The 271,709-nt window shown below is 41.4% G+C and overlaps 10 protein-coding genes and 1 long non-coding RNA gene across 13 annotated transcripts; 7 read left to right on the plus strand and 4 right to left on the minus strand.

The window, feature by feature from the left end:
* The first annotated feature begins 500 nt into the window (after window positions 1-500).
* On the plus strand, window positions 501-56,313 carry LOC146973865 (collagen alpha-1(XXV) chain-like). Its single transcript, XM_085800861.1, has 3 exons — window positions 501-1,224; window positions 13,297-13,366; window positions 56,172-56,313. The coding sequence occupies exons 1-3, from the start codon at window positions 898-900 to the stop codon at window positions 56,198-56,200; spliced, it is 426 nt and encodes a 141-aa protein (XP_085656987.1). The 5' UTR covers window positions 501-897; the 3' UTR covers window positions 56,201-56,313.
* Window positions 56,314-60,097: 3,784 nt separating this feature from the next.
* col13a1 (collagen, type XIII, alpha 1) lies at window positions 60,098-112,425 on the plus strand. Its single transcript, XM_085800859.1, has 41 exons — window positions 60,098-60,129; window positions 65,034-65,069; window positions 67,704-67,730; window positions 71,050-71,100; window positions 73,473-73,508; window positions 74,319-74,345; window positions 74,451-74,477; window positions 74,882-74,908; window positions 74,998-75,024; window positions 75,354-75,380; window positions 78,171-78,212; window positions 78,755-78,817; window positions 80,512-80,604; window positions 81,114-81,155; window positions 81,264-81,281; window positions 81,415-81,441; window positions 82,827-82,871; window positions 83,912-83,944; window positions 85,037-85,081; window positions 88,844-88,879; window positions 88,978-89,031; window positions 91,195-91,281; window positions 91,386-91,412; window positions 91,876-91,911; window positions 92,017-92,073; window positions 92,159-92,182; window positions 92,259-92,312; window positions 92,682-92,726; window positions 92,906-93,031; window positions 94,337-94,378; window positions 94,485-94,535; window positions 94,729-94,755; window positions 94,871-94,957; window positions 97,636-97,671; window positions 99,519-99,572; window positions 99,725-99,778; window positions 101,358-101,393; window positions 108,476-108,562; window positions 109,224-109,301; window positions 112,195-112,233; window positions 112,366-112,425. Exons 2-41 carry the CDS (start codon window positions 65,049-65,051, stop codon window positions 112,366-112,368), a joined length of 1,818 nt encoding a protein of 605 aa, XP_085656985.1. The 5' UTR covers window positions 60,098-60,129; window positions 65,034-65,048; the 3' UTR covers window positions 112,369-112,425.
* A 10,351-nt stretch (window positions 112,426-122,776) lies between these two features.
* LOC146973867 (uncharacterized) lies at window positions 122,777-124,874 on the minus strand. Its single transcript, XM_085799045.1, has 3 exons — window positions 124,529-124,874; window positions 124,240-124,421; window positions 122,777-123,507 (listed from the first exon to the last, which is right to left on the minus strand). Exons 1-3 carry the CDS (start codon window positions 124,677-124,679, stop codon window positions 123,073-123,075), a joined length of 768 nt encoding a protein of 255 aa, XP_085655171.1. The 5' UTR covers window positions 124,680-124,874; the 3' UTR covers window positions 122,777-123,072.
* Window positions 124,875-127,792: 2,918 nt separating this feature from the next.
* LOC146973868 (uncharacterized) lies at window positions 127,793-131,395 on the minus strand. The gene is made up of 3 exons (XR_015037691.1): window positions 131,296-131,395; window positions 129,004-129,087; window positions 127,793-128,692 (listed from the first exon to the last, which is right to left on the minus strand). It is a non-coding gene; the product is annotated as an uncharacterized LOC146973868 (long non-coding RNA).
* A 4,596-nt stretch (window positions 131,396-135,991) lies between these two features.
* On the minus strand, window positions 135,992-184,581 carry vps8 (VPS8 subunit of CORVET complex). Of its 2 annotated transcripts, none has more exons than XM_085800853.1 (45): window positions 184,497-184,581; window positions 180,194-180,262; window positions 174,827-174,957; window positions 174,633-174,729; window positions 174,521-174,553; window positions 172,894-172,948; window positions 163,725-163,849; window positions 162,882-162,968; window positions 162,658-162,725; window positions 162,009-162,162; window positions 161,857-161,916; window positions 161,473-161,580; window positions 160,068-160,148; window positions 159,829-159,930; window positions 157,642-157,716; window positions 157,369-157,404; window positions 155,438-155,528; window positions 155,073-155,119; window positions 154,885-154,974; window positions 153,426-153,472; window positions 151,023-151,245; window positions 150,787-150,876; window positions 150,561-150,612; window positions 150,314-150,356; window positions 149,759-149,831; window positions 149,410-149,529; window positions 149,006-149,077; window positions 148,710-148,829; window positions 147,241-147,297; window positions 147,044-147,126; window positions 146,079-146,163; window positions 145,880-145,978; window positions 145,646-145,735; window positions 144,916-144,962; window positions 144,666-144,810; window positions 144,431-144,520; window positions 142,320-142,496; window positions 142,148-142,229; window positions 141,772-141,854; window positions 141,032-141,112; window positions 140,499-140,668; window positions 138,665-138,833; window positions 137,662-137,715; window positions 137,174-137,254; window positions 135,992-136,236 (listed from the first exon to the last, which is right to left on the minus strand). In XM_085800853.1, exons 1-45 carry the CDS (start codon window positions 184,566-184,568, stop codon window positions 136,111-136,113), a joined length of 4,140 nt encoding a protein of 1,379 aa, XP_085656979.1. In that variant the 5' UTR covers window positions 184,569-184,581; the 3' UTR covers window positions 135,992-136,110. The 2 variants fall into 2 exon arrangements, with proteins under 2 accessions (XP_085656979.1, XP_085656978.1); XM_085800852.1 differs by having other exon boundaries at window positions 159,760-159,930.
* Window positions 169,409-171,092, plus strand: LOC146973870 (DELTA-sagatoxin-Srs1a-like). Its single transcript, XM_085800855.1, has 2 exons — window positions 169,409-169,528; window positions 170,647-171,092. The coding sequence occupies exons 1-2, from the start codon at window positions 169,461-169,463 to the stop codon at window positions 171,068-171,070; spliced, it is 492 nt and encodes a 163-aa protein (XP_085656981.1). The 5' UTR covers window positions 169,409-169,460; the 3' UTR covers window positions 171,071-171,092.
* A 3,948-nt stretch (window positions 184,582-188,529) lies between the features above and the next one.
* LOC146973871 (uncharacterized) lies at window positions 188,530-196,114 on the plus strand. Its single transcript, XM_085800851.1, has 2 exons — window positions 188,530-189,355; window positions 194,665-196,114. The coding sequence occupies exons 1-2, from the start codon at window positions 188,815-188,817 to the stop codon at window positions 195,294-195,296; spliced, it is 1,173 nt and encodes a 390-aa protein (XP_085656977.1). The 5' UTR covers window positions 188,530-188,814; the 3' UTR covers window positions 195,297-196,114.
* A 10,956-nt stretch (window positions 196,115-207,070) lies between these two features.
* Window positions 207,071-225,665, plus strand: pcca (propionyl-CoA carboxylase subunit alpha). The gene is made up of 23 exons (XM_085800854.1): window positions 207,071-207,137; window positions 208,728-208,805; window positions 209,005-209,052; window positions 209,186-209,254; window positions 214,265-214,378; window positions 215,824-215,877; window positions 216,914-217,045; window positions 217,928-217,964; window positions 218,610-218,688; window positions 219,563-219,665; window positions 219,910-220,004; window positions 220,667-220,817; window positions 221,012-221,155; window positions 222,123-222,197; window positions 222,289-222,357; window positions 222,454-222,529; window positions 222,655-222,868; window positions 223,407-223,509; window positions 223,686-223,784; window positions 223,891-223,944; window positions 224,424-224,564; window positions 224,727-224,804; window positions 225,068-225,665. Exons 1-23 carry the CDS (start codon window positions 207,084-207,086, stop codon window positions 225,134-225,136), a joined length of 2,136 nt encoding a protein of 711 aa, XP_085656980.1. The 5' UTR covers window positions 207,071-207,083; the 3' UTR covers window positions 225,137-225,665.
* Window positions 225,666-231,103: 5,438 nt separating this feature from the next.
* LOC146973873 (uncharacterized) lies at window positions 231,104-235,291 on the plus strand. The gene is made up of 2 exons (XM_085799046.1): window positions 231,104-231,372; window positions 233,940-235,291. The coding sequence occupies exons 1-2, from the start codon at window positions 231,168-231,170 to the stop codon at window positions 235,127-235,129; spliced, it is 1,395 nt and encodes a 464-aa protein (XP_085655172.1). The 5' UTR covers window positions 231,104-231,167; the 3' UTR covers window positions 235,130-235,291.
* A 1,315-nt stretch (window positions 235,292-236,606) lies between these two features.
* On the plus strand, window positions 236,607-253,593 carry tm9sf2 (transmembrane 9 superfamily member 2). Its single transcript, XM_085800856.1, has 17 exons — window positions 236,607-236,811; window positions 239,727-239,794; window positions 240,206-240,299; window positions 241,990-242,117; window positions 242,983-243,112; window positions 243,814-243,938; window positions 246,261-246,372; window positions 247,166-247,245; window positions 247,544-247,652; window positions 248,265-248,397; window positions 249,321-249,440; window positions 250,127-250,184; window positions 250,265-250,424; window positions 250,545-250,696; window positions 252,220-252,331; window positions 252,644-252,815; window positions 253,045-253,593. Exons 1-17 carry the CDS (start codon window positions 236,695-236,697, stop codon window positions 253,110-253,112), a joined length of 1,938 nt encoding a protein of 645 aa, XP_085656982.1. The 5' UTR covers window positions 236,607-236,694; the 3' UTR covers window positions 253,113-253,593.
* A 4,978-nt stretch (window positions 253,594-258,571) lies between these two features.
* LOC146973875 (uncharacterized) lies at window positions 258,572-263,071 on the minus strand. Of its 2 annotated transcripts, none has more exons than XM_085799047.1 (4): window positions 262,996-263,071; window positions 261,113-261,169; window positions 260,023-260,519; window positions 258,572-259,932 (listed from the first exon to the last, which is right to left on the minus strand). In XM_085799047.1, the coding sequence occupies exons 2-4, from the start codon at window positions 261,133-261,135 to the stop codon at window positions 259,412-259,414; spliced, it is 1,041 nt and encodes a 346-aa protein (XP_085655173.1). In that variant the 5' UTR covers window positions 261,136-261,169; window positions 262,996-263,071; the 3' UTR covers window positions 258,572-259,411. The 2 variants fall into 2 exon arrangements, with proteins under 2 accessions (XP_085655173.1, XP_085655174.1); XM_085799048.1 differs by having other exon boundaries at window positions 261,107-261,169; window positions 262,996-263,048.
* Between the last annotated feature and the right edge of the window lie 8,638 nt (window positions 263,072-271,709).

The raw sequence follows: 271,709 nt of genomic DNA on the forward strand, positions 1-271,709 counted from the left end.
AATCGAGTTGTATATTCTGTTGTTGTTGTTTCTGTCTTGGTGTTACAACAGGTAAATCTAGCCTCTCACTCAGGCTCAGCTCACTAACATGGGGGGTGGTAATAACACTGGTAGTGTTGTGCCCAGTCTGGTGGTCAGTCCTCATCATTGAGGTTGCCGGCTACTTTCACATAGAGTAACGAGTAACGAGTCCATTTAGAAAGTTCCAATTGTATTTATTAAGTTGAGAAACTAAGGAGTTACACTACTTGTTACTGCAAAAAAAGTAATTGAACGGCAGTAACGCGTTACTTTTAATGCGTAACGCCCAACACAGCTGACGGCGTCAGTGTACCCGGCAGTGTGACTGTGCCCCGGCTTTGAGCATCCTAAAAATATCCCTCACCAAGTATGCGGATCAAAGGGGGCAGCAACACCGCCACGAATCCCTCCCCGGTATTTAACCTAAAGCCTCCCAGAGGAGGAGCGAAGGGCCCGCGGCATCCAGACCAGAGCAGAGCAGAGCAGAGCAGAGGAGAGAGAGAGGGACTGGCTCGGGTTTCAGAGACGCGCACTGGCGACGGACCTGCAGCACCAGAGCGCGATCGCTCAGAGGAGAAGCAGCGAACGGGCAAACGGAGCGGAACGCAGGAGAATCAGAGTAGTCATCCTCATCAGTGACTGGCTGATGACAGGTCTATAGACAGCCTCGCATTCTCACTTTCATGTAGTTGCTGATCTGAGCGCAGCAAGACAGTTTGGAGACAGTTTGGAGAGGGAGAGAGGGACATCTGCAAAACTTCACAAAACGTCCCAGAGTCGCTGTGTTGTTGCTGGGGAAAAAAACACGCGTGCGTTGCTCTTCACCAGATGTACAGAGGACACCGCTGTGGATTGAACCAAAGTTAACTGTCCGAAATGGAGCAGGATCGCAAATGGGAAGTCACTGGGAAGTCGGCGGCTGAGGAGTGGAGGAGCCGCGGTGAGCAGCAGCAGCAGCGCAAACCGTCAGATCGACCCGTGTGGAGAAATTGGAGAGATTTGTCTGGCATAGCGATTTGCATCGCACTGTCTGTCCTGTGCGTTGGAGTTTGCATTGTGGTTTTTGTGCGGACCTCGGAATTGCAGTCCAGGATAATAAGCCTGGAGCAGCAGCAGCGGGACCCGCAGCACTCCGCGTGGAGGTTGTCTCTGGAGCAGGTGGAGCCCATGATCCTGGGCAGACTAGACCAGATCCTGGACGAGGTGAGAGTTTGACTTCAAAACTAAATCTGAACTTTTTATTAACAGTAATATATGATCTCACGAGTTTTTTTTATAAGAGGAGCAGACTGGTTTGGCTTAGACATGATATAAATTGCCTTTCGGTTTATTCTAATTCTGCAAGTGGTCTGTGTGAAACCAGAACCCCACAACACCCCTGGACATTCTGTTTCCCCCGGGTGAGATGTCTGCTGACACTCCCGGTGCTGCTGCTGCTGCTGGTGGTGGGGGTCTCTCTTTTTTATGTCCTGCAAAGTAATGTGGACTCCACTCTGTCATTTGTGTTGGTATCCTCACACTTATAATGTATCCTGGTTCTAACTGTATCCAGGATATGATACAGAACATAACATGAACACTGAGATCTAACCTATCTATATACCACTCTCAGGTTACTGTTCTCTTTGAAGTCTCTTAATCCCAGACAGACAGACACCCTGTTATTTCCGTATCAAGGAGCAAGTGAAGATTTATGGTTGGCTGGAACATATTTTATAATGCATGATGAGCCTATTTATTTTATTTCTACCCCTTTCCTAAATTGCAAAATTTACAGTGTAAGCTGTGAGCAACAGTGAGTGCAGCGCGACAGTGCAGGTCCTCTCCTGTGAGGGAAATTGGGAATGTCTGCATGCACATGAATTTTGGTGAAGTTCTGTCCCCTTGGTTTATATCTGTGTCTGGTTTCTAGCTCAGTGTTGGTTCCTATTTGAGGTCCCTACTGATGGGCCACAAAGGCATTGAAAATGGGCTGACAGATCATTTGCAAATTATGCAGTTTTGGTGAATAAAAAGCAACTACAGTGTCTATATAATTCAAATAATAAAAAATATTATATAATGTTTTAAGCTCACATAATCTATAAAAGGATATTCATTTGCATATTTTTTATTTTATTTTATCAAAAACTAATTTCATATATACCTGGATATGCATCGTGTGCATACTGACAAAGTGATGTGTGATCTGATGAGGGTGCCAGTCCCCCAGGAATCAAATTCTCATCTTTTTGCTTAAGTGCAGAAGTCTATCATGTGGTTACCTTTAATTAAAGGTCTTAATCTTTAATTAAAGGCACTGTCCCTATTTTGTTTTGTTTTTGATTTGTTTGTGTTTTTGTGTTGTTCTGCTTGCTGCAAAACAAATTACCCTCTCGGGGGATAATAACGTTTTCTGAATTTGAATCGGAATCTGAATTAATATATGTTTATAGTCAATGCCAGTAGCCTGGTAATGTAACGGTTGGAGCTGGTGCTCATTACTGCTGAGGGTTTGTCCGCTTAAGGACGACAAGGCTTTCGACTTTTACAGGTAAGTAGCATCTTTATTTCCCCAGCAGACCTCTCTTTGATCACTGAGCATCTCCGCTTGTTGCAGTTAGTGGATTGTGTGTTGTTTTGGCTGGTGGTTTTTATTCCACACACTGGTCTCAATTAAGTGGTTTTGCCTTGCTGTGGTGACTGAGTTAAGGGTTGTTGGAGTACTTTTTTTTTCTTGTGCTGAAGTTGCTAATTTAGCCCTCGACTAATTTGTACACAATGCTACTTTCTGGTAATTATTTTGTTAGACTGGGTCACATGATGTTTTTGCTGGGTTGATCTCACTCCACAGCTACTGCTACGTCTCTGGCTTCATGCGTTACTTCTCTTGTTTCTGACCGATGTGACAAAGATGCATTGTGTACTGCAGCCTCAGGGAAGCTTGTAGGGAGCAAGATGGAACAGACAAGGAGTCCCACCTCCTGAGCAGCAGGCTAGCATGAGTCAGATGCAGACTCCCAGAAGAATCATGAGGATTCTTAAGCGAGCCATTGAGCTGGCTGTGTCACTGCTTTGGTTTGAGGATGCTGCCCCTTCAGAGGCTTCAGATGCTCCTGCTGTTTTCAGGCGTGCTCCACAACCATCTACTTTTTGGTCTCCACCCTCTGTACACCCTCCATACATCACTGAACTTCAAAGGTGCTGGCCTGACCCCAAAGGGCTCCTCCACCTACCCAGTGATTGCAGGGCCTTGGCTGCTATTAAGGATGCTGCCCAGTGTGGCCCAGACCAGACCAGATGCCTGATGATGATGATTCCAATGCTTCTCTGATAGCATCTCCAGATGAAGACTTAAGACCAAATACCTCCTGCCCACGTCAGCAGTGTAGGACTGATGACCTCCTTTCCTTACCAGGAGCTATAATGTAGCAACTTGGATGGGATGTCTGGAGAATTCTCTCTCCCACCTCGCCATAGGTCTGTCATGGACTCTCCAGGCAACGCAGAGCTCCAATGACGCTTTGCTCCAGCTGTTTGCCTTATAACCGGGGGGGTTGGTAGGCTGATGTCTACATTGATCTTTGGTACATGGCCAAGTATGACTACCCCACATTTGGGTCTGCAGCCCCATAAGCCTTGGGATATAGTGCACAAGTAAACAAGGTGAAAGAGCAGTTTGTTGACCTGGGTTGAACACCTTTGCCTAAAACCTGGGAACACCAGCAGTACTCGTAGCCCCCTGAGAGCCGGTCACTCTTCTTTTCAACAGAAGCACCCTCAGTATAGGCCCCTTTGCAGGAAAATCCCACCAACCAACCTCCCAGGCCACCGAAAGGTCACGGAGGTTGGGCGTGACTCTCCAGACACGTCCAGGCAGCAGCCATTTCTCTCCGCAACCGCACAGCCACCGGGAGGCTTTGATTTCGGACCCATGGGTGTTGTCAACCTTTTTTCAGGGGTATCCAGCATTCAGTTCAGGCATCAGCCTCCAACGTTCATCTTGGTCAGAATGACTGTTGTCAAATGATCCCCCGAGGGCTCTGGCTCTCTGGCAGGAAATTTCTGTACTTCAGAGGAAAAGCGCCAAAGCATATCTGGAAGGTTCACTTGGATGGAGAGGGTTCTACTCAAGACATTCTTGTCCAGAGTGGATGGATCATATGTAGCGTTGCACTGAAGACTCCTCAAAGGGCTCATGTTTGGCTGGCTTTAGCAGGTTTGATTGGAGTTGGCCCAAATCAATCGCTCCCCCTTTTTTTCCCCACTTTTATTATTTAACAACAATGACGTGGTTTATTGTTAGATGCAGGCATTTTGTTATATTCTGATTCACGTCAATGGACACAATCAGTCATTACACAGGGAGGTGGTCACTGATCGACACTTTACACATGTGTCAGACCTGGTGAAAATGTGTTTTTGGGATCTCACACATGGGTGGGGCAGACTCATAGCACCACCTAATGGCAAAACTGAATATAACGTTTTATTCTTATATATACTCCTACTAAGGTTGTTCACAGCCTCTCCAAATGAGGTCTGCAAATGCTTCAGGTTCTTTTTGATGTCTTCGTATGACAGTTGTGTGTTAAAGTAAGGATGTGGCTGTGGTGGGTTCCGTTCATAACGTAAATGCATGGCGTAAATTGATGGCCTTAACGAGGTCAAAATCTTCTGAAACTTTTCACGCGTATTAGACCTGCTAAACATTTTGTATGGGCCATACATATGGGTGGGGAAAAATGGCTTGATGGCCCCATCTAGAACAATTCAATAGTGGTCACATTCCCCCCTGGTTTATGCATGAAAATTGGCAGGCAGAATGTACAAAAAAAGCCTCCAGTAGCCACAATCGAAAACAAGCAGGAAGTTTTAATGCAGAATTTTGGCGCTGTATTTTATATTTGACGACCTCATACTTTATAAAACTCCTCCTGGGAATTTATCTGATCGACATGGATCTAAATATTTGACCAGCCTTTGATCAAGTTATTGAAGCTTGTGGCCTCTGTGCAAATTTTGATCATTCAATATCAAAATTCAAATCGCTGGATTGTGATAAACTTCTAAGGGATTGTCTGCATTCCAGTATGTGAGGGGTTTTTAACCTTGTATTTGACTGATTTAAGGCAGAAAGGATTCTAAATGGTAAAAATATGAGTATTTTGCTATTTTTATGTAGAATATTCATATCTATTTAGTTAGAGCTTAGATGTTAACTCATTTCCATTGTGTTGTCTTGTCTGTGATTGTTTTTTGTTAATTTCAATCACATTTTCCACGAGCAAATCCTGATTTTAAAAAGATAAAATAATTCTTCTGTCTAATTAATAACACAGAATATTTGTCAGTACGAAAGCTATAAGTAAAAATGTATAAACACTTATAAAGGCTTCCTGATTAGAAGTGAGAGTGAAACCATGAACCAACCTGGCAACTTAAAACCTGCTCTGTGTTAAAAGTGTCATTAGATGGTCATTAGAAAGTAGTTCTAGTGTTTAATTAAGACCGATCAGTAGAACAGCGTCCCTTCACAATTGTGAATTTTACCAAGCAGGTTGTATATGTGCTCTAAATCCCATGGTAATGTGTGGCTCCTGGCTCTGGCCTCTGTGCTGCCCTTTCATACACCACTTCCACAGCTACACTAACAAGCACTCCCACCGTGATTGAAATCCCACAGCAGCCCTGTTTTCTCTTCTTCCTTGGGCTTTGACCTAACTTTTATCATCCCCCTCCACCCTGACCCACTTCAATAGGACCCAGTATAATGCACTTACCAGGAGGAGAAAGAGCACATGGAGCCTTCTGTTAAGGAGGGCAGGGCTCCTGCGCTCCTCATTATATTAGCTGAAATAAAAAGTTAATCAAAGCAAATATCAAGTAGAAATCCAAGACAGAGGCAGCGTAGTGTGTTATTTTGGTGAGCTGGTGATTTATTACAGACAAAGAAGAGTTCAACATTTCGGGAACCACATGCATTCTTTTAAGACGAGAAGATTGATACCGATCTGAGAGCTGAGGTCAGAGTATTTTCAGGGCCATAGCCCCTTTTTTAGAAGTACTGAAGTCAATCAGAAGTATAATAATAACAATTGTCAATGAGAAAGCAGCACAACGACGTTCAATAAATATATGGGACATTGCATATTGGTCAAATTGGGTAAATGGACTTTTTTGACTGTCTATCTATCTTTCCTCCTCATGTAGAATACACCTAACTGATTTATTAGATCCGTGTAAAGTAATGAGTCCAGCAACAGGCGGTGCCACTCCCAGTCAGAGTGAATTAACCCATATAACGTACAGCTGCTGAGAGCACAGTCACCATAATTACACAGTGGAGAAGTCCCAGCAAGAACTCAGGCAAAATAACCCAATGAGCTACAACAGGGAGTCAGGGACGATATCACATGGCGTGCAAATGTGCGCAGCAAGTGCATGTGTACACACTCATAAACAGACACAGTAAATAAACACAAATAAGTAGATAGCTGAAGCAGATGGGAGGCAAAACAAACACTTTCAACATTTTTTGTTCAAATATAGCAAAGTATGAGAAGACCCCAAACACGGAATGCTTTAATATAAGTAAGATATGTTCCAGCTGATCAATAGAAGTGGTTTCTTTACAGTTTAAGTTGGTCAGCGATGCTGGTGGTAGATCCCTATAGTGGGAGAAGAATCCCTTGGTTTTCATCTCCAGATGGACCTGGGGCATTGCAGCCTGCCTCTTTGTTTAGCTTGGTGTGTATAAATAGTCATTATTAATGGGACACAAGTACAGATGTGGTGTTCTGTAGAGAGAGGGCGGGAAGTCTGTGGTACTTTCACCCAACACTGTCCAGATTCCACCACACTGTATCCTTCAATGATGACCAGTTTCCTCTGTTATGGAAAACGTGCCTGGTTCCAGCAGCGCAGAGTTGGTCCTTTATAATTATTCCAGTCAGATCTGGACTGCAGCCGAATCCGCCAGTTCACTGAGTGATGTTTGAAGTAACCTTTGTCTGCAGTTATTGGTCCTGAGTTTGAGGCCATGTAGAGGTTTTTAACTGTCTTCTAAAATTAAAAATTAATAATATAGTACACATTTTATTCATTACCACAGACACACATACGTATACACTGTAGCTATTTAGACCCAGTCCCACACACATCCTGCTGCCAGAGCACCAAAGGTTGATTAATACGCCTCTGAAAATAACTCCCAACAGAAGCACCATGAAAACTCCCATTTTACTGATACTTACTAGTCCAGGGAATAATTTTTTTTAAATGAAACTATAAATTAGTGAGCTGTGTTTAAGCTTTCAGCTGGAACCAATGGACTTGGAGTGGAGAACCACAGTCAGGGCAGGGAGGTCAGAGAGTACACACAAGTAACACACTAACACATTGTTGAATTTGTCAGCAATAAAAAATATACTGAATGAAGGAATTTCTCTGTTCTCTTCAATTGCATCAAAATATATTTAAAGGGACAATGAGGAGTTTCTATTTGGTTATAAAAGAAAGTGTCACGTTAAAGTGTCACGTTAACGTTAATTTGTTATTTTAATTAGTGGCGGAAATGCTGGGTGAGCTGACCAGTGTTTCCTTACTTTCGGTTTCGCGGACGCTGCCCGGCGAGTCATGAGAATAACGCCGCCGAATCGCCGTTTATGGTCGGAACTACGACGGTATGTGATCGTCTTCGAACCTCCGACTTTCATTGTTGATGAATGAAAACATTCTTGGCAAGACGTCCGTCTTGAGCCGGTCCAAGAATTTCACCGTGCGCGGGGAGGCTCATGGTAAATGTAGTATGAGAACACTTCGCTTTCCAAAACTCCTCGTTGTCCCTTTAAAGTGAGATAAATGTAGGAATATTACACAGCATGCAACTCTTTAAAATCATGATTTGGTTTGAACTTTTCTGTTTATGTGCAGATTCAACAAATGAGAAACAGTGTTTATCAATGAACTCTGGAGGTATTGGAAGCTACAGTATTAAACTTCAGACAGAGCCAGGGTGCATTCACTTGGCTTGCCTTTATAAATGCAGTTTGGTATTTAACATGTGATGGTGAATTAACAGGTTTAAATAGAGAGAGTCAGGTGTCACTGCAGGTTTTACAAACTACATCGTGTCCTGTCATTCATTTTCCAACCAGAAAAAAAGGTCATTTCTCTGAATAAGCAAAACATGTTTTCAGTATGAATATCTAAAGGTTCCTGCAAATTGTCAACAGGTGCTTTACGCTACCAGTTAAAAAAGCTCACTGAGGTCCCAGAATCCAGTCCTTCTACCCCCAAAATAATTATCATATCCTTAACATCGCCACTGAAACAGCCTGACCCTCTCAACTGCCCCCTCTCTCTGCTGTTATCTTGCCCCAAACATGGCCCCTTAAACATTTACAATTAACCACAAAGTGCTCTCTGCAGACCTGGTAGAAGCCTGGTGCACACGGAGCGCAGAGGTATAATAGTGAGCCTGAGGCCAAATTACCGGTTGTAGAAATGTAAATAATACAGTCTCCCACTTCGCTTGTTTCCTCAGTGTGTTTATCACAGAGCTGTCACTCATTACAGTGTGAGGTCTACACACATACACACACACACACACACACACACACACACACACACACACACACACACACACACACACACACACACACATACTCGAACACAAAACAAACACAAAAACATATATCTCTATGATGCCTATGTAGGGAGTATACAGTATACACATGACTCGTGTGTATTGTATGTGAATCAAAAACCCTAATGCTAACAGCAGACTGCAGTGGAAGTGCTGGACCCCTACACACACACACACACACACACACCGCACACAGTTTAGTGATTGATACAGTGAAAAATTACAAGTTATCTTGAGTCTGAACAGACATAGTGACAAATGTACAGTGAGGATTTATAGTGAGCTTATGTTAAAGTATTTTCATAATGAAAACATGAGATTTCTGTCAAAAGGAATCAGTCCAAAAGGGGTTACAGAATTTATACTTACATTTAGTAAGTAACCCCCCAGTAGAGGACTGCAGTCATCCATAAATGAATGTCTGCTAAAGCACTTGCTAATAGAATGTAAGCACTGTGTGATCGTGATGGAATAATTTGTCAGCATTAAAAAACTCCCACGTATGTGTTGAGTAGGTCATTCAGACTCATTTAATGTAAGTTTTGGTCCACTTTCAGCAGCTGTCTAAACTGTGCGTTCAAACCACAACTGTTTGGAGCGACAGTAACAGCTCTTAACCCTTTGTAGGGCACTCATTTAAATACTTAGAAATATATATGAAACAAGTTATTATTTTTTTGTATTATTTCGCAATGAAGTTACCATATACATATAGTTCCTTACCATTCAAAGTTTATAAATACATGTAGTTCAAGGAATATTTATTAAAACATAAAAATGTATCTTAAACTTGAAGAACTTATTATATTTGTCAAAAGTGACAAATAACGTGACTGAATATGGTCACCTGCGCGATAAATGGTTAATGTCAGACAACAGGACAGAAAAATTATTTGTTATCCCTGAATTGGCAGACTAAAACCACTTTAAAAACTAACTTTTAAGCTTCAGGACAGATGGTGAATCAGTTGTGTGATTGGTTTTTCCATAAAATTAAATGAATCTGTGGAAAAGAATACAGTTCTCGCCTATTCTACTTGTATGTGGCCAGGATAAAATAAAGTAACGAGTTAAACTGTAGTGATATTACAAACTGGGCGTTAGTTTCAATTTATAGATTTATAGTTTTGTCTAATTTTACAGTCATCCATGACATCCCTAATTGGACCTATTTCAATTGAGAAAAGTTCTCAGAAGAACCGCATGGTAAGGATAATGGCCACAGACCATCTCCAAGCAGCTTGATGTTCCTGTGACCACAGCTGCTAATATTATCAAGACGTTTAAGGTCCATGGGACCACAGCCAACCTCCCTGGATGTGGCCACAAGAGGAAAATTGACCCCAGATTGAACAGGGGGACAGTTTGAATGGTGGAAAAGGAACCAAGGAAAACTTCAAAAACAATACAAACTGACTTTTAAGATGAAGGTACAACAGTCCAGTCGCTTTCTGAAGGAAAGAGGAACGCTGTGGAAGAAAAGCTACTTCTGAGAGTGAAACATTAAAAAAAAGACTGAAGTGAAATGTTCTAGGAGACTGTCTGTGAACAGATGAAACAGTCACATCAGCTCTGAGTGTTATGTTATATGTTCATCAGTTATGGTGAGGGCTCAGTGACGTCAGTTGCCATGGCTTCTTCTCCAACAGGATGGTTGATGCTCAACATGCATCTGAGACCAGCCAAGAAGAAAATATTAGTGAAGCAGCCTGCTGGGAGTCCTCATCTTGATCCAACCAAGACCAGAAACATCAAACATCAAAGTTCAGCCAAACTACCAGTGTTTTACCAGAGGAGGGTAGAAGCCTCATTAAGATCTGACAGCTTTGTTCATTTTATACACGCTGTAGCGTTACTTATCGTACAGATGAGATCCAGGCTATATGGTGATTTTGTAAGGCAGGCGAGAACGCTGCATGCTATTGGAGGGTTACAACAATAGTCCTTCTTCTATGCTACACTTTGCGCCGTCCCTGTGCACATGCATTGTCCAGTTTCAGTCAGATGAAGGTGTATACCTACTGTATGCAGAAGAAATCTACTTTCCAATCACATTATCTGGGAGTTTTAGTTGGATCTGAAGAAGTCCAGTCTTAAAGTGTAGCCACACTATACCCGACTAAATCGCTGAGTGTCGTGTCGCCCTCATTGAAAATACATTGGGTTGTGCCATTGGGTGTCGCTGTCACTGCGCAAAGCATGCTGGGATACCCTACGGCGCGACCCAATGTATTCTCAATGAGTGCGACACGACACTCCACGATTTGGTCGGGTATAGTGTGGCTGCACCTTTAGTGGGACTAATGCATTTACATGCACTTTAGATGTCCAGTTATAGACGACGTTGGGTTTTTTGAATAGCCCCATTTGAATCAAAGTTATTATTATTAATATAGACACATTAAAGCCATTATTGGGTTTTTTAAAGTGTCATGTAAACCTATTGAGCAAGTCTGTTGTGGTAAACATGGAGTAGAGTAGTGGATGACGATTGGTTTACCTTTTTAAGTGGAATGATTCAGTTGTTTTGGGCCTGCCTGTACTGAGGCCAATGAACAGGACATGAATTAAAGGCTATTGACAATCTGATTCTGTCACCAATGTGACCTTTGACACAGTTAAAGTTGTATAGGAATAACTGGGTGCTGTTTTTGTTGACAGTGGAGCAGACAGAGCTCTGGTTGCACTGCTCTCTGCGTTACAATATTGTGAATGGAGTCTGACAGTTGCAGTCAATGAAATACCAGGAAATACTTCAGTAACTTTTTGAAACAGACCCTCAGACTATCACGTCAGGAGGTATGAATGTATGACTGCTATGTATTTAGTCCTATTCTAAAACTTGGAGCTATAGATGTGTTAAAATGACTCTTCATACACTGAAATGTTGCACATTTTTCCTTAATGACCTCTTATTCAATCAATGCCTGTCATCCCAAAAAGCAGGATAAGTGGCATATTGGCGTGACAGGCAGTACCCAGAATACTGCGGCAGTGCTCAGAATGACGGTGCCTTCATAACATTCCCTTTTAGCACCTGTTGCAGCGCTCTAAACAGCCTGCTCTGCCATTCTCCTGCTGCTGCCAGTGGGACTGACCGTCATGCGCTGGAGAATGTGTTGGCTTTGTTTTCTGCTCAGGGTCAAATCACACGCAGCCTGTTGTTGGTCTAATGAGATCAACTGTCACACATGTGCACCGATCACATGTGAACTGTGAGTTTGTCGGTCACTCTGATTGCAGCTCTTTTTACCAATGATGGCTTTACCGTTGAGCCTGAAGGTTCACTTTTCGTCAAGTGCCCGCAGTCGCGTAAATGGACTGATGTCTCAGATCTTTAAAAAGACAAGGAGCATGACCAAGCAAAACTGTCAAATTCAAAGGTGCAGGACAACATTTGGCCAATCATCCCTCACGTATGGAATTCCTCAGAAATCAAATCCCAAACAGAACTAAAGAGGTTTAGTCAGCAACAGCACTTTACCAATGTTTAATGTTAAATTTAACTTGCATTTTAATCTGCAACTGCAACTGTGTTTATAATTCATGGTACAGTACTTACTCATTGTATTATTCACTGTATTGTATCAGTGCATTTTTTATTGTATTCAGTATATTTTATTCTATTCTAAAGCCTGACCAGGGACAAAGACTGCAAAGTAGTTGAAGCTAGACTTGATGTCTTATTTGCGTCACATTTTCCCCATTTTCTCTGGCAATTTTGTATCATCCCTGTTTAATAAACATTCTAATAAATTAATTAATGTGATTAACATATGAAAGCCTGGTCAATTTAAAATTCTGCTGAGGTACTGGGTGAACCCTGTCTGCTTCTGGACTTCGAAGCCAGATGCAAGATTCATATGTAGATTCATGACCAAAGCTGTGTGTACATGTATGCATAAAAGTAGGAATATATAAACACATTGTTTTCATCAGAATTATAAATAATATTGCATCGTTCCACTTCATAAATCTCACTCATTGAGCCTCATTTCCACTCCCACGATTATCCATAAATGTATGAAGACATCTTAATCAATCAGTATGATTTCTGCTAATGTAAAGTACTATGAACCTCATTTATTGAGACTACAGACATGTGTTTGAGGCTCTGGTCAGGCTCTAACACTGTGATGAGTAAATATTGAAACAGGTTACAGAATGACTCATGATGATTAATGAGGATATTAAATGATGTTGAAAGAAACAATTATTTGTGAATTGTAAAATTGTTATGTCTTTGGTCATTTGTTATGGTATTAATGAATGAAACTCATTGAAGATCATTGGATTCCCTTCACTAACATGGATTGCTTTGGAAAACCATGTGTATTCAGGGTCAAGGGAATGTGTGAGGTGCCACATGTGCAGTATACTACCCTTTATACATATCAATGTATGTGTGGTCAATGGTATTCACATGGTTTTTCTGTTTATACATCATTATTTAGTAAATTTCCCATAATGGGATCAATAAAAGTCCTGTTTTTCAGTGAGACTCTCTGTTTTAATAAGAGTATGACTCATATGATTCATTCTTTGTGGAAACTCATAAATTATGTTTTGATGAGATAAATTTAATCAGATACAACATGATGTTAAATGCATTCAAACGCTCTTGTTCTCTTCCATCTGTGTTGCAGAAACTGTCAGTAAGATTACCGAAGACTCGGGAGGTGAGAGAAGTTTCTCACAGCTGCCTCTGTCCTCCAGGTAAGTTCTTCTTCTTCCTCCTCCTCCTCCTCTCTCTCTTACTGACACATCAACTTCACTGATAAAGAATGTGTGACACATCTAAACTGTTCGTCAGATACAAGACCATTCGAAATACACAGGGCTGCTATGGAGTAAGACAGCTTCCAAAAAGATGTGTCCATGATTCTAACCATTCGTATTTGTAATGATAAACATTTGTATGTCAATAAAAAAGTTGTACACAAAATTCTGCTGTCAAACTTTCCCCTGTGACCTGCCTGTGACGTATGTGATGTCATTTCAACACTTTTCTACTCGTACCCACAAACTTGAATTCGTGTTCACAGTGAAGACTTTGTAGTCGTAGAAATTAGAGTTGTATTCACAAGACTTTGCACTCACAGCTTTTAGATTCATACTCGCATAAAAACAATCCTAACCCGAACAATTTCTCAGACTCATGTGTATGACAGCAGAATTTTGTGTACCACTTTTTTATTGACATACAAAACTAAAGTTTATCATTACAAATACGAATGGTTAGAATCATGGACACATCTTTTTGGAAGTTGTTTTACTCCATAGGCTGCAAGTGTAGCTTCATACATGTCAGTGCTGCAGGTTGATAGTCAGTGTTTCTAGGCCTTCATATGAATGGTTTTGTGTTGCTCTACCATAAAGCCTGTGTGGGTCTGTACCTGTAGTAACAGACACAGTGTTTTGTCCTGTTGTTGTGTGAGTGTTCAGTTGTATCTTTATGTAATGAGCTGCTCAGTGGTGGTTTACTGTGGATTTTGAAGCAACTTGTTGTTTAATGAACAACAGAAAGTATAAAGACAAAACATAAAATGTTTAATTGAAAGGGAACAAGCAGCTGACACCGGCTCACCTTAAAACTCAACTCATTTGTTTAGAACAAAGTTTTTTATTATGTGAATCAAATGGAAGTCATGCTGTCAGTTTGTGTTCCTGTTGGAGAACTATGTGTTGCACTTGATGGTGGACATGCCAGCTGGGGTTGTGCCCTTCAGCTCGATCAGACATGATGACCAGCTGAGCTGTATTTCCAGCTCAGCCGGCAGCCAAGGCTATTCTGTGTCATCTGAGGTTCTAATGGAGGCTGCTGCGATGTGGGGACGGATCTGAGATGGGAAAGCTTCCAGATCATGTCATGGAGCGAGGGTTAAACACACTGTGGACAGACAATACACTGCAATATGATTATGTGCTGAATATGGATACTAGGACTTTGGCTGTGAGAAAGTATTTGTCTTTTAAATATATATTTGACTTTTCTAGTGGTAAGTATGACTTGGATGTTGATATGAATGGTTACATATACTTATACTTTTGTACATCATTAGCTATTCTTGTCTTGTACTTGTACACATACTGTGCAGGAATATCAGTGCACACAGAAAACACAGAAATAGCAGACTGTTATTTTTGGATATGAGCCTGTGTGTCATTAATGTTTGCAAAAAAAATCCACTCAGCTGCTGGTTTGGGACCACCAAGCTAAAACTAATAAAGCCTGAGGACATTCAGGTAAGATGAGAGAGATAAATGAACTGCAGCCAAGGTAAACCCAGCTCAGACAACAGAGTTTTAAACTCATTTAGTCAAATACAAAAGCTCTTCATTAAATATGGCCTTAGTTCTAATGCTGCATTTATAATCACTCCATTTCATAACATCAAAGAGAACAGGCAAATATTGGAAACAGATCTCAGATTATGTTCTTGCTATTTTGCATGTTGGCCCTCAGGCACTGTCTGTGGAAGCCAGAAAAACTATTGTTTAAAATGAAGAGTTTAATTATACCTGACTGAGCATCTGCTTCAGGTGCTTTTTTATTTATTATTTTATTTTACAGTTATTATATACTGAAAATGTATATATGTATAATATATATATGTTCATACACATATAGGGTTAATTGTGGTTCAAAATGAGGGGTGGCTCCACTGTTACTGTCGAACGCTGCACATTAACAGAAAACTCTTAAGGTTCATGTTCTTATCTGATTGTGTGTCTGTGTGTGTGTGTGTGTGTGTGTGTGTGTGTGTGTGTGTGCGAGACAGCCCCTGTGAGAACGGCCTAACCTCACATTAGTGTTAATTTGTCTTGACAATAGGATGTTAGTGTTGTAACATGTCAGTAAATGTCAGTGGGACGGCCCGTGAATGACTGTTAAGGTGGAGCTTCAGAGGACGCTCTACAGATGTGGAAGTCTTTCATCCCCGAGCCAACAGATGGTCTGACACTTTTACAGCTTCGTGTGACTTTCTGCGTCTCACAACAGGTAGAGGGAGGGAGTCTGGGAGAGGAGGGAGCCGTCCGTATTGTCAAGTTACTTGTCTGAAAAACTGACAGACCGTCAGACAGCAGTGTTACGTGTGTAACGTTCACTTTTCCTGTAGGATACATGGTGCCCAAAGCCTCCTGCAAACTGCAATCAATATGCTTTTGTAGATAATCTGTTCTTTTTCATTTTTAAACCCCTTTAAATTCTACAAGTCTTAAAACAATGAATGTAGATAAAACACTTGACATATTTAAATATTGAAATCACAGACTTTATTGCCAGGTCTCTGAAATCTCCACTTTCAGGCAGAGTAGTGAGACCTCAGCATCCTCAAGGTCATGGTCTTGAACACTACATGGATATATGGATACCAATGTCATTTTATGCCCCAGAGTAATATATAATATTGATGAATCATTAGACCAATCATTGTATTCATCATCGGACAACAACAATTTGATATTGTTAGTCTATCATTGGCTCCATGTGCCAGTTTAGGGTTAGTAAACTACAGTAATTGCTGTATAATCGGCGACTGCGGCCTGTTTCTGGTTGTAGCTGTTGTCAGTTCAGTCTGCAGTAAATTGCATCATGAATACTACTAAAACTTTATACTTTAGTAGTAGACATGATCTGATCTGTCATTTCATGCTGCTGTTCTGCTAGCACATTATCACAGCAGACAGGGGTTGATGTGTGTACCTAACCTCTTAATTATCTATGGGAGTGTTTTGGTGTGACAGCCAATCACAGCGCCTTCTTGTATTCCTTTAAAGGACAGGTTTTTGCCATGACAACATTGTCATCTTGTTTTTATTCACTTATATTGTACTTTATGGATTAACATGCATTTGTTAAAGACACCTGCTGATTTTACAGATTTGTTGATTCTATTCATAGACATGTCAGCTGTCAGCTGTGCTAAAGTAACAGACACATGCAAACTCCTCTTCTGATATCAAATTGTGTGCAAGGCGAATATGAATCTCTCTCAGGACATTTTAAGAGACACATTGTAGTAATGTTCAGAAAACCTCATAGCACTGAACTGGAATCTATAAGGGGAGCTGTAGTCGATCCCTTCATCTCTCACTGCCTTAAGTCTTTACTAAAGTTTCTTGTACAATGCTCCAGTAAGATCCTGCACCTCTGACCTTTGCTGGTTAATTGTGCAATCACTTTCTGTTGCCTTGAGATTGCAATGAGCTCGACCACAGCTCCTTTTAAGACGAACCAGTCAGTCACAGTGATGTGATACCAATCCACCACAAAATGAGTCAGTGAGATCTGTATTTTGAGTTGGTTGGTTGGTGATTGATTTACCCTCAAGCTGTAACTTACATGTCTAGCAGCTAATGACTAATGATCAATAATAATCATCAGTAATAATTAAGTGAGACTCTTGATGAGCCAGAACAAAGGATCTCCTGAATCTCTCAGTGCTGAGGTGTTGGCGGCTTCTCTGACCGGTCAAAATGTCATGGAGAGGGTGGCTTGTGTTGTCTAAGATGTCCTACGTCTTACATTGCGTGTCTCTCTCAACGACAATCCTGACTGAGTCCAGACTCGCTGTGGTTGAGGGCCAATCACAGTCCCCAGCTTTTTTAACCAGGGTGTCCAGTCTCCTTGTGTTCAGGTCAGACATTCCAGGATACCAACAGGCCCAGGCTCAGTGTGTGTCAGCTGGCCTGTGGTCTTTTAGATTAAATTTAATGTTAACCTCAAATATGGGCATAAGAGAACTCCCCTTGGCGTCACTCTAAAATCAGTGATGCAAACTTCTCATATTGAGAGTAGTAGCATGGAAGGCTTCTCTCAAAATGATAAAACTGCAGATCTAACTGTAACAGTCCCTCGACATCACAACCGCACCCTGGCTGAAACTGGTGAGTCAGATTTGATGTGGAAAATTTGATTCAGAAAACTATGACTGATCCATAGTATTTTTTTTTCACACAGAACTATCTTGTCACCTCAGAGCAGACTCTGTTCTGGGCTATCTCATGATAAAGCCAGAGGGGCTTAGCTGTACTTGTATCTGTGAGATGTAAATAGCGCAGTGGTTAGTGCGGGAGGCCGACCTGTGTAGACGGTGCTATGCAAAAACAATGTAGCTTTTTTTTTTTTTTTATTGCCCAAGGTACAAACCCTGGGCCCGCGGGGCGGGTGGTGCTGGAGAGGAGCTGGATCTCTGGGCACTCGGAGTATTCCCACTGGTCTGCCAGCTGACAGACCACAGCCTGGGATCAAAGAGAGAGAGTGTGTGCGTGTGTGCGAGTGAAAAGAGATACATGTTGAACTCCATGTCCCTATAAAACAAGACGAGACCACAACTGATTTCCAGGGGTGTGGAGATGAACTGATACGTCCTGAAACCCTGATACGACACTGATCCGACCGGCGCTGATCCAGACCTGACACCTGACAAACCTCTTTTCTGACCGTTTCTTACCGTCAGGTTTTGAAGCCGCGTCTCTGCTGCCTGATAACTGTTAATCACCGTCACACGTCCACTTACTTATTACTACACTCAAACAAATGTCAGGCATGTGCAATGCTGCCCAACATCACAATCCTAAAAATGCACAGAAGATGCCAGTGACACAGCAAACTCTCCATAAGATTGATGCTAGTGTTAGCATCTAACCCTGCTGCCCACGTCGGTTCAACTTAATTGAATCATATTAAATATGAGATGATTAATGTTGAATTGCTGCTCATTTGAATTGTAGATTTGTAAATAAATCACAATATGTGAGATATAGTTAAAAATGTGTATAGAATGTGCCAGGGCTGACGTCAAAACCCGGAAGTTTAGCATTGCGCTGGTTCCCGGAATAGAAAGTGATTGGGATTTTTTTGGATTATGTCAGAAAATAAACGCTAACACAAGTTTATGATACTTAATAGTTTTGTTCTTCACTTATGAACACCTTTTCTACCATATTTGAAGCTTACATGTGATGGCCAGAAGTAATAAGCTAACGTTAGGCTTTAGCGGACTACTGACGTCACCACCACTACGCTTTCCACTGATTTCAGCCACTTTATTTTAAAAACATTGAAATGGGACAGTTTTTACTTGTTGAAGAGCCACAAATAACATAAAATAACCTCCATAAGAACACTCTGGCCTGTTGGGGATGATGACGTTTAATGTCCCCAACAGGGTTTGTAGTTGTATTGAGCAACTTGTTAGCAACCACCTTTTTTACCACTTGTAAAAGCTTCAAATTTCACAAGTAGGGTGTTTACTGACGTGTTTTATAGAACAACACCTGAAACACCTGTTAACCACAGACCTAATTTGAGGTTTTTTACCAAAATCCCATTCATTGACTTTTAGACGAGGGAAGCGGAAGTGCTTAAAGCGCTAACAGAGTTCCATGTTTACTGGGTGTAGGATGTATATTGGTGCAAGAAAGTTGAGACGTAGTTCTGAATCTTTAGCCACATCTCAGTGCTACACCCCTAACAGCTCCCAGATCTGTTTCACTTGACGTGCTAAAATTAAACTGAAGTGAAATTTGGCTTTATCCATGCAACTAATCCAGACAATATTCAGTGTAGGTATTCTGTTTACTGTGGATGTGGTTGTAGTGAGAAAAAAAAAAAGGAAGCCTGTGATGCCCTTGTAAACAAGAGGGCTTCTTCAGATCTGTACAGCTGAATGGGGGGCCTGGGGGTGGGGGTGGGGGGCTCCCAGGGTTTTGGAGCCGGTTATTTAAGGAGTCCCCCAAGTTCACCTTGACATCTGTGCTGACAGGAAGAGAGCACAGCAGATCCTCTTTCTTCGTTGGTGATAAGTTTACAGTGCAGCTGCCAGTGTGTGGCCATACTGAGAGGAATGTGGCAGCCACAGGCAGGAGACGGAAGCTGTCAGCTAAACAGACAAAAGAGGAGGAAGAGCAATGGTGAAAAGATGGATTAAAAGAGGAAAACAAAACAAAAAGGGATACCGTCTGTGAGGGAGGACATGTTGTAAATTGCGGAATTTGGTATATTGATCCTGTTGTGTCATTTGCTTTGTATTTTCTGATCACTACACATAAATGATTATTAGAAAATCATTGTTAAAGGTAGAGTCTGTAGGATTTTCTTACAAACTAAATCTAGACTTATACAAAATAAATCCTGCTTCACTATAAGCTTCTATTCATGTGTGGTGGTGACTGTGTCTGCAGAGCTCCCTCTCCTCTGCATGTGTTTTGATGTTCTGGTGTAGTCGTGACGTTTCTGGTCGGAGTCGGTGTGTTTTCTTCAGCCAATGACAGAGCGCAGATGAAGTTGGGCGTGTGGAGCCGACCCGTGGGCTTGTATAAAACATGGTGACTGAACACCGTCAAGCCGCAGGAGAAATGATGGATACACACTAGGGCTGGGCGATGGGAGAAAAAATCCTATAATGATATTTTTTTTCATTTTCAGTCAATATCGATAGGCTATATATCACGCTATAAGTCAAATTACTATTTATGTGAAGCCTAAATGTTCACTTATACTCACAAGTGAGATTTGAAGATATCAGAAGGTTATTTTTGGATCAGGAACATCACCTGTGCTTCCATCGCATCTATTTTCTGCCAAAAATTAAACATGACAGATATAATGATTAACATTATGATCACAGCAGTTTCAGATAAATAAAACAGGTATTATAATATATTATTATAACAGGCTTATACTCCCTCTAAATTTTTTAAACCTTTTTTTTTTTTTTTTTTTCTGTAAGGGGACCTTGAGTGCCATGAAAGGCTCCTCTAAATAAAATGTATAATTATAATTATATAATATAATATAATACAGTATAATATAATATAAATATAGATTGACTCAACTGTTATGCTAAGGTGAAAAGAGAGAGGGCTTTATTATCATTGACTATTTGTATTGTCTGTCAAAACATGAATGAAATCGACTTTCTATCAATCACGTCTCATATTTCTATCTAGGAAAAGTTATTTCGCGATATGTATCATTACCGTTTTATCGTTCAACCCTAATACACACTTACAGCGAAGAAAAGGAAATACAGTCCAAGTGAGGAGCTGGAGTGTCAGGCCGTCACCGGGCCATCACCGGCAACAGGAGCCTCGAGGGCTACAGTATGCAGCGACATGAACACGAAAGCCGAGGGCGCTGGGCCTGGTGGAGCTGCTGCAGGTGCAGATCCTGGTGGTTGTAGCAAATATTCAAAGGAGAACTGTGAAGGCCGAAGTGGAGAAGGTTGATGTGAACAGCAGTAGAACATGGGTCAGTCAGAGGTGGGGGGGCGTGTGGAGTTGAGCCTGAGAGGAGGGGCCCAGTGTGAAAGTTGTGTTTACAAACTGCAACAAACAAACCTACAGACTCTACCTTTAAATTCCATACAACCTGATGCTGATGGTGGTGTGAGGACGCTGCATGAAGTCTGTGTTAATGACACAGTGGCAGATATTTATGAACAGTCTCAGTTGGTTGCACCTTTTTTTTCTCCAACATTTCTCCACTATCATTCAGTACGTTTACATGCAGAGCTTAATCGAGCTATGCTCAAAATTCGATTTTGGCGTCAAGTCGGACTTCTGTCCTTGTCTCAGTTTACATGCAACTGAGAAAACCGAATAACTGACGGGGTCCGCCCCCTCATGCGGCGTCACCCGTTGTTTCAGCAGGTTAAAGGGATAGTTCACCCTAGAATGATATTTCGCTCATTATCTACTCACCCTCATGTGGACTAAGGGCTGGAAGAAGTTTCAGAGTCCTCCGTCCCTTCTCTGAGTTACAGGGGGTCTTGGTGTAGCAGTGCATGTCCATATAACGGTTGTAAAGGGACACCAGAGCTCTTCGTAAAAAAAACACACACAAAAAAACATCCAAATACCTCCATGATGCTCGTATGTAATGTCCGTCTTGTGCTGAAGCCCCAAATTGCGTAATTGTCCCGAAAAAAATTAAATAAGTCTATATTTTAAGCTTGTTTGTAGCGGAAGCTTCTCAAAGCTCCTCTTCCTGGTCCGTCCAAATCCACGTGATTTGCGCCGGCGTCAGTGCGGTTACTGCGAATCACGCGAGATTTGGACGGACCAGGAAGAGGAGCTTTGAGAAGCTTCCGCTACAAACAAGCTTAAAATATAGACTTATTTAATTTTTTTCGGGACAATTACGCAATTTGGGGCTTCAGCACAAGACGGACATTACATACGAGCAGCATGGAGGTATTTGGATGTTTTTTTGTGTGTGTTTTTTTTACGAAGAGCTCTGGTGTCCCTTTACAACCGTTATATGGACATGCACTGCTACGCTGAGACCCCCTGTAACTCAGAGAAGGGACGGAGGACTCTGAAACTTCTTCCAGCCCTTAGTCCACATGAGGGTGAGTAGATAATGAGCGAAATATCATTCTAGGGTGAACTATCCCTTTAATACGCCCCCCTGTCCTGTTGACGTTTCTGTCACCTCCTAAGAAACTGAATATAAACAACTTAGTAAGCTTATTAATAAATTCTCAACTGCAGTTCCCGACCAGACGCGTCAGTCTGGGCTGGATGCGCGCTGAGAATAGGATACGGGCTTCCTTTTTCCTCTCTCTCTCTCTCTCTCTCTCTCTTTCTTTTTTAAAAAAACACTCTTGCTGGTCGCGCTGTGTGAAATGCATTGACTCTGCGCTGATGTTGGGTTTTTTTCTTTACTTTGCCGGGTTCGGGCGGCTTCTCTGCTCCACTTGATGCCGACTCTACTGTTGTGGAGCATGCGCACATGCATTGTCCAGTTATACTCCGACTAAGGTGTATACATGACGGAGAAAATCGAATTCCAATCGCATTATCTGGGTGTCTTAATCGGAGTTCTCAACTCCGATTTCAGTCGGACTAAGGTGTTTACATGCACTTCAGTTGTCCAGTTATAGTCGGATTAAGGCAATAATTCGTTTTTTTCAAGTGTCATGTAAACGTACTGAGTGACACAGACATAGATGTCAGTTTAACATTTATCATTGTTTCTTCATGATGCTGTTAGGCTTTCTCTGTGGTTAATAATGTTCACCAAATATGTAAAATAGTCTCATTCTCATTCAGCATTGTGGCCGGTTTACCTCTGGGTCTGTCAGAGTTGAGTATGAGTTGTGACCTCTGCACTCGCCCTCTTTCTGCTCATTTAGTTGTCTAAAATAATCAGCTATATCACTATGCTAAGTTGATTGATTTGCATATTTCATGATGTAGGAGCAGGTAGGCTGACCTTCACCAAACAGCGAATAACTGAATAACGATCAAGCACTTGCACATGTGACCATGAAATTATAACTTACATAGATTTCCGGTTTTCGAAAGTTGTGTTTTCAAGTTGCAAATAACAATTTTTAACAGAGAACATTCAAATATGTATCAATTGGAGACAGTGTGCTCCTAGACTCAGGGTTTTGAGGTTTCAGGGTTAAGCTGCAGATCTCCACAGACCCTCAAAGAGCTCCTGCTTCCATTTGGTGAAGACATTTTACAGTCAGGAGAAAGTACGTCTGAAGGAGGTGATTGCAGTGGATGAATGAGAAAAATGCACCATCTGGTTTCCTCGTAGTAAACGTTGTAGTGAGCGTTCAGCCACCTGATCTCCTCTTACTCCCACTGTTCCAGCTTCAACACAACACACACTCAGCACCACTCACATCCTAAACTTGTTAGCATATTGCTTGGAAAGTTTTCACAGCCAACTGTGTCTCGCGGATTGAATTCAAGAAATGCAAATAGAGACAGAGGGCGTATTGGTGCGTGCACTGTGCAGTGTTCACTCGACCTGTTCAGATTTACAAATCAGCTCGTGGACAAAAGAGGTTGATCTCAAAAATTAAAGCAACAACAAAAAAAAAAATTCTCTGTCTTTTGCATAATGTCAGAGTGAGATATATTCCAGAGCGCGGCTCCGACGTATCTTCTTTCATGCTGGCACATTCACAGCATATTTGTGTGAACGGGTCGAGGGCCGACCGCAAACCAGCAGCATTTCCAAATAAAAGCATGATAGTGAATACGGCAAGGTGAAATTAGATGTAATTGAATCTGACCTCCCCCTGGTGAACCCCAACCACCCCTCTTCCCCCCAAACTACAATTACTGCTTAGCTGCCTCTTGCAGGAAAATAGGTTTCCAAATTGAGTTGAGCTGTTTTGGCACAGTCCTACAGCCACACAGGGTTAAACAGGGTTTAGAATTTACCTACATGACTTCTCTGTGTTCGGTGGTTTCAGCACATCTGTAAAGAAACAACAGCAACAAAAACAGGCAATATTTATATGAGGATGTGTTTAAAAATCTAAAAAGTAACAGATCAGGATTGAATAAGTAAGAAAAAATGTAAGTGAGCTCCCTCTACATTATCCCGCTTATTACGCAGCAAGAAACAAATAATTTGAAACAAAAGTTTAGTTAAAATGCAATCTTATTGATCTATAAATTGCCTCTGAATAACACTGCCTGCAGCAGTTGAACAGGCCTAAATCTGCTGATCATCATATGTACATTTTAAATACATTTTTTAATTCACATTTAACTGAGCGTTGCCATTGATAATGAAATGAGACAGGGGGATGGGACTTCTTGGTGTTATTAAGAGTAATGTCTGTGTTTTCTAATGTTTATAATTAGAAGTCGTCGTAATCACCGTACACCACTTTAGAGAGTGATCTGCTACTGTTGCCAGAATAGGAGGACTGGAATCTTTAGTCATGAATGAAGGGTTTACATCTCTCCTCTCTTTTTGATTTTTCTGAAGTGGTAGTTTAATGGAAAGGTAACAACTGTCAGGGCCAATCAGGGCGGCATCCCTATCAACCGTCTGTGACTGTTACACAGAAACAACAGACCTTAGAATGGAGTGACTGACCAATCAGAATACAGTATTCTCTCTATTGAATGCTGCTCTCTGATTGGTCCATTGCACAGCACAGAAAAGAGAAACTATGCAGGATATTTGCCTTTGTTTCATTTTTACCGTCATTAAACAGCTTCAGAGTCGGACTAATTGTGATGTTAGATAAATGACTTGTAACTTGTTACAGGGAGAGTGAAGGCTCCTTAGCATCTGTATAATACTGTGTAGTCAAATGGAACCCACCACCACCACTCCTGAGTGATGACTCGAGTGAGTCTGTGAACAGGGATCGATATTTAATCGATCTGTTTGTTTTAATTTATCTATTTCTTTGAATAAGTTTTACTAACCTAAGGTTTATTTTCAGTCTGTCTGATTTAACAGATCTCCCCAGTTAACTTGGAACATACATTGTTATGGATAGAACTGATGGTTCAAGTTATAATAAATCATAATTAGCTTGTGATAAGGAGGGAAAACATCTAATTGAGTCTCATGTTCGTATGTGATCAATTAACAGAATGTGGATCAGTCAGCATGGTCTACTGGTGCATGGGCAGAAAGCCTCTTCATACACTGGGAGCAGGAACTGAGAGTCAGAGGCTCAAGTATGTGAATGCAAAACAACATTTGTTTGCATTGGATGAAGACCACGGAATACACATGCACCTCAGCTTCATTTTCAAAGTCAGATGTTATTCTCATGGACAACTGAGTTGTTTTCCAGATGGTGCTTAAATTTGCAGCAAAACAACTTACAGCTCACAGGCCGTGTGTTGAGCTTTACTGCTGGCTGAGCTTGTTTCAGTCAAATTGCTCACATTATGGCATTAAATCAGTTATTACTGGGAATTAGCACAAATCTGCAACATGAGGAACGTTTACAGCTTCGTCGGACAGGATGAATTACTCCAAACAAAACATGTTTTATGAATTCACACTTCTCTGACATGTTGCTGCTGTTCACACACCTCCGGCCTCATTCAGACGCTGTTCAGACCTGTTTATTATCATCTGACTCAGGTGAGCCAATTGCAAAGTGTAAGCTTAAAGTAAGTCCAGATGTGAATGCATCCAACGCACATTCACGCTGCATTAAGATCTAATCACATTGGAGAAGTGGCCCAGACCACATGTGGAGCGCAAATGTCTCCTGACCTCATTGAAGGACCAACTACTGTCCTGACACAGTCTCAGTCCCAACAGATTCATCATGATTTCATTTGGAGAGCCACTTTACCAAGGTAGAATTCTGCCTATCCACCCGTTGTAAAGAGGGAGGCTCTTCTGTTGGACACTCCAAGAGGTTTTATATGTTATCTTATTATTAAGAGGGGAAATGTACAAATAGAAGGAAAGGGTCAATCTAACTTCAGTTAATCAAACATAAAAGTGTGGAAACAGGCGAGAAATGATCTCAATGGTCCCCCACTCCCTCCCTCTCTCCCTCGTCCACTTCGTCCACGTCCATGCAGCACAAGGGTCTGTCCTTCCACAGTAACTGTCAAAGTGAGACCCTGTCTGTTCCTCATCAAACCTCACACACGGTTCTGTCCCAGTGTGTGACCTAGTCGCAGCCAGTTTCCTTTGATACCCTTGAACAAACAATTAAGACACTAAACATCCCATTGTTACTTAACACTTAGCACAACCTGGACACATCTTGTTGTTACACTATGTAGAATAAACCAGGATTCCTTAATTTGGCATACACACTGCAGCAGATCACCTCTGACACCTCACACATTAAATAAACCCCCATTTTCGTGCACAAGCCCCATAATAATACACAAGTTTACTGAGTGTTTACTGCTGAGCCTCTGTGACAACAGTCATAGTCCTGCTCTACTTTGAAAGCTGAGCTAATGCCAGTCATTTAGATGCATTTATTGTATAATGACTGTTTACAGGAAACAAAATAGAATTAAAAGCGTACAGTCTATGAGCTCTTTGTTGCTTTGCTCCAGACATCTTGTGGGTATTGGAGCAATTTACTAAACCCACAGGGAGCGTGCTCTTGTGTTAACAGAGCTGGGCTGCCGGCCAACAACAGCACTTTTCAGAGGCATTTTTAGGACTGCAGTTGAGAATCAGATTTTTTTTTAGCTGGCTGCAGCGGGGCATGGAGAGTAGTAGTTAGAATTGTAGTAGCTCATTTGCAAAAGGTCACGTATCACATTCAGAGTTCACTTGTAATTAAGGGCTGAAACGAACACACGCAACATCTTTGTCACCTATTTTTAAATGTAGCCTCATGCAAAAATCCTTAATTTTTTTTTAGTAATACTATTTCATTCAACTTGAAATGTAATTATTTTTATTAGAGAATGGGTTTTGTCACCTTTTTAAATAAGAAATGTTTAATTTAATTTAGTAAAAAAAGTTTTATTCAAGTTGAATTTGATGAAAACAGTGGTGTTAGTTGATTATAGAAGTAGAATGCCATAGTGTTAGTTTATTACATGTCCTATGGAGCCAATTAAACTGATTAATTAGTCGGCCTCTAGACTGGGCTTATTGGTCAGTCCCAGCGTGTGATCAACTCTCTACCATTGGCATCTGTTTTTTTTCCTCTAAAGTCTTGCAGTCGAATAATTTTACTATTGTGTCTGTGTGCCTCCTCTGAAACTAGTTTATCAAACTCTATTGAGAAGAGGACAGTCCAACAACAGCCGCACATAGGGATGGGTATCGAAAACCGGTTCCTCTTCGGAACCGGTTCCAACTTGGATCAATTCTTGGAATCGTGTGCGTGTCTGCTTTAACGATTCCCTTATAGATTCCGTTTGGTTCAGAAACTCGCGCATTAATTGATTAATGACGTTACGTAACGTTCCGTTAAAATCAATCTTCATTATAAATGAGGGTGCTTAGTGTTTATATCCACACGTCACCGTTTGTTCTCACAAAATAAAGTTAGTGGCGTGTCTGCGTGGAGCGGAGCTGCTGACAGATGCAGCTGACAGACGTTTCTTCATCACTAACCTGTGAGCCAGAGCCTCCCTCCGGTCCTCCCTCCTTCACGTCGTGAGGACAGGTCAACGTCTCCTGAACAGGCTACATGTCCATTCTTTCTGTTTTTCTCTCTTTATTCTAATCACTTCCTTTCAGGTTTTGCTCGTAGCCACGTGAAACGGTAGCTGCGCCCTGTGTCTTTTCTCTGGCGCGCTCTCTCTCTTTCGCTCGCTCACTCGCTCACTCCGCATAAAAACGAACGTTATGAAAACAATAACCTACAGATGCATAAAAACCATGTAATGGAAACATTGTTAAATTCCTCCTGTGAGCACAGCTGGCCCACAGCCACAGTGGTCTAGTGTTAACCTGTCCAGGCAGGTCGGTCCTGTCAACTTTTTTAATGTCAGAGCCATTAATGCAGTGTTTTCAACCTTGGGGTTGGGACCCCATGTGGGGTCGCCTGGAATTCAAATGGGATCGCCTTAAATGTCTAGTAATTGATTAAAAATAAATAAATAAATAAATAAATAAACTAATTATTTTTCACAATCTTAAACAACTATATTCTTGATATATTCACTTTCTTGAATAAATCAAGATAAAATAAAATGCAGCATATACAAATATCTGAGCTTGCTCATCTCACCAGAAATTTGTGATGTCAAAAGGGGTCATGAGCCAAAAAAGGTTGGGAACCACTGCATTAATGCAAACAAACCCATTTCTCTTTTATTCCCTCACCCAATGAGAATCGATAAGAGAATCGATAAGGAATCGAATCGATAAGCAATATCGATAATGGAATCGGAATCGCTAAATTCTTATCAATACCCATCCCTAGCCGCACAACCCCATCAAGTTAAAAGCGAAACTGTACAAAACCTTAGACGGCAGATCAAAGAACATTAATAAAAAAAACATGGATGGATGGATGGATGGATGGATGGACATTAAAATATTGTTCACACTAGATCAAATAAACCTGAGGTCTGTTTGTCCATATAGGTACAGAACAACTATAAATGAATAAAAGTGTTCGATCCTGTTAGGTAAAGAAACACAGTTGGAATTCGGTGTGTGACATACACCTGTGTGCAGTCTGGAGAAGCCTGGCCTCACTGGTGCTGGTAGTTAGACGACTTAAAGAGCACACAGTTCACCATGTGTTGCATAAACCCCCTTCTGCCTCCCCCAACATCAGCCCAGACCCCGACGAGCCCTCCGTCACCTCATCACTGCTCCATAACAAGGAGGGGCCCCTATTTTTGTGTGGGTCTCTGTGGGGTCTCAGGGTTTAATAGCACTGGCTACTGACGGAGCAGCCGGGGAGGGGAGGGGGGTGTTCAGACTGGGGGGGATAAGGTGATACACCAGAATCTTCCCAGTCAAGGGAGGGGATCAGTTCCAGGCTACAGAACCTTTGCAAAGGGGTCATTTGACCTCTGACCCCCCACCACCCATCCAGCCATCAGTGCTTTAAATACCTGAGCGCAATGGAAGTTGGTGAGCGCAATTAATCCCACCATCCTCCAACCCGTATCTGTCTTTTGACATTATATAAGTGGCCGTTATTTGTGAGTTCACACTTTTCCCGGCTTTGGCATTGAGAGACATCTTATCTCTACTGCTCAACCCGGAAGTTTCTCTTGGACCAGCGAGAGGAAGGAAGAGCACTTTGGACGCGTCCCGCGCTGACATGTCATCGTTTATGATTCTGTGAAAACAAACAGGGATAATTAATTACAAGGGCGTTCCATGTCATGGAGGTTCAGCGATGCCAGGGTCACTGCTGCTTTTAGGATCATTTTCTTTCCTTAACTAAATTGATAAATATTGGCAGTTTTACACAAATATTATACGACTCATGGCTTACTCTTCTTTTTCTTTCTCCTCCCCCTCTATGGAAACATTTGCGTCCAACCCCCTTGAACAGAATTTTTGTTGTGTGAATGTGGAAGTGTAGCCAAAGTACCTAAGATTCCTCTCTCACTAGCCCAAGTATGCGCACCCACGCAGGAGCTATTAATTTGCCCCGAGTGGTGGAGCTGCAGGATGACGGGAGCATTTTAAAGTGAAAAAGCAAAGAGAGTGAAGGAGGCTCCATCAAAAGCACTCAGGTTCTTATGTCATGTGACACTCGAGGAGCTGCACAGATTTAATCCAACTACGGCCGAAGAGGGGAAAGCTCTCGGCGAACACGTTTGTCAATCCATCATTGTAAAGAGTTGGGGAAAAAAAACCCACTTCTAGTGTGGTCCACTGCACACCAGTTCATCCATCTATCTTTCTGGTTTCCTGGTCACAATTGCTAAAGCGAGGCATCTGAAGAGCTTAAAAAGTTGGCTCTGCTTTTGGTGAGATCTGGGAACCCGTGTCACTGGAGACCGAGGCTACAGTCAGGTTAAGCTTTTCTCCAGAAATGACTCTAACCGCTCCCAAACTCCATCGCGCACTTATAAATCGCAGTTGCCCCCAAGAATAGTTTTCGGCGTTTCTGCTCGGCAGCGTATCAGTCAGGGCTGTGGAGCCATGAGGTGACTGAAGTCTTCCCGGAGTCAGAAGATAGACAGAATGCCTGCCATACTGGGGTCAGCTTTTAAAAGGACCATGGTGGGGGGGGAGGCATGTAAACCAATCCAAGACATGCTGATGTTAATAATAACTGAGAAGTTTCAATAAGAATATCTTGCAGCCAGACACAGCATGCTCAGATAGATAGATAGATAGATAGATAGATAGATAGATAGATAGATAGATAGATAGATAGATAGATAGATAGATAGATAGATAGATAGATAGATAGATAGATAGATAGATAGATAGATAGATAGATAGATAGATAGATTTTTATGGTTTTTATGTGAGATCTTTTAATGTGAGTTTGGTGTCTGTATGTTTATTTTTAACTAAGCCCAAACTGATGACAATTTTCTGTCCTTGTGACAGACAATAAAGTTTTTTGAATTGCATTGAATTGAACAGATAGATAGATAGATAGATAGATAGATAGATAGATAGATAGATAGATAGATAGATAGATAGATAGATAGATAGATAGATAGATAGATAGATAGATAGATAGATAGATAGATAGATAGATAGATAGATATCGAACTAGATAGATAGATAGAGATCGAACTAGATAGATACTAACTAGATAGATAGATAGATAGATAGATAGATAGATAGATAGATAGATAGATAGATAGATAGATAGATAGATAGATAGATAGATAGATAGATATCGAACTAGATAGATAGATAGAGATCGAACTAGATAGATACTAACTAGATAGATAGATAGATAGATAGATAGATAGATAGATAGATAGATAGATAGATAGATAGATAGATAGATAGATAGATAGATAGATAGATAGATAGATAGATAGATAGATAGATAGATAGATAAAAGAGGGTGTAGCCCTGTTGACACCGGAACAGTGAGCGAGTGGTGGGGGTTGGGGTTGATGATGAGAGGTGATGTCCTGCTGAGGGAGGACACCATTTGGTTTTCTCATCTGGCTGTTAAGCAGCTGTTCCTAACATAAACAGGCTTATTTACAGTGTGTGTTTTAGTCGTTTGGTCTGTGTTTGCTCAGGGAAAGTGGATGGTGCACCATACTGTTTTCCAGCAGCAGCGCTTCACGTTCACACAGGGAGCAACGGCACGGCCACATGGCTCCTACTATTTGAGATTATGTCATAATTAGACCTATACTACCGCAGGATGTTGTTGTGCAGGGCCGGGCCACGACGGGAGATGACGGCCGCCAACGCAAGAGAGTTTTCACTCGTGGCTGTTCCCCAGGAAAAGCAGCTTTAAAAATGCTTTGAGGATATGCTACTGTAGTCCTATGAACCCTCATCTCTAAATTGTGTAAATTTAGCGTTTTGTTTGCACACAAGAGAATTAATAATCTTGAAGAGTCCAACTTCTTTTGTTTATTGTAAAAGCAATGCCATTTATTTTAGTTTATTTGTAATAGTAAAAGTTCTTCAGCTTACATCATATAAACAAGGATTGTTTAACATCAGAGAACAACATTAAGAAAAGAGCAAGGCAAGAAAACTGAACATCAAGAAATAATACAGACGGTTTGCTGAAACACAGAAAAACACTAATTACAGGACCACATGGGTAAAGTGGTTCAACATTTATGCCCAAAAAAACATTTTTCACTCTCAAAAGTGAATTTAGTCGGTCATAAGTTTCATGAGAATTGCACCAAAAGAGATAATTATAAATTTGTTTTATACGGTACATCAGTTGTGGTATCTATGAGCTATGACGTAGTACTACAGAGTAGTACAGTGACTACAGATGGAAATTAGCTGGGAGCTAAATCTGGTGCAACCATCTTTTCATTTTTTCCTTTAAATGATTAATGTAATTGCACATTGTCTCTTATTAAACTAATAAACTAAACTAAACTAAAACTAACTTAGAATGAAAGTGAACCATTTTATCTGTGGGGACTAATAAAGTCAGTAAGTCAATAATAACCACTTTTTTTGGACAATATGCTACATTTTCAAAACAGTTGTGTTTACACTCATTCTGTTTGTTTGTAGCAGATACGTTAGTTAGCAACAAAACTATAATTGTCTTGATGTAGTGATCCTGAATATGAAAAGTGGCTCATCTTACCCCCCTCTCCCCTATCAGTGGAAAAGTCAGAGAAACTGATCCACTTGTTAGACCTCACCTACAGCACTCTGGGTTTCAGTCAGGACCTTAGGACCAGATACATCCCAACATGAACACAGCAGGAAGGAGTTGGAACTAGTGATGTGCGGATAGATACTGAAATATCGATACTTCCGATACCAGGTCTGTGTGCTCAAAAATCGATTCTCAAATGAAAATATCGATACTTTTGATACTTCATACTTGTGGTAATGTATATCATTAACAGGAACATGGTGGAAAGTAACTAAACCATTGAGACTGTCTAAATGACACGCGGTTGGTAGGAACTACTTTTTCTTCCGCCTGGGTAAGTTGCTGCTGCTCACTCAACAGTCAGTCTGTCTCAGTCTGTGACTGTGTAGAGTCAATGGCGGAGCGTAAGAGCATTCATGTGTGGAGCTATTTCAGCTCCACAAACAGCAAAGACAGATATCTGTGGGAAAATTATAAATAATATTTTAGTTTAATGGTTTTATTATTTTACAAAATGTTCTTTTTTTAGTGTTTGAAACACCATTTTCACATATTTTGTATGATTGTGTGAGTCCTCTGTTTTTTCTGTTGTTGTATTATCTTGGCTATATTGTAAACGAGGCCACTACCTCAATACTTGAAAAATAAATAGATACATATGTTACTCTGATGTCTTGTATCCTTAGGAAGCTATGACTTGAAATACACTACTTTTTTTTTAGATTTACCAGGCACATTAGGTGTATTTGCACAAAGTATCGGATCGGTATCGCTGATACCAGCCTGAATTTGACTTAGTATCAGATCGGAAAGCAAATTTGTGGTATCGAACATCACTAGTTGGAACTGGAACGGTGTTGCTTGTACCAGTAGCCTTCAGACACACTGAGCTGCTGCCTGTCAGGACAGACCTCAGCCGCTGCATACTCAATCCTGAATGAGAATTTAAAATGTGTTCTGCTGGTCACGGTTGACCCCGTTGTGCCCGTCCATGTGTGATGACACGGGTCTGTCAGATTATGAGGCTTGATGCCACTGATGTGTCACTGCAGCGGCTCAGTCTCGCTCCAGCAGGTTGAAATAGAGACCACAGCTCCCCCACCTGCAGGCGCTGAGTCGGAGCTAGCACAGTTAGTTAAAGGGTCCTAGTCCTCTGATCTGAGACACAGACAGAGACGGTGGCCTCCTGCTTTTGTCTTCTTCTGTAACGAGTCAAAGGCGGATCTGGATTCATACGGTCGGTACGAGCGCTCGTGTCTCGGAGCTTTCCCCCACGTCCGGAAACGCTGGAGTTATTTCTTATTATCTTCATCCCCAGGAGTCGACAGCTGCAGCTCCTGGAAAGGCATGAGCAGTTACCACCTCCAGGTCTCAGATACACATGGCCACACACAAACACAAAAAACAAAAAAAGAAACATCCAACAGTGTTATCTCCTCCAGACCTGATATTAGATATTCCCTTAGACAAATCTTTATTTTATAAAGTAGCTGGGCTTGTGTCTGTGGAGATCTGAAGCTTGACCTCTGTGGCTTGTAAGTGGCTCTTATCCAGAGCCTGAAGCAGAGAACCCCCCCCACACACACACACACACACACACACACACATTTACACTCAGTTTTTCTAGTGCCCCCAAGCACTTTCACCCCTCACCCCAGCCCTCAGCACTCCCACAGTGGAGCATCACTAGGGGAGTGGAGGTTTTCAGAGTGGTGTCACTTGTCTGGTGTAAGTGAAGTAAGATGCTGGTTTTGAAGTTTATTCTTTTTAGCCTGGTTCTTTTCTTTGACTCTTGTCTAACTAAGTGATTTCAACAACATGTAATGGAGCTGCAGGACTCCATGTTGTATGAGCCCACTTACAACAGAGCCCAGTTCATCGAAAAGTTACTGAAACTGCAGAAGGAGCTGCATTTAATGATAGTATATTGTGTCACAACAGAAATGTAACACATATGGCAACATTTGTTTGGTATGGACCAAAAAGAAATCATCATCATTCCATTTTACAGGCCTGATGGCTTTTACTTTTCAATCAAATCTGCTAAAATAATAGCAAATGCAATATGTTTTTTCTTTTTTCTTTTCATATTCTTCAGTCTATATAATAATAATGATATTAAGATCAGATATCAGCCCAGATATTGACTAAATAGCTAGTTTGGGTAGGCTATTGGATAATGGTGTTGATCCATGACATCAATCTATACACTTCAATTCTATGTGTGTGACACGTGCTACATCATGTGTCAGCAGCATGTGCACTACGCACAAACAAACACAGGGAAACGTTTTATCAAGTTACGAAATGAATGTTAAAATCAAGCCTGATGCCTTCACTGTCTTCCACATGACAAGGTATAGGCCTACAGTTTATTAACTCAACAGTATTGGATCGGTATTGGCTATTGGCTAAGCCCAGGTATTAGTATCACCATTGGAATACGGTGCATACCTAGTTTGATCCCTGCCTACAGCTTCCAGTGTATGCGTGAAATTGTAGCAGCAGGGCTCATAAACTGCACCAGTTTATATATAAAGTAATCTTTTTTTGGCTTCATTAATTTGTTAGCTGCCAAGCCTGTTAACACTGGAAGGGCCAACACTGAAGACAGAAAGAGAAATGTGCAAGAAAAGACGGATAGAGAGAAAAACAGATGAAGCCATCCAAACAAAAAACAGCCTTAGAGTCGGAGCGTAATGTGAATCCACCTCTGTTCACCGGCTTTTGTGGTTAATATTTTGTCAGAACCTTTTCATCAGATGTAGCCAACTTGCTGAGTGTGGCTGTGGTCTGACATGGTGCAACATCACTCTAAGTGGAGAATGCAGATGGAGCGGATACGTGCTACATCTGCATCTCCGTCTTCACTGACTCACTCTGACTGGGCTTTTGCAGATTCTGCTCCACTGGCAGAATAGATGGACATTGGGGACATTTAGGACATTTGTAGTGACCCATCATTACTTTTCCTCTTGCAGCCCAGACAGGCCTGCAGTACAGTAACATGATGTGCATGCACAGTTTGGAGGGAGGCAGACAGAGCTGAAAGATTTGTTGTGTCAGCTTAACTTCATGTGTGTTTTTACTCTTTATCATGAGGTTATTTTTGCTCGATGGTACAGAGGAAGGAAAAGAGGAAGTGTAGAAGGAGACGCTGGCGGGGAGCTGCAGGAATCTGAGTGTCTTTTCAGTCATGACGCTGCCAAGCTGGAGGGGAAAATGCCATTTTTGTGGCGAGGCCTGTTTTTCTCATTTGGGGCTGCTCCATACGAAATCTGATCCCATCAAGTGATTGAGCTTTTCATTTTGTTTGTCTTTGCAGTGGACATGCCATCTCTCATCAGCCATCACTGTTTATTTTCTTAGGTGGTTTGGGATGGAGACGGAGGCCATCCACTGAACACTGACCTAGAGATTTACCACAGACATTACAATGCCCCCCTGTGAGGGCCACATATACATCAGTCATCCTAGATAACAACAAATAGACTGTGTCCTTTACAAGCACACAATACAGCCACAGAGTCTAGGCCTAATTAATCACCACTGTGTTTGAGTGTAATTGCAGTTTTGAGGTTTCCTACTAGCAGTCGTCCCCTTTAATAATGTTCCAACCAAAGATGTTCAGTTTAAAGGAGAACAGAAAAGCAAGACATCTAGTAAAGCTGCAATCAGCATGTTATTGTTTTTTATCACTGACCAAGCTCATGACAATATTAATGTAACACAGTATCAGCTGGAGTAATGATGGTAGAACTTCATCAGATATCAGTGTCTCACTGTGACTTATTGAAGCTAAATATTGTAATCATATCTGTGTTTTATGGACAGTTGCTGTGTGCCATTGTGAAGCGATTGTTTAGGTGTATCACAAAGAACTTTTTCAGACTGACCACTTTTTATTTTTCTGGTAACATGTGTTTTTATTTAATGTGACATCAGGATTTTCTTTTCCCTCATATTGGCACTTTCATTAGATTTTCTATCCACCAGTCCATGATCTTCATGGTTAATAGTGAATGTGCTGCTGATAGCTCAGGGCTGAATAACCGATTCATCCATATTTCCTTTCAAATCTCACACTAATCATTTCTAACACAGCTAAAAAAACAGATGATTTAGTGGCGTATAGCTACATGAGTTGGCTGGTTGATTGCAGTTGAACGTCACGGTTGGCTGGACTGCTCCATGCAGGCTGAGGGCGGGGTACACCCTCCAACTACACTGTACAGAATTCAACTCACACAGGTTTTACTAATGGTTGGATAGAAATGAGTTGTTTAATATTGTAAACAACACATTAAAAATGGGTAGGCTTTGTGCTGACTGAGGCTACACCAAACATAAAACATCATATTTAGATCAGTTTACTCTCAGTCCAGCAGGGGTTGCCTGTGGACCACTCCTGGTGAAAGATCTGTTTATACTGTTTATGTCTCCATGCGTGCTTGATTCATTTGTTTTGGATGGAAGTATCCAGGTGACTAATGTCTGTGCGGACAGCTCCATCCTGATCCTACTGTTCTGGTCTTTAAGTGTCTCTTTTAATCTAAAGCAGCAAACGGGCTTCCATGATATAATACCTGATCAGGGCTTCTTGGCTAACTCACACTTGATTGGACCATTAAGACATTATTTTTTTGTAGATTCCAACATGTGTAAGAAACTGTGAGTCTTACTTCCCCACAGCTCAAGTTTTATTTCAGTTGCAAAACACTGGTGAAGATTGTAAATGCTTTCACATTTTTTGACTTAACAATAGGATGAACATTGATCATAGGACAGTGGTCGGCAGTTAAAGCCAAGTGGTATCTCAGTTGCTCATATGGACCTCTGTCTGAGCTGTAACACTTTCTTTGGGATTTTGCCTAGAAAATAAAAGCGTGAGAAAGTTTTTGCAGCACAAGGGCAGCAGTAGCAGCAACAATGCTTTACAGTATTTTAAGCTTTTGGGGCCTTTATTCTGAAATAAGTTCCAAAGCTTCCAAAGAGGCCACACACATTATCTAATACAAAGATTGTTATTAAAAAGCCTGCCAACTGTAGCTGGTCCTAGTCCTTTTGCAGCCTCTGTGAGTTTGATGTGGCTCCACAGGAACTATAGTTCTGCACCTCAGCAGAGCCAGAACTGATGAGAGAAGCTGCAGCTCCAAACAGAGGAGGTCTGACTCCACCCAAGAGACAAAGCAGAGGCAGGTTATCTGGGGCTATAGCAGGTCAGCTGTATCTGAACTTTCAGATTACATTTCTTACATATGTTGCACTGAAGGGGGGGAAAAGCCAGCACACTCGCGATCCCTTTGACGAATTTTTATTGCAGGACAGGCAAGCACAGACGTTTTGACCAAAGTCTTTTTCAATGTGAGATCACAGGTGACCGAAGTGGCAGATACCATCAGATTGATTACAACAGGTGTGAGAAACAAGCCTCTTCAGTCAATCAGCCTCCTCTACTTCATACTCAACATTAAAGCAGAAGTAAGCGGAATGTTTGTGTTAATATAAGTCTTAAATAGTTATATCTTCTGACGGCAATCACTTACATAGAGTGTTTGGTCCGAAACACGGGTCTGTCAGTCACTCTGCTCTGCTGTAAGCGGAGGAGAAAACTTTTATTTTATTTCCTTGTATCCTACAACCTTTATCCAATGAGGAGAGAGAACGACATGAAGGGCTGTGTGTGCAGCCAAGGGATGCGCGTGAATGTGGTGACGTAGGGACGAGGACCAATAGATTCATGACGAGGGCGGGGGCTGCTAACTCCATCGGCTGACAAGAAGTAGCCAAAACGACCAGATCGCTTACTTCTGCTTTAATATAGTACATTAATATACATAGGGTCCACAGGGCAAAAAAGTACTAAAAATACAATAGTTAGTAATATAAATACATTTCCTAACAGTAAGTAAATAATTTAATAATACACCAAAAATATCTCTGAATCAAATCCTACATGTACGAAAAAGTACATAAGGAAAAAAACCAAATACTTGTAGAACTTGTGGAATAAAAGTACAAAAGTAAAGTACAAGATACTGACAGTTACATGAAAGTGCACAGAAATAATAATATAGGAAAAATAATAATAATAAAGAAACATATAAGCAAACCAAAAAATATCAAGGACACAAGAGTGACCATTTAGAGCCATAGTTGTAAAATACATAACCACCAATGGCTTAAAAAATCCGGGGCAACAAAGCCATTTTTACATATGTTGCACCCCATAAATAAATAACTGTCCAAAAGAATACCGCACATGAACTAAGCCCACTGTGTGGACAGAAGACAGCACTGTGATGAAGACAAAGAAAAGAAACAAGTGGAAATATGGGAATCAAACTTCTGGTTCTGACTTTCAGAATGTGATGATTGAGCCTGAAAGTGAAAATTAACAGAAACTTCGGCACAATTTAATATTTTAAGTGGGAACTCCCTGAAAATGTTTGCTGATGACCAGTGTTAACTTTACTTTCCCAGTAGAACCACTTTGACCTCTTAAAGGGAGGGGTGCATGATGTCATTTGGAGGTTTTCTGTGACCTGCTCAGACTAGAAGATACTTCCTCTCCCTCTCTGTAGCTCTGCCTCAAAACAGACAAGACATGAGATATAATGTGCGTCTTATAGCGTTTGACATGAGAAGCTGCTGCTGCCAGCGATCCCAGTGTCTGGCCATAACATCCTGTGTGACATCTCAGACATGACATCCGACATGAGGGAGCAGGTGCTGGACGTCGTGACCTGTGAGAGACCTTTGTTCTTCATTCACCTGGAGGGGGAGAACTGGTCCAGGAGGAGGTTCTTTTTTTGTTGTTTTGCTCTCATTACAACAGAGGAAACCCTTAAGGCTCCCAGTGATTTAAGTAAAAGGCAGCTGTTGTGTAACGTGGAGTGATCTCGGGGCGACAGCGGCTCAGGAGGCGGGGCAGGTCGTCCACTAACTGGAAGGTCAGAGGTTCAATCCGATGGCTCCTCTGGGCCACATGTACCGAACCCCGAATTGCCTCTGTTGGCTGCTCCGTCAGTGTGTGAGGGTGTGTGTGTCTGGGTGTATGCATCTTTTGAGTTTAGTTACTTGTCTGTCAAGGGAGTGTCCACACCTCTCTAAAAAATCCACGGAAGTGCTCATCCCCTTCACCGGTCAGAGAGAGGATAAAGCACACAGACAGACATCAACCACCGATAAGGAACCTTTGCAATTGAATAAAGTTGGGTTGTTTTTAGTTCTTCTTTGGAATTGTGATGTTTAAGGGGAGACACTACAGGTGAATAGGGTAAAAATTTTAAATAACAGATATCACCATGAAACTTCCCAAGTTTATCACTTACATTTAGACAAATATTTTTTGTATTACAAGTTTTGTCAAATTTTATGTTTAAATATGTAAATGAGGCAATATCTGATGAAATATGCGCTAATTTGCATACATCTCCAGAACCGAAATCTGAAAAATGGATGAAGCCCCTTTAAAAAATTCTTGTTTTATTTTGTTGACATATTAGAGTCAGAAGTTTTTACAGAGGGGATTATGGATATCTCTTTTTATCACTTTGTAAATGAGAAAATACTGTCACCAGCCCTAAAAAAAAATCCAATTCCGCCATGTTTTTAGGAATAAAATGTTGTATAAATTAGGCTCTGAATGATGTATCAACAATCCCCCTTGGTTGCGGATACGGAACAACAATTTTTGAAGCCTGCATAATTGTTCAGGAGAGAGAGAGCTTTACAATGACACCTGACATGACATGGGTCAGACAACAAGCACAGCACAGTATGTCACAGTAGCTGCTAACTTTAGGAGAAATCTACTGACGAAAGAGACAAAATGATGTAAAATAACCACCTTAATGTGGATTTTCTACCTTTTGTTTGACTTTTCTGACAGAATACATGTTAAGGAAGAAAAATAGCCAAAAATCTCAAAATTGATCAGTGCATGCGTGTTTTTGCCTGTAGTGTCTCGCCATAAAAATGTATAAAATGTTTCTTAAAAAGTCAAGATAAAAATAATTGCTTGCATGCAGGGGCGACTTGAAGAGGCGCTGGGCATCAGGTTTCCTCTCAGTTTATAAGTTCAGGCTCAGAACAAATCATTCTCTCATGAAGGGATTTCATGATATCGTACAGAAAAAGGTCAAAAAAGATCTCCCCGTATTTTCTGTCACCTCCTCTGCTCCAACACATAAGACCTGTGATGTTGATGTGTTGTTATGAGCCTGACAGGTGAGAGCTGTTGGAGTGAGACGCTCTGTTTCAATACGGAGAATAGTAAAGAGTGTGAAGCTGGACAGATGCCAGACTCCTAGAGCACACATGGTAAAATCATTGACTTTTTAGCTCCATTTATTTAGCAATCTCTCTCTCTCTCGCTCTCTTTCTGTCTTAGCTTCTGTTTTAATAGCTTGCATAGCGTAGTGCGCCGGCTACCTTTTTCCCCCCGCCTGGTAACTCAATTTGAGAATGACTCACTGTTTTAAGTCCTCACAGAACCACATTCTTAGACTTGGCAGAGGGCTGACTTATGAAGTAACATGGGGGACAGATTCCAGCCCTGCCGTTCCTCAGGCAGGTCTTAGAGCGCAGCGCAGCACACAGAGGGGAACCTCACCACGACTAACTAATCTGTTTGAGTTGTGGGAGACCACAGGGTGTTGGTGTAAAGGAACTAATTGCTGTTTAAAATTCCTGCTGTGATTACATTCATCAAATATTATGACGTATGTCAGAAGCCCTGAACTGAATAACGCTGAAATGAAAAATGTTTGGTAATAAAAATGCTGCAACTCATTTGTATTTATTAGCTTATTGGAGCTGCATTAAAATCATTATGTAAATTCAATAAAGAAGATTTGATTTGGTCTCTCCAACACTGATATGAGGCTTTGATCCCATCTTAGAAATAGTTTTATGTATGTAGCCATGTCAGCAGGAGTTTTACATTTGATCTTTAGGGTTTTCCTCCAAAAGCTTCTACTGTATTTGTCTTCAAATGTCAGTCCAGTTCCAGAGTTTTGTTCAAAGCAACAAATATAAAGCTGGACTGAAGATTTGGGGTTAAGCATCATACCTCATGTATTTGTCTTGTTCTACAATCCTTTAACTGTTATATTGAATTCTTACTCATTTATTTTTAAACCTCCATGCTGACATTCAAGGCCAGAGCACTGTCCATCTGTCCTGTCATTGGTTCGTCCATCCTATTGTCATGAACTCAGTCTCTTAGTGACACGGCGATGGAATTCCCATCAAACATTCATTGGTCCCAGTGATGGAGTGATTAGCTCTTGGTGGTCAGAGGTTGAGGTCTCGGATATGATTTCTCAAGGCCACCGTCAGGAAATGTCTTGTGACTGGCCCGGATGGTGTGTGTCCAAGGCTGTTAAAGGACGGTCCAGCTGAGCTGGATGAGCCTCTCCAGAGGATCTTAAACTTAAGTCTACAAACCGTTAGGATCCCGGTCCTGTTGAAAACATCAGGTCTTGTTCCGGTACCTAAAGTAGGGCAACCAGCTCAGGGCTCCAAGCTAACGTTATCACCGGGTGCACTGCTGTGGCCAACTCTGTCAGCTGGTCACAGAAGCACGTGAAAGACGTCTGTGACCGACTTCTTCATGAAGGAGAGTCTGAGGCTCCATCTTCCTAAATTACATTGAACAAAATGATGTCAAAATTCATTATTCATGGTTTTTTGAAAGCAAGTAAAAACCTAAAACATGAGAAAGCTGTAGAGCGCCATGGTAACCACACCTTCACACACACCTGCATGCACTCTGCCAAAAAGGAGCAGCAGAATGGGAATAAATGATATTCCTAACTGTGTGTGTTACTCATATGCCATTTTATGTGCAAGTTTATTGGTGGATTTAAAACATAGCAGTGTGATGTGATGTCATGATGTTGAGGGAGAGGGAGCTCGGCTCCTGGAGGTCTCCGGCCCGGTGAGACTCCTGGCTCTGTTGAAGCTAAATCTGCCAATTACATTACAGAGGCTCAGACTGTTGACTGACTGTTGCTTCAACTGCAGGAGCTGAAGCCTAATTGCATTAACTGGGTAACAAGATTAAAGTTGACTACGGTGAATGGGCCACTTTGCTCTTTGTAACAATGCACATGTCATTCCACAACCACAGGTAAGTTTAGTGTCTCAGTCTGTCTGCACTTACATTCTGAAAAACAAACAAAAAAAATCACAGATCAGACTGACTGAGGCAGTGAAGGAAAAATATATCAACTACACAGTACAGATAACCAAAGCATATATTCAACCATGTGTAATAACTCACAATCTCAAAAAGAGATATTGGCATATTCATTGTTGTGTATACACACTGAAATCCTCCAACACAAAGAGATGGTCATGGGCCAAACATGGAACATAATACCATACCATACCACGTGCTCTGCCTACTTTAAGTTCTTTCACAAAGCAGCTGAAAACATGGCTACAAGACAACCAAGTTTGCACTCATCCTTTATAACTTTTTAAAATGTATTTATTATTTAAAACAGACCAGACCTGTGACCTGTATGCTTGTGCAAAGGGCATTGTGCAATTTAACCAGCATTAGCACTTTGAAAGCAAGCAACATGAAATAACAAACAGTGCAATAGGGAAATGTGCAATTCACAAAGCACTTTAAAACCAAATTAAGCAATATTCTTCAAGCACTGAGCACTTCATCTAGCACTAGTAGTACTTTGCACTTTTTACAAACTCAACAACATGGAAGATGTCTTGGCCTATATTCAATAATTTTATTGCCTTTGTGTTTGTTTTTTTTATCTCCTTCTTCATTAACTTTTATCTTATTGTTGCTTTTTCTCTATTAACACCGACCTGCCAATGGGACTGGAGACGAAAATTAGCCCTGGCTATAATCTCATGCATATTTTCATGTAGATGATTATCAATATGTCCCATTTAAAAAAAAGAATCTCAAATCTTAGGGGACTAGGAACACTCTTCAGTCAGTCAACATTCAAGGGAAGGATGCACAGAAAACAGGACTGGTCCCTGAACAGGGCTGACATCTACTGAAAGCAACAGATCTGGCTCAGGATAAATAAATCCATCATCTATATCTATTAAGATTGTTTTCATGGAGGTGATTAACATGTTTGCATTTATGATACATGCCTCAAATGGAGCCTGAAGGGAGGAAGTTAGAAAGTATTCTGAACTGAATGGAGCTGAGAATTGTCATTGCACATGACGTTGGGCAAATACAAATGATGGTGAAGGGGAAACTTTGCATCTTGCACAATGTAGACGCTGTTGTCTTAACCTATGCATAAAACACTCAGTTAGTTCACCTTGATTAATTTGTTGTTTTAACATTTGCCTAGATGCCATTTGTCTTCAGCGCAGCAAATGTGCTGAAAGGTCAACCAGAGGTAGGCTTCCCTCCCTGGACGCCCACAGACTGTTATAAATGTCTGGCTGAAAGGAAGAGGGTGGTGCTCACATTAGAACGGCCACTTCCTCAACCTATTAGAAAAAAGGGTTCAACAAATAATTGAGAATAAAGTTAACATGCGCTCAAGATGGACTGAGATAAGATAAGACAGAAGAAGGATTCCTACTCAGGGAAAGAACATTTTATAAGGATACAAAAATATTATTGTACCCCTGCTATTTTAATTGTTTCCCTCACATGTAGATGTGGTATGAGTCCGTAGGGACACTATGACTGTGTAAATCAATTTTACTAAATACAGTAAAATCTATAAATCAAAAAAAAAAAAAAAAAGTCTGGAAAAAGTAGTGACCTGTGAAACTGATACTGCAGGAAGCCTGTGTAAAGATTTGTCAATGAGTTCCTCAGGTGTGTTTGGTTTAAAGGAAATTTCCATTTGTTGGACATCGATGTGTTTTTTAAAATAAACACTGTCTTTCTTACCAAGAATGTGATGAATAGATTGGCCCCCGTTCCATATCGCTGCGTGATGTATGGAGCAAGAAGGAGGAAGCTATTACCGTACTAGAGTCTAGATTACTGTAATTTAGGAAGACGCTAACTTGTGGCTGTGTCCAAGGTTTTAGTCAACCAGGCTCTGCTTCCTCTAGAATGTCCAAAAATAAATGGTCAGATATGAACTGTTGTGTTAACATTTCTTGACTAAAAATGCTTTAGAAGCTCAGCATCCATGCACTTCAATGGGGCAGCAAAGAATAGAAACTTGACAGTCATTGGACAAATGCTGTGATTTTGTCCCTCCCATGGGCACTCAGCATCTCTGGGGGTGCATGGAGCAGTGGGCTCTGGGCGCTGGTCTACTGCATGATGATTGGAGGATTTGTCAGGCTGAATTCCTTTTTGATTGACAGCTATTTTGATATATTCACCGGCACTGGAGGATTTTCGAGTTTGGTCCCATTGCAGACTTTGTAAGTGAAGTCGAGAGACAAACTGCAGCTCATTGTAGCTCTTTTCTTGGTATTTGCTTGGCGATATAGCTCATTTCCATTGAACAGATCACACACTGTAAATAGAAGAAAATTAAAGCTTTAAAGTTTTAGTTGATCATCATTCCCACATTTCCCGGTTGGAGTTTAGGTTTTAGGCTGAAGATAAGCTTCTACTCTTTGAAAAACCAACAGCCGCCACTGAAGCTACTGTAATATGTATCCTGTACACAAGAGGAGTTTGGGGGGAGTTAAAGTGCTTCCTGGCTCTGGTTCCCTGTTTAATACACTGCAGAAGATGATCAGGAATTGAATTAAATGAATTAGCCCTGAATGAAATCCCTGTTCCTCGAGTGGAGCTTCCTTTGGAACATCCTTTGACTGTTAAAGTCTCTCCAGCCATTGAGCTCTTCACATCACAATCCCTCCTCCGAGTGGCTCCAAAACTCACAGGATACATTTGAATCAATGATGATGACTTTAAAATTCCATCAGATTAAGGGCAGCTCTCTCTGTGTTTCCATATACTCCTCTATCTCCCTCTTAGACTTTTCATGCTTCCCAACACTTCCCATGGCTGGTGGCATTGAGCAGAGGAAGTGTGAGCGGGATGACATATTGGTTTTCATGACAGGCCCGTAAACTTTTGAAGGTGATTTAACAGCAAAGAGGCCCCTCTTGGATTACAGTGTGGGAAGTGGGTTCAGCCCAACCAGAGGCGTTGAAAAGAAGTCTTTTTTCCAGTGGCTCTGTCGGTGTAATCCTGTTTTTTTCCCCACTCTGTTTTTCTCACACATCATCATTCACTGTTTAAAAAGAAAGAGCTTTCTCATTGTCTTTTTGTCTTATTCGTCCACATGAATTATCCACGCCAGCTCGTATTGTTTTCTTTTCTGCTGGAAGTTTTTTGCTGGAAATCAGATAACTCAGGTCGGTTTCCTCAGCCACTGACCTTTCTTCTCGGGGAATCAGACTGGTTTCTTCTCCTTCCGTAGATCTTGAGTGTCCTGTTAATTCCTGCTCAGAGGTATAACAACAGGTCACTGTGTACAAAGAAAAGCCTGAATAAGCCTCCTCAATGTACTAACCCCACCATTAATTTACTCGGGCTGCTCGCCCATTCAAATCTGCTTCACTCGCAAAAAAGGCCCTGATTGTGCGTTTTGAGTGGTTAGCTGAATTAGTGAGTCGCGGAAATGTCAGCCTGTATCCTGGGACTTTATTAGCTTCTCATACTGAGACTATGTTGTGTATACCTGCAGCCTTTTCTTCCTCTAGAAATAAAATTTAGACTTTTTCCACTACACAGTTACAGCTCAACTCATCTCGACTGGACTACTCAGTTTGGTCATTTTCCATTACAGTTGAGTACTTCATAGTACCTCCATGGGTACCATGGGTGCGGTCGTCATAGCCAGTGATGGGGATAACGTTACTAACAGTGCTACTTTTTTCAGTAACCAGTAATCTAAAAGTTACTGTTTTCCCCCTTATAACGCAGTTACAGTACTGTTACGGACAATGAAATTACTTGACCCAATAGGTCCCGTCACAAACTATTACTCCCGTTAAAGGTACATTGTGTAGGAATTACTCCCATCTAACGTTGCGATTGTACATCACAAGCAACTCAATCGTATTTTTCATGCTGCATTCACGTGAAATTGGGCAGACGGCAGACGGACGATGGCCGCTCCACGTAACGGCATAAACAAGCCTCTATGTAAACAAGTGGTCCGTCAGCACGAGGCAAAACAATACACGTGACAATATGTTGTCATGGTGATGTCGTATTGTTTACCTGACCCACGCTTTACCGGCGATCTCTGGACTTCTGTCTAAAATGACATCTGGTTTGTTACGACAGCCGTCTGCCCGACTGCACCTGAATGCAGCATCAGTGTAACGCTCCATTCCTCCTCACTGCGTTACCACGGTGACTTTTCACAGACGCCACCTCGACCTGAGCCGACAGCTCCGGTGTCTCTGCTGAGTCTCCGTGGTTTCCTACCGTCACGCTGCCACTGAACGTAAAAACATGGCGACACCACATGGCAGCCACCACCGAGCTTACCCGCTCCATGGAGATATGAATGATATGAACGGCTCATTCAGAGCTGAAAGGAACACTTCAGTTTGTTGATGGGGGGGATTACTGATTAATGAAAAACAGACTTTTGAACGAAATAATCGATTTTCGTGAATAGATAACAGGAGAAGTTACACAATGTCCCTTTAAATGTTACACACATTTTGCTCCATCAACTAGTCAGAAAAAAGCAGTTTTTCTGGAACTAACCAACTCACCCAGTATCTGAGTGAGTGAGTTGTCAGTAATACTGAGTAATACTGAGTGAGTTGGTTCCAGATAAATAGGGGGTTAGGGGGGCGAGTCCAAGTAATTTGACATATATGAGCATTTTATAAAAACTTTTATAATGTAGCCTAGTAATTCAGTTACTACAGTAATTCAGTTACTTTTTGAGGAACGTATAACTAATTACTTTTTACTTTTAGTAACGTTCCCAACGCTGGTCATAGCATGGCTGCTATACAGCCACTCTGTCTAGCTCTCTTTTTTTTCGATTCTCTCGTCAGCCACCAAACACACTCGTCTGCCTCTTGTCGACAGACCACAATGTGGTTTTCTGCACAGCAGCCATGTAACTCATGTGAAAGAATAACAATAGTGACAGTACAGTTCAGTTGGCGCTGCTGCCGGTGTTTTTAAAAATAGTGGGTTTGGGGGCGGTGCGTGGCGCAGTGGTTAAAGCGGCCGCCCCATGTAGAGGCTACAGTCCTCAATGCAGGCGTCCCTGGTTCGAGTCCCGCGTCGGGCAGACCTTTCCTGTATATCATTCCCCCTCTCTCTGCCTCCCCCTTTCCTGTCTATCTCACTGTGCTATCAAATAATGGCAAAAAAAGCCAAAAAATATACTTAAAAAAAAAAAATAGTGGGTTTGATTCTAGTGTCGGACGTCGTGCTTGTGATTCTTCCAGTGACAACACTCCAGCCAATCAATGGAAGGTTGGTTGACATCAGCTACACTCGCTTGGAACCTCGCCAGAGTTGATACCAAAAAACAGTGCCAGGTACTAGTGGAAAATCAAAGTCCAGTCGAGCCGAGTAGCGCTAAAGGGTCATGGACAATTGTTCAGAGCTGTAGAAACCTCTGTTTAAAGTGATGATCTACTCTGAGAGCTGTTTAAACCTAACAAATTTAAACACAGGGTCAGCCATGGTTTTTTTTTCTTTCCCTTTTTTATAAGGCCTGTTGGAAAATATTTGAATCTCGTTATGAAAGGATTTGACATTAAGAGTAAAACACTTAATTTTTCCCATTTCCCGTCATTGACAGGAATGGCACGACATCAAAACAACCAGAGAGGATTTAATGAAATGAGTTACTGTGCATGTTTCATTTTATTTGGCTTCTAATGGAATGATGAATGAAGACTTAGATATTGCACTGAGCTTCGAGTGGAACAGTAGTTGTACAGTTTGATATGTTGTTTGCACTGATGGTATAGTGTTTCCACTCTAAAGCATCCTGGCTTCTGAAGAGGCTGTAGATGCAAACGTTCATGACTCTCCTCTTCAAAATAAATGATATGTTGGAAATTTGGCCAGATGTGCCGGTTCATCCTCCAACTGCCAAAGTAATATTAGGCCCAGAGTTTCCATGTGACTTTTCATATTTGCATGCTGGCTTTTCTTCACATTTGACATTTTCTCATAGCATGACATCAGGCTAGCACGGAGCCAAAGAAATCACAGGAAGCTCTCAACCATGACTTCACGTTTAACAAGGGAATAAAGTTTTAAGGACTTCATGGGAATGGTGGAGCTGTCTCTTATATAGTTAGTATGCAGAGGATGCGGATGAAGAGTGAGACTCTTTGTCTAAAACTTTGTCTCAGTGAGTTTTTTTTTCTTTCTTCTGAACTCTGAACTCACCATTGGTGCTATTAGAGTTTATCATGTGTAGATGTAGTGACAGCAAGGAGAGATGGCTTCCATTTCATTTTTTTTCGGCTCATGTCAGCCGTCTCCCACAGAAAGCCGTCTATCCTCAGGGAGGGGAGGGGTCGGGGCGGACAACAACTACTGAGAAGACATGATAGGTCAGGTTTACGAAAAAGAAGAGGTGTTTTCCCTCTATATGACAGAGAGAAATGCAAACGGTCTTCGATTTCTACACTGAATAACTGTGACTGAAAATCTTTGGGGTGTGGAAGTGAATTTGCAAAAGCTGCTTCAATTTTCTGTTGGCACTTTTCTTTGGATTAAACCCCCTCACATCAGGATTGAATGAGTTTTCGCATAATGACGACTGAGATCTCAAACTGGCTTGGAAGTAGTTACTCCAATGACAAGTGTGAGTAGCAGTTTATTTTAGAAATTAGGCTTTAGAGAGGATGGAATGTCCCCGGTGGTCCTATGAATACATGCTGCTGTCATTTAGTCTGAATAGTTGAGTCTAGCTTGTTGGAAGCAGGTGGATGCTCCTGTTGCTCTGTTTGTGTTCCACCTCCAACTTGAACTGCTGCTGCCTGTAGTTTAAATCAGTACATGTACCTAAAGATGTATTTATTAAACATGACTGTATCAGATCTAACATCACTACAGTCATTTCTTGGAGGTAGTGACAGATTTGGTTTGACGACTTGTCACATTCATCTTCAGAAATGGATTTCCACACATCCTATGTAGCTACAGTTGAGCAGTGTATCCTGCAGCAGGCCGCTGGGACCCCATACTGTGGACAATGAAACGCTCACCACTGACTACATTTATCTTCCTGGACCAAAACTGGCTCAGCTTCCTGATTTGTTCCTGGCTCTGTGTGCTTTCTCTTTCTTTCAGAGTATTTTTATCATTTCACGGTTGGGAGTTGGACCGGGTGTCTCCTGCTTTTTTGGGTGGGCTCGATATGCCCATATGGGACATGTTCATAACACTCACCCACCAGAGCTTTTTTTTTTTTACTTTTTATATTCTTGGCTTGTCGCTGTGTTTACTGATTTGATAGTGGAGCCTGTTGAACAGCTTTTTGGCTTCTTTAAGCTATTCCAGCGTGTTTTTCATACTGTCTTATAAACGTACATGTTTAAGTTTATTGTGGGGTGGAACAAGTAAATAGCAGATGGAGGAAACTGAGCTAATCTTTTATGGGCAGACACACACAGTGAGAGATTTGGAGAAGGAAATACAAATGTGGCACTAAATTGTCAATAATTGGACTTAATCTTGATGCTAGCTGCCATTAAAACTTTTTTTTAATGTTTTATATTAATTTACAGAAATCAGTAGACATCTTGATATGTTTGAAGTTGCTATAATAATGCTCAGAATTTATCTCAACACAGTTTTAAGACTTAAAGCCTTTGCCGACTTGTCTTACAATAACTTATACACACATTCACTTAGAGGGACAATAGTGTGTCATATCTGCCCCGCCATATAAAATATTCAAAAACACAAACACACTTTACGGTGTGTGAAGGAGCCACAGTGATGATGTCATGTCATACATAATGAATTAAAGCTGAAATGTGGAAATGAATAAATAAATTCAGAAATACTTTTTACCATACCAGTAGTACTTGTAAGCTCACTTAAAATATAGTTGACAGTATACTTGCGGTACAAATTACAGCTCAAAGTTTTCCACTCTCACACTTGAAGTACACATCATGTAAACTAAAATTGGCCAATTTAGGCCTATGAAGTATTTAAGTAGTACGCTTATACCACATATACCACTAGTACGATGATATTGGTATTATTACCAGGGAAATGTACTTAAACTTTACTTGAGTTTACTTAATAAAACAAACTTGAGGTGTAGGCTACTTCTGTTTTGTTGGGTTAACCTGACAAAAGACACATTTGCTCTGGCCACTGCGGTGTTTAGAAAGGCAACCGGAGAGGCAGGCAATCTGAGAGAGCCGGGGCTGTGTTGAGATATTCTCAGAAATTCCACAGGTTATTCCTGGATCCACATGCTGGGCCTGAGATAGTCTGAAGGTGACAGTCCACCTTCCCACCACATCATTTACGCTTTGTAACATAAAAGGTCAAGTAAACTGAGAATAAAGTGGACATTACTATGATTGATTACGAAGGTTTAGAATTGCACATGCAGGGATTAAAGCCGCCGGCTGCAGGACTCAAGTGGAAGATTTGGGCGCCTTTGTCGGTGTACTCTTTGTTTACTATATGTTATTTGATGGTTTAAGCAAAGTGTGCCAAGCATTTGGTTGTGTAATTGCCTTGAATACAGTACATGCAAGAGCCGGTGTTGAGTAAATGAGTAGATCTCATAGGAGCAGGAAAAGGGGGAACGCCCATGACTTTGCATGTTGGCATGAAATATAGATCTCCGTTTCCGGCTACATTTACCCAAGTACCCTTACATAAGCAGAAACAACAGGTGTTAGCAACAGTTAGACAGCATTAAGCCCAGCAGAAGAGGAGTCTTGGAATAGACAGTATCAATGTAGTCAAGCAAAGTCCCTTTGTGTGTGTGTGTATGTGTGTGTTTATGAGTGTAAAATTTGTTTCATGTTTTGCCTACTGCTTGTTGCACATAAAGCTGTTGCTTCAGTGGCCTCTTGTCAGGCGCCAGTCCATGCGCTATATTTGAACTCCCCCCCCCCCCCAGGCCCCCCAAAGTGCCTTTGGATCAAGGTGCTTTACAGTATGTCCCTTGGGTGAGCGGCTCCAGCCAACAGGATGTGATGGCAGGCCCAGAATGCAACAGGAATCTTGCTTCCATGTTTGCTTTTCCCCTCGTGCATACAGAGGAGGTTTGAGCTTACCCTTTGGAGAGTGGAACACAACTGCAGAACCGAGTGGAGCAGCAACAAAGAGTTCATTATGCAGAACCATTCTCAGGGCAGAAAGCTCATAAATTATACAACTGCTGGTGCTTTCATGTGTAACATGTAAACACTTTAAAGTCACTGTCAGTGCCTGTGGTAATGGAGTGTTTAAAGGGATAGTTCACCCAAAATTCAAATTTCACTCATTATCTACTCACCCTCATGTCGACTAAGAGCTGTGAGAATTTTCAGAGTCCTCCGTCCCTTCTCTGAGTTACAGGGGGGTCTGCGCAGCAGTATTTGTCCATATAATGGTTGTCAATGGATACCAACTTTCTTCGTCCAAAAAGACACACCAAAAAACATCCAAATACCTCCATACTGCTCGTCTGTGATGTCCCTCTTGTATTGAAGCCCTGACTTGAGAAATTGTTCCGCCGGTCAGTGCAAATCACGAGAGATTTGCACTGACACAGGTATCCATTGACAACCATTATATGGAGAAATACTGCTGCGCAGACCCCCCCCCCGTAACTCAGAGAAGGAACGGAGGACTCACAGCTCTTAGTCCACATGAGGGTGAGTAGATAATGAGTGAAATTTGAATTTTGGGTGAACTATCCCTTTAAGTAATAGTGCTGCTTCACATCCTTCCTGCTGGCATAGATGTCAATGATTAATGATATGTCTGCTTACAAATAACAAATGTAATAGAAATCTATGCGTAAGAATCTTCTGGTTTTGAGGTAGCAGGAGGGCAGAGGGGGGACAGGGACATGGCAGGGGATGGGGGGTTCTGGAGGGGAGATGTGAGGCAAAGATAGACAGCTAGACGAAGGCAGAGGGACAGGTGCGTACTGGTGTTCTAAAAACAACAGGAAGTTCGTTACTGCAATTTGGCATGATGATGTGACTACTTAAAACCATAGACACATCAGCTGCCATGACGCAACACGTGGGGGCAAGTCAGGTGCTCTGGATCAAAAACCACACATTTAATTATCCAGTTAAATCAGAACAAATATTTTGAGGGAAAGATTGACATGACTGCCCAAAGCAAATCTATAAATGTATTTTCTGTTCAAATACATTGTCACAGAAAGTGTAGATCATTAGGAGTTACTGTACCTTCTGAAGACATTACAATCTGCAGGGAAGAAAGAATCCCACTCACTGTTTATCACTGACAGATCATCAGGCAGAATACATACAAAAAAACACTGAGCTTCATCAATAGTCTGCATACAGTACTGTGCAAAAATTTTAGGCAAGTGCTAAATACAGTAAGTAAAGTCATGCTTTCAAAAATAATGCCGTTATTAGTCTTTATTTATCTATTAACTTCATCCAAAGTTCAGAAAACAAAAAAAGAAAAAGAACTCTAAATCAGATCATAACTTGGTGTGACCACTTTGTCTTTAAAACAGCACCAGTTCTTGCACACAGTTTTTCAAGCTACTTGACTGGCAGCTTGTTGAAGCATCTTGGAGAACTTGCCATAGTTCTTCAGTCTCAGTGTCTTCTGTCTCTTCATGTAATCCCAGACTGACTCCATGATGTTGACATCAGGACTCTGTGGGGGGGCTAGACCATCTGTTGCAGGACTCAGTCTTCTTCCTGTCAATTAAAATAGTTAATGCTTGTGTCATTGTCATGCTGCTGGGATGGTATTGCATAATGGACAAACATTTCAACATCTGAAGTGCTTAAAACTTTTGCACTGCACGGTATATAAATATAGTAGATAAAGTGTGTATAATATGTAAAGACAGAAGAAAGTTTTCCGCTGTTAGAGAAAATGTCAAATTTATATCTTTTTATGTCATCATCTGGAGCTTTGAACCCCAGCTTCACTCTTATTCTTTCCACTTACTTACTTGAGTTGTCCATAAAAGCCTCTCTTCTTCCACTGACCTGTCTCTGTTCCTTGTTCCAACTGCTTTTCATTGTTTTACGATAGTTCAAAGTGGATATATTGAGCTGAACCCATCTGAGGAGCAGACAGGATGAAATGGGCTGTTTGATTTGACATTTCACAGAGCAGATTTATCACTTGTGATTTTCTCCACCTTGCTGCCACTGACCTAACAACGTCTTCACTGACCTCTGTCTTGATTCAGCAGTTAGTGACTCTCTCAGTCTCTCTGAGCTTGTGGAAAGGTCAGGCAGTAAATTGGTTTTTGTGAATGGTCTATTTTACTGTGCTGAGTGTGAGTCATGGTCTGAGCCCGGCTGTCTGTTCCTCCAATAAAAATCCACTTCGAGGTATTTTATAAAATAAGATTTCTCACGAGGCCTCCATAAGTGACACCTGTAATGTTACTGTATATTTTCTATATTCATGGGCCCTGAAAAGCAGTTCCAAGTTAAAGAAGAATTCCGGCCATTCTTGACCCCTATCATTTTCAGGGGGAGCAAAAAATGCAACTAAAATTGATGCAGGCAAACCGGAGTTACACCATGGCTAGACGGCGCTAGCGATAGCAACAACGCTAACCCAATTCTTTCAACCACAACAAACACTCAAAAATGTCTATGGTATACATGACTCAAATCCTTACGAGACATCAATGAACTCATATAGTGTGCAGTATAAACAGTATAAACTTTTTTTTTTGCATGTAGTCCCTCACCTCAGATTAGCCTCGTAAACCAGCCTCTTGGAAATGCATTTCATTTAATTTCTCGGGAGAGTCTGGCCTCATCCCCCCTCTAAGCGTTTGGGGTGTGTGGGAGCTGGGCGGGAGTAGTAGCAAAGACGGTTTAATATCTTTGGTAGTAGCGTTGACAGACAACCCCATTCAGCCAATCAGCAAGTTGGTGTAGTGACTGGGCTTTGCACCAGTCGGTCCCTGATTGGCCAACGTGCTGTGTCAATCACAGCGGGCGATGCTGATTGGCTCGGCCTTCTGAGGGTTTCAGTCCAAACGCTTAGAATGGGGATGAGGCCAGACTCTCCCTCGGAATGAAATGAAATGCACTTCCGCGAGAGGCTGGTTTACGAGGCTAACCTCAGATAGCCGAACTCTGAAACATCCTGGAAAGACATTATTATCCGATTGCAGGGCACCTGCTCTCCCTGCCACAGAAATAATTGTGATAATTTCTTTACAAAATTTTTTTTTTTTTTTTTTTTAATTCAGATTCAGATATTTTTATTCATGTATTGAGAAGGATGTGGCTAGTATTACTCATATTTTTAAAGGAATGAAATACTATGTAATTTGTTTTCTTGATATTGAGTGATAATTTATTGCATTTAAACCAAGAATCCACTTTTTCCAATTCCTTATTGGCTAGTTCCTGAAGCACAGTCGGACTCTTGTGAGACAAGAGCAAGTTTGTGTCATCCGCAAACAAAACTTTATAAAGAGTATCAGACCCCATTGCCCCCATAGGTTAGCATTGTCGCTATCCCTAGCGCCGTCTAGCCATGGTGTAACTCTGGTTTGCCTGCATCAATTTTACAGTAGTCGTGTTTTTTGCTCCCAGCAACACTGGGTGACCATCAGGACAACGATTTAGGGGTCAAAAATGACCAGAATTCTCCTTTAAGTTCCACAATTAATTTAATGTGATTTTGAGGTGCAGTAAGATTATATTGTATACAGAAATACCTGTCAGGCAGGATTTGTATAAAGTGGTGTTTTTCTTTCCATCTGTCTTCACTTGTTTGTTCAGAAAACTCTAAACTAACTGTCTGTCCGTACCACCGTCTGTACCACAGCAACAGACTGTTTTCGATGCAGGGCTGTGTCTATGGAGACATCACGTGGCGGTGTGCCTTCAAACTTGAACTTGAACATGAGCGGTGCCAGTGTAAATGCCGCTCATGTTCACGTTCATCATTTGTAAACTGAGTCCTTCAGTCTGGCGTTCCTTCAGCAGAGTAAATAAATACGCCAGGGGAGGTTTTACAGTGTTTTCTGTGATCTCATATCACCTTGTTGCAAATCTCTACACGCAATTCACTTCACGCTAAGACGCACTGCGATGCATTTTTGATGCATAATGGTGAACACAGGTGTCATCACAATAACTCATTGTTGTCGTTCATCACTTACTGCTAATGATGTGATGAAACCGAGGAGGAGGAGGAGCAGCGACAGTCATTTCAAAAGAAATTTGAGCAACAGCAGAGCGCCATGTTCTTATTTATTTATATATATAGCCTACATATAGGCTACAACCTCTTCCCACAGTCCACAGACATGTACTGTACAGTAGGTGGACTGGCCACTCTAAATAGCCCATAAGTGTGAATGTGAGTGTGTGAGTGTTGTTTGTCTCTACATGTTGGACCTATGATAGACTAACAACCTGTCCGGGGTGTACCTCACCCTCACTCTTATGTTAGTGCGTGCGTGTGTGTGTAAACATATATATACACATACTGTATGTACACACCAGTCCCCTCACCTACTGTCATAAACAGTTTCACTCATAAACACCGTTTGGCATTTGATGCAACTGCTTGGTTTGTAAACACGTATTGCCTGAAAAGGTTGAAATGACTTTGCAGGTTTTGACACATGTGAACCAGGTTTTTTGTTTTATTTTAGAGGCTTTTGCACAGGTGATGATATTTATACTATTATTTAATTACATTACTATGATTAATTTTAATCATAGTAATGTAACTAATGCAACTGCATTTAGAGTTATGAAGGTGATGCTTCTGATGTGAGAATTGCATCAAAGCCATTGAGAAAAAGATTCAGAAGTATTCAGACTGTATGTAATGTATATGTTGTCATAAGCTGTGAGTGTTAATGTGTGGCTCTTTTTCTCTTGTCTTGCAGGACCTCCAGTAAGTACACCAGGGCTGTGAGTGACCTGCATGTGGTAAAGTGACTGGTTATCTTCTATTTTGGTGTGAAGGACATGAACTGGAAAGTTCTCTGCCTTATCTGGATGGAGTGTTGGTCTATGTCATGGTTCATGGCTCTTTACATGTCATGAACCAAATGTGTTTCATATTTCATGGTTCTAAACTTTTTTTTAAAGTTTTTAAAACCAGTGGCCTGTCTGTCTGAGGCGTACTCAGGGCTATATACAGTATATTAGATCATGATACCAACAGGGGTCAGCCAAAAGCTCAGTCAGAACAATCTGAAACAAACGTTTAGACAACAGGAGGTGGCATTATAAACTTATGTTGTCTTTTGTGTGTGAGTGTGTGTGTGCTCAGTCATATTTCACATAAAGAGAAATATCAGTAAGAATGGAGTATCTCACCTCTTTGCTCCCATCACACTTCCTGAGTTGAGAAGACCACATTTCCCACGCACCACGGCCAAATATGCCTTCTCCCACCCCCACCTATTCAGCAGCTTACCAAATGGGAGCCACATGTTTGAGGGTTACTGTGTAATTCAGGTGAAAGGTTCCTTCCGGCAGTAGGTGACCTTTAACTTCCCCAAACAGCCCCTGGAGAGCCAGTAGCTAATGGGCAGACACCTCAGTACAGTACGCTGACACTCATCACCTGGTCCTATACCTTCATCCACTGCCACCTGATACAAACAAAACCCTCAGAGCCCTCAGCGCTGAAGTGCTCAAACACTTCTGCCACAGTTCTAATGAAGGAGTATAACATTTCTTTCTTTCTTTCTTTCTTTCTTTCTTTCTTTCTTTCTTTCTTTCTTTCTTTCTTTCTTTCTTTCTTTCTTTCTTTCTTTCAAGTCTAATTTTCAGTCCAAAGTTGGGTAACACTTTATAATGAGTACACACTATTAAGCATTAGTTAAAGGCATAGTTCAACATTTTGGCAAATTGGCCCATTGCCATAATTCCTATAGGTTTAGCAGTAGGTTCGTTATCTTTATTTGTCGGTGCAAGCTGTTTTTAGAACGGCGGAGCCGAGCTGTGAGCTCCTCAGAGCTACGCTACGGAGGCTAATGGGATTTCTTGGTTTCCCTCATCAAACTCATCAAATACACAATCCAACAACTCCAAAACACTCTGGTGGACAAGTTGTGACCTGCACATTCACCACGCTATGAGATAATAACAGAACGTTACAAAACTGAGTTGTTTTAGAGGTAAATTCATGCAAAACCGCTGATGCGCGTTCCTATCAGGGGCAGTTTTTCAGCAAGCAGTCTCTGCAATTGCCTTGAAAACAACTCCATCTTGTAACGTTCCGGTATTATCTCATAGCGTGGTGAATGTGCAGGTCACAGCTTGTCCACCAGAGTGTTTGAGTTGTTGGATTGTGTATTTGATGAGTTTGATGAGGGAAACCAAGAAATCCCATGAGCCTCCGTAGCGTAGCTCTGAGGAGCTCACAGTTCGGCTCCGCCGTTCTAAAAACAGCTTACACCGACAAATAAAGGTAACAAACCTACTGCTAAAACTATAGGAATTATGGCAATGGGCCAATTTGCCAAAATGTTGAACTATCCCTTTAAGCACTAATAAATACTGAATTCTTCATTAACGCATTAATACTCATTATGTAGTTTATAAACACAGTTAGTGCTTATCAATGATGAATAAAACATTTTTCACTGTGTTTATAAACTATTTGAGTATTCATGTGTTATAAATGATGAATTCAGTATTTAATGCTTAACTAATGCTTAATAGTGTCTACTTATTATAAAGTGTTACCCAAAGTTGCAATCTGATTAACATCTTTACTCAAACTGTACAATGCATTGATTTCTTTTTAGACATATTATATTAAAAGCAGGACCAGCACATGCATGCACGTTGTGCTGCTCTGTGACAAACAAATTCAAATCCTTTACCACAGAGTCAGGACAGCAGCTGTTTTTTACATAATTCATTTCCAGCTCCTCAAACTAAATATTGTTGATAAATAATAAATCCAACCTGTGCAGTAGGTGGACTTGGAGAGTAGAGTAGATTTAAACAATGACTCCCTGTGTTTCAGCAGGGCTCCTTCTGTAGTGTATTACTTGTGTTATTCAGACAGGCTGCAGCTTCATTTCCCCTCATCATGGCTCCTGAGAGAGAACCCACATGTTACCACTCTAACTAAAGTCTAGTTAGCATTGATAGTTATGTATTATATAACTATGCAATAATTTGTCTATCACACCTACTGCATTACTCTAGTATGTGGTATGAAATTTAGACACAATTCATTGGCCCACAGTACACTAACACCAACGATGAGAATAACCCACAATGCAATAAGAGTTAAAAAGTTAAAGTTAAAGTTATTGTTGCTCTGTTACACTATTAAATGGAAATAGAAACTCTTCAAAAACAATGCCTAACACAACATTATTAAAATCACAAGACAATTAAAACTTCAATGAATGTTGATGGATCCTTCAGTCCAGCATCACTGAGGCAGTCATCATTCTCCTCAGTGAAGACTTAGTGACTTTTAGGAAAACGTCAAGAGTTCCTGTTTTGACGTCCAGCCAATTAACATTCCACTCTTGACTTGAGAGCGGCGCACACAAGAAGCACCAACGAGTGTTCCGCTCACTTAACAAAACACAACACACCGGACTTTAGTGCTCTTTATTGTCTTTACAACCTGGACAGAGCGGAAGGCCATTGTGTAGCTCCCGTTGATTTGTTGTTGATAAATTGAACAGTTCCGATATTTCATAATATCCAGATTAACAAGGTTTCCAAGTGGGATTTGGATGAAATAAAGAAGGAGGGAGGTAGTAATAATGATAATGATAATTAACTTTATTTCTAGAGCACCTTTCATTCAAGAAATGTAGCAGTTTACAACAGACAGTTTTATTGTTTGATCTGATCAGGTTTTGTTGTTGATGTGTCACCTGGCAGACAGAATGAAGGAAATAAAGGGACATTGCACCCCAAAGAAACAGATTGATTTAGCAACTTTTTCATAGTGCAATGCCAGATTACATATGTAATTCATTAATTGCCATGAGGTGGATGTTTTGGCAGACTTGGTTCCAGAAGTTGGCACCAGTAGCAACTGACAGGTCTATTTCTCCATTATATTGATGGTATAGAGTGATTCATCAGATTGTAAGATTGCTCTGTGTGTTCTTTTGTAGAATAAATATTAATTAATAATGAAGGCCAGTAGGTCCAGCTTGAATTTTGTTATGTCAAATGTGGCTTGAATAGATGATTTGAGTTATGGGTTATCAAATGTCAAATGTTAGTGTTAATGGCTGCTAATGGCTCATAACGTGACATGTGTCTTCATAACATGTAGGTGAGGCTGATGAACAGTGTGAACAGTGGCATGATGGTTTGGATTGGCCACCCGTTTTGTAAATTTGGTACAAATAGTGCTTCAGGTTAAGAACTGATGAGGTAACTGTGACTCAATTTGGCCATAAATGAAGAATTCATGTTCTAATTAAGACACAAATGTCTAATGTGACCACATATTTAATATAAAAAACTGCCCTGTGACATCATAATGTTCTTAAAAACACAGCTTCTGGTTAAATGAATGTTCTCACAGTTCAACTCTGTCACCATGTTAGTTCTTTTAAACTACTGCTTGCATACTAACTCTGTACAGGAATGTGTGTGCATGTGTGTTTGTTAGCACATTGTGTGTGTTTTTGCAGTGGTATTGAGAACTGTAGTACAGTAAGTGTATGTGTGGTGTGGTAACTTCCTGTGGTCTCTCTCATTCATTTTTTTCTCTGGCCTACAGTACAGGTATCTTTACGTATGTGGACTTATCTGTAACATTTATTTCCTTTTTCCTCTTTTCCTTTTTGTACCAATTTCCTCTCACCCCTTTTTCAGGGTCCACCTGGACGAGCGGGCTTTCCGGTAACTCTCTTTTTAACTGCTGTTTTTGTCTGTCTCAGTATACAGTATTTGATTATATGACAACCACTGCAGTACTTATCTCTCTGCTACTTTGTCATCTTCATTTGGATTTTCAAATTAGTTCATGGATCACATACAGATATCTACATATATGTATGTGTGTAGATACATATAGACTTGTTTTAGAGGAAACATAATTGCTGCATTAATCAAAGTGAGGTTTCATGACAAATTGTGAAAATGACAAACAACTGAGACAAATTATTAGATTTGGTACAAGTTTGTGTCATGGTCTATCATGTACTTCCACAGTTGAGTTGACTGTTTCCAGTTTGAGACATTGTCCAAGCTGTGCACCCCTCCTCTTTGTATTATATATTTGATGGGAACTCCCACCACTGATCTCTTCCTGGCATTTTTGGGTTTGCATTGACTTTGTGCATTGCGGAACAGGGATCGACCGGTATTGTTTATCAGGGCCAATACTGATACCGATTATTAGTGATCAGGGAAACCAATAACCGATATTTAGAACCAATATTTATTTGCAGTAAAAATGAACATTTTGGTGTCACGATTTAGAACAACACACCTGGGATTAGGCTGAATACAGTACATTATACTGTTTGCTTGTTTTTTGTACACTGTGAAAATTTGTGATTAAAAGACCTTAACTTTTTTGTAGAATAACAAACTCCAACACAGATCTTGGTTCAGTGTGTTCTGTGGGTGCATGGGACAATGTTACACAGCCAAGAGTGGTGACTTCAGACAGAGAGATGCTGCATCCGAGCCAGAGCAGCAGGTTTTCAAAATAATTTTTTCTTTACTGGTTATCGGTGGAAAAAAATGTCTGATGCTGATCATCATAAAAATTGGCCAAAACGAAAATCGGCGATTATTGTTTGACCCCTATTGTGGAACTTGAAGGTTTAAAGGTCCATGTGCTCACATCTCATTAGCATAACTACTATGTGTATCATATAGGAGACAGGGCAGTTGTACCTTTTCTTGGACTTCAAGTTGATACAATATAAAGCAACAAGTCATCACCTCCCATATAGAGATTGCATGTGGATCCTGCTGCAACATACAGTAGGATACAGGGTGAGCAGCTACTGAGGAGGGTGACATCTTAATATAATCTGTTCTGCATGCAGAGGAATCTCCAACAGATTTGGAGCTACAGCCAGATCTTTTTTTTTTCATCTGTATCAAGCCTGTTAAGCAATTAGTGCACCATACTGGCTTAGAGCAGACGATACCATGCTGTGATAACACAAGTATCAGCTAACCCAAACTACAGCTTGGTAGTTTTTTTTTTTCCTTGGGTAGAACAACATTCCCATGTTCCTACATCTGGAAGCTCAGGTGGATCTTTGGCTTTGTCTTCATCCTCACTGGTATCTTTAGTGACTTTGGAAAAATATGAAATGTAATTGCCAACGAAAACACAAGATTACTATGGCTTGACAACTTGTAACAACCTGAGAGAAAGTTTAAAACCCTTCCACTTCTGCCCAGACCTTTTATTCCATTTCTCTTCTCCCGCTGCTCATCGCTTCCTCTCTCACTGTAGATAAAAATGTCATTTGGCAGATTTATGTTTCCTCGAAAACACATGTTCTACTGCAAAGAGGATTTTATAGAACTCAAATATGTCAAGACACTTTAAACATGGAATTACAATTAATTGAACAACCAGATTGCGTTTTTTATTTCTGTGAACACATCAGAAACCTCAGAGACGTCAGTACAGCAGTGGAACTGTTCGGGTCTCCATCTGCATGTGTACACGCTCCTCTGTCTGTGGACCTGAAGGTCTCAGCATGTCAAACACACATGCTTCCTGAAATGCAATAATGTCAACAAGTGGCCATCTAGTATCTGACCTATGCACTGTGTACTACTCACACTTTATCTCACAGTGAGGATTAGATCCTTTGAGATTATTGACAACATCTGTAAAGCAGCGTGAAACAATCAGACTGAATCTTGGTAGATTTTTGTAGTGGACAAAATAAGGTAGCAGTGTTTTCGCTTGTGTCAGACTTTGGAGCCAACACTGATATAATGGATGAATCATAAACACATTGTGACCTGCATGCACGCACAACTTAACAAACAGGAAGACAATGCTGCATTATATGAGTACCTCAGTGTGTATTTTACAAGTACAGTAGCACATTAGTGCAGAGTGGAGGCTGTTGTGACAGTGGGCAGTGGTGTGGACAGATGTTGGTTTGAAAGCATCATTGTGAGAACATTCAGACCAGTCCTCACAACTTTAAATTGCTCTTTGATGGTTAAAGGGATATGCCAACATTTTTTTTCGTGTCTTGCCTCACTCCAGAGTCCATGACAAGCAGATAGACACCATCCTTTCGACTGTGCGTGCAGTAACAAGGAAGATCCGGGCAGATCTGGCGCACCGCTAATTAGCTTAGCTCAAATGCTGGAAGTGCATAGGTAGTGTTAGCCTGCCTCCTACCCGAGCCGAAATCAGCAGTCAGAAGCTGGTTTCATTTGAGCTCTAAACTCTGTAAATATATCACTTTATCGACATTTCAAACATTTTTAGGCGAGAAAGTAGCTGTTTAGATCAGCAGTGTGCCGTTAATTTGTCTAAATTCCAGCTGTTTACAATTTCGTTCAGGCGAATTCGGCGCTCAAGCTAGCCGTTGTGACCAACGCACTTCTGGTTACTTTCACAAAATAAAACACCCGTTTCCGTTTACATACAGAAAACCATGACAATAGAATTTGTGCTTTTACTTTGAAATAGGAAGCTAACCTACCCTCGATGTAGCTAGCTTGAACCAAAATAAACCGTCTTTGCTTGAACCCTCCTCTTTGACCGATCTCGTCCCGTTACCGGCATTTGACCGCTCAAGATGCCTTACCGGAGAGTTTTGTCAGCTCTGAGATGAAGATCGGCCCGCCGGTTTCCGTTTAGAGTTGCTGAAGAGTTTCTCTGATGACTTTAGGTGGAGGCAGGCTAACACTACCTATACACTTCCAGCGTTTGAGCTAAGCTAATTAGCGGTGCACCAGCTCTGCCTGTATCTCCCGTGTTACTGCACGCACAGTCGAAAGGATGGTGTCTATCTGCTCGTCATGGACTCGGAGTGAGGCAAGACATGAAAAAAAAATGTTGGCGTATCCCTTTAAGAATTGGTTTCAGGTTAGAATTGGTTTCAGATTTAGTTTAGGTTTAGATTTGACATATCAACAAGTGTCCTCATGACTAACATAGAACAAGCATGTGTTTGTGCGCATGGGAATCCAGGATCCACCTGGTGCTAATTAGGGCTGCAAGTACAATAATCCCTTTTTGTTTGTCTGCTCAAGACCTAATGTGTATGTGTCGTAAGACTTTCAATGGTAACTGCTTGATATAGTGACAGGTGCTGTAAGGGAATGGTGGATGGGCCTGCCTGGCCTATACTATGTTGTCAGGCAGGAATAATTTACAACAGCAGGAGGAAACACAGCAGTGATCGCCGACGGGGGTCTGGAAATGTTGAACAACACATGAACTTAATAGGTTTTACAGAACACTCTATTTGTGAAATGGTTCTGGAATCAAACATTTGTGAAGGCTGTATTTAGTGGCTACACAAAATAATCACCTTTGGCACATAAGCACCAAACTCTGCATCTAAACCTAATTCTAAACCCTGTCTTGGGGTGTCACTCTCCCTAAGGTTTCAGTTAAAATCCTAAATACAAATAGGCCACCAAAGAACTCAACTGTAGACCGAAAGGTTTTAAATATACAGTATGAGACACTTTCCACACCAACAGGAACCATTCCAACATCTGATTGGACAATTGCAGCACTCACTCAACATTTCTGTCAGTCAGTCATATGGTGGCTCCCATGACACAGTCAGAATGGTGATTGAATGTTTTTAGTCTATGCATTGGGGAATCCTGTGGAAAGAGATGGAGCCATTTATCCAGGAGCCATTGGCTCTGACGTGCACATTCACTGACTTTAATAATCATCATCTATCCTTCAATGCTCAATTCAGATATTATTAAAAGAAACAAAAAAAAAACATTATAAATAGGACAAACCTCAGGAACTCAGGAGACTGGTTGGACGGATATGAATGATGAATCCAGAACGACAGCCAGCTGTATCACTTTGAGCAGAGCTGCAGTTAGAATAAAATAGAAAATGACCATTTCTTCATTTGAAGTGGCTTTCAGTTCAGAAACGTGCAGGTATGTTTCATTGAGCTGAGAAAATGTTGAGTAGTTTATAGTTTGAGGGAAACCTTGGTGAGTTCATGCAGGACATCAAACAACTGTATTCAAATTCTTACGAAGGTTTATTCCTGGGTTGTGCACTGTGTCTCTTAAAGTCAACATTAGGACTTAGCTGCAGCTGCAGCTCCAGTTAGCCTCATCCCTCCTGGCAGAGGTTGGATCATTAAAGGCTTCAGAAATAGATTCCCTCATTTAAGTCAATTTGAGGGTTATCTCAAGTAGCATGAAAGAAACTGCAGTGTGGAGAAGTGTTGGTGGAGCTCTGGAGCAGGACCTGACCTGGACATGTGTCAGAGTACAGTTGTTGTTATGGCCACTTGATGAAAGGAAAATTCGAGGCTCATTTAACGTTATCGCCGATCTCACGTCAGGAGACCTGGGTTGGGCGTGACTGCACCAGACTAGTTTTTCTCAGTCTCAGTATAATGAAACGCTTGTCTCTAGTTTTAACATTAGGCATGGCATGGTCAACCTACTAAGTCCTCACAACACTTATAGTCTTTAAACGGATACCATGGCATTAGGAGCATTGAAAATGAGTCTGAATGCCTCGGTATCCTTTTAGTTCACTTCAGTCTAATGCTCCTATTGACCCCTGTTTCTTCTCAATCTGTACCGGTCAATAGGGTGGCAAAGGAAGTATGGGAATTCCTGGGAAAATGGTGAGTGACTTGGGCTTGTGTACGCAGCACGCTATAGCTATGGTTCCATTCATATGACATCATATATCAGCTGTAAGGAAACAATGAGTTCAGCATTACTATGCAAATATGAGAATGAAAGTCAGCTTCACTACAACAGATTCTCTTATTATGTTGTATTACAGTATGTGCATTGATATTTGAAAAAGTGACATATTATTGTTTCTGTCAGCACAGAAAACACACTATAGACCCTAACCCTTGTTTCAACATGGAGTCCCTGGCAACAATGAACCCCCCAATCACCGACCTTACAGAATGTTTAACTGTTAAAACAAGACGTTATTACTTCCTACTGAAGTTTTTACTTTGTCCTCCCAGTCATGAACTCACTTTTTTTACAGGATTACCACAGAATTCACACTGTTAGTTTGAAACAGTTCTTTTGGTGATAACCATTTCAAAGTAATTCAGCCACACCACAGGTGGATCATATTTGCCACTGTGGTCTCAGTTTGCAGGCTCCTTACCTAGATGAAAAATATTCACAGTATAAAAGTCTGAATGCTTCATTGTTATTGGTAAGATTATGTTCTATATTTATATTAAACAGCTTTAGAATGTGGATACTTTGAACCAACTTTCAAAGTTTTCTGCTATAAATAGTATTAAGATGGATACATTAAAGGTACAATTCAACAGGAAACCCTGTGAACTAGTTGAACTGACATGCTTGTCTAATTATGTTCCCAGAATACAGTTGTGTTTCCCTCATGTCCCCTCTTAAAGGCATGTTTACCCCTTAATCAGATGTTGTATCACAGTGTCTAGTCACCTGCTGTATGTCTAGTTATTTTACATGCAGCTCTTAACCAAACAGTAATCCCTGCAATGTCCCTGCTGTAAAACAGACCTGGGCATTGTATTGATTGTTCTGTCCAGGCCGTGAGGTCCAAGACAGACCACACTCTTTTTTTTTAATTGAATATATTTAAATTAGCTTTATTTTGAAAACACCCGTGTCCTGCCACATGTGATTGACATGAGTGATGTTGGCAGGTTTCAGACACCTGCTGACCTCAGATGAGTGATACAAGTTCAGAGCAGGTTGTGTCAGTGGGTGTTTTCATTGTCACCTGTTAGAACAGAGCTCTAAAAAGCCTGAGGTTGATGCTGAACGTTGAGTTTCTAGTAAGTCATGAACCTCCAGACATCAGAGGTCAAGCTGTGTGCTTAGTTTGCAACAAAAATGTGGCTGTGTTAAAAGACAACAACTTGAGGCGTCACTCCGAGACAAAACACACTGAGAAATTGAGACTGAAGTAGGTAAAAGTTCTGTAGTAGCATCAGTGTGTGTGCCACAGAATGAACTGTGTGGAAAATTTGATTATTCTATTTTGACATGCACCGACACTGAATGACTGAAGGAATTTGTCACTCAATCTTGTCAAGGATAAAAGTAGAGGATGGACAGTGTCCAAATATCACTTTTGTTCTGTGTGAACAAAAAGTATTATTTTGTCATGATTTTTGTTGGTTTTGGCTTTGAGAATCAACAGTGGATTATTAAGAACAAACTGATGCTCTCATTTGAAAACAGCAATATGAATAGGTGATATCAAAAGAAGCTGCATTGATTGAGTAACAGTTGTTGTTAGAGTTAAAACAGGGTACAACAGCATCCCTGAAGTTGTGTTACTTTATGTACAGTACACTGTTCTTAAAGGGATAGTTCAACATTTTGGCAAATTGGCCCATTGCCTGTTCCCTATAGTTTTAGCAGTAGTTTTGTTACCTTTAATTGTTGGTGCAAGCTGTTTTTAGAATGGCAGAGCAGAGCTACGCTATGGAGGCTCATGGGATTTTTTGGTTTCCCTCATCAAACTCATCAAATACACGATCCAACAACTCCAAAACGCTCCCTACTCCTAAAACTATAGGGATTATGGTACAGTAATGTGCCGATTTGCCAAAATGTTGAACTATCCCTTTAATAATATGCTGTTTGGAGCCATTTTTGATATAATAAAAGCTAAAGAATAAGATTAAGTGCACAGCGTGTCATACAGTATACATCTTTGTGGAAACATTGAGGTGACAGGTTGACAAGAATTTGTGTGGCCCCTGTCAACGATCTGGGTTTCTCATGTGGCCCCCTACAGGAAAAAATAATTGCCCACCCCTGCTGTGAAACACTTGGCTGTGCAAAATCCCATCCCATCACATCCAAAAGCAAAAGTCTCCCCAAGAACTCCTGTAATTTAATATCATGATTAACTGTACCACTTATCTCCCCTTCAAAGGACACATATCAAGTGACATGTGAATAATGGACTAAGCCTGTAAAATAAGTGTGAATGTAGGAAATTGTTGGATCTCCTTCCACTGCCAGGAAAGATTTATTCAGATATTATTTTACTACATTAATATTTAAGCCCTTAGCCTCCCATTATCTGCATTTAACCTACATGTGCAATATAATAGCTCCCCTCAGCCCTCCACCCCTCCCATCCCCTTCCCCTTCACTAGTCCTGGAGGATGCTGCTGCATGCCCTCAACGTCTCCATGACTCTAACCCTGGTTCCTCTCTCTTGTGTCTCTCTCCTCCCTTCACACCTATTTGCATGCTACTGTGTCTGCTGTGACTGATCCCAGGGCTTAAAAGGACAAACAGGGGAGAAGGTAAGTTAGGAGCATGTGCTTAAAGCAGGATTATATCTAAGATAAGAGAATAAACTGCAACTTCTGCCCTTGAAAGTTTCTGCCTTTGGCGTTTTGTTACTTTGGTCACCTGTGGTCAGTGCAGCGGGTAGAAAAAAAGGAAATATAAATAAGCTGTCATTTGAGACGTTGCCGGGACGTGGGTGGTGGTGTTGGTGGTTAGAAGCGCAGGGCTGTGTTGTGTGTACAGATAGCATGTGATTTATATCAGGAACTCAAGTCTGCGTTTTAAACAACGTCAGGATCACATTCTGTAACTGGTTTCCCACCCTGGTTAGGTTACCTGTGCTCTTTACACTCTGAAACACAATAGTAACAATTTGTCACATAAGCGTCTGAAAGTTCTAATTTTAAGACTCCCCGAAGAAAGTGGTGAGACGTTTATGGAGGCTACGACCAACGCACAAGGAGATTCTCAAAGAGAACTTGAACAGAGTTAAACGTTGACATGAACAGTGTTGTTTCTGGTGCACCGCGCCACAGTTAAATCATAACTCACAAGTGTCCAGCCGGGAGAGAAGAAACTGATATTGGTCTCGAGGTGAAAATTACATGTAAGGCAAATTTTACTGAAGACTCCAACACTCAGGCTCAGCGATGGTAAAACGTCCACTATCAACAGTACAGAGGCTTCACATTGTTCACATCAGTGTAATGAACTCCAGCTCCTGAATTCCTGACATCAAAGGGATAGTTCAACATTTTGGCAAATTGGCCCATTGCCATAATCCCTATAGTCATAGCAGTAGATTCATTACCTTTATTTGTTGGTGCAAACTGTTTTTAGAACCACCGAGCCGCAAGCTGCTCAGAGCCACGCTACGGAGGTTAATGGGATTTCTTGGTTTTCCTCATTAAACTCATCAAATACACAACCCAACAACGGAGTTGCTTTCGAGGCAAATGTAGAAACTGCTTGCCAGGAAACTGCCCCTGAAGGCAACGCGCATCAGCGGTTTTGCATGAATTTACCTTGAAAACAACTCTGTCTCGTAACGTTCCATTATTATCTCATAGCGTGATGAATGTGCAGGTCACAACTTGTCCACGAAAGCATTTTGGAGTTGTTGGATTGTGTAATTGATTAGTTTGATGAGGGAAACTAAGAAATCCCATTAGCCTCAGTAGCATAGCTCTAAGCAGCTCGCGGCTCTGCTCCGCCATTCTAAAAATAGCTTGCACTGACAATTAAAGGTAACGAACCTACTGCTAAGACAATAGGGATTATGGCAATGGGCCAATTTGCCAAAATGTTGAACTATCCCTTTAAATATGATGCATACACTATACACTTGGTGCCACAGTATGAAGCAATGTTGTAGTCCTCGGTTTTTTTCTATTTCTATGCATGCCTGCAAGGACGCAGATATGTGCATGATGCAGTGGTTTCACCCCATTCTACAGATCACAGATCAGCAGGGTCAGGACACAATGAAGCTAAAAGGGAGTGAGGGAAGGAAGAAACATCAGGAAGACAATACATTTAACACGCTTGTGCATTCTGTGAAATACTAAAAAATAGCTGCACATTTTTGGAAAATAAACTTTCTTCACCTTCCTTCTACTACCATATGTTTCATATTAAATTTGGTTTTCCTTTCGGCAAAGTTCTTTATTTAGCATTTTATTTCCAGCAGCATCACCAGAACCAGACAGGTCGCTGGTGAAGAAGCTGCAACATCAGGCAGATAATGAGAGTCAGATGGTATTTGAGAAGCAGCTTGTAGCGTGTGTCCACTGCAGCTTCAGGAGACAGGAAGTGGAACCTGACGTGGTCTCTGATGTTGGAGTCCATCCACCTGAGGGCTGGAGGTGACGTTCCCTCTGAAGCCTTTCTGCTCGCCACTGTTGTAAAGAGCGGTTGCCTGAGTGACCATAGCCCCTCTGTCAACTCAAGGCACATCAATTCTATTTATTCACAGCAGAAATGATCTTGAGGCACTTCTCAGAAAAGAGCAGGTCTAGACCTCCTCTTCATGATCGTATTAACAGACAGACAACACACATGGCAGCTGTCAGCTCCAACCACTCTCCTCTGACCTCTCTCACCAACACACAGCTGCTGCTCGCTGGATGCTGCTGCTGCTGCCGCCGCTGCTGCTGCACTCTGAGTGAAAGCTCTTAGTTTCACACACACTGAAAGAAATCCACTTCTAACCCTTTATATAGTCATATCACAACATTGATGTCGCAGGAACGCAAAGATTTAAAGTCCCCCTAAAGAGGCATTTTAAAATTTGTAAAAATGCTCTGCCAAGACTATTTTTTGTTTAAAATTGCTTTCCCACAAAAAAGTTGTTAAAGAAAACTCCCAAATAGGCTAAAAACAGGTCTACTATTTGTCCCTCATTGAAAAATCCAGATTCTATGAATATTCATGAGTATGCAAATGCAATGGAAGCGCCTCCTGATGGCTGAATGTGGGTATTGCAAAAGCGCCCAAGAACTGACAACTCTGCATTGTTGGTGAATGAGCAAGTGTGGTATTTTCAATAATTTAAGGACATTTATAGCTCACCCACGTTAATAGCATCATTGAGGACCCTTTACAGATAAACATGAACACATAGGCGAGTAAAAAAACAACAACAAAAAACAGTTGTCTACATTAATGTTTCAATCTACATTTTGTAATAAACAAATTATAAGTATAATTTGATATGACCAAGACACCTAAAAACTAAAACACGGCCGTTTTCATCAATTTACAAGCAAGTGGGCAACACACATACATTGGAGTGAATGAGTTTTCTGGGCGCTTTTGCAATACCCATATCCTGCCACTCGGGGCGCAAAACCCTTACGACGGGAGTCAATGGTGGTGTCATTACTCTCTTTTCCAGTGCTCTTGTTTCGTGATGCATGAAAATTGACTCCAATTTGAAAAATTGAATCCAGTTTTTTCAGACTCTGGTTTTGAAACTGCATTTTCAAGTCTAAAATGTTCAATTTTCAACTTTGCTCCTGAAATGCCTTGTAGCAGAGCCCACACTATATTGACATGTTAATAATTTCCAAAAGGGCATTTTTGGTTTAGGGGGTCTTTAACTTTGCTGTGAAACTTACTGTAGGTGTTACCAGAGCTTTACATCTTTCTGCATGTCCACCCTGGCTGTCTGTGAGGTGGTATTTATGTCTTAGAATTAGACACACTAGTGGACTGATTTCCTCCAGTTATAGATGTTTACCTTCTGATGAATCTCTGGAGGTGACTGCGACACTTGATCCCCGTCTGCATGTTGAAGTTTCATGTATTTCCTGTCTGTGTATGTGTTCATAGGGAGCACCAGGGGAGCCAGGTCTGTCTATCATTGGACCAAGAGGACCTCCCGTAAGTGTCTTCTCCCATCCATACCATAATCAACCTCTTACCTTCATTGACTGCTGCCTGCCACACTTTTGTATTGCATATCATTTTAGTGAACCTCTACTGTCAGAATTATGTTGATTGAAAGGGAGTGTGTGTGTGTGTGAGAGAGAGAGAAAGTACTATTATTTCCAGCTTTGTGTCATGATTTTATACAGTATATTCATTTATCTCAGATTTGTAATATAAATGCTTCTCAGGTCAAACACTGCTATGACAGCTATTATTCTCTTGTTTTACAAGGACATATTTCACATAGTGCTGAGGTATTTTAAGAACATTTATTACGCAAAACTGCAGCAGAAAAAATGCAAAAGCTTTTCTCATGTTACCTCCATCTGTGAAAGACACTTTCCATGAAAAACAATCAAAGCAGGCTGCGCAATGTGAAAATAAAAACGGACTTCTGGTACAGCAGAAGTTTCTTTCTGTCAACCAACCCAAGCACAATGAAACTCTCACAATGTAAAGTCAGGAACTCTCCTTCAGTTTCATTACTGCAAGAATCGGCATGTGCTGTGTTGTGTCACCATTCAGGGTCATCATATAGAGACAGATACACATTCACACTTAAAGGTCCAGTGTGTAATAATTGTAAAGGTTTATTGGCAAAATCTGAATACACTACCCATGAATATATTTGTTTAAGTGTATATAAAATCTGTTAGCTTTTCGTAGCCTTATAATTCTTCTTTTATATATAAATATAGTAAGGGTCTTGTTTAAGAGAGTGTCGCCATCTTGCGCCGCCATGTTTGTACAGCAGCATGAATGGAAAATCCAGCCAGCCAGAGAGTATGTTTTGTGAGTTTTGCGTTCATAAACACGGTTTAGTCTAAATCCATCCTGTAGTGCAAATGTATTACTTTCTAAACTGTATACTGTCCAACCTCAGTACTTATGTTGCGTATCTCAAGTAAGTGGACTGTGCTTATACAGAACTGGATGATCCACTATAAATGATAGAATAAAGATAGAATAATACTTTTGCACAGACTGTGTGAAAACAGAAATATTGTTCAAGACTAGAATATGCTTTAGCCATAAATTGGCTCATTTATCATGCCTGTTTTATAAGGAACAAAGCAAGAGACAAGCAAGTAAGAAACTTCTTCCTGTGTGTCCAGGTTCCAGGCCTCAACGGTTCGTCTTGTTGTAACTCACATTCTTTGGAAGACAAATGAGCTACTTTCTAGTTTTCAGGAGGCCAATCTAACCTCATAGGTTTCAACGTATGACTGGAAAAAAAAAACGTCAAATAACCCAAAGTCCTGCCAACTGAAGTGGAGCACACATCTGTTTTTCTTGTTGATGGTTATTACAATGTATACCTGTGTGTGCCCACGCTTCCTGGTTGGTAATAGGCATTTCTAATGAATAACAGGCCGTGAAAGAAGCTCGGCACAGTAGGAGCCCAGTCCTGAACTTCTGGAACGAGTCAATCAGAAAGCCTCAGGCCCGGGCCACACTGCTCACTTCACCTGTGCATGACAGTCGTGGAACCTCTTGCTTTTCATCTTGGCAGCCGGTTTGATAGGTTCGAGCAGCCACACAGCCTGAGGCTCAGCTCCAGTTTCTCTCTCCGGACAGAGAAAAGCTCTGTTGATGTCATATTGACATCATTTCAGCAGCACTGCATAAAACTGACATCTTCCACTAAAGTTTCAATGTTCAGGCTGAATATGAATATGACACAGACATAAAAGAAATATTGATATTATTTTTTTTCAACAGCTGCGTATTATTCAAAGAGAAAGTGGAGGTTGTGTTCCATGTAGTTTATGCGCTCTCTCTCCCTCTAAACCAAAGCGAGGTTATGTTTTCACCTGTGTCGTTCCTCCACCAAATTTAGCCTGGTGAAGGAATGTGGCATTGGACTGAGGAGAACCCATAAAACTTTGGGGGTGATGGGAATTATTTTTAGAGCTCAGTGTATAATGTTTTATAGAACGTGTACAGTCATGTCTGAAATACCTGCAAGAGACACGTCTGGTCAACTGTTATTTCAAATTTCTCTGAGAAGTAGTCAATAAACCACCAGACCAAACTTAACTGACAACCTTTTCCAAGAGCTTTCAGTTGCATCTCATGGTCTTCTTTAGTTAAGAGAATGAAGATCAGTTCTTAATTGGTCTTAAGATAAAACAGTGGCTTAATTTTTTTTTCTCACACTAGAAAATCTTCCATAAAAAGAAAAAACAATGAAACAGTGTCTGGCCGAACATCTCTTGGAGAGAGAACAGTACTTTTTTCTTTCTCTGACCTGCTCTGAGCCCAGTTTTATGCCAGACTTTCAAAACAAACACGCTGACTGTATTTTTTTTTCTTTTCCCCAGGGCCAACCTGGAACAAGAGGCTTTCCAGGCTTTCCAGTAAGTCTTGAACATGCTGTCAGGTTGATTCTCTGAATCATGATTTGATGATTTGAGGACTGTTACTGGCCCAGCACTTTTAAATCTAAACTCTAAATGTATTTACTTGGGATGGCTCTGGCACTGGGATTCTTTTCTCCTATTATATTAAGTACCTTTTATGGTTTTATTGTACAGTATATCGTGTTTTCTTGATTTCACTGTAAAACTCACTGAGCATATTTGGTTGTTGTAATACTGATTGATTGATTGATTGATTGATTGATTGATTGATTGATTGATTGATTGATTGATTGATTGATTGATTGATTGATTGATTGATTGATTGATAATGGCTGTGATTTCTAGATTTCACTGTAATGAGCAGATGACAGCTGTACACAAAACAAGGATGAAGAATGAGAAAAGGTTAAATCATAACCAAACTGCTAATCAAAAAATAGTTTGAAGACAGCTTTAGCTTTGTGACGTAAAGCATTATCCCTCCCAAAGAACTATTTATGCATTAGTAACTGACAAACTAACTGCTCAGTAAACTCCTCATCTTGATAGAGGTGGTACAATAGCCTCTGAGTGACTGTGGTCTGTGATTGGCCCATATGACCATCCAGAGTCAGAGCTAACTGTAAACCTGAAAATCACTTTACACCTTTTGAGATACAGTAATCTATTCTGACTCCACCCCCTGCATTTTTGCCCTTATCATCATGTTTTTGCAACAGTCTGCTTTCTAATTGATAATGCACATGTGTGGAATTTTATTTGCAATCATTCGATAATAATCCATTTCTCTTTTTTCTTTCTTCCTAGGGACCCATTGGGTTGGATGGCAAGCCTGTGAGTCCCCACAATATTATGAGTTATATATATTACACATTCACAATCAGCTGTATTGTTGTAGTTACTTTATCATCTGCTCTCACTATGTGAATGTTTTCACAGGGACAGAATGGACTGAAGGGAGACATGGTAAGCATTCCCTGAATTCATCATAAAATTGTGGTATTATTCTAATCTATAAAACTTTAGATTTGCATTTTTGTTATGTAACGTAAGGTTTTCTATTTATGTTAAACAAAAAAAAAGTCATAAAATGATTGGCATCCTGATCCGTGCAACACAGGAATAGGCTAACAGCAACTAGTGGGGATGGATGTACGTACTGTGTGTGGTTCAATAATCTAATATTTACTGAGCTTTGGCAGCTGTGCTCACTGAAACACACAGGGCCACCCCCCAGTATTAATTAGAATAGGCCCATGTTACAACAACTTGTCCGATGTTGATTGGACAAATGTGTTATCACTTATGTTAAATTGAAAATCAATGGCTCCATTATATTCCAAACTGACTGCATCGCTGGTGTCTTCCAGGGTCAGCGAGGTCCTAAAGGACAGCCAGTAAGTTTTCTGAAGTCTGAAATATTAACCTGCTGGTCTTTGAAGCTTTTGAGCTAACAGTTTAAACGCTCATGTGTTTTCCTTTCCAGGGGGAACCTGGATCCAAAGGGGAGAAGGTGAGCCATGCTTTCCAGGGTGTGAGCTCCACAGTCTGTAGTCTACCAGCCAGCAGGGGTGGAAAACATATTCGAAACCTTAACTAAAAGATAAATCCCACTTCCATAAAGTTGGATTTAACAAGAAACATTACGTTCAAAGCCAGTATGAGTTATCACTAGACCATCAGTTGGATGTTTTCACAGATTTGGCAAAGCCACAGTTTCCTCTGGCTGAGCTCTACTCCTCATACCTGATCTTTACATATAACAGCTGTGGACCACCCTTTATAACTGAGACAGACTAGAACCAATCACTGTAATAATATGTGGCTTCTCTCTCTCTGCAGGGAGTCTGTGGAGACTACACACATCGGGTAAGACTGCACTGTTTCACATGCTATTATGATGCAAAGTCAATGTGTTGGTTGCAAAGTGAATGTGTACTGTTTAATGTGATTTCTTTCCCACTGTTTTGTTATGTGAGAGCAGAATAGGACAAACTACTGCACTGAGTTGTCCAACCACATTGCAGGTAGTACAATGTTGAGGAGCCATGACAACAGCCATGCAGAGCTGTGTAGTTCTCTGACGCACAGTCTGTGGAGTTTGTGGGGTTTTGCTTGTTGACAGAAAACAGGGTGATCACCAGCAGCTTACTGCAGCATACAGGTTGATGTTATAAAAGCCTGTGTGTGGTGGTGGGGGAGGGGGGGCAAGAATAAGAGGGACTCAGGTAGCTAATTCATCTTCTCAGTTATAAAACTACTCCTGTCAGAGCTGGGGGTGGAGGGACATAAAGTTTTATTACCTTATATAAAAGTGCCTCAGAATAACAGTATGATACCCGCTTAAATGATTTTATTGTTTGTCGTCAGTAATGCATCATGTTGTGAAATACATCTCTGGACCACAAAGGCTTCAAACTCATTTCAGAATGCAGACTTTACAGGAAGGACTCAAGAGAGAATTGGGTGACCCGGGGTCCAAACAAACTGCACGCCTGCTGAAATTCAGTTTCATTCACTTCTCTCAGCCCCTGAAGCAGTTTGACTGTGAGGTCCATTCCCAGTGTCTGCTCATATTCCAGGCATTAGTCATATAGTAGAGCCCATGGGGGTTCAGAGGGCTACTGTTAGTGAAGCTAAAACGCTGAGTGTTCATAAAGTTTACCTTGAAGACAGCTATATCAGGGAAAGTTTCCCATGTAAAAGAAAATCATGCAGCAGCATTGTTTAGAGAGATGCAAGGATCACTTATCTGTCCATTAAAGGGATAGTTCAACATTTTGGCAAATTCGCCTATTGCCATAAGCCCTATAGTCTTAGCAGTAAGTTCATTACCTTTAGTTGTTGGTGCAAGCTGTGTTTAGATTGGTGGTGCAGAGACATGAGCTACTCAGCTAAAGCAAAGAATGGTACTCTCGCCTTTCCCTCATCAAACTCATCAAATACACAATCCAACAACTCCAAAATGTTCTCAGGAACAAGTTGTGACCTGCACATTCACCATGCTATGAAAAAATAATGTAACATTACGACACATGGAGCAAGTACTCTGAACTACATGTCTGGAATGTAGTTCCGGCTATGCATTTGCCTTGAAAACAACTCCATTTCATAATGTTACATTACTATTTCATAGCGTGGTGAATGTTCAGGTCACAACTTGTCCACAAGAGAGTTTTGGAGTTGTTGGATTGTGCATTTGATGAGGGAAAGGTGAAAGTACCGTTCGCCTCCGTTGCATTAGCTGAACCGTTCTGCCCCACCAATCTAAAAACAGCTTGCACCGACAATTAAAGGTAATGAACCTGCCCCTTTAGGGATTATAACAATAGGCAAATTTGCCAAAAATGTTGAACTATCCCCTTAGCACATACAGTAAGTGGAGTCAGGATGTAATCACCATAGTTTGGCTGTCCAAATAACACATATGATTCTACAGAACTATACTCTATTGCAAGGCATTTTCCCACTATGCACATAGGCAGGCTACAGTAGCTATTATATGTCGAAGGGAATTTGACATCTACCTATTAACCTGAAATCATCTTAACATCAGACCTGACTCACCTGTTGTGTAGCTGGACTGCAGTTAGCAGAAGCCTTTACCAGAACTGATTGAAATGACCACTTCCTTGGTGTGTATAGGGCCTCTTTGTGCAGGATATTCCATTGAAAACCCTGGCCGCCATGCGCTCCAATCAGGCTGTGATGTTGAAGGTTTGTGGGTGCCCCCGACACCCTGAAAGATTTACCCTCAGCCGAGGTGTCATTAAGTCGTGCCGCAAAGAGAGCCAGTGTCCCAGAGGTCATGCTCTCCTCAGCCCTCTGCTCTCCACCCAAAAGAAAAAAAAAGATGATTGTGAGAAATTATTTCTCAAATGACCCAAGTTTCATAAAGAATATTAATTGCACATATAAGCACAGTGACGCCAATATTAAAAATAAATACACAATTTTTTTTATTACACACACTAATGCATAGTGCCTATATTTAAAGTTGATTCCCAATATATTTATATATTTAATATTTAGGGCAGGGTTATGGAATTTGAAATCGAAAAAGAAATTTGAAATAGAAATTATTTTTGGTCTGCAATTATATATAATTAATTAAGATGAAATAAACATAAGCTATTGTAGGTCAGACAATTGAGCACAAACACAAAGTCAAATTTCTCTTTCACTTTAATATTGGCATCTCTTGACTTGTCTACTGTCAAACCTTTGTCCAGTTTTGTGGTGGATAGCTGGAAACAGTGAGGGACAAAGCAGCACACTTGCCTACTTTTACTAGATTTATACCCATACTTACACTGTATTGACTTTTAACATGCTGTATATATTTCCATGGCTATATTCCTGTTTGTATTCTTTGAATTAATTTACTTAAAAATTATGTAATTGATCACACAATGAAATGAAGTAATGTCCAAAATGGACCATGGGGGTAAAACTGATCAGTATTTGCAGGTTTGGGGGAATTGAAGTCTTCATTATGGAGGTTTCTGCATAATAAACACAAATGTGGAAATATGTACGCTATGTAAAAAAGTAGGCAAGTTGCATGCAGCTCACTCGGAGAAATGTAGCTGTCAGCGGGACCTCACCTGTACTGCCCTCTCCTAAACTTGTACCTGATTATGCTGGTCATCTCAACAGAAGCGACGTATTGTACAGCCCTGTGTTGGACAGTTGGCCACAGTAAGTCTGGATGTGTATTGTAACTATACTGCTATACTCTCTTTGTGGCAAGACTGGCACCCACCTCTGCTCCACTGCAATCTACGGGCCTGGCTTTCTGTCGATGGGGACTCTGATGTACGCAAATCCTTGAATAGTGTGGGCTTGATTTGAAACCAGCTGACTCTGACAGTATCTCAGAAGTTTGAATGGATTCACATTCTTTGGATATAGAAAATGTATCCCAGTACATCAATAATCCCCCTTTTTCACACCAGACCCATAGAATGTTGTGCTGGTGCCTCTTCTTTTTCTTTGTCGTTCCTTTCTTCAACTTTGTTTTCCTTTTTTTCTCTCCTTTGCCTTCCCATGTCCTTGCTTTTCACTCTCATGTTCTATTTGTCTTTTCCTCTACAACCCCCCCTCCCCACCCCATCCCCACCCCCAACCCCCTTCCATCACTCTCTTGGTTCTACCCCGTTTCCTTGCTCTGGCCTCCTGGTCCTTGCCCTGTGACCTTTTTTCATCGGTGGCCACCTGTGTTTTGTGACTCCCACTGGCAGATGTTGCCCATCACCGTGCGAAACATGCCCTCATTAAGCCCTCTAATCTTAAAACGCCTCAAGGTACAATTCTCTCTGCCTCACCACCCCCCCCATCCCAATGCCGAGCACCATCATGCTGTAATTAACCACCTTTTGGCTGTCACTGCATCTCGATTGTTGGCCATATTCAAATAGAAAGTTCTCAGTAGGTCACTCCGTTATCTTTTAACACAATAAACCTTTCCTGATTGTCTTTCTGTGTCGAAGTGACTGAAAATGGTCCAATTCTACATTATGTTAACTAGCAGTCACTTCTACGGCCTTATCTGACAACAAGACCAAACGTAACAGCACAAAAATGTAAAAAATAAAATGAAAACTTGCCAAAGAATTTGAAAAGAAGCTGAATAAACATTTGGAGAACATTCTCCGGTCAGAAGAAACCAAAATAAATGTGTGGAGATCACTGCATGATCCAGCATGTCTGGCCATCAGCGTGTTTGGCATAAACCTGCACAATGCCGACCATGAAACATAACTTTTACCACACTGCTTTTGATTTTTCTATTCAAAGAGCTAAGACATCATCCAAATGGCTTTGGCCTGGCTTTCCTGCCCAGGCTGAGTGTCCATTCCTGCTCACATCAATCTAAGTTCAGTGGGAGGTTTTTACAACCGACCATGAGAAGCAGATGCAGACGTTTGAAAGCACCGTGTGAATATAATTTGAATTGGCTACAGTAACATTAATGGCAGAAGCAGAGCTGAAGAGAAGTGTTCAACGAACTCTGACCTAAAGTTGAGTTTATATACGTATATAAAAATGTATGGAATACATTCTCAGGGTGGTGGAAGATGTGGACAGGAAAGCCCACCCAAAGTCATTTGATTGGCAGTTTAGCCCTTCAAATAGACGATGCAAAAGCAATGTGGAAAAGCAAAAGCAAAATCAATATGGTAAACACAAAAGGTAAAATGATTTTTGATTATTTTATTAATTCCTCTTTATGTTTCTACATTCATTTATTTATTTATTTATTCCCAATTATATTTCCAGAATTCTGACTCTGAAGAGATGATTCCCAAGCCTCTGGCTGTTAATTGACAGTGTTGAGAATAATCACAAACGGATTAGCAAAAGGAAAGATCAAAATCAGAAATACATCCATTCCTTTTAAATTTAAACAAAAATAATAGTATAAAAATAATCACATCACAAATATGAGAAAATTAAACAGTAGATCCAGAGTTAAGTAGGCCCCTCCCTGATTCACCATATTTGGTGGAAATCAAGGTCGCCACCCACCGTCAGACACTGTGCAATCACTCTTCACCATGTGACTCAGGTTCTGGACCTGTCTTTGTCTCATATTCACTAGTTCATTAGCTCATCCGTCTCATCAGGTCATTGCTAGATCGCTCTCATATTCATAAACACCGGATTTGCTGGTGTTCTCTTACTAATGGTATTTTTTGCCAAGACTCTGTTTCACGGATCCTTGATCCTGACTCATGAACAAGTAACATTCCTTGAACTTGATGGGATGTGGAGAAAGCCTGGAAAAGCTAATAAGTGAATCTTGAAATGATCACAGGTCAAACATGACTCTTTGTGCTCAGACATTAAAACCACTTGCCTTGCTCCCCATCTAACCTTCCTGTCTGCAATCCCCCTGCTGTGTGCATTTGTGGTGTAGTGTGAGATTGTTGTGTTGGCATGGCCAGTGTGGCAAGGCCCCCTCCTGCATGGCAGGTTGTAACTCAAGGTCTCTCAGCAGGGCGAGCCCGGAGCGCAAGGACCCCCAGGACCTCCGGGACCTCCTGGACCTCAAGGAACAGCAGGCTTAAACGGAGCCATTGGCTCACCGGTGAGTCCCAGTCTGAGTTCAGCCAGAATTTAAAAATCTATTTATACACCTGCTAATTACCCAAGCAAACATTTCGATCTCCACACAAACAACACAAGTTACTTGACAGAGACTCACGTTCAAAAAAGAAAAATGCTGAGATTCATTCTGATAGTCAATCAGTGACCATTTATAGTAAAATACGAGTCTGCCTGATTACCTCGAACTCTGGCTCTCAGCCCCAAGTCTGTTGGTTCCAGCGTTCTTTGGAGTAAACACAAAGAGAGCATAGTATTAAAGCTTCATAAACTCATAATGAAAATATTACAAATCTAGTATCAATCTGGCCTGGAAATGGAGTCTCCTGCTGTCAGTGACTTAGCTGTTTCAAAACTGACATCGATCCCTCAAGCCATAAAAAATCAGATGTGTGTGGCTTTCTGTTTGACGTCATTTCTCATCACACATGGTTGAAATTCAGTCATTTTAGTAGATTTCCTTTAAAAACAATGTTCCCTCTCTTCATACAGGGTAAGCCTGGTGAGCCAGGAAAACCAGGAAAAGATCCAAGAGTAAGTTTGTGTCAATGAACTTTTATTTTATTTTCCAGAATCTTCTCATTAGTGAAATTTTGTGGGTGTGACATTTACCAACTTATGATTTCTACTTTTTCTTTTCAGCTGTTGCCAGGACTGAAGGTAAACACATTTCTCTCTATGGAAAGTCAGACTGACAAACTTGATAATTTAAGGCAGAGACCAGGAACAAGGGAACCAAATGTTCCACAGTATGGATATTTACTTTGTTTGTCACAAACTGTTATCTCTCCAGGGCGAGCCAGGAGTACCAGGACAGAAGGTGAGCTCACTTCTCTGTTTCACTTATGAAGGCGGATGTAGTTAATACAGTAGAATCCAGGATGTGGTTAGATCTGCCTAGTCCAGCACACAGGCTACTTTATCCACTGAGCAAATGGGTTTTTCATTGTGAACAGGTAATGGGTATTCAACATGTGCTTCAATTATGTGCAGGGATTAATACAGAAGCAGAGGGAAATAATATTTAATTTATTTTTTGCCTTTCTTTGTCTGAAAAACATCCACTCGCTGAGCACTCTTTCATGAACACCTGTTTGTTCATGCAGTGATTCAGTCAACCAATCACATGGCTGCATTGTAGTGAAGTGTAGTGGGTTCAGTGAACACAGTCTCCAGAGTCCAGTACAACACCTTTGGCAGGTTTAGTTTAGTTTTATATCAGTCATTGGTTTGACCTGCACCTCATTGTGCAATTACAACTCAACAAAAATACAGCAGCTAGACAAGAATAAGTAAAACAAAAATAAGTAAATCAAAGTGAACAAATCAATAAATAAGTAAAGAAGGCGTGCAATGGACATTTAGACCGAAAAGGTGTCAGCTGAAGCACAGTTTTCAATGTTGTTAAATTTGAACATAAGCTGTGCAGTTTTAAAGTTCACCAGTTCTTTGAATTTGAGTTCATATGTTCTTATAAATATCTGGTTGCTTGCTTGCTTGCTTATCGTCTGCTTTGTTTATGATTCGTATTGCTCTGTTTTTGGATAAAGATGATTGGTTTTGTGTTGGGTTGTAGCACATTATAATGAGAAGGATCTGAGGCTGAGATGATACCCAGGTTTGGGTACAGTGTTTCTGTGAAAGTCTTGTGAGCGATGCTGCATCATATTAGGACCCTAGGCAGGACATCATGGTCTGCTGGGTTGCTCATTTCAACTGGGAACCAATACAGTCTGGAGGTATTTTTGCAGCCAAGAAAAATTTGCTGCCGACCGATTCTGGCCACAAGCTAATAAATGCAAAATACTTGATTCTCACTCTACCTCTCAGTTCAATCCAACTTTACACACCACAGGTTGCAGAGACAACAGGTGCTGGTTGGGGCGGGGTGAATGAGTTAGTTGGTGACAAAAGATGAAAACGTCATTGGCCTCTGCCACAACCAATAGCAAAACTCAATTGCAGTAGCCAGGTTTCAACCTACAGTAGAGGGCAGTTGCTAATGCATTTTTACAACAAAATCAGTGAAATTGGAATACTTTGAGATTTGGACCTGAATCAATCAACAACACTGCTTCATATCCAGATATGTTGGTTTTCAGCAGAGAAATGTGGTTTGGGGGTTTGTCCTTGCTGTGTACGTTCACCAGCACTTACTGTGTATCACTTTGCTAATACTGTATTTATCTCTTTGTGTGTGTTTAGGGTGATCAAGGAGATGTAGGCCCACCAGGTCCTGAAGGCCCACAGGTATTTGTCTTTCAATGTGTTCTATAACTTGTTCATTGGGTGGCAGTGGTGATTTGTGTTTGACCTAAAGATTCAAGAAAAAATCGAATTTGGTTGGACACTTAGCTTGAGCACATTCTTGTTGACATCATGTTGTGTAGGCAGGTTGTATTGTTACAGATGTACCAGCCTTCTCGAAAAACAGTTCTTTTTAATTTACATTGAATGAAAAAGAAGAATGAACTGAAGCTTTTGAGGATAACAAGGGCTGAGGTAGTGATGTGGGCAGGCTCTGCTGCTGCATTAAAGGGTTAGACATTTAAATACAAATACAGCATACATACAGTACACACATGCACACATTGACTTAAAAATGTCCACACGCAGTATGGATGGTTAATGTGAGAGATCTGACCCTGGGTATGAGGGTGAGTGGAGCTGAGGTCAAAGTGAGTTCTACCTGCTACAGTCTCCACATGCTGGTCACCGTATTTGTCCATGGCTCAACACACTTCCTGTAGAGAACACACAGTGACACACACACACACAGCAAGTGTTCTACACTATTCCAAGCCATTAAATTACATTACAAGTGATTTGACCTCCATTTTGACCATGAACTGAAAGTGTGCTCACTAGTCATCTGCACTGTGTGTGTTGACATCAGTCTAATTCATGCACAGAGCAGCTACACAGTGTGTGAGGGTCACAGACACAGCGAGGTAGACTGCATAAACTCTCATCGCTCTTATTCAGAGCCACATACTGTTATTATTCATGTCACAGTGTAGATGACTCTGGCATCTCAGTGCAGCTCAAGGTCTCTCTTACTTTTCTCTTCTTCAATATTCAGCTTATTATAACCAGACCTAACTGTAACTGCAAATACGAATCAATAATGGATCATTCAGGTTGTGTATTTCTTCATTGAGTCCTATTTTGGACACAGTAATTAGGATGCTTAGAGAGGAGCTTGTGCTCCCTCTACTGGACTGCTGTGCTTGTTGACATGATTGTTTTCATACAGTAATTCCAGTATTTCTCTCTGATTTGCTTTGCAGGGAGTTAAAGGCGACCAAGGCCAAGGAGAGAAGGTAAGATACATTTTTGAAGTTTTTCATTTTTCTTTTGTGTCACACATTTTCAAGAACAGCAAACCATAAAGTGTGCAGCCCATGTTCTGTGGTCTGTCAGAGCCACAGACTTCACCATGGTGAAGACTTAAAGGGGAACTATGCAAGTCTGGTCATTTTTGCACTGTGTTGCTAACCCTCCTCCTGGCCATGTGCATTTGTTTACAACGAAGCCGGCGAGAAAGCAATCCATGGAGCGATGGATAACGATATACTATATCATATACAATGTTATGACGTGTATATTCGTGTAGTCTTATCTGTCATAAACAAGATTACGGGCCCCCATTCTCCCTGGAACAAGTTACAAGTCATTTATTTAACCATCACAATTACTCTGAAGCTGTTTCATTATACAACGGTAGAATAGTTAAGGTAAACATCCTGCATACTGTAGTTCCTCTTTAAATATGATCCCCGCCCCCCACCCTGACCCACAGGGTTTATGAGCATGTGCTTCTATATGTCTTCTGAGTTTTCATCTTCGTAATTCCCCCAGATGATCCATTCTAATCTGATTTGGATCATATATTCCACTTTAGAAGCAGGATCACTCTCTGAAGACATAAAGGATTAATGTCAATGCATCAATAAAAAAACTGCAATCAATCTTAGAATTTCAAAATCACCCTCAGTAATTTAGAAGATACGTTTGGGGTTTGAGTTATGGTAGCTAGCCCTAAGCCTAATCCTATATGAAAAGCCTTTCTCTGAAAATATGATAATTGAGTCTGAGTCTATGTCCAGAATAAACCATAGGAATGTCAATCAGTGTCTCCTAATACATTCACCATTCATACTGTAACCAGCTCTTTACTGGCTCTAGTTTTTCTTTTTTTTTCAAGGCAACCATTTGCAGCTTTGGTCCAAGGACCAACCTCATAGAGAGCCTCTGTTGTCATCTTTAAAAACATAGATCTCAAGAAGGATTGCTGCGTCTCCCCCTGAGCCTTTTGCTCATCTTTGATCCCCCCCCCCCCCTTGCTGAAAAAGAGCATGTCTGCTTTTATGAGCCTGCTGCTCATCTGAGCCTCTTCTCCATTCACTCTGTAGGGAGATGAAGGAAAGAGAGGTTTCCCAGGAGACAGGGGAGCGAAGGTAGAGTGACAGGCAAGCATGGGGTTGTGTGTGCAGCATGTCGAGTTTTATTTATGCATGGTGAGATCACAGATGTGTCCGCGAGCCTGGATGGGTGGAACTCGGTTTAAATTTATCTCTTCAAACGTCTGAGCGGAGCAACAAAGCTGATGTTCATCTGGGAACACAAACTGCCACAGAACATTCACAAAGTGGTTTTATTTGTGAGCATTAGCGAGCACATAAAGTTAAACTAATCTAGTTCAATTATAGTAATCCAGTCAACGGACTTTGAGTGCACTTTTGCAAAAATAAAAATCATTCCTTTTAAACTGTGAATCCATTCTGTGGTGGGCTCCAGCAGCTCAGGAGACCCAGGTGACCTACACCTTCAGCAGCTCTCCTTGATCATGGCAGCATGGCAGTAGATGTCTCCACCACATCTGTGTGTTTTCTCCATTAGGCCTCACAGATGGGGGGGAAAGAGGAAGAAAAAGTTAAAAAGTGGAAAAAAAAAACTTAAAGGAAAGTGCATACTTGTTGGTATCCACAGGAAATAGCGATCTGGAGAACGCCTTTATTGTTTAATAATAAAGATAAAGTGCTTTTGCAGACTGCTCCTTCACCATAAGGATATGGGCTTCCTGCGTCCCAGGGGAAATCTGTTCTATATATATAATCTCAGAGAGTTGGCTGCCCGTACCTCTTGAGTGAAATAAATAGGACAAGGTATATTTTTTGTGGTGTACACAATGACCGTTGATATCTGCTTGGTGCCGACCATAAATAATGACTTTCCAAGACGCAGCCACTTCAATTCCAAACCTACCAGCAGCAGGTAACTCACTCTACAGTACTACTGCTCTTCAGACTGAGCTGTGTTTGAAATCAGCTCCAATTCTGCCGCTCCTCTGAGAACTGAGAGCAGTAGCAGGCAACGACACAGACACAGGAGAATGTGAGGCCACAGTTTCACCGCCTTTGACTCTATGAAACGGTATCTCAGCCTTTTTTTTTCTTCTTTTCACTGTTAATCAGAAGCAGTGAGCTACCCAGCATATGTCTGTACCCAGCAGTTCTGGTTTGGGCTTTCAGCAAAAGGGATTATTTTCATTGAACGGACCAAAGTGTGTCCGTCTCACCTGCTGTGTGTCATAGAATGTGATAGAGTTCTTTAAGAAGGCAAGGCAAGTTTATTTTTATAGCCCATTTTTACAAACAGTTTGTCTAAAAGGGCTTTACACAGCATCATAACAAACATCCTCTGTCATTAGACCCTCACATCCACTGAGGAAAAACTCCCAAGAAAAAAAACCTCAGGGTGAGAGACAGAGGAGGGATCCCTCATCCAGGATGGGCAGACGGGACATAGATGTTGTGTACAGACAAGAAAACAGTTTACATGGGACATGGGATAAATGGGGACTGTGCTTTTGGTGGGCAGGCTGGGTTATATACAGGGAAAGCAGGGAGAGCAGACCATCTTAATGGTGGGAAGGCTGGTTCATAAGCAGGGAGAGCAGAACTTCCTGAACTAACAGATGAGATTTATCCTAATAACATTAGGAAAAAGCATTTATGTTTGCTAGGCAGGATTCTTTTTACCATCTTGCTTTGGGACATGAATATGTGCCCTGCCATTTGCAAATAGATCATTTTGGAGGATCCAGCACAAATCCAGAAACAGACACCAAGGTCAAACTAAAGAAACAGAGTAATTTTACCAAATTGACAGTGAACAGGTTCACAGTTGGTACCAAATATTAGTCTGAGAACTATAGTACACAACTATGTTGAGAGGCTGAGGAAAAAACAGATTATGACCCAATCTGCCAAATGATGGCAGAGAAGCCAGTCAGGTGAGAGGTGAGAGTGATATGGTTAAAGTGCCTCCTACATCAGAATGATTGATCTGTAAGTCAACATATGTGAGGCCGTTCATCCTTAGCCACTGACACTTACTGTACCTGCAAGAGACAGCCATCCTCCCATAGCAAAACTACCAGTGCTTACAGATCACTCCACTATCCCAAAGTCACACCTGATTTTATGACTTTGGGATAATGGGATTTAGGGTTACTTTTTCTTCTTCCAGAAAAAATGTGTTAATGTAGGCTACTTTTTGGCATTTAAATTATTGTTTAATTGTCTGAATGTGCATCCTTCGTGTGGGTTTGATACAAACCTATACCTGAATTATATTAGATGCCAGCAGAGGGACCTGCCTGGCTGTAAAAATAGAAATTGGTAATCATACCTTACTGTAAAGGGATAGTTCAACACTTTGGCAAACTGGCCCATTGCCATAATCCCTATAGTTTTTGGAGTAGGTTTGTTGCCTTTAATTGTCGGTGCAAGCTATTTTTAGAACGGCAGAGCAGAGCCGCGAGCTGCTCAGAGCTACGCTAAGCGGCTAATGGGATTTCTTGTTTTCCCAAACTCACCAAACTCATCAAATAAACAATCCAACAACTCGAAAACGCTCTGGTGGACAAGTTGTGATCTGCACATTCACCACGCTATAAGATAATAACGGAACTCCCTTTAAAACCAAGCTGGAAGAGTGAATACACAGCACAAACAACATGAAAACAAGTGGGCAAAACAAGCAGCAAGGGATGATGTTTACTGTTTGGGGGCAGCAGGTTTTGGGGGTGAGGGTTGTGTGTATGTGGAGGGTTTTCTGAGGGTAGCAGGGGTAGTGGAGGTCCAGCAGCGCTCCACCCTCCAGCTGTCGTACAAATATCATAGTCACCTATAAACAGTATCTAATGTGCATCTCAGAGAAGCCTATTCCAGCTTGTAGCAGCATAGTCATGTGACTGTGATTAATGGTAACAATGGTGCCTGTATTAGTAACATTAGTAACATTAGTAACATATTAGTGACAACCGTAGCCTGCTGTTCAAAGACTACACAGTGAACTGTAACACATATTAATGTGTTTACTTTCTCTTTGTGTGATTTAACAGTTGTATCCGAGCCTGGTGCAGTCAGCTCCCAACAAATAAACTGAGCTCTCACCTTCTCCTAAACTCCTTGGCTTCTATGTATTAACAAATTAACTGCCAGCAATTAAAGTGTTGCTGCCTTGAACAGAGTATCACTTGTAATCGCGACTTGTTATTCTCTTCTTACTCCATTGTATCAACTGTGACAAACTCAAAAATTAAATTAAACTAAATCCAATTAAAATTAATTCAATTTAATTTAATCTAGGCATCAGGGCACACAGTTGATATCTCCACTGGGGCAAATAGGAATGTAGGAACTCCCTGTGCCAACCATCTATCAGTGCTTGTGTGGTTTCAGCTGTGACTGTGCATCAACTTTAAGCCACCGACTCATTCATCTGAAAATGGAAGCAGGAACACACATGACCTACATGAGTGTGTTGTGCTTTCTATTTTTAACAACTAATTTCATACAGGTCATCTGGCGCTTGATAGATGCTAATTACTGACAGTTTTTTTATTACACTTCACTATATGCACCCATAATTTTACAGTTTTGTTAGTGCATTTTTGCATGTGAACCAGGACATGAAAAATCCCAGAGACAAAAAAAAAACGACACTTTTCTCTGGTCGTTTTGTGTCTCTTTGTGGTTCTTTGATTGACTTTCCTTTGAGAAATATTGCCACTTCGTACAGCGGCTCAGGAGCATGGTCTCAGCCTGTGTGTTAGGTTCACTTCTATAAATCATCTGTATGTGATTTATAACACCAAATTTCATAACTGTTTTTCTTTTTTCTGTGTCTGCCATGGCACCTGACCTTTGTAGGGAGATTCAGGTTTCCCAGGCTCTCCTGGGTTGAAGGTAAATTCATGCTGGTATGCTGTGTGTGTGTTTGTGTGGCAGTTATTACAAACCCAGTGAGATCAGCGGGTCATAACTGTTTTTTTTCCACTGGAAAGGGCCAGGCTGGCATCCCTGGTACCCCTGGCATCCCTGGCAAGAGGGGCTACAGGGTAGGCCTGGAGCATCCGCTGTGTCTCTTAATGTCAGTCATCCTTGTTCCACTAACAGGAGAGATTCCATCACATCACTGTTGTTGTTGTGTTTGTGACTGTCAAAGGTCCAGTGGAAGTGTTGTTTGGTTCAGCCTCTCTGTGCTGTGAGCCGTGTCTCGCTCTGTGTTTGTGGAGTGATTAGGGCTTTATATTGGACAGGAGAATTAGCCATTATATGTCTGGTGCACAAGTGGAGTGGCTAATTCTTGTTTGTTTTAATGTATACAGATGTTATCATATGGTATGTCATTCATTTCTAACAGCACTCACACATGCAGTCAGTCAGTCCATTCAAGGAAGAATGGATTGTTGGATCATTGTTTGTCAGATTGTCCTGAAAGACTGAAGTCTGCTTAAAGGGATACGCCAACATTTTTTTTCCGTGTCTTGCCTCACTCCCGAGTCCATGACAAGCAGATAGACACCATCCTTTCGACTGTGTGTGCAGTAACAAGGGAGATACGGGCAGAGCTGGCGCACTGCTAATTAGCTTAGCTCAAACGCTGGAAGTGCATGTTAGCCTGCCTCAACCTAAAGTCATCAGAGAAACTCTTCAGGAACTCTAAACGGAAACCGGCGGGCCGATCTTCGTCTCAGAGCTGACAAAACTCTCCAGTAAGGCATCTTGAGCGATCAAATGCCGGTATGATTGGTCAAAACGAAGGGTTCAAGTAAAGACGGTTTATTTTGGTTCAAGCTAGCTACATCGAGGGTAGGTTAGCTTCCTATTTCAAAGTAAAAGCACAAATTCTATCGTCATGGTTTTCTGTATGTAAAGGGCAACAGGTGTTTTATTTTGTGAAAATAACCGGAAGTGCGTTCGGCTAGCTTGAGTAGCGCTAAATTCGTCGGAACAAAATTGTAAACTGCTGGTATTTAGACAAATTAACGACACACTGCTGATCTAAACGGCTACTTTCTCACCTAAAAATGTTTGAATGTCGATAAAGTGATATATTTAAAGAGTTTAGAGCTAAAATTAAATAAGCTTTTGACTGCTGATTTCGTCTGGGTAGGAGGCAGGCTAACACTACCTATGCACTTCCAGCATTTGAGCTAAGCTAATTAGCGGTGCGCCAGCTCTGCCCGTATCTCCCTTGTTACTGCACGCACAGTTGAAAGGATGGTGTCTATCTGCTGGTCATGGACTCGGGAGTGAGGCAAGACACGAAAAAAAAAGTTGCCGTATCCCTTTAATAGTCTTGTCAGTATTCATCAATGGATTCACTTTGCTCAGTTGTCATGGATGTAACAATATATCTTCACTGTCCATGGTGAGAGAAGCTGGAAAGAAGGAGGTGCAGCTGAAAGTACTAATCACCATGATTTAAGACCAGGGCAAAAACTACTAGCTCAACAGGGAAACATCTTCATCATGGGGCTGGACAGATCACACACAGTCTTCAAACCACAAATCATTCAACACCTTAAAGGGAGAGTTGGGGATTTTCGCGTGGGGTTGTGTGAGGCTTTCCTGCAAAGTCAGTACATTACAATCTGTAAATTACAATCATGCACTCGGTACATTACTTACATTAGATTCTGATCAAGTTGTACTGACTGTGCTTGGCTCCCTCACACAACCACACGTCAAAAAACCCAAACTGTCCTGTGAAGAACTCTGCTTGTTCACCCTGAAGCTGAAGTGGTTCGGTCCACCAATGTATTGCATTTTACGAGGGGAGAGAAAGCCAGGACAAAATGAATGTTATTGCATTGACTGCACACTGTACTATAATGAAATGACAAATAAACTTAAAAAAAAAAAAAAAAAAGAAAAGCCAGGTGTCAGTGGGCAAGAGGAAAAACATCAAGAATATTCATCTGACACCAGAGATCATCTTTGACAGAGACAGGAATTTCCATCTCCCCTCATATTCCTATCATACAATCACCTAAGAAAGGTCATACTGTATAATGACAGCTCTCTTACAGTATGTCCATGTCAACTCAGCAAACTTCAGTTGCTGATGAAGACCAAGTGAATCCAGATTTTAATTTAATCCCATTTTTTAAATGGTGAAAATCAACTTTTATGCTTTATTTTTTATTTTTGGCTGCTGTATATTATTTTTATTTATTATTTTTGTTCTGGTTGACACATTTCTGTTTGTATGACAGGGGGAGAAGGGAGAGCCAAGCATCGCAGCTCAAGGAATCAAAGGAGAACCAGGCCCACCAGGATTTGCAGGTCCAATGGGGCCTAAGGTACCTGCACAGATGTACACCACGTCCTTCATCATGGTTTATTGATTAACACTCTTACAAAAACTAGTGCTCATGCAAGTCACTGTTTTATATTATTCACACAGGGTGAAAGGGGTGACCATGGAGACAAGGTAGGACACACATGAAGAGACTGAAACAACATTTTAATTTGAAGAATTCTTTGCAAATAGCCTCAGTATCATGACACCCAATGTCCTCGCTCTTAAGTGTAGCTTTATTATAGTCATTGCTATGTCACTACTGCTACTGATTTGTTGGTATTTGTTAAATTAAATACTAATATAAACTTTCCTAAGAGCTACAGATGCCACACACAGTTACTTTGAGCAACTCTGCGTTCTGATTTATTTCAGGATGTGCCCCACAATGTATAAATTAAGATGTTCACTCAGTAAATATAGATTTTTTTAGATACTATTTACTAATAAATTGGTGAAAAAGCCATATGGATCAACTCCATTAACCAGGTCTACACCAGGATAAGTGTAATACAAATCACTATAACATTTTCTTTCACAATCAAACTGAATGTTTATGGAGAATCTTAATGTTATACCTTGATTTGACCTCTAGGGGGAAGCAGGTCCTGAAGGCCCAGCTGGACCAAGAGTAAGTTCTGACTACCAGACTCATGACCTCGTTTTTGTAGTATTGACATGATACATCCACATGTCTACTTTCATTATGCTAATGATTTTCATTTCCACCGTACAGGGTCCTCCAGGCCCAACTGGGGAGCCAGGGAAGGCTGAAATCCAGAACAATGAAAACGTATGTCACTGTGATGTAGTTGTACTTTTCTCACATATAGAAGAACTAAAGAATGATATAATATTGACAATATATTCCTTCACAGGATATTCACAACATACCCCTGATGGTAAGTACTGTCTAGGGTTTATCACAAACCCACTACTCAAAATTATTTTTAATGACGAGATCTCTTCCTCCTGTAGGGTCCTCCTGGATTACCTGGACCTCCAGGGCCCCCGGGCACCACTGGTACTAAGGTAGTCCTTTTAGAATGTCCATTCAGATTTCATATTCTCATAATTTGTCATCATACACTGGAGTTTGTTACAGTATATGTCCCAGGCTTTTCACATTATTTGGTTGTAACTGTTTGACTAAATGAAAATGCAACACTGCCCACCTTGGTTCATATTGAACTGTGTCCTCTTATTTACTTGGATATGGTTGCCAGCAGAAAAATTACTTCTTAATTTCTGGCCTTTCTAAAGCCTTGCTCTAGCTAGTACCTGAAGAACACACAGCATCACCAACACAGATCTGCCTGAAACCAACTAATATAGAGTTTATCAGGGGCCCATGTGGGTCTGCCAGGGCCAGTTGGTAATCCAGCCTTTGTGTGTCTTCAGGGGGAAGTCGGACTACCAGGTGCACCAGGACTGGATGGTGAGAAGGTAAGATTTCATCAGTTTTCTGTACGATTTTCCAGGCGATTGCTATGTGAATATATATGTGTGATAGAAATCCATTAATTGTGGTGACAAAATGGGAATGGTGATGGGAAGAGCCCATCTCAGCATAACTTCTTATTCTGGTTAAGTCAGTCCAGTAACCGTGAGCACATGTGTTTCAGGGGCCCAGAGGTAAGCCTGGAGAGCCTGGTCTCGTAGGCCCAGCTGGTCCTGAAGGTCCCAGGGGAGAGAGCGGTATGATGGGCTTCCCAGGACCCAAGGGAGACATGGGTACACCTGGATTACCTGTGAGTAACTGCATTAACCACACGCCACACCACACCACATCATTGCCTGGGGTTTCCTGACCAAAGCCAAATGCCCACAGCCATAATTACCCATGGGAAAGGCCTTGGGTCTTTGCATCTGTCCTGTTATTATCTAATTACAGACTGACAATCTTAGAAGAGACCAGGATCGACACTGAGTTTAACTTTGAATTCTCTGTGGCAGGGATCCCTACATGTGGCTATGCTATTTGTAGCCTGGTGCTACATGGAGAGTTAGGTTTTATATATGTGTATGTGTGACAGCTAGTAAAGGGAGACACTCAGTTTGCATTTACTTATTTATTATTATTAACTTTTTTGACATAGGACATGCAACACTATAAGTCCCTAAACACAGTATTTTTTATAAAACTCCAAGTACTTCGTGTTCAGCCAATTTCTTTTAATTTACTTTTTGTATTTTAAATGCAAAAAGGGTCAACCTTTAAGATGTGCGTGTGCTTAACATAGGCGGATGCATGGTATTTGAGACTGTTAGGGAGCAGTGCATGGTAGGCAGACACCAGGTCAGATGATAGCATTCATCCAGAAGTACAGAAGCAAAGCTGGTGATAGTTTTTATGGAACTGATAGTTCTACTTTCACTTAAGGCAGTGTTGATATGACCACTGATCTTCAACAGTAGCTTCAACAGAGTCATTGACATACAAACACCCCCCACACACACACATATACAGGACCAGGTTTGCACAAAAAACTCCAAGGCTTGTAAGACATTTAAAGTTCCAACCATGTCTCTACATGGAAGTACCACAAAACAATGTGGCTCCAAGTGTGGGTGTTGTCTTACTCAGAGTGTCAGTCTGTACAAGTGATTGAGATTAGCTGAATTCATTCAGTTGCAATCATAAGTGAAATGTTCAGCCATTATCACTGCAACTCAGCAAACTTCAGTTGCTGATGAAGACCAAGTGAATCCAGATTTTAATTTAATCCCATGTTTTAATGGTGAAAATCAACTTTTATGCTTTATATTTAATTTTAAATTCATTTGGTTGAAATCATAAGTCCCTGAACTGAAATGTTCAGTCATTATCATGACATCCCTCTCCTCATCCTTGTTCTATGAGGATGACTTTATGGCTGAAAAGGAGGCTATGGGGTTGGTTTACACTGGCATGGTGAAGGAGGAAAATTAGAATACATTGTGTATCCTGTGCTGTGTGAAATAAATGTGTTGATTAAGCTTTGTTCACTTCAATTTGTCTGCTTGACGATTGTCAACTTTGTGTCTTTGTGTATCTCTGCCTCCTGTTATTACAGGGTCCTAAAGGTGAATCTGGAGAAGGAGCGAGGTCAGAAATTGTAAGTGTTGGTCATTATACCACAGGTCTGATTAGGACAGTAGAACACAGCATGTTTGAGTTGTATTTCCTCAATTAACACCTGTTGCTTCTGTTTGTGCTTTTAGATCTACGGCCCTCCAGGGCCCCCAGGACCTTCAGGACCAGTTGGCCCAGCAGTGAGTCAAATGTCTTATTACTACTGAATCTGTGTGTAGGCTTTACGACCTACTGTAAACTCTCACTAAGTTGTTTTCAGTTTAATTTGGCTCATTTATCTCCTGACATCACTACTTTATCAGTGTTATGCTGTGGTAAAAACTAGAAAACAGTACAGACTGTCAGTAATCCCACTGTCTCTGTGCCATCCAGGGATCTCAAGGACCTTCAGGGCCTAAAGTGAGACATATTTCTACTAAACAATATCCACAAGCTCCTCATGTTGTTTAATCTTCACACAGTTACATTGCAGTAGAAGTGTAACAATGGGACTCTCTCTCACTGTGTCTCTCAGGGCGAGCCAGGCATAGGCATCAGAGGAGAGAAGGGAGCAACAGGTCAGAAAGGCGATAAAGGAGACAGAGGCCATCTTGGACTCCCTGTAAGTTCACACTTTTCACAAATCTTTGTCTTTTGAGTTCTCTCCTATTGTTAATGTTTAGTTTTTGTAGTTGCTGCTTCAGCACAGACATGTTGGCATGATGGTTGACTCAAGACCCACAGTGACACTGTATCAGTATAAAAACAACCCACTGTGACAAACTGTAAACTGTTTTCTTGTCTGTAACAACATCTATTGCACGTCTGTCCGTCCTGGGTGAGGGATCCCTCCTCTGTTGCTCACCCTGAGGTTTCTCCGACTTTTCCCTGTTAAAAGGGTTTCCATGGAGTTTTTCCTCAGTCGATGTGAGGGTCTAAGGACAGAGGATGTTGTTACGATGCCATGTAAAGCCCTTTGAGACAAACTGTTTGTAAAAACGGGCTATACAAATAAAATTGCCTTGCCTTGCCTTGCCTTGCCACTTTGGCTGACACTTCATAAAGTGTCAGCCAAAGTGGGTTGTTTTTATACTGATACAGTGTCACTGTGGGTCTTGAGTCAACCATACATTCAGACCACATCATTAACAAAAACTCACGCTGGGTGGCCGTGGCTCAGGAGGGAGAGCAGTAGATCAGTTATTTGATCCAATCAAGTGATCAAGTTAATATGAAGTCTCCATGGGCATGATACTGAACCACTGTAACATCACCGGCCTGGAGAATTCTGTATAATCATGCAAAAAGAGAACTTTGAAAAATACAATCTCTACTGTGACAGCACATCGCTCAGAGAAACATACTGTGAATGAACAAATCAGAAGAGAGGAAATGTTCAGGAGACAAAAGATTCATCATTATTTATGGAATATTATCTAGCAGTGTTACAGATACATGTTACACACTCAACATTATGTTTGTCTTTTTTGTGTAAGCTTTAACTTTATGTCTTGTAACATTTCTGTATTGGGAGCATGTATCTCTATTCAGAGTTGCACATTCACCAGTTTTACACATGTAATCCCTTTGTGTTGTTCCTTTCTTTTCATCTAACTGTTAGCATCAGTGGATTGATTTTGATTAGTTTGGTATAGAATGGAACTGGAAGAATGAGGTGGTGGATGTGGAATTAGGATTTGAATGTTTTGCCAACTTACACAGTCTCTTTATCCTGAGCAGTGGTTTAATGGAGCCTTGGTAGCTTCCACTCCACACCCCAATTTATCTGACCACTCTTCACTAGATAATTAACTGGTTTGATTTTGGAATGTAGTGCTGAAATCCAGAGATCCACAGGTGAATATTAGACTTTTCACTTGAGTATGTTTTTGGTAGCTTTAGCGTTTATAAATTGTTTTACATGCCAAATAAATGATGAGCTGGTAGCATATGCTCATAGTTAAAGGGATAGTTCAACATTTTGGCAAATTGGCCCATTGCCATAATCCCTATAGTCATAGCAGTAGGTTTGTTACCTTTAATTTTCAGTGGAAGCTGCAAGCTGCTCAGAGCTACGCTATAGAGGCTCATGGGATTTCTTGGTTTCCCTCATCAAACTCATCAAATACACAATCCAACAACTCCACAACGCTCTGGTGGACAAGTTGTGACCTGCACATTCACCACGCTATGAGATGATAACGCAACGTTATGAGACGGAGTTGTTTTCAAGGTAAATTCATGCAAAACCGCTGATGCGCATTCCCGTTTCGGCAAGCAGTCTATGCATTTGCCTGAAAAACAACTCCGTCTCGTAACGTTCCGTTATTATCTCATAGCGTGGTGAATGTGCAGGTCACAGGTTGTCCACCAGAGTGTTTTGGAGTTGTTGGATTGTGTATTTGATGAGTTTGATGAGGGAAACCAAGAAATCCCATTATCCTCCATAGCGTAGCTCTGAACAGCTCACGGCTCTGCTCCGCCGTTCTAAAAATAGCTTGCATCGACAAATAAAGGTAATGAACCTACTGCTATTAGGGATTATGGCAATGGGCCAATTTGCCAAAATGTTGAACTATCCCTTTAAAACTAACTCCAGCTCGACAGTAAAATCCTGCTTATTCATGAATGCACCATTAATGATAATTCAATAATGCAGCAGTTTATAGTAGGACAGTCAATGCAGGCAGGACAGTGATTCATGAATTGTTTATTTTACACAACACACTCCTCCTCCTTATCCCACTCTTTTTTCCACATGATGTTTGTCTCATTGTTTCCCTCTGTCGTCTGTGTGAGTCATTTGTCCTTTAAGGCCTTCAGCCCTCGGTGCAGCTTTAACACTCTGCAGTGTGTTGCCAGTTCAGTCACATCAATACAGCTGTTCTGCAGCAGCAGCTCTCACTAGAAAACAAAATGTGGATTCACCTGCTGCTGAAAACAGTGACCAGTAAAAGCAGCTGTTTTAGGAGAGATGCTCGATGGATTGTCATGATGTTTCTCCTCCAATCCTGGAGAGGAGAAACATCTCCGAATATGATGTGATGTCATGACGACGACCACCTGAATGTGTGTTACTCATTATGACTGTCACTCACTTTACCTCCACTACTTCCATCACCCTTCATGTGTCATCATCTAAATGTGTTTTTGAAGTCACTTGAGTCACAGCTTCACTTACCCCACCCCACTCCCCCACCTCCCCACCCCCAAACCCATTACCCCACCTCCTTCCACCCCCCTCCTCCCTCCTCCCTCTCCCCTTTCATCTCTGCTCTAACTGTGTACAACACGATACAGGGGGCTCATGGGTTAGACGGCAGACCAGGTCCAGTGGTGAGTGGCGCAAGTCCTGTTCCGGTCCCCCCCCGCCCCCACCCACCTCCCTCCTCCTCCTCCTCCTTGCCCCCACCCTTCTCCTCTTCCTCCTCCACCCACCTGCTACTGTACAGCTTGCTTGGTGTCTGCTCAGTCTGCTTGTCATGTCTGCTTCCTTGCCTGCTTCCCATGCTTGTCCTGTCTCTTCTCCGTCAGGAAGTAGCTCTGATAGGACACCACCGGTCAGGGTTGAGGTCTGAGGATGCGCTGACGTGGCGAATCTAGTGTCACGGCAACTGTTCAACTTTATGCGTGCACATGAATGCATATACATTCAAGATTCAAGATTTATTGTCACGACAGACGAAATTTTAAAAGCTGTAAGGTGCACTCAAAGGGAATTAGATAGATTAAATAGAAAAACAGCAGAATACACACAAACACAATAAATACAAAATTCCTATATTTAAATATTAAGTGTAGGAATAAATAAATTCAAAGAAAACAACAGAGTTGTTCATGAGATCATGGTCACAGTCCTCCAAAGTTAGATTTCACTTTTTGAAGGCTCTTAAACAAATATTTAGGTGTTTGTCTTGTCTTTTGGTCTCCAAAATGAGAGAACTGACAAAGAAAATCTGTAATTTTCAGGCTCCCTAGATTGAAATCCATGTGGTTTTCCCACAGTTGTCTTCAAGTGATGTAACTAGTTTTTGAATTTGCATAAGCCCACCCCTACCTGGTACCAGCAGAAGGGGCGGGGCAAGCAGTGGTTCATTTGCATTTAAAGGGACAGGCACTGAAACCAGCTGTTCTGAACAGGGCTGTTTTGAGAGGATGAAAAGAGCTGTGATGTTTGATCCTTGGGGTATTTTGACCGAAGCATGTCACAGACATGTCTTTAAGACACCTGGGAACTATTTTAATATGTGGAAAAGGGACAGAATATGTCTCCTTTAAAAGAAAGTACTATTTCTCAAATGTAGAAAGAACCAGTTTTCAGTTTTTATCAGTATATAACCCACAGTACTGTACCTGCGTTATTGATGAACTCAGAATATTGTACTAGTAAACCATCACCTGACTGATCTCTAGCTCACTGAGAGTGGAAATTCATAAAGGAAAGGCCTTCAACTAAGACATGTCCTCATGGTTAAGGATCCATCAGGCACAAAAAGGAGAAATAGCATTCTAACATCACAAAAGTGTAATTTGTCACCACAAGAAAATGTGGTTTATGTAAAAATATTATTATTTTGCCATTAACTAAAGCATATCATGTGCACCCCTGCCCTGTCTGAGTTAGCTCCTCTCAGTCCCACCTGGGGCAGGCGAGGTGGATCGTTGCTCTGAACTGTTTTGAGCTTCTTCTCCATGATGCTGTAAATCCTCAGTTCTCAATCCTGCCTCCACAGTTCCTGCATCCTGCCCCTGTTCCAGCAGCCGGCTGTGACGCTGCTTTGTCTCAGAGTCTATGAGGAGCATGCAGGGATGCTTGTACTGCATGCTGACATGTATTAGTGCAGTTACACAGCTGTGCGTACTGGATATGCCTGAGATGCGAGGTCTTCTTCTCCAATCTTGACTGCTACTCAGACAGAAATGCAACTGTTGACGATTTATTCATTTTCCTCCTTTTTATTTTAACAGTTTGTTTACAAGTTTGCTTTCTCAATGCTTCATGTGACAAGGCCAAAAAAAGAAGATGTAACACTTTCCCTCCAAACTTCAAAAAATTGATCTGAACGACCTGTCATTATATTTTGTGGCCACTAGACAGCTTGTTGATTTACTGATTTAACTCTTTCTCTAGTGTTTCCTGTGTGTATCTGCTGACAGGTATTTATTTTCCACTTCTTTTGAAGGGTCTAATAGGACCAGCAGGTGTTCCAGGGCCGGCAGGACCAAAGGGAGACAGTGTGAGTATCTGTGTGTGAGCTCTCTGAGCCACAGATGTCTCTCCGTCCCATTCTCATGGAGTTACTTCTGTTTGGTACAAAAAGTTCTTGAATGAATGAATGTATGAGTTTTAGAAGACTATACACTTTGGATTTTCTCTCTTTCGCTACAGGGTGAAAAGGGAGACACAGGATTATCAGGACCAACTGGGCCTCAAGGCATCCCTGTAAGCCTGTGTTCACATTTAAACAGTCCTCACAAAAGGAGAATATTTTAGCTCATAGATAGCAACATGTTTATAAGACATTATGCCACATTATGTGTTACAGGGACTCACAAAACCAATACTGAAACTACTTTAAATAGCTGTTAAAGGGATAGTTCCACATTTTGGCCCATTGCCATAACCCCTATAGTTTTAGGAGTACGTTCGTTACCTTTAATTGTCGGTACAAGCTATTTTTAGAACGGCAGAGCAGAGCCGCGAGCTGCTCAGAGCTACGCTACGGAGGCTAATGGGATTTCTTGGTTTCCCTCATCAAACTCATAGAATACGCAATCCAACAACTCCAAAACGCTCTGGTGGACAAGTTGTGAAACAGAGTTGTTTTCAAGGTAAATGCAGAGACTGCCGACTGCCCTCGACAGGAACGCACATCAGCAGTTTTGCATGAATTTACCTCGAAAACAACTCCGTCTTGTAACGTTCCGTTATTATCTGAATGTGACTGTGCAGGTCACAACTTGTCCACCAGAGCGTTTTGGAGTTGTTGGATTGTGTATTTGATGAGTTTAATGGGGGAAACCAAGAAATCCCATTAGCCTCTGTAGCGTAGCTCTGAGCAACTCGCGGCTCTGCTCCGCCCGTTCTAAAAATAGCTCGCACCGATAATGAACCTACTCCTAAAACTGTAGGGATTATGGCAATGGGCCAATTTGCCAAAATGTTGAACTATCCCTTTAAAGCTCATGTTGGCTATCTACTTCATTTGACGCCTATCTTTATAACACATTAGGCTATAGCCATACTTATAATGAGTTATAATGCAGTTTAGCACTGTATAACTATAGTTATAAACACACATAAATGATCATAATGCTTTATAACAATAATCATAACACACTATAAAACATTTTATCATGACTTATAAGGTCAGGTATTATAATACGTTATAATTGTTAGTAACTCGCTGACAATACCCACATGGATAATGCATTATAAATATAGTTAGAATGTGTTATAATTGGCTTATAAACATGTATAACTATCATTATAAACACTCAATCAATAATGCTTAATCATAATGCTTTATAACAATAAGCATAACACATCATAGAGCATTTTATAATGTATAATGTTAATGTTATACATGTTTATAAGCCAATTATAACAGTTAGAATGTGTTATAATTGGCTTATAAACATGTATAACTATCATTATAAACACTCATAAATTATCATAAGGCTTTATAACAATAAGCATAACACAATTTAGAGCATTATAACTCTATTATAATACTTGACCTCATAAGCCATTATAAAATGCTGTATGATGTGTTATGCTTATTGTTATAAAGCATTATGATTAAGCATTATTGATTGAGTGTTTATAATGATAGTTATACATGTTTATAAGCCAATTATAACACATTCTAACTATATTTATAATGCATTATCCATGTGGGCATTGTCAGCGAGTTACTAATGATTATATAATAATAAAAATAATAATAATAAAACCTTTGTCCTTGCACCCACAGCAGTCAGACAGATAAACTAATACAATTTGTTGTTTCTTTTTGTAGGGTTTAGTAGGACCACAAGGACTCAAAGGGAACCGGGTAAGATATTAATTATAATATTTAAGCACTTTTAAACATAGCACAGCAGCTATTTGACACACATTAGATCTCATACTGTAGACACCTTATTTGTGTTTGATACAGTATCAGGTCAGTGTGATATTTGCGTTCAACGTAATATTGAATTGCATTATTGAGTGTTGTATTGATCTCCAACATGATCTCATGTAGGATATGTGAAATAAAAAGCTGAAGAAAAGCTATAGGTGGTGATAATGGTGAGAAAACATCTTGATCTTGAGACAGCTGTGATTCAGATTTAATTCAGAATGTAGCTTTAAGCTGCTGTCATACTGTAGCACTTTAGACTAATAGTTGAGAGAAGCTGGATATCAGTCTCATTTAAAAACAGTTACAGTAGTTAGAGTCACAGTTATATAGAGAGATTTGCTGGAAATGGGTGATCCCTGATCACTGATTGGTCCACATGTTAGTGAGAGGAAAGATGCTAACAAAGATGAAAGATGACCCTCGTACCACAGAGCTGAGTAGCTTGGCAACATATTCAAACTGGAGGTCACCTCTGTCTTCAGACTGACTTTAGTCTGTATTTCCTATCTCAGTGGTGTTATCCACTTCTTCTAGATTTTAGATGTTGTCCCAGACCACTGCCTGATGGTTTTGTTGAAAACATAGTGGAGGGTAGCTGCTGCAATACTAATGTTTTATACAATTTATTTTGTAGTGCCAGTTGATTTGAACTCAGACTCTCCTGTCTACATCTTGTTTCACACTCCAGTTAGTTATTCTTCACTCTGCCTAAATTACTTGTATCCTTGCATGCTACTTGACCCCAACATTTGTAATCCTCTGAAGTCTGGAGAAGAAGGTTCTCTACATTTACACACTTGAATGGACTGGACTTCTACATACACCAATGAACAAATCACAGTCGGTCCTTTGTAGGGAGCTGTGTGCTGTAGTTATTTAGCTGTGAACAATAGTTGGCTGCAGTGTGCTTTCTAAGTTCTTGTGGTTCAGTGAAGTGTCACTCTCTCTATCAAACACACACACACACACACACACACACACACTGCAGATGCTTTGCTGCAGACTAGCTGTTGCACCTTATCTACACTAACCAGAGCAGAGCAGCATTGTGCTTCTTACATTAAAATGAGACTGGTATCCATCTTCATGCTCTTGGAAATAAAGTAAATAAGAATATCTTCTGAAATATTGAACTAGTCCTTACATTGGCTCTCTGTATAAAAACTGAATTTCATTTCCTGTCTGTATTTTATCAGATAGTCTTTTCCTTAATGTCCACATTCCCCTCCTCTAAGAGAATGTCTGTTTCCTTCCCATTAACATGTGACTCTTTTAATATTTCCACTCCCATCTTTTAAGTATTCACATTTCATAAGCCCTCTCAGCACATTCAACTGGCCTCAGGTCCAAAGAAATGATATTTCCAATGTCCATGATTTAAACCAACCAATCATAATGTGCCAGTCCAGTTGAAGGTGTTGCAGACGCAGCTATGGGATAGCGTTGGTGTTTTTACTCTTTGTCCTGTCTCCTTTTGTTTCCGCAGGTCCTCTTATCCCCTTTTCCTTCCCTCCACCTTGCTCTGTGGCCCGTGGCTCTGTTTATTGCTGGGTTGCCCTCTCTCCCTCTCACAAACCTTGGCCTTGGTTAATCATTCTGCTCTTACACCTCCTCTTTACTCCTCCTGTTCCTACTTAACAGTTCCCTCTCCCTTGCAAGCTTTCATGTAGTCCTTCCAACCCCTGACCCTCTGACCCCATACCCCAAATTAGCAAGCAGCGCTCTCCCATCACTGTCCAACTGTATGATATACTGTACTTACACGATAGCATGTTTCTGAGCCGTTAGTCCACACAGTGATCAGAACCTTTCTTCATATACTATACATACATAACTATTGCTTTTACAATAGGCATCAATTCATTTGCTATTTCTGAAGCCTTGTTACAAAAAAAGCTTCATAATTTACAAGGTGGCGACAGCTCTGTAATATATTTGGGTGATTCTTCAATTAGGGGAGTTTTGAGCTCTTAAAAAACAGAATTGTCTCTCAATTATGGCATTTTAATTTTTTTGTTTTGTTTTGTTTTGCATTTGTCCCCAACCCAGACTATTGAACATTGTCTTTGAAGTAAAGGAATAAAATGTTAAATTCATTCAAACTTAACTTTGCATTGTCACATAAGAACTTGTAGAAACACATTTCAAATTTATTTGGTTTATATATGGACAATTAAAACATTTTGTAAAGTTAAAGGGATAGTTCACCCAAAATTGAAATTTCACTCATTATCTACTCACCCTCATGTCGACTAAGGGCTGGGAGACGTTTCAGAGTTATCCGTGGCTTCTCTGAGTTACAGGGGGTCTCAGCGTAGAAGTGCATGTGCATATAACGGTTGCAAATGGATACCAACTGTCTTCGTAACAAAAAGACACACCAATAAACATCCAAATACCTCCATTCTGCTCGGATGTAATGTCCGTCTTGTATTGAAGCCCTGAAATGCGAAATTGTCCTGAAAAAAATTAAATAAGTCTATATATCAAGCTTGTTTTGTAGCGGAAGCTTCTCGAAGCTCCTCTTCCCGGATCGTCACATTTGGACGAACTGGGAAGAGGACAGACCCTGGTTCGTCCAAATTTGACGAACCGGGAAGAGGAGCTTCCGCTACAAACAAGCTTGAAATATAGACTAATTACATTTTTTTTGGGACAATTTCGCATTTTGGGGCTTCAATACAAGATGGACATTACATACGAGCAGCATGGAGGTATTTGGATGTTTTTTGGTGTGTCTTTTTGTTACGAAGACAGTTGGTATCCATTTGCAACCGTTATATGGACATGCACTGCTACGCCGAGACCCCCTGTAACTCAGAGAAGCCACGGAGGACTCTGAAACTTCTCCCAGCCCTTAGTCCACATGAGGGTGAGTGGATAATGAGTGAAATTTCAATTTTGGGTGAACTATCCCTTTAAATATCACATGCGTCATTACCATCACACCAACTGTTTCAGAGCAATAAAGGTTTTTCAAACTACTATTCAACTGAAAGTACCAGGGGCACAAGGCCAGACATGGCAGAAGTGTCATGACTTATTGACCTCTACAAATATGAGTCATTTGCAGATTGATGTATCCTGATCTGAGAGTCTGTTTATTAGGCATCATTACTGAACTTACTGTTTTGTTTAAGTTCAGAAATAGGAAGTTTAATTTTATTTATATATATTCAGTGTATATTGTTTGCTGGCTACTGAGTTATGCCAGCAAGTCTAAAACTTAAAGGGATACTTCACCCAAAATCAACAATTCATCAATTTCCTACTCACCGTCATGCCAAGGAAGGGTTTGGAGAACTTTCGGAGTTATCAAAACACTTTTGGAATTGGATTTTCATATTATGGTGGTGGATAGTGCTCACTTTTGAATCAATCAAAACACACACTATGAAACATCCAGATACCTCCATAGTGCTCATCTGTACTGACCCAAGTGTCCTGAAGCTGCCACATGAAAAAGTTGTTCAGAAAAAAATAATTTGATCTCTGTTTTTAGCCTTGTTGTAGTAGTAGCTCTTCCGTGTTTACATCATACATCCAGTGGTTTACCTCACTACAAAAGAACATCTCGCAGCAAATCTAATGGCGCATTTCCACTAGCACAGCTCGGCTCGATACGGCTCGGCGCGGCACGGCTCGGCTCGGTTTGGTTGTGTTTCCATTACAACTGAGTATCACTAGTGCCGCCGTGACGTCATTTACACGGCGCCGAGCAACGCTCTAAACTCTGTAAATATATAACTTTAGCAACATTTGAAACATTTTCAGGCGAGAAAGTAGTCGTTTAGATCCCCAACGTGTTGAAAATCTGACTAAATACCAGCTGTTTACAATTTTGTTTCAACGAAGTCGGCGTTACTAAAGCTAGCCGTAGTGAGCAACGCACTTCCGGTTATTTTCACAAAATAAAACACCCGTTGCCTTTTATCATAAGGAAAGCCATTACGATAGAATTGGTGCTTTTACTTTGTAAACAGGAAGTGAACCTACCCTCACTGTAGCTAGCTTTAAACCGCCGTTTTGACTGCTCTCGTCCCGTTAACGGCATTTAACCGTTCAATATGCCTTACCGGAGAGTCTTGCCAGCTCTGAGATTGGCCTGGTTCATTGTAAAACATTTATTTATTGATCAGGGATGCAAACGGGTCAGGACCAAAAAAGAGAGGAATTTTCCGGGGGGTGGGGGGGGGTATTCACCATTAACAAATAAGTACATTTGACAAAAGTCAATTTCCAGTAGTTCAACCCCAACCAAGTATTGAGTGCATATAGATGGACATAGTTTTCAGAAGGCCAACATTTCTATTTTAAAAATGCTTTTTAAAAAAATTCCTTTGCAATATTTCAATTTTGGATATACTGATTTTTAGGTCTTCACTGAATAGCCATAATTATTACTATTAAAATAAACTGAATAAATAAAGACATGGGATGTTACGCGCCACTTTAATGAGCGCGCATGTCGCACGTCTACATTGGAGGTCGGCTGTTACCAGTATAATCAGAGACAACCATGAATGAGTTCGCCTCAGTTTCACGTGATTGTCACCGTCAGCCTGTTAGAAAAACATTTTACTGACCCCAGCTGAGACCCCCCCTCCCAAAAACAAAAACTCTTCGGATCTGAACGATTCACACAAGTCACCTAATTGGTCATGAAAAAAGCGAGTTTCGCTTTTCGGCGCGCTGTTTGCATCCCTGATTGATGTAAATGTGGTGTTTTCTGTGCGTACAGACCCCAAGGCAGTGCTGCTCTTCTGTCTAACCACAAACAAACTTCTGCTACAGCCACAATTGTTAGATTTCATTAATGAGATAAACATTTATCCCCGAAAAAGAGTTTAACCAGCCGGTGGTAAACCTCTAAAAGCCATCGGGCAAGTTAATTAGCGGTCGTTTTCTCCTCGGGGTGACGATGGTAGGCTGGCCGGCGGAGCACGTCAGGAGCCGGGCTGCTGCCTCTGTGATGTCGTGGTCGCTGCTCGGACCTGGAGCTTCACTTCTCCCAAAAACATCGGGGCAAACTTCTAAAGAGCCGTCGTTTGGATAAACTAACCGCACATGGGGATCTAAACAGTTACTTTCTCGTATGAAAAAATATAAAACTTAATAAAGTCACGTAATAACAGAGCCAGTCCCAATATTAGAAATTCTCTGGTAATAACAGCTTCAGCAGGAACATTTCTGTTGTCGGTCGTCGCTTCCAGTGACGACACTCATCGGCCAATCAGTGGAAGGCAGTCGGCTGACGTCACGTTTTAGTAACGCTTCGGCTCGCTTGGAACCAGGGCTGAGGTGATACCAAAAGTGTACCTGGTTGCAGGTACTGCGTGCTAGTGGAAACACGCAAATAGCGCGCCGAGCCGAGTCGAGCCGAGCCGTGCTAGTGGAAATGCGCCATTATACACATCAACAGAGCCGCTGGGAGCTACTACTACAACAAGGCTAAAAACAGAGATCAAATTCATTTTTTGCGAACAACTTTTTCATGTGGCGGCTTCATGACACTTGGGTCAGTACGGACGAGCAGTATGGAGGTATTTGGATGTTTCATAGTGTGTGTTTTGGACGATTCAAAAGTGAACTCTATCCACCGCCATTATATGAAAATTCGTTGCCAGCTGGACCCCTCCTGGAACTCCAAAAGAGTTTTGATGACTCAAAAAGTTCTCCAAACCCTTCCTTGGCATGACAGTGAGTAGACAATTGGTGAATTATTTATTTTGGGTGAAGTATCCCTTTAACTAACTTTTTCTCCAAAAAGCGAAAATTGTCATCACCATCACAAAACTGACAGATCACTAATGATGTCAAAATTATCTTTTATTAGATTTTTGTTCCAGGCTAAAAGCTTTTTAAATAGAATAAATGTGTTTAAGTCAAAAGGGCCGGCCATCGAAGAATCACCCATTTACAAGACAGAAGTGACAGTGACTGAATGTTTAGAGTCATTTCAGACTGTAGCCTCAAATCACAAGAAAGTGTAAAACATGAGATTTCAGTAACAGGTGATGTAAAGACAGCAGTGGGAGAGCACTGCAGCAGGTTAGTCCACACACAGTGTCGTCATTTCTTTATCTGAACCCTTCCAGCCTTTGACCTTGGTAGGCAGCTTTTCTTGTTGATACTATAATCTGGTAGTTTTTCAGTCTCATTTTTTATGCTGCTGTAGGAAATGTCTTGTCAAGTGTTGTAACCTTTTAGAAATGTATGCATTCATCTTTCTAGGAGGAAATTGACTTGAGTTCACACAGCTCCTCAGCTCCTCCCCAAAACACAAAACAGTTCATACCTCTTTCTTCACATGCAAACACCTGAAAAGGGACAATTGGTTGAGTTCTGTAAGTCATTTTCAATGGCTGTGGAAACATCCTTGTTACAGAGTTGGGAATGTAAAGCCACATGTAATAATGTAATACATTAGCACCTAATGATGTAATAACACCTCATTTTGTAATAATCTGCCACATTTTGTAGTAAAAAAATGTGGCGCTACAGGGAACAATCATGGTTGGTTGGTTTAGAACAACTACAGTGTCAAGGTAAGAGAACATTTATCCTCATGATGCAGGGAACAAATCAGAGGTGTAAAGCAGCAGACTGTTAGCAGGGAAACAGAACATTTAAAATACTTGTTACCTGTTTCCTTCATATGTCTATTTTCAAACTTATTTATTTATTTAACCTTTATTTACACAGGTAATCTCACTGAGACATGGGGTTATAGGCAGTGGTAGTCTTTTGTTTGGATGAAACCTGCTTACCAAGGTCACTGGCTGTAATCTCTCCTCCCTTTATTTAACCTTCCTTTTACACTTAATTACTTTTTTAAAATTATATTCTCTTTTTTAAAAAGCAAAATCGCACATCTTTTAAATGAATCGAAACAGCATATTTTTTCTTATTATCAAAATTACATGCAAGAACAAAAAAAGTAATTCTTCCTATGTGACTTCATGAGGAGGACTAAAGTTTGTCTTTTTTCAATACGCTGTTGTTTGCAGGGAGAGAGGGGCAAGAAAGGCAACAGGGGGGCCAAAGGGGATAAGGGAGACCAAGGAGCACCTGGATTAGATGCCCCCTGTCCTTTGGTATGTCAGTTGTCCAATGTATAGCCACGAGTCAAAGGGAAGGAGCACTGTTTTAGAATACAACAACATCCCACAGAGCTTCAGCCTCTCTGAGGAGTGGTATTCTGCAGGCGGTCGCCCTCTGACTCTGGTGCTCTGTGACTCTAATCAGCCTCAGAGGAGTTCAGTCCAGTCTGACAGACATATGGGGGGGGGCTAAATTGATGTTTTGTTTCATCAGACAGGTCTCATTAGACCAAAGGAAATACTGCAACATGTATTTCAATTTAGATTTATCAGGGGTGAAAATGTCTCGACTGGACCAGAACTCTGCCTGAGGAGCTTTTTTTCCCCAGGATTGAGACAGACAGGAAACAGGCAGGCTCTATTGATGAGTGTCAACATATCACCAAAGTATGTCAACTCTTAACTAAAAGGAGCAACTCAAACTTGATCCAAATCCAAATAACATCAATAAAGACAAAATAATCCAAGCGTGAGAGCTTGAGCAATCTTTCAAACTCATCCCAGTGAGCCCAGCTCCTGTCAGTCCCAGGTTCCCTGCATGCTCAGGAAACCTGCAGCCAGTGGTCCAGCGGACGGAGGCCGAGGTCCTCCCACCGTCCAGCAGTGGAGGAGGATACACGCTTTTTTTTTTTTAAACGGTTGATTTCACAAACAGGGTTTCCGAGGCTTTAAAGGGGAGAAAGGTGAACCAGGCTTGCCAGGCCTGGACGGGCTGGATGCCCCTTGCCCTGTGGTATGGTGCTCTTTCTTTCCCTTCACTTTTCCCAGCATGTCTGTAGCTGTCTCTAACCACGACCCCCGTCTGTGGGCATCACACGCTGCAAAGATGTGCACGTTTGCATGGAAGTTTAAACACTGTATCTACCATAATGATCTCCCACAAAACTAACATGAACACACGTTCCCTCCTGAGAACATCATCTAACTTGATCCTTCCATCACTACCAGGAAAACTTTCTGATCCTTGACTAATATCACAAGTTACTTTTATAGAAATAATGAATGCAAGACACTAATTCTCTTCTGTAAAGCCTTGACATTAATGAAACCAGAACTTGCAGCAGTTTTCCACACCATCTCTTGCATGGAACACTAATCTCTCCATCCCTCAAGAGGACGAAAAGCAGGAGGAACTAGATCTCATTCTCATTCCACTGCAGGTTTTCTTTCTAACCAAGCAGCAGCACACAAGACGTGACTCATTTAATCAATTGGTCTGAGTCTTAAGACTTTTGTTGATTGGTCAAATTGTGTGCTCTTGATTGGTTGGAACAAAAACCTGCAGCCACATAGATATATACGTAAAAAGAAGACCAGATGGTTCACCCAACGCTGCTGCCCAAGACACAGCATCACTACACGACCGCCATCTTGGCTCAGTCAACTCTCTCCCTCAGAGCATTAAGCCTATGGTGCAATGTTCGACTAAAATAACCAGAACTTGATCAGTTTGGTTTGTTATGAACGTCAAAAATGCAGTTATGATGCATATTTAAAACCTAATCTTAATCATGTACTTAAAACATTATGCAAATAGTTAAAGCAATAGCTATATATGGAGTCAGAGCAGGTTGACTGACCCAATATGGCCGCCTGTGCATTACCAGCCCTTTGTGGAATGAGTTGCCCATGCCTGAACTACAGTAGATGGATTCACTTGGCTGAAGCTAAATCCTGGTGTTAGTGTGGGTGGTTACACTGTCAGACTTCCTTAGCCTCACAAAGACAACACAAACACTCTTCTGCTTGTGTTCCCGCTGACGTTTGCTCTGGAAATGAGTTTGTAGGATTAAATGCGGACAATGTTCAGGAGGTTGAAGTTACAGGTTGTATCAGATCCAGCATCACAACACACAGCTCAATGTTACTTTTGTTCATTTGTTAAGTCGTTGGCAGTTTCAGCAGACAGTGATGATCTGAACATCCCCTTTATCTACTTATTGTCACAGAGCATCTTCAAGTTCATATCAAAAACCGAGTTTGTGAGATGTAGCAACTCTGTCTCTTACAAATTATGTTTACTATTGATCATTTTTCCCATGTATGTTGTGAATGGGTGAGGCACTACATTCAGAGCAGTGGGGGTGTGGTCTGGTTGGATGGTCTGAGTACAAGGAGCATAAATACAACAGCAGAGCCAGAGATTCACATCAGCCTGTGTTTCTGTTCAAGCTTTCTGTATTAAAACAGACCACAAACCGTAACCAATCACTGCCAGTGCCAAAACTTACACATACAAATTCTGACCTGTACTCCAGTAAAACTGAATATTCTGGCAGAAAACAATTATTATCAATACTTACATAGTCAATTAAACTTTTTTGTGAATAGAGGATGAATTAATGAAAAAAAAAGCAGGTAGAAAATGTAATCAGTTACATTTTCCCCCCTTATTTGCAACAGTAATGCTGCAAATAAGTTGCAGGTAAACATTATTATACAGTAGGCGATCATGAATTGCGTGATGAATCATCAATATGTATAATAATTTGATTATTTATTGTATCACCAGGTAAGTGTGTTTCTTAGAACTATAGAAAAATGATGTTAGCGGATCTTTACAGAAACTGTTAAGTAATCAATCTTACCTGATGTATCCAACTCAGAAGTGAAAAGATCTTAAGATCATCTGGTGTTATTTGTTTATATTGGTAATTCCACAGTATAATGGAACAGAGGTCAAGGTTTCCTCTAACTATACCTTTAATGTTGCCTAAAAAAGACAGATGGTACTCTGTATACACTGTATGATGATCTGTTTTATTAAGTAAATCTGTTGTGGCAAAAAAGATGAAGACAATAACCATGTCCATGGCTCAGGTAAAGCAAAGAGAACACAGTGTTGAGGACATTTTGTCTTTGTAATGTAAGACAAGAATACAGCATCATGAATCTGACACTGACCTGAATGAGTATGCTGCACTGTTGTTGATGACGACTTGTTTCACAAACAAAACTATTACTTACTAGTAAATGACAGTATGATTACTGTAATGCAAACTATCACTTAGCAACACAAATGGGTCCACAGCATCTCACCACCCACTGTCACCCAAAGTGACTATATGATCCAATACTGTATTTCTGAGGTTTTTAGGGCAAAGTACAAAAACTTTCCATGAGCATTAGTCTTAACTAGCTTCATTCGACAAGATAAAAATATAGGGTGAAGAAATATGGATTCTACCACAGAACCCTGTGAAACTCGCTGAGTAACTCTTATGTGTAAGAGTAACAGTGGAATCTATCTGATAAATCTGGTTTCCATTATAAGACCCATAACCCTATTTTACAGACATGCTTCTCTTGAGGTAGATTTGTATTTAGTTACTATAAAATTATATGCAAATTAATCAAAATATATATAAAACTTTAACAAATCAATGAAAAGAAGCAAAACATCTGTCATTTATGTGCATATGCTGAAATATAATGTATTTCTTTAGGGTTATTACTATCACTGTACTACTCAGAAAAGCATAATGTTTTTTATATTCAATTATAAAATAATTGAGAACTGCTTGATGAAGTGACTGCATTTTTGCTTTGCGCTTGCATGATAATCTTGTTCATGTGTGCAGTGTTCAGGATGCGTTATGTAACGTCTGGTTTCTTTCCTCTTCCAGGGGGACGACGGCTTACCTGTACCAGGATGCTGGAATAAAGTAAGTGTGAGAGTGTGACACCGTGTTGTTTTGCTGTACATCACTGGAGTCGCTCACATACTCTAAGCAAAACTTCACCATGTTGTTTGAACTAACGTTTGACATTTGTGCTTTTGCTTTTTCTTTTTGCAGTGACAATAACTTTGGAATGGCTGATGTGATTGTACATAAAATATTTATTTTTTTTAAAAACGTGTTCCCTGTTCTGTTATACATGGGGAAAAAATAAAAATCCCAAAAAAGATATTGCAAAATGTATGTACAGATTGTTTAATAATGATAGTGTTTACGTATTCGATTTTTATATCTATGCATTATTTTAATATGACTGGATAAGTAAAAAAATATATATATGATGTTGCTACATATGCATGATATTTGTGCATAATGTGAAGTGGATAATGCTTATTAACTTATTGCATTATGTTATTTTGTTCTGTTGTCATAGACCATGCTGCACTGAGCTGTGGGGCTGGAAAATAATGTGTTAGCGTTTAGGAAGTCTTAGTTGAACTCTCCTCTTTTTGATCGAGTCAAACATGGACACACAGCTCAAGTCTCTTTGTGGACTTGAACTCCAGATTAGTGTAGATATGGTAGCTAAGGTTTTGCAGTGTTGCTCTCTCAGTCTTTGGTACAGAGAAAGATATGTTTGATATGTAATGTCCAGATTGCCATGAAGTGTGGATATTTTCAAATCAGATCATGTCTGCATGACATAGTAGCTGCAGATACTGTCATTTAAAAAGTTATGTATACTAATACACACAGTAGTAACATTTAAACAGTATAGAACAAGGCAGGAACAACTAGTGATGTGTGACACCACTGATTTTCATTCCAATCCGATACCAAGTAAAACCAAAGGTGGTATGTCGTTACCAATCAGTTTTACAAAAGTGTGAAGAGGGGGAATAAAAGAAATAGACAGTTTCAAATTATAGTTACACAATGACACTAAAACACAGACTGTCTTTCTTTGGTTTGATTTGACATTTCCCACAATTCTATGATATAATTATATGAAAATAATACAGTTTTAAGGACTACAGTGGTCATTTGAATCCATATTTAAAGGAATAGTCTGCAAGCAAATAAATCACAGATTATCTTTATTATTCTTTCATTAGGAACACTTTTTTTGAAATAATAACACCCAAACTTGAATCCTCCTGCTCTCATTAGGTCTATGAGTTCAGCTGAGTGTGTGGGGAAGGGGCGCATTGATTTACCGTAACCGTAGTTCACCTCAGAGGTGGAAGCAGATGTAGTCCCCTCCAACCAGCAGGGAATAGGTCCTGTAAACATCGAAATAACTGTCTCCTCTGATGGAAATAGTTGTTAACCCCAAGTTATAGCAGACTGGTGATAGTACTGTATGGATACTTTATTATGAGTACTAGTATCCATCCTAAAACGGACATGTTTGGTATCGGAAGTATCGGCCCACACATCACTAGAGTTGTTACCTAATGTGTTCAACATGCCATTGTGCCTTCATTATAGGAGAATCTTAAAATTTATTAGGTCCCATTGTTTATGATAATCAGTCATGGAGGAGGGTGTCAACCAAGATGTCTGAAAATGACCTGTTTCATTGTGCAGCAGGACAGCTGGACTCTAAGCTTCTTACGTATTCCTACTTGTTTCTACTCTCTGTATATAGTTTTGCCAGATTTTATGGGAAACCACTTTCTGCTTAACAACTGTCAGGTTGTGTCCATTGACTGTAGTATCCGTAGGCTGCCTTCTAGTACACAGCCCGTATTGAATGGAAATATTGCTGCTCACCTTTCAGGCATGCTGCTGCAATTGTCACGTTGCCTTATACATTTATGAAGAAAGCCGTTACCTGCTCTGACAATGGAGATTGTTTTTAAATCGAGAACTACAACGCATTTTATCCACAAGCTATTTTTATGATGTAATTGTACTAATCAAGTTAACCTCATTAACTTTACCAAGTGACTGGATGTTGAAGACATGGATGGACTGACCAGAGTGGAGCTTGATCCATTACATGATGCTGCTCTTTGACAAAGCTTTGTTTGTGTTGTGCTCAGCCTGGATTTGATGTTGACAGCCATGAGAGATTGTTATTGGATCCCTGACAGAAATAAAGAATAAAGTAATAAATACTGATGTGCTTTTGACGCACAGTACCTCACACTGTGGCATGCTTTAGTCACCAGCTCGGTGATATTTCTTACTTTGCCTCGTTTTCATACATACTTCAAACAGCAGATGTTCTGAAATGCTAAGACTATTGACTGCCCTGCACACTGAATATTATATTATTATATTTATATGATACGTCATGTATCATATAGATGTCAGAGGTTTTGTTTTCAGAAATGTTTTAAATTTATCAACAAGATTAATTACACAAAGTAATGCATACATTTGGTCTGTTTAATTATTATTTTGTCCATTGTACTTCGCACTTGACAGGATCATAATAAAGACACATACTGTACGTAATTTTGCAAAACAAAACAAAACAAAAAATTTTACCTAATGAAAGTATTTGCCAAACAATTCATAATATTCAATATTATTATAAACAGTATATTTCTTTTATATCTTAGTATAATTGGTAACAGAAAGTTAGCTGACATAATCTATTGCAGCCGTCACTGATGACACCAGTTGTATGATGTCAGGTGGGATTCTGACCGCTGAAAATCCAGGCTAGTATTGACTGTGGTCCACATGAGAGACACTCACACACACAGTGACAGACAGGACAGGTAAAAACCAGGATGTTAGCTACAGTAATAGTCTTATTATTATCTTACAATACTTATTGTGTCTGTCAGAGGTTGTTTTAGCAGGAAATGCAGTTTTGACGTAACAACTGTGAACTGTGAACTGTATTATCTCAGCTGTAGTAAGTAAGTACATTTTTATTTGCTTATTTATTTTAGTACGGGTATACAGGGTGCTTAACAGTATACAATTAAAACCATAATTCAATCAACACAAAATTTTAAATAACAATAAAAAGTGTAAAGAAACGTATGCACATGGCATAGGGCATACCAATCTCGTGGCACAGCAAGGCTTCTTGTAGGTAAAGCTACAAGTGTCACTACTAGAACCTGCTACTAACTAATAAATGCACTGCAGTGTGTATCTGAGCAGGCCTCAGTGTTGAGGCTTACTGAGATACTGAGCATGGACAGTGAAAGAAGCATGAAACTGTAGTTCAGTGATATTCATCCATTTATTTATTGTACACATGTGTTTGTTAGTGTCACACTGAAACGTCTGACTGGACCCACCATGACCAGTGTAACTCACAGTCCAGACTGGAGTGTCAGAAATACGTTTATCTTATAAACTATAGTGTAGTATTATAGTGTATATAGTGTATTTATCAGAATCTGATCACAGGTGGTCACAGTTTTTGAGAATGACACAAGTATTGGTTTTGCTGCTTCAGTGTTTTAGATCTGTCAGATGTTACTATGGTAACTGGAGTATCATTTCATAAGTGTCAAAGGCTTTTATTGACAAGTTGATCAAGTGTCTTTGACGGTTGGGAGAAATTTTGGTACTGTTCTTTATTCATGGCTGTGAGTGAGCCTACTCCACACACATGAATGGTGTCAGAATGCTTTACTGTTGCTATGACACAAGACTGATGAGCGCTCACCTTTTCTCCTCTTGATGCCCCAAACAATGGGAAAGGAGACTGATCAGAGAAAAAGACTGTAGCCCAGTCCTCAGCTGTCCAGTCCCTGGACCATCAGTCTGTCCCTGATGTTTGTCCTGGGGAGAAACTGGAGACGGTTACCAGGGACACCTCTGTCCAGCTCTGTACTGGTGGAGCTCTGATACCGCACCTGGATCAACTTTAGGAGACGGTCCTGGTTCATACTGGACTTTGTTGAGAGCCCTGAAGCCTTCTACACAACAATTATACATCTCTCCTTAAAGGGGACATATTATGGGAATATCACTATTTGAAGGCTCTTTAACATATATTTAGGTGTTTGTCTTGCCTTCCGGCCCCAAAATGTGAGAATTGACAAAGAAATCTGTAATTTTCAGGCTCCCTAGGTTGAAATCCATGTGGTTTTACGAGCTCTTCCCTCAGTTGTGATTCAAAGATATCATAAGTTTTCAAATTTGCATAATAACACCCCTACCTGTGAGTACCGGTACTGGTAGAGGGGGCGGGGCATTTGCATTTAAAGGGACAGGCACTGAAACCAGCCGTTCTGAACAGGGCTGTTTTGAACGGATGAAAAGAGCTGTGATGTTTGATCCTTGGGGTATTTTGACCAAAGCATGTCACAGACATGTCTTTAAGACACCTGGGAACTATTTACATTTGTGTAAAAGGGGCAGAATATGTCTCCTTTAAGTTCATTTTCATGGCAAAAAGGGACTTCATCTGATCACTGCAAAACTGCTATCAAAAACTAAGGCAGCAGAATATGAAAATTAATATTTGTGTCATTCTCAAAACTTCTGGCCACAGTTCTACTGTATACCAGTGCTTAGCCAGGGTGGCCTGCCACTCCCCAGTTGTGGAAACACTTAAATAGGCATTGCAGGTTGATAAATAACCTGTTATTATCACACATCTCAATTCCCATGTTCATTTTCCATGTGTTTCTGAAGTGATTAAATTGTATTCATTTGAAGGGTCAACATCCTTTCCAACTGGCCAAGAAGTAGGTCGACTCAAGGCTGCCTCCAAGAAGCTACAGACGGAAGCTGAAGACATTTGAAGATCTCTGTGGGTTGGAGTTGGTGTTTCAAAGTTTTTTCAGGTTGGCTGGACCCAGGGCCCGTAACGCTGAAGGCTCCAGTGGCAGCGGTGAGCAAAGTAACCTCCATAAAACTGAGAAGAACAACCATCACAGCACCTGGGGGGGGAGAAGACACTGTACCTACTGACGTATTGATGATGACTGCGTACTCTTCCATCTACAGTATAAACTCTTAGCGAGTGAGAGCGAGTCACGGACACTTATCACATGCTACTCGTTGTGTTTAATGTGACGTCAATACTGCAACTGTGATTAAGGATTGCGAGCAGCTCACAGCGCAGATAAATGCCATGTTTCCATGAAAAACCAAACAACAAAGGGAGAAAGAACCTCTTGATGATTCCTTCTTGATACTGCCCTTTAAAAAAATACCTTTACCTGCAGCTATTACATCATTACATTACATTTGAATGATTGTGGAAATACTATAATAATGTGTCATATATAGGACATATATTAAAAGGCAAAGGACAGCACCATTCAATGCTGCAAATTGTAAGTATTGTACAATATAAGAGAAAGGATTGTGCGTGTAAAAAATAAAGTCATTGTAAATAGATTGCATAGATGAGAGGAAATACAAAGGGTGAGTAATAGTTGCTCCTTGATTGATAGTTTTTGAAAAACATATTTGTTTCCTCAAATCAACACTTTTTCTCTACTTTACAGTAACTGCATGCTACATCACCAGGTTTTATAACATGTAATACATGCAGCACAGTCACTGCATGGAAATACAGATTTTTGGTGTCTTTTTTTCTTTTGTTTTTCTCAAAACCTCTCACTAGATGGCGGCATTTTTCAAATCATTTACTGTTTTTTCATTCTAAGTATTTTTTGTGTTGAAGATAAAAAACTCCCACCACAGTCAGCTGGAACAGGTACATGCACATACCTGGAGAAAGATGCCCTTTGTCTATGTGTTGAACACAAACTAGAAAATAATAACTTTCCTGTTTCCAATTAAATGTACAGAAGCATTCCTTATGTCATATTGACAGGTGTTGTCAAAAACGTGTTCCACTTTTATTTATTTGTTGGTTTTCCAGTTTTTGAGTTATAAGTAGTTTGAAACAGACAGAAATGTTTCCTTGTCTCCACCACATGCAAGTGTTGAGCTACACAACACTTTATCTGGGTGAGCTCTGTCCACTCGGTTTAGAATTTCAGACTAGAGATTGACATACACTGCTCACAAAAAGTTAGACATATTTGACTTTAAGGTGAATTTTATGGAAAATGTAAAAAGTTTATGCTACAGTGATATTATATCATGGAAGTAGGGCATTAAATGGTCATTTCCTCATCTCCATCAACAAAACATCAGCATCCCGTCTGAAGCCTCCACATGTACCAAGACCAGTCAAGACCACAGCTGCAGTTTTTTTTTTTTTTTTCAAACCACAAATGTCTCTCTGTCACTTGCTCACTTTGGTTTATGTCATGTAGTTCAAAAAATTTGAAGATAATTAAATTGTTCTACAAAAGTATATGTTTGTGTAAAAAGTTAGGAAGACTTAGCAGGTTCTGTGCTGTGTTTTTCTGTTCAATCCAAACTTACTTTCAATTAAATATGGATTTTAAATAAGATTATCTTTTCTTTTGAGCCGAGGAATAATGTAAATATCAAGCCACATGATTATTATGAGTACTGGTTCTGAATACAGTAATGGTCTTGGAAATGGTCTCGGTCTTGACTGGGTCTGGGGTCAGGTGGTCTTGACCACAACACTATGTCTTGGTCTCATGATGTCAGAATGTGAATAGCATGGTGTTTCAATACAAACTGTTATTGAAGCAGAATATTTAGTGGTGGATTCATGGATCAGACACTTGTTGAGATGTTTGTGGTGTATCACCTTGTTAGAGAACAGCATGTTATATTATAAGTACTGAAACACTGAACAGTTGGACATGTGCATTCAAAAGTTTGGAGAAGGTCAAATTCACCTGTAAATGTAAAAGTGTATTTTAAGTGCGTTCTGACATTTCACTGCAAAGCCCAATATCTCTAACTTTTTTTTCTGAGTAGTGTGATTGTGTTTCAGTTTAATTGTATCAATCACTTTGTATTTTCTCTTTCATTGTGACTGTCAGTCATTATGCAAATGGTGTCGAAAGCACAATTCAGAAACAGTGTTGATTCTGTTTGTTGTTGTTTGTTTTTCATTGAAATAAGTTACAAGAACATTCACCTGCTCGTTTCATTTTACAGACACACTCCCCGTATTTTTTTTATTTTTTTTTATTTCATGCTCAGCCTCTCTCTGACTCTGTTGATGAGCTTGGACAGTTCATGTCATCTTCCAAACATCACCGAGTCAGAGGGAAAGTTGGACAGTAGGTGGAGAAGGTTGTGAAAAAACAGGGCCTGTATCTTGTAACAGTTTGTATCTGAAAATTTCAGTTTAGTTTCTGTTTTTAATTTTTACATTTCTTTTCCTTTTTTTTTGCACAAATCTGGAACGAACACATTTTTTATACAAAGAAAGCAAGTTCTTCACTTGCCTTATTCACTTGGCTGGCTTTGTCACAACTTTATGCGAACAAAGAAGGATTCACAGCATTTTTGGGGGCTTTTAATTTGTGTTAACAGAATATTAAATGTATGTAATACATGAAATTATTAGTTTTGATCAACTGTCCACCCAATTTAAACTAATCAATCCAGTCTTCATGGTTTTAATTTGGGAAGAGACAGCAATAGTAAAGAAAGCAGTTCTGGTATCAGCATTGGGCTCTTGAACGCTCATGCTCAAAATAGCATAGTAGTTAGTGCTGATGGTTTAAAGGCTTCACTAAAGTGCACCATGCAGGTGATTCACAGCTTTAGATAGAACAAACCAAAGTCAATCAAAGCTTTAACTCCTTCTTCCTCATATTTACAGTGTCAGTTGTCAAAACTTTTTCTTTAGTTTTGCATCATATTTTGAATGTGACAAACATTAAGTGGAAATATTGTAGTTAACTTGGTTTATTTATATATTTCCAGAGAAATATAGATGTATAATTTGTTTTGATTTGAAATTCTGTAGGTGTCAGAAGACAACAATAACTGTAAGTGGGCATTATACAGATTTTGCATGTTATTGTTTACCCTGTATGAGGCACTATTTAAGGTTGTTTGCATCTTTTTTTTCTTTTCTCATATTGGTTATGGAACTCTGCATACATACTAAACATTTGATTTTTTTTTTCTGGATCAGTCAAAATAAATTGTGCAGTTCTGTGCTACCACGGTCTTGAATTGACATTTATACGTTTGTTTTCCAAGATTCATTGTCTTCCAACCAATAAGGCGATGATGTTGTTTGTTGTTTTCCGAGATAATTTATTTTTACTTTTTGTAATCCACACATGGCAGCTGTTGTTACTGAGTGCCAACCAGATTGACTGCTAATTTCAAGTTTTAAGCTTTTTGTCGTTGACTCAGAATAAAGAAACCCATTTCTTGAAACTTCAAGTAGGAACTCCCAACTATTTTCTTTTCTTCTCTTCATTAGCTTGCTGTTTGATTTCCAATGTATTTCTGAGTATGACTGTGATCACAGACATCTAGACTCTCCAGCTTTTACATGACTCCTTGTGCTGACCTGTTCATCCACTCTGCTTCACCAATTCAGATTCTGTCTAACCCATTCATGTCATTCATTCATCTTAAAAGTTCTTGTTTTTAATCTTAACCACTGCTTCAGCTACTTCAATACTTGATATATCTTCCTTTATGTGTCTTCATTGCTTCAGCGATGATCTTCAGCTCTCAGCATTCACACACATTTTCAGCCAGAACTGCATTTTAAAGTTGGAATAATCCCTTTCTCTCCTGAAACTGCACAGTTAGACTTCAGTGGTGCATGATAGTGTGTGCGTCTACCGTATGATAATAGTGTGTGTAACATGATGGGAAGACATGCAGCAAACATCCACATTTGTCCATAAAGAGTGAGAAATGAGATGAAACTCTGCTGGTGAAGACTGTTGGTGTCTCCTTTGATCACTGTGTTTTATTCCTCATCAGAGTGATGTGCTGACATGAACAGACCATGATGGAAATGCAGCATTTAGAAAGAGCTTTTTTAGTCTTAACAATCAGCTTTATACTTTAGTATGATGCTGCTGGAGCCTCCTCTGTCTCTACACTGACACCCTCCACCTCCGACACCAATAAAAAAAATAAAATAAAAAAAAACGTCTCCGGTGCGAGCGAGGCTTCAAACACATGGCGACCGGAGACAGGCGAACTGATCACTTTATTTACCATTGGCTCCCTTGCACAACATTTCCTCCCTTCCTGCCGATCCCCGCTTCCCATCGCGATCCCGACTGGAGATCGTTTTTTATCACCCAGCCGTATATGTAGGCGAATTAATAGGCTAGGCTATCTTTTTTCAAGTAACCAATAACATCCAGAGTCCAAAATACATTAAAGCAGAAGTAAGCGATCCGGTCGTTTTGGCTAACTTCTTGTCAGCCGATGGAGTTAGCAGTCCCCGCCCTCGTCATGGATCTATTGGTCCTCGTCCCTACGTCACCACATTCACGCGCATCCCTTGGCTGCACACACAGCCCTTCATGCTGTTCTCTCTCCTCATTGGATAAAGCTTGTAGGACACAAGAAAAGTTTTCTCCTCGGCTCAGAGCAGAGCAGAGGGACTGAGAGACCCGTGTTTCGGTCCAAACACTCTATGTGATTGCTGTCGGAAGATATAACTATTTAAGACTTATATTAACACAAAAATATCGCTTACTTTTGCTTTAAATAAAAGTTCAGTTGTACCACCACTTGTATCAAAAACCCAAAGTTCCGCGGCCTAGACGGCCCGGTTCAGGATCCGGGCTTTATTGTGCCTGTGTTTGTGTGTGTAAGTGTGTGCACCATAGCGTGAGGGAGAGAGAGAGAGATTTGCGGCCGCCACAGACTCGTTTATTAATGGAAAACACTGGATGCGCTGGTTGATAAGTTTCGTTTTTCTACACGGATCTATTATAATACATCCATGTATTTAACGGCAAAAAAAAGATCGCTCCAATTTTTTTTTATTGCCACATGTGCGCTGCGATATCTGATCAATGCCACATCCATTGTGCTCTGTCTCAGCTGATCGCGCTCATATGGAACTTTTCTTATTGAAAGTGCAGCCAAACACCAGACTGAAGAGAGAGGAACAGCAGAGCTCCTCGGACAGCTCCTCTGTGGAGCTGCAGGAGAGCTGCCACGTCTTTTTTTTTTTTTTTTGCAGCGCCGTTATTACAGGTGATGCACATCTATGTCCGTGTAGGCTACATTTATTGTCTGATCTTCCTTCATGGGGACTGCAGTGCACAGTGTCAGTCCTCCTGTGAAACTTTTAGCTACTAAATAATATGACTGAAGGCAGTGGAAGTCTGCACGTGTCGGCACGCCCCCATGAGTTGACGACATAAGGAGCTAATAAAAAAAAATATATAAATAACTGATAGTATTATTCGGTCAAGTTCTTGTTATAGGTTAATGGTTAAACGGTTAACCATGTGCATCCCTAAAATAAACCTTTTAGGAAAAAAAGGCAAACTTGACTCCTTTATTCCACACAAAAATATGCTAATAGCTATGATATGTGTTAAAAATGCTTATGAGTGTATTATAACGGTTCAACACAATGAAAAATATACAAAACAGCTATACATAATTTTTGGCCAGTAAAAAATCTTTCTGGCCAGTAGATTTTTAAAGCTCACTAGCCAGTTGGCCAGTGAGCAAAAAAGTTAAGTTTGAACCCTGGCACCCACAATAGCCTAGTTTTTTATGTACCGGTTCATCTTTGTTTTTTAATACAACTAATAAATTCACATGCTTTCACGATGTTTTTTAGGACTCAAATTCTTGGACAGCTATTCAGAAAAAATACCTTCAAAATTTAAGACTTTATAAAGTCGAGAAAATACTTTTTAAATACTTTTTAAGGGTCTTAATGTTCCCAAAATTGATTTCACCTTTTAATACTTTTCAAGACCCCGCGGACACCCTGTAGAAAAATAAGGAAATGGCACACTCAATTTCAAACATTGGGTTCTTTCAGTTGTTGTCTTGGTTCTGGGAGAACCTGTAGAGAAGATTGTCCAGCTCATACTCAAACTGAGTCAGCTGTTGTGGCGACAGCATGCGCATCCTATGTTCAATCCGCTTGCAGCACACAGAAATATAGTCATTTCTCTGTTCCTGTTCTGTGTCTGCTGCCAACCGCTCCAGTGTTCTGCCGAGCATTTTCACAAGGTGCACTTCCTCATCCACTGCCCCGTGCTGACCCTTCCTCTCCCATTTGGCCTGCTGACAGTAGGTCAGGTTGGAACCCGCAGAGGTTGATGTGGACCCCAAAGCCTCAATGACCGTCTGTTCACAGATGGTTGATTCTGCCATGAGGGAGCCGGTCATTGGGATGTCAGACTCAAACTCAGATTCAGGCTCCTCAGATGACTCAATAGTGGATGCTGTCGCAGCATCACACAATTCCTAAACAAAAGAGCAAGTGGGGATTTAATACAATTGAAGTGCATGCTTGACATTCACAACAAAGAAGAGCACACATTATTTTATTATAGCTATTATTATTCATTTTATTAATTACTAGGCTATAGCCTATTACCACATTTTAGTAAAAGCAGAGATGATAAATTAAAGGGATAGTCCACCCAAAATTGAAATTGCACTCATTATCTACTCACGCTCACTTGTTTTTTTTGTTTTAAATTTTTATAATGTTTATGTTTTGTGTTTTCAACTGTATATTTGATACTGTTGGACCCCAGGAAGAATAGCTGTGGCGTTGCTGCAGCTAATGGGGATCTTAATAAACAAATAAACAAATAAACGCTCATGTCGACTAAGGGCTGGGAGAAGTTTCAGAGTTATCTGTGGCTTCTCTGAGTTACAGGGGGTCTCGACGTAGCAGTGCATGTCAATATAACGGTTGCAAATGGATACCAACTGTCTTCGTAACAAAAAGACACACCAAAAAACATCCAAATACCTCCATGCTGCTCGAATGTAATGTCCGTCTTGTATTGAAGCCCCGAAATGGGAAATTGTCCCCAAAAAAATTAAATAAGTCTATTTTTCAAGCTTGTTTTGTAGCGGAAGCTTCTCGAAGACGGACATTACACTTCTCCCAGCCCTAAGTCCACATGAGGGTGAGTAGATAATGAGTGAAATTTCAATCTTGGGTGAACTATCGCTTTAAATTACCTTGCGAGTGAGGTTGGATGTGCTCTCCTTCCTCTTTGTGTATGGTTCGATGAATTGGAGCCGTCTCAGAATCCACTGCTGTCTCTGTGTCCTCGGTGCCCCTGAGCTTCCACAAGGAGCCGGCTTCTTATAACGGTTATAAACTGTACGGAGGTTTTCCCACTTCTTCCGAACTACTTTGGCTGAAAGACACAAAAAAATAGTTCAGTAATATGTTCCCTTTCATGGTCTTGTGCATTGTCGTGCTAATACATTGATTGCAAGTTGTGCAAAAGTAGGTGATATTTACCTGATAAACGGAGCTCGGTCTCGATCTCAGTCCAGAGTGTGTCCTTTTTATTCCGGTTGGAATAACACTGGAGCGTTATGTCATATAACGGTGGTCTCTCTTCCACCAGTGTAACCAGCTGCTCCTCCAGTGCTTCACTCCACGTAGCCATGGCTTCCAGTCAATTTTTAAAAAACAATGCAAAAAAAGAAGCAAAATGTAGTTTGTCTCTGCCTGCGCCATGTGTTTTATGTGTGGTATGTTTACTATCGTCACTTCCGCCCCTCCCACACACCGCGCTGATTCGCTACGGCACCGCCCGTCATAATCGTCATAGCTGGCACACAGCCAATCAGAGTACCCGACGAGTCTACTCTCCCGACGCCCGACGAGCCCCGACTGAAGGTGCAGCCACCAAGGGGGCAGTTGTCGGTCTGAGAAGTGAAGCTCACTTCCGCGTTCAAAAAACTGCAATCCCCTCGAATTCCTCTGGGGGCTGGTGTCAGAAGGGAGCATTCCCCATAGACCCCCATGTTAAAATCGCCGACTTTACATCCTCAGTAAACATGTTAAAAGCCTGGTGTCAGAACGTTTTTTTGTCTCAATCGATAGTTTCTACCCCCGCACACACTCTGAGGGGGTGAATTTTTTTTAACTCTACCGTTTTACTGTTATTAGGTTAAAATTCTGGCCAATTAGGGCGCGGAAACGTTGAGTGACAGGTCCGAGCAGCTCCGTGGACAGCTGCTTCGAGGCCAGTGGGCGGGTTCTCGGCCGGCCAATCCAACATGGCGCTGTTCAGGCCGCCATATTTGAGTCACAAAAACGACTCCCCAAAACCAATGGGTGACGTCACGGACGCTACGTCCATTCTTTTTACAGTCTATGGCAGCCACACTATCTCCGACCAAATCGCAGAGCATCGTGTCGCTCCCATTGAGAATACATTGCGCTGCAGTGAGCCCAAGGTGTGAGCCGGGTCGGAGCGGTGTGTGTGTGGGGAGGGGTTGGGGGGTGTCCGAGTATCCGCGCAGTGACAAGGTGCTCTGATGCCACTGAGCTCCAGCGCCCGAGCTGTGAGCGGAGGGGGGGGTAATCTCGCCTAGGGCACCAAAATGGCTAGAGCCGGGCCTGCCCTATCCATCATCATCTACCAGAGTATAGTCCATAGACAAGCTTGTGACATGATCAATTACTCCACCAACACCACACAAAGTTAGAGGTACAACTTATGGTAGCTGTGTTTTATTTTAGTGTTGGTGGTTGTTGTAGTTGATGTTGATGATGAACAACTCTGTGTGGAGTGCTGGACCTCCTAAGGTGAAGGACAGGTTTTATCCTCAGGCCATCATATTTCTCAAAAGATCTAATCACTAACATTACTCAATGTCTGTATAGTGATATGGCAGATATCACTTTATATAACACATATTGAATGTGCAATAATACTTTTTCTGAAGTCCCTCAAATAGCACTTTGAGGGACATAAAACAGAAAAGGCTAGATATGAAAGACAGATATTTACATCCCACCAAAGACATCGTTGGTCAAATTCATATTCATATTCATAGCAGCAGCAGCAGCAGCAGCAAGTTGAACTCACCTGTGGACCGAGACTCAGAAACAAGAGTTGAAGCTGGCAGGGGAGGGGGGCTCATCAATCCGTGTGTAGACGGCGTCGAGGTTGATCGATCCTTCTCATGGCTATGAAAACATAAATACACCACAGTTGTAAAACGTAAAAGCCAACACATGTAGGTCTTTTTTATCACAATAATAATACAGACACTGACGACTATGGTAGAGTAATATTTTTAAAAATTTATGTACTATAGTCTATTCAATACTAGCGTCATCGATCCGTTTTAAACCCACAGAGAAGCTAATATTAGCATTAGGCTAGAAGCTACGTTGGCAAAAGTTAGCCTACATTTTTCATGAAAATAACAAATCCTCCCCGAAGCAAAACAAATAATTACCTGTCCAACAGAAAGAGAGCAACCTCGGCATCACTTTTCAGGCCCTTCAGATCCCTCAGTTGTCTCCACCGCTCAAAATCTGCACCGATGTTTACTCTGGTTTGACTTCTTGCTTTATCCAGAGCCTTTTTGTTAGCAGCCTTTCTCTTCCTTGCCTTTTTCTCGGGGCGAGCCGTTACAAGTAACCCTGGCAGTGGTGGTTTGGGCTGCATTTTCTCAGCCATTGCTCAGAAATGAGCATGAAATCTGTAACTCTGTAGTTCTGCAGAGCAATGTGCTGACTTTTTCCGGCAACAGCGAGACGTGAAGACTGTGCACAGTGCACACGCGCAGTAGGCAGGGACAGAGGGGGCGGGTGCAGAACTCAACATGAAGGCATCTGATTGGTTTTTGTTTTTCGGTGCGAAGCGCACGGATTGGTCGGAGTTTGGTCCTGCAGTTTTTTTTTTTTCCAAAGCTTTATTTTAATTCACAATATGTCATACATTTCAATTTGAAATGAAATTCAGTCAATTTTTGGTCCTGCAGCTGCCACAGAGGTCAGATTTTTTCCGTTCTTTTTTCTGATGACATAATTTGATTCCTCTGAAATTAGACGGACCATTTCACCCAGTACAACAAAACGTGCTTTTGAACAGGATTACCGACCCTATCTTTAACCCATGGTTATTTTTTTTGCGATAAAGTGACCTTGTCAGGTAACATACAATACATTTCATTAAAACTTAAATCATAACTTAAATTATTTGTTTTTAATGTATTTTTTTTTTTGTCTTCAGGCAGTGAATGTGTGACAGGAAACAGGGAGAGAGAATGGGGGAGTATTTTTCCTACATGTAGGCAAACTGTAAAGAGACTAGTGAATATTAAAGCTGTGACCTCAGAAGATGAAGAAGTTATACAATATAACGCTGTACTTGCTGTGAATAATGTTAACCTGGATGCAGAGTCTGTGACTCTGTGTCAGTGGTCATCAGGGTATGACAGGAGCCTCAGCATCACCAATGACATTGATGCCTGTTAAGTCATGTAGCCTACTAATCAATAATCATTTGGGTGTGGATTTTTAATTGGAAATGTTGGAGCATAAAGTCGAGCACAGACCCTGATAACCAGCTTTAGCGTCACAATAGAATGTACACAAATAACCACTGAACAACTACTTTAGTTCATGGACATTTATTACAAAATCATAGATAGTACACACTCAAGTTCAGATAATTCAAAGGAATAAACAGTCCAGCCAGCATACACTCTCAATGGCTTAAAATGAGCGTATGGTGTGTGTGTGTGTGTGTGTGTGAGTTAGTAGAGAGGAAAGGAGAGAGAAAAGGGAACGACGGCTCAAAGGACCGATCGGTCACACTAGTCAAGGATGAACCCAATCTCGTACCCAATACCACAGTGAAAATAAAAGAACTGACGCTCAGGTATCCTCACTGGTCTTCTGACGCGGATACGGAGAATTGTGTTCAACATGTGACGTGACTAACAACTAGTTAATAACTAGTAAACATCCAGCAAAATCAGCACAATCAACGTAAATAGAAGCGTGCTTCCCGGCGCTGAAGAGGTCCGTCGACCTGATGGCGTCGGGGCGGCTGCAGCGTCCCACAGCGGGATAAACTGGTCGTCCTCTGGAAGGGTGGCAGAGAGGAGGGCCAGCTGAGTTAACTCTGATGACGGCAGGGTCCTCGGCGGGGTCCGTCGTCTCGTGAAGAAAGGCGATCTTCACTTCTGCGGCAGATGCGGGAGAGAGAGAGCGGCGGTTGCTCGGCAGTCTCCACAGGATCCGGGTTTTTCAGATGAAACTTGAGGCAGTTTACTTGTCCAGCAAGCTAAGAACGGCAGCCTAGGTCTTGAGTTCAAACGTTTGGGTTCCTCCCTTTTAGTAACTCGTTGCGTGAAGCCGGAGCTCCTTACAGCACTTTGTCACACGGGAAAAAAGCGTGGAGCGGTGCGTTGCCGCGGCAATTAAACCTTTGCTGACATCACAGAGGTTCTTGGGGTTTCCCCCAGGTGCTGACCAATGGGAGGCTGGTGTTTGAACATCTGGGTGGAATCACACCTAGGTGTGATTTACCGGACGTTTTGCTGCTGCCGCGCATTCTTTGTTCTCAGCTGGTTTTATGGTCCTTTGTTTGAAACATGTGGGTTGAGGTCCCAACACTTCCCTTTCCTTGGTTTGACAAACAGAAGTTTGTTCCTGTTAAAACAAAGTACAGAAATTTCAAACCAACTGAAATGAGCATCATTTTCTGTCTACATGCTCTAAAGCATTTACACCCTGGATCATACTCAAGTTGTTTTGAAATAAACATGGTAACATCCATTAATCATACATTTTATTTTTTCATCATAAATATTAAATCATAAGAAACCACAACGTGTTTTAGTCAATTCCACTTGACGAAAGACAGAAACACTGATCCTGAACCAGCTCAGGGCCACAGACCACCCTGCTGCTGTGAGGAGAGAGAGAGCAAGGCAGCAGGGATGGTCGTCACAGTAACATACCTTGCATCCAATTGCTGAAGAGCTGTCTCCCCTGGGCAGCTAATGTCTGATTCCTGAACCCCAGCTACTGAGAAGTCATCATCTCTGTGAAGATTACACAATCAGACAATACCGTCAGTGCACCATCAACATACATTTACCCTTTATTCATAGAGGACAAAACACAGAACTGTTTATATGTAGAAATAGACGTCTTGGTTTGGCAGTTGAAAGGAAGATGTTTTGACAGAACAAAAAGGCATAAAGATTGATACAGTATAAACTGTTGAGAAGATCCTCAGTTTTCCCCTATCCTCTCTGCATAGCATCTACCAGAGTATAGTCCATAGACAAGCTTGTAACATGATCAATAAAGCCTGGTTTATGCTTCTGCGGCGGACCCCTACGCCGTAGCCTGACGCGCACCTCCAAAAAATCCTGACTACTCGCGTTGACTCATCGCGTCGCAAACCGAAAGGACTTGGTCCCCTCAGAACGTCAGTGTGGTAAATTCACCCGTTCAGCCCCGACTGGTTGGACAGACCACCACCGCAAATGTCTTCCTCGTCGCCTGCGCTTCACCATTTGCAATAAAAGCGTTTGTTTTTCAGTTGCCATTGTTTACTGTGACCGGAAGCAACGCGTTCCTCGATGCATGCAGAACTTCGAATGCTCAACGACGGCATCGGGTGTACGCCGTCGACGCAACGCAGAAGCATACACTTATGGTAGCTGTGTTTTATTTTAGTGATGGTGGTTGTTGTAGTTGATGTTAACAACTCTGTGTGGAGTGCTGGACCTCCTAAGGTGAAGGACAGGTTTTATCCTCAGGCCATCATACTTCTCAAAAGATCTAATCACTAACATTTACTCAATGTCTGTCTAATGATATGGCAGATATCACTTTACATATATATATATATATACACATAGCAAATATATATATATATATATATATACACACATGTGTATATATATATATATATATATATATATATATATATATATATATATATATTGTATGTGCAATACTTTTTTCTTAAAGGAGAAGTAAGTGATATATTTGTGTTAATATAAGTCTTAAATAGTTATATCTTCCGACAGCAATCACTTACATAAGCCGTTTTCCCACTAAAATTAGCGGGTCGACGCAGGTTTTTTAAACGCGGGTCGACCCGCTAACAATCGGCATTTGGCCCCTTTCCCATTGACCACTGGGGGATCGGACAGAGCATAAACCAGTCGCCCCGCTCTCATCCGCGGTGCAAGAGACACACACAGCCATGCCACAGCCGCTCGCCGCGGTGTGTCCGTCCGCCGAGGCAGACTCTCTGGCTGGCTTGGAGCACCAGGACCGCGGAGGACAGAGAGTCTGCTGCGGCCGGATGACGGACGTCCGCGGCACAACACGTCAGTTAAACAGACTGTTGTTTCTTTTCTTTTCTCTTTTTCAATCGTTTTGGTCAGTGTTGTTTGATCTTTTGATCCCAGTCTCGGATGAGAGCAGAGCGGAGCAGAGCTTTGTTTTGGTATGTGATATGAGACGCGACCGGCGCGATGACGTAGCGTCACGTAACGTTCAGTGTCATCACGTAAATTAGCGGGTTGACGCGGGTCTGGCGTTCCCACTGCAAGCCGTTCGGAGCCGAGCCGATTAAAGGCGATTTTAACCCGCGTCGCTTGCCGAGTCGTTTGACCCGCGTCGACCCATTGCGCCTTTCCCACTGCCACCAAAAGCCGATTGTTAGCGGGTTTAAACAGGTTTTTTGGCCAGTGGGAAAGGGGTAATAGAGTGTTTGGACCGAAACACGGGTCTCTCAGTCCCTCTGCTCTGCTCTGAGCCGAGGAGAAAACATTTATCGTATCCTACAGTTTTTATCCAATGAGGAGAGAGAACGGCATGCAGGGCTGTGTGTGCAGCCAAGGGACGCCGTGAATGTGGTGACGTAGGGACGAGGACTGTTATGGTGCGTTCAAGGAAACTCGTATTTTTCCGACCGTGAAGTCGTACCAGTTCGATCTGGTACGAGTTCACCGGTCGGAAGTTACGAGTGGCCGTTATAGTGACTTTCACCGGTAAAACAGGTCGGAAAAACACGAGTGGGTTGCCTGAAACGCTACAAAGTCGTAAGTTGTGACTTGAAGCTGTAATTTACGATTTCAAAAGCCTGCCTGGAACGCAGCATTAGTGAAAACGACCGGACCACTTACTTCTGCTTTAAGTACCTCAAATAGCACTTTGAGGCACATAAAACAGAAAAGGCTAGATTCATATTCATAGCAGCAGCAGCAGCAGCAGCAAGTTGAACTCACCTGTGGACCGAGACTCAGAAACAAGAGTTGAAGCTGGCAGGGGAGGGGGGCTCATCAATCCGTGTGTAGACGTCGAGGTTGATCGATGCTTCTCATGGCTATGAAAACATAAATACACCACAGTTGTAAAACGTAAAGGCCAACATATGTACGTCTTTTTATCACAATAATAATACAGACACTGACGACTATGGTAGAGTAATATGTACTACTATACTATTAATGTAGACTACTATAATCTATTCAATACTAGCGTCACTGATCCGGGTCCATGCCTATGTTCCCACAGCCTTACTAACGGTCGCCACTCGCCAAATGCGACTAAAATATTCCCCTGGCGTGTAGCCCTCCAAGGCTACACGCCACGGGGACGGGTAGATGTTTGTCCCGCTTGTCCCGTGTTGTTGTTGTTGTTGTTGTTGTGTCGCACTGAAGTAGCTCCCCCGACGACCCCGCTGTAGAAAACAGTTGTAGCCTCACGCCAGTGTCACACGCGGACACCGCGGAAAGCGCAGCGCACCGGAGCCCTCCCTTTCACACCAGACTTGCATTTCTCCGCGCCGGTTGACAGCGCTTTTGCCCCGCAGCTGTGTGTGCGTGCGTGCCTGCCTATCTCTCTCGCGCTCACGGAGCTATAGACCAGAGATGAGGACTCAGTTTGCGACTCGAACTCGAGTTGCACTAAATCACACACAGAGAGACTTCAGACTTGACTTGGACTCGTGTTTTGGGACTCGTGAACAATCATTATTATTATTTTTGGCTCGTGCCAGAGTGCAGCCAAACACAAGAGAGAGGGACAGAGAGAGGGACAGAGCTCCTCTGACAGCGCAGTCAGCTGCGGGTGAGTGACAACTGACTGTGAACCGGCTTTTTTTTTTTTTTTTAATAGCCTATAGGCGGGCCGTCCGTACAGGTGAGGCACAACATTTGTTGTCTGGCCTTAACGGGGACTGCTGCATAACTGGTCTGGCACATATCAGGCTACTATAGGATTTTTTGTTTTTTTTTTGCTGCGAAATATGACTGAAGGCCCGTATGGAAGTCTGCACGGGTCGACACGCCCCCACGAGTTGACTGAGCTAATTAAAAATAATAATAACAGCAGTTCTCTCAGAAACATGCAGAGAGGCAGAGCAGCCTTGATTCTTTCTTGACTCAGAATACAGTTTTCCTTTAAAGGAAAGCTTTCATTGTGTGTTTTCTTCATATAGCATTGTAATAGCCTATTGAAAGTCATATAAGTCATATTTGCTAATAAAGGAGTGATAATAATACAGTAAATGCTTTTAATTTTTTAGATTTAGCTGTGCAGTATTCTTAGTAGACCGGATAGCAGCAGATGATAGAAGGGTCATTACAACCAGAAGAGACAGGAGACTTTTATTTTTTAGAGACTTTAGACTTGACTTGGACTCCTGACCAAAGACTTGAGACTTGATGAAGTCTCACCCCACAAAGACTTGAGACTTGGCTGGACTTGCAAAAAAAGACTTGTGAACATCTCTCAGAAAACAGAATACAGAATAGAATAGAAGGAGTGTTTCGTTTGTTAGTTTTGCAATGTTAAGGTTTCCCAGTTTGGAATGTTTTGATTATTCAATAAGATTACAATTTATTTGGCTTTGGCTTCTTTTCTGAGCATGTATTGCTATAAAATACTGTTACGTGTGGCCAGGAGGTGGGGCTCTGTGTGTGTGTTATCTCAATGAAAGGTGCTGAAACTGATGTATATGTAACGAAAAGAGGCAACTTATTCTTTGGCCGGTAAAAAGATTTTTTCATCTACTGGTCCCCTTGGCAGGTGAGCCAAAAAGTTAGTTTACAGCCCTATGCTCCCACAACATTATGTTCCCACAGCCTATGTTCCCACGTTTGAGATTTATCACATGGCGCATGCTCTGCTACGTGTGGAAAGATGTCTATGGGTGCTTTGTTATGGGAACATAGGGCTGTGGGAACAAAGGGCCTAATTTTCAGTGGGAAAAAAAGTTAGAAATGTGGGAACATAGGACTGTGGGAACGGATACATGCTGTCATTCCGACATCCCACCAGTCCAACATGCCATCATCCCACCATTCCGACAAGGCTTTATATAAGGAAATGTGACTTGCTTCTACTTCTCTGGACTCTATCTATCTGGCCTGTCTATCCTCTACTTGGTCTTTTTACTAAAACTAACCAATTCCTTTCATCATTGCCTAAGCCCAACCAGTGCAAAATCTTTTTTGGGGAAAATATGCTATTATGGGACCACCGGGCCTAATTTTCAGTGAAAAAAAAGTTAGAAATGTGGCAACATAGGGCTGTGGGAACTGTGGGAACACAGGGCCAAATTTTCTGTGAAAAAAAAAGTTAGAAATGTGGGAACATATGGCTGTGGGAACATTAATGACCCCACCGAATCCGTTTTAAACCCACAGAGAAGCTAATATTAGCATTAGGCTAACACATGCTACAATAGAAGCTACGTTAGCAAAAGTTAGCCTACATGTTTCATGAAAATAACAAATCCTCCCCGAAGCAAAACAAATAATTACCTGTCCAACAGAAAGAGAGCAACCTCGACATCACTTTTCAGGCCCTTCAGATCCCTCAGTTGTCTCCACCGCTCAAAATCTGCACCGATGTTTACTCTGGTTTGACCTCTTGCTTTATCCAGAGCCTTTTTGTTAGCAGCCTTTTCATCCTCCGGCTTTCTCTTCCTTGCCTTTTTCTCGGGGCGAGCCGTTACAAGTAACCGTGGAAGTGGTTTGGGCTGCATTTTCTCAGCCATTGCTCAGAAATGAGCATGAAATCCGTTCTTCTGTAACTCTGTAGTTCTGCAGAGCAATGTGCTGACTTTTTCCGGGCAACAGCGAGACGTGAAGACTCAAGACTGCACACGCGCAGTAGGCAGCGACAGAGGGGGCGGGTGCAGAACTCGACATGAAGGAATCTGATTGGAGTTTGGTCCTGCAGCTTTTTTTTTTTTTTTTTTTACATAAATCAATTTTTTGGTCCTGCAGCTGCCACAGAGGTCAGATTTTTTCCGTTCCTTTTTCTGATGACATAATTTGATTCCTCTGAAATTAGACGGACCATTTCACCCACCCAGTACAACAAAACGTGCTTTTGAACAGGATTACCGACCCTATCTTTAACCCATGGTTATTTTTTGCGATAAAGTGACCTTGTCAGGTACATTACATTTCAAAACTTAAAACTTAAATCATAACTTAAATTCATTTTTTTTAATGTTTTTTTTTTTTTCTTTTGTCTTCACTAGACAGGGCAGTGAATGTGTGACAGGAAACAGGGAGAGAGAATGGGGGAGTATTTTTCCTACATGTAGGCAAACTGAATATTCAAGCTGTGACCTCAGAAGATGAAGAAGTTATATAATATAACGCTGTAGCTACTTGCTGTGAATAATGTTAACCTGGATGCAGAGTCTGTGACTCTGTGTCAGTGGTCATCAGATGGAATGTGAAAGAGCTGTGTACGGGGTACGACAGGAGCCTCAGCATCACCAATGACATTGATGCCTGTTAAGTCATGTACTAGCTAATCAATAATCATTTGGGTGTGGATTTTGAATTGGAAATGTTGGAGCTTTTTGTTTTTATCTAACCCCCCGTTCTTTGGACTTGAGTCCATCTAGATTCTCCAGTTTTTACATGACTCCTTGTGCTGACCTGTTCATCCACTCTGCTTCACCAATTCAGATTCTAACTAATCCATTCATGTCAAGTTCTTGTTTTTAATCTTAACCACTGCTCCAGCTACTTCAATACTTGATATCTTCCTTTATGTGTCTTCATTGCTTCAGCAATGATCTTCAGCTCTCAGCATTCACACACATTTTCAATCAGAACTACATTTTAAAGTTAGAATAATCCCTTTCTCTCCTGAAACTGCACAATTAGACTTCAGTGGTGCATCATGATAGAGTGTGTGCGTCTACCGTATGATAATAGTGTGTGTAACATGATGGGAAGACATGCAGCAAACATCCACATTTGTCCATAAGGAGTGAGAAATGAGATGAAACTCTGCTGGTGAAGACTGTTGGTGTCTCCTTTGATCACTGTGTTTTATTCCTCATCAGAGTGATGTGCTGACATGAACAGACCATGATGGAAATGCAGCATTTAGAAAGAGCTTTTAACAATCAGCTTTATACTTTAGTATCCAATATGTAGATTAGAGATGAATATGACTCATCCACGAGCTGCTATTCCCGAACTACAGATGAGAGCAGACGGGTTTTAGTTTCTGAGCTCATTTAAGAACATCTGAGTGAAAGGACAGAGACTAAACTGATCCCAGAATCCTTGTCTTTCATTTTCTCCCACCATCTCCTCATGGTCACTTGTGATTCATTTATTTCCATCAATCCTGCTGAGAAAGACTGAAGTGAAGAGATGACGTATTTAAAGAACCATTTCTGCTTCAATGTTTTCCCTCCATCAAAAAGAAAGAACAGAGAACATCTCTGTACAGTAGGCTATATACACTTCAACAGATTCACTGAGGATAACTATTTACAGGTTAAATCTTCCCTTTCCTTGGTTTGACAAACAGAAGTTTGTTTCTGTTAAAACAAAGTACAGAGATTTCAAACAAACTGAAATGAGCATCATTTTCTGTCTACATACTTTAAAGCATTTACAGCGGCGACTCAAGTTGTTTTGAAATAAACATGGTATAACATCCATTAATCATACATTTTATTTTTTCATCATAAATATTAAATCATAAGAAACCACAATGCGTTTTAGTCAATTCCACTTGACAAAAGACGGAAACACTGATCCTGAACCAGCTCAGGGCTACTCCTCCAGCAGAGGTGGAGGACACAGTTTGAGCTGGAACATCTCTGATCCTGGTTGAGCTGGGAGGAGAAGTCCTGACTTCTCTGAGCTGTGGGAGACGGACAGGTCCGAGAGGATGGACAGCTGCAGGGAGGAGAGACAGACAGAGAGAGGCAAAGAGACTTAACAAAGGTCCCATCACCTATGAAACAGGTGTTTCTGATCTCAGGACAGTGCTTTAGCTACGTATAGAGGTTCAGTTCATATTGCTCAGGAGGAGAAATGTGAATTCTTCAATCTGTAACAAATGGATAGAAGAACGTCTAAATGTCCTGTTCTAAACATGTTAGATCAGTGGTTCTCAAACTTTTTTACATCAAGGACCCCTAAATTTACACAAATTAGACCACAGACCCCCTATTGGACAAAATATTGAAGCAAACACCAGAAATACACAAATATTTGTCCCGAGACTGAATTAAGTTTTGTACATTCAAATTAGGGCCAATGGCGTGAATTTTTGGAAATATTATAGAGAAATTTCTGGAAAAAATATTCTCCAAAAACATTCACACATTTCTAGGAAGAAGTAGTAAAAAGTAAAAAGTTAAAAAAAAAAAAAACAAACAAAAAAAGTTACAAATTTTCTAGAAAAAAAGTGGTAACATTTCAAAAAAAAAAAATCTAGAAAAAGTGGTAAAAAAAAAAAAAATCTAGAAAAAGTTTAACAATTCTAGAAAAATTGGTAACATTTCAAGAAAAAGTTGGGGACCCCCTTCAACCTTCTCAAGGACCCCTGGGGGTCCCCGGACCCCACGTTGAAAAACACTGTGTTAGATAATGAAGATCACTCATAGGAGCTAATATTAGCAGTTACTGCTGTCAACTCAGTGTCTCACTGTGCTGGTGTAGGACTCAACAGACATAAAGATCATCATATTTTCATCACAGATGCTTGTTTAAATGAAGAATAACTGAATCAGTCACAGCACCATGGCCATGGACCAGTCTCTAAGAGCTACCATCCAATCAAACCCAGGAAACATTGACTGATTTTTAGTGATAACAGTCAGAGTCATACCCTGGACGGTCCTCGGTACAGAGAGCGTAGCTGATCCCAGGACTGCTCCTGTTGAAGGTCCAGTGTCGCCTCAACAAACAGCTGGATCACGGCAAAGAAGAGGAAGAAATACAGAGTGTGAAAAAGTCTATGTAATAAACAAATAGTGCAGCTGCACAGTAAGATGTCCTGTGAGTCACTCTGTTCTGCAGCGATCTCCTCCAACCTTAACTCACAGCACAGCAGCTCCAGTATCAGCTGATGGGAGTGTGTATGTGTGTATGTTTCAATCATGCTTATATGCAGTTATTAATGCTGAAATATGTCAGACAAATAAAATGTAGTATTCATTTAATAAGCTACTTTTAATAAATTAATATATGAATGACGAAACAGATCAAATATCACATGACATGAGCATCAGGCGATAGTTCTGATTGTTGATCAATGATAATCAACCATTAACACAACACTACTACAATACAGAGCAGAGATCAGACAACCCTCACCTTCTTCCTGTGAGCTTCTCCTCCTGCGTCATGATGGATTGATGTGACATGAGTCTGAGAGACAGAGGACAGGGCATGACACAATTTTTGTAAAGAAATCATCACAACAAGAAAAGTGTTTGTTTCTGTGGCGGGGAGAGCAGGCACTCTGCGATCGGATAGTAATGTCTTTCCAGGATGTTTCAGAGTTCGGCTGTCTGAGGTGAGTGACTACATGCAAAAACACAAAGTTTATACTGTTTATACTGTACACTATATGAGTTCAGTGGTGTGTCATAAGGATTCCAGTCATGTACCATAGATATTTGATTGTTTTTTGAGTGTTTGTTGTGGTTGAAAGAATTGCCCCCATAGGTTAGTGTTGTCGCTATCCCTAGGGTAGCCATGGTGTAACTCTGGTTTGCCTGCATCAATTTTAGTCGCGTTTTTTGCTCCCCCCAACACTGTGTGACCATCAGGACAACGATTTAGGGGTCAAAAATGACCAGAATTCTCCTTTAACACTTATCTAGTCTAATGTATGTCAACTAAAACTGAATCAATTTAAATCAATCAATTCAAGTGTGAACCAGATATTTAAAGGTGTACAGAAATGGCCGTTTGTCCTGTTTGTCGCGCCGAGTTGTCACGAGTTGCCGCACGAGTTTACCCGAGTAAGGAAAACAAATTTCATTGGTCGCTATCGAGCGGGCGGGATATTCAAAGCTTGGGGTGAGACCGAGCTCCGTGTGTGTGTGTGTTGTCTCAGACGTTTGATTGACAGATGACGGATCCAATATCAGTGGCTGGTGAATCATGAGCAGGCTGACGTATAATCCGTGCGCCTACAACGTCTGATAGATGAGTTATTACACTAATTTTATGACCCAGAGTGGGCTTAAATTCAATTTTTTTCAAACTTTTCTGTATAGCTTTAACTGTGGCTGAGTTCCTTCTACTTCAATGTCATATCATCCATCTCACTAGAGTCACTACATGACTGTATGTATGATAGATCACACACCTGAGCCAGCGACGCGCTGCGGCCTCCCTTTGCTTCCACCGAGGACCCTGCTCGTCCCCCCTGGCTGGACGAACACTTGTAGCAGTTCCACCGCTGCTGCAGCTCTGAAGGCAGGCCCCGCCCACAGTCCTTCTGCTGCAGGCACTGGAGGTGGTACAGGTGGCCACAGCTGACCACACACACACAGACACACATTCACTGTTTACTTCAGCTGTCAGTGGAAACCGACTTCTCGTCACTTATACTGTCTTCAGCCTCTCCCCAAAGAAAGTACAGGAAAAAACACCTCCAATCATCATAAGGTGTGATCTCTGTCAACATGGGAATCAAACCCACAGCCTTAAGGTCAGGGGGCGCATAATGTAGACACAGCTAATCAGATACACAGACTGGTTCATTTTGCAATGAAAGTGATGGGGGTGAAAGAATACCCTTCCCTGCAGATGCTTTTTGATAAAATCATTATCAGACAGGCTAAGAAAATCACCACTGATCCCCCTCATGTCCTACACAGTGAATACCAGCTGCTTCCATCTGGCAGACGCTATACAGTTCCAGTTAAGAATAAAAAGCGCAACAGGAACTCCTTCATCCCATTTTCGGTGGGTCTCCTGAATTTAAAGCTTTATCGACGATGAGTGTAGTGTAGTGTGATTGTATGATCGTGGTTTTTGTATTTATATTCTTAGATGTATTGTGATGCACTTTAACTGAACATGCACTAATGTCCTGTCCATGCACCTGTATGTATATACTACATGTATGTAGCAGCCTGCATACATGTCCTAGACAAATGTATTACACACTTACTGTTCTATAACAAGCTGTCATCCTGTGTGTGTGTTAAAGTGGACTTTGACATTAATAGGTGATAAACACCACAAACATCCCAGATGTTCCTAATGACCTGATTTAAAACACCTGTGTGTCAGCCTGCGCTCAGAGGTTGCCATGGTGATTTTACCTGCTAAAGGTACATTCACACCGGACCTTTTATTTTTGTCGCTGTCGCTCGTATCGCTCCTTTGTTATCACTCTGTCGCTCAGCTGCAATCACTCATTAATTTGGCACAGACTCGCCTTTTCGCTTTGATGACATCATGCCCACTGCCATGTCTTCTCTGTACACACCGGCACCACCGGGATTACGGCAGCCAATCAGCGCTGAGCGACTGACGGCCAGAGCCTTGGTATTTCCCATCTCGAGCGATATTTTGCTCTGTCGCTGTTGCTCGGAGCCCCAGCCATTTTTCGCCTGAGCGATTAATCACTCAGTCACCCATTTGCATTGACTTAATATGTAAATAAAAAAGGTCCGGTGTGAACGCAACTTTAGTGTTTACTAAGTGGGATTCAGTTGAAATGTACCTCTCAAACTCAACTAAAAATATCTATTTTCACATAAAGTTACCTGTGTGTGTGTGTTTGTACCAGTGTGTGTGTTTCACAGAGACTTCATATAAACGTATGGGGGAAAAGGGCTCAGAAATATCAGTGCAATAGTTGACAAACTATCTCTTATCTCTAATCTCTAAATCTCTAATGAACGATTGGCCTCAGCTGCCACAGCAATTTGAGAGGTTACCACGACGACAGACACACCCAAGGCAGAGGCAGGTAAAAAAGCTAAGAAATGTTCTGCCTTGGTGCTGGTCTCACATTTGGGCTCATTGAGACAAAACTGTAGCTTCTATCAGAACAAGAAGAAGACTGTGAGTGACCAGAGGAGTTCCTGGACATGCTCTATGATCCGCTGTCCTGGCTCCATCTATGGCTGTGGTTTCAGTATGAGACAGAGAGCAGCAGACTAAGCTGTGTGTGGAAGGTGTCTGACCTGAACACAATGATCTCCTCTGCTGAGTCCTGCCTCCTCTTGTACTGCTGCAGGCAGATGTTGCAGTAGTCCTGTCGAGGGTGGAGCCCCTTGGTGACAGCAGCACGCAGGTGAGCCAGGGACCAGTGGAGGTCGTGGTTCAACAGACTGGTGGTCGTTTCAAGTAACGTCTACAACAGAAACCGACAGCATTATTAAAGCTCTTGTTCCTGAACGCATGTTTGTGGTTTGGTCATCCACTGGCTACAACACTTAGGTACAGGGATCCAGCCTGTAAATTAGTATTGCAAATAATGGTAAAGTTGAAGTTGAGGCTAGCTGAGTCTATAACCTTTAACATATTCTCTTGCTCTAGCAATGTGATCCACTCAAGCCTGTACATGCCAAACAGTACATTTTACCATTATGAACTCAAAATTGTGAAACTGAAACTGTGATGAACAGTTGTGTCTTTTGACCATGCACAGGAGATCATTAGTTATTTTGTAGTTTTATGTTTTGAAACACATATAGTTTTGGGAATACACAGTTACCTGTTCGTAGTTAAAGGTGTCCAGCATACCCAGGATGAGGCCTTGGATCTCTGCCAGTTTTCCTTTCCCATAGACTGGGTCCTAACAGGGTCACGGGTCACAATGTTAATAACAATGACATTCATCATCATCATCAGAACTTCATCTTTCTCATGTCATGATGAGGATGGTGACAATAATGAACTAAACTAATTAAATTAAACGTATAAGTGTGTATAGTCTTGAGACTCCTCCCTTCATTATGTTGTAGTTTTAACTTCATAAAGACAGAGTTTCTCCATTAGTCTTCACAAAATGATGTCAATGTGAAAGCAGACTTGTTTTTAGGACCCTTCACTCCAAACTGTGCTCCCTGCTTCTTGATTATTATGATCAGCGCAGACCTTAAAGGGATAGTTCGGGTCTTTTGATATGAATCTATATGGCATACAAATGTATCACTCTTTTGAACGCATATTGTTTTGAGAAGCAAAACGCTTTATTTTCGTGACCCCAGCCAACTAGCCGGACTACATTCATCAGCACCGAAACCAGGCCGGAACTCCACTCATGGGACGCAGTCCGGGGAAAGTCAGTGTCACAGCAGGTAACTGGTGATGGGGATGCCATATAGATTCATATCAAAAGACCCGAACTATCCCTTTAACTGAGTCCGACTGAACTGACTGAACAAAGTTTATTAAAGATGCTAAAGATGTTACAAAGTGTGATATGCAGTACACATGTGCACACACACACACCTGCAGTATTCTCTGGATGATGGCAGGCAGAGTGATGAAGCTGCTCATACAGTTGAGAACCTTCATTGTCATCTCCTTCAGCACTGGAAAATAACACAAACATCTTTTTAATCAACAGTTCTATTCTTCTCACTGATAAACCTCTGAACACAGAGACAGGGTCTGTCCTGCTGCTGTCACTGGGGAAATAGTTCTAACACATACAGAAGATTTGGAACAATAGTTTGAAATACTTAACCTTGAAATACCTGTTTTTGAAATTTTATACCGTTACATTTTACACAATACACAAAAATACTGTACAGGTGTGTGTGTGTGTGTGTGTGTGTGCGTGTGTGTGTGTGTGGGTGTGTGTGTGTGTTGGGGGCGTATTTACCCTCAGAGCTGTGTTTGGTATCAAGTCCTGTCACTAGTTTCTGTGAGGCCATCATCGTCTCCAGAAGAGGAAACCACAGAGCCTGTGAGGGGGGAGAGCCATGAATGAGCAGAGTAACAAATACACACACACACGCTCATGAATGCATGCACGCGCACACGCAAACACACACCTCTCTCTGTGGCAGGTAGAGGTTGTGCGAGCTGCGGTGACACAGGGCGATGATGTCGTTGAGTGAGTCCTTGACCCTGGTCAGAGTTGAGCTCTTGTCTTCACCCTGTCCTCCATCAGGTCCTTCAGGTCCCGTCTCACTCTCAGCAGTGAGGAGATGAAGTTTGTCCCTAAGTGTCTGTACACACACACACACACACACACACACACACACATCAGTGGGGAAGTTGCGTACTCACTGTAGTGTTCACAATGTACAGTGTAATGTATGAAAGACAAAAAATGACTTATTTACTATAGTATAAAAAAGAAACTGTTACATAATTAAATGGCAGTAAATGCAAAATAAACTGTGGAAATGAACGTGCCATTTCTGTTTCACACACGTCTTTCATGCATTTATTTAAAGGTATATTGTGTAAGAATTACTCCCATCTAGCGGTGCGGTTGTAGATCGCAAGCAACTCAGTCGTATTTTTCATGCTGCATTCACGTGAAATCGGTTAGATGGCAGACGGACAACAGCCGCTGCAGGTAACGGCTTAAACAGGCCTTTATGTAAACAAGTGGTCCGTCAGCACGAGGCAAAACAATACACGTGACAATATGTTGTCATGGCGATGTCGCATTGTTGACCTGACCCACGTTTTACCGGCTTTCTCTCCACTTCTGTGACTAAAATTACATCTGGTTTGTTACCGACGGCCGTCTGCCCGACTGCACCTGAATGCAGCATTCAGGTGCAGTCCTCACTGCACCGCCACCTCGACCTGAGCCGACAGCTCCGGTGTCTCAGCTGAGTTTCCTATCATCACGCTGCCACTGAACGTAAAAACATGGCGACACGACATGTCAGCCACCACCGAGCTTACCCGCTCCATGTAGATATGAATGATATAAACGGCTAATTCAGAGCTGAAAGGAACACTTAAGTTTGTTGATGGGGGTAATTATTGATGAATGAAAAACATACTTTTGAACGTAATAATCGGTTTTCGTGAATAGATAACAGGAGAATTTACACAATGTACCTTTAAGTATTTATTTATGTGAGCATTTATTTACACATTTCAAGATTAGTTTATGTATTCATACGTTTATTTCTATATTCATAGACAAATCAATTTGCTCATTTAATTGTTTATACATTTATTTATTACCGTAACCAAGAATTAAATGGAATAGTGTGTGTAGTGAGTGAACCATGTATTATGTGTCGTGTGTGTAATCTGTACATCCAGTGTTTTTTAACCTTGGGGTCGGGACCCCATGTGGGGGTGCCTGAAATGTAAATAAAATTATGATTAAAAACACCACACACAATATTAAAGGTATAATGTGTAGGAATTCCCCCCATCCAGCGGTGCGGTTGCATTATTCAAGAACGTATTCTTGATGTTGCATTCATGTGAAATCGGGCAGACGTCTGACTGACAACAGACGCTGCATGTAGCAGGATAAACAAGCGTCTATGTAAACAAGTGGTCCGCCAGCACGAGGCAAAACAATACAGGTGTGACAATATGTTGTCATGGTGATGTCATATTGTTCACCTGACCCACGTTTTACCGTCTTTCTCTCATCGAGTAAAATGACATCCGGTTGGTTTGCCGACGGCCGTCTGCCTGACTGCACCTGAATGCAACATCAGTGCCTCCGTCCTTCCTCACACTACACAGTGGTGACAGTTTTAACAGGCGCTACCTGGAAAACTTTCTCCCCGAGCCGACAGCTCCGGTGAGTTTCCATGGTTACCTACGGTCACGCTGCCACTCAATGTAAAAAATGGCGATGCAACATGGCCGCCTCGGTTTGGTGCGCCCCCACTTATGTATTTGTAACGATTTAACAACTCATTCTAAGGTACGAGAAAGCTTTCATTTGTATGCAGGTGTGATTCCACTTCAGTGAAATACGTATTTATGAAAGCAATATTTGATTTTTGCTAATAAAAAGCCAAATAAGTTACATACTGGGGCTTTAAACAACTGTATCTATACTTTCACTTTCCCAAAAATATAAATCGAGTTCACATGGGGTCACGAGCCAAAAAACTGGGACCACTGGTCTAGAGTGTGTATAAAGTGCAGTATGTGTGTGTAGTATATCTACCTCCAGCAGGACAGAGAAAGCTCCATGAACATTCCCCTTCTTCTCCAGTAGATAGGCTGTGGCCTCACTGTGGTGATACTTCTCTGTCACCTGAAAGAGATGAACACTTGTGTCACAGCTGGAACTAAACTGTGTGGTTCTGGCTCTGTAGGGAGAGCAGGACATCATGTCACACTGTTTGATTCCTGTTCAGGCTTCATCTGAATACAGTACATCAAAGTAGAGCACACAGTACCTGTATGGCTTCCTCTAGTCTGTAGTGCTGGGAGGTCTGGAGGAAGCTCAGCAGCTGCTCGGGGGCAAAGCGACACATTAGGTCCAGCAGACGCTCGTGGAGGTCACGTTCCATAGGCAGGATGGTCGTTGAATGATGGCCTTCCCTGAGAGACAGCAAGGGAGGGTGATGAAGAGCAGAAGGAGAGAGGAGAGAGGGCAAACACAGACTGCTGGACAGAGTTCTCACAAGAACGAAAGGGAAAACATACCGAGGCTCCAGGAAAGCTCTGAGGAACTGGAAGAGGAGCTGGTCATCCTAAAGACACACAGACAGAGGATTACATCATCATCTGACCCTAAATAGAAAATAATACATACTGGTAGTGCTGTGCGATATTACTATACAGTATATCGTAGTGCGATATAAAAATGTCTATCGTACGATAGAGCCCTCCATCGTTTATATCGTAATTTTAACGTGTGGGGTACTGGGTTAGCTCTGTTGCTACCGCTTGTTTTTTGAGTGTTTGTTGTGGTTGAAAGAACTGCCCCTATAGGTTAGCGTTGTCGCTATCGCTAGCGCCGTCTAGCCATGGTGTAACTCCGGTTTGCCTGCATCAATTTTAGTCGCGTTCTTTGCTCCCCCAAACACTGGGTGACCATCAGGACAACGATTTAGGGGTCAAAAATGACCGGAATTCTCCTTTAAAGAAAAGAGTTGAACAGGGCCATGAGGTAAAAGCTGTCAAATCCAACCTGCTCAGTTTGTATCAATGCTGATTGAACAGCAGTGACTCAGGGTGTAATAGACTTACATCATGATACTCTTCCTCAGACACCATCCAATAAATCACATCTTATGTACTTTACATAGGAGAGTTTCCTCTGACAGTCATCAGGTCAGTGTAAGTGAAAATGGCCTTGATCAGTGTGGATGCAGATGTTTTCAGTGAGTGTTAGTGATCTAACGTCACCAGTTAAATTCACACCATCACTTACCTTGAACTCAGAGATGATCTGCTGCACCTCATCAGTGAAGTGAAACAGCACCATGTCTGCTGACCTGCTGGGGTCAAAGGTCACCAGCTCCTGTGGAATCATGTCGGAGAATGTTCATGCACAGGGGCAAACCGCATTTGCAAAACCTTTTAAAATTAAGTAAAAACTGGTGCTGAACCAGTGTGGATCCACACCAGAACCTGATGAGTAAAGTTTTGTCTTATGTGTTCTGACCTGAAAGTGAAGTAGTGCTTTGTCCCTGACTGTGTGTTGCTCCTCAGGACTGTAGCCAGGCATGGACAGCAGGTTGTGGATGTAGCTGAAAATCTCCACCTACGCGCACACACACACACACACACACACACACGCATGTAAATTCAACACATCCACATGTTCACCAGACACATGTTGGTTTGATGTGAACGTGTGTCACCTTTCTCAGTGGATCTCTCAGGTAGCAGTCGATGATCCTGTCGTACAGATGTTGCTTCTCATACAAAAATTCACAGATCTGGTAACTGGAGGTGAAGAAGGAGGAAAGTCAAACATGGCTGCTGAATAATCAGTTGGTTTACATCAAATTACCTCAGGTCAGTCTAATTATCCGTTTCCAATGGCAACAGCAATTTTCATCATTGATACTCCCAATGAACTTTAAAGGGATAGTTTAACATTTTGGCAAATCTCCTATTGCCATGATCCCTATAATTTTAGGAGTAGATTCATTACCTTTACAGTAATTGTCGGTGCAAGCTGTTTTTAGATCGGCGGGGCAGAGACTCGAACCCTGCACGGCACGCGGTATTTTCGCCTTTAACCTCATCAAACTCATCAAATACACAATCTAACAACTCCAAAACGCTCTTGTGGACAAGTTGTGACCTGCACATTCACCACGCTGAGATAATAACGGAATAATGGTCACAACTTGTCCACAAGAGCGTTTTGGAGTTGTTGGATTGTTTATTTAGTTTGATGAGGGAAATACCATATGCCCCCATTGCGTCACCTGAGCAGCTCATGTCTCTGCCCCGCCAATCTCAAAATAACTTGCACCGACAATTAAAGGTAATGAACCTACTCCTAAAACTATAGGGATTATGGCAATAGGAGATTTGCCAAAATGTTAATCTATCCCTTTAAAAAACAAATAAGTTTCCAGTCTACGTACATTGAATACATACACAATACATTAAATACATTGAGCGCCACTATTTTATATAAACACTGTCCAAATGGTGTAAAAATACAATTCTTAGTCTGAGTGATTCAAAAAGAGGACAGATGTACTGTAGGCGAAGAAAGAAAACCAGCAATAATCTCCTACAAATGCTAAGCACACAAGCTCCACCTACTGGCTCAATACTGAACTAAAACCATATTCAGTCAGATACTCACAACTTGGCCTTCTCTGCCAGTTCCAACAGCCTTCCTTCATTAAACTGGACCACACCACCGACCTGCAGAAGCTCCAACAAGACCTGCAACAAGTCACAGTAAAATCAGTCACATGACAGGATGAAGTCATCTAGTGCAGTACAGGCTGCAGACACCAGTGTGTGTGTGTGTGTGTGTGTGTGTGTGTGTTCACCAACCTGCTGCCTCTCAGTGTGTCGGGAGTCGTCGTCTGGGCAACACAAGAACTCCAGAACCTGCAGAGACAGTGAAGATGAAGGTGACTGATGCTGGAGGATCTGGTCTGAAATGATCTAACAGACTTCACTGGAGCCTAAACCTTTGACTGGGACTGTACTGTATGTGGTATAAATACAATTATTTGCCATATTAAAGGGATAGTTCAGCTTTTTTGAAGTGGGGTTGTATGAGCTACAAATGCCCATTTAGTTCACTAGATGCAGTAGAAAGGTCTCTGCTCCCCCCCACTGAAAAACACCGGCGCATCGTGCTGCATGAGACACAGGCAGTAAACTGTTGTGAATGAAGGAGGGTTAATCAGCGTATTTTTGCTGCCTACGAGAAGTCCCATCTCAAATAATACACCAGTTCAAGAGTACGATCTAAAGTAAAAATTTTAAATGCATCAGCTGGTTGGAAAAAAGTTTTTTTTTATTTGGAACTAACTAACTCACTCAGTACTCCTTGGAACTCCGTTGATACGTTGATCAATTGTCCCTCATGTGGACCTCTCAGTGGGGGGGGGGCAGAGACCTTTCTACTGCATCTAGTGTACTAAATGGGCATTTGTAGCTCATACAACCCCACTTCAAAAAAGATAAACTGGGGCGTCGCGTGGCGTAGTGGTTAGAGCGGGCGCCCCATGTATAGAGGCACAGCCCTCGCCGCAGTCGGCCCTGGTTCGAGCCCCCCACCGGGCGCCATTTACTGCATGTCATTCCCCCTCTCTGCCTCCCCGTTTCCTGTCTGTCTCAACTGTGCTATCTATAAAGGCATAAATGCCCAAAAAATATACTTAAAAAAAAAAAAAAAAGATAAACTATCCCTTTAAACCAAGGGCGTCAAACGTGCAGCCCGCAGGCCAAAACTGGTCCAGCAGGGAGTCCAATCTGGCCCTCAGTATGAATTTGCCAAGTGTGAAAATTACATAGAAGGCAGAAGAGGCATAATGTTGAAATTGCGCATGTGTTTTTATCAAGAAATTTCAGATTGTTCATAATATATTTTGTAAAAGAATAGTTCATTAACTGTAAACATCTTATACAAAGGGAAAAGTTCTTCTTTTTATTTAGATCTTATCTTATCATGCTATTATTTTACTGGTCCGGCCCACTTGAGATCCAATTGTGCTGTTTGTGGCCCCTGAACTATAATGAGTTTGACACCCTTGCTTTAAGCAAGACCAGTTAAATACCATTGTGTCAGGTAAAGCCTGCCTTGTCTGATGTCATATAGAGCAAAGACAAACAACAAGGATACAGTTACAACGTGGTCAGAGAAGGTGAGCTGAGGATTCAATACATCCAGGAGCCTTGTGTTTTGTGACCTTGGTAGCATCAAGAGATGAAGAGGTGACTTTGGTATAGATATTAAAATCTGTAGATCAACTGACCATCATCTGATGAACCCAAGAGTTCTGATTGGTTACCTGATCAAAGAGCTTCCTGTTCACAAAAAGCGTGTTGTCGGGCTTGGCCAGCTGTCGAGCCAAGAAGGTAAAGAGCCCGCCCACCTGGGAGGGAGTAAAGTCAGGGTTGTCCACCATCACCTAGGTAACCAGACAGAGATGTTATTGAGGCAAAGAAGAAAACACAAAGAATAACTACGGCTATTGCAGTTGATATGAACAGCACAAACGTCTGGCCCCACATGCAGCTGTCTAGATGAGCTCGATCTTTATTATCACCACATGAACAAACACAGCAGCATGGTGGATGGTTTTACCTGAAGTAAGATGTCCACTATCCTCTGCTGGTACTCAAGTGCCTGTTTGTCATTCTTAAAGTCTTCAAATGTCTGAAATGAAGAAAGAGCCAAACTTTGCATATCAGAAAACTAAACTCTGAAAGAAAATCTGATCTTTGACAGGAGAAGAAAACACAACCTCAGCTCAATATGTAAGAAAGACATTGTTATTGTCATAAAAACATTGACTCTGCCTTGATTCAACATCTGTATATTGTTGTAGGCAGCCATGACAGGAAGTGATGAGGAACAATGTCCCATTGTTATGAGACGCAAAGTTTCCAGTGATGTATCTGTTCAATATGCAGTCATCCAGTCTGTTGAGCATGTAAACACACATCTACCTGCCTGACAACAGTTAGAATAACATGAAGACTTCTCACCATGGCGAGGACATTGAGGAACTCCCTGGTGTCAAAGTGGAGGAGGGTACGGATGAAAGGGAAAACCTCCTCCTCCTCTGATAGGTCGGCTGAGTGGAGGTGGATCAGGAAGTCAAACACCTGACACACACAAACACACACACCTCCATATAGTCAGTGAACAGCAGTAGTTCAAACTGTAAAAGACAAAACTGTGACAGACCACGGTGTGAAAATACTGATTAAAAAAACTGATTCATTCAATCCAGACTAAATTCCATACAGACTTCTTCTGATACAATCCACACACACACGTGCGCACACACAACCCCCTTCTGATGTCCATCACACACAAACAGCATCTACATACCTGGTTCTTGATTTGAACCACAAGGTCTTCTGGGATGTCTCCGAGTGGATACGCTCTTCCTGCGAGACAGCAGCTATACAACACACACAGCAGTTGTTGAGCGACATTATTGTTAAGAATCATTAGCCTGTCAGTGAAAGTGAAACAACTCAACTTATTTTTTTCCACTGTTTTCTGTTTCTCAGCTTTATTTATCACTCATTTACAAAACATACATAGTCGTAGTATAAATAGAAATAAAAATATGCCAGGGGTCACGAGCAAAGAACAATTAAATTGAATTAAAAATATTGAAGTGGGAGCACAGTCTCATGGTTTTTTTCCACTGTTTGTATGTGTCACTGTGTTGTTTCCTTCTCTCTCTCCATCCTGGCACCGCTAACATTTCAGTCTGTCAGTCAGTCAGAATCTCATTTTCTATAATCTCTGAATGAAATGTCTCATGTACACATGAATGTTGCCTCTTTGACAGTGAACACGTTGTCTTAGGTACAGACAGGAATCAACCACAGCTGCACAGACTAATGTTCTGAGGAGTTAAGTGGATGAACTGACCTGATGTACACCAGAAGTTTGTTTCCCATCACCACTTCTTCATCTGCCCAAGAAGAAAAACATCAGTCAGAGACTCACACCTGCTTCTAAAACGTGTATTTCTTATGTTGTGCTCTGTTTTGTTTTGTTTTGTTTTTGTGAAGCACACTGAGTTTGCACTTGTCGCATGAAATGTGCTATATAAATAAAATTGTTGTTGTTGTTGTTGAACAGGTGGTGCTGTGGGGGGGGTGGTTTCCAGCCTTACCTGTGAGGCTCCTCCCCTCCCTGAGAGGTGGTCCAATCACTGCAAAGAGTTTCTGAAAACATTAAGTACATAGAGGTATGTGATTAATTATTGATGCACAGTCCCCAATCGAAATTATTAAAAAATCAATGTAAAAAATGATTACTGCAAACAGATTAAGCATCATCATGTTGGTTATACTGACATTAATACAATGATAACATCATCTTTAACACACATGACTTACCTCCATAGGAGTGATGTATTCATTCATGCCACTGTTGAAAACGTAGATCATTGCATCATAGAGCTGGTTCTCCCAACACACTTGAACCACCTACACACACACATACACACACAGACAGAAATATGAACCGATGGATTTTTTTTTTTTTTTACAAATCACACTTACTGTACACACACACACACACACACACACACACACACACACACACACACACACACACACACACACACACACACCTGTTGTATGTCCAGGCTGGTGACATCCAGATGGACTATGCATCTCTCCAGGTTGTCCATCATACCATTGCCATGGTAATGAGCCAGCAGGTCCCTCATCAGAGGAGTGGTGAGGTGGCCGAGGCGGTCCGTCACAATGTAGGACTCCAGCGCCTCCAGGAAGACGCCCTTAGCAACCGTGTTCTCTGACAGCCGCGCGTACAGCTGGTCGAACAGCAGGTCTCTGTGACACAGACACACACTGTAGCAGACTGTCTGGACTCTGACAAGAATTTAGAGTCATTGACAAGTGAGGGAAAACCTTCTATCTATCTATCTATCTATCTATCTATCTATCTATCTATCTATCTATCTATCTATCTATCTATCTATCTATCTATCTATCTATCTATCTATCTATCTATCTATCTATCTATCCTTCTATCTACATACCTCTGATAAGACCTGGACCTGGACCTGAACAAACAGTAGTATGAGTCATATTTTATAGGTCTTCATTTTAGAACAATAATTTCTATGGTAAAACTTTTTTAGCTTATTTCATTTGAAATAAAAAGAACAACAAAAAAACAGCAACTCAGCAAAGTTTTTTTCTAACTTTATATATATTTATATTAAGGCACAAGTCATACTCTTCTGTAGAGAATAGTACAATATGTCCTCCATCCATCGTTTATATTTTGGGGTGTTTTGACATAGCTGGCTTTGCTGTGTGAGTCAGTTTAAATGAGAGCTTGAGAGGAGAGCTGAGCAGACAGGGCAGGCAGCTTGACTGGAGGATGTATCTGCATGGTCCTAGTCTACAGTGTTAAATTACTCTCTAAAGTCGTGCACATACAAATTGAGGTGGGAACACATAATAGACCCACAAGTGGAAAACCAAACCCGTGAGCACACAGTCCATTATGTGAGTGCACCACTCATCCCTGCAAGAGCACAATACCGCTCAAATAAAAACAGACTGGTAGAGCTCTCCATGGGTCAGAGAGGCAGACACTCTAACTACATTTAAGTCCAGACTTAAAACCTTCCTATATGACATATAGCTCTGAACCATTTTATAGCTACAGTATGCTGCTATAGGCTTAGACTGCTGGGGGACACATCTGGTTACATGGAGCCCTCTCCTCTCCTCTCTTCTCCTCTGCTCTCCTCTCCTCTCCTCTCCTCTCCTCTGCTCTCCTCTCCTCTCTTCTCCTCTGCTCTCCTCTCCTCTCCTCTCCTCTCCTCTCCTCTCCTCTCCTCTCCTGCACATTTTGGTCTTTTCATTATCTGTTGCACCTTGTTGTTTGGCCTTGGTGTCTCTCACTCTCTCTGTGTTTCCACAGATCTCTCCAGAGCTCCATCCCTCTGCAGCAACTGCTGCCTGCATCACCTCCTTTCCTCTGCTTCTAAACCGGCCTGCCCTCTCTGCTCATGAACCAGCCTTCCCACCGGCACTCCCATTAAGCTGGTCTGCTCTCCCTCCAGCCTGCCCACCAGAAGCTGCTTTCAATGGATCCTCTTGACAGAAATGGAGCAAAGCCTGCAAGCTAGTTCAGGCAGCCAACTCGAGCTGCGCTGCGTCACTCTCATGACATCATACACACACCCTCTCAAGTTGGCGGTCTATTTAAGATGGGGGACTTACCCATCGTCCTCTTTGCTCGTCTGTGACACAGCAGCATCTCACAGCTCTACCCTATTTTCTGCCCCACCACCACCCCAGCATCCACCTGTAGGCTCCGGGTTAAAATAGTCGCTCATCACTCCCATATACTTTAATGAAATCCTATTCTCAGGGAGTGATGAAGTCGGAGCCTTGACGCCAAACTCAAATGTATAATGAAGCTGCAATAAACATTTTTAATCGTGAGTTGTCTGACTGAACTATCTTATCTTCCGTATTATTCCATGTTGTAAGATTTCTTTTTTATTTAATTTTTTCATTTTAATTGTTTTTACTTGGAAAGCACTTTGTAACATTTGTTTTGAAAAGTGCTCTATAAATAAAATGTATTATTTATTTATTTTTTTCTTGTCTGTGCACAACATCTGTCACATCTGCCTGTCCTGCCCCTCCTCTGTCTCACCCTGAGGTTTCTCCTTTTTTTTGTTCTTGGGAGTTTTTCCTCAGTGGATGTGAGGGTCTAAGAGCAGAGGATGTTGTTATGATGCTGTGAAAAGCCCTTTGAGACAAACTGTTGCACTGTAAAATTGGGCTATACTAATAAACCTGTCTTGCCTCGCCACAAGCGCGGCTGCAGCTCACTTGACCTTTACTGCAGGCTTGCAAAGCTTCACCACTGCCTTCTGAAAAGTCACTTGGCATTTCATTTGGCTGATGACTGATGTAACCGGATCCCTCAGCTCTCACCAGCCTCTTTTAGTCAGTCAATCTTACATAGAAATGTTTATACTTACGCTCGTTGCAGCAGCAGGCAGTAATCCACCAGGACTGGAACCACATCCTGTACGCACCACAGAGACAGAGAGACCAGATATTGATATTTTAATCTTCACCCTTCAAATATGTCTAACACACTCCAACAGTCCTGTGAGATGAATTCAAATAACCTTCATCTGTGGTTGAAAAGTATTACATTACATGCTCATTAGTTTGAGCAGTGACTTACTAGTGATGGATAACACCCAAGCCTCAGTGCTGGGTGAGTAAGTACCACTTGTATTTGATGTAGTGCAAGAGGATCAGGTAAAGAAGTGGCAGTGAAAATGTCATAGTTAAAACTGGTTTGACATATTAGGCTTTTAGAGAGGAGCCTGCAACACACTCTTGAAGATAGAGAGACTCTGGTAACTTGTTCCACCATCAGCAAACCACAGACCAGAACAGTCTAGACTGAGGCAATGGTAATGACACACCACATCCCACTGAGGAGCCGTGTTGAAGAGAAAGACAATAACATCAGACATAACATTATGACCACAGACACGTGAAGTAAATAACACTGATTATCTGGTTACAATAGGATCCATCAGTCAGTGGGTGGGATATGGAAGACAAGTAAACGTTTAGGCTTTCAAGTGGATGTGTAAAAATCTGAACCATGGGCACCTAAGGTTCACTGATGTGCATGGGGAGTGATTGATAGACCATGATGCATCACAGCATAGAGTACAAAGCATCTGCTGCATGGCCTTTTTAATTATGGTAAAAATGTGGCATAGCCACAGGAAAATCCTGCTTAGTTCCTCTTTAAATGCCATTACCCTTAGGGGTCTGAGCCTATTCTGTTTTTGGATACTTATGGTGAATTCCAATTCCTATCTTAAACCTCAAAAATACGCACTCCCGCAAAGTGCTAGTGCTGTTCCGATTCTCAGAATGTTAAGTTGAGGGACAAGTTTAAAGGTACATTGTGTAGGAATTACTCCCATCTAGCCACTCAATCGTATTTTTCATGCTGCATTCACGTGAAATTGGGCAGACGGACGACAGCCGCTGCATGTAACGGCATAAACAAGCGAGGCAAAACAATACACGTGACAATGTGTATTGTGTTGTGCACGTTTTACCAGCTTTCCCTCGACTTCTGTGACTAAAATGACATCTGGTTTGTTACCGACGGCCGTCTGCCCGACTGCGTGTGAATGCAGCATCAGTGTAACGCTCCATTCCTCTATCTACCTACTCATCTATGCTGCTTTTGTTTCAAGCACAACCTTGTCGGCCATGATTATGCGTTGCTAGCTTGTCTTAGCTTGACTTTCTCATTTGGCCTCAACAAAGTTCTGGCTGGCTGGCTGGCTGGCTGGCTGGCTGGCTGGCTGGCTGGCTGGATGGATGGATGGATGGATGGATGGATGGATGGATGGATGGATGGATGGATGGATGACCAACTCTGCAGGTGTGTTAACTTACGTGGAAATGTTGCTCCATCACTTGGATCTTGCCTTGTTCTGGACATTTCTTCAAAGCGTGCTCTGCAAACTGGCAAAGGATCTCCACCATCTGTCCACAGAGAGAAGAAAACATAAAAAAGGTGAGGTACTCCAGAACAAAGAGGTTCAATACAACGACGGTGGTTTGGTTTGGTTTCCTGTTCTTACCTTGTCGCTCACCACCGCCTTCCTTTTGATGGGGTCTCCAAATAGGCCTGAAACAAACAGGCATCAGCAACATCAGATTTTATATCAATAAACAAAACATATTTAGAAAAAGAATAACAAACACTGCAGGAGCTGCTCTGAAACATTCAGCACTACACAGATCTCCCATGTTTTATTATGCGTTTCCAACAATATGACATAAGCTGACTGATCTGATTAGTTTAGAGTCCAGTTCTCATTCAAAATGACACACACATAGATACTGACATTATTTGAGTGAAATGTTCAAATCCACATTAATAAAACAGCTTCAGGACCAACAAGTAAAGATCAGAACTATACTGTAAGTTGTGTATCACACTCACCAACCACAGCTTTAGCAGTCCCTTCATGGAAGGACCAGGCCAAAGACAGTGTCTCAACAAAGTGCTCCTGCTTCAGCAGACAGTCTAGACGCTGGACACAGAGACAAGGAAGATGTGGATCAGACCAAGGATTTTCTACTAAAAACCTCTGTTCATCGAGTTTTACAGTGTTTACCCAGTGCACCATCATTAGATTAAATTAGATTATAGTAGATTAAGTTTTATGTGCCCCTTACAGGAAATTTTCCTTCATTTTCCATACAGCCACCACAAACAGTCACAAAAACATGGAGACTGTGAATACAAATCGATGTATTAAAGAAGCAGGGTGAGCCGTAAAGGAGGACGGGCTGAACAATGCTTTTGTAAAGTAAAAGCAAAAGGTGGGGTAGCAACTGAGAGGGCTCTGAGTTTGCGGATGGCAAGTCTCTGTGGCTCTCCAGCATCTCAACTGCTTCACCACTGATGCTGACAGGGTCATTGTGGTTTTACTGATATACAGGATTTATGTTTTTCATAAATATAACAGGGGAAATGAGAAGATAGAGTCCATTGAGAGGGTAGATACTCTGAGCTGTGGTTGGGTCACTGTGGCAGCAAGCTGAAGAATGCTCCTGGAAGCCTTTCACAAGCATTTTTCTTTAGATGTCAAACTGGAAGCAGACCTTGGGCCAGGGGAGACTCGCTGTACTACAGAAGCAGCAGAACATGTATGTATAGCTCTGATTTATTGTAGTGTCACTCATATGGAAAGGGAATCATGGTACTCTCAGTCCACAGCAGCAAGGGGCAGAGTGCTCACTCCTTCTCATATTAGTTAGTTGTTTGGTTTGTAATAGATTTGTCACTGAACTGTGTTGCTGTGATGTGTTCAGGTCTTTACAGTGTTGTTCGTGAAAACAGTTTTACAACCTGCAGAAAAAATTATGTCTAATCACCTGGATTATGTTCATACAATGGAGAAAATACATTTTGCATGGTGAGCATGCATAGAGGCCATGGTGGTTGAGTGCATTACTCTTTTTTTTTGTTTTTTTACACCTGTACCTGCTAATTCCAGGTCAGTCTAAAGCTCTCTGTGAGTGCTCCTTGGCTCTTGGACAACTCTTCTTTGACTCTGTCTTGCCCTGACTCTGTCTCTTGCAGGAGCACCTGGTTTATGGTCAAACGATGTTCTTTTGGCCCCAACGGTGCATTCAGGGGTTTAGAAACACGTCAGTAACCAACGGCATCAAAATAAGGTTGTGAAGGTCTTGAGACAGAGAGCTCTTTGCTTTGACCCATCATCAGATGCTTCTTGTGTGACACCTTGGTGATAGAAATCGTTTCATAGGCATCAATCAGGACTAAAGCAGCTGATTAATGAGCACTGACAGGAGACAGGATGACTTTCTAAACACTGACAGGAGACAGGAGGACTTTCTAAACACTGACAGATTCCAGCTGTTTTCTTGTCTTTCATTCTTTTCTATGCCTCCTCCTTTTCTTTTCATCATGTGTTCAATACTTATTCCCTGTGTCATTTCACTTTATTACATATAACTTCATTTATGGACAGATATGTTACCGACATCTGGTGAACATGTCATGTCAATAGCCCCATTAGAGATATATTTACTGAGAATAACGTTGCCGCGTTCAATGCTTATTTTCCCTGCTATACATGGATAGATCAAGTAGGCTATGTCTGTATATATCATACTGGTTCATTGGTTCTTGTACTGACATTTTTCTCTCATTGATGTTTGATGCTGCAATGATGAAAATCTCCCCATCGTGGGACAAATGAAGGAATATGTTATCTTATTCTGTAAACAGTGTTTCAGATCGGTTGATTTACAGATCCTCCCTTAAACAAGGATGTTGTCATCCTGTGATAACGCACACACAGACTTATGTAACGAACCAGACAGTAAATCATTCATTCATACCTCTCTCCAGTTCCTGAGAGTCATGATGTGAGCCGACTGCAAGACACGACAATATCACATTGTTAAAGAACAATCATAATCACAATCAACAACAATCAAACAATCATGTTTGATCACGGTGGTTGGGCGGTGGTTGAGGCAGGAACTGAGCCACCAACCCTCTGATTGGTGGACGACCTGCTCCTGAGACACAGGTGCTGTTTAAAAAGTGGTTATCAATGAATGGAATGATTGTTTTTCAACGATTGGTCAATGAAGAATCACACACGGTACCTTTGTGCCCAGGAAGACGACCTGCCCTGCGTAGCTGGAGACGGACTGATAACAGGCCTTCTCCCCGACTAAAGCCTGAAACACAGACGCACCGTTAACCCTCCACACGCCACTGGAACAAGGTCACATGGGAAAGTTTAGCTACCACACAGAGAGACAGAGGCCGGTGGTGGAGCCAGGTAGTGGGTGAATGGAAAAAAGAGCGGTGGTGACGACAGAAAGTGTGAGAAGGGACGTGAGTGACAGATAAATCAACCTCGGTTAGTGTGGAAAATTTGAAAAAGAATTCTGGTTATAGCCTACTGTAAATTGGGATAAATTGAGTGAACTTTTGCCCCTTAAAAGGTGATTTAGCCCCAAATTTCTAAAAACTTACCATTTCAAATCACCTCTGATAGAATCAAGTACTTGAGTGTTACAATCCCCAAAGGCCACAAGCTGATTTCTACATTGAATTTTTTGGATATGATAGATAGATAAATTAAAATCCAGTCTCGAATCCTGCAGACTGTTACCTTCACCTCTGATAGGTCATGTCAATGCAATTAAAATGCAACACTGCCCAGGCTCCTCTACTTGTTCCAGAACTGACCTATGTCCATATCCAAATAAGGCAAAATGCACATCTGGGTGACGTCACTGCCTCCACCTCCTAGCAGCTTCTCCTAAACTCAATCCCTCACATCCGCTGCAAGCTCTTTCAAATTTTGTATCAAATTAGAAAATCCTTATGACAACCCTGCCTCACTGACGATAACACTTTTTTGCTCTGGGAGAATCAGGGTATTGCCGCTATTGTGGATTTTTAAAGTCTAATTAATGACAAGACTCAACAACAGTAACTCAATAAATAAACACAATAACAGGACAACTTTGTTTGTTTCTCTGTGTGAAACCTGCAGCTCCAACAGCAGCGTCACTTCATCAGTGTTTAGACTTCAGTTTCTTAATGGTAGAAGTAAAAACTGATTTTCATTGCGTTTAGCTTCTGAGCTCAGTTAGTGGGTTCAGATCATCAGGTTTCACAGCTCTTAGAACCTGTGGTATGTTTTTTGAAACTTTAAAAAACTAAAGTTCTTCTCAGCCCAACATTGCTGCGTGTATATTTAAGATCAGCTACCGGTAACACTTAATAATAAGTACACAGACACTATTAAGCATTGAATACTGAATTCATCATTTATAACACATGAAAAATCATTAGTATGTAGTTTATAAACACAGTTAAACATGTTTTACTCATCATTGATAAACACTAACTGTATTTATAAACTACATACCAATGAGTATACGTTATAAATGAAGAATTATAGTATAATAGTATTTATTAATGCTTAACTAATGCTTAAAGCCCCAGTATGTAACTTATTTGGCTTTTTATTAGCAAAAATCAAATATTGCTTTCATAAATACGTATTTCACTGAAGTGGAATCACACCCGCATACAGATGAAAGCTTTCTGGTACCTTAGAATGAGTTGTTACAAGTCGTTACAAATACATAAGTGGCTGACGCACCGAACCGAGGCGGCCATGTTGCATCGCCATTTTTTACGTTGAGTGGCAGCGTGACCGTAGGTAACCATAGAAACTCAGCGGAGCTGTCGGCTCGGGGAGAAAGTTTTCCAGGTAGCGCCTGTTAAAACTGTCACCACTGTGTAGTGTGAGGAAGGACGGAGGCACTGATGTTGCATTCAGGTGCAGTCAGGCAGACGGCCTTCGGCAAACCAACCGGATGTCATTTTACTCGACGAGAGAAAGACGGTAAAACGTGGACATCACCATGACAACATATTGTCACGCCTGTATTGTTTTGACTCGTGCTGGTGGACCACTTGTTTACATAGACGCTTGTTTATCCTGTTACATGCAGCGTCTGTTGTCTGTCTGACATCTACCCGATTTCACATGAATGTAACATCAAGAATACGTTCCGATATGCGACCGCACCGCTAGATGGGGGGAATTCCTACATATTATACCTTTAATAGTGTGTACTTATTATAAAGTGTTACCCAAGTACCTAGTATCTCTCCGATCCGTTTCATAACCACTGTCACTTTAATGTGAGGACTGTAACACAACCTCTGATCTTGTCCCTGATCAGCTAATCCCTCACCAGAGCCTGGGAGACATTCCCTCCTGTGGCCAGCGATTTGAAATGTCGGCTGTTATAGACCAGTTGCACCTGCTCCAAGTCCAGAGTCTCCAAAACCTCTTGACTGGGCCGATCCACCACGTGCAGTTTTTCATGGCTGTCCACCAGGACCAGTGTGCGACTGTTGATCCACTGCAGAGACACAGAGACACAGAGAACAGGTCAAACACCACAGGACTCCTCAGGACCTGCTGCTGACCGGTCCAAACCCAGGTTCAGGGGGCAGTTCTGAGGAGGGGGGGGGGGGGTTGCTACCATCATATACTTACACTCAGATTGATGATGTCACAGCTGAGATGGAGCTGTCTTTGCTTGATGACATGGATGGTCCCTGACTCCTCCTTCTTCACCTGAACAACCAGCAGAACAGAGGTCAACATTACTGCCTTTGCATAAATATGTAACATGGGACATGCTTAGTCTGAGAGTAAATGTTAGTTATTGTGACTGTGTCTGTTGATAATATTGTCTGTGAAAGGAAAGGAATGATCAGCCCAGGACTGCATGTTGTAAATAGAAACAAGGTAAAAATGGCTGCACCTTCCCAAGACAGGGAGCTAAATGTAACTGAAAATAAAATCACTGGTCACTGGAAAAAGTAGAAGAATAAATCCAGTGTTGGGGAGACTTAAACTCCATGTACTGTACAGTAGTTGAACTAACAGAGCTCAACTACAATTTGCTGTAACTGTAGCTGTAATTCATATTTTGTGCTGCATGAAGTATTTCAACTACTTTTTGGATCATTTTTGTAGTTTAACTACTCAATTTACAAACTACAATTTTGGCCAATAACATGTCATATTTTTTATTTTAAAAAAGACCTATTTTACCATTATTGTGTTCCAGAACTCTCTTTGAAAAAAGGCATGAATCATGTGCTGCTGGTGCCTAAGTGTTAGTGCCTCTGAAGTTCCTGTCATGGTTTTAAACATTGTTGTTCAAGACACAGCGATCTAGAATATGTCGACCTCTTTGTATTTCTTATTACATTTTTGTTGACTGATTTACATTTCTGATTTACAAGTGGGTATGGGTGTAGGATTTTCATTTATATTACCAAACATGTCACCCATGGTGAATCTACAGAATGTTGACCAAAAATGTCAGCTTTATTTCTTTAAAAAAATAAAACTTGAGTTGAGAGGCATATTTCTGCTGGTGTGAATTGTTTGTAGTCTATTATATTTTGTTTCATCCACACCACATGTTGATTTATTTAACGCTGAGTTAAATGAGTATCGAGAGTTGCTAAAACTACTTTTTTTCTAGGGGTAAAAATTAAGTTTGTTCAAACTACTGCCAGACTGAACTACATGGAGTTTTACAAGCTGAATAAATTACAGTCAGGTAGGACGCAGTAACATTTAGCTTCAGCTTGGGCAGACGCAGCAATGTAAACACATTGCGTTGAATTGTCTAGTTACACCTGAAACTTGTGTTACTTTATTATGTCCTTTTATTTAGATTGTTGCTTGGACATTATTTAGTTTCATCTCTTTCTGCTCTTGTACAACATCCTTTTATATTTTGAAAAACACTGCTTTATTTGATCCATCGTGGACTTCAACATATAAGCAGTAAACAAAATGAGCCTAGATTGTATAAAGGCATTTATGTGTATTATAAATGCTCAATAAAAGGACATGGAAAAAAAAAAACAATGTCCAATACCTGGAGGAAGTGGACTGCGTCCCCTTTACAGAAAGCCAGGACTGGGTTGACTGTCTTCTGGACTGGAACAAACTGCCAGGCCAGCTGAGGGACACTGGACGGGTCAGACTGCAGAGCAACAACAAGACACAATAACATTACAACTCCTGATTTACCTCCATTTCCTAAACGGTCGTTGTTATTCAGGCTGAACACTTCTACGTGGTTCTACATGGTTGTTGAACAGCACATTCCTGTTATTTTTGTCCTGATGCTTTTCTTCTACACTTTGTTTTGAGTGACAGTGTCACAGCAACACACAGACAGATGGGGCTGTCACAGTCGTGAAGTTTTTGATAAGTTGGTTTGAACTCCCACTCTGGTATTGTGTAAGTGGAGCCGTACCTTACTGTAGGCAAACGTCAGCCAGACTTTCAGGGAGGGCTTCAGTCCGATGACCAGAATCTGAAAGAAGAAAACCAAAAGACAAAGACTTAACACATTTTATGGAGTTGAATGGAGAAGCACAAGTGGCAACACTCTGAGTGTTTGTGTACTTTGGTAAGAGAGGCCATAGCCAGCAGAGAGTAGTGTGTGATGGGATGGTCTCTGAAGTCTGGGGGAGTGCGGAGCGGCTCGATGCAGCAGACTTCCCCTTTAGAGCCACTGAAGAGACAGCGAGAGTCACAGGAGCGCATCCCCATCACCCTCCTGCAAACAGGACACACACATCAACACTATGACAGAGGATGAACAGCTCAACCCCATATATGATATCATGTATCTGAACCAAGGTTATTATAGTTTTACATTTTTTATTAGGTTTTATTTTTATTTCGTTTTTCAGCCTGCTTTTTTTTTTTCCATTTTAGTTTTAGTTAGTTCAACAAGTGATGAAGCAGTTTTAGTTTAGTTTTTAATTTTCTATCCTGCAACTTTAGCCATCTCTAAGAAAACTAAAACTGCAATTCAGTTTAGTTTTAGTTAGTTTTGCATTGTTCATTGTAGTTTTTATTTAGTTTTAGGAAAAATTGTTATTTTTATTTCTATTTCAGTTTATTAAATTATTTTTTACTGCTAGTTTTAGCTCTAGTCTTAGTTTTAGTTAACTATAATAATTCTGATCTGAACACCAGAAGCTGCTCTAATCAGACACTATAGTTCCATAATTGGTTCAGTACTGACAATGGAAAGTGGGTCATTTACCTGAAAGCCAGCTCGAACACTGATCCTCCACTGTCATTACACACTGCCAGAGTTGGGTCATCTGTGAACTACACAACAACAAGCAGAGGGACAGACACCAGGGGGACATGGTCAGAGACACATTACCAATGACTGGAATGTATGAGCTCACCATACAGCTGAGAGCGTGTGTGTGTGTGTGTGTGTGTGTGTGTGTGTGTGTGTGTGTGTGTGCGCGCGTATACCTTCACATGTAATATAGCTGTCCCTGGAGGGTGGGCATCAGTGATTGTTCTCAGAAGTTTCCCATTGGCTAGATCCCACATGGTGATCTACACAGAGACAGAGAAAGAGATAGACGGACAGACAGACAGACAGACAGACAGACAGACAGACAGACAGACAGACAGACAGACAGATGGAGACAGAGGCAGAGAGAATGAGGCAAAGGAAGACAGAGACAGAGAGACATATGGAGACAGAGAGACAGGGGGAGAGACAAATGGAGTTAGAGAGAGACAGTGGCAGAGACAGAGACAGAGACAGAGAGACATATGGAGACAGAGAGAGACAGAGGGGGACAGACAGAGAGAAAGAGGCAGAGACAAATGGAGTTAGAGAGAGACAGAGGCAGAGACAGAGAGACATATGGAGACAGAGAGAGAGACAGAGGCAGAGACAGAGAGACATATGGAGACAGAGAGAGAGACAGAGGCAGTGGCAGACAGAGACATAGAGAAGGAGACAAATGGAGACGGAGACAGAGGCAGAGACAGACACAGACAGATGTTGGGTTTGTTCATCATATCTCCAGGAACATAACAATCATCAGTTTACATGAAGTGAGGAGAGGACGAGTCTATTGAATCCATCTCAGTTACACTGAGCTGAGATCAGTCCTAAGCTCCTTCATCTGAAACTGAATGTGGGTTGTTGACAAACACCAACATTGTGCTGATGTGCAGCAGCAGCAGCAGCAGCAGCAGCAGCATCCACATTCATTACAGCACGTTGCTGCTTTCAGCTCTTTGTTTTCTTTCTCGTCACTACTGTCAGATTCACCAGTGTTGTGTGTCTGTAAACTGTACCTGTCCTTTGGCAAACCCGCAGAGAAGTCGTGAGCAGTCATGGTTGATGCTGAGAGCGGAGACGGCTCCGAACTCTGCCCCCGTCGTCTTGGTACCCAGACACAGCCGCAAGGCCTGGTTGGTATCTGGACAGGAGGACAGACAGGGTCAAGAAGAAGAAGAAGTGGTGCAGACTTCGAAAAAAACACAAGAGCTACAATAAGTTTAAAAGAAATCAAAGTTTTCCCATTCCACAAGTGTAAGAGTGGAAAAAACTGAACCAAACAACATCTATACAAACACACACACACACACACACACACACTGCCACTGAATGAAGAAAAGCAATAAAAAGAACAAGTACAGAAACCAAAGAACAAAGCATGCACCAGAGCAGCTCAGCCAAAACTGAATGGACAGAGGCAATGACGGTCGAGAGTCGGGCTGAACACAATATGAACACGAGCAGGGATGGTCGTACCTTTTCCTGCCCCAGCATCATTAGTCAGCAGTATAAAGAGACATGGGTCAGCCCCAGTCACAGCCCAAAACATCACAGTACAACTTTACACTCATTTACTGTATCTGTACGGAAGAGGATTAGTCCCACTGTTAAAAAAAAAGTGACTTTTTTTTCTCAGAGTCCTGACATTAATCCCAGAATTAGCCATATTCACAGCGTCGCCATCTTTGCTAACCGTCATCACTCAGGGTGGGAAGATTCAACGCCATCACATAACCAAAAATTTTAAAAAGCAATGATGTGTTTACAGTAAATGCATTGTCTGTTGGTTTGTTTTGTTACTTTTAGTAAGGCTGCACTTTTAGCTGAATTTGGTGCCATTTAAGAATAAAAACCATAGATGGGTAAAAAAAATATGATGATCCGTAATGACAGATTAGAAAAATTAAATAAATTTGCATGCAGTCAGTAGCAAACAGTATGTCAGTAGTTTGCACTTGCCCCGCCCACTTCCAGATACAACCCCAACCACTTTTCCCGCTACAACCCCACCCACTTCCCATTAGCCCCGGCCATTTTCCGTTACAGTCCAACCCACTTTCAGGCATAACCCCGCCCACTTTCCGTTATAACCCAACACATGTTCCGTTAACCACGCCCCCTTTCCTTATGGCCCCGCCCACTCCCCAAGTCATAGCACGCCCACTTTCAGTTATAACCCCGCACACTTTTCGCCATATCCCCAACCATCTCCCGCTAACCACGCTGTTACAGCCACGCCCCCAGTCATAGCCCACCCACTTTCTGTTATAACCCCGCTCACTTTCAGACAAAGCCCTGCCTACTTTCAGATACAACCCCAACAATCCCCACTAGCCACTCCCACTTTCTGTTATAACCCCACCCATTCTCGCCATAGCCCCTATTTTATATAGTCCCGCCCACTCTCAGTCACCGCTCCACCCATTTCCTGTTACAACCCCGCCCGCTTTACGTTATAGCCCTGCACACTTTCTGTTACAGGCCCTAAAACTGTAAAAAAACAAAAATAACACACTATTAAAATATTGCAAAAGAGTGTTTTATTTTTAACTTTATGCCTTTTCAAGATCATTTCATCTTCCACTGGCTGAACTGTTCACATAAACAGAAATTTTGACCAGGGGTGCCCAAACTTTTGCATGTCACGATAAATCTTTATTAAGAGACTTTTGGCAGCAGGAAAGCTCAAATGGTTTTCAAATTGACCCTCCAACACTGAAATCTATTGTATGGAGACACTTTTGTTTTAAAACGTGAGTTGGAGAAATTCACTGAAGGCTGGGAAAAGCCCTCTGTCTCAGATAGTATGACGTCATGATGTATGGAGAAAAATGTATCATGATTTTACACTGCAACACCCATAATAACCTCATGTTCATAAAAAATAAAATTATTGTTCTCACTTAGCTTTTGCTTTCAGACATTTTTGCTTCTTTAACTGATATTTCATGACATCACCTTTGTGAGTCCATCCTTTACGCACTGATTTGAAACCTGAAATAATTCCTCTTTTACAAGGTCTGAACTCCTTAGAACCTCAGTCAACACTTTACTTCATGTCAGCACTGTTTCTAAGTAAAACCAGCAAACAAACTGAATTCTCTCTACTGGGATCAAGTCAACCTTATCACCTGACATACACCGACGTTTGTGCTTGTGCAGGTAGCAGATAATGTATTTCTGAGCTGTGTAAACACTCACTCACTGTGTGAACGTCTGTGTACTGAGGAAAAGCTGAGATTTCTCCTGTCAGTTTGAGTGTTATAATGTAATAAAGGCGACATCTCACTATAATCACTGTGGACTGAGCAACATCCAGTCACATTCATTGGTCAGTGCCGATGCTCCTCGTCCTCTCTGCTGTGAATGTGACACACCATTGACTGCTTACCCCTGCTCATGTCCTGCCCTGTACAAATAGCGGCTACTCATTTCAAAAAGAGTCCAAACAAAAGCTCCTGCTGATGTAATCAGTCTAATCCACTCCTGTCTTGGTGATAAGGTGGTGACCATGTCCGGGAACAGAGGTGAGCAGGCCGTTGATACGGGGCCGATAAGGAGGGAGTCGACTGGTGCCGAGAGGACCTGATTACCTGAGTCAATAAAAACCCACTGAGAGTCGGGACCACATCTGAGACCTGGACCAGCACTCTCAGCTCAGACCGCTTCAGGCTTATTACCCTCTGCCACGCAGAAGGTGAGTTCTACATTCACATCTTCACTGACAGCAGTAGATATTCATGACTCCAGCCTAGGGATGTCACGATTATACATTTTCTTGGTACGATTATTGCCAGAAAAATAATCACGGTACTACGATTATTACGATTATTATGCATTAATTAATTTCACAACACTATGAATGTGTAAAATCAAATATAGTCAAAATATAATTACATTACTCATTGTTTACACAAAATATTTCAAGTATCTATTAATATATGACCAATTCTTAATCCCCAGGGGAAATGTTTGAAATATTCAGGTTGAATTGAATGAATTGTTATCTATACCAAATGTTTGCATTTATTTTAATCGTTTTTTGTTTTGTTTAGCTTTTTTTTTTTTTATTAAAAATGAGACGCTAACATTTAAATTCCTACCAATTCAATGTTACGGTAGTTAAATGGACCAGTATCTGTGCATTTACCATTATTTTTGTGCAAATCTGCCAAGAAAGGTTCCAACATCAAATTTTTGTGAAAGTAACGGTATTTGGGAATCTTTACAATTAAATAATTGTGGCGTTTAATACCACGATTAATTGTGAAAACAAGTAATTGTGACATCCCTACTCCAGCCTGTCTTATATTCAAACTGTTCAACAGACTTTCCTTCTTCACTCACTGTTGTTCTCTTTCTATCATTATTGTCTAATTTCAGATTCAGCTGCAGTTTTAATCACATTTAGTCAACTTAATCTTTTTTTTTATTCCTTTGACATTTGTTTTAGCATCACTCAAGTCATAAAACTTGAGTTTGTGTCTGTGTGTGGGCAGCTGCACAAACACTGTATGAAAACTGAAATGACAGTGGTGTGTGCTCCTCTGTGTAGGAGGTGCTGTACACTATGTTCTGTGAGATTCCGTGTTGGGTGAATTCAAAGTTATACTGTACATTAAATGAGGCCTCTAGTTTCTGAAGTGCCTGTAAATGCATCAGAGGCCACAACAATATTATTATATAAACATGTTCTGTATATAAACATATTTTCTAAGTCATTTTCCAACGCTTTCACTATTGCAATGGTTGATGTTAACTACTTATAGCTGTCCAAACCTGTCCAAATTATTACATAACTGCCTGATTGCCATCCTTTGAGCTGACCCCAAATATTTTGCATAATCATTTAAATTTTTTCCATTTAGCTGGACAGAAATGCCATAATTCATCACTATTTCCTAGTCGTTTTCCACTGTTTCACATTTGAATAGGGATGTCACGATTATACATTTTCTTGGTACGATTATTGTCAGAGAAATAATCACGGCAGTGACGGCTGGTATCAATGGGCTAGTGGGGCTAAGCCCTCCCTGCATTACACAACAAAAGATGAGGAAAAAATATTATATATAGCCTATATTATATTCTCTAAATAACATACAAAAGATTGTTCTAAGTCTTAGTAAAATCGGAACTGGCAACAATATTAAATAGTTTCAAGAAAAACACAGGATATCTCTAAATGGGCTAATTTTAATCAGCCCGAGCTCACCGAGTCTGCTCTCATTCATTTTCCGACTGTGGATGATTGACAGGTGCCCTGTCCCGCCCTCGCCATTGACCGACTGTTGGGGCTAATTTCATTCAGCCCACAGGCCGATCGGTTCTGACCAATCAGCAGCGGGCTGACGCAGGGTCAGTGATTGACAGGCATCATGACCCGCCCCCTTGGTTAACTTGTCATTGGGGCTAATTTCATTTAGCCCAACACCGCTGTTTTCAGACCAATGACAGGAACCGGAGGAAAAGTTGTGTTGTTGTGGGAGGGAGAAGACAAAACAGCGGCGCTAGGCGCTAGCATCACAGGTAGCATTACTTTACTGCTCTAAACTGTCTTTGCTAACATGAACGAAGTGGAGAATCTAGTTTCTAAACCCACTGGGAGCACCAGACTTAAATGACATGGCGATGACAGACCAGAAAGGCCGTCGATATGAGCTGCATATATCGTCTTTTTTATTTATTTATTTATTTATTAATTGAGCAATATCGTCGGGTGTGTGTGTGTGCGTGCGTGCGTGCGTGTGTGTGTGTGTGTGCGTGTGCGTGCGTGCGTCTGTGTGTGTGTGCGTGCGTGAGAGAGGGAGAGAGAGAGAGAGAGAGAGACTGTGTGTGTATGTGTGAGATAACCAGGTGAAGTTTTTTTTTTTGTTTTGGACTAGACCCTTACTTAATGCAGTGTGTAGGCCTAGTTAGTTGCTATACTTTTGTGAGATGGGATAACCCTAACTTTTAGCTGTGTTAACCATTTAATGGGTATAATTTATTTATTAGCCCACCCAACTAATTTGACCACCAGCCGCCACTGAATCACGGTATTATGATTATCATATATCATATATATATCATATATATTTATTAAAAATGACAGGCTAACATTTAAATTCCTACCAATTCAATGTTACGTTAGTTAAATGGACCAGTATCTGTGCATTTACCTTTAGTTTGGCACACATCTGCCGATACGGTTCCAACATCACATTTTTGTGAAAGTAACAGTATTTAGGAATCTTTCCGATTAATTAATCGTGGTATTAAACACCACAATTAATTAATCGTTACATCCCTACATTTGACATCATCATGTTGTGTCCTCTTCTTCTTCTTCTATGGTTTAATGACACATGAGTGGAGCAAACTGTTTATCTGGAGGAGCTTCATTTCTAATATTCAATGAGCATCTATTGACATCAGAATCATGGATTTAGTTGTAAAGCCAATAAATGTCTCTTCTTCTCCTTCATGATTGTATAAGCCTGAACATAGTTTAATAACACAAACTATGTTCAGGCTTATACTATCATTTTGGCATAAAATGATCAGAAAACGACAAATAAATCATTAATCGCAATTATTTGTATGGTAACTGGCCGTCAACTAAAACTTGATGATTGTGGAAGCTCTACTCTGACACACACATACAGTACACACGTAACTGTTACTGAACTAACTGAAGTGATTCTGTCTTGTTTCCAGTTCACAGCTTTCCTCTGCCCCTTCACCGCTCCACCGCTCCACAGCCCATCACGATGCCTCATCGTTACTGCTCCGTTGAGATTAACAACAACTCTGGCTCCTACACTCTGGCCAACCCCAGGTGACTGCTGCTTTCCTTCTCATCGTCGTACGCAGGTTTCAAGTTGGCATGACGATCAAAGGAGAAACCACAGCATACTGTTAGAAAATGTGTGCACACCTATCACCAAATGTGTACAGTTCAGGCTCCATATTTACAGTCATTATGGCCAAAAATAGGCACCCCTGCACTTTTCTTTTCAGATAATGTCCCAATTCCTCCCTGAAAATTGTTGCAACTACAAATGTTTTAGTGTTCAGATGTTTATTTCTTTAGTTTGCAATGGAACAAACAAAAAACTGAGGAAAAAAGAAAAATCTGAACACATGGAACTCCAAAAATGAACCGGACAAAATTAGTAGGTGCATTACCTTTAATTGTCGGTGCAAGCTGTTTTTAGATCGGCGGGGCAGAGAGTCGCAAGCTGCTCACAAAATGGTTCTTTCGTCTTTTGCTCAAAACTCATCAAATGCACAATCCAACACTCCAAAATGCTCTGGTGAAGAAGTTGTGACCTGCAGATTCCCCACGCTATGAAATAATAATGCATATATGAAGCAAATACTTGTACCGTGTCTGAAATGTAGTTAGGCTATGCATTTACCTCGAAAACAACTCTGTCTCGTAATGTTACATTTTTACTTGAGAGCGTGGTGAATGTCACAATTTCTCCTGGAAAGCATTTTGGAGTTGTTAGATTGTGTATTTGATGAGTTTGATGAGGAAAGGGGGAAAGTACTGTGTGCCTCCATTACGTTAGCTGAGCAGCTCACGTCTCTGCTCCGCTGATCTAAAAACAGCTTGCACTGACAATTAAAGGTAATGAACCTACTCCTAAGACTATAGGGATTTTGGCAATAGGCGAATTTTCCAAAATGTTGAACTATCCCATTAAGTGCCAATAATTAGGTCCAGTCCATTTATGGTGTTCTGTGTGTATAAAGTCAGATTCTACTTTTTTCCTCAGTTTGTGTTGTTCCATTGCAAACAAGGTTAGACCAAGTGACCTCATCCAAGAACTAGGATTGGGACTAAGTGAATGGGTCAATGAGAAATAGAATATGAAGGGTCCAGACAGCTCAGGCGTCCATGTCCATAAAGCCTCTGGTTGGATCCTGACATGCTGTCTCTGTCCTCAGGGTGTTCACTGAGAGCGGCTGCTGTGAGGTCCCCCTGCCCCCCATGGTGGGTCCCTACTCCAGTGTCACGGCGATGTTCAACAAGACCACCGGGGCCGCGACCGGATCCGTGGGCGTCTTCACCTACGATCTCCTTAATGCCGACCTGAACGACTACAGCCACGTCATGGCCGTCATGTTCTCGGTGCCGTACGACCGCATCCTCTACTCCAACTGGTTCGGTGTGGGGATCTTTGAGAGAGGGAACGAGTGCGACTACAACCTCTACGATATCATGTATAGTGGAAGTGAAAACAACTTTGTGAGAGCGAAGGCTGACGGCTCCTGCATTTCTTATGAGGGAGACTATGCTGTTGTCAGTGCCAACATGTCAGACTCAGGGGAAGCAGTCTTGAAGGTGGACATCATTGACACTGGCTATTAACTTATTCAGTCCAACTGTTGGTACACTAAGTTGAAGTAAAAGTTTCAAAAAGCTCCATCAACTGGCACAGGTGGTAACAGAATGAATGCTGTGTCCGTAAGAAGTGGTGTGACTTAAAGAGCTGATGTCCTACAAATAAAGACTGACATCAGATCATCTTCTCTTTGTCAAGAGGTTTTATTCTTACTATACTGTACTGTATGTCTGTGACTCCTCCACATCCAAAATTGATTTCATTTCCGAACACTTTTTCAAAGGAGGTTAAATCGAAAGCAACTGGACTTAGTTATTTGTCTAGGAAAACGTTTCACCTCTCATCCAAGAGGCTTCATCAGTTCATGTACAACTTTCCATCAAAGGCAGTCATTTAAACGACTGTCGTTGGCACTTGGAGCACAAAAGGGAACCAGTGACATCATCACCCTTGTGAACGCCCACACAAGAGGTTAAATAGTGAGTCTCCACACCAGATAGTTGGACCAGTCCCAGCCTGGTCAGATGCGTACATGAACTGATGAAGCCTCTTGGATGAGAGGTGAAACGTCTTCCTAGACAAATAACTAAGTCCAGTTGCTTTCGATTTAACCTCCTTTGAAATACTATGACCTGGGCAAATGAGAATATGCACCGGCTTATTTCCAAACACTGCACACATATAGAGTGAATGAAAAGTCCAGTGTGTATAATGGGGGTTAAACCGGATCCCCAAACTGATAGAGGGATGAAGCAGGGACCCCCTACTTTAAATATTTATAAAATTGTGTATTATATTAAACGAGGCCTATTAGCCTACCATGTATTAACGTACCCTGGATTCAATACTCAGCTACTCAATTAATACTCAGGTTTGTATATTCATGGTCGTGCCACTGCCATTTATAAATATACCTTGTTAACTGATACCATTCAATTGAATGATAATCATGCATACAAGCTATTCAAATTGACATCTTTATTCTAAGCATAAATGTGGAAACAAAAACAAAAAAACAAAACAAACAAAATTGTATAATCATGACCCTCCTGCAGCAACTCTGCGGACCCCCGAGGGGTCACGGACCCCCTGTTGAAGACCTTGAATAGAAGCAAGACCCTTGCTATATGTAGATATAAAAGAATAATTATAAGGCTACAAAAACCAAACACATTTTATTTTATAGCGATTATACACTTATACTAATATATTCATGGGTAGTATATTCAGATTATGCTAATAAACCTTGTTAATTATTACACACTGGACCTTTAACATAGCAGCACAGTTTTATTATTTACACCAATCAGCCATAACATTCTGAGCACTGACAGGTGAAGTGAATAACACTTCACCATGGCACCTGTTAGTGGGTGGATATATTAGGCAGCAAGTGAACATCCTCAAAGTTGATGTGTTAGAAGCAGGAAAAATGGGCAGGGGAAGGATCTGATCCAGTTCTACAAGGATGACTGGGTCAGAGCATCTGAAAAACTATGTATACACATATGGTATTTTGTCTTTGGATATATAGATCACCCCTGGACCTCCAATTTATGTAATTATTCAGTGTTTTGTATTTGTCTTTTGTTTTACCTATTCAGTCTCTGATAAAAATAAATAAAGGTGTGTGTTAGAGGGACAAACAGCAGAGGGCAGAAGAGAGTTAGCACCATAAAGATCCTGGCCCCATTTATCTGGGACTAGTTTGAAATCAACAGCCTATGACAACCCCTTTAAATTTAATGTAAATCATAATATAATTCTGTATAATGTGAGGAGTCTTTATGTGTGAAATATGTTCTCCATCATTGTGCATGTGAACACAATAATCAGATCAGAGACTCACCAAAGACCAGAGCCAGACCATGAGACGTCCCCACGGCGATCACACCTGACACTGTCTGAGCACAAAGACACACAACGTATGTTTAATTATAGAGGAAACCAAGAGAGATGAAATAAGTGAAAAATACATAACCACCACAAAGATGTCTACAGAGAATGTCACTGTCCTACAGCAGATACTGGATCAAACCTGCAGCTCATACAGGTGTGCACCTTCACCCTCTCTCTTTCTTCCATGTGAAACAGCTGAGCATGAAGCTGTGAGTGAACAGATGTCATTCTGTTGTTTAGCTCTGCAGTGTGGTTTCAAGTTGATTGAAGTTACAAATTAAATGAAAACCTTCAGTGTGGGCCAATCACTTTATTGCACTGCTGGCGCCCCGAGTGTGAATTTCATTCTCTTGCATGTTTTCAATTTACAGTGAATGAACCTTGAACCCTAAAGTGATGGTTACATCTTCCTGTTCCTCTCAACTGTCGCCTGCTGATAACAGCAACATGACACCAGCAGCTTCATTTTAATTCTAAATGCAACGAAGTCGCACAGCTTCAGCCGTTACATCCATAGACTGTAAAAAGAATGGACGTAGCGTCCGTGACGTCACCCATTGGTTTTGGGGAGTCGTTTTTGTGACTCAAATATGGCGGCCTGAACAGCGCCTTGTTGGATTGGCCGGCCGAGAACCCGCCCACTGGCCTCGAAGCAGCTGTCCACGCAGCTGCTCGGACCTGTCACTCAACGTTTCCGCGCCCTAATTGGCCAGAGTTTTAACCTAATAACAGTAAAACGGTAGAGTTAAAAAAAAAATTCACCCCCCTCAGAGTGTGTGCGGGGGTAGAAACTATTGATTGAGACGAAAAAACGTTCTGACACCAGGCTTTTAACATGTTTATTGAGGATGTAAAGTCGGCGATTTTAACATGGGGGTCTATGGAGAATGCTCCCTTCTGCTGACACCAGCCCCCAGAGGAAGCCGGGGAGATTGCAGTTTTTTGAACGCGGAAGTGAGCTTCACTTCTCAGACCGACAACTGCCCCCTTGGTTACATCACAAACCAAGTGATGTCACCTCTGTGTTCAGTTGATCCCAGTGTTGGACACGTTACTTGTAAAAAGTGATAGTTATTGTTTCTATATTTTTTTTAGGGCTGACCCATTACTTTCATTATTTCCGCTACGATCCCCCCCCCCCCCCCCTCGTGTCAGACGTTACGATCGCGCACCCCCGCCCCCATGAACTTGTTCCCCTAACCTCCCATTTATCTGGAACTAACCAATTCACTCAGTATTCCTCCACACAGGCAGTCTCCGTGATTGAGTCTGGCTGTGTGGAAGAATACTGAGTGAGTTGGTTAGTTCCAGATAAACAGCTTTTTTTCCCCAACTAGTTGATGGACTAAAAAAAACGTGTAGCCAATATAACGTACACTTTCATGGGTGTATTATTTTGTGACAGGACTTCTTGAGTCAAGTAACGGTGCATTTTATTGTCAGTAACGGTAACAATGTTATTACGGGGGAAACTGTAACTTCTTTTATTTTTGTTACAGAAAAAAGTAGCGCCGGTAGTAACGCTGTTATTTTTATGATGCTTTTATTCCCACCACATCTGAATGAATCATACTCACTATAGCAGTCGGCAGGCCAGCGTCCACCTTTTCCTGGAAGAGAAATTAAAACTTGAATTATGATGGAACACAAAACGCTTGAGTGTGTGTGTGTGTGTGTGTGTAGTCTTACAGCAGCAGAGACAATCTGAGCAGAGATCCCCTTCAACAGACTATGTCGAAGAACAGACCCATGAACTGTTGTGTTCAAATCCATTGTCCTCCGTTTCCTTCACACATGAACACACACAAGAGATTTTCTGTGTCATAACATTATGTGCAACCGCCTATGTGTGTGTGTGTGTGTGTGTGTGTGTGTATTAATACCTTTTGATGTGTGCTGGGTCTCCGCTGTCAGAGCTGGCCAGAGAGGACGTGTCACAGGAGTGAGAGTCCATGTTGTCCGTGCCGAGCACACAGGTGTCCTCCAGCACGAACGGCTCCTCTTCATCCTCCAGCTGCAGACACAGAGGACAACAAAACAAACACACCTCAGCTGGAAGGTTCATGACAAGTCACTGAATCTGTCACTTCAAGCTGTTTCCAAAACAACTCTGCTACAGTCACATCCAGAACTGATGAATGAAAAGACAAAGACCTAACACATCACATCAAAGTGAAGACAGTAGCTGGTATGTACTGGCGCATCTTCAGGGTTCATTTAGTGCTACTGACTGCTGTGCGGCTACAGCATGTGTTTATTAGTTTATTATAGATCCTCATTAATCACTGCCTCAGCTGCGACTATTCTTCCTGAGGTCCACAGTTACAATATTCTTCTTTTTTTTTTTTTCATATACACAATCTGAATATATACATATACTACATACATATATAAAGAATTAATATACACATACTACTGTTCAAACATTTAACAACGAGAATTATCCAGAACCAAGCCAGCCAAATGGGTCATGCATTAAAAAAGTGTGATTCTTTAAATCCTTAAAGGTACATTGTGTAACTTCTCCTGTTATCTAATCTCGAAAATCGATTATTTCGTTCAAAAGTACGTTTTTCATTCATCAATAATTCCCCCCATCAACAAACTGAAGTGTTCCTTTCAGCTCTGAATTTGCCGTTCATATCATTCATATCTCCATGGAGCGGGTAAGCTCAGTGCTGGCTGCCATGTGGTGTCGCCATGTTTTTACGTTCAGTGACAGTGTGACGGTAGGAAACCACGGAAACTCAGTGGAGACATCGGAGCTGTCGGCTCAGGTTGAGGTGGCGTCTGTGAAAAGTCACCGCGGTAACGCAGTGAGGACTGTGAGGACTGCACCTGCATTCAGGTGCAGTCGGAAAAACGGCCGTCGGTAACAAACCAGATGTCATTTTAGTCACAGAAGTCCAGAGAAAGCCGGTAAAACGTGGGTCAGGTCAACAATACGACATCGCCATGACAACATATTGTCACGTGTATTGTTTTGCCTCGTGCTGACGGACCACTTGTTTACATAGAGGCTTGTTTAAGCCGTTACCTGCAGCGGCTGTTGTCCGTCTGCCATCTAACCGATTTCACGTGAATGCAGCATGAAAAATACGACTGAGTTGCTTGCAATCTACAACCGCAACGCTAGATGGGAATAATTCTTACACAATGTACCTTTAAAGCAGTGGTTCCCAACTTTTTCCAACTCAGGGCCCACTTGAAAATTTCAAAAATATTCACAGCCCACCTCTTAAACCATACAGAGGACAAAATAATGTGTTATCTAACATTCAGGACAAAACTGAGGCAGGGACATGTAGGAAGCACCACAGTCACTGAGAAGTTTAAGACATTGCTAACTGTAGTAGACAAATGAGGCGAGAACAACTTTTTTTATATGACTATTTTTTTCATTTAAAAAAATCATATTATTTTGAAAATAATTTGACAGCCCGCTTGCAATACCTTCACAACCCACCAGGGGTCCACTCCTCAAATACACAATCCAACAACTCCAAAAGCTCTGGTGGACAAGTTGTGACCTGCACATTCACCACGCTATGAGATAATAATGTAAGAGTACGAGACAGAGTTGTTTTCGAGGCAAATGCGTAGCTGGAACTACATTCCAGACACGGCTGCTGGGCGGAGTGATTTCAAAAGCCTAAGTAGTGTGTCGTTACGTTACATAATTATATACGGTATTATTTCATAGTAATTAAAGGTAATGAACCTACTCCTATGATTATAGGGATTATGGTGATGGGAGAATTTGCCAAAAATGTTGAACAATCCCTTTAAAGCCATCCCTCTCACTCACATCTTGTGGTCCAGAGCCAGCAAGAAGAAAAGAAAGGACCTTGTCATCTCTGATAGGTCAAGGCAGCACATGGTCTGACACCACCCTCCCTCTGCAAACCCCACTAGTCTGGACCATGGTCTGGACTAGCAGCTCTATTTCCAAGGAGTGATCTGCAGCACTGAGAGCAAGCACGGTGCTCAGAGTGATGATGGGCATAAAGTCAGTGCTGCAGGTTGAGCTGACTAAAGCAATGGGACGAGGAGGGGGGGCAGCTCATGAGAGAAAGAGGAAGTTCACACACTTGCTGATGGAGTGCAGGGAGAGTGGATGGAGCAGGAGACTTGACCCAGTGGAGACTGACTGGCACAAAAAGCCATCAACATCAGCAACACACCTACAGTAGTAAAAGAAAGGGAGCTACACAAAGCCACAACTGAGGCAGAAAAGATGAGCTTTTAGCTATGACCAAGAAGAAACAGGAAGCCAGCAACTCCTCAGACAGGTTAGCTGCAGGAACAACAACCGGATTGTACGTGCATTATTTCAAAATGATAATATCTGTAGAACTCATGCAGTATTGGAACAATATGTATTTGCAAACCTGATCTGGAAAAGGAAGAGGTCCCTTCCTTACTCTCATCGGAAACAAGGTCAGAGAAGTGTCCCTCAAACTCATTCAACAAATCTATCCCTCCAATGTATTCATGGAAAGGTTTAAAAAAGACTTCGGTGAACACTGCTCATTCTGTAAACAGGCTCCCGAGACTTTTTGGTAAAAGATCTCTACTTTTCTCTGTCAACTTTGAAAAAACTTTGTTCTAGATTATCAAAATGTAGTGTTTGGTTTCTTTCCAGTCCCATCCCCCCAATTTAATCAATATTATATAATTAACTTACAGTAATAATAATATTTTCAGCCAAAGCTCATAATCACAACCGTAAATTCAATAATCAAACACCATGTTTCAATAAGGAAATCAAACAAAACATCAACACAATCAGTCAATCTGGAAACAAGAAAGCCAGAAAGACTCTGGACTTGTTGTACTTTGTTTCCCTGTTTTTGAAATGACTTTGTTTGTGTAGGCCTACCTTGTTTTCTTCTCATGCATATACCTGTTCAATATCCTGGCATTACTTTACTTTGAACCAAGGTTATTATAGTTTTAAGATTTTCGCGAGTTTTTTATTTTTATTTAGTTTTCCGTTTTGCTTTTTTATTTCAGTTTAGTTTTAGTTAGTTCCACAAGTGATGAAGGAGTTTTAGTTTAGTTTTTATTTAGTCTCAGTTTTAGTTCTTCAGGTTTTGGTAGAAAGCCTCTGTCAGACTTCTGAAGATGAACTTCCACATTTGTGGGATTTTTCCGTTTTAGTTGCATCCCATAATGTTCCCATCAGTCCTCATCACGTTACATCACTCTTATCTACCTGTGGGTGGTACTCCAAGTCGTCCCATATTGAGCTGTGGCGTTTTCTTCCTGCAGCTTTAACATCTCCAAGAAAACTACAACTAAGCTGATGCTATCTGGCAGTCAGTTTAGTTTTAGTTAGTTTTGCATTGTTCATTGTAGTTTTAAAGCAGAAGTAAGCGATCCGGTCGTTTTGGCTAATGCTGCGTTCCAGGCAGGCTTTTGAAACCGTAAGTTACAGCTTCAAGTCACGACTTACGACTTTGTAGCGTTCCAGGCAACCCACTCGTGTTTTTCCGACCTGTTTTACCTGTGAAAGTCACTATAACGGCCACTCGTGTTTTTTCGACCCGTGAACTCGTACCATCAAGCTGGTACGACTTCACAGGTCGGAAAAACACGAGTTACGGGTTGCCTTGAACGCACCATAACTTCTTGTCAGCCGATGGAGTTAGCAGTCCCCGCCCTCGTGATGGATCTATTGGTCCTCGTCCCTATGTCACCACATTCACGCGCATCCCTTGGCTGCACACACAGAGAGGACCGCCCCTTCATGCCGTTCTCTCTCCTCATTTGATAAAGGTTGTAGGTTACAAGGAAAGTTTTCTCCTCGGCTCAGAGCAGAGCAGAGTGACTGACAGACCCGTGTTTCAGACCAAACACTCTATGTAAGTGATTGCCGTCGGAAGATACAACTATTTAAGACTTACTGTATATTAACACAAAAATTTCGCTTACTTCTGCTTTAATTTAGTTCTCGTTTTTGGAAAAAATGTCATTTTGATTTTTATTTCAGTTTACTAAATTATTTTTTCACTGCTAGTTTTAGTTTTAGTCTTGTTTTAGTGAACTATAATAACCCTGCTGCTTTGAACTGTGACTACCCTCACTACCATGTACATATACACTTAAAGCAGAAGTAAGCGGAATGTTTGTGTTAATATAAGTCTTAAATAGTTGTATCTTCCGACAGCAATCACTTATATAGAGTGTTTGGTCTGAAACACGGGTCTGTCAGTCACTCTGCTCTGCTGTAAGCCGAGGAGAAAACTTTCCTTGTATCCTACAACCTTTATCCAATGAGGAGAGAGAACGGCATAAAGGGGCAGTCCTCTCTGTGTGTGCAGCCAAGGGATGCGCGTGAATGTGGTGACGTAGGGACGAGGGCGGGGACTGCTAACTCCATCGGCTGACAGATAGTTAGCCAAAACGACCGGATCGCTTACTTCTGCTTTAAGAATGACAACAATAAAAAAAATTAAAAAGGTACGCTGCAGGAAGACATCTCTGTTCGCTGCAATGCAAGATGCACAACCAAAAGAAAAACATCTATTACGGGGCTGATGACCCCCACAGGTAAACAAACAGGTAGACTGCTGCTGGAGGAGCAGCAGGTTCAACAACTACCTGTTCAATACAAAGACCTTCCTGATGTAAAGCAAGTGTTTAACTTTAACATCCTATGATGTTTTCAATAACAGATATGCGAGGAGTGAAATGTCAGTCAACACCATGACTGAGTATTCCACTTTGAAATGAAGTGTCTCATAAACACAGATTCATAGTTCAAAGAGAACTTTGACTTTGGTCTCTACAGACTTGTCATGTGACTGAGGCTCAGACACGTGGCTGAGTGGATGAGCCTCAGACTCGGTTTAATTGATTCCATTTCTCATGTGTGAGCAGTGAGCACCATGTTATTGATCATAGTAGAAGAGGATTTTTGCCATTTGAAACATGTCTGAAGGAATTTTAAAATCAAAAAGTCATGTGCCTGCTGCTATTTTATCCCATCGTTTTCTTGGTCTTCTAGATCTTGTGTCGACTGTTCAGCTCCTCTTAACTACCGTTTCTTCATGTCAGACAATGGAAATTTAAGGCTTTCCCTTTAACCCCACCACCTACAGAGGTAACGGATTACACTGTGGAGAAGTGAAGCAGCTTCTCAATGATGAGTTCAATGACTTTAGTCACCAAGTTGTTGGTGTGGTATTGTTGACAGTATGTGATGCACAGAGTGCTGCAGTAGTCAAAGAGTAAATGTACTTGACCTCATTGAGGATGCTCTCCAGTGTGGGAGGTGTGTCCACTTGGGGAATGTCAAACTCTTTATCATCGATCTGAGAAAAAGAACAAAAGCAGAAAGTGAGAAATTAGAATGTATTCTGTGTGTCATATGTGAAGCTCCTCCCTCCTGCAGACAGCAGGCGCTTTAACATTAACACAGAAATTTCCATTGTCTGGCTGATGTCGCAGTGCTTGTAGTGATTTCATGTTAAACGAGCGCTGGGCCTGAGCGGCGTGGAGACTATGACCTCTGTGTGTCGCTCTTGACCTGGAAGGAATGGAACAAACCAGGACTGAATGACAGAATGACAAGTGTTTATTGTCATATACATAGCTCCAGAAAAAAAACAATCAATGAAAAAACACACAGGATGAACAAAACAAAACACAAAGGACATGCTTGGTAGTGTGCAGTGTTGAGTATCTCTGGTATCGTGCAAATGTTCATTTTGAGCATTGCTCACGTAGCGTCCGTCACAGAGGGAGCTCCCTACCCCTCCCCCCTCCTCTCATCTCCTCTCCCCTCCCCTTCTCTCCTCTCCTCTCCTCTCCTCCCCTTCTCTCTTCTCCTCTCTCCTCTCCTCTCCCCTCCCCTTCTCTCCTCTCTCTCCTCCCCTTCTCTCTTCTCCTTTCCTCTATTTTGAACTGTCATTATCATTGTCTGTTGCACCTTGTAGTTTGGCCTTGGTGTCTTACAGTCTCTGTCTTTCCACAGATCCACCGGAGCTCCATCCCTCTGCACCAACCGCCGCCTGTATCACCCTCTTCCCTCCTTTCCCCTGCTGTTAAACCGGCCTTCCCATGAACCAGTCTGCCATCCAGTCCTCCCACCAGAAGCTGCCTTCATCAGCTCTTGTTAACCATTTCCATATTTTTCCATATTCTGTGTTTTCTTGTCTGTAAAAACATCTATTGCACGTCTGCCCGTCCTGGGTGAGGGATTCCTCCTCTGTTGCTCACCCTGAGGTTTCTACAATTTTTCCTTTAAAAGGGTTTTTTTGGTTTGAGTTTTTCCTCAGTGGATGTGAGGATCTAAGGACAGAGGATGTTGTTATGATTTTTTATGATTTATCAAGGGATAGTGTGCAATAACATTAATCATTTACAAGAAATGAGGAGATGGTTGCATCAGATTTAGTTATAATTCACAACAGACACAGACCACAATCTAAAATACAAAGGAGAAACCTGAGACATAAAACGACACAGATGAACAGTGGACAGCACAGGGATAATACTGACATACAATCTCTACATTTAAAATGACCAAATTGTTACAGTGCAGGAAGGAACGATACACAAAACACTAAAAGGCAGTCCAAGTAGCTCCTGATAGAAAGTGCGAGGCAGAGATGTGCATAGATAAAGTGCTGGTTTGCTTGTTGGTGGTCGACAAAGTGCAAAGTGCTCGTAGCAGCCACAGAGACAAACTGTTGTGTAAAAATGGGCTGTGCCTTGTCTTGTCTTGCCTTAAGCTGTCCCTTAGCTGTGATATTCACATTCCTGTAGCAAGTGATTCTGGGTAAGATTGCGGATTATGCAGTTGGTTCTTCAGTGTACTCTCCTGAGGCGGATGTCCTGCAGCGGTGGTGGTATGAGCCTCCCTTCGGTCCTGACCACTCTGCACTACAGCAGTCTGCATGTTGTACCTGTAGATGCTGATGAGGAGATTTTTGTCCATACAAAACTTCATCAGTCTTCTGATAAAGTAAAACAGTTGATGTGTATTTCCTTGGTTTTGTTTCACCATGTCAACAGATGTGCTGCCTCACTCCTGTACGCCGCCATCTTCAATGATCAGGCCAGTGACCGTGGCGCCGTCCACATGTTCCAGGATGATGCTGTTCTTATTTAAGGCGATGCAGTTGTGGGTGAAATGTATGTGTGTACCACGGTTATTATAGTTAAAGCAGAAGTAAGCGATATTTTTGTGTTAATATAAGTCTTAAATAGTTATATCTTCCGACAGCAATCACTTACATAGAGTGTTTGGACCGAAACACGGGTCTCTCAGTCCCTCTGCTCTGCTCTGAGCCGAGGAGAAAACTTTTCTTGTATCCTACAAGTTTTATCCAATAAGGAGAGAGAACGGCATGAAGGGCTGTGTGTGCAGCCAAGGGATGCGCCTGAATGTGGTGACGTAGGGACGAGGACCAATAGATCCATGACGAGGGCGGGGGCTGCTAACTCCGTCGGCTGACAAGACGTTATGGTGCGTTCAAGGCAACTCGTAACTCGTGTTTTTCCGACCTGTGAAGTCGTACCAGTTCGATCTGGTACGAGTTCACGGGTCGGAAGTTACGAGTGGCCGTTATAGTGACTTTCACAGGTAAAACATGTCGGAAAAACACGAGTGGGTTGCCTGGAAAGCTACAAAGTCGTAAGTTGTGACTTGAAGCTGTAATTTACGGTTTCAAAAGCCTGCCTGGAACGCAGCATTAGCCAAAACGACCGGATCGCTTACTTCTGCTTTAACTAACACTAAAACTAAAACTAGCAGTGAAAAAGTAAACTGAAATAAAAATCTAAATGACAATTTTTCCAAAACAAGAACTAAATAGAAACTACAATGAACAATGCAAAACTAATTGAAACTAAACTGAATGTCAGATAACATCAGCTTAGTTTTGTTTTCTTAGAGATGGTTAAGTTGCAGGAAGAAAACGCCACAGCTCAATATGGGACGACTTGGAGTATAGAAACCCACAGGTAGATAAGAGTGAATGTAACATGATGAGGACTGATGGGAACATTATGGGATGCAACTAAAAGTGAAAAATGTGAAAAATCCCACAAATTTGGATGTTTATCCTCTAGTTCATCTTTTTGAAGTTCAACCTAGTCAATAAAAACTAAATTTGCTTCACTTGTTGAATTAATTAAAAGTTAACTGAACTAAAAAGCAAACTGAAAAACTAAATAGAAAATAAAAACTTGTGAAAATTTTAAAACTATAATAACCTTGGTGTACAGGACAGGGCTGAGGACTCAACCTCAGCAGCATAAATCAACACGCTTCAAAGCCCGGTGCTGTGGTCGTCTGCCCAGTCATAAAGTCCAGCAGCCACTCATCCAGACCAAGGATGCACTTACACAACCAGAGACAGGTGTCAACAACAGTCCTACCCTTAACCTGCAAAGGTTCTCTGATGATTCTGTAACCGTCTGCCTCATCATATATGGGGACAACAGGGAGTACGGAGAACTGATACAGGAATCAGCTCCAGATCCAAATGGGGAAGACCAAATAAAAAGAGCTGGTGGAGCAGGCACACACACTCCACTCTGACACCAGTGAACATCTTTGGTGGATTTCAGCCTGGGGACTGGAATTTGACAGCCACCTTTCAGGCTGTTCCCCTTTGTCATGATGGCAAATTTTGCAAAAAAAACAGGCTGAAACTCACAGGGCTTACTGTTACAGGTCACTCGTTTTAACTGAACAAATGTATGATGTTCCCTTCCTACTGTGGTCAGAGGAACGGTATCTGACAGGATTTATTTATTTATCCATTCATGAAAACAAGAATCTACAGATTAATGAAGCAGGAAAAAAATCATATTGACCCTCAGCGCTGCCCGTAGTTTAACAGGCGCAAGCTGGTCGCGTGCTTCGGGGGGCGGGGCTAGGAGGGAAACAGACCAAACAGACCTGTACACAACACCAGCTGACTTCCTGTTTACTTCCCGTACATACAAATGGGATTAAAACTAATAATTGAACGATTCAGCTGAGCGAGACTTCCCAGCGGCCACTGCAGGAGGTCGGCTGTGTGGAGCATCTTCTCCGTTTCCCCCACACACGGTGGTTTGACCCGGTGCTGCTGCTGCGAGCTGCTTCACCCCGGTTCACCCCGAAACAAGTGACTCCACAACAACCAAGACTACTACACCGGGCAAAAACACACACCTCTTTGTATTGTAATACGGTCCTTTTATGACGTGCTATGAATATTTTTGATGTTTTTTGCAGCTACTTGCTTACATGATGTGGAAGCCATGCTAACTTCCACGACAAGATAAAACTACGACTAATTTAAAACAGGAGATATGCCTACACTACATTAGGTACACTTTGTACGTTAAATGTTAATTTAATGGTAGTCTGGGGTGAGTTAATGCTGTTTTTACAGAACCCCGTGTTAAACAGAATGAGGATGCCGCTGCCTGGCTCCCCTGTGGATATGAAGCTACAGCTGTTTCATGGTCGTGTACCGGTGTCTCCGGACGGAGAACGACGGTCACGTCTCCACAGCAGAACCCGCTACAAGTAATAGAGCCGCTTACCGCGTCCACCTCCATCAGGTTGAGCTGGGAGGTGGCAGAGACCAGGCTGCGGGTGTCCGGAGACTCCGACATATCCACTTGGACTGAGGACCTCTTGCAGCAGGAACTACTTTCATTACCACTTCCGCTGGATTTCAGAATAAAGGACCTAAAAAGCTGTGAAGAGCTCCGCCCCGAAGCGATGAGATTTGCCTACTATCCTTTTTTTTTTCTTTCTTTTTTTAAAAAAGACATTTAGGCTATAGCTACATCACAATAAACAAATAAACAAACAAACAAAAAATATATACTACACATAGGCTAGAAAGGGGGATTGGTATTATATATTATAGGTAGGCTATAGTAAATCATTGTTGTTTGTAATCATTTATAATATTAAGCCGGTGCATATTCTCATTTGCCCAGGTCATAGTATTTCAAAGGAGGTTAAATCGAAAGCAACTGGACTTAGTTATTTGTCTAGGAAGACGTTTCGCCTCTCATCCAAGAGGCTTCATCAGTTCATGTAGCCTACGCAACTGACCAGGCTGGGACTGGTCCAACTATCTGGTGTGGAGACTATTTAACCTCTTGTGTGGGCGTTCACAAGGGTGATGATGTCACTGGTTCCCTTTTGTGCTCCAAGTGCCAACGACAGTCGTTTAAATGACTGTCTTTGATGGAAAGTTGGTTTCGACTTCGTTAGTGCCCTATTGTGTTATAACGACGGTCGTTGGAGGCACTTGCCACTTGTGAACAGTGGTTGTAAGGCAAGTGCCTCCAACGAAACAGGGGCAGGTGGTGCTGGTTTTATTGGTTAGTAGGCTGTCATTCGTGTCAGGAGAAGCCCTTTTTAGCCTACATTGAGCAATATTTTGTTTTTACACACATAATTGTCATCTAAAACAGAAAATTAATATTAACTATTATAATACAGGTGCACGGTGGTGCAGTGGTTAGCACTGTCGCCTCAAAGCAAGCGGGTTCTGGGTTTGAACCCATCACAGTTTCAGGAGTTTGCGATGTTCTCCCCATGCATGTGTGGCAACCTGTCCTGACCTCTCACACTAGGTCGGCTGAGATGAGACAGGCTCCAGCTCCCCCGTGGCCCAGAACGGTTCAGAAGATGAATGAATGAATATTATGATGCATTAAGATGTCAACGCTGTCTGGGGATATTTGGTCAAACATCTACTACTCACTCACATTCAGTCTAAACAGCTGGAGAAAAAAATCCACTCATACACTACAAAAACCACTGGGTGTCAGTGCATTATTCGGTTGGTGAATGTGAATTCTTAGTAGTGGGATACTGGAACTGGAATAAATAGTGAATATATAATGATTGTATAGTATTTGGACCTCTCACATCTTCTAAAGGTTTAGACAGACATCAGGCACAGGCTCCAAGTGGAGTCAGCATCATTGACAGCATTGCAAGCAGAATGTAGCCTATAAGAAGGAGACGATGAACGTCTAATTATTAGATCAATTATTAAGTGGAATCTGAGGATTCTCATCTGACAAAGCAAATTAGCAGGGAAAGTAGCAAAATCAGGGGGGGAAAGTGTTTTTGTTTTTGTGTTGGTATGAATCTTGATCAGACATTGTTTTGTTTTAACATGAGCTGTTTCATGGGTACTGCATCAACCAGTAATAGGCTGCATCTTCTGCCAGTATTTTGGATAAAAAATAAATTCATTGGTGCATCATACATGTAGGCCTATGGACAACATAACTGATAGATATAAAAGAAAGAAAAGAAAATGGTACGAGTACTGTTTCCTGTTCTGAAATTGAAGGTTGAAATGATAAGTGAGGACATAGCAGTTAGGGAAATCATCAACTTTTAGTAGCAGATATACTAATTTAAATATCTCAAACAGTCGCCCTATGGGATGAGGGGATATTATGTATGGTAACTCCTTGATCAGCTGCTGAAATCCAGCAAACACTTCCACAAATGAGAGACTCAGGAGGAGCTGCTTCCTCAGGCCATCAGACTCTCCAGTGTGATTGTTAATGTTATCTCTTCTATTTTTTATGATAATTTATTTTACTCTCATCTTTCCTACTTGCACAGTCTACGGGCCTACAAGCTGTATTATAACTGTGTATGTGACGAATAAAGTTCTCGACTTGACACCGTGAGCAATGACAACAAGTGACCAAAAATTTGAGTGAGTCTCATTTTGCTTATACTTTCTCTCTTTCTCTCTGATTGTCCAAAAGTTGTTTTTCCCACCATAAAAGGAAACAGGACAAGACACTGCCTCTTGTCAACCTCCTCAGCTCTTAACTCACTGTGCAGCAGCAGTTTCATTACACATTCTTGGTAGCTTATCTCTAACTTCTGTGCGCCAAGTGACTCAGTCCTCATGGACTGAATTATTGGTTAGTTCCTTGTTGAACATGTTTACACCTTCTGAGTCCGCCTGCATCTGCTTGCACTTTGTTCCAATATCACTAATATTTGGTCATGGGCACTGTCTATTGTGGTATTCTTCATCACTCTCTTAAATGACAAAGACAATAGTGTGATTTCTCCTCTGTTTATACTCACTCTCCTCTTCATCATCCCCATGTTTCTCTATTTGGTTTCAGTTTGGCTTCCAGTTTAGACGCCCTCAGATCTTACTGTAAGTGGAGTGTGAATGGAACTTACATTAACCCTGAATTTCTCCTCTCCTCTCCTCTCCTCTCCTCTCCTCTCCTCTCCTCATGCACATTTTGAACTGTCATATCTGTTGCACCTTGTAGTTTGGTGTTGTGTCTCATTCTCTCTGTGTGTTTCCACAGATCTCCAGAGCTCCATCCCTCTGCACCAACATCCTGCATCACCTCCTTTCCTCTGCTTCTAAACTGCCCTCTCTGCTCATGAACCAGTCTTCCCACTAGTAGCCTACTCCCATTATAAGCTGGTCTGCTCTCCCTGATTTCCCTGTATATTTTTCCCAGGCTGCCCACCAGAAGCTGCCTTCATCAGCTCTTGTTGACTGAACAATTCCGTGTTTTTCCACAGGCCTATTCCGTGCTGCAAACTGTTTTCTTGTCTCTATACAATCTATGTCCCGTCTGCCCGTCCTGGGTGAGGGATCCCTCCTCTGTCTCTCACCCTGAGGTTTCTCCTGTTTTTCCTCAGTGGATGTGAGAGTCTAAGGGCAGGTTGTTATGATGCCATGTAAAGTCCTTTGAGACAAACTGATTGTAAAAATGCGTTACACAAATAAACTCGCCTGGCCTTTTAAAGTTAAAAATGGGAACCAATGATGAGGTGATGACATCATAGAAAGGAGTAGACAGCATTCATGACTGCTGCATTATCATTGCTTCTTAGGGTTTAGTCAAAAGCAGGATAGGAATAAATTATACAGTTTAGCATTGTCATAAATAAATGAGTGTGAAATGTATATTATAGGGATACTACATTTATCATGGTGGTCATTACAGTATACATTCTCCCACTTTTAAGATTATCCGAGTTAAGGGGCGGTGCGTGGCGCAGTGGTTAAGGCGGCCGCCCCATGTAGAGGCTACAGTCCTCAGTGCAGGCGTCCCCGGTTCGAATCCCGCGTCGGGCAGACCTTTCCTGCATGTCATTCCCCCCTCTCTCTGCCTCCCCCTTTCCTGTCTATCTCACTATGTGCTATTAAGTAAAGGCAAAAAAGCCCCAAAAAGATTACCGGAGATGTGTTTGTGCTGGGGAGTCTTTGGTTTGCATGGTGCCTTTATGATCTACTTTAATCATATTATTATAATGACAATGATAATAGTGATAATAATAAAAAATAACAATTGCAACAACAGCAATATTATTATTGTTATTCTTATCATTCTAGTAATTCATAGTAATTATTACAAATAGCTAATATTGTCGTTTATTACATTTCTTTATTATTTTTTATTATTATTATTATTATCATGATCATCTCAGTGATGGTCTAAAGGACATGTCTTTTATCACCATGTTTCACCACAGGAGTATCAGTGTGAGTGTGTAAGGAACAACGGGATGAAGAAGGGAAGAGGGGGAGGAAAGGAGACAAGGACGCTCCTGCACAGTGTTGTGTCGCGGCCGGCTGTATTCCTTCGACTCCGTTTACCTCCATTCACACAGTAAATAAAAGCATGGAGGCTCTGACTCTCGGGATCTAACACCGAGCAGCAGGGGGTAAAGACACTGCCGCATGCGCTCTTCCTTCCACCGAATCCACTCCGAAAAGGAAGCGGGGACGCGGCGGACGCTCTGCCCCTCGGATTTACCGGGGTTTTACCAGAGGGAAAGGAAAGGAAGAGGCTGTAGCTGGCGACGGGAGCGGGGCAGCTCGCCGTGCCGAGCATGAAGCGGACGGCTGTTCTGGCCAGCAGGCACAATGGCCTCGTCTCTCCGCTGGGGAACAACAACTCCGGAGCTTCGAGCATCGTCTCGCCGCCCCAGCAGAGAGCCGCTAGCATCCCCGCTTCCGCCGACAGCGGCGCCGGCAGCGGGGTGCTGCTGCTGGACGGCCTGCTGGATTTCTCCAAAGGCCCCGCCATCAAAACCGAACTGGTGTGCAAATGGATTGACCGAACTTCTTCTTCGAGACAGAGGCTGCTGGGGCGGACGGCGACATCCGTCTGCGACCAAACTTTCAGCTCCATGCACGAGCTGGTGGACCACGTCACCACCGAGCATGTAGCGGCGGGGCTCGAGACGCTCAGTCATGTCTGCATGTGGGACGAGTGCCTGCGCGGCGGGAAGGCGTTCAAAGCCAAATACAAACTCATCAACCACATACGCGTGCACACCGGGGAGAAGCCGTTTTCATGCGCGTTTCCCAACTGCGGCAAGATGTTCGCACGCTCTGAGAACCTCAAGATTCACACGCGCACGCACACTGGTATGGCTACGTGATTGTCTCTGATTGATGAACACACACTGACACATGCAAACACACACACACATGCCCGGAGCTGGACACCGTCACTGTGTAGTGTTTTAGCCGTCAGCCGTTAGGACAGCAGCAGCCCCTGACACACAGGATAAAGAGGTTCACACACAGACAGACTGCCCCCCCCCCCCCCCAGTCCGCGAGGAATCCCCTCCATGTTTACGTAGGCCCGGTTCAGCTCCGGTTCACTCCTCCGCCTCCTTCGCTGCTCCCTTGTTTCCTCGAGGGATAATAACGGCTGGGAGCTGCGGGAGTCATGTGAGGTGACAAAGAGCAGCTGGAGAGTCTGAACGAGAGCAGCACAGCAGATGCACGTGGTTATTGATCAATATATTAAGATAATTTACAGAAATCCTGTTGTTTTAACCTAGAAACAGATCCTGAGCAGCTCAAGTATTCAGGAGTAGAACTCAATGGTTTTCAAAGTGGGGTCCGGGGACCCCCATTGGGTCCTTGAGAAGGTTCAATGGGGTCCCCAAATTTTTTTCTAGAAAATTTTCAAAACATTCATGCCATTGGCAGTAATTTAAACATGCATTGACTAAAAAAAATTCAGAACAAATATTTATGTTTTTCTGGTATTTGTTTCAAAATTTTGTCCAATGGGGGTCTGTGGTGTAATTTCTGTCAGTTGACTGCCCTTGATATAAAAAAGTTTGAGAACCACTGGTATAACTAGTGCGACAAGTCTATTGACTATTAATGGCTCATACATCTTTACATTGATTGTTTCTAAAGGAGTTATAACACTGTTGGGCATGTTACTTTTAAAAAGTAATTAATTATCAGTGTTGTGCACATTACTATAACTACAACTGAATATATTAAAGTAATGAGTTATATTTACGAGTTACTTTCCCCCAAAACACGTCGTACACCTTAACTGTGTATTATTTTGTGATAGGACTTTGTGAGTCAAATAACAGCGTGTAACAGCACAACTTGTTGTCAGTAACGGTAAAGGCTTTATAACGAGGGAAACAGTAACTTTTTTGATTACTCGTTACTGAAGAAAGTAGCGCTGTTAGTAACGCCATTATTCCAATCACTGTTAATCATAGGTACTAATTATCTTCTCCAAAAAGTAACTGAGTTAGTAACTGAATTGCTACATTACAAAAATAACAAATTACAAGGTAAAGTAACGGTTACAATACTTTAAAAAAAAAAGCTCAGATATGTCAAATAACTTGGACTCACCCCCCTAACCGATGACTAGTTGATGGACTGAAAAAAATGTATGGTGTATTATTTTGTGATATGATCTCTTGAGTGAAGTAACTGCGGGTAGTTTACTTGTTACTGAAAGAAGTAGCGCTGTTAGTTACGCCGTTATTCCCATCACTGGTCAGAATAAAAGCATCTACAGAAATTCTGTTGTTTTAACCTAGAAACAGATCCTGAGCAGTTTAAATAGTTCAATCATTGACATCCAGTATTCAGTACAAGTCTATTGATTATGAATGGATAGAACATCTTTACAGTGATTGTTTCTGAATGAGTCATAAACCATTGATAAGAGCAGATCTGTTAGGTTAACAGTCCCTGTATGGTCATGGACAGTTCATGGTTTATCAGCCAGGTTGAAACCTGTGATGACTCTGAGCGGCACAGGTCCCTGAACAGATTCAGTGTTGACTCAGTCTGTTCAACTCACCTCACTGAAATCCATTCAAGGCATGTGTAGTGATGGAGGAGGATGAGAGTCAGATGAGTCAGAGGCAGAGTCCAGACTCCCGCACTTAACAGGGTTCAGTCTGCTCCTGGATACACATGTATAGTTCTCAGTGCCCTGTTAATCCCTCCTTTTTAACAGGACAGTGTCTCTGCGTTGTGATGGCAGCTGAGGAGACAGACAGCTCTGGTATCTAATCAGTGATGTTTTTTGATTTACTTACAACCACCTTGGAAATTGTCCCAGTGTCATTACTTTCTCTTTCAGATTAGAAACATTAGTTACAGATCATCATCCAACAGTGAAAGACCAACCTGGGGGATACAAGCCCAGTCTGACCTGTTCAGCCAGTAGTGGACTGGCTGAACACGTTACCTTGGTCACATTGCACAAAATAGCAAGAATCACAACAAGAAGGTTGTGGGTTAGGGCCCGGCTGTGCTGGTTGTTTTTCTGTATGGAGTTTGCATGTTCTGTGATGGTTTCCTCCCACAGTGGAAAAGTCATGCACGTTTTGGGTTCTTGGTGACTCCAGTGCACCCACAGGTGTGAATATGATTGTGTTGTTTGTCTCTTCCACTCCATTTACACCTGGCATTAACATACCTCTCATATCCAGATCTGGATACAATTTAACTGGATAACATTTACACCTGGCATTGACAAACGTCTCCAGTGTCCACATTGAGATCTGATTGAGATCTGATCATTTATTTGCACGGGTAAATTAGAAAAAGAAAAAAACATTTGGTAACACTCAAGATTAGGGAACACATATTCACCATTAACTAGGTGCTTATTAATATGCATATAAAGTAGCTTATTAGTAATTATTAAGCACGTATTAACACCTTATTCTACATAGCCTTATTCTACCTCTATTACACCATGAATTAAGATTTTTCCTGATATTAACTCCTAATTATCGCTTATTCATTGTAAATTAATACATTAATGCTATTAATTCAGAGTGAAGAAAGTCCAGTTGCTTTCGATTGAAAACTTCTTTGAGAGTGATGAAGGAAGAATTACTGTTCTTGTGCTACTGCCCCTGTACAAGGCCCCAATAACCCACTGGTTATTCACATCATTATTCAGAAACAACAATGCATTCATTTACAATGAATAAGTGATAATTAGGAGTTAATATCAGGAAAAATCTTAATTCATGGTGTAATAGAGGTAGAATAAGGCTATGTAGAATAAGGTGTTAATATGTGCTTAATAATTACTAATAAGGAGCTAGTAAGCTACTTATATGCATATTAATAAGCACCTAGATAATGGTGAATATGTGTTCCCTAATCTAAAGTGTTACCGTATGTGGATACAGCACGCATTACCATTTACACTTGTGTTAAATGTTGTCACAGTGCGTCCCTGACCACCTTCAGAGGTGGTTTGACCGATCGGATCACAATCCGTCCTCAATGTGTCTTGGGTGCGTTTCCACCTGTACTTTCATGTGGTCAAGCTCTATCCGACTGCAATCTGATGACTGAAAACACAAGCGAATGCCAGGTGTAAACAGGCTGTTGTTGTCAGCCCTGTGATAGACTGCTACCACCATTATCATCCTCATCACAAGAACGCTGTGAAGTAGAATTCAGAGGCTTGGAGCAGGTGAAGCTGTTGTAGAGGAACAGGCCCCTGACTGAGACTCTGTATGATGGTGTCTCCTTTAATCTGTCATCAAATGCCACACCGGGCCCCGTGACTTTTAAATGATTCCAGACATGGACCTCTGACAAGTCAATTCTGCTTTTGTCTTTAAACACAAGAACATCAAGCAGCTTCCACCCAGGACAGGGTCAGCAGTCTATCACAGGTCGGACATGCAGACATAAACAACCTCACACACTCACATTCACACCTACAGGCAATTTACAGACACCAATTAACCTAGAATTAATGTGTTTGGACTGTGGGAGGAAGCTTGTAGAGGCAGAACACGCTCGGGAATCAAAGCAAGGTTATTATAGTTTTCATTAGTTTTTATTTTTATTTAGTTTTAGGAGAAAGCCTCTGTCAGACCTCTGAAGATAAACTTCCCTATTAGTTGCATCCCATAATGTTCCCATCAGTCCTCATCATGTTACATCACTCTTATCTACCAGTGGGTGGTACTCCAAGTCGTCCCATATTGAGCTGTGGCGTTTTCTTCCTGCAGCTTTAGCATCTCTAAGAAAACTACTACTAAGCTGATGTTATCTGACATTCAGTTTAGTTTTAGTAAGTTTTGCATTGGTCATTGTAGTTTTTATTTAGTTCTTTTATTTCAGTTTACTAAATTATTTTTTCACTGCTAGTTTTTGTTAATAACCCTGAATCAAAGGCAGAATCAGTGCTAACCAGACCACTGTTCTACCCAGAAACAAACAGGACTAGTTTAGACAAAATAATACATTGATGTGTCCATTAAGGCTAAAATGTCAATCAGAGTTTCCCAAACCACAAGATGACATCCTCAAATGTTTTGTTTTGTCCACAAACCAAAGATAGACTCAGTTTATTGTCATAAAGGAACAAAGAAACCAGAAATATTCGCATTTAAGAAGCTGGAATCAGAGAATTTTGACTTTTTTTCTTAAAAAACTACCCAAACCAAAATAGTTGACGGTTAATTTAATAATCGATTATTGTGCGATTTATTGTTGCAGCCTTAGTGTCCATATTCCTTTTGAAATGTGAACACACCACCTACTCTAATGACGTCCTCTGATACAGTCTCATTATAAATCCAAAAAATGACCATTCAAATGAATTAAACTTTATTTTATTGTAAGAGCTGTGAAAGCAGGGAAAGGCTCGCACACTGGTCAAAAAATGGAATGTCCACTAAAGAGGTACATGGATGTCAAATGAAAAAATAATTACAAGTGCAACCATACAAACAAACAAAAACTCAGAAATGTTTCGGCTTATCCAGCCATCCTCAGTCTGACCAGACAACCTTCCCTGTTTTCTCTATAATTTTTTACCTACACACCTGAAGAGAGATTTTCTTTTTACTAAGAGCACAAACACCCTTTTCCTCTTAATGTAAGAGCTGTGGGCAGCATAATAACACCCTCAACCCCTATTTACACTATTTTTCTGTCTCTCTCACTCACACACTTAAGCTCGCTGACATCGGATTGTCTGTCAATATGTGTTTATTTGCATATGAAGCAGGGAAGTGAGCCAATCATACTTGGTCAGTTGAGACACATTTTAAAACTATGTGTGAACAGACGTACTCAGAGCTGACCACTTGTGATTGAACACGTCTGATCAGGGCGACATGTTTGATCAGGAGAAGGTTCCCGGTATCATTTCTTCATAAACATTCATTTGTAACATGTCTTTAAAACACCTGGGAACTGTTTGAATATGTGGAATAGAGGCAGAATATGTCTCCTTTAACTCTTCTTAGATTAAGATCTGAATCTGATTAAGATCTGATCATCATCTTTTGATTAAAAATCTGCATCACTGGTTATAAAGGAACATTAAAAAACAACAACATCCTTCACAGAGATGAAATGATGAGATTATCATCCACTAGAATGACTGTGTTGTGTTGTGTGTGTGTGTGTTACAGGTGAGAAGCCGTTCCAGTGTGAGTTCTGTGAGCGACGCTTCGCCAACAGCAGCGACCGGAAGAAGCACTCGCAGGTGCACACGGCCTCCAAGCCCTACGACTGCAAGGCCCTGGGCTGCACCAAGTCCTACACCCACCCCAGCTCCCTGCGCAAACACATGAAGGTTCACATCAAGTCGTCACCTACCTCTGACCCCCACGATTCATACGACTCCATCCCTCATCAACTCCAGCAACCTCACCAGGCGCTCCTCGAGCCCCTCGACCTGAAAATGAACCGCCTCTCTCCCTCGCTCGCCAACAGGAACACTAACTTTCCTCTTCTGTCTAACCACGAGTTCAACATCAGCTCCGCCAGCGAAGCGGACCACAAGCTGTTGCTGCGCAGCTCGTCTCCGATGGCCATGCCTCTGGACCTGTCCCTGTCTGGCCTTAAGAGTCAGCTGGCCCAGAAGCAGCAGAGCGGCAGGACCCCGCGGAGGAGCCAGCGCTCCGTCAACCCAGCCTTACCTCAGTTGTCTAACATTAAAGAGTGGTATGTCTGTACCAGGACTACAGCGCCACACCTCCCTCTGCTTCACCCGGACCACATTAAATCAGAACCTAGCGATGATGAGGAGTACGTCACGTAGGATGGAGCGCGCGGTGAACGGTAGAACTCGTACATTCTCAGACCGGCGTCGGGTCGGGTCGGAGGATGCTCTGTGGAATCACGGTTGGAGCGGTAGAACGGTTCAACATCGGCCAGTCCCTCTGAGATGGGGATGGTGACGACCGACAGAGGTCTGTTTTCACTTGTTGTGACTATCTGTGGACCAAAAGTGACAGCTCACTCCATGCATCAGAAGAATTTTAATTTCTATCGTTCTCAAACTAAACGGAAAAAAAAAAGTCCAATTATCTGATCGGCGTTAGCGCACTAACCTGAGCTAACAGAGGATATAACTTTGTACAAACGGACACGTGAATGTTGATGACTGCTTGCTGTAAAGATGATTAAGAGGTGTGCACATGATGACAGTTTATTTGAGAGCGCCTCCTAAGTGAAGCAATTTCAAGGGCTAAACTGACACTTGAAGGAAAGTGATTGATGTCAGCTCACAGTAGTGTTGTATACATGGTAACAGAGCAGCTGTGTCTGTTAAGGCCTGGGTATCATTGTGTGAAAGCAGCTGATAGTGCTGTCAGAGGGGTTTCGGCCCTCACTAATGAACCCTGGTAGTGACTTGTTGTTGATGTGACCACAGTCTAATCCATACAGCAGTCAGCTGTGGGACTGATCATCAAGTGTCTCCTTAACCTCTTCGACTCTATGGACCTGTCAGTGAGTTAACAGTGGGTGAATGTTTACACTCCATTTACACTTTACTTTAAACCCCAGGTTTTCCACACGGACCTTCTCTGTCATACACAGATTCATTTAAATGTGTATTAAATGATCCACAAAACATCTGCTCCTCTCCCGTTCATCTGTGCACTCGACCTTTTGGGTTTGAATACAGACTTTTATGAGTCAATTAGTGCCATGTGAGAAATGTGTAAGCTCAGTTTCAGTGAAATTTATGGACAGTATCCATCCATGAGGAGTTAATTTTAACCTGGATGTGAACAGGACCTGAAGTTTAGTTTATTTCTTTCAGGCACCATGTACAAAATACAATAATCACATACAGAGAAGAGATGCTTTGTACCAGATTTAGCTAAAAGCTAATTTCCACCTGCAGTCCCTGGAGCATATGAATGTACAGTTATATATGATTTAAAGGGATAGTTCAACATTTAGGCAAATCCCTATAGTTTTAGCAGTAAGGCTCGTTACCTTTAATTGTTGGTGCAAGCTATTTTTAGAACAAACAACTCTGTCTCGTAACGCTCTGTTATTATTATTATCTCATAGCGTGGTGAATGTGCAGGTCACAACTTGTCCATCAGAGCGTTTTAGAGTTGTTGAATTGTGTATTTGATGAGTTTGATGAGAGAAACCAAGAAATCCCATTATCCTCCGTAGCGTAGCTCTGAGCAGCTTACGGCTCTGCTCCGCCGTTCTGAAAATAGCTTGCACCGACAATTAAAAGTAACGAACCTACTGCTATGACTATAGGGGTTATGGCAATGGGCCAATTTGACAAAATGTTGAACTATCCCTTTAAATGAGAGAGAGAGGTCAGAGCACCCTCAATAACCTCTGACTACACCAATATACATTCACAGGAAGTGCACTAATAATAATATCAACAGTAAACTTACATTGAACACAATTTTGTCACATGAAAATAAAATTAACATTGCTGTAACATGAAATGAAATAATTTAAAAAAACAGAAAAAATAATAAAATTGGTAGTTCAAATTAGTTAAAAAATGATTACAAATAAAGAATGAAACCAGTAAGACAATAGAACTGCATTTGCTGCAGTGAGCTGTCCATCTCATAGCTCATGTGTCCCTCAGCTTTGGACCATGAGGGACAATAACTGCGTCACCATGGCTGTCATTGTAGTGGCACTAAACTCACCTCACTGAAATCCATTCAAGGCATCATCATCTTATGACGCAACAAGATCAAGCATGTGTAGTGATGGGGGAGGATGAGAGTCAGATGAGTCAGAGCTGCAGAGTCCAGGCTCCTGCACTCACAACAGGGTTCAGTCTGCTCCTGGAAACACATGTGTAGTTCTCAGTGCCCTGTTAAATCCCTCCTTTTTAACAGGACAGTGGCAGTATCATCATGGCTGTCACCGTAGTAGCACTTTTCATTAGGAGTTGAATGACACTTCATCAGTGTAGTGGGAGTCAGTATGTTGCTTTTCCACATTAAATCGCTAAATTCAATCTCTGTTTTTTGGAGTCCAGCGATTCTGCAGCAAATACTTCACAGAAACCTTATCTTTCTTTCCTTTAGTGTCCACAATGTGGACATTTGTCTTTGGCTTCACCCCATAAAACCACATAAAATACCACATGAAATCACACAATATGAAGTGGAAGGTGAAGCAATAACGCACATTAAATAAATAACATGTCATTCAATACACAAAGAAAGAGTAAAAGAGAAGAGTAGAAAGAGTAAAAGAGAAGAGTAGAAAGAGTAAAAGAGTACAGAGTTATGCCCATAGAAGAACTATAAACGTAACACGATCAAAAGATATTCAGCGTGACACTCCCACTGATTCCACGACAAAGACAATCTTAACTCATCAGCATCTGTGCCTCCTGCCGTCTGTAATCCCACTCTCCACCCTGACCCAAATAACCCATACATTTCACTGTCTAGAAGACAAATTGAAATGAGAAATAAGGGTTTCCTAAATTAATATTAGCGGCCTCTACAAGGAGCCTTCAAAAAAACAGTCCAGCACCACATGATCTCAGTATTGGAGGTGTCAACAAGTTTAAATTTGGCCCTTTATGATGAAAGACTTTGTATGTTGGGAGGAGAAGCAATCAATTTCAGATGTACCAGGAAGCAAAATTTTGCAAGTCTGGTCTCTTTTCCTGTTTTGCATCCTCCATGTGCATTTGTTTTCAATGAAGCCGGCAAGAAAGCAATCCATTGAGCGATGGATAACATTAAATATCATATACAGTGTTACTACAGTATGTGTATATTTGTGTGGTCTTATCTCAAGAGATTACAGGTTACAGGGCTTGTTTGTGTGGCGGTGCTGCAGAGACGAGAGCTGGGACACTGGGTTGGAGGCTCTGATCTTACAGGTTGGTTTTCAGACAAGAGACCTCCCTGGAACTCGTTACAAGTCATTGATTTAGCAATCACAATTGCTCCTAAGCTGTTTAAGTAAGGTAAAAATGTAGCATATAGCAAAGACAGACGGTCATAGATCCAGCAGATGATCTTACACCATGAGCACGGTGAAGACTGGCCTTTGGTAGGGTGGTGACAAAGGGCTCTTGACAACGCTGAGGCCGGGGCACGTCAGACAAAACCAGGAGACAAACAGAACTCGTGGTCAAGAACAGAAGGCTGTTTGGTTTACCGGGTCAGAGATGTGGAGAGGTGAGACGAAACCGGGGAATCAGTCCCTAGAACATCTGGCAAAGGAGTGAGTGTGGAGCTGGTGAATATATACTGGGCTGATTGCAGGGGATGAGGATACGCCGTGTTCACAGGTGAGTGTTGGCTTGATGAGGGGGTGTGGCGTGCAGGGAGAGTGAGGCAGGGGGGCAGGTGAGAGGAAAAGTTGAAACTGGGTGACTGAACTGTGACAAGTTGCTTCTTAATGTGCATCTCCAAATCTGGGACAATCCATGAGAGACCACTTTACCTTTGAATCAGAGACAGAAGCTCCCCGACACCCGACACAGCATCTGCTTCAGTCTGTGGACATCAAATACACCCTGTGTGGAGCACAAATATCAGATAGAGTATTTCAAAAGATGTGTAGATGTGAAAGTCTGTCTGTCTGTCTGTCTGCTTCTGCTGACAAGGCAAGGCAATTTTATTTGTATTGCCCAATTTTACAGTTTGTCTCAAAGGGCTTTACATGGCATCATAACAACATCCTCTGCCCTTAGACCCTCACATCCACTGAGGAAAAATTCCCAAGAAAAAACAGGAGAAACCTCAGGGTGAGAGACAGAGGAGGGATCCCTCACCGAGGACAGATGTGCAATAGATGTTGTATACAGACAAGAAAACTGTTTACAACATGGAATATGGGAAAACATGGAAATGGAATCAGTCGGTTACAGTAACAAGAACTGATGAAGGCAGCTTCTGGTGAGCAGGAATGGCAGGGAGAGCAGGCCAGCTTACTAATGGGAGTACTGGTGGGTAGACTGGTTTAGAAGCAGGGGAAAGGAGGTGATGCAGGTGGAGGTTGGTGCAGGGATGAAGCTCTGGAGAGATCTGTGGAAACACAGAGAGAATGAGACACAACGTCAAACTACAAGATGCAACAGATAATGACAGTTCAAAATGTGCATGAGGAGAGGAGAGGAGAGGAGGAGGGGAGAGGAGAGGGGCCACTCTTCCTACAGTCCTTAGTTTTCTCCATGCTGATGCAAAGACTGTTTGCCCTGCACCATTCCACAAGTTCTTCCACCTCCCGCCTGTGCACAGACTCGTTATTACTGTAGATACGGCCACCCACAGTGTTGTTGGCAAACTCTGATATCTGATTACTCGGGTACCTGCTGAGCAATCATATGTGATGAGTGTGTACAGTAGGGGGCTGAAGACACATCATGGTGGGGGGCCGGTGTTTAGTGTGAGTGTGAAGGATGAGACATGGATCTTAACAGCCTGTGGCCTATTTGTTAGGAAGTCCAGGACCCAGTTGGAGACCAATGCTTTAGTCCCAACAGCAGCAGTTTATTGACGGAAGTGAATGCACAGTTTAAGTCCAGGAGGAGCAGCCTATGAGAGCAGAGGATCACAGCTGACACTGCATCACAGACAAACAGGTTTGTCCTGTAATCATACTGACGGTGGCCAACATTTAAGTTTTTTTTTTTTTATGTATTTTTTATTTTTATAGCCATTATAGCATTTTATTATTTAAAAACAATACACATTTAACTTTACAGGCCATGGAGATTCACCTAGAAAAACTTTTTTTTTTTTTAATTATACAGCAGTGGTGGTTAAGTATTAGTCCCCAACGCAACACAACCTAATTTCTCTTGGAAAAAAAAGTCTCCCATTCTGGACCGACAGACAGACACAATGCACACATATACTGTAGTATCAAGTTAAAATGTTAGTTGTCATTTATTCTAATCTAGACAATCAGCCGAGCCGACTCTCCTCCATCCTGCTCCTCCACTTCATTGTTTTTCAAAGCATCTCTTAGTCTGACCCAGAAAGCATTCCTCTCTTCCGGTTTCTCAGGCCACTGCAGGTAGGTCTTCTTACAGACAATCCTGTGAAGGTGTGTGTAGGGAGACAGGCAGTGTTGAGGTTTCCAGGTGCAGAAACACCAGCAGCACTCAGCTGCCTCAGACTGGCCATCTGAAACTCCACCGAGCACCACTCACTGTGCAGGAAGTGACGTATCACCATGAAGATGGTGTGGTGGGAACTGATGGCTGTCTTTTCCAGAATGACAGTGCTGAATTCTTTGGTGGAGACACAGTTTTAGCCTTGGTGCACCAGCAGCTGGCCTCTCCAGATAGGGCACCAGTTGTTCTATCCAGGCCTCGTCGTGATGGCGTTAAAGGGACATACATAACTTTTCCTGTTATCTATTCACGAAAATCGATTATTTCGTTCAAAAGTATGTTCTTCATTAATCAGTAATCACCCCCATCAACAAACTGAAGTGTTCCGGTAAGCTCTGAATTTTCCGTTCATATCATTCATATCTACATGGAGCAGGTAAGCTCGGTGCTGGCTGCCATGTCGTGTCGCCATGTTTTTATGACGGTAGGAAACCACTGAAACTCACCAGAGCTGTCAGGTGGCGTCTGTGAAAAGTCACTGCGGTAACGCAGTGAGGAGGAATGGAGCGTTACACTGATGCTGCATTCACCTGCAGTCAGGCAGACGGCCGTCGGTAACAAACCAGATGTCATTTTAGTCACAGAAGTCGAGAGAAAGCCGGCAAAACGTGGGTCAGGTAAACAATACGACATCGCCATGACAACATATTGTCACGTGTATTGTTTTGCCTCGTGCTGACGGACCACTTGTTTACATAGAGGCTTGTTTATGCTGTTACGTGCAGCGGCTGTCGTCCGTCTGCCCAATTTCACGTGAATGCAGCATGAAAAATACGATTGAGTTGCTTGCGATATACAACCGCAACGCTAGATGGGAGTAATATACCTTTAAGGAAACCTCTTCATAAGTGTCCTTTATGTGGGCCAAAACCAGCTGTTAAAAGCACTTCCTGACTTTCAGTGGGTCGTCCACTGGATGATAGTCCTTCATGCTTTTTACAGCTGAGTTTTGGGGCACCGGAACATTAGTGAACGTCTTGAGACAGACAGGAACCACAGGTTGGGAGAGGGAGTGGTTGAAGATTTCTGCTAACACCCCTGTGAGGAACGCTCTTCCTGGCTAATGTCCCCTCGTTGTACATCAAGATGGACCTAATGCGACTCCTGAGCAGACCTCAGAGCAGCTACAGAAAAATGCTGGCTCAACAACAACATGCCAGACTCAGCTTACCAGATCGAAGGGCAACTCCTCTTCCAAGCAGGCCGTAAACACATGTCAGGTAAATCTTGTGGAGGCAGCCCCCACTGCCTCTCTTCTGTCTGTGAGCACCACTTCCTCTTCCGCTTGATGTTTTCAGGAGCTGCAATCTGCTGCTTTTAGCTCTGGGTTAATAACTATGCCAGGAACATCGAGTTGAAAATGTTCACTTGAAGCTTACCTCACCTCGCTTTCCCTCAAAGGTAGTAGGTTCACTAGACACCAGCACAGACAATACATAAAATACTGTTTTGTAACAAGATAACAGGGAGGGTGTTACAAGCAAAACATATCAATACAATCTAAAATAAACTACTTTAACTTTGAAATTTACATATTTGATTTCTCAGTATTCTGGATGGGCCTGAGATGAGGACACAAACAAAAGAAGATAGATAAAATAGTGATCTCATTAACCACAGAACAAGGACTGAATATGAAAACATAGTCAAATTAAGTCATTCTGAATCTTATCAGTTGATGTTACTGTCAACAATAATATCTCAGTAAAGGGAAAGTTTACCCACAGAAATATATTGGTAAAAGAAAATGAACTGAAATCTCACCTTCTGTATCCTCACCAGATAAGGAGGTTCTGACACCTGTCACAGGGACAGGTTGTAACGAATGTCCTCCAAAATACTTTAGGAGCTCCTAAAGAAGTTTCATATAGTATTAGTCAGGTCCAACTTGCTGGATGAACAATAGTAAGTAGCCATGGGCTGGCCTTGTTGAATAGCAACTGCAACTTAGAATTTGTGACCGACTACATAAGGTCATTGAAAGTTACACCCCTTGAAATGATTAGGCAGGAACAAGTAATGATCAATTATCAGTATTGGGAGACGATGATTGCTAATGTTTTGGATTACAATAACTCAACTGCACAAGACCCGAAGACAGTTTACGTCATGCTCATAGTAGAACAGACACAAGGCAGGGGCAAGGCAAGAGAGAGCATCAAAGCACCACAGAGGGGGAGTGTCTAGGTCAACATGATTTAGATCCAGCTGAAGGCAAACTAGATAAGATAAATGTTCTCTCCTCCTAAACAGAATATGTCGACCGTCAGAGAGGTTTTGAAGGGAAGCAACTGCCATGTCCAGTGAGGGAAGGAGCATACAGTAGTACTTATGACAGCCATCTGTGCTGTCTGCATGGTTTTCATTGCCTTTAAGGGGTTTTTCTCACACATTTAATTGGATGTTTGCTGTTGATGAAATGAGAGGGATTATTACCAGCCATCAGTGTTGGGGAAGCTACTTTGCAAGTGTAGCTTGTAAAACTACATGTAGCTCAGCCTGGCAGTAGTTGAACAAACTACATTTTTACCCCTGGAGAAATGTAGTTTGTAAAACTACATCTAAAATAAGAGTAGCTTTAGAAACTATTTATACCAATTTTAATTTAGTTTAAATCAGTGTTAAATAAATCAACATGTGGTGTAGCCTATATGAAACAAAATATAATAGCCTACAAAACATTCACGTGTCAGCAGAAATATGCCTCTCAACTCAAGTTTTATTTTTATTTTTTTAAGAAGAAAAGCTGACAGGAACTTCAGAGGCACTAACACTTAGGCACCAGCACTAGATGTCAGGTCAGAATCACTGTTGACACGACTCATGAGCAGTCTCTCAAAGTTTTTATCAGACAGTCGGTTCCAGTTCATGTTATTGGCCAAAATTGTAGTTATAGTTTAATGACAAAAAATTATCCCAAAAAGTAGTTGAAATACTTGACGTAGCACAAAATATGAATGTAGTTTAACTACCAGCAAGTTACAGCAAATTGTAGTTAAGCTAGTTCAACTACATGTAGTTTAAGTCTCCCCCATGAGACTAGTCCAGTGCAGTAAAAGCGTCACAGCTAGAAGAGATGTTCTTCGGAATGAAATGACAGAGGAAAAACATATAGCAGCATCAGCTGTGCATGGGAGTTTTTTACTTTTATATTTTATTTTAACTATTATTTTAAGGGCTCCACTTTCTCTCTTTGTAGATTTCTGTCATGTCATCCATCATTTCAACACAGTGTGTCTTCTGTATATTCTATTCACACGACTGTCTTCTTTGAAGTCATTGTCAAATCACCTTCACACATTTCCTTGACCTCATGATGTTTTCCATCGTCAATTAAAGTGGTGACAGGTAGAGACATTATTTTTGACTTCTCATACAGTGTATTAGCCTACCTGGTGCATGGTGCAGAGACGACCTACCTCAGCCTGAAATAGATGAGCTGGAGCTCTATGGTTGGTAAAATGACTTTCAAAACCAGGTGACACAAGTGCTGCAACAATTCAAGGAGCTTTGCAAACAACAGTCAAACATCCAATGCATGTTGACATTGTTTTTGACCTTACCTGTCAAGACTTGACCCAAAGGTCATCCTTAACACCAAGGAGGCTCAACACTTTTAATACATTCAAGCATGGTCTAACAAACAACACAAAGACAAACAAAGCTAATCACCTCAGCATTTCATAACCAGCCTTATTTCTATACTGTTACATTGTGATGTGTAAAACCTATTTTGTAGACAAGATAATTAAAGGAACTTACATGTATCACAAGTAGCTTATTCTTACCCTACCCACTGGTAAACAAGAACAATACTGCAGTATAAGTTATGTAAAACTGCTTTTCTGACCTGAACTAGAAAAAAAGACCACCAGATTTTACCAGAACTATTGCCCTTCAGTAAACAGATAACTGCAGGACAGACTGGACTGATGCTCACTCTTGACCTCAGTTTATGTTATTATAGCCCTGGTGCAACAGGCCGCGGTCTGCTCAACTGAAAATCCTTAATAATAATAGGCCTATCATCATCATAAAATAATGTAGCATATCTGTGTCACCTAACCCCTCTCATTGTGGAATTATACACTCACTCACAATTACTCTTCCGGATATTCTGATTCTTGAGAATTTGGATAAAACAGGTTTTATTTTTGAAAATAAAAAAAATCAAACATTAAGAAATCTATACTTACATGTTTATCGAACAAATTCTCAGCAATCAACTAATGATTCGGTGCAACCTCCTGACTTTGTAATTTTTTCATAAAATGTGTGTTTTTCAGGCCATTACTTAATTTTTGTCAACACAGTCAGACACAAGAAAAAGGGAATTTTTGCTATTTATTTGGTCTGATATAGATTTAGAACAGTTTATAGAATATGCCTTTACCTTAAGTACACAATATTGTTGCTAAATGTTTAATATTCTCTTTTAATCACTTTTTATGCTGTTTTACGTGTGCACTTTGAAAACTCTGACATCATGTGAGTCTTATTATTTGAATTAAATATAGGAAATGACAGTTTTGAACACAAATGAACACATTTTTGGATTTAAAGAAAAAGGTTCCTTTAGTACATCACCTGCTTTGGAATAACAGGTTGAAAACATACTATTTCACAACAAAAAAAAACTTTAATCTGACAGTGGTGACGGAGTCTGACAGTGGTGACGGAGTCTGACAGTGGTGACAGTGGCTTCACCCTATAGACACCAAGGTCGCATCATTGCGACAGGTAACATTGCTAAATAAAACAGCCCATATCTTTAAAATCTACTGCCTCATGCTGTTACTGCTTGGTACCACTAGTTGGTTCAGCTTCAATCCTGACGTCATTTGTGGGTGTGTTTTTATGCAAAATATCTGTCATCTGGGCTCCCGGGCCTCACCATACTTCCTTAAAATGCATGCAACATTTTCATCAGTAAATCACCAAGTGTATTCAATTCTATATTTAATTGTAAGTACATTCAATTAAATAAAATAAAATAAACATTTTAATTATATTATGAAATGTGACCAATGTGAATATGTGAAACATGGCCTAAGTGTAGAAGAAAAATTATGTATATTGTTAATAAAGAGGATAAAGAATTATTACACATCAAATTACTATTAATACTGTTTATTGTAAACATTAATTATTAGGCTTCATTATTATATTTAAGCCTCCATTGTGGATGATTTGGATATTTTTGTCAACACTGTCATATATGTGTCACCACAGTCAGACAGAGAATCTGACAGTGTTGACGTCTGACAGTGTTGACAAAAACACAGTTTTTTAGATAAAACGCATGAGCTCTAAACAGGAGCCATTTTGTTTTCTCTCTGTTGCTAGCTAGCTCTGATTCACTCTTAGACTGCTTACATCTGTGTCATATAATCTAGAAGAATTTTCCATATACGAAAGAGACAGTGTTGACACGTCATGTTTGTGACACTAGCAATATCAATAAATATGTGAAGATTATTGGAAAAATAGCAAACTTACAGGAGCCTGTGTGGTCTTATGTCATTTAGTGGATGTAGCAGAGTGGAAAGGGGTCCTCAGGAATACAGCTGACCATGTAGTTGCCTGATTTAAAAGCTTATTCATAAAAATCTGACTGTGTTGACAAAAACCTGGGACGCATTTTTGGCAGCCACAAACTTTAATTAAATATTTTTGAAAATCCATTGATTTTAGTTTTAAATGCTTTTTAAAATTTGCTTGTTCATCTCACATATATATTATGCATTTTAAATAACTTTTTCACAGTTTAATATTAAATTGAAATAATATGAACTTGTCAGAGGACATGTGCTTTTGTGGGTACTGGCCTTGTATATAATCAAATAATTAATACAAATATCAACAAAAATATGAAAAATGTGTTATATTTGTGCAAAACATTATCAGATGATCAACCTTCAGTATTCTAAATCAGAAAATGTGATTAATTTTCATAGATATTGTCACTACTCTTAGTGGGACATGTTTTTGCCGAAGTCTCAAGAATCAAATCTCTGCCAGAAAACTGCAGCAGCCATATTTAACTTTTATTTACTTTTACTTACTTTACTTTTATATTTTACTTTAACTATCATTTCTTTATCTTTTTGTAGATTTATGTCATGTCATTCACACTGTCTTCTTTGAAGTCTGTCAAATCACCTTCACACCTTTCCTTGACCTCATGATGTTTTCCAGGTGGTGACAGGTAGAGACATTATTTTTGACTTTTCGTACAGTGTAGAGTAGCCTACCTGTGGACCTGCTCGTCTTGACAGTGTTAATGTGAAGTTTTTATATTTTCTTCCAGAAATAATGTGATGTAAGACAGAGAATGACTGTTTTCAATAAAGTTGAGACAAAAAAGGCCTTGCGTTGACGCCCCTCTCTCCACCATTCAGCTCTCCGTAAAGCTAAACGTCATCACGTCGCGGCGTCTGACCGCCACAGTGGGGCAACATGGCGGCGCACAGTCTCTCTCCGTCTCTGTCCAGGCTGCTGTCCGCGTTAAAGGTGAGTCGAGCACAGACCCTGCAGAGCCGGTTCTCCTCCCGGTAACCGAACGAACGGCACCGGTGACTTGTCTCAGCCGGTACCGACGGGCAGGACGGTGCTGACAGTGCAGACAAGACACGGGGTCTCCTTCCAGGAGCCCCGTAGAGAGATGCACCTGGTTAAAGGTGTTGTGTTTACTTCAGTCCGTGTGTTTTGAGCGTTTTGAGTCAGGTGTAACTTTGACTAACTCAGAGTTTCCAACCAGCTACTCTCTGTTCTGTCGTCCTGTGTCTGACTCTTATTGCTAATCTGCTCTGTCGTGTTTTTACCGACTAAATAAAGTCAGTTTGTTTTAGAGAATATGTCTGCCGTTAGTATTTGTAAATCCATATTCCCTTAACTCTGCGTTAAAGCTGCAGAACCTTTTGTCCCTGCTGGGTGTCATGCACGCGGCGTCATGACAAAGCAGTATGGTGACACCAGCGTTCACGTGAGCTACGCCCATGGCTACTGTTAAGTTAGTGCAACAAAACTTCTGCAAGTAAAAATGCAAAATAATTGTATTGAAGAACCTGTTCACTCTGCACAAACGTCAGTTTACAGAACACCAAACCCTGCAAATGTCTTACCCAGGCAACTGGACATTTACTGCAGCAGTGGAAAACACTGATATAATGACATGTCCACAGGAGTGCTGGTGAATCTGTATAACATCTGGTTAATTACCACGGATTCATTAATCTTGTTTAAAATAAGCGTTGTTTATCCTGACGTAATTGGAAAACCATCACTGGGTCCCTCTGGACCGGACTCTGACTCAGGGTCAGAGGGTTCGGGGGCCCTTCAGAACCACTGTGTTTTCCCTAGAGCACCTCCCCTTCACTTCCAGGGCTGAAATCAGTGTTCACATGAGTGAGATTTGACCCATGATTCAGCAGTAGAAGAAACAGCACGAGTTGACTGTCAGTGAGAAAAGGTGACACAGCAGTGTTATCTGAGGCTCCTAACACTGGACTCTTCACATCACCTCTGTCTGTTATTATATTCTGAATGAATACAGAAACTACAAATAGTTTGAAAAACTCTTGGATGCTTTTATGCTTGCTGTTGTTTGCTCCTTTTTGAATAGAGGCTGATAACCTCTTTTAAGACTTTTGCTTCATATGTTGCGTGTCTGTCTTCACTGCAGCTGCACACTCACCTGTGGTGCAGTCTTCTCAGACCACCTCTTATCGCATGTGAACATGAAAAGTTTTACTTTGCATTTAGTTTTCTCATTCTCTCCATGATGAATGCATCTGAAGAAAGTGGCAATTATCTTTTGATAGATTTTTATATTGTTTAGAAATCAATTGAAAAACATTGAGAAGGTTATTCTCCTAGACTAGAGGATTAGTTAGAGGTTTGTTTAGTAAAAATATGTGAAACCATCATACAGATGCAGTTTGGGGCACAACGCACAGTTAAAATAATGTTATTTATGACACTTAATTGTTTTACTATATATTTAAACAGTAAAATAATGTGTGTGTCAAGCTACTAAACATAAAGGTTTTTTTTGAAAAGGTAATAATACAGCTGCCTGATACAGTGTGTGTGTGTTTTCAGTATGCCTCACTCCAGCCCAGATGTTGTGCGCTGCACAGCAGGGTTGGATACGCCACCGTCAGCAGCCACGATGAAAAGGTAAACCCAGCTCTTCCTCTGTAACCACTCACCAATCATGTTCATGCTGAAGGAAATCATTCCAGGAAACCATTCATGTTTGACTCTAATGGCCTCCACAGTTAGTGGGTTAACAAAGCGTGTTGCTGTTCTTTTCAGAGTAAAGGACGTCCTTGTGTTAATGGTAAACTCACTAATCTGTCTTTGTTTCCCTCTGCAGACCTTTGATAAGATCCTCATCGCCAACAGAGGAGAGATTGCCTGCAGAGTAAGTCATGTGGTTTAAATGAAGTGCAGACCTGCAGCTGTACATCACACCACCTCCTATATGTTTTAAACAGTACGCTGGCGGTGAATCAGTCATGACCAGCTTAAGAGTTAATGTCATTATTCTCCATCAGGTGATGAAGACATGTAAGAAGATGGGCATCCGGACTGTAGCTGTTCACAGCGATGTGGACTCCAGCTCTGTGAGTCCCCATTTGTGTTCATTCATACACTGTGTACAACGTACCTGTGTTTCCCACGCTGTCACTGTCCAGCCCTGCTGCCTCAGCCTCGCACAGACTTGAGAGTAGAGTTCTCAACAGGCCTGAAAATTAAAACCCGACCTGGCCCGAACCGTTGATGTTGAAGCCCTGACCCGACGCGGCCCAACTCACTAGCATTAAAAGGATACTTCACCCAAAATCGATAATTCACCAATCCTCTAGTCATCGTCATGCCAAGGAAGGGTTTGGAGAACTTTCAGAGTCATCAAAACGCTTTTGGAGTTCCAGGGGGGGTCCGGCTGGCAACGGATTTTCATATAATGGCGGCGGATAGTGCTTACTTTTGAATCGTCCACGCATGTGTGAGATTTGCTGCGAGATGTTCGTTTGTCTTTGTAAACCATTAGATGTATGATGTAAGCACGGAAGAACATCTCGCAGTAAATCTCACGCATGCACTCAAACATCAACAGAGCCACTGGGAGCTACTGCTACAACAAGGCTAAAAACAGAGATCAAAGTAATTTTTTTCAAACTACTTTTTCATGTGGCGGCTTCAGGACACTTGGGTCAGTATGTACAAACAGTATGGAGGTATCTGGATGTTCCGTAGTGTGTGTTTTGGACGATTCAAAAGTGAACTCTATCCGACGCCATTATATGAAAATCCGTTGCCAGTCGGACCAGAGGTTGTGTTACATAATACTACTAAATACTCAATATAATATAACTTTTATTCCACCCTTTTGTCTATAGGACATTATACAGACCCTCCAGGATTTTATGATGTCACGATTTCAACTATTAATGCAAATTCAATCATGAATTCTTTGGCCTTGCCACTGCAACTTTTCAGCAAATTTGCTATCATAGGCCGCTGTGGCTACTAGCTGTTTTCAGCTGTGGCCACAGTGTTTCCATTACGTTTTTTTTGCATGTCTGTGTTTTTATTACTAGTTACTGTTTTCATATAACATTAAGTTTTATGCGGATCGGGAGCGAGAGAGAAGGAAAGACATCAGGTGCACACCAGATTTCACATACCAGTAAAAACGGAAACATACACACACACACACACACACACACACACACACACACACACACACACACACACACACACACACACACACACACACACACACACACACACACACACACACACACACACACTTCTCACTATTGGGTACATGTAGCTACATTAAAAGGTTGCTTTCTTCTTCTTTTTATTCATTGCCATGGTAAACCGGCCTAAGTATTGTTTAGTGGTATAGTTGGTAGTTGGTTAGCATTAAAAGTGAAGAATTTTGGAGTTAGCTAGTGCTAGACATGTTGAAGCCATTTACAACCTTCGATCATTGACAGACATACTACACCTGATATGTGTTATCTCCTTTTTTTTTTAAAGAACTTAAAGGGGTCATGTCATTGCGTTGATAACATGCATAAGAAACTTAAAAATTGTGGTAACACTTTATTTGATGCCTATCTTTATAATGCATTATTATCATACTTATAATACATAATGCAGTTATAGCACTGTATAACTATAGTTATAAACACTCATAAATGATCATACTGCTTTATAACAATAATCATAACACACTATAAAACATTTTATCATGACTTATAAGGTCAGGTATTATAATACGTTATAATTATTAGTAACTCGCTGACAATGCCCACATTTATAATGCATTATAAATATAGTTATAATGTGTTACAATTGGCTTATAGTCGTGTATAACTATCATAAACACTCATAAATGATCATAAGACTTTATAACAATAAGCATAACACATCATAGAGCATTATAACTCTATTATAATACTTGACCTTAAGCCATTATAAAATGCTCTATAATGTGTTATGCTAAATGTTATAAAGCCTTATGATCATTTATGAGTATTTATAATGATGGTTATACACGTTTATAAGCCAATTATAACACATTATAACTATGTTTATAATGTATTATCGACATGGGCATTGTCAGTGAGTTACTAACAATTATAACGTATTATAATACCTGACCTTATAAGTCACAATAAAATGCTTTATAGTGTGTTACGATTATTGTTATAAAGTATTATGATCATTTATGAATGTTTATAATTATAGTTATACAATGCTATAACCACATTATAACTCATTATAAGTATGGTTATAATGCAATATAGAGATAGGCATCAAAGTCTTACCAAAATGGTTATTAGTTGGCTAACAGTAAATAATATGGTTAGTTAGCCAACTCCTATGTGCAACTGATGACCATCTGACCATTTTATTTTCCTAAATGCTAGCTGACTGCTCCATTAGCTATCAAACTAGGATAACATGGTGTAGGCCTATAGTCTTCACGAGGATTTTTGCAGTTAGGTTTAGGCGGTGATCTACTATACTCAATAGAATACATTAGAGATACAGTAAGCTATTCCTGTGCATGACAGAGGTTTTCTTTAATGTCACAAAAAACTTCTACTATTACTACTGAATACTTAATATAACTTATATTCTACATTTTTACATTGTTGGACATTAATCTAGCACACACGTCAATCTCATGTCAAAAACCTGGGGGAGATCTGTCCTGCGATACACTTTTATATGGCCTTCAAGAAAAATATTATGTTAATAATGGCCCACCAATATAGCATTCACATTACTCACATTACAAATCCCATAATACACTACCAGCTAACAGCTACCATACGGTCATGACCAAGCAATAGGCCCAAGCTGGAATGAACAAGTTTGTGACACACTGCAACATCTATCTTTTTCCATTCTTCAAAAACGACCTCTTAGAGCCTGGATGCTCGATGGAGATTGATGCTCAATGTGTGTGCAGATTAACATTATCATGTTTGCAATCAATGTAGCACCACTGTGTATTTTTTGTGCTTTTCCTATCTTCATTTCGAACAAACTTGTTTCAGTTGTTGCTGGTATGTGAAATCTGGTGCATGTCCACTGTCTTTTCTCTCTCGCTGCTTGCTACCGATCCGCATAATAAATTACATTTATAATAACTTTTTTAATAAATTTAGCGACACCACAAAATCCTGGAGGGTCTGTATAAATAGAAAAAAGGGTAGAATATAAGTTATATTACTGAGTATTTAGTCGTATGTAACACAACCTCTGCAATGCTAAGGAATGGCTTCTCTGCAATACATTCTATTGGTGGTAGTGGGGGTTCCGATGAACAAGAAAAATGGGTGTGGCTGTTTTTTTCTCCACCAAGGAGTGTTTTGGGCGTAAAACTAATGTTTGCGATCAACTCAGGATCATGAAAAACCCCTAGTTTGACCCCTCACAAGTTACTTAAGGCCAAATGTAACATTACGGAGTGTTCAAAAATCCAGTTACGGGTACCCCAACTTTGAGTAGTTTTTTAGGGGGTTTCCCACAGGAGTTGAATTTCAACATTTTAAGACATCATATTACGCACGTTCCTAAAGACAATTGTGAAGAAATTTCTTGGTAAGGATTTAGTTCCCAGATTGGTCAAATGTCTGCTAAAATGCCCTTACTAAATGTCTAGCCGTGTTTCCACTGCAGGAACTTTGGGGTAATTTTACGGGGCCAGCCCCGTTGGTGCGTGTTTCCACTGCAGGAACCTCCCCCACAGGGCCATTTACAGGAACTTTTACGGGGGCCAACGGAGTACCTACTCCAGGGTAGGTACTCCGTTCGGCCCTGAAAAGCTCCTGGGTGGGGCTCGAGGTTAACCCGGCGCTGATTGGCTAAAGCTAGAGCAGGCTCTGACGCTACCAGAAACCACCAAAACAACCGGCATTTTTAAAAAGGGGAGCATTAGCCTAGCAGACACCGCTGTAAACAGCAGGAAGATGTACACAAATGGACCGACGGTGAGGTGCAGACATTGATTGCAGTATACAGCACCGAGGAGATTCAGAGGGGGTTTGAGTCATCGCGGCGAAATGAAAATATCAGCGCACCTCCACACACTGGGGATCCATCACGCCGCAAAACAATGCCGTGAAAAGTAAAAAAAAAAAAAAAAAAAACTCAAGCAGGATTACAATCAGCCGCCATGTGCAGAAACACACAAACCAGAAACGCGCCTACCGCCTCAGCTCCTTCCATCCTTCTTCGTTGTTGTTATGATTTTTGTGCATGTGCTTGTGACCTGCCTGGGTGACGTCATGGTCGAAACTGTCGCACAGCGATTAAGCGGCGATCGAAACTTATGACGTCGCCGCGGGTGACCGGGTTCCTGTCTGCAGTAGAAACACGACCACTGAGAGGGCCGAGTGAGAGGACGGTTCCTGTAGAAGTTCCTACCCCCTCCCTTTACCAGGAACTCCTGCAGTGGAAACACGGCTTCTGTTTATATCTGTTTGTGGTTAATATAGTACATTGTATATTCACACACATACAACAACTCTAACCTCCACTTTTAGGGACTGCATGCAACACCCACACCACAGTAACATGAGCATCAGTGCAGCTGGTTCTCTCCCTAGTGATACATGCAGGCATCTATTCCCAGATCAGGGAGCAGAGTGGGACTCAACAGGTGGAACAGGGAGAGAGGAGGGTCATGTGTCATTATCAAATGTAAATGTAACACAGATATACAGGTGCATCTGAATGAAGTAGAATGTGATGGAGGTCAGCTCTTCTCCATGTGAAGCTACTGAACCAGACTCAGGAAACCTCTGCAGGTGTTTGGAGTTAATCAGCTGATTAGAATGTGACACCATTAGGTTACAATAGTGAACTACTTTGAGTTACTGAATTGTGGGTTTTCATTAAATGTAAGTCATAATCATTGCAAGTAAAAACAATGAAGACATGAAATATTTCAGTCTGTGTGTAATGAATCTATATAATATATGAGCTTCACTAACTACTGAAATAAATTAATTTTTCCATGGTATTCTCATTTATTGAGAAGCACCTGTAGATGCTGTCAGGACTGGAATTAACCTTCTGGTGTTTGTGTGCGTGTGCATGCCTAGGTCCATGCAAAGATGGCTGATGAGGCGGTGTGTGTCGGCCCCGCCCCCACCAGTAAGAGCTACCTGAACATGGACGCTATCATGGACGCCGTCAGAACTACAGGAGCACAAGCTGTAAGTATTGTATTATACTATTAGTATGCATTTATTTATTTATTATTTAAGTTTTATTTTATCTGAAATGTATTCTTTAAATGTATTTATTATATTTATTGACTTATTGTTTTTGTATTTGTGAAACGGCTCTCATGTATTGTGTTATGTGTTAGTGTTTGACATAATTTGTAAATTGAATATTTAAAGGTATAATATGTAGGAATTCCCCCCATCTAGCGGTGCGGTTGCATATCGGAACGTATTCTTGATGTTGCATTCACATGAAATCGGGTAGATGTCAGACAGACAACAGACGCTGCATGTAACAGGATAAATAAGCGTCTATGTAAACAAGTGGTCCGCCAGAACGAGGCAAAACAATACAGGTGTGACAATATGTTGTCATGGTGATGTCGTATTGTTTACCTGACCCACGTTTTACCGTCTTTCTCTTGTTGAGTAAAATGACATCCGGTTGGTTTGCCGACGGCCGTCTGCCTGACTGCACCTGAATGCAACATCAGTGCCTCCGTCCTTCCTCACACTACACAGTGGTGACAGTTTTAACAGGAGCTACCTGGAAAACTTTCTCCCCGAGCCGACAGCTCCGCTGAGTTTCCGTGGTTACCTACGGTCACGCTGCCACTCAACGTAAAAAATGGCGATGCAACATGGCCGCCTCGGTTCGGTGCGTCGCCCACTTATTTTATTTGTAACGACTTGTAACAACTCATTCTAAGGTACGAGGAAGCTTTCATTTGTATGCGGCTGTGATTCGACTTCAGTGAAATACGTATTTATGAAAGCAATATTAGATTTTTGCTAATAAAAAGCCAAATAAGTTACATACTGGGGCTTTATATAAAGTTAGGGAAAAAGTATAAGCATGGAGACAGTGATGGATTAAAGGAGAGAGTGTTGGTCATGTGATGCAGCTCTGTATCTGTCGTTTCTGTCTGTGACTGTGGACAGCTGTTGTTCTGACCAATGCTCAGTCACCTCTCCGGTGTTCTTCTTACACATCACGCTAATGTCCAACTCAGCTCCCCGAACATGTCCCATAGGTCTATGTACAGGTTTCAGTTCAGTTCAGTCTCCGTTGCTATGGAAACACATTTTGAGCATGTCTGCGGCTGAAGCTCCAACAAAAAATGCTCATTAATGCCACTCTGATCTTTTCCTCTTGAATCAACTTGGACCAGATCAGTATTTGTAAACCTGCACCAGAGCATTATGGGATGTAAATTGTGTCCTTGTACCATGCAGTACAGCTGTGTGGAAAATAAATATGGAGATTCATTATGTTTCTCCACTCATGCGTTCAGAGTTTTCCTCATAATGTGATGTGTCATCATCATTGTTAATGTTTAAACTGCATTTTCTCTGCAGAGCTACATGTGTTACAGCTCCCCCTGTTTGAAGCGCATCTTATTAACGCTTTATTCATTTTTTCTCTCATGAAGGTTCATCCAGGGTACGGGTTCCTCTCAGAAAACAAAGAGTTTGCAAAGAGACTGGTGAGTAAACACACAGAATCAGTTTTCTCTTAAACACTCAACGAGGTCATGACAGAGCATCATCCGTCCATCAGGTGACTGGAAAAGACTGGTTTTCACTGTGTTTGACTGTGACCAGTGATTTACCTGTTTCTGTCCTGCTCACATTGACACTCATGTCACACACAGAACAGTACGTCACAACTACAAACACACAACACAGAAGAAAACACACACTACAGTGTAAAATGAGGGATGCACTGATCCACATTTTTTCCTTTCCGATCTAATCCCGATACCTGAATTTGGCCGATACTATTCCGATACCAGTGCTTTGTAGAGATGAGCGAGTACATCATTATGTATCTGTTCAACCATATAAATTATCTGTATCTGTACTCAGAGGGTGTGGGGTTTTAACCCGTATGTTATTTTAAGCTTGAAATTGATATGGATTGATCAGAAGTTGCTGTATTTATTGTTGAGTAGAAAACTATTTACAGAGCAGCATCAGCACTGAGCTTCAGATCAATGTTTTTGATGATTTTTGATGATGATTGACAGCTGTTGCTGTTGTACATCTTAATTTAGTGTTGGTTCTGATTTTTGACTTTCTGAATATACATACCCCTCTGAAGTTTTAATGGCTTTGTCTTTTTTATTGAACTTTTTGTGAATACAGTCAGGCAGCATATTGTTGTTAATTTTGAACATAAGGTGTGCAGTTTTGAAGTCGACCAGTTCTTTGAGTTTGAGTTCATATGTATTTATAAATAATCTAGTGAACAACATTAACAGACCCACATCAGCATCAGATGTATCAGATCATCATCATCATCCTGTTCCTGTCTGAACCTCCATCCATTTTCCATGATTACTCCCTATGGATCTTTGTTCGAGCCAAGTAGATGATAGAAATGGTAGATGATAGTATTAGTACATGATTGGTGCTGACAGCAGACTCATCTCACAGTGTTGAGGTGAGTGGAGTATCAGCTGTTCTCTGTGTCACATGAAATGTGAATCTGATCCTGGTTTTGATGCTGTTTGGACGCAGGCAGCAGAGGGCGTGATGTTCATTGGCCCAGACACACATGCTATCCAGGCAATGGGAGACAAAATAGAAAGCAAGCTAATTGCTAAGGCTGCTAAGGTCAACACTATCCCAGGATTTGATGGCGTTGTCGAGGTATGGACACACACACACACACACTGCACATATAAAGCACAGGTCCCTTCTTCTGCATTCACAGGGCGTTTAAATTAATATCACTGTTTACTTAAAAGAAAATATAATCCACATTACCAAAGATTTCTTTACCATTACATCTGTAACAATTAGGGCTACAAATAAAGATTATTGAATCGATTAATTGATTAGTTGTTTGGTCAATAAAATGTAAAAAAAAAAAAAAAAAAAAAAGTCAATCAGTGCTTCCCAAACCACAAGATGACGTCCTCAAATGTCTTGTTTTGTCCACAAACCAAAGAGACACTCAGTTTATTGTCATAAAGGAACAAAGAAACCATAAATATTCACATTTCAGAAGCTGAAATCAGAGGATTTGGACTTTTTTTCTTAAAAAACTACCCAAACCGATTATTCGATTATCAAAATAGTTGATGATTCATTTAATAATCGATTATTGTACGATAAATCAATGAATTGTTGCAGCTCTAGTAACAATTGTGTTCTCACAGCTAAGAAAAATGTTCTGAGTTAGGTCTAAAGTTTTGTCATGTGACCACTAATTCATGTTGGGGAGCGCCAGCATGGCTCTGAGAGCTGCTGTGTTGTATCTGGGCTAATCAAACATCATCTACATCCATCTTAAGCCTTTGGCAGCATTATGGGTATGTATGTAGAGTATGATGTGTTAGATGCAGTATAAGAAGGCAGAACAACCGCACACAAACCCCACATGACCCACAGTTGTGGTTCCAGACTCAGTCCTGCAGTGATCCAGGTCCAGCGTTCTGGATCCAGTCAAACGATATTAACCTGGACCTGCAGGTGTAGTTGATGAAGAGACAGTTAGAGTGTAGTAACCATCCCTCCTCTCTGTGGCAGACTGCTGAGGATGCTGTGAAGATCGCTCAGGAGATTGGTAAGTCATCACTCTGCTACACACTGAAGGAAAAATAAATGTCAAATGTATTTAAAAAAAATAAAAATAAAATTAGGGATTTCTCTAGACACAACTTAAAAGATTTTAGTGTGTTAAAGATACTTATAACTTAAACCAGCTCCACTGAGCCGATCTCTCATTGTAACATATTTTCTACGGATACGTTGTTGCTTAAGACCAGCACTATAACGTTGCTATACACCATGTATAGTATATCTTGACATTAGATTTTGATTATATCTCAATAAGTATTCAGATCATTTCCTTTAGCACCAATAGAGGGAAATAAAAATGTTTTTAAAAAGTTAAAGTTCTGCACGAAAATCCTACTGAAGTACAAGTACAGCAGCCATTATGGTTCATTACAACTGAACCACTACTGTGTCAGCAGCATGTAGAGCTAGTCTAACCTAACCACCATGGTAGAATACATTATAGACATACAATACATAGACAAGACCTTGATCATTTTTGTCTGTTGTGTTTACATGTGTTTGCTCATAGAATGAACAAACTAAATGCAGCTGTTATGAGTGGACAGCTCTGTGATGCTCATGTCTTCATTTGAGGAATGAAACCGAGGCGTGTTTACATTGTTGTGGTGTTCTCTTTGTATTTTGAAAGGTTACCCTGTCATGATCAAAGCATCCGCAGGAGGAGGAGGGAAAGGAATGAGGATAGCTTGGAATGATGACGAGACAAGGTATTGTACCTGGTTTTGTCACATCTCATCATCTTCTCCTTGATAACACTGCTGGACCTGAGGTTCTACTGTGAAACCCTTTGATGTAAATCACAAGTGATGCCAGCTGATACTGAGCATGGCTTCCAACCCTAAGCCTCTTCTTCACTTCTCAAGCAGACAGAATTATTATAGTTAACGAGAAGAACTAAGACTAAGACTAAAACTAAAACTAGCCATAAAATAAATTAAATTAATGAACTGAAATCAAAGTAAAAATGACAAATAAAAACTACACAATACAAAAGTAACTAAAACGGGGCGGTGCGTGGCGCAGTGGTTAGAGCGGCCGCCCCATGTAGAGGCTACTGTCCTCACCGCAGGCGGCCCCGGTTCGAATCTCGCATCGGGCAGACCTTTCCTGCGTGTCATTCCCCCTCTCTCTGCCTCCCCCTTTCCTGTCTATCTCTACTGTGCACTATCAAATAAAGGCAAAAAAAAAAAGAAGCCAAAAAATATACTAAAAAAAAGTAACTAAAACTAAACTGAAAGGCAGATAAAATCAGTTTTTTTCTCTCTTGGATGCAGACCATTTTAATTTCTACTTTTGATTTAGCTCCAGGTAATGGCAGAAGAATAAAATTGAAGGATTTGGTAAACCATGTTTGGTGTCATGCATTCTTTTATCCTATTCAGTTTTTTCAAATATTTTCTGTTGCTACCTGAAAGACTAAAACTAAATAAAAACTAAACTAAAACTGCTTTGTTACGTGTTGAACTACCTAAAACTAAATTGAAATAAAAAAGCAAACTGAAAAGCTAAATAAAAACAAAAACGAATAAAAATTTCAGAACGATAATAACCTTGTGTGTCTGTGATTGTGTTTTATCACAGGGAAGGTTTCCGGTTCTCATCCCAGGAGGCAGCTTCCAGCTTTGGAGATGACAGGCTGCTCATTGAGAAGTACATTGACAACCCCAGACACATCGAGATACAGGTACCACACCTTTTATTTGGATAAGATGTGAAATATTTTCACTGGTTTTTATCTGCACCAAGAGATTTCCAACATGTATACAGTAGCTTATGGGTTTTAAACTTGATTGACTCTAAATCCATTTGTAAACATCTTCCATGATGTTCGCAGTTGTTTAGCTCCAGTGAAAAGTGAAAAGTGAAGAGATGAATGTCAGAAGATGAATTCCATCCTCTTCATTCAGAGATGTGTCTGATTCTGGTAGGTGCTGGCTGATAAACATGGCAATGCCCTGTGGCTAAATGAGAGGGAGTGCTCCATCCAGAGGAGGAACCAGAAGGTGGTGGAGGAGGCTCCCAGGTCAGTGGTTTAAAAAAGAAATCCCCGTCCATACCAATGGGTGTGATTTTAAAAAATATCTCCGTTCACATGAAACCGCAAAATCCGCCTCAAGCAATGTCATGCACATGCCAAAGCAGTAGGTGGCGATATCACAGGAAGGCCATTTAAGCCAATCACAAGGCTGGAAAAATTAATTACCGGAAAAACAACAATGGCGAACCGAGGCAGGGCGGATTCTTTCGTGTGGACTGACAACGAAGTGGAGTAACTGCTCACTGTCACATGAATATCAACAAAATTCTGCAGAATGTAGATACACCTTACTGTTTACCGTCGCACACTGTGACGTCAAACAATGGCAACAAGAGCTTAATTGCGATTTTCCTGTCCACACATGACTGCTGAAACCGGAAACCTGGACTCCAGTTACAAAAAACTCCGGTTTCAGTCGGCCACAGCTGCAGATGCATGTGGCTGAAAGGCCAAACACATGCTTTCAAAAATACCCGTGTTCATGTGGACGGCCCCTTAGTCCCCTGCATGTACAATAAGCAGCACTACAGAGAATTTGTGTATTTAGATGATTGCTAGAAAGCGGTCTTGCTAAATGTGTGGAATGTGTTTGTGTTGGCCTCTTGTAGCTGCTGAGTGAGTCTGAGTGTGTAGTGTTGTGTCTCCAGCACTTTCCTGGACTCAGAGACGCGGCGGGCCATGGGAGAGCAGGCAGTGCAGCTGGCCAAGGCCGTGCAGTACTCCTCTGCTGGAACTGTGGAGTTTCTGGTGGACTCTCAGAAGAACTTCTACTTCCTGGAGATGAACACACGACTGCAGGTCAGTGTGTGTGTCTGTGGCCTGGAAACACCCACTGAGGAACATCTGCCATGTATCAAGTGAGAAACTAGGTGAGCTCTTTCCAGAGCTCATCTAGTTTATCTCAACTGATCAAAACACACTTGCTGGTGAAGACCTACTGTAGAGTTGTCCTGAAACATGTTATTTATTGTCTGTTTAACCTTTGACACCAGGTGGAGCATCCAATCACAGAGTGCATCACAGGTCTGGACCTGGTGGAGCAGATGATTCGGGTTGCCAAGGGCTACAAACTGCAGCACCAACAGAAAGACATCCCAATTAACGGCTGGGCCATTGAGAGTCGCGTGTACGCTGAGGTGTGTGAGAATCTCACTTGACATTGACAAATGGAAAACTGTGTCAAATGAGGCTCGTATTTATCTCATGAGCCAGCAGGGAGCTGGGTTCTTCTCAGTGACTGGTACCAGAGCAGACTCAACATTCCCAACCTGCTATATTGTATTGTATTGTATTGCAACTATATTCAGTTAGGGTTAGGAACTCAAATAATTCTGCTGTTCATGTGGATGCAACACTGAATAGTGTCGAGAATAGATCCAAAATGAATGACCAGCGTCTCCCTGCTGGTGACCTTTCCCTGCAGCCTCTCTCTTGCTGCTCTCATGCTTTTTTTTTCTCCTCCCTGACCTGAAATTTTTTTTGTAGCATAATTGAGCAATTAGATAGGCAACATGTAACCAGTGTTTTATTTTGTTTTTTCTTTTTTTTTTTTCTTTTTTTACCCCAGCCTGGGTCAGCATTTGCATCCCTGACTAGCTTCACTAACCATGGTCACATGATGCCTGTCTCCAACCAGGACAACACAGGACAATTTGGGTCTTGCGCGAGATTCCGCAAAGACTTTGAATTACATCTAGTTTTACAAACATGTCGGCTTGCTTGAATTAAACAAACTTCTCGGTGCGTGTTTGAGTCGCCATCTGACGCTGTCTGTGGAAAAAATTGCGGCTTTGAGGGATGTAAACAGCCTAAGCAGCGGAACTTACATCCACTCCCATTCATTGCTGCCGTGGCGATGCGGGGACAGACACAACTACCGCAAAACAGGAGCAATTAAACTGAAAATCTTCAGATTCCTTCTTTTAGACCTAAAATGTTAGGAAAATACAGCCCAGAGTTGAATTTACCCAAAATTGCCCTTTAATATGAATGACCATGATGCTGCAACTACTGCTCCAGTGTAGTTTCTGTGAAATAGTTTTTTAGATGTTAATGTTAAAGTTGAGAGTGAAGCCTGAAGTTAGTTTGCTCTTTTCTTTTTAGGATCCTTACAAATCTTTTGGTCTCCCCTCCATTGGACGGTTGTCTCAGTACCAAGAGCCACTCAACCTCAGCAAAGTAAGTGTGTGTGTGTGTGAGAGAGAGAGAGCTGTAGACCCTGAACCTTCTGCTCTCCTCACACTTGTCTCTCCATCCCCTGCTCCGTCAGGTCCGTGTGGACAGCGGCATCCAGGAGGGCAGTGACATCAGCATCTACTACGACCCCATGATCTCTAAGGTCAGTCAGCAGTGGATCTGTAAATGTATATCTGATATTAGCAGTCCCAGCAGTAAGAACATTACAAGGTGTGTGTCTCTGTGATGTGTGCTGCAGCTGGTTACCTACGGAGCCACGCGAGCCGAGGCCCTGGCCCGGATGGAGGACGCTCTGGATAACTACGTCATCAGAGGTAAACCAAGCATCAGGACTTGAGAATGAACTCATTTGGGGGTTTTCGGCCTTGAATGCAACATCAGAGTAATACCTGGAGAGAGTTTCCTCAGATTAAGGGTTCAAAGTGTGTCTTCGCTCTAGGTGTGACCCACAACATTCCACTCCTTCGGGAAATCATCACCCACCCTCGCTTCATCTCCGGTGACATCAGCACTAACTTCCTGCCAGAGGTGTATCCTGACGGGTTCAAAGGTCACCAGCTGCAGGCGGAGGCGCGTCGGGAGCTGCTGGCCTCGGCAGCAGCTCTGTACATCACCGCTCAGCTCCGCTCACAGAGGGTTCTGGGTGACTTAAGGTCAGCATGCAGAAAGCTTAATGTGGCAGGAGCCTCACCGGTGTGGTTCACTCCACTGTCACCACCGCTTTTATACTGTAAACTAAACACCAAGTACATATGTGAATTATTATTATCAGATTTGTATTTATTCTTTTTCTATTTTATCTTATTTTATTCTGTTCTTATTCTGCTATTATATTTCATTTATCTATATATATCAAACATTTGGTGATTTTCTCTTACTATTCAGGAGTTTGAAACAAAGAAAAATTTCCCTCAGAGGATCAATAAAGTAATTCAGAATCTGAATCAGAGTTAAATCAGAATAAATTGGACAAATACTTTTTCTGATACTCAACATATTGGAAACTACATTGAAGCCAGAGGAGCAGGTTTTCATATTTGTCTAACCAGCTTTACATAGTGTTACACAGCTCCACACTTGGATTTTAGATTGTTACATTAAAAAAAGCACAGGACACAGTTCATTTAAATGAGAGAATAAAACTTGTCTCTTTGGCTTCTATTAATATAAAAAGGACTGTGTGTCTTTCAGAGTGTCGTCGGCCCCTGTGGAACAGAACCACTGGGAGCTGAGCGTGCAGCTGGGGGAGGGACGCCATGCTGTGGACGTTACTAAATCTGGAAATGTTTATACTGTGAGTATCTGATGTGCATTCATCAGTAAATGAAATATACCAAACCTCATATGAATAAAACATTCACCAACAGAGCAATTGAACAGAGTAAAATATTAGAAAAACTAAAGCTGTGATGTTGATGAACAGTCACTGTGCCTGAGCCTCAGCTGAAGAACACAGTCATGTGTTTACAGGTGGAGGTGGATGGAGGAAAGGTGGAAGTGAGTGGACAGTGGAACCTGGCCTCAACACTGCTGCCACTCACCATCAATGGCACAGACAGGATGCTACAGGTGACACACACACACACACACACACACACACACACACACAGTAAGATTGTTGTTATCTCACACAGTTACAGTTCTGATGTAAACGATGTTTGTCTTTATGTTCTAGTGTCTGTCCAGAGACGCTTCAGGAAAGATCGTCCTGCAGTACCTCGGCACATCAGTATGTACACACACACACACACACACACACCAACCATCATGCAGATGACCTTCTATATCCTCATGCTGTCAAAGCAGTAGTGCAGTCTTAGCTCAGTCAGTGGATCGCAGGTTGTTGCACATACATCAGCTGCCAGCGGTACTCTATTAAGATGTCATACTGTTTACTGAATTCTCAATAACAGAATAAAAGTCCATCAAGAGGTTTAAGCTTCTGATTTTATGGAAGAATGTAAAAAAAAAAAAAGTAAATAGTCCAGTTAAGACTGAATCCAAACGGCTGATTTACATGAACAATGTTAAAGGTAGGGTTGGAGATCTTATTCTGGTGAATTTTTACTAAACTGTTTGAAATCCTCTTCACACTCTGATTGCAACCAATTAATGTAATGCTTTTTCACAAAAATGAATTTTTTTTTAAATCATCCGTCAAGATCAAACACTCCTCCCCTGTTGCTCACACTCTGTATTTTCATTCAGTTTCAGGTTCATGTTCTGTCAAAGCTGGCTGCACAGTTGAACTCTTACATGCCAGAGAAAGTCCCAGAAGACACCAGCAGCATCCTGCGTTCACCAATGCCCGGCACCATGGTGGCTGTGTCCGTCAAGCCTGGAGACACGGTAACGCAGAACACACTCGTACACAGACCAAACACACATTCACATACAAGAGCTACAACTAGGATGACCGGACGCCCCTGTTTTTTACACCTGTTCTCCTGCTTCCGACATGATTGTTGAACATGAATACTCATCCTTTTGCCCCTGGTTGTGTGTTTGTAGGTCGCAGAGGGTCAGGAGATTTGTGTGATTGAAGCCATGAAGATGCAGAACAGTTTGACTGCTTCCAGACAAGCAAAGGTAACAGTTTTTTATCTTGTATCCTCTAAATGTGTTTACCTTTTTTTCTTTTTTACCTCAATTTGCTAAACTTGAGTTAAGATGAGAGTAGTTCTGCTGGCATCGTCAGTCACTAACCCTTACTAATGAATAAAAAAAATGAAAGTACGAGACATTTGAAACCCATTCAACTGCATTAAGTAAAGTAATGACTTATGTTGTCCATGTTTTAAACACATTTACCAGATGTGTGAATGTGTGTGCCTGTGTATGTCTCCTTCCAGGTTAAAAGTGTCCACTGTAAGCCGGGGGAGACGGTGGGGGAGGGAGACCTGCTGGTGGAGCTGGAATAAGACGGAATCTTTGACTTGTGACATCATCACCAGGACGAGCCTTACTCCTGTCAGGGTCCACAGATGAAGATCACGTTGGCAAACAGACCGGACAATAACGAGCCTGATCTGTTTGTGGCCCGCAGCCGTTTAGTTTCCCTGATAGTGGCTCCAAACCAAGGAGACTCCTTTGCTTGTGTTTTCTAGACCTGATTATTAGTTTATGTTAAACGGTAAATCCACCCAAAACCTTATTTCCTCACTTTAACCCTGTGATATCTGGCGTTTTGGTTTATTGGCCAATGTTTTGAGATACTTTCTGCCACTTCTGTACAATGGAGGAACGTGGATATTTGGTTTATAAGCTACTGCAGAGTTTTCAGATGTATTTTTTAGAAAAGGCCCATGGAAAAATTCTGTTGAACTGTACTGTACTGGAGAGGAGCAGCTTGTGTAGCCCAACACCAGTCAAGGTCAAAATGTCGGTAATTATTGAATTGAAATACACTCTACATACATCCAATAAAGTGCCCACTTTTTTCCACCATCAGTGTTTTTGGTCTGACAGCATCTGAAACAACAGTAAAATGAAAAACAGATGACGCAGCTTTCAGGTAGATGAGGGTAGTGAGAAAGGGTGACAGAGAATAAAAACATAGTAATCAATGCCAGTAATCAGATTCCCCGCTGGCATAATAAATTGGCCAAAAGCTTCTCACAATGTATGGAGGGGTTCAGCACCTTGAGGCTGTACACTGAGAGGAAAGAAGGAGGCAGAGGACCATTGAGCATCATTGTTGTTTCATCCTGGACAATGAGCCACTGTCATGGATGAAACAACAATAATCCATAGGCACAGCAGGAAGATGGCCCCAAGTGATGAACCTGGTGAATACTTCAGGCAGCACCAACCTGATGAGAAGATGCAGGAGGAGCAGGAACCCACTGCACAGGATGGACCACCAGCAGATACAGGGAGTGGCTGATCAAGAAATCCGGTGCAAAGGTGCCCTTGAGACAGTCCAGCACAGACAGGCAGGGTGTGAGATGCTGGCAGGAAGGGAAGAGGTTAGAGAACTGGTTATCTGAAGAGATGCCTGACAGCATGAGACCAGCAGATGGAGTCACTGGCAGCTTCTGTCTCTTTCAGCTCAGCTGTGCCATCCCTGCAATGTTAGAACATATGAAGACGTATTAAAAAAGAAATAGCAGAAATAGTTAACTGATAGTAAAAGTAAAAATAATAGCTGATCTGAATCCTAATGCTTCAATACAGATACCTACAGAATGAAGACAGAGAGAGTCGCAGACAAAGTGGGAAAAAAAACAAAAGTTAGTGACATTGTAGATCTAACCAAAGGAACAGTAAAGAGAACCCTCTGATATTAATAATAGTTAATAGTTAAGTGAAGCCCACCTTCCAGTGCAAGACCACTGCAAGACAGCTACTGTATGTTTGCTTTAGCAGAGATAAAGACTTAACTTGTAGGATATGTGTTTATAACCATGGTCACATGATGCCTGACCCTAACCCTAACCCTAACCCTATATCTTAAAGGAGACATTATATGGCACAAATTAAAATAGTTCCCAGGTGTCTTAAAGACATGTCTGTGACATGCTTTGGTCAAAATACCCCAAGGATCAAACATCACATCTCTTTTCATTCTCTACAACAGCCCTGTTCAGAACAGCTGGTTTCAGTGCCTGTCCCTTTAAATGCAAATGAACCACTGTTGGCCTGCCCCACCCCTTCTACTGGTACCAGGTATAGGGGTGGTATTATGCTAATTCGAAAACTAGTTACATCATTATCTGACAACTATGGGAACACCCATAGACTGTGGTAACACCTTGTAAAACCACATAGATTTTAACCTAGGGAGCCTGAAAATTACAGATTTTTTTTTTTTGTTGATTCTCACATTTTGGGGGCCGGAAGGCAAGACAAACACCCAAATATATGTTAAAGAGCCTTCAAATAGTGATATTTCCCTAATATGTCCCATTTAATAATCATTATCACTACATTGCATGGGATTGTTAAACATTGCCTGCCTGAGGTGTGCCCAGCTGACAAAGCTCCAGTGCTTTTGCCCAACAATTCCATGAATGTACCTGAGTGCAATGTGCTCCATATGAAGTGTTGCGATCCTGATTGCAGTCTATGCTGGGCTTCTCCATCCTGCAAAGCATCAATAAATGTATTGAACAGCATTAGTGTCACTGCCAAGTGAAGATCAGAGTGCAGCATAGTTAAACTTAAAGCAGAAGTAAGCGGAATATCTGTGTTAATATAAGTCTTAAATAGTTATATCTTCCAACGGCAATCACTTACATAGAGTGTTTGGTCTGAAACACGGGTCTGTCAGTCACTGAACAAAGGGAATGGTGTGCTCAACTCTTGTGTAAAGATAAAACTGGGTGCCGGCTCAAAAATCGAAACAATGAAAAAACTGAAATGACAGCACTCACAAATGGTCTTGAAACATTTATTAAACGCACAGCAGTGCCTAACGGACGCGTTTCAGCCCTTGGCTTTCTTCAGCGTGAAGAAATGCTGGAGAAAGCCAAGGGCTGAAACGCCCTTTCATCTTGTATCAAATATCGATTAATGAATTAATCAATAATTTGCATCCCTAGTCTGTTGGTCTTGGTTAAAGCAAGAATATTTGTGTTAATAGAAGTCTTAAATAGTTATATCTTCCGACAGCAATCACTTCTATAGAGTGTTTGGTCTGAAACACGGGTCTGTCAGTCACTCTGCTCTGCTGTAAGCCGAGGAGAAAACTTTCTTTGTATCCTACAACCTTTATCCAATGAGGAGAGAGAACGGTGTGTGCTGCCAAGGGATGCGCGTGAATGTGGTGACGTAGGGACGAGGGCGGGGACTGCTAACTCCATCGGCTGACAAGAAGTTAGCCAATATTTCTGCTTTAATGAAACATGCCAAACTTAATGTTTTATACTCTCCCCAGCCCTCCCATAGGTCAATGGTCTGGGCAGCCTCCTCTTTTGATAGGCCAAGACTATGGTCCTTTAATCTGAACAAAAAGTCTGTCATGTCCTGCAATCCCTTGAGATTGTTGGGTCCTACATTACACAGAATAAAAAAATATGTAATAGTTTAAGTTTTGATATAGTATGTCCAGATGAAAAATGTAAATCTGCATCATTATGTTTGAAAGGGGCCTGAGGTGATGATGATTGAAGGGCAAATATAACCTGGAAGAGCAGAAGGACCGGCTAATGAGAAAGAAGATGCAGCTTCAAATGTTGTAGGGAATTGCAGTGCTAAATTGGATGTGTTGCAATCTCAGAGAAGTGGAAAAAATCCATAACAAATCACCCAGATGGAACAAACTCTTATTTGTTAAAGTGATGTCAGGTTCTTAGTGCTCATGCTAATTCATTTATTCCACAAATATCAAGGGAACAAAAGGAATAGAAATAATCATGACTCCTTCCATCTGGGTAAAAGGCCTAAGAGAAAATTGCACCTCAGTTCATTCACTCTGAGCCTGTGTTACTTAAGTGTATTTCCGTACTGATGAGAAACACTAGGCAACATGGAGGTAGTCGAATGATTGGGTGAGAAAAGGAGAATCAAAACCACATGCTATTCTGAAAAACCAAATGAAATCTTCATTAACCATGACTCCAGAATATTCTCATTTTTTGAAAATGTATTTAGCAAGAATTTGATGGTATATGTTTACAGTAGTGTTTACAGTCAAGCTGCCCGGACCCTAATGACTCAACAATATTTCTCAACTGTTTCTATATCTTATCACCTGGTTTTCCACAAAGATATCATGAATCTATAAAAGGTTTTGAGACACAGTGAATTGCAAGAGTTTTTTTTAAAGCAGTACAACACCCAAGGAACTCATTTGAAGCAACCAGCTCATTAACCTATAGGACAGGGACATGTTAAGGCTACAGTTGTATTACAAGCAGCTTGGAAATAAGCAGAAAGTTGCATTGGCACATATAGAAAAGGATCTTTCATGGCCCCTCATCAGAGTAGAGGATGTAAAAGCTCTTCAACATTACAGTCTTTTCCTGAGAGGCTGTTGCTGTTCCAATGCCAAGTCAGTGGTGCAATATTTGCACATGGTAAATCTGCCTGCAAACATGCTGTCCATTACATGGATGTTAACCCGGTAAGATCCACTGTTGCAGAAGTACAACATATTTAGACGGAGAAAAATAGAACAGAATATAATGTATTTTTCAAGTGAGTGCCTGAAGCGAGCCTATGCTTTTTTGTCTGTTTATCCAATTTTTTAAGCTTCAAGATTACCCACCATAAATGTATTTTCTTTTTCAACTACATCGACATAGTCATTGGGTCCTATTGTTCAGTCTCACAATGTTTTTGGATCATACATATCACGCGTGCCCTGATGTCAATAAGTCAGACAATTTCCAAATTTTTGGTGATGCAACATCACTTTGGTTTACTGGACTGACTGGACAGAACCATCAGATTGAAGTGAAATGCCTTAAATACTTTTTTGTGTATTTATTACAGTGTCTAGACAGAGAACATGTAGCCTACAAATTTTATTGTGGAAGACATTCCCTAGATTTTATATGGAGCTTGTTTTGTGAATATTTTATTTTAAATTTAATAATTGTTGTAACATTACAACGCTGGGTGAGTGTTACTGTTGTAATTTTTGAGAGGAACTTCAATTGAAATTTTAGCCCTTAGCTTTATATTGGGTTAGCCTACAAATATGGCAATTAAATATCTAGGCTACTTATAATGATTTCTACTTTCAACTCTTTTAGCAGTTTCCTCTTATCACAGAAAGCAGGAAATTCTAGCTAATTTTCTAATCAATTCATAGTCAAAGCAATTGTGTGGGATGCTTGGAGATGGTAATGTACTGGAGCAGGTGTGAATGTTCAGGAGTGTAGGGTGTGGTGGTAAATTGGGGGCTGCATGCACCTTTCAGGATGATAATCAGAGAGTACAATAGGTTGGCCAGACAGTATTGTGTGACTGAAATGTGTGAACATGTAAACACTTTATATTGTAATCAATTTCCCCACCATCCCATCTTTTCCTGCAGGTTATCTACAACCTAATGTGTACTATTTATACATAATATAGGTTGAGAAGAATTTGTAGCAATGAAGAGGACTATCACGCTAAGGCACAAGTAATGGCTGAACGATTTCAACAAAGGGGACATGGCAAATCCCTTATTGACAGTGCTATGGCAAAAGCCAACAGAAGAGATAGAGAAGAATTATTAAACCCAAACCCTCCAACCACACAGCATAAACATTTTTATGCTTGTTCACATAATAAATTGTATCAGCAGAGTCTTATCAGTGTGCGGTGGTCGTTCTTCTCAATCTATTTTACGTGCTGCCCACCAGCACCTGAGGAACTGTGGCTGTGCAGGGGATTCGTCTCACTTCAATAATAATAATGCATTTTATTTATAGGCACCTTTCAGGACTCTCAAGGCTAACTTCTTCATTCTTAAACTTGTGTAATAACGGGGTTGTCATTATTCATTGTTACTTTAATGTTTTCTTAATGAACAATTGTTCTTACAATGTAATGATAAAAGTTTAATTTACAAAAGCAAATTTCAGACGAATACATCTGGAGAAAATTAACTTTGTTTAAGACCTGTCTCTGTCTCAACAACACACTATAACGAGATTTGGCATAGATCGATAGAAAACGGCAACTAACGTTCGCAAACGCCCACGCTAATTCATTTTCGTAATGTTTAATATGACCTTTAGCTGTGTAAATATCAAATGTTATCATAAGATAGTAGTGGAGTATCTTAAAGACCTCTATTCAATGTTCAAAAATGATTTGACTAAAGTAGCGTAACAATTGTTTAATCCTGGTTGATTTAATGTAGCTATGATGTTTTTTTGTGTTTGTTTTGTTTTTTTCTCTTCCCTTTTGTGTTTGATATGTGACGTCACGGCCTGGAGGGCCAAACATTTTGCTCGCTTCCCGTCCGTCCGTTCAGGCGAAGCTGAAACTGGAGAGACACACTGCCGCTCCAAAATGCCGGACAGTTGTTGTGCGACTGGGTGCACAAATCGACGTGGAGAAAAGCCAGGGATATGTTTTTATCGTATCCCGGCCGGTAAAGACAACCCAGAGAGGAGAAACCTGTGGATTAGCGCTATCAAGCGCACGGTCAACGGGGAGGGCAAACCATGGCAGCCCTCCGGATACACACGTATCTGCAGCGCACACTTCATCACGGGTAAGTAGCTCAAGCCTAAATTCAGGTAAACACAACTATATCTGTATAGTAGTTATCGTAGTTTTAGCCATTAATCAAATCTTTACGTAAGCGTTTTGATGTGGTTTGTTGTCGTGTATCAAGACGACCGACCACAGTGATTTTAATGGGTTGTTGTTAGCTAGTTAGCTATCAAGAATGCTTTGGATAACTCCAAATGGAGGGATGTGGAAGGCCTGTTACACACATATTCAGCTGAATAGCACAACGACCAGATGTTATACTTGTGTATAGAATAATACTCTTTGTTTTTCATGCATATTGTCAAACTTCTGGAACAGGTTGGGCCATTAGCCTACTTCTGACCGCTCAAATAAGCAACAAAACTTCCCGGGGCATGCGCCATACGTCACATCCTGGAGCGTATTACAACACCCTTCAAAATAAAAGCACGAACGAGTAAAGGCGATATCCCTTTACATTGCTTAAAGGGATAGTTCAACATTTTGGCAAATTCGCCCATTGCCATAATCCCAATAGTTTTTATAGCTTTTTTGCCTTTACTTGATAACCCACAGTGAGATAGACAGGAAAGGGGGAGGCAGAGAGAGGGAGCGACATGCAGGAAAGGTCTGCCCGACGCGGGACCTGAACCGGGGACGCCCGCGCCGAGGACTGCAGCCTCCACACGGGGCGGCCGCTTCAACCACTGCTAGTTTTAGGAGTAGGTTTGTTGCCTTTAATTGTCAGTGCAAGCTACTTTAAGATTGGTGGAGCAGAACCACAAGCTACTCAGAGCTATGCTGGTATTTCCGGGTTTCCCTCATCAAACTCATCAAATACACAGTCCAACAACTCCAAAACGCTCTCATGGACAAGTTGTGACCTGCACATTCACCACGCTATGAGATAATAACGGAACGTTGCAAGACAGAGTTGTTTTCGAGGTAAATGCAAAGCCGTTGTCGTGCCGAAAAGAGACTGCTTGCCAAAATACTGCCCCCAACGGGAACACACATCAGCGGCTTTGCATGAAATTACTTTGAAAACAACTCTGTCTCGTAACGTTCCATTATTATCTCATAAGATACAGGTCACAACTTGTCCACAAGAGCGTTTTGGAGTTGTTGGGTTGTGTATTTGATGAGTTTGATGAGGGAAACCCGGAAATACCATATGCCTCCGTAGCATTAGCTTAGCAGCCCGTATCTCTGCCCCGCTGATCTCTAAAAACAGCTTGCACCGACAATTAAAGGTAACAAGACTATAGGGATTATGACAATGGGCAAATTCGCCAAAATGTTGAAATATCCCTTTAAAACTGGGGCTGTAATAAGTTACAATGAAAGGAAATGATGATTTTCTGTTTGAATATTAGTATAATTATCATTCCTAACTAATCTCTCCCTTAAAGGGATAGTTCACCCTAGAATGATATTTCGCTCATTATCTACTCACCCTCATGTTGACTAAGGGCTGGAAGAATTCTCAGAGTCCACCGTCCCTTCTCTGAGTTACAGGGGGTCTTGGCGTAGCAGTGCATGTCCATATAACGGTTGCAAAGGGACACCAGAGCTCTTCGTAAAAAAACACACACCAAAAAACATCCAAATACCTCCATGATGCTCGTATGTAATGTCCGTCTTGTGCTGAAGCCCCAAATTGCGTAATTGTCCCGAAAAAAATTAAATAAGTCTACATTTTAAGCTTGTTTGTAGCGGAAGCTTCTCGAAGCTCCTCTTCCTGGTCCGTCCAAATCTCGCGTGATTCGCAGTAACCGCACTGACGCCGGCGCAAATCACGCGAGATTTGGACGGACCAGGAAGAGGAGCTTTGAGAAGCTTCCGCTACAAACAAGCTTAAAATATAGACTTATTTAATTTTTTTCGGGACAATTACGCAATTTGGGGCTTCAGCACAAGACGGACATTACATACGAGCATCATGGAGGTATTTGGATGTTTTTTTGTGTGTGTTTTTTTACGAAGAGCTCTGGTGTCCCTTTACAACCGTTGCATTGAAATGCACTGCTACGCCAAGACCCCCTGTAACTCAGAGAAGGGACGGTGGACTCTGAGAATTCTTCCAGCCCTTAGTCAACATGAGGGTGAGTAGATAATGAGCGAAATATCATTCTAGGGTGAACTATCCCTTTAAAGAACTGCTAATATATGATGTGAGGCTTGCAGAGCTAGTTCGGCAGATCCTAATCAGTCAAATGCTCTCCTCATCTGAGAAAGATAATAATTAGCTAATTAAATCCTCTGCTTTCCTGATAATTCCTGGCTACTCTGCTATTTGTTGCTGCTCGTACTCTGCCTGCTCTTGCTCTGGCTGCCTATGAAGTTTCTCAGTCCCACCACCTCCTCAGAATCCACATGTGGGCTCTGTTTCTATGATGGAATGCTATTCATTCCCTGTAAATGTCTGTCAAGCTGATCATTATCAGGAAATAAATAAAATGAGACGGGGCCTGATGCTAAACTTGCTACAGCCGTGCTAAAATTATTTGTTATGCTCATTCAATATGAATTCAAATTCAAGCAATTTTTTTCTAACTTGTTCGCATTAACTCTCTCTTATCATAGGTGCCAAATCTGATGACCCAACGTCCCCTGACTGGGTACCATCTATCTTCATACCAACAAGAAAGAAGAAAAGAGAGAAATACATGACGAAGAAGAGGAAGAAGCAGCAAGAAGAAGCACTCCTCCTACAGCAGTCATCAGTGCCTGCTGCTGCGCCGGCGCCACCTGCTGAGGATGAGCAACAGTGTCAGGACAGACCATGGGAGGAAAAGTTTGAAAGATTATTAAAAGAATGTCACGAGCTCAGAGAGGACGACCAAAGTTTGAAAGACATTATTAAATCAGGAACATTTGATGAATTGGCTTTTGAGAGTCGTGATGAAAAAGTGAAAACATTGACTGGAATCCCATCATACGCCAAGCTACAAGTAGTTTTAACATTTGTGATGTCATTTCTACAGACTGGTACACATCTCTCTCCCTTTCAGCAACTTCTGTTAACTCTTATGAGGCTGAAAATGAACCTTTCAATTTCATTGCTCAGTTGTCTTTTTCGGATCTCAATTTCAGCTGCCAGGGGAACATTTTGGAACACCATCGAAGTGTTACATGCAAGGCTCGTCCCAGCACTCGTGTTTTGGCCAGACCGAGAAGTCCTCCAGTTCTCAATGCCCACGGTATTTAGACAGGCCTTTGGTAGATGCGTTTGTATTATTGACTGCTTTGAGTTTTGTATCGAAAAGCCAAAAGACCTAAGAGCGAGAGCACAGGCCTACTCAAATTACAAACATCGCCATACCATGAAATATCTGATTGGTATAACACCACAAGGAACAGTGTCTTTCATATCAAAAGGCTGGGGCGGCGGAACATCAGACAAAGACTTAACTGAGAATTGTGGTTTTTTAGATCACCTAAACCCAGGTGATGTGATATTGGCTGATAGAAGCTTTACTGTGGCAGATCCAGTTGGTCCGTACAATGCTGAGCTTCAGATCCAAGCCTTTACCAAAGGGAAAAACCAACTGGATCCCATGGAGTTGGAGTCCACACAAGGACTAGCATCAGTACGGATCTATGTGAAGAGTGTCATTGGCGAGGCTGGAAATCGGTACACCATACTTCAAAGAACAGCAGGAATTGAAATGTGTGAAGCTGAGCATCCAAAAGGTCTAACGCCGCTAGACAAAATGGTCCATGTGTGCTGTGCACTGACCAATTTGGCTCCCTCAATTGTTCCTTTAGGCTAAACATTAAAGAAACTTTACACAATTGCTGACACTGAACATTAAAGAAGGGTTTACACAATGGCTGACACTGATAAATTCATACTTTTGTTACTTGAATTTGTCAATTTTGTCCATGTCTGTATATACTTTTTTACATATTTTGGAACACTTTTGCTTTGTGTTTGTTTTCATTACGCAAGCATGTGTAAGGCACACAGTGTGTGGCCTGTATTAGATAAAAAAACACTTTAAACATATACTATGTTCTTTTCTGTTTCCCTCTTTTGTTTAGTTATTTCCTGTACACAGTTGCTGCATTTCCAACTTGACATTTTCAAACGTGTGGTTTGAAGTTTCAAACAACTTATGTGCATGTACCGTACTGTCTTTTACAGATTCTTGACTTACACTCAAGTCTGTCATCATTATGCAGGACAGGCACCCCACAATAACATCCAGTGATGGGAATAACGGTGTTATAAAATAATGGTGCTACTTTCAGTAATGCGTTATCAAAAAAGTTAATGTTTCCATGTTGTAAGGCTGTTACAGTTACAGACAATAAAATGTACCGTTACTTAACTCAAGAAGTCTCGTCACAAAATAATTAACCTATTGAAGTATGCGTTATGTACACTTTTTTGTCAGTCCATCAACTAGTTGTAAAAAAGCAGTTTATCTGGAACTAACCAACTCACTCGGTATTCAACGTTGCAGAGCCTGCTTGTGTGGAGGAATACTGGGTGAGTTGGTTAGTTCCAGATCATATCTATGGTTCCAGATAAACAGGAGGTTAGGGAGTTAAAGGTGGGGCGAGTTCAAGTAATTTGACACATTTGAGAATTTTATAAAAAGGTAATGCAATAGTTAAATTTCCTACTTTTAAAAAGTAATGAGTTATTGTTACCAGCTACTTTTCCCAAAAAGTAACTCATTTGGTAGCTGAATAACTACATTAGAAAAGTAACTAATTACCATGAAAAGTAACTATTGTGTTACTTTTTTATAAAATGCTCAAATATGTCAAATTACTTGGACTCAGCTCCCTAACCAGCCCTAACCTCCCGTTTATCTGGAACTATCCGACTCACTCTTGTGCGGAGGAATACTGAGTAACATAACGTACACTTTAACGAGTGTTTTATTTTGTGACGGGACTTCTTGACTCAAGTAACGGCACATTTGTCAGTAACGATAACGGCGTTATAATGGGGGAAACGGAGTAACGTTTTCATTACTCGTTACTGAAAAAAGTAGCGCCGTTGTTATTCCCATCACTGACTACTACTACGGTACTCATATTATTAATACACAAATAAATAGGTGGTTATGTCCATGGTTTATTGAATATCTGGTTTTATCCATAGACTGTAAAGGTTTTATCAAAGACTGTAGTTTTATGATCCCACAATGCTTTGCTTCACCAAATGGAACTTCCGGTTTCCGCCTGTGACGTGTCTGCCTGCTGCAGAAGCGGAACTTGGTGGCTCTGCTCTGGTCTGAATCCTGGTTATCAGATGCAGAGAGGGACGCGGAGAGGTGGAAAACAACCGTGAATCTGTAGCTAAGTGCCGGCCGGGGTGAACATGGTGCTGTGGATACTCGGAGCGGCGCTGCTGGCTCGAGCGGCCGGCTTCTACCTCCCAGGTCTGGCCCCTGTCAGCTTCTGTGAGCCGGGGAAAGACCAAGTTCCAGACTGCAAGGTAAACATGTCACAGGTCACTCACTCCTAACAGCCCCCAGGTGTCCTCACAAAGTAACCGAATGGCCGATTCAGAGTGCACCCAGTAAACAGTTTGACAAAGAGTGGTGTGTACGAGAGAGGAGGTCTACAAACATCTGTAATGTTAGCAGCGTTAGCCACAACCAACACACAGCAAGGAATCGTCCACGGATAGCGTGCTAATAGGCTAGCTGTGTGTAAACGGCTCTTAATAACTTCACCAGTCTTGATATCGAACTGTTAGTGGGAGACTGAAGCCTGTAAAACGATTCAGATAGTTTGGTGATAAGGTTAACCTGGGTCAGCAAGCTGGCTGTCAACTAGCTGTGTTCACTCTGAGATGATGTGGAGGGGGAGAGACATGAATGAAGTGATAAACATGATGTAGGATGGCAGCGACAGTTGGAGATGTCAGGAGCCTGGTTGTAAAACTAGAGTAGAGCTGGAAATATCAGTTCTTCACTAAAAAAACAACAACCTGTGAGACAGGAACCAGTGCAAGAATTCTTTTCTGAACATGAAACACACAAAAAGTTCAGATCGATTGGTTGCTAAACCAGAGATGGGAGCCTACTTTGTTAAGCATTACTATCAGTTATTAATGTCTACAGGTAAAAGCCAGTGAATTAGAATATTTTGAAAAACTTGATTTATTTCAGTAATTGCATTCAAAAGGTGTAACTTGTACATTATATTTATTCATTGCACACAGACTGATGCATTCAAATGTTTATTTCATTTAATTTTGATGATTTGAAGTGGCAACAAATGAAAATCCAAAATTCCGTGTGTCACAAAATTAGAATATTACTTAAGGCTAATACAAAAAAGGGATTTTTAGAAATGTTGGCCAACTGAAAAGTATGAAAATGAAAAATATGAGCATGTACAATACTCAATACTTGGTTGGAGCTCCTTTTGCCTCAATTACTGCGTTAATGCGGCGTGGCATGGAGTCGATGAGTTTCTGGCACTGCTCAGGTGTTATGAGAGCCCAGGTTGCTCTGATAGTGGCCTTCAACTCTTCTGCGTTTTTGGGTCTGGCATTCTGCATCTTCCTTTTCACAATACCCCACAGATTTTCTATGGGGCTAAGGTCAGGGGAGTTGGCTGGCCAATTTAGAACAGAAATACCATGGTCCGTAAACCAGGCACGGGTAGATTTTGCGCTGTGTGCAGGCGCCAAGTCCTGTTGGAACTTGAAATCTCCATCTCCATAGAGCAGGTCAGCAGCAGGAAGCATGAGGTGCTCTAAAACTTGCTGGTATACGGCTGCGTTGACCCTGGATCTCAGGAAAGTGTAAAGTGTAAAGTAAAGTGTAAAGTTTCCACCATCAGTGATGGTTTGGGGTGCCATGTCATGCTGATGTCGGTCCACTCTGTTTCCTGAGATCCAGGGTCAACGCAGCCGTATACCAGCAAGTTTTAGAGCACTTCATGCTTCCTGCTGCTGACCTGCTCTATGGAGATGGAGATTTCAAGTTCCAACAGGACTTGGCGCCTGCACACAGCGCAAAATCTACCCGTGCCTGGTTTACGGACCATGGTATTTCTGTTCTAAATTGGCCAGCCAACTCCCCTGACCTTAGCCCCATAGAAAATCTGTGGGGTATTGTGAAAAGGAAGATGCAGAATGCCAGACCCAAAAACGCAGAAGAGTTGAAGGCCACTATCAGAGCAACCTGGGCTCTCATAACACCTGAGCAGTGCCAAAAACTCATCGACTCCATGCCACGCCGCATTAACGCAGTAATTGAGGCAAAAGGAGCTCCAACCAAGTATTGAGTATTGTACATGCTCATATTTTTCATTTTCATACTTTTCAGTTGGCCAACATTTCTAAAAATCCCTTTTTTGTATTAGCCTTAAGTAATATTCTAATTTTGTGACACACGGAATTTTGGATTTTCATTTGTTGCCACTTCAAATCATCAAAATTAAATGAAATAAACATTTGAATGCATCAGTCTGTGTGCAATGAATAAATATAATGTACAAGTTACACCTTTTGAATGCAATTACTGAAATAAATCAAGTTTTTCAAAATATTCTAATTCACTGGCTTTTACCTGTAGTTAATTTGTGATCAAACTAACGTTTGAAACAATAAAAGATGAATGAATGTCATTTCATGTCCTGCAGCTATACAGCACATACAGTATCTCTTCTCATCAGTGCTGAGTGAGTTCAGATTCCTCAAGGACCCAGCTTAACCAGCTTGTCCAGTCTAGAGGTGGTTCAGACCAGGCAGGGACTGTCCAACTCCACATATGGTGCACTGCAAAAAAAATAAAAATAAACTGCAAGCAAGGAACAGTAGAATTGTTTCAGATGTTTAGGTGTTGATTAATCTCCACTGTAATTCAAAAACAAATGAACCCCCCTTCCTGGAACAACTAAACTTTATGGGGGAGGATTTAGCATAGCAATATTATGATATTATATAGTTGTACCTAACACCATCTTCCAGCTGACTGCATTCTTTTTTTATTAGTGAACAAGTTGTAGGAATTTGCTTTGTTTGCAGCCATGTTGTCTGAGCTGGTTTCATCTGTCATCACTTATTAACGTCTCATAGTGATCCCTGATATTCAGTTTGAACCTCAGCATGGACTAGTTCTAAATAACCGCTGCACTGCCACAACCAACTTCTCCATGAACTGGTTTATCCTCTTCTTCAGTGAAAAGTCTGTATTTCTCCATGATTCATCTTTCCCCTACGTCTGCTGCAGGAACCTCCATCCCCAGAAAACAGCCAGTCCCCACAAGGAGAAATGATCCCCTTTAGATTAATTTATTTTTGACTGAGGAAATAAGTAAAGTGTATTTGACATTATCAAGAAAAAAAGGTAGATTCTCTTCTAATACATATGTGTCTGTTTTGTTTTGTTCTAGTCGACCATCGAGCTGTTTGTGAACAGGCTGGATTCAGTGGAGTCTGTTCTGCCCTATGAATATACAGCGTGAGTAATCTGACTGACTGTTGTTTCTTTAGGAGGATTTCTCACATTCTCCTTCAGCCATCAGAACTTATTTCATCTAATATTTGCTCAGCCACATCCAACAGCAGTTATTGTTGCAGTTCAGTTGAGTTTTATGCAAATAGTCATCAAGTAAACAAGCTATGACAGTGCAGAGTCCCCAGGGTCTGTTTTCTGAAAGAGACTGTCAGGTCATTTTGAATTGAAATATTTTTATCATGCCTTTATTTACATAGATTGAGATAAAAAACAAACAATCAAAAATACTTCATTTTGTCAGTTCTATATTTACACATGGTGTTTTTTCTTTGGACACACAGAAGTAGTAACACTGGAGCCCAGTATGTCAGGGAGAATAAAGTTTTCTGAGCAGTCCTCTACTTTTTTGTGCAGGTTTGACTTCTGCTCAGAGAAGACAATGAAGCGTCCGTCAGAGAATCTGGGCCAGGTCCTTTTTGGGGAGAGAATCGAGCCTTCGCCGTACAAGGTACAAGAGTTGCTGTGGATGTTTTAGTGACTGGGGAGCAGCTCACACATGTCTAGGCCTGTTACACAAAAGCTCCCACAGTAGAGAACAGAATAATAATAAACTAAGACAGCTGATGGGACCACACCACTCCCAATGCCTGTCATCATGTTGGCATTCAGTTGTCATTACTACATCATTTCTATATTAGTACCAATACTAATATAGGCCTATATATTTAGAATTAATAGGAAGTCAGAACTACTAGTTTATTGTTTATTTGTTTATTGTGTACCCCATTAGTCATCACCATAGTGAAGACTATTTATCCTGGGGTATGTTTAAAAGACAAGACAAACAACTTTGCACAGCAAAATAATCAAGCACTAAAGTTAGAACACAGAAATATACAATATCAACAAAGATAACAGGGACCATCAATACAACAAATAGAATAAGATAAAACACTTTTAAGATAATAGTTGACTAGAAGCAAGTAATTACAAAAAACCTGTACTGGTTTAACACAGACCCACCATCATCCTTGGCCTCATTTTGATCTTAACTAATTAAATTGTGAAGCTATTTTGGTGATGTGCATGGATGTGCACACACTTGTGTGTGTGTGTAGTTCCTGCTACAGTAGGAACTACTATGCAAACATTTGATGATTTGAAGAAAAGCAGAAGCTTAACCACCACTGGCCTTTATTTGAACTAGCAAGTAATGCTGTGTCATCATAAGGCAAATCTTTACAATATATTCTATATGTACATATTAAACGTCAGAGTCAAGCAAGAGTACCCGTCTGCAGGGCCAAGGGCGCCGCCATACTAGGTCCAATCCATCCTGGAAGTCACAACCGGAAGTTGGTCAAACCGTCAAATAGAAGTGTCAGGATCGAACAATAGTGACTTCATCACTAATCATTCACGCATGATGAACCAGTGGGAGAAACATCCTTGGTATGTGTGAAGCAAGCAGACAGATGCATGTGTTTCATATGCTGTGGGAAGCCGGTCTGGCAGCACACCACACACTCTGTGCAATATTACACACCTATCACAAACCCTAGGGGCAGACAACTCAACAGAACCTCTGCAGAGAGCAAGCATAGAAGTAATAAGAACAAATGAAACGGTCTACAGGTTGATTTCTATACATCAGCCACACACACAGTGCCATCGCACCTTAAATCTGTCAGATAGCTGCCCGTTGCACAGAGAGAGAAATCTTTAATTGCTTAAAAGTTGTGTAGAGCTGAATTAAAGTTAATCTATATGCAACATGTGCAAGAAGAAGCTGTGACTACCTGTTTATAGATGAACTGAAATTGAATCAATCCAGCGAATCCATGGCAACACCCAGTCCTAATGAGAAGAACACTGGTGTTCAGCTTGACTGAGGTCAGTTTACTCTCTGTGAGCTAACTAACTAATATGTAGCACATTGTCTGTCAAGTCAGGTGAGTCAGACTGCAGTCGTTTAAACCTCAGGAGACAGTGGCTAAAAGTTGCCTCCAGTCTTTGTATTGAGGTGATACACAGCCTTATTGACAAGGTATGAAACCAACCGGACCTTAATGGGACTGGTCATAATAGGATACATAGAAACTTCTGAACGTATAGCATTTCAACCTGACAAAAATATGTTTTATTGTATGAGCCACAGTGAAAACAACATGTTAACACTGTGTGTGTGTTTGTGTCAGTTTGAGTTTAAGAAGCTTGCAGTGTGTCAGAAGGTGTGCACCAGGACCTACGACACCAACACCCAAACAGACAAAGCCAAACTGGACTTCCTGAAGAAAGGCATGCTACTCAACTACCAGCACCACTGGTATGTTTTTCATTTATTTCTATCATCTATATATTTCTGATTGCTCATTTGTATATTTTGTTTTCTTTAGTATTATACTATATTTTATTGTTAACTATAGGTGGAGGCACCTGATAAGCTCCTTGAGTTTTCGCCTCTTCCTTTACGCCTCTTCCTTTACAATTCCAAAAATTAAGAATGAAGATCAACAATGTCAGCTCTCAGTCCATCACAGGTTTAGTTTGAGTCTTAGAGGATCTGTGAGGAAGACTGAAGCAAACAAGCCCAACTCTCACTCTGTTATCTGACCCAATTAAAAATTCTATCTACAACACAATAAAGGGAAGGATTAAGGCTTTGCATACCAAGTCTGTTTTTTTTTTCCGTCCCAAATTGCAGCATGTTTAAAAATAAATTTGACCTCATGTTGTGTCGATCATGTCTATACATTATATCGTCTGTCATTAAAGTGTCAGAACAGGTTTGATTTTCTGTCTTTTATGCATCTGTAAAAAGCCTTTCTGACCACTCAAATCAGTGTTTCGAGGCTGTTTCAAGGTTGAAGCTGATTGGATGGACAACTTATTTTGAGAGGAGTGAGAGGACCATAAATCATCCTCACTGCCCCATGACTTTCATCTGCCTTTCTGAAGTTTGGAACAGAAAATAAAAACGCTTAGGAATAAAACAACTTGGACTCTGTGTGTGAGGCGTCTGTGTGTAACCATTTTTGTCAGAAAAATGCATTCGAGAAAAACAGACTAGAGTGTGCAAAGACTTTTACTGGGATCACACCACATCTGCTGTGTCCATAAGTAAGCAACATGCTTTTGTTTCATGGTCTGTTGTTGTGTGTGTGTGTGTGTGTGTGTGTGTGTGTGTGTAGGATTGTGGATAACATGCCGGTCACCTGGTGCTATGATGTTGAAGATGGGCAGAAGTTCTGTAATCCTGGTTTCCCTATTGGCTGTTACGTCACAGAAGGAGGTCGGCCTAAAGATGCCTGCGTGGTCAATGTGAGTGGCTCACATACACAAACATGAACACAAACACACAAACACACAAACATAACCCTCTTAAAAATACAGACACGCTGTTCCAAGTCCTTAAAAGGGTTTCATTATATATATACCTATACCTTTAAGACAAAGGTCTTAAAGGTATAATCTGTAGGAATTCCCCCCATCTAGCGGTGCGGTTGCATATTGAAAAGTATTCTTGATGTTGCATTCACGTGAAATCGGGCAGACGTCAGACAGACAACAGACGCTGCAAGTAACAGGATAAACAAACGTCTATGTAAACAAGTGGTTCGCCAGCACGAGGCAAAACAATACAGGCGTGACAATATGTTGTCATGGTGATGTCGTATTGTTTACCTGACCCACGTTTTACCGTCTTTCTCTCATGGAGTAAAATGACATCCGGTTGGTTTGCCGACGGCCGTCTGCCTGACTGCACCTGAATGCAACACCAGTGCCTCCCTCCTTCCTCACACTACACAGTGGTGACAGTTTTAACTAGGCTAAATATATATGTGAAGCTTGTTTATATCTGATATATTCTCATTTTGCTTGAAGGCTCTGTTAATGAAAAACAAAGTTATTTTTATTTTCATTCATTGTATTCTTATTTAATTGTATTTTTACTGAGAGGATGTCAGAACAGAAATGTCCTGTTTATGATTTAAACTTTTGTGTTGTTTTTTGTTTTCCAGTCTAACTTTAATGAAAAAGACGCCTTTTACATCTTTAACCACGTGGACATCACCATCCACTACCATGTTGTTGAGCACGAACAGCTCGGAGCTCGACTGGTTGCTGCCAAGATTGAACCCAAAAGGTACAGCCTGTTAGTTTGAGCTCATACGCAGAGATACAGACAACATGTAGATACCAGGGGCCTCATTTATCAAACAGGGTGTAAAAGTGCTACTAAATTTTGACGTACGACGAAAAGCCAAAAATGGCGTACACCCAAAATATTTACACCCTTTTCAGATCTATCAAACTGTGCGTACGCACAGCTGCCCGCAATTTCCATTGATAAATCACACCGGACCCAAGAAAAGTGCGGATGTGAACACGCCTCATATCCCGCCTGCTAAACGGCCCCACACAACCATATATGGTCAATGCAAATCAGCACGTGCATATTAAGTAGCCATGTGCACTCTGGAAACGTGTGGAATGACGTCAGTGGAAGACGGTGAAGACAACAGACGGACGCGAGATACATGGTAACACGGCAATATCAGTCAGAAAAATCATCTTGCATTGAAAGGCTACAATAACAACAAAAAACTCCCAAATCTAAATGAGAGCAGAAAGAAGAATAATTTTAGATTATGTCACAAATAATTTAAAGCAGGTTTTCCACTACCAGTTACTATTAGGCTACTTTGAAACATTCTAAAACATTGAAGTCCACCAGTCTGTGACTTTTCCTAAAATGATGTTGGGCAGCACCCCGTTTTGTTAAATACAATAAATATTATTCACACAAAAAATATCGATCATGTTTTCTCATTTTGTACTTGTAACCACCACCTTCATTCATTGGACGAACAGAGAATTCACCGATTTGCGCCGACATTATTGGGCTTGCTGCGCTGTGTGTGTGTCCAGTCTGGCTACTTCACATGCACATGCAGGGGGAAAATATAAATATGATATCAAAAGAAAACGAAATTCGTTTTATAAAGCCAGTATTTAAGAGCAAACTAGTGTAAATGCACAGGGGAAAAAACTGAGTCGCTTGCTCTGCATGTAAAGCGGGGGTGGGTGGGGTGGTGCAGTCCTGCGTCGGTATGATGGACAGCTCCATAACTCTGACATATCAAACAAACAAAAAAAATTGTTTATTCGGTGGAAACCCGGCTTTATGCCCCTACGGTATGCCCCCCCCCCCCCAAAGAAAAGAAAAAGTGTCTCAACCCGTTTTGCCGTAAACATACATTACATTATATAGGGCTCATAGAGCGTCAACGGTGGTGAGGAGTGGGGGTGGGTGAGAGGGGGTCATCATCACCACCACTACTTCAAAAAATCCTAGGGGAAACACTGTGTACTTCACGCTCTTCTCTCCCTCACTGCAGTTCTCTGACTAAGCAGCGGCGTCGCCAATTCCTCCTGTTCTTCAAAAAGCGTGTAAATCACGGTACGCCATGGTCAGACTGGTCGTAAATTTCTGCACTTTCTCCCAACAGGTTTTGGTTCGATAGATCCCAAATTAGGCGGAGAAAAGTGCGTACGCACAAAACGGGGGAAAGAGCGTGTAAAAAAACGTGTATCCACAATGATAAATGAGGCCCCAGGCTGTTAGCTGAGCATGGTTTTAGAACCTTTTAATAGCTCTGATGTTGTACCCTGATGTGAAAACTGTATGACAGTGTGTATTAGTTGGTATTCTGATGATGTAGATCTTAAAGGGACAATATGTGACATTTACCCCCATCTAGCGGTGCGGTTGCATGTCGGCACGTATTCTTGCTGTTGCGTTTACGTAAACTCGGGCAGAAGTCAGAAAAACAACACACGCTGCATGTATCAGGATAAACAAGCCTCTATGTAAACAAACGGTCCGCCAGCACGAGGCAAAACAATACAGGCGTGACAATATGTTGTCATGGCGATGTCGTATTGTTTACCTGACCCACGTTTTACCGGCTTTCTCTCGTCGAGTAAAATAACATCCAGTCGGTTTGCCGACCGCGTCACTCACGGCGTCATTCAGGTGTCTGACTGCACCTGAAGGCAACACCGGTGCCTCCGTCCTTCCTCACACTAGCTACACGGTGGTGACAGTTTTAACAGGCGCTGTCTGGAAAACTTTCTCCCCGAGCCGAGAAGCTCCGGCGGCCCGAGTTTGTGGTTACTTACAGCCACGGTGACACTGAACGTAAAACATGGCGATTCAACATGGCAGAGAAGGTTCGGTGAACCCCCCCCTGTATGTTTGTAACGACTTGTAACATCTCATTCTAAGGTACGAGAAAGCGCTCGTTTGTATGCGGGCGCGATTCCACTTCAGTGAAATACGTATTTATGAAAGCGATATTTGATTTTTGTCAATAAAAAGCCAATAAAGTCCCATACTGTCCCTTTAATATTAAAATTAGTAAATTGGTAACTGACTGACTTCTCCCTCTCTTTCTCTGTCCAGCTATGAAAATCCTAATGATGACAGTCCTGATTGTTCTGGAGGTCCAAAGTTCTTGAAAAACAAACACGCGGGAGAATTCAAGATCCCATACACCTATTCTGTCAGTTTTGTGGTGAGTACAAAAGGTTTATTTTTGTTTGATGCTGTTGTGTTTTATGAGCCTCTAAGACAACCTGGGCTACAGTCATCTTAAAGGGATATTTAAACATTTTGGCAAATTGGCCTATTGCCATAATCCCTATAGTCACAGCAGTCGGTGCAAGCTGTTTTTCAATCGGTGGTGCAGAGACATGAGCTGCGCAGCTAACGCTACGGAGGCTCATGGTACTTTCTCATTTCCCACATCAAACTAAATACACGATCCAACAACTCCAAAACACTCTGGTGGACAAGTTGTGACCTGCACATTCACCACACTATGAGATAATAACATATGATTATGTAACATCACGACACACGAAGCAAACACTCGGAACTACTTGCGCTTTTGAAGTCATCCTGCCGAGCAGCCTTGTCTGGCTACGCATTTGCCTCGAAAACGACTCCATCTCGTAACGTTACGTGAGTATTTCATAGCGTGGTGAATGTGCAGGTCACAACTTGTCCACCAGAGTGTTTGGAAGTTGATGGATTGTGTATTTGATGAGTTTGATGAGGGAAAGGTGGAAATAGCGTACACCGTGCTGAGCTCACGTCTCTGTCCTGCCAATCTAAAAACAGTTTGCACCGACAATTAAAGGTAATAAACCTACTCTTCGCTTACGGCAAAAGGCAAATTTGCCAAAATGTTTAAATATCCCTTTAAAGTCATATTTTATTCATTGCGATTAAACAGATGATTTTATTGTGTGTCAAGGTAAACAGGAGTGGATATGTTCTTATATTTATTGTGTGTGCGTGTGCAGGAGGACAAGACTATTCGCTGGGCGTCTAGATGGGACTACATCCTGGAGTCAATGCCTCACACCAACATCCAGTGGTTCAGGTAACACACATGTTCACACACACACAAACGGTTCAAACTCACTGTGGTAACTTTTTTCACATTAAAATCTGTAGAGCGTGTAGAGACAAGCCTGTGACTGCTGACACTAATATACGTAAGACGAGAGGACCTGTTATGTTAGATCCTCTGAGCTCTCAGTTGTCAGGCTGGTTATTATTTTGATTTTGTATTTCCCACAGTGTCAGAATAATTCACCTCTTGTCTCCGTGCACAGTATACGTGTATGATATGTATGAGTTAGTCATGATGTGTGTGAATGGCTGTGTTCTCTCCTCAGCATCATGAACTCGTTGGTGATTGTGTTGTTCTTGTCTGGGATGGTGGCGATGATCATGCTGAGGACTCTGCACAAAGACATCGCCAGATACAATCAGATGGACTCTGTGGTAGGTACCTGTCTCTGAAGACTCTGTGACTGATGACTTCATCATTACAGCACTGATGAAGTCTGTTTTTTTTTTTTTTTCGGAATAATATTCATTTTCATTAAATTTTTCATTTGTTCCAGCCTAGGTAATATCACAACTTTTCCCAATAAACATACCAAAACACAACACTTTCATATTCCCTGGTTGGAAAGGTGCAGGGATCAACTTTTGAGTTCTTTTTATATAGGAAAGGGAGGGAGACTGTGTTGCTCTGGTAAAAAGCAGGGGAGACATTGGGCAACCATGGCGGGTTCCTCTTGATGGAGGGAAATATCCAGACCTTTAAAAGTTAGTTGTCACACAAGCGGAAGGGGCAGAGTATAAAAGTTGTATCCAACAAATAAATTTAGACCCAAAACCAAATTTTCCCCAAACAGAAAACAAATAATCCCATTCAACCCGATCAAAGCCTCTAAAGATCTAACCATTCCAGCAGCTTGGGACGTGTGAGGAGATACAATATTTAAAGGTCTTCTAATATTAGATGATAGTTGATGAAGTCTGTTTTGAGTGTTGACATTGTCTAGCTGTGTTACACACATCTCACCTCTCCTCTGTCTCGTTCTGCAGGAAGACGCCCAGGAGGAGTTTGGGTGGAAGTTGGTCCACGGAGATGTTTTCCGACCTCCCAGGAAGGGGATGCTCCTGTCGGTTTTCCTCGGCTCTGGAACTCAGATCTTCATCATGACCTTTGTCACCCTCTGTATGTGTTTGTTCTGTTCATGATTATGTACAACAGTTTACACATCAGAAACACCATTCTCACAACTCTTAGTGCAGGTTACAGTTCATCATTTCCTCGCACACAGTATAATTTTTCTGCACATCTCTTTCTCTTTTCTAGTCAGTCAGGTCAACGATCAAAACATTTGAGCCTTGAAGCTCTGGTAGAAAGGTTTAAATCACTGGTGCCAATGTTGAAATGACTGACTCACGTTGCATGTTTTCACATGTGAACAAGGTTTTAATTGTTGGCAAGGCTTTGGCACAGATGATTTAGTGTAATGAGAAATGCATTGACAGCATTAAGAGATGTGTGAGTTACGTAATTGCATCTAAGTCACTGAGAAAAACCGTAACAGAATTTTTAAAAAGCAGAGGTTTGTTGCTTTGATGTAAATGCAGTCGCAGGGATGTGTGAATGTCGAGAATTTATAGAATATTATCTATCATGGAGTACAGTCCACATGGTTTACATTCAGGTGATGGGAGGCTCTAGACATTCTTTAAAGAAGTCAGTTTTGATGCTGAACTCTCAGTGTTGGTCAGTAGACAGCTGTTCAGAACCTGACATATATCACCATCAATCATATTATCAAATCTTTCTTATTGCATCAAAGCAGCAGCCTCTGAGACTGAGAAATGAAGCCAACACAGAAATACCAAACACTGCCCTTCTTTGATTGGCTGCTTGAAGCTGCCTCCAGAGGGAAGTTAATCCTCCTCACAGACTCTGGTGTTAAAATCCACAGTTGCAGCAGAAGTGAACATCTACTGTATATAGACTGGTACAAGAAACAGTTTTGATTGAGTACTTGAATGAGGTTATATAAGAGGTGTCATGTCATGTACCTGCCTCTCTGTTCCAGTCATTGTTAATGTGATGTGATGAACCTCTTCCTCCAGTCTTTGCCTGTCTTGGGTTCCTCTCCCCTGCGAACCGCGGGGCCCTGATGACGTGTGCTGTCGTCCTCTGGGTTCTTCTGGGGACTCCTGCTGGATACGTGGCTGCCCGTCTCTATAAATGTAAGAGAAAATTGTAATTTTTTCAATAATCAGATAATATAATATTTAATATTTTAAAGGGATAGTTCAACATTTTGGTAAATTGGCCGATTGCCATAATCACTATAGTCTTAGGAGTAGGTTAGTTACCTTTAATTATCGATGCAAGCTATTTTTAGAACGGCGGAGCAGAGCCACAAGCTGCTCAGAGCTAAGATATGGAGGCTCATGGGATTTCTTGGTTTCCCTCATCAAACTCATCAAATACACAATCCAACAACTTCAAAACGCTCTGGTGGACAAGTTGTGACCTGCACATTCACCATGCTATGAGATACTAACAGAACGTTACGAGTTGGAGTTGTTGTGAATGCGCAGGTCACAATTTGTCCACAAGAGTGTTTTGGAGTTGTTGGATTGTGTATTTGCTGAGGGAAACCAAGAAATCCCATGAGCCTCCGTAGCGTAGCTCTAAGCAGCTCACGGCTCTGCTCCACTAAAAATAGCTTGCACCAACAATTGAAGGTAACAAACCTACTGCTATGACTATAGGGATTATGGCAATGGGCCAATTTGCCAAAATGTTGAACTATCCCTTTGATGAATTTTCGTTGGACAACAAAACATGACATTTTTGACAGTAATTGTAAAAGTAACCTCTTTCTTCTTCTTCTTCTTCTTCTTCTTCTTCATTGGTTAACATGTAGCTTTTGGGGGGGAGAAGTGGAAGACCAACGTTTTGCTGACAGCCTTCCTCTGTCCTGGGTGAGACTCTTGACGTTTCATCAGATAATGAACAGAACGTGTCCTCTTCCTGGTCTAACATCCCTGCTGTCTCTGCACAGGGTGGTGTTTGCAGATTTCTTTGTGATGAACCTCATTCTGTGGGGGGAGGGCTCCTCAGCAGCCATGCCCTTTGGGACCCTGGTGGCCATATTGGCTCTATGGTTCTGTATCTCAGTACCACTTACATTTATAGGCGCGTACTTCGGCTTCAAGAAAGCAGTAAGTGAATATAAACACACATGCCGTCCCTGCGCTCATGTCCAGTACACCACTGTTTCTGGCTGTACCTACCTGAAAGTCTCACACTCTCTCTCTCTCTGCTTTGACTGATTATTTCAGGGTATCGAGCACCCAGTACGGACCAATCAGATTCCTCGTCAAATCCCAGAGCAGTCATTCTACACAAAACCTTTCCCCGGGATCGTCATGGGAGGAATTCTTCCCTTTGGATGTATATTTATTCAGCTCTTCTTCATACTAAACTCCATCTGGTGAGAAGGAAACATGTGAATTAAGTCTACAAAGCTGTGTGTGTTTTTTAAATTATGACCTATTAATTCCTGATAAAGTTATTAAAAGGTTAGATTAGATTAGATTAGATTAGATTAGATAGACTTTATTGCCATTGTACAGTCACCTCTAAAACAAAAGTATAAAGTTTATATTGAACCAAAACATGAGACAAGAAGAGAACACATCAAAACAATAGAGCACACAGACAGCACACTATCATTTATAAATGAGAAGAAATCTATATACAACAGAACAACAGATATTGATTTACATATTTGAGAACGAATAGGACAGAATGAAGGATTTATGTAAAATCTGTTTAACATTTGTGTCATACAGTCTCTCTTCAATGTCGAGCAAGAACATTACAAACTGCCCAGGTTATAGTTTGATACTAGTTCTGCATGATATGCCAAAAAAACAGACAATTATTCTGGCAGATACCCCAACTCAGACATGGAATTTGAGTTGAAATGGTTATTTCTGCACTTGTCTTTTACTGAAAAAAACTGTTCCATTGATGAGGTGGCTGTTGGTCAGGATGTAGACCAGGTTGTCCATTTATCAAAGGGTCAATGCTGCCATGTGTGACTCCTCCAGTCCACATGTTGAAGACTCCATAGGCAAGATATTGAACCCTAAATTTCCTTCAATGCATCACTGGTGTGTGTGTGTGTGTGTGTGTGTGTGTGTGTGTGTGTGTGTGTGTGTGTGTGTGTGTGTGTGAGGTGTGTGTGTGTGTGTGTGTGTGTGTGTGTGTGTGTGTGTGTGTGAATGGATGTTTGTGACCTGTAGTGCAAAGCGCTTTGATTGGTCTTGAAGATTAGAAAAGTGCTGTGTGAATGCACATTTACTGTCATGCGGTAGAGGCTTTTTGTGCACATTAATTTTACACTCACTCGTCTTTATCTTGTGTCAGCTGGCAGACCAGACTGTTCATATCATTCTGAAGTGTCTGTTCAGACAGACATGTACACATTGATAATGGTCTGGTGTCTTTTTTTTTTCTCCTCACACAGAAATTATTGATTAAGTGTTGAGCTTTATGTAGAATGTACTGAGTATTGATTCAGTGAGATGGATCAGTGTGATGTCATTATTGAACAGATGAGTATTTACCGACAGAAAGAGAAACTTAAAAAGAGAAAGAGAGGAGGGGGGGGGGTACTTCTTGCCAGCTGTCATTAAACCATAAGCCAGTATGACCAAACTTAATGTCATGAGAATTCAGAATTCAGGTAAGACATTTATACATCACATGCAATGTAAAAAACAAACCAAAAAGCAGTAAAACATCAAACATGACGGAGGGAGAAAAGGAATACAGGTATATATAGGAAATTATATTAATGAGAAAAAGCTGTAAATGTTATCGGTGTGTGTGTGTGTGTTAGGGTGTGTGCATATGGAGAGTTGTGTGTGCGTGCATATGCGTTTAACTGTCTGTTATAGAGAGAGATGTGATGGTAATTCTAATAACATGTCTGCTCTCTTCCTCCAGGTCCCATCAAATGTATTATATGTTTGGCTTCCTCTTCCTGGTCTTCATCATCCTGGTCATCACCTGCTCTGAGGCCACCATCCTGCTCTGTTACTTCCACCTGTGTGCTGAGGTAAACACTGAGAGGCCTTTCTACTGCATCTAGTGCATCTAGTGTACTAAATGGGCATTTGTAGCTCATAAAACCCCACTTCAAAAAAGATAAACTATCCCTTTAAATTTAACCAGTTTTATACCTAAAAGCACTTTGTTGGGAAAATAAATGAGGCTGCATCTGTTCTTCAATGGAGGGAAATCCTCTTACAAGTCTGGAGGGCATCTGCCGCACTGACTGTTACCTCGGTTCAGTCACTTACAAACCTTCCTCCCAGTCATCTCACCACAGCCTGTGTCTCCCTCCTCCTCCTCCTCCTCTTCCTCACAGGACTACCATTGGCAATGGCGCTCCTTCCTGACCAGCGGCTTCACTGCGGTCTACTTCCTGGTCTACGCCATTCATTACTTCTTCTCCAAGCTGCAGATCACAGGACTGGCCAGCACCATCCTGTACTTTGGATACACCACCATCATGGCTCTCATCTTTTTCCTATTCACTGGTATGTACATCAGTCTGATGCACATCGCTACACAGCTGCTTATCTTAGAAAGGTTTCAGGTTAGAGGACGGAATTTTACTGTGAGGAATTAGATTTTCAATGTTGCTATAATAATAATAATAATAATAATAATAATAATAATAATAATAATAATCTTTATTTATATAGTACCTTTCAAAACAAATGTTACAAAGTGCTGAATTAAAGGTGTGTTTTCTCTCTCCTTTAGGTACAATCGGCTTCTTTGCCTGTTTCTGGTTCGTTACCAAGATCTACAGTGTGGTCAAAGTGGACTGAAGGATCCAAACACAACAGACTCTTTCTGGCTGGACGTTTGCTTTGTCCCATCAACCTTCCAAACATCCAGTACTGACACTAAACTGAATATCATTCACCTCCTTGTTTCATTTCTTCTGAGATGACTCCGCCTCGGACAGATGACAGTTTGCTTTGTGTGCCTAAACTGTTTTTGTGTGACCATGTGTACACTGGGATGTAATTTTGTACATACAGTATCGATGTGCATATAATCTGAACGAATGAATTATACCTGTACGCCCCCCCGCCCCCCCACCGTACTGGTTTCTGACATGTAGAGATAAGATGCAGCTGGATTGTCCAATGGTTCTGTCCTGTCATGCAATTTAGTTTGGTTTTACAATTCCCGCACTTTATGTTTGCAGCTGTAGTCCGAGAATAAAGCTGTAGTGGTCTGTCTCCTAACAGCTACTTCCTCGCCAGTGTTGAAATAAAATCTACCCCTGTTACTGTTTTAAATTATATTTCCACATGATTTGTGCAGAACACATCTTTGAGCAAGATATACTGATCTGTGATCGATGTTGGGATGAGTATTTTAATGGTACAACTACTTTTATGGATCCAGTTATTTAAAGGGATATGCCAACTTTTTTTTTCGTGTCTTGCCTCACTACCGAGTCCATGACAAGGAGATAGACACCATCCTTTCGACTATACGGGCAGAGCTGGCGCACCGCTAATTAGCTTAGCTCAAACGCTGGAAGTGAATAGGTAGTGTTAGCCTGCCTCCACCTAAAGTCATCAGAGAAACTCTTCAGCAACTCTAAACCGAAACCTGGCGGGCCGATCTTCGTCTCAGAGCTGACAAAACTCTCCGGTAAGGCATCTTGAACGGTCAAATGCCGGTAACGGAGGGTTCAAGCAAAGACGGTTTATTTTGGTTCAAGCTAGCTACATCGAGGGTAGGTTAGCTTCCTATTTCAAAGTAAAAGCACAAATTCTATCGTCGTGGTTTTCTGTATGTAAAGGGCAACGGGTGTTTTATTTTGTGAAAGTAACCGAAAGTGCGTTGGTCACAACGGCTAGCTTGAATAGCGCCGAATTCATCCGAACAAAATTGTAAACAGCTGGTATTTAGACAAATTAACGACACACTGCTGATCTAAACGGCTACTTTCTCGCCTAAAAATGTTTGAAATGTCGATAAAGTGATATATTTACAGAGTTTAGAGCTTAAATTAAATCAGCTTCTGACTGCTGATTTCAGCTCGGGTATGAGGCAGGCTAACACTACCTATGCATTTCCAGCATTTGAGCTAAGCTAATTAGCGGTGCACCAGCTCTGCCCCATCTCTCTTGTTACTGCACGCACAGTCAAAAGGATGGTGTCTATCTGCTGGTCATGGACTCGGGAGTGAGGCAAGACCAAAAGAATGTTGGCGTATCCCTTTAACAGTGCTCTAGGTACTAGGTACTTTTTTACCTGGTTCACATTAACACCACACCTGAATTTCTGAATGATTCTTTAGATGATGTACATGAATGAATATACTTTATATGAATTTAAGAACCTTCTCTCTATCAGCTGATGGTTACCTCTTGTCATTCGTTTGTGTAGCATAGCGCACAAACAAAACGCACCCTGGTTGAAAGCTGCATCTCTCTGTCTGTGTGTACAGGTATTTTAAGACGGAGCCAAATCTTCAAATCTAAATCTGTGCAAAGTTTTACATTGTGCCGTTCCTCAGGCTCCTTCCAGTAAAACCTACTTTACATTTTGTCACAAGTGCTTTGTGATCTCCAGTTCCCTCAGAAGATTGTGTAATGTTTTCCATTTCTGTTAAGACATGAGATACAATAGCTGGATCCTCTGCTGAGCTACATGCCAGTTACAGTATGACAACCTCCATAATGCTCCATAGTGTTTGATCTATCTCTGCTGTGAACAACAAATGACGCAATACTATGTGAACGCAGCAGTGTGTGTCCGTTTGTCCACTCGTCACAGGCTTCAGTTCTGATTTAATTCTTTATGTTTTATGGATTTTAAATATCCATTAAGCTTCTATTAGAGAAAACATCAATGCTATTTTAGGTTGGCTTTTGATAGAAAGCTGATAGAAACGAAGGAACTGTATAAGTGACCAAAACAGTGACATACAGAACAGAGAGGCTGCTTGGCTCCAGACACTAGTTCAATAAAGGTTTATGTTTACAAATCTCTTCACACACTTTATTTTGCTTTCAGTCTGTTAGACTTTCATCATGGACCTACACAGGACAGACAGACTTTAAATCAAGTGATACTCCCACATGGGTCAGTAGTGAACCCTGATAGTAGAGGCTACACCCTCTGTGGAATGTAGTTTAAACTTTGCAGTCCAGATGCAAGAAAAACAAAATGAAGCCTGCTAAATCAATAAAAGAGGGCGAGACAAAGACCAATGTAAGGCTATCAGACAGATGCCTGATGCATCATAAACCACAGCAACAGAGTTCCACAGAAAACAGATGTCTCATGCTCTGAAAGCATTGATTTATTTATTCATTTGTTTACCGATATTTGAATTGGACAGTGCACAGTAATTGACATAAGAACATGTACATATGCCGGGTTATAGCAGGAAGCTAGTTTCTCCGTAGTCCCAATATTCAGGGGTGCAAACTTGTCACCTTTCGGCGAAATTCGCCGTTTTGGATCCCAAATTGGTCATTTGTGTGATTCGTGTAAATCATAGACTGTAAAAAAAATAAAATAAATCCGCAATAAAAAAAAAATTGAGAGAGGAGGGGGGGGGTCCGGCGAGGCGAAGCGAAGCGAAGCAATGCACCTGTTTCTTTAAGGCGCATGCACCTTATCTGGATGACAACGAGTGGTGGCAGCGCTCCTCTTCTGTCCAGCAAAACACCTGAAGCTTCACTTTTCATACAGACTAACTAACGCGACTTTTTGAGCATGGCGAGTGAAAGAGTCGGAGCAAGAAGATGCGCCAGCAGCGTTGTATAGGTCTGCTCTGCTGTATGGGACCGCGTGTGTGTGATGATCGCGATCGCGGCCAATTAGCGATTAGCGCGTTTAGCATTTATTAGCTCCAGTGTCTCCTCTGGAGGAGGGTCTGGCGAGCGAGACTAGCTCCAGCGCGACCTGTGCAGCAGGAGGAAGAGGAGGAGGTTGACTGACTGTGGCAGGAAAACCTCTGCCTCTGTTTCACTTTATGTTGCTGGTAAATAATGTGGTTGTAAAAGTAGTAGGCTAAAGTTAAATTATTTAGTATGCACTAATTAAAGGGGCAGAGCAAGAGACATTTTAGCTTTTATATTTTATAAGATACATTTTTTGTAAGAACCACAATTAATAAATATAGGTTATATATTTCAGTGAATATCTAATTGTTCTTAGCATTTGTTAGATAACTTTCTTTGCCCAATAAATTAAAACATGTTGGAACTATGTCTCCTCTCTTGCAGCCAGAATCTCACCTACTTTTAACCTCAGACTGTCACAATGATGGATCAGATGTCAGACTGCCTCATTCTTTCAGTTTTAACCTGAATATACAAGACATGATTGATTTTCCCAACGATCAAAGTAAACCAAACCGAACCGAAAACCATGACCACAAAACCGTGAACCGAACTGTTTGCTTGAACATCTTTTAAATACATATTGCTGCTTAATATGTTTTATGTAACCTATGGCATTTTTAAGCTTCATGTGTGTTATTGGACAGAAAGAGCAGCGCTGCCTAGGAGCATAGCCTATGTACAGAAAACACATTTACATCAATAAATAAATGTTTCACAATGAACCAATCAGTCTGTATAAATTTTAATTAGTTTGAAGGCAAGGTTTGCAAGGTTCATCTGATGGACATCAAGGGACAGATTCTCCAAGTTTTGCACAGCTTTTGCTCATGCTAAACCTGCATAGGCTGAAGACCCCCTTCACATATTTCAAAACCAAACAGAGACAGATTGTGCAGGTTTAACAGGAGCAAAAGCTGTGCAAACCTGAGTAAATCTGGACCCTAGTCTCATGCTAAAATTGACTGTAAATTCACCTTTAAAGTTGGTTTTTAAAAAAAATTCCCCGGGGGAGCATGCCCCCGGACCCCCCTAGGGGGTCGGTATCTTGTCACCTTTTTTACCCCTGATGAGTTTGAGTTTGCACTTCATCACCTTACTGATCCTGAGCTGGGTTGAGCAGCAGTTGTCTACAAAACACTACACACAATTCTCTTCAACCAGCAGCTCACCAATTGCCTGCATCCAAATGTAACATACAGTATAATACAAAACCTAAATCCTATATTCACTATACAGTGGTGGAAAAATTTTCGGACAAAATTTCAGCGGTTTTCCCTGTATCAGGATGCAGTCATTTCTTGCTGTAGAAACCCTTGGACGTCCAGATTTTGGTTTGTCTTCCAAGCTGTTGGTTGTTTTATATTTCTGCAAAGTGTGTCCAACTGCTGAAGGACTGCATCTTCACCTCCTGGTTATCTGGAGGCAGCCGTACCCTTCCTGGCTAAGAATCTGTATCTTCAGGCGTGTTTCCTGCGTTAGGTTCCTTGTTTTAGCCAAATGTCTCTGAAGATCTTCCAATGTTCTGGCTTCATATAGACACCAAGCACGGCAACAAAAATTGCTTTAATGGCTTTTATAGGATTTGTTTAGTAGCTACTAAAAGAAATTGCACTTGAAGACCTAAGAGTGATTCTTAATGCAATATTTCACAAATGCATAGGGTGTCCAAAACCTTTTTTCCAACTCTGTCAGTTGCTGAAATAAAGTGTAATGTTTCCCTATTCTCCCTTGATGTAGGATTTTGGATGCTGAACAGCTGAGTGTCTCCTCCTGTGTTATATTTTGGATTATAAATAGTGGGTTGAGGTGACAGATAAAAATGTCTGTTTGAAAGCACGTGTTGCTCTGAAACCTGTGTGCATCACTGAACATTAATGCTGCTCTCAAACATGTGCAGGTACCTGCTGCCATGTGTCCTGACCCCTGACACACTCCCACATCACCACAGATGCTGTTGAACTGAACTGGTAACAAGCTGGACGGTCCCTGTCCTCTGTAGCCTGCAGCCCGTGGTGTCCTTTCCTCCCAGTCTTTACCTCAGAAAGACTTAATAACCAATCGTGTTACTAAGCTGTTGCTAGGTAACCTAATTCATTATCACTCTCACTTAGAGCCACAGCCTATGTCTTTCCCAGATGTTAATTCAATAGAAAAGGGATCAACTGGTTTTTGTGGAGGAGTGAGCACTGATGTTTGGATACAGATCACACAACTTATATCAGTTTTGATTTGTTTTTGTTTTATTCAGTTTGCTGTACATTGCAAACAAGTTGGCACAAAGACATTTCTGAGATCAGCGAAACAAAAAAACAAAAAATAGAGAACACATTTCGAGGTGTTCACCTACAGTATATATAGCTACTGTAGTGTATACATAATATTTGTGCTGGTATATGAGGTGATTTTTTTGTGTGTGTAAGGATATAGTAGCTACAAACATTCATGGTTTCAACAAACAGCACATTGATCTTGTTTGGTTGTCAGTTAGACAGAAAACACATTCTTTCATCTGGATTGCTGGAAAACACATGTGTAGCTAGCTATATATGACACATAGGTTATAATACTGAAATATAAAACTGAACATGAGGCAGTTTATCAAGTAGGGACCAGGCAGACCCAGTGATAGAATCAGAGGGCTCAGGCTACTCGGGGAGGGTCGTTTATTGAAGCACGGTCAAAACCAGGAAGTCAAGTATTTAGGCCCTACTTTGACAGAAATGCAACGGTATATTTGTACACGTAAGACGCAGAGCTGTTGCTCAATTCATCTTCTCAGAATAACCAGCAGCAACAAATTTCTTTCTTGTTTTTCATGTATCAAAACTCAACAGAGAGGCACCATTTATTGGCAGAAGAGTTTACTTGAGTGATCATGAGCTGGGCAACCCCCAGGCATCATGTGATTGGCCACACATTCAAACTCTTAATGGAAAAACATCAATACTTAGTGAAATTATATAAAAATGTACTAATTATAAGTTTATAGGTGAGAGTTTTGAGGCACGGAGGTATAAAAGCCAAACAATAAACTACATCACAGCTAAACAGTGTTTGGCACGTTACTTTAAAAAAGTAATTAGTTAAAGTTACTAGTTACTTGAGTGAGTTGGTTAGTTCCAGATAAATGGCTTTTTTCCAACTAGTGAAAAAAAAAGTGAAAAGGCAGCACCATTAGTAACGCCGTTATTTTATGATGGCGTTAGTCCCATCAGTGATCACAGCTAAAGCAGTGAGAGCCGTGCAGATCAGTAGTAATCGCTCAGACCTAGACTGGTGTCAGTGTCAGCGAGCGCTTTCAGTTGATTAAGGTTCATCCTCAAGTCCCACATCAGGCGGTTCAGGCTGTTCAGGCCTTGTGTGTGCAGCAGCTCACTCCTGAAGACCTGACTGAACGCTGATGTCATCTCCTCCATGATCCCCATCAAAGGCTCCAACATGATGAACAGTCGTGTGTGACTCTCTGCAACCCTCCCCCTCCCACACAGCTCCCCCAGCTTAGTGACAGTTTTTCTCAGCTTGCTGTGAAGCTCAGCAGCAAGCCGCCTCCTCTCAGACATGTCCTGCAGTTTGGCGCTGGTCTCGTAAATCTTACTGTCAGTCTCTTGGATGTCCTGCTGAGCCTTAGAGATGGAGGAATTGCTCTCAGATACTTTGTTAGAGTATGAGTTCACCTGGGATTGACTGCTCTCGACCTCGCCCCTGGCTCTGCGCACAGCATCAACAGCATTGTCGTGCTCCAGTGCACCAGCAACAGTCAGAACTGCCCCTGAGATAAAAGCAGATTAATAATGAAAACACTTGGTTACATAACTGTTTTAAATAATCTGTATGTTTACAACCTGTTGTATTTACTTACCAGGAATCCATCCCACAACTGGTATGAGCATGATACCTAGCCCAACCTTCGCCATCGTCTCTGCTTCATCTCTCCTCCGCCTCATGGAGTCAAGGGTGCCCTCTGCTGACCTCAGGTTTCTCCTCTCTGTCTGCAGAGCTTCCTCGTAAATCTTCAGAGAAGATCTGTGTGACTTCAGCTGTTTTTTCAGTGTCTCTAACTCGCCCTCTTTCCTCCTCTTCTGCTCCGCTAACTCACTCTGCTTTACAATGAGAAGCTCACTCTCCCGGTCCAGGTGATGAAGCTTTTGGTTGGCCACCTGCTCCGACTCTTCCAACTCTTCCTTCATGTTCACAATCTGTCGTCTGATGTCATGATAGGTCTGGCAGTCTGGAAGAACCATGTCTTCATTTTCATGGAGGAGCATCTCTGTTACTCTGATAAAGGAATGAAGTCCTCTCTCTAGCGGCCTCATCACAGCCTGGGCCGTTCCCTCCAAACCCTGCTGCCGTACCGATCTGAGGGTGTGGAGAGGAAAGGGTTAAAGGGTGGAGGTGGAGGAGGAGACCGAGCTCATATGATGTGAGAGGAGCCTGCTGCTATAGTTACGGTCTGATGGATGCCAAATATCACTTTCTATTTCTATGCCATCCATCCATCCATCCATCCATCCATCCATCCATCCATCCATCCATCCATTCACCCATCCATCCATCCATCCATCCATCCATCCAACCAACCATCCATCCGTCCATCCATCCGTCCATCCATCAGTCCATCCATCCATCCATCCATCCATCAGTCCATCCATCCATCCATCCATCCATCCATCCATCCATCCATCCATCCATCCATCCATCCATCCATCCGTCCGTCCGTCCGTCCGTCCATCCATCCATCCATCCATCCATCCATCCAACCATCCAATCCCAGCCGACATAGGGTGCATGGGCCACCAGTAGTGTTGTGGTGCACGAGACTGGACTTGTCCTAAAACCAGTCCTGACCCCATTTTCAAGGTCAAGGTCTTGGTCTTGTCTTGGAATTGACTGCAATCGACTAATCCCCTTGTTGTTGGTCTTGACACAGTGAACCTCATACTGACACTTACCTAGAATATGACTGAAGATACATGACCAAAGCAAAGTCACAGCTGGATGCTTGATCACTGTAAGATGAAAACAAAACATCATTACTTTGAATAATGATTTATTATATTAAAAAAAGAAGAAAAAGAAATAAACCAAAGAAAGAAAAGAACTAGTTGTCAGTCATTTCTCTAACCTGCTGCATTATTCATAAACATTAAAGCAGAAGTAAGTGATATATTTGTGTTAATATAAGTCTTAAATAGTTATATCTTCCGACAGCAATCACTTATATAGAGTGTTTGGTCTGAAACACAGGTCTGTCAGTCCCTCTGCTCTGCTCTGAGCCGAGGAGAAAACATTTATCGTATCCTACAGTTTTTATCCAATGGGGAGAGAGAACGGCATGCAGGGCTGTGTGTGCAGCCAAGGAACGCCGTGAATGTGGCGACGTAGGGACGAGGACTGTTATGGTGCGTTCAAGGAAACTCGTATTTTTCCGACCGTGAAGTGGTACCAGGTCGATCTGGTACGAGTTCACCGGTCGGAAGTTACGAGTGGCCGTTATAGTGACTTTCACCGGTAAAACAGGTCGGAAAAACACGAGTGGGTTGCCTGGAATGCTACAAAGTCGTAAGTTGTGACTTGAAGCTGTAATTTACGATTTCAAAAGCCTGCCTGGAACGCAGCATTAGCGAAAACGACCGGACCACTTACTTCTGCTTTAATGTAACATTTTTAATGTATTAACTGTATATAATAATGCACTTTCTATTTAACATGACAGCAACAGATTCAGGTGTGCATCTCAATTCTCAATTCAATGACTAGTTTTTCATTTTGTTTTTATTAGATATTAGTCTTGGTTTATTAGATCCTCAAGCACAAAAAAGTAAGTACAGTGTATGATGTGATATTTATGTCCCTCTTACACTCAGAGCCACATGGGGGCACTCCACTCTAACAGACTTTACACCAATGCGAACAAAGAACAAAACGGCTCCAATGCCAGCCACCAACAATATGGCCCTGTCACTTGTTCAAATCATACTCAAGAGGCCTGACCTGCGTGTGTTATACGCTGCAAAACACCCAACATGATTTGTCAAACAAACCACTGGATTTGAAATCACTGGCTGATCTGTTCTCTGACAAAATGTGATCTTAAAAGACATAGCCCAGCTTGCATTGTATATGCTTTCATATACTGATTTGTGATTTCATATATTTTTGACAAACCCAGAAAAACCAAATCCGTGTTGCAGTGAGATGAAGCAGCAGCACCCTGTATCTGTTATCAAATTACAGGATCATTTTCTACAAGTTTCTGTAGGTTGAACAGGTCGTTGGGTGGAGTTTTACTTATAGTGACCTACAGTAACCACAACTATAGCTGGGGTAACGTAATTTGTCTGTTGACGCCCTGTGTGTGTTTGCATGAAGTTGAACTGTTCTCCACCACTTTCTTTCTCACCGTTATCATAAATCAGACTGTAAATCCAGCGCACTCTTCCTCTGACTCATTTTCATTTCCTCCACTGACCTGCTGCTGCACTCACTCAGAGACGTTCTCACTCAACCCAACTGACTGAAAAAAAACTTCTTAGGTTACTGGTGCAAGGCTTTTTTGAGTTTGCCCTCAACTGAACAACACACACACACATGCCACTATTTTGTTCAGGAACCGTAGCGCCCCAGCTGCACACTACAGACACCGTGTGGAACTGCTGACAGGAAGTGAGCAGCTCTTTGTGTTGGAGGGTTGTTCTCCGACTGGGGCTACTGTAAAAAGACTGCAATAATACAAGAGCTGCAGACCCAGCCATATATTTCCCCTATGGGACAGACTACACTGACTCGGTTGTCACACAAATCACAGATGTTATAGATGTATGTTTAAACTGACCTGTTTGAGATCTCTTGGTGCTGCTGTCTCTGTCCTGCACTGTTACAGCTCTGCTGTCAACTCAGTGAGAGTGAAGATTGGAATGGGCGTATGTGTGTATTTGTGTCTGTGTGTATAGTGTGTGTGTGTGTGTGTGTGGTCACATGGTTTCAGAGAAAGTATGGGGCTTCCCTGTGGCAGAGTAATAGTGAAAGTGAAAGCGCAGGGAGCAGTTCAACTACATGAGCAGCAGTTGCTGCTTGATAATTCTGCAACGTTGTCAGATCTGAGACTTCATCTTCCCATATAAAGTACAAAATAAATATAATATATAAAGTGGAATAATCACAATTGAATGATATGCAAACCTTTACCTATCTCTGGACAGTAGTTCTGGTCCTGCTGGTCCTTTGGTATTTGCCTTTGTTTGTCAAACCATCAGTAACATAGCCTACTGTAATATCTGAACTTCATCATGATAACTGTGTGTTGAAGTCAGTGATATCCCCATGTTGTGGAATGTGTTTTTTTTGCTTGAAGATTGTGGTCTCTGTTTTAACAGAATAGATGTCCTGTGTACATAGTGTAGTGTTGTGTTCAGTGACAGACTGGCCATAGGGCAATATGGGCAAAAGCCCATAACAGGGTGAGAATAAGTACTCACATAGGGGTTGGCTATACCAGAAACACCTAGCCTGGCTGTTTTCATTCTCATAATTGTAACTATTGTTGTTTTTATTTATTCCAAAAATTGAAATAATAATAATTATTCTGTATTAAAGAGTCTTATGGCTGCTGCCTGCTAGCAGGAAAGACTTCCTGCTCCTGGGGCACCTAGAGCTGTAGAGCATTATTTAGAAAATGACTGGAATTCTCCTTTAATGTCCACAGAGCAAGCTCCTTCTCCCCAGCACACCACACCGAAGAACAGCGCACTGGCCACCGCCATCTGGTAGAAGATGCACAGAAGAGGTCTGCAGATGTTGAAGGATTTTAACCTTCTCAGGGAATACACTCTGCTTCGACCCTTCTTGTACATTGCCTCCATGTGTCTGGAGCAGGGGCGTTTCTAGACACTCTGGAGGCCCCAGGCAAGAGATAACTTGGAGGGCCCCCAGCCCCAACCGGGACCACAAACATTAACTGTTTAATGAATCCAAAATCCCAAACTATTGATGATTCAATTCTGCATCAGTCTCATATAAAACGTACCTTGGCTACGTTGGTCCAAAGTGCAAAAACATAGAGGCTTTACAAGAACGGCTTAAATTGTATGACTGTTACATTTTTTCGGACTATTTCTTTTCGTATTGTTTTGCATCCAAGTCACGTGCCTCTCAAGTTTCCAGCCGTGAGAACAAAAAACATAGTTAATTTTTAGTGGAAAATCAATATTTTGAAGAAGTTTCTGCATGAAAATGCCCTTTGATTACATTTTTAGTGAGGAATATATATTTTATTTTCATAATAATTACTCAGTGAATGTACATAATCATTCGCTTGCTTGTTGTTTTTTCAGATCCAGCCAGAATAATTAGAAACGGCAATGTTTTCTGCTGTCGCTAGGGTGGTTACATTCCATGTACACAGCCAGTGACAACATCAGGTTGTCACCGATATGGACCAATGTCAGCCGCCCCTGGGGGCCCCCTTCAGCTCAGGGCCCTAGGCAATTGCCTCAGCTGCCTGCCCTGTTGCAACGCCTCTGGTCTGGAGTCTGGACCAGACTAGCTTGTTATCCAGATGCACTCCCAGATAACTGTAGCTGGGGACAACTTCAACCTCCTTGCCTCGAATGATGATATACAGAATAGCCTATGTATGTTTGTGTGCATTTGTGCATCATGTCTGCAGGTTGCTTCCCATGTGTGTGGTGCCCATACATTGACAACACCACTGCTTGTGTTGACATGCTCTGACTACCTCTCAGGTCACATCCGGACACACTGTATCCATATTCTCAGTTCCCTATTGTACAACACATTATGCTATCATGGGATGCTATTGTGCCTCACAGCCCTGTGGTTTAGTTTAATTCAGCTATTTGCCTCACTTTGAGTGACATGAATTATTTACTGCATCTGCATCTTTCAGCAAAATCAATTATCACACAGCTCTGGATTTCTGAATGTAATATTTGGGTCACAGCACAAAATCTTTTTGCTCCATCCATCCATCCATCCATCCATCCATCCATCCATCCATCCATCCATCCATCCATCCATCCATCCATCCATCCATCCATCCATCCATCCATTCATCCATCCATCCATCCATCCATCATTCCAATCACTACTGCTTTTCCAAAGTCAGGTTGTGGGGGCAGCAGATCCACCTGTGAGCCCCAGACTTCCCTTTCACCCAGCTACATTGTCCAGCTCTGACTGGGATCCTGGGGTGTTTCCAGACCAGGCTGGAGATCTCTCCACCTAGTCCTCAGTCTGCCCCGTGGCCTCCTCCCAGATGGACGTGCCATGAACACCTCCCTAGGTAGGAGACCTGGAGGCTTCCTCACCAGATGCCCCAACCACCTCATCTGGCTCCTCTCCACACAAAGGAGCTGCCTGGACCTTATCTCTAAGGGAGACCCCGCACAGCCCCTTCCTGAGAAAACCCATTTTGGCCACTTGTTTCCGCGACCTCGTTCTTTCGGTCATGACCATATAGGTGAGGGTAGGAACTCTATATGGCTCAACGCTTTCTTTGTCACAACTGTGCTGTACAGCGATTGCATAAACAAGGCCCTGAGACTGGTTACTTGAACTCCTTCACCTGGGGCAAAGACTCATTCCCTACCCAGATATAGGCGGTCCATCGGTGCCTTCTGAGAACCATGGCCGATTTGGTGCTGATCCTCATCCCAGCAACTTCGCACTCAGCTGCGAACCGAGCCAGTGTGTGCTGAAGGCCAAGTCCATAAATATCAGCAATTTAATGCATATATTCATGTTCATATAGGCAGAACGTTTTTTTTAAAGTGATAAATGTAAGAAATGTAGCCTACTGAAAATAGTGAACTGTTAAACCTAATAATAATGGAGCCTGGTCAATAAACTGACTCCAACATGAAAAAAAAGAGAAAATATCACTTTAACTTTATGTTGGATGTTTCAGACATATTTTCCAAGACATTCACACATGGAAACAAATGTTAAGACAAGACCAGACAAATTATTCCAATGAAAGATGAATGAATCTAACCCCTCTGCTCTGATTTTTTAATATAAATATGTGATTGTACATGTGTGTGTAATTCCAAACTCAGTTACAAACTTGCACACTGAAAACGTTTTATGTACTTATTGTAAATGGCATTTTCATCCCAGTGCTTTAGTGCTTTCTGCTCACTGCTGCTGCTTCTCACATGATCAGAAATAAGATTTCATCAGCCAGAAATTGAATCATCTCTGTAGCTATACGTCTCAGTATTTTTTCCTTATCTTTCATCAGTTCATCTTCCACCTCACTTGTCAAAGTCTGGCTCTGCTTAGATAATGTATTTTAGCCAATGTACTCATCCTCCACAGTTCTTTTTGTCTCGTCAAAGGTTGGTGTTTCATTCCCCAGCTCCCTGTCATTGATTGGTTGGAATAGTGCTGTTTATTTCCCACTTACAGAGACAGGACTGTGTAGGAACAGTGGGACTGTAAGGAGGTATCATCCAAGTTGAACTGGATTACAATCACTCCACCTTTACGAGGGAGCAGTAGTAGGTTAACAATCTGTCCATTTTAATAACGCCGCATTGTTAAAGCAGAAGTAAGCGGAATATTTATGTTAATATAAGTCTTAAATAGTTCTATCTTCCGACAGCAATCACTTATATAGAGTGTTTGGTCTGAAACACGGGTCTGTCAGTCACTCTGCTCTGCTGTAAACCGAGGAGAAAACTTTCCTTGTATCCTACAACCGTTATCCAATGAGGAGAGAGAACGGCATAAAGGGGCGGTCCTCTCTGTGTGTGCAGCCAAGGGATGCGCGTGAATGTGGTGACGTAGGGACGAGAGGGCGGGGACTGCTAACTCCATCGGCTGACAAGAAGTTAGCCAAAACCACCGGATCGCTTACTTCTGCTTTAAAATCATAGATTTTCTTTTCTTTTAAATTAAGGTGTGGGTTCTCTAAGCAAAGGTCACTATACCAGGGGAGTCACTCTGAGTAGTTCTAATAGTGTTGGATCTTCAGCTCTGCTTCTTATCTATAAACGTCACTGCACACCAAATGTACAGGGATTTTACGTAAAAAGACATCACAACTTCAAAAGTTTAATTTTGAAGAGAAAGTTAGAATATCTTTCTTAGTAAGAGATCGAGGGGATGAGACACAGCAAAGGGCCACAGACATTACCATTAAAAAAACACAAATATGAGCCACAGGGTGATTACTGTAACAGAGACTGTATTCCTTATTTGTCTCTCCCACAGCTCACAGCCTGAGTGGAGTGTGAGACGTACTGACACCTGACGACAAGTAGATGGTGTGAGTCTAACCTAAGACCTCTAATGCAGCTCATCACCTACCTCTCATGTCTCTCCTCTCTGCCTCTTTATTATTAACTGCTCAAGAAAGGTAAAAATGCCTGAAAAAAAACCCAAATAAGCCCAGTCTTGAGAGTAAACCTTATTATGAAGACTTGTCCAAATTGGCCCAAGACTCGGTCCCAATTCCAACCCAGGCTTTGACTGTACAAGTGAGAATGTTATCGGTGGAAAATCTCTGTTGAGAAGGGAACGCCTTAAGACCGAGAATTAGATCCTGTTAATGGCTTTAGGGTGTGACATAATGCATTATACTTTCAGTGCCATCTGTGTCCAGATGCAATTCAATTACATCTCATCATAATTTCATTGTTTTTGTCAGAAGATTTCCTTGTAAACTGTGCTTCTGAATATTTGGTCACTCTGTGGATTGATGGGCATTGAGTAAAGTGAATGGTGTTAAAAAGAAAGATCAGTTTGCTATTTGTTGAAATGACAAATTATCTTTTAATCTTTTTAGATCAATTTAAATAGCTTGTACAGCTAGGAAGCCTTTATATGATGCAGAAGATAGAAAATGATCTCTGCAGTGTAACAAGTAAAAAGTGTAACTTGATGCCCAGGTCTTCCCTCCACCTGTAGCAGCTGTTGACTGGTGAATCGGTACTGTTGGGGTCTGGGTTTCCCCCTTTCCTTCTTGTTTGTCATTACCTGTGTGTGTGTTTGTGTGTTGTGTGTATGGCTATTCCTACTTGTAGGAGCCAATTTGAGCTTTTTTGTTCATTCTACAACTTTCTTGTTTCTAGTTACTCCCCCAAAAAGTGTGAACTTCACATGTGATTCACATGTGAAAAATTTTGCACATGGGAAACATATGGTTTTGGCCCAATTTTATGTTAATCACATGTGAATTCCCATGTGAACCCATTTTACACATGTGCTCTACATGGTAATACATGTGATCACATGTGAAGTTCATGAGTTTTTTCTGTGAGGGTGAGTTAGTAACTGAATTACTACATTGTAAAAGTAACTAATTAGGAAAAGTAACTATTCCGTTACTTTCTTATCAAATGCTCAAATAAGTCAAATTACTTGGACTTGCCCCCCTAACCCCCTAACTATAACCCTAACCTCCTGTTTGTCTGAAACTAACCAACTCACTCCGTATTCCTCTGCGCATTGGTTATTTCCTGATAAAAGGCTTTTTTCAGACTAGTTGATTGATTGAAAAAAAAAGTGTCTATAACTTACCCTTTAACAGGAGTATTCTTTTGACGGGACTTCTTGAGTCAAGTAACGATGAGTAACGGTGGATTTTATTGTCAGTAACGGTAACAGCGTTACAACAGGGGAAACTGTAACTTTTTGGAATATTACTTTAGTAATGCTGTATTTTATAACGCTGATATTCTTATCACTGTTGTGAGTGGATGTGAGAGTGGATGCGCACAATGGATGGATGAGTGGAGTGACAGCATGGCCATAGATGGGTCTATAGCCCCATTTGGTGGACACCTGGGAGGAAGGTGGGGCCCAAGGGGGAAGGCCATTATCCCCAGCAGCACAGTGTGGCTGAGAAAAGCAACAGTTCTTTGACCGTGTTGCCATCCCTGACCTTCTAACCCTGATATCAGTTTTATTGTTGTTGTTGATTAACTCTGTAAACTACACATCTGCAATAAATGGGCACATGGGACCGACTGGATCACGTTTCATCAACTCATCTTTCATCTGCAGGAGTCAACCCTTGGTTTTAACACAGCCAACAACTTAACAAATCCGCAATCTGAATTCTGTTTCATTATAAACGTTAATCTCAGTGCTTCAAATGTGAAAAACGCACATAACACAGAGAGACCCATCGAGCTGTCTCAGGCTGCCAGCACTTGCGTCTCAGCATGGTCCATGTAAGTCATGCTCCAGCTGCCGTGTGGTGTTGTCTTTAGAATTATCCTAATATATACAAAGAGTCAAAAATGATTCAGAAGCCTAAATGAGAATTCATCCAAGTTCGACTCAAAATAACTCACACTAACACAAACACCAGTGCCTGAGTGTACCTTTAAAAGCACTGTCTCGGACATGGAGCGTGGGGCCGGGGCCAACACCACTGATGACTTGCTGCTGTGGTATGGTGTCACTGTGGATTAATGCAATGGGCAGAGGCCAGAGCAGTATGACTCTTTGATGGCTGTTTACTTTAAATGAATGCCAGCAAAATGTTTATTCCACTGATGCTGAGCAGACATCAAGGCTGTTCAAGTGCTGCATTTTAGAGACATGCCAGCAGTCCCTGTGCTGGATTTTACTTCTGTTGCACCAATTATGGTCATTAAAATCACATTAACATGAAAAGGATGCCACAGAAGATAACCAGCGTAGGTGGATGAGGAGCAGATGGACATGTGACCTTTTGAAGACTATTGCTGCTCCTCCGATGGACCTCCCTACACAACAAGGAGTTTTGGAAAGCTAAGTGTTTTCACACTACATTTTCCATGAGCCTCCGCGCGCACAGTGAAATTCTTGGACCGGCGCAAGACAGATGAAAGCGAAAACATTTGCCAAGAATGTTTTCATTAATCAAGAATGAAAGTCGGAGGTTCGAAGGCGATCAGATACCGCCATAGTTCCGACCATAAACGGCGATCCGGCAGCGTTATTCCCATGACCCGTCGGGCAGCGTCCGCGAAACCGAAAGTAGGAAATGCTGGGCAAGCCAACCACTAAATAATAATAAATAACGATGAAGACAAAACGACATATTTATCGAAAATGGACCCAATAACATGTGTGGGTAATCCACATTAATATGAGACTCTTTTATAACCAAAAGCAAACTCCTCGTTGTCCCTTTAAGAGCAGGACTCAAATGCTGCAGCTTTAACTCAGAAGACTCAGGTGCTTTGAAATCTGAAGTGAAATGTTTTTTCAGTCAGTGGAGGTCAGTGAACTTGTCAAGTCCTCTGTATGTTCTCCTGTTTAGTTTGGGGTTTTCTCTTTTATTTTAGATTATATTATTTATATATAGGCTACTCCTGCATTGTCTGCATCTCTCTCGCCTGTGTCTTGTTTTGTAATTAACCAGTCTATTTAGTCTGTGTGCTCTCCTTCGTGTACCATTCCTTTGAGTTCTTGGTTTTTTCATTTTTGTGTATGTGTATGTGTTTTGTTTTTGTTTTTTGGAATCTTCCGATTTGTATGTACATTTTTGGTTGAAGACAATTTGTGTTCCTTTCTGTGAATTCCAGGACTTTGACCTTTTGACCTGCATCTGCAGGAGAAGGGCCAGCCTTCTCTCCCCACGTGTATCAATGAACGTGTGGCTGCTTCACCACTCTTCCTTCCTTGGACCACTTTGATAGATCCTGACCACTGCAGACCGGGAACAGCCCACAAGAGCTGCAGCTGCAGCACATGAGAGACCCAGTCCTCCTTGGAGAACTGGATCAGATCCTTACACTGAACATTTGTCCTGCTTCTAACACAGCAGCTCTGAGGACATGTTCACCTGCTGCCTAATATATCCACCCACTAACAGGTGCAAGCTTCTCATCCCCATATCAGTTTACTCAGCTGGTCTACACCCTGTGGTCTCAGCACCACAGTTTATTTTGTGCACAATAAATGTAATTTCATCTTCATCTTCAAACCTGGCTCTCTTGTCGTAAATAGTCTGTCCTGATTGAAATATATCCACCCACTAACAAGTGCCATGATGAAGTGTTATTCACTGTTATTCACTTAACCTGTCAGTGATCAGGTTGTTAGGCCTGATCCATGTATATAGATCCAAGTCCTGCATGAATGTGTGTGTGAATGGGTGAATGTGACTGACAGGGTAAAGCACTTGCTTCATCCTTGCAACTACAAGAGTGTTATAGGCCTATTAGTACAAGTCCATTTAGTCACAACTAGAGCACTGGAAAAGAGAGTAACGACACCACCATTGACTCCCGTGGTAAGGGTTTTGCGCCCCGAGTGGCAGGATATGGGTATTGCAAAAGCGCCCAGAAAACCCATTCACTCTAATGTGTGTGTGTTGCCCACTTTCTTGTAAATTGATGAAAACGGCCGTGTTTTTGTTTTTAGGTGTCTTGGTCATATCAAATTATACTTATAATTTGTTTATTACAAAATGTAGATTGAAACATTAATGCAGACAGCATTTTTGTGTTTTTTTTTATTAGCATATGTGTTAATATTCATCTGTAAAGGATCCACGATGATGCTATTAACGTGGGTGATCTAGAA

This window comes from Trachurus japonicus, chromosome 15 (genome assembly GCF_045865225.1).
Source record: "Trachurus japonicus isolate A0001 chromosome 15, Traja_1.0".
NCBI lineage: Eukaryota > Metazoa > Chordata > Actinopteri > Carangiformes > Carangidae > Trachurus > Trachurus japonicus.

Coding starts and splice junctions, on each gene's coding strand:
- LOC146973865 (XM_085800861.1), top strand. CDS start 898: ATGGAGCAGGATCGCAAATGGGAAGTCACTGGGAAGTCGGCGGCTGAG. Junction 1,225..13,296: donor TAGACCAGATCCTGGACGAG/GTGAGAGTTTGA, acceptor TCTGTGTTGCAG/AAACTGTCAGTAAGATTACC. Junction 13,367..56,171: donor CAGCTGCCTCTGTCCTCCAG/GTAAGTTCTTCT, acceptor CTTGTCTTGCAG/GACCTCCAGTAAGTACACCA.
- col13a1 (XM_085800859.1), top strand. CDS start 65,049: ATGGGAATTCCTGGGAAAATG. Junction 78,213..78,754: donor GTGTTGGACAGTTGGCCACA/GTAAGTCTGGAT, acceptor TCCCACTGGCAG/ATGTTGCCCATCACCGTGCG. Junction 78,818..80,511: donor TAATCTTAAAACGCCTCAAG/GTACAATTCTCT, acceptor AAGGTCTCTCAG/CAGGGCGAGCCCGGAGCGCA.
- LOC146973867 (XM_085799045.1), bottom strand. CDS start 124,679: ATGGCTACGTGGAGTGAAGCACTGGAGGAGCAGCTGGTTACACTGGTG. Junction 124,422..124,528: donor GACCGAGCTCCGTTTATCAG/GTAAATATCACC, acceptor TGTGTCTTTCAG/CCAAAGTAGTTCGGAAGAAG. Junction 123,508..124,239: donor CATCCAACCTCACTCGCAAG/GTAATTTAAAGC, acceptor TCTTTTGTTTAG/GAATTGTGTGATGCTGCGAC.
- LOC146973870 (XM_085800855.1), top strand. CDS start 169,461: ATGCCTCATCGTTACTGCTCCGTTGAGATTAACAACAACTCTGGCTCC. Junction 169,529..170,646: donor TACACTCTGGCCAACCCCAG/GTGACTGCTGCT, acceptor CTCTGTCCTCAG/GGTGTTCACTGAGAGCGGCT.
- vps8 (XM_085800852.1), bottom strand. CDS start 184,568: ATGTCGGAGTCTCCGGACACCCGCAGCCTGGTCTCTGCCACCTCCCAG. Junction 149,078..149,409: donor TCCTCAATGTCCTCGCCATG/GTGAGAAGTCTT, acceptor TCTTCATTTCAG/ACATTTGAAGACTTTAAGAA. Junction 146,164..147,043: donor CTGGCAGAGAAGGCCAAGTT/GTGAGTATCTGA, acceptor CTTCACCTCCAG/TTACCAGATCTGTGAATTTT.
- LOC146973871 (XM_085800851.1), top strand. CDS start 188,815: ATGAAGCGGACGGCTGTTCTGGCCAGCAGGCACAATGGCCTCGTCTCT. Junction 189,356..194,664: donor TCACACGCGCACGCACACTG/GTATGGCTACGT, acceptor TGTGTGTTACAG/GTGAGAAGCCGTTCCAGTGT.
- pcca (XM_085800854.1), top strand. CDS start 207,084: ATGGCGGCGCACAGTCTCTCTCCGTCTCTGTCCAGGCTGCTGTCCGCG. Junction 223,510..223,685: donor AATCTGGAAATGTTTATACT/GTGAGTATCTGA, acceptor ATGTGTTTACAG/GTGGAGGTGGATGGAGGAAA. Junction 224,805..225,067: donor CTGCTTCCAGACAAGCAAAG/GTAACAGTTTTT, acceptor GTCTCCTTCCAG/GTTAAAAGTGTCCACTGTAA.
- LOC146973873 (XM_085799046.1), top strand. CDS start 231,168: ATGCCGGACAGTTGTTGTGCGACTGGGTGCACAAATCGACGTGGAGAA. Junction 231,373..233,939: donor CAGCGCACACTTCATCACGG/GTAAGTAGCTCA, acceptor CTCTTATCATAG/GTGCCAAATCTGATGACCCA.
- tm9sf2 (XM_085800856.1), top strand. CDS start 236,695: ATGGTGCTGTGGATACTCGGAGCGGCGCTGCTGGCTCGAGCGGCCGGC. Junction 239,795..240,205: donor CTGCCCTATGAATATACAGC/GTGAGTAATCTG, acceptor TTTTTTGTGCAG/GTTTGACTTCTGCTCAGAGA. Junction 243,939..246,260: donor GCCAAGATTGAACCCAAAAG/GTACAGCCTGTT, acceptor TTCTCTGTCCAG/CTATGAAAATCCTAATGATG.
- LOC146973875 (XM_085799047.1), bottom strand. CDS start 261,135: ATGTATCTTCAGTCATATTCTAG. Junction 260,520..261,112: donor TATCTTCAGTCATATTCTAG/GTAAGTGTCAGT, acceptor CCACACCCTCAG/ATCGGTACGGCAGCAGGGTT. Junction 259,933..260,022: donor AGTTGTGGGATGGATTCCTG/GTAAGTAAATAC, acceptor CTTTTATCTCAG/GGGCAGTTCTGACTGTTGCT.